The 288358-nt window shown below is 39.6% G+C and overlaps 3 protein-coding genes across 3 annotated transcripts; 1 reads left to right on the top strand and 2 right to left on the bottom strand.

The window, feature by feature from the left end:
- Positions 1 to 70125: 70125 nt before the first annotated feature.
- LOC124163707 (protein FAM200A-like) lies at positions 70126 to 70473 on the bottom strand. Its single transcript, XM_046540773.1, has one exon. The coding sequence runs from the start codon at positions 70471 to 70473 to the stop codon at positions 70126 to 70128; it is 348 nt and encodes a 115-aa protein (XP_046396729.1).
- A 130-nt stretch (positions 70474 to 70603) lies between these two features.
- On the bottom strand, positions 70604 to 72052 carry LOC124163706 (zinc finger BED domain-containing protein 5-like). The gene has a single exon (XM_046540772.1). It carries the CDS (start codon positions 72050 to 72052, stop codon positions 70604 to 70606), a length of 1449 nt encoding a protein of 482 aa, XP_046396728.1.
- A 44933-nt stretch (positions 72053 to 116985) lies between these two features.
- LOC124164261 (mediator of RNA polymerase II transcription subunit 14) lies at positions 116986 to 282365 on the top strand. Its single transcript, XM_046541502.1, has 24 exons — positions 116986 to 117697; positions 119223 to 119355; positions 122892 to 123065; positions 131946 to 132071; positions 139968 to 140100; positions 154539 to 154675; positions 155384 to 155641; positions 160794 to 160935; positions 165018 to 165282; positions 179936 to 180092; positions 180617 to 180908; positions 182549 to 182826; positions 189488 to 189725; positions 192583 to 192981; positions 194258 to 194430; positions 206185 to 206379; positions 222644 to 222904; positions 226118 to 226427; positions 232809 to 232973; positions 244737 to 245014; positions 246974 to 247132; positions 248040 to 248309; positions 270079 to 270357; positions 281889 to 282365. Exons 1-24 carry the CDS (start codon positions 117546 to 117548, stop codon positions 282063 to 282065), a joined length of 5151 nt encoding a protein of 1716 aa, XP_046397458.1. The 5' UTR covers positions 116986 to 117545; the 3' UTR covers positions 282066 to 282365.
- The last annotated feature ends 5993 nt before the right edge of the window (positions 282366 to 288358 follow it).

Raw genomic sequence — 288358 nt, 5'->3', positions numbered from 1 at the left:
GTAAAATATCTAGGAGTTAGACTCAATAATGATCTACGGTGGAATAAACATAATCGGGAAATAACAGGTCAAGGTAATCGCTAATTGGATTTTGCTAAAAAAAATATTAAGAAAGTGCGACGACCAAGTGAGAGAAATAAGTACCTCTTACCAAAAACTACATGTCTTCATTTGCCCTAGTTTTTATGGCATGTCCAGTCTGACCAATATATACAGAATTACAATTAGGCTTGTTACAACACAATTTATATAAACCGCTTTGGTCAATAAATTTCTTTGAATTAAATAAAAAATTGCCAACTGTTGTCATATTATAAAACGATAGTCTTACTTTATCTTTCGGAAACACTCCAGTCACCCGATAAGATAGGGGTCAAGGAATGGTTGCAGCCAAGAGGAGGCAGATCCGTCACTATTAGGAGATGTGGAGGGCAAGGTAGCGATGGCCTCGATTGCGTGCTTTTTAAGTTTCCTATCAAGGACTTTGTCAATCGTAACAGACTTATACCCATTTTCAACTGCAATTAATTTTATGGTGGACAGTTCTTCTTCAAAGTTTTCATTTGACATGGGAATGGCGACCAGGCGGTATATCAAGGAGTGAAATGCCGACATTTTATGCGTGTGATGATGACACGAATCGTTGGATATAACAACATCACTGTAAGTTGGTTTCCTAATGATTGAAAATTCATGTATCCCTGCGTTAATATTCATGGTCAAATCTAAAAAGTTCAAAGTATTGCCCCCAATTTCCATTGTGAAATTAATGGAATCGTGAAGGCTATTCAACACGTCTAAAAATTTGTCTAGTTGTCGGAAACTACCCGTCCACAAGCATAAAATGTCAACATAACGATACCAGTAACTAACATTTTTTTATTAACACGCCATTAGATTTAAAAATATTACCTTCCAGGAAGTCCATAAAAATCTCTGCTAATACAGGTGAAATCGGTGATCCCATAGCCAAACCATCATTCGATATAAAGAATTTCTTGTCAAAAATAAAATAGTTTTGTGAAATACATAGATTTAAAAGCATATTCAGTTCTACAGATAGTCTGGAATCGCCGGAGCGGGCTTTAACCAAATCCACTGTAATACGAGGGGCTTGTTTAGCGGTTACAGAAGTAAACATATTAGAGACATCGAAGGATATAAGTTTGCTATTTGGCGGAACAGTCAAATTAGATAATTTCTTAGTAATGTCAATGGAATTGATGATACTCCTTTTATATTTAAAAAAAGATAAATCTCTTAGGATACTATTTAATTTTGTGGCAAGTTTGTGCGTAGGGGCGTTGACATGTGATACCATTGGTCGCACAGGAACATTTTCTTTATGGGTTTTCGGTAGTCCATAGAGTCTGGGAGGTACCGGATTCATATTTATAAATCTTCATTTATCGGAAGCATTAATCAGGCTACTGCATTGGGCAATTTTTTCTCTGACATTCTTTTGGTACCTGTTAGTGGGGTCTTTAGATATTAACTCAAATTTTGGGAGAGATCTGCGTTTACCCTGTGATCTCCAATTTGGGTGCAAGCTGAAAGATAAAGGATGTTGAGAATGAAGACTGGACCACAAGGCTCAGGGCGAGGATGAAAAGGATGAAAGGCATCAAAGAGTGCGCTCCAATCATTGGCATTGGCAAAATATTGGCATCTGAGGAATTTCGGGATTGCATTGATCCGTCTCCCGAGAAGTATTACGTGAAAAATCAATGAAACATTTGGCCAGCCATTAATCCTCACGAATTCACTGCAGACAAGTGAAGTTTACACTTACAAAGCTGAGTTTTTCTCGTGCAACCTATTTTATATTATGAGTGTTCGAATAACAGGTGCCTAACTGACGTTACTTAATATTTTGAATGGATTGTGCGAATTATAATTTCAACTTGGATTTGAATAATCATCAAGTATGTGGCATGCACAAAAAGTACGCCGACAATTCGCAAAAACTTGCGCGATTAGAACAATCTGGTATGTGATGTAATGTAAGTAATTTCAATGAGAAATGCTACCCTCTCCGTGCAATTTAGATGCTTAGAAATAAAATTTACATCAAGCGTGCCATAAATACTGGTGACGCATTGATGCAATTTCAAGCGCTATGCAACTATCCCAACGTCGGCATTAGCATGATATTGATCACATATTAGAACGTCCACTAAAGAGACGCTCATAAGAATCTTTGCCTTTCAGTGTCGAAATCTGCGATTCGTGTGAGAGACGGCCAGCTCCTCCTTCGCTCAACTCGATACTCATGAGCCCACTATCATAAGAGAGATAATTGATGTAACTTTTGCGTAATTTCAATCAATTATCTCTCTTATGATTCGGGGAGCACTCCCGTCAGGGCTTGACTAAATCGGAACCTCCTAAAGCAATTAACATTTTGTTTTCCCAAGTACTGCGTATCAAGAGTGGATTTAAATGGGAAGCAAACGCGAAAAAATATTCTCACGTGATAACATTATCCTCCAAAATATGAGTGTACAATTAACTATTGGTTCGGATTGTGCTCGGAGCAGCATCGAAAACAAAGCACTGACGGACCGCGAGGCATCGAGGCGCAGGTCATCCATTAGATACGCGACGAGCTGTAATCGAATGCATATAAATAAAACATTAGGCAGGCAGCAACCAACCAAAGAGCGGACTTAACGGACGAAAATGAATTTTCTTGATCGGAGCTCACTTCACACACAAGGAGTTGTTTGTTTGTGGGACTTGAAGGCCATTAACTTTCAGTCAAATAAGAGGATATTATCTGCAGCTACTAATGGACGACTGCAACCTTTATGCTCACGATCCTTAGGAATTCAATGAATCGAAATGGAAATGACATATCAAAAAGAAACTTACCTGACTGGTTTTAGGCGTAAACGCGAATGTTATTTTGGGCAAGCCAATGGAAAATTATCAACTTTGCCAGAAAACCAGGAGGCACATTTTATGCATACAAAATTTTCGCTGACGCTTCCAGCGCTCTTTCAAAATCGGTGAATGGGAGACAGTAATTGTCTAGTTAATTTATTTGTACATCTCTATTTCTTCTTCTATAATTTTAAGAATTTTTCTTCTGCAAAGAGTAAAATTTACCACAGGTTTTTCTATACAGATCAGCATTCACCAATTACATGCATAAATGCTCCTTCATTCGTAATTTCACATATTTGCTGTCCACTTAATTCAACTTACGCCGTATGGACACCTAAATTTAAATACTTATGTGCCGTTCGAGACTATTTGATTCCCAGACATCCTCACGAAACACTGCCGAAGCAGTTACAACGGAGAAGATATCATGTGGTACGCATCACCTCATCATTCAGCGAAGAGGATGTATTCTTTTCCAAGGTAAACTCTTTAAATTAAAATCACATACGAGCACTTGAAAATTAGAGCTACAAAAAGATTTAACTAGTATTTAGACCTCTCACGAGGCATCAGCTAAGTGACACAACTACTCAACCCTCCGTCGAAATCTTACGGATAAAGTACGATTGCTTAGGCATGGAGAGACAGCTCATGATCACTGGAGTTCGAAGGAATTGCGGAAGTGGGAGTAGGATTAACAAACACCATACTTACTGATATGATCACCGCGTATATGTTGCCTCATTCAAATTTTCTTTGTAATTTTATCACTTCAGATCTCTCAGATAAGCCTCATCATCGAATAATCAGTGAAACCGAATGAGTGAAGCCATCAACGCATGATAAAAAACACGGAAATGTCACGGCTAACATTTTATAAAAAGCTGCTATCCTAGTTCGACTGTATCTGGCGTAATACGGTACACGATGAATGAATCAAATTAAACTGTTCGCACTTCGGCCTGTAGGCTAATAACCAACACCACTTTTTAAACCACCCGGGTGCCAGCGAATAATCGCCATCGTCGGACATAATAAATTCATCGGACATAATAAATTGGGATCTGATGCGGCTATATTTGATTGCCCTACTCTCTTCGGGGTTTTCCCGCGTTGGCATTTGGGGGGGGGGGACAAAATTTACGCCCGCCTCCCTGCTGTCGTTGTTCAGGTCCAGAAAAATGCAGATCATGTCCTTATTGGTAATTAATGTTACCGGGGGTAAGATCATCGCTAGTGAAAATAAATATTTTCCTCGTTAAATAAGGGAAGCTGTGAAAACAGCGAAAAACTGATAGAACTTCAACATAGGAGACGGTTACCCGCTAACTTCAACGTTTAACTCTTTCTAACCCAGAACTGTCTGGGAAAAATCAAATTTCAAGATTTTTCATTATGAAAACTTGAAAATTTTACACTCAATGATAATTATCCTGGCAGCTAAATATTTCGTCATTAAAATTTACATTACAAAATAATATTTAGCTTAGATATCTCCTAAATAGACCTGAAAGTTTAAACATTTTTGATGTTGCTTAGAAGGAACATTGGGTTATAAAGGGTTTAACGGCTCTTCCAACAATCGAATTTGAATTCTCATCCGGCCAATGAGCGCGCGCCTGATTTTCACCGTGTGGACAAGGAAATGACCTGTATTCCCTTCAGGGACTGACGACGCCAGCTGGGAGGCAGGCGACGCTTATGTTTGTTTGCACCAAAATGCCAACGCGGCCAAAACCCGAAAAAAATACGATCATAAATAGGGATCTGCGATAATCGTCTCCGTAGATACGCAAGGGAAGTTTGGAGAGAACGAGTGAGTAGCGAAGTGCGCAAGAGAAAACTCAAGTTACATGGACGCCCTCCTGCCCAACACACAAGTTCAGCCTCGGAGAGACGATCCACAGCACAGGCTTCAAAAGGCACTTTTCTCCAAAGGCCAAACCTCACGCGGCTGAGGCGAGGGAAAGCACCGACGGAAACGGCTTCCACATTGTCACAGAAACCAACCAAGCAGTAGGGATGCCATGTTGATGACGCGTCGATTATCAGAGCAACACTTCGCGTCATTTGGGCAGGATGTTTAGCCATCAACTGAGAATTATGGCTGTCTGCCGATCATCGAATCCCTCACCTGCTACACTGCCTCCATCTTGAAAATTCTTCAACGACCTCTCCTAAACCATAAATTCGTTCCTCGCCTTCACTTCCGGAGTTCTTCTCACTCTGAAATAATGAATGCACTCCAACCCGTGCGAATATTCGCGATCTTTCTTCGTGTACCTGCCACTACTTCATAGTACTCTCCTATTTTCTGACCGCGTGTCGCTGTCCTGAGTGCTTGCTCTGTGTCCAGCGATCGAGTGCGTTTCTGATTTTAAGGCTAGGATGAGATGGATGCCTGGTGTGGACTCACCCCGTGCCACGGACCCTGGTGGTGGCTTACGCGGTACCTCGCTCGTTGACGTACATGTGCAATTCCTTGAGTGGTAAATACCGGATCGGTGTGAATTCCTCGCTTGCTTTGCGAGTGGAATTTCGGCCGTTTTCCAAACTCGCCAGCCATTTCTTAGCATTATGATTATCAGTAGGTAATAGTCCCATTATGTATGAAATGATTTATTTATGTAATCATATCGCATTTTCAGGTTAAATAGAAGTTGAAAAGTCGAAGTTATGAAACATCCGCAGAGAAGCTTTTGTTTCCAAGCTATGGTGAGCTATTAGCTATATTTTCAACTAATCATAGTTATATTAAAAGTTTTTTAAATCACTCTTTTAAATCTATTAATTGATTTTCGTGTTTAAAGTAATCAGTTGCGTCTTTTAAACATCAGGGGAAACGTGTGATCCACGAGGCTGTACAAGCACGCGTTGCCTGCATCGCGTTCTGGTTTTACGTAAAATTGGGATGGAAGTGAGTTTATTCCGCATATTTACTCACATATTATTATTATAGTATTCTACCGATTAAGATAGGTTTCCATGGAGTACTAAAGAGGTGATCTTGGAGCCTCCCTTTCCTTCCAGCACTGCCTTCTTTAATTCACTGTAAGGCATACTCTCTTTCAAACTATCTAAAAATCCTATTATTTTCCTTCCCCTCCCTCGTTTCCCCAACATTCTACCCTCTAACACCATTTTCAACATCCCCTCACCGCTAAGCACTAACTCCATCCAAACCTTCTGTCTCCTGCGTATCTCATCTAAAAGCTTTCTCTCCTCGCCAACCATATCCAGCACTTCGTCGTTCCTTTTCCTCTCCGTCCATTTCACCCTCTCCATTCTTCTCCATACCCACATCTCGAACGCCTCCAATCTTCTCTCGTCTTCTTTCCTCAGAGTCCACGTTTCCGCACCGTAGAGAGCTACACTCCAATCCTTTTTAATTGAAAATATCACCGTTGCCCGACGTGCGCAGTCATTGGTAAAGCAGATTTCAAATTCACCACGGGAACAACAGTTAGTAGACTTCGTGCCAAATAAATAATGAGTTTAGTGGTCCTTATTTTGTGTAAAGCACAATAATAATAATACATGCAGATCCTAATTTTATTTACCAAGCCAGCATGGGTCAATACGGGTAATTATGTCACTGTGGAAGTGCCTTACGTACGCCAATGTCGTCTGCTTCGGCCGTAAACACTCGCTTTTTAAGTCGACAGATTCAGAATGACAACTAAGTGAGTTGCGGGTACCCCACAGCACCTTTTAGAGGAGATGGGCTGGCATCTAAAGATTCCGCAAGAATCGGAAGTTCACTGTTTAAAATTCAATGCTGCACAAACTGCCGTAACTCGAATGTGGTTGGAAAAAAAGATAGCGATCTCCATGGCAACCATCTGTCGTGACGTCAGACTTTACCAGTCCGTTGCGTGGTCGTCGATCACAGTCGCAGTTGCGGAGACGTCGGGCGGGAAGGAGCCAAGCTGTCTCGCGATGAATGGATGCTCGTCCCAAGACGGAAACATAAGAGAGACGACTCGCTCGCCAAGGTGACCTCGTTTCACGGAAATAAACGATGCCATTGTTCATCAATGGCTCCGTAACGGCGGCAGAGAGCCTCAAACTGCGTTGGCCATAGATCAGGAGCATTGCACATGAGGTGTTACAAAATAATTACGAAGATTGAATCGAAGGAACGTGTGTGTAATGTGGAACTGGTCTTAACGAAGAGTAGGAGAGAAGTCAGGTCTTTTGAAAACCTTGGGGTCATGAAACACGATGGTCTGGTGAAGAAAATAGTTTAAGGATTGGTGGAGGATTAGATAGTTAACAGAGAGAGTGATGTTAAGCGGAATAATTATGCAGGCGTTAAAAGACTAGAATTTGAGAAGAGAACGCGAGCTGTGTCAAACCAATCTTTACACTGCTGAACAATGACGAAAAAAGCACCAAAATGTTTGACGACTCAATGAAGCATTGCACTTCGGCATTGTTCACTGCACGCTACCCACATAGGTTAGAGGTACACTGGACCAAAGTTATGAGGGTGAGGAATTCTAGCAGGGTTAATTAAAAGCTTCTAATGGGTTCGGGCCCAGATGTAAATCCCGACAGAGGTGGAGATCCCATTAGTAAACAAATCTTAATTTAAAGATAAATAAGAGCAATCCATTTGGCTTCGAGAATTAAAGCGAAAGGACTTGACTTGTTTAAACATCCGATAATAATATTACCGATGACCTCATTAGATGGTTAATTACAGCCCACGAGGCGGATTACATTCAGAGAATGAAACACAATCTTCTTCAAGGATCGCTCAGCGGATGGAAATAAGCATTTTACATAAAATAAACTCTTTGACTTCCACAATTCAAGCAACTCCAATTTTGTAGTCAGGGGCTCACGAGGCTGGAGTGGACTTCACTTATCTTGAGAGTGATTGGTCGCATGTGCACAGGAAGTTAAGAGGAGGAGTTGCCGCTTCATGGCACAAGGACTCAGTACAAAAAATCCGTAAATTCCAGTGGTGTTTGGAAGTTTATTTAAACAACATCCTTCATAGTTTTAGCATGTAGAGTCATTATTGGGCTTTTGAGAATAGTATTTCTCATCCGCACCGGATTTTAACGCTGGACTCGGCGTGATTAAATCTTTCCCACTAAAACTTAACTTCACTTAACTCCGAGTAAATATGGGGTTGAAAACTCAAAAACCGCAGCAGATGGTTCACAAAATGGCGTCACTCGACTTGGGATAGTAATCTGTTGAGAAAACACAAATTTCTTTTGATATTAAATAAATATCAAGAGGAACAATGTTGTTTATCGAGATACAAAAACTATCGCCAATCCTCTAAAAAGGATTTCAAGATCGGTGCACGGTTTGTGTCGTATTAATGAAGGAATGCCATTATTTGCTCATTTTCACATCAAATTAACCAAGCGTAAGCTGACTTAATATCACTTATACCATTAAGTAAAATGCTCCGCCAAGCAAAGCTGAGATCACGTAACAATCATGAATCAATTCAAGAGAACTTTTAATCGTTCATGTGGCTGTCGATAGGTTTTCCTTTTTACTGGAAGATTGCAAGAGACCTTGGAGCTTTCTTAAACTGATGACCATTCCGTCACTCTATCGATATATAGCTGCTGTGAACCAGTCTCCACACTTCTCGATTCCATAGTCACGCCAAGTTAAGATGTTGTGGAGGCGTGTGAAGCAGTTTGCTCTCAACTCTACACTGCGAGAGCACATTCCCTAAAATCTCAAAACGCAAACTCTGTCGCTTTGCGTCGCAACTGTTTGCGCCTCTGTCCAACGTGATCGTGCTCTACGAATTATTTGCATAGCGGTGAGTGAGTGAGTGATGTCTTGGAGAGCGAAGGCGACACGCAAGAGCGGCAACTATTGAGCCGATCGCACGGCTCGCAGAGAAATACCCCCGCGCTCATCAAATCAAATGGCTCACGAGGCGTGTGTAAAGGACCAAGTGGGCGGGCACCGAGATATTCCTCATCAATAGAGATACGTGAAAATCGCACTTTCATTTTTATTTTATCGCACTTTCATTAACAGTTAATCGCGTTTTGTGGCGTCTGTTTTTGTATTTTCATAATGAGGTAGATGACAATAAAATGTAGTGAAACACAGTTATATGACAAAATACAGAATATTTTAAATAATTATGTTGTAGAACAATAATAAATTAAGGAGTAAGACATTAAGTGGCGGAGGTGTAGCTTGCCCGCGCCCACTTGTAGTTCGCGGCCACGTGAAGTCCCAGCCAACTAGCAGCTGGCCAGTCGCTCACATGCTTCAAGCGGTGAGTGTCGGCGGAGCATGTAAACTGAACTCGGCACAAAATGTACGAATTTTGCCGTCGAAAAGGCAAATTTACGTAAAAAAGATCATAAAAGTCCAGTCATCGCATCTATGTCGCATTTATTTGCGCACATCGCATCTATATCGCATTTATCGCATTTGCGATTTTCACGCATTTCTACTCATCAAAAAGGAAGCAGGGAATTACGGGCCACTCCCATTAGTTTACCATGTTCATCCACCTTCGTAGCAAATGAAAAAGTACCTTCACAGAATAAACCAAATTTTAGGCTTTTCGAATGAAAATTAATCAAAATATAAATTGTTAATATATGAATATCAGTGCTGGCTGTAGCTCGACTACGAGCGTATTTTGTTGAACATTTATTTTGTGAGGCATATTTTTACATTTAAATTGCCGCAAATAATGTCACACTCATATTGGAATTCGGTTAAAATATTCTCGCTTCTTTTCCACCAAATTTTGTCAAAGCTCTTAATTGAAATTTAATACTGCGAGCGAGCGAGGAATGTGAGACTTTCCTCTCACTTGACCTTCACTTGCGCAGTCTGGGCCATGTACAGATTACGAATCAGTTGCCTATCCCTCCAATCTACACCAATTTTCTTGAGAATATCCGTTAACTTTACCCAGTTCGCCCTATCAAACGCTTTCTCAAAATCCACGAAACACGCATATACGTCCTGGTCATATTCTAGGTTCCTCTCCACGAGGGACCTCATTATTGCTATTGCGTCACGAGTTGACTTCCCTTTTCTAAAACCAAATTGATCTTCGCCCAAATACTCGTTTGCCTTCGCCTCCATTCGTCTGTTCAATATCCTCATTACCACTTTCGCCGCGTGCGATATTAGGCTAATGGTCCTTTAATCTCCGCATTCAACAGCTTTCTTCTTTTTCGGAAGCGGAATTAGAATCGTCTTCACGAAATCTTCCGGTCAACGTCCCTCCTTATAGATCCTGCGTACTAGTTCAAAAAACCTTTTCTTACTATCCCTTCCTAGATTATTCAGAAGCTCACACGGGATATTATCCACGCCCACTGATTTCCTAGCTTTCATGTCACGAAGGGCTCTCTCGATTTCCGAATCTGAGATCCCCGGCCCAAGTTTATCCTCCTCCACTTGACTTTCCTCCTCTAAAGTCAATCTCTCCGGCCTGTTCCTTCCTCCATACTGATCCTCCACGTATTCCTTACATCTACTCTGTAACTCTTCTCGCTCGCTTAGCATCCTTCCATCTTTAGCCTTATTTTTAGAAATGAAAATAGACCAGCAACTGAATGCATAAAATGTATACTTTATTAACTGCTTTATAAAACCACAATATCTAAAATTTCATAAGTCAAGACATAAAAATTAGAAAAATTCATTGAAATAAATCGGCGTATGCGTCCCCGATATACCTTACGTAAATTGAATAAAGAAAATATGTTTCTAACAAGATATGTAATGCTTAATTTTTTTATTTTATTGAATGTTTTTCTTGATTAATTATAATAAGTAGATAATCACTAAAATAAGTACAGCTACTCTTGATTTATAAATAGTGTAATTAAACTGATCATTAATAATAGGGCGGTACGAAGTTTGTCGGGTCAGCTTGCATATTATAGTATTATTTTATAGTAAGTTAATTAATGAGATTGATTATTCCATTTTTTGAAGTAAATGATAATATCAATCGCTAAATAATAATAACACCTCGCCGGAATACAACTATTGACATCACAGAATACATTTTTAAAATTGGAATTAATTTAAGTTCAAATAACGATCTTAAACGATTTTACAAAATATTACGTTAGCCTTTTATTCTCTGGACGCTTTTAGAGGTTTTTACAGCGGAAAAAAATCTTGATTTAGTGAGAAATATCGGTTTTTCAGCACACAAAATAAGAAAATGCAAATAAAGAGCCAAGTTTTCATACGCTGACTAACTGCTTGAGAAAAATGTGAAGAAAGTGACCGTTCCAAAGACTGCTACCGCCACAGCGATCAAAAGCATCCGGTTTTTAATTATGAGGAATAATAAAATAAAAGGATTCCATTCATCAAATATTATCAAAATTTTTCATGGACAATTGCCCATTGAAAAAAATACCTTATGAACTTGAGTTTTGAATAATGGCTGGGATTTTTGATTACACATTTTAATCAGCTCGGACGCAATCCTACGCATGCAATTCATTTTCTAAAATATGAATTCGCTTGGATTTCACAGTCACCTCTGCGAATATAAATAAAAATCCACATATGATCCATATTTTGAGCTTAAATAGCAACAATCCAATCAAATGAATGCGAGCAGCTACGAGCCTTCCTCGTAACTTCATTAAAATTCTGCGGAACGCTCTTTGGAGCTCATTACAAATCGAGATGCAATGACTTTACACGCTCCAAAATATTTCATTTGTGTCTGTTTTTCTACTGCACATGACTGTGCCTTTTTGAATTCCGTTTTTCTGAAAACCAGGATATTTTTGTGCGCGAGGCAGCAGCGCGATTCATTTGTTCAGGGATTAGGCGTCATAACATGGAGTAATTTGTGGATATTCGCCCAGGGTAGGATTACACACGAAGCCCGACAGGTCGTGGCATGAGCCATTTGTAATTAACTCGCCATTGATGGAGGCCCAACGGAAGAGCGCCATCGTGCGTGAGCGGAAATCGTGACATAGACTTACAAAAAAAGGCACCCGCGTCCTATTTAAATATTCCCCAACACCATTCAAACCAAAGACATCCTCAATCAGCCCTTTTTGCTATCCGATGTCCGACGATTCCAATCCAATCCTGAACGATGCAATTTCTCGCGAGCTGGAAAACTGATGCACGGATATTCGAGAACAGGGCCTGAAATATATTTGGAATGCAAACGAACAGGTGAGAATTAAGTGGGAAGCTAAATGAATTCGATGAGCAATGATATCGAGGGAAAACTCAAGCACAACCTTCACCGAGTGATTTACATTTGGGGGAGAAATTTTTAGGACCTAAGAGAAACAATCGCTTAGACACGGACTAGAACTAAGATTCCCAGAAATCAATAGTATTCTCCAAACAAATTGCCAATCAGTATTCTCGACCTCACTCAAAGACTCCATTCCATATTCCCTAATTGGTATCATACGAAAATATCTGGAAGCTAAAAAACTTCCCAATTCAAACTAATTGACTCTGCGGTGAAATAGCATAAGTCTCCGGAAAGTCTAAGAAGAGATTTAACAAACAAAAAAGATTAGTAATTTTTCTTTGGTAATCCTTAGAAAATGTTATTTCACAAAAAAATGAATCGGCAACACTCGCAGTCCGTGAATATATCCAAAGATTGCGATGAGCTGCAATCGCACTTGAAGAGATTTCGATTTTGAATAGTGTCCGGTCGGTCGGTCAGCCGCATTTTGAAACGCAATTTGTGCAGTGCGCATGACTACAGGAGCCTTCTTAACCTTTGTCTGGGCTAGACATCTTTATTCTAGCAATACGCCGAGGGGGAAAAAAACAAATAGGAGCAGTTGGAAGACAGGTAATCTTAAAGGTGCCACCATCTATCGACCCAACTAACTACCTATCGCTTCATACTTAACTTTTGCAATCACATGTAATGTTGTCAAAATCAAGCGTTTAAAATACAAATAAAATCAATACGCTGTCGGATCCATTCTCTAGTGTGAGAGTGTATTTTGCACTTTCAATGCAAACCTAATTGACATGTTGATTAAGTGGATCGGAACATTACCCCATCGAGCGATTCCCCCGTGAGAAGCAAACCTTTGGTTGATAAATTTCCTATTTTGCTCCGACTGTAAATATCCATCGCAAAAACACTGATGAGAGCCATGGCTATTGCCTAGGCAAACTCGTCATCCGCTTTGCTCTAATATTTACCAGGATCAACGATGACGGAGCAAAAAAGAGATTGTGATCGATCAATAGAAGAGAAAATTGTGCAAAAAGAGAATTGAGCTAACAGCCGCGGACGCAAGCGTAGAACAGTGTGCGTAAATAATTCGATGGATCTTAAATCACGAGTTTCTTAACTATGCTGGGATAGTGATATCAGTAAATAGAGATGCAGTGGCAATCTGATGAAACTGAACAGCAAATGGTTTAAGAGAGTGAGGCAACTTCAAGAGGAGTACCTACAGAAAAATAGGATGGGGAACTTGCACGATTTTTTTTTATTTCACAGGCGGACAGAAAATCAATTCTAAATTCGACAGTTTTCAATTTGAGTTTTCCTTCGCAAGATATGCAATGGCAAATATAACGAATTTTAAAGCGTGCCAAAAACTCCCTCACCCCCCAAGCTACTGGCAACGAAGTCTCGATGACGTCATAGGTGTCTAAACATCACACGAAGCAATTGTTGTGATTGTTTGTAATAGTTGCCAGCAGTTAAGAGAGCTTTTTTGTGAGACGTGTTAATTTTTTTCAATTTAAAGCAAAATATCCGACGATAGAGGCTCGGAAGCCCTCATATTTTGTATTATTTATAATATTAATATGTTAGTAAGGGCATAAAATATGAAACTAGATTAGTTAAACTAAAAATTTTATAATACCTAAATAACATCGTTGTAGAAGTCTGAGCCACGGCCGTTGGAAGGGGGATACGTTAATTGTTAGTTGATGTTATCGTGGGCATCTCATTCTATTAAGTATGTGATTAGAACAATTTTGATGCTATACAATGTGCGCTATGCTTTTATATACAATAACTTCATCCATTTATTCGTAAGTACCACAAAATTCGTCGTTTAGGACTGCCTGTGCTTGTATTATAAGGTGAATTCCAGTCAATGCTCGATGATTAGAGATTTATAGGAACATCTTTTGTACCAAAATAGTGTTATTTTCAAGGTGACAACTCCCGTTAATTTACTGCTAATAATCAGAGTGCCAGTGGTGGCAATGCACAAAGTTTGACAAGGTTGAAAAATATCTGTCAGCAGTTATCAGTGTTCGATCGTGATTGAATTGTAAAAAGTGCTCTTACGTTATCGATAAATGCCTAACGGTAGTGTAAAAATTGTCAGTGGCGTGTTCATCATGAACTGTTGTGTATTGAAATAAAAGTTTCTTTTAACAAAAAATACATTTCTCGTCTTTCTTTAACTGTCCATTGCTTTTCAAAGGTAACTGCCAAAAAGTTATTTTTCATAATTAAGGAAAGTGATTTTCTTGTGCTGACTGAATTGGCGTTAGCTTTCCAATAACCTCTTCTTACTTGAAAAGAATGCAGAGCAACAGATTATTTGTTTTACACAGAAGGTAAGTATTTTATCTGTGATTAAGGCTCTCCAGCCAAGTATTTGATAAATTTTCAGCAGGAAGAGAATCGGACCACCGTAGGACGGATAGCATTACCTTCTCCTCTAATACGGCGCGCAGTGGGGCCAAACCCCCCTTTAGATGGACAAAAGTCAAAAACTTTTACTGACAGCCTTAAAATATTTATATATGTGTTTTGGAGACCGCTTTAATGAAATCCAATATTAAGTTTTCAATATTTTCGATTTTTTTATTTTTTTTTCATTTTTTTTCTCTTAGAATTTGAAAAGTAACTTGATTAGTTGTAAAAATAGATTATATTTAAAAATTTGAAATAATATAAAACAATTTCACGTTAATAATCCTAGTGGTCAGAAAATAATCTGATATCAAGCAATATCTTTGAAAAAACTTTCATGCTTAATAGAAAAATAAAGATTTGCTCTCAAGTTTGCATGTACCATTTTCCAATACACAAAGAAAGAAAATACTGCATTGAAGAGGAAGTTTTAACTTTCAAAAACAAAATAAAATAGAATATAGTTTATTGCGCGTAGAGAGTGAAAAATTACTAAATTGGCATTCCCGAATCAAATAAGTACACATCAGTTGAACGGAAATAACCTTTTCGAGCACTTCATTCACGACAGGGTGGGAGCCTCGGGGATGGCCTCTCTACATTTCAAAAATCTCAGCTCTTGTGTAGAAAACTTCACTGCTTTTATCTATTAGTAAACGAAATATATAATGCATGCAAATTTCATTTATTACAAAATAATAATATCTTAATGGGCACTGTTTATATTATAGTTTACCCGTTGCTATGCGGCCATAAGGGCCGGATGGATTCCCTTTCGGCTTGTCATGCATAGCTAATCTTTTATCATAAAACTCTTTTTGCAACTCGATGGCAGTTGATTTCTTTTACGTTATTTAGCTCATTCTACAATTAATAATATATCTTAAAATCACGTCACGATTCCGTCCGATTATATAACTTTTCTCTAATTAAATAAAACTTTTTATCGTGAAAAATCAACGACGTTCCATTCATGATAATTAATTTCTCCAGGGCTATTTTCTCCAAATTATAAATAGTAAAAGCAAATTTATATTTTCAATACTTATTCCAATTGATTGAAAGATAAAAAAATCAAATCAAATGGACCAGTGTACTGTAATCATACTTTAAAATCGACCGTCCATTTAGGCGTCTGCGACTCCGAGGCCAGTGCTTCGCTTTTCTCTCACTTTGACACTTATTTCTACGCGAAGGTGCACACATACCAACTCGTGAAATACACTGTTATGCAGTTCATACATCCTATTACCCAACTTTATATTTAAAAAACCGCATTTAAAACTTTCATTTTTGGACTTTTGTCCACTTAAAGTGGGGTTTGGCCCCACTCTGCGGCGTTGCCAAATTCAACAGCACGGGTCACAAGCTTACGATCGTCATCCTCCAGTATTACAAGTTTCTTTAACGTCTCGATTTTCCGCCGACGTATAGCCATAATTTGTCATAACAAATTCCATGAGGGTCGTGGCATCAATTTTTATGTCCTAAAAAAAGGCTGGTGTCCTAACACCCTCTGCCACACGCCTCTTAGGCGCCTTCCGGGGTATTATGTAGATGTAAATGAATTTCAGGTGTACTACTCGAACGACCGGCAACGTTATCATCCATTTTTCTGATAACAGAAGCATACGAAGTGAAACGCATGTACTTCCTCATCCCGATGTCGCATTTTTAGTAACCTAAGTAATAATCGTGGCACAATAGCAATAGAAAAACTCACCCAAGAATAACAGAACATGCACAATTGACGATGAGTGGCTAAATCCTCCCTCAAAACAATGTTTACAGCATGCGCTCAGTGTATTTCCCGACTCCCGACGGCAGTTAAGGCACCTGAAATGTCACGCTTCGCTTCGGCATAATAGCTCTGGTGTCTTCGCGCAGTGGTAGGCTCAGAGAAATTTTTATCGATTTTAAAGTCATTTTTTTATTTCTTTTGATGATGAATTGAGGAACTTAAGGTATTTTTGTGAGCTAACGTATCCATTTTACCTGTTCAAAATAGTTTCTATAGCAACCGACGGCCCATGCAAGTTCCCCATTGCTCGGTGGACGCCTTGATTGGATAAGGGATATGAGTCCCAGCAAGACAATCGAGAATAATGCAAAAGGTTAACGCGGCTGCATCGAAATCCGGATAAAGTACGGAAGCAAACGGCGAACTCATGTATCTGATGAGAACTGAGTGGAGAGCTCCGTTGATGACAAATTCGGCGACCAATCACAGTAATTTACAATGGCATTGTTGCCGGGAACTACACACTCTGCCTGGCTATTTATAACTGACGCCGGATTTTATGACGTGCTTCTTTGCATCATCTACACCAAATAGCCGTCTGATCTAGAATCCTACCAAAAGACCTTTTTCACGGGCCATTTTCGAGTCTATTTTCACGTCGGGGTATAGGCACAGTGAAAATTAGATCGCAGTAAGTGATAAACTAAGACAATGAATGATAAATTACTTCAATGCGTGCAGATAAAACTAGCCGAATAAATTTTTTTCAGGCAATGGCTGAATGTACTTCAGATGATGAATCACTCAGCCCTTTCGACCCATCGATTTCTTTATTCGCGAAGATTTACGACAGGCACCGCCAAAATCGAAATCTCACTCTCATCCATGTGAAAGATTTTTTTCTCTGTAAATAATTGTGATATCAGTTACAAGGATGAGCAATACATACTATATAGGCATAATTTTCACGTTTGATTACAACTATGGATACGAATGTTGTTGAAATTCACTGTACTTGCAATTGCCTATCGCAAAAAAATTCGGCGTTTCTGCCAATTACTCATTTAAAACTCCAACCTGTGTTAACATGTTGAACCCTAATGGGAAAAGCTGCAGAGGAAGAACGTGAAGAAGATTATCATCTTGAAGTACAGGGAGATAGGATAGAGGGATGTCTTTCAATATTTGCCAGTTTATTAGACAGAAAAATTAAACAACTGAGAAAACTCGAATGTGAACTTCTCAAATTTAAGATACAGCAAATATTGAAAAGAATCTCCCACTCATTTTTTTTAATTTGAAGATGATGCCTAAGTATGGAAGGAGCAACACGGTTAAAAAAAGGTGCAGGAGGAGGATGTTTGGGATGGGCGGCCTGTTTCTTTTGTGATCGTCATCGAATGAATCGGGTGTAGTTAAAAGGACTTGCCCATTGCATGCAGGATCGTTTCCCGCCACAGACCTCGTCAGATTCACGCTTCGACTTCCAACTATTTCTGCGAACGCCCTTCACTTTTGAAAACACGCCGTCGCTCGTGTGCCTCCTTCACATCCACACAACCGTCCCTCTGACTGAGTGAGTGAGTCATCTCTCCAGGGTTGCCTTTCAGGGACCGAAAAAGTGATCTTAACGTGGCATTGCTAACACTGCTTGCGGTCGCGGGTTCTGATTGGCAGAGAGATGGCGCCAGCGATGGTTTCAGCGATAGAGAACGGGACGTGCCGAGTGAAGGGAAAATGAGAGCAAATAATGATCGCAAATAAGTGTCATTTTTCCGCCATCATTGGAGCGATCCCTCGGAAGGGACGTGATCTAGGGATGGAGAGTGGCGAATGTGGGCGCGACTCAGTCCAGCGGCCAAGTCCTCCCCACGCGCACCCTTCTCAATTTGGCCGCATTCCCACTGATTAGAGGGAGGAAGATCCTATTGGCCGCCGAGTCCAGTCGCATCGTCGCCAAGGGCCACGGCGATGGACACAAGAAAATTATAGAACAATCGGAGAAGGTGTCGAGAATTCTATCGCAAACTTGAATTAGCGACCGCAATTCAACCAGAAAAGACGCTCTGAATTGTAAGCAATGGGTGAATGCCCGAACACGAAAGTGAACAGCGAATGGATTTGCGCATCTTGAGAAGGACCTCCAGAACTGCGCATTTAAGTACGAGTTGAAAGGGAAACTGCGAAACTTCATCCAAGTTTCATTTCCACGGCTCACATAATTCGGGTGAGATTGCGACTTGAAAGATCAATTACTTGGATCTCAAAATTCACCTTCTTTTTCTCCTCAAAATTCACTCTCTTTCTTTCGATCGAATTGTGCTCATTTTTCCCGTTTCAAATAATAATAATAGATGGGATTGGTCCACGCTCGGTGCATGGAATTCCATTGTTTTCAGTTACTAAGTGAATATACGTCCAACTCAGCCGTCTAAATCCTTCAACTCGTTTGCAACTGCATTCTAAGCAGTGAAACGACAGTAGCCACAGATAGGGTGAAAGGAGTCACTTAGTTTATGGGGTGACCCCCGACTGCTGATGAAGCAAAGGTATTCAGGAATGATCGATTATCAAACGAGCCGTTTATTTCTTTCCGTCTTTGACAGCCATTCTTATCTCGCCAGATTGAGAATTCCATTCTCCATGGTTTCCATTTAATGTCCGAATTTGAGATCCAGCAAATGCACTCCATATTTCCTAAAAACCTCGCGATGATCGCTCGAGTGTTAAACAAAGCAAACGACGCAAAATAAAGGGATGGAAGTGAGTGATGCATGTACCTAAGGTGATTGCAGCTGCAGTATGAAGTTACGAAGAGCTCCTTCGGGAAATGAATGAGAATAGTCCACGAGAAAAATGTCCCCTTGCGGAAGACACGAAAGAGAAGAGGCGAGCATTCCGCCACGAATTCACGCAGACCCCCATGAAAAGGGCGAAGCCAGCTTCTAAAAGATTTTTCCTAAAGATATTCGTTGTAGGCCTTTAAGAATTATTTATAAATTGCAAAACATTGATATTCTAAGTTAATTGATCATAAAGTCGTAAAGTCAATTTGAAAAAATATCAAAATGGCTATTAATACGAGCTAGCGGTAAACTGTGAATTTTCAAATGTCCATAATTTTGGCAATGACGAATAGAAGGTGAGGATTAAATATTAGAAATACGTTTATTCTTCCGTAATAATGTATTACTTTCTCCCATTAGTTCGAAGCACTCTTTTAGTCAAATTGGAAGGGAAATATAAACTAAATAATTGTTTATTCCTAAATAAGTCACAGACAGTGCATAGGTCAACTTTGACTCGTGCTATATTCGCAAATCCTATATTTCTCTCCGCGGCCCGTATTCTCGAGGGGTCCACTCTGAATGTAGACGACTACCGAAAGCGAACCACGTTGATACGTCGAAGGTGATCATGCAGGTAAGATTCCACGCCAAGAAAAAGAAAATAGCATCGATAAATGAACAAACACTTTATATTATGAGATATCTGAGAGTAAATTCTTAATTACTATCGGCCGTATTCATAGATTTCCGCTAAAACACGCTAGTAGGGCGACTAACTTAGTCGGCTACTAATACCTTTTAGTCGCCTACTAAGATATGGTATTCATGGTTTGTATTACGTGAGCTACTAAGAGCTACTAACTTAGTATGCTACTAGCCAGCTCGGCAGCCGATACTCGGTAGCGATTTGGGTTCAACCCGCTAGGCTACGCTTGACAACACTGCATCTGACTCCTCCGCGGCGCGGAAAATTCGTAACACCATCAAACAAAAGATATTGATTCAGCAAAATGCATTGAAATGTTTACTTCATAATGGATGATTCGATGTGATATCTCATCTCAGACATTTTTTGATTGCTGTACACAAAAATTATGCAATACCTTTGGGAAAGGGTAGATTTATGAGTAATACCGAAGCATTTGTATGTTTGAGATGCAGTTATGGCTTTACAAACGGCCGTATATTTATTGATCATGTACATTGCGTATTGTTTGCACTTCCGATATTTGTTTCCATTAGTGTATGCGTGATTAGTATGGAAAAACATAACTAGCAACGTCAGTATTATACATATCTGTATTCGGAAAGCAGAAATACACCTCAATGTCGGAGTAGAAACGAAAACTTTTGCAATGCAGAAATGAATCGTTAAGAAAATAACGTTGAGATAAATGTGTGAATGATACACATTTATTACGTTACAAACACCTACGTGCGAGCAATTAGTAACATATGTTTGCAACTCCTAAAATGTTAGTCAAGGAAACAACAATCTGCTTCGCTACATTTAAATATTTCAAATATTGACAGCGTGCGGAAATATACGGCATATATTTTACTAGAGGTGGTTAATGTAAAAAACAAAGCATAATTAACGTAACTTGTTTTACTTATTTATTGCCCATCATATCACAAATAGCACTACAACGCACACAACATTTCACTGCACATTTCACGAGCTGTCTTTATGACACTTATAATCCGTACATTCTGAATCAACTGGTTCAATGAAAAGCTTGACTCACACTTAATTTAAAACACTATAACGTAACTCTAGTAAACAATGATAATCAGTTTTCCAATCACTCTGCACACACCAAAAGAATTTGCACTCGTTGACGTTCGAAAGAATTCTTCACATCTCACTTCCCACTCATCACTAATGATTTATTGAATTAGTTGATGTTATTTCACATTACCATTACGTAGACAATGAAATAAATAGGCTGACACAAATTTTTAAACTAGAAATTGTAACAACCACAAACTTCCAATCTCACTCTCCACTACCACTCGTACCGTAACCAAAACAAAAACAACAGCGCAACGAAATACGCGAAATGTAAACACTGCCGAAAGCTCGTGATAAAGTGTATAGAATAAGTAATATAATCAAACACAAATTATAAGCGTACAAACGAATGAAAATTTATAAGCGTTTGCTGTATCCCTAAAGAACAACTGCTTCGAATATGAAACATATTCCCTTCGCAACAGCTAGTAGATACCTTTGATCGAAATGGTTAAACCAGTATGAAAGAAATAAATAATTTTGTCGAAGCTCATACACTCACAAATCACTTCACTTGTCGCTTCACTCTTTACTTCATCGTCTATATGCAATCAATTCACTCAGGGGCGCATTGAATGTACAAATTGTGTTCACTTACACTAGAGGCACAAGTTCACTGCAAGTCGTAGCTTCCTCGCAGCTACGAAAAACTTTCAATTCCTGTCAACAATTACACTACTTACGTTGCCTGCCTTACTTGAAGAATGGATTCTCGTATTCCATTTTGGCACAAATGCATAAAAACTCTATAACAGTATACAAATAAAACCGGAGTTCGATCATCCACAACGGTCCGCCATATTTAGTAGCTCCCTTAGACAAGGCCGGAGGGCGACTAAGAACCGGCTACTAAGATAGTAGCATACTAAGCTTAGTAGCCCTTACTAACGATCTATGAATACCATTTTGCTAGTAAGCTACTACTTAGAACGCTACTCAGGCGTTAGTAGCTTACTAAGGAAACTATGAATACGGCCGTATGTGTCTAAATACTCTTTCGTCATTCAAAGTCATTAATTCACTGCTTCATTAGTAAATATCACAATTTGACTTAATTTTTTCTCATTAGTAAGATAGGTACCTATCGTCCACATCTTACGTCACAAAGAGCTGAAGAATTAAACACAACCATATCCTCCTACTATTAGCCAAATTTTACGACTTGTTAATGGGATCGCTTACGTGCCGCGCAGGAGAAATTCATATAGCATTTTTATACGCTCGTGATTGCCAATGAACTATTTTACCTTGCCCACATCGATGGGAGTTCATTCAAGTAAATTATGGAAGCGAAGCACGACTGATGCTCCAAATGGGATGCTGGCGGTAACCACGGTTACGGGGAGGGAGTTGGGGGGGGGGCATTGAAGCGGTCATCCGGCTTGCGGCCGTCAGTGCCACGCCGCGCCAGCGCCATTAAAAAAGAAAACAAATGACGATCGGGACAGCTGCAAGTGCGCGCAGGGGATACGCATGTAGCAACGGGGAGAAGGATTCAGCGGACGACCGACAGAGGCAGCAGCAGCGGTGGACATCGATTCTCTCCACGCGTGCATTGCTTGTGGGCTCGGACCCAAATCGCAGTTAATTTAAGTAGAGTGGATAAGTGACAACGAACAAAAAAATCTTCCTAGATCCGCCATGATTTAAAAATGAAAAAGAGCGAAAGTTATCGCCCCCATTCATGCGTAAGTGACGTCTTTAGAGTTTTTGGTGACTCATTAACTCATTAACACAGAGACTCGACGGAAAGAATAGCTCATTAGAGTGTTGATGAGAACGAGACACGTCGATGAGTGGCGGTGAGCCACCCCGCAAGAGTCAGCGACGTCATTAACTTATCTGGGAAAAGGGTAAGGCCGTTGATGTTTCGCCGCGAAGAGCTCGAGAAATATGAGAAGAAGACAGATCGGGAAGCGGAAAATTCCTTCGAAATGGAAGAAAATGAAAAGACGGCGAACGAGGGCCTCGCGAGAGAACGTTTTGCCGACATTGTCACTTTTTTAAGCTCAGGTGAGAGGCATTTTTAGGATGGCGTCTCAGATTATCACTTTGAAAGATAATTTCCAAGCGATCGAGGCTTAGCTGCAGATCAAAGGTGAAGACTTCGTAGAGCCTTAAACAAATCTATCGGTGGCATCTCACCACTCTTCAAGCATAGAATGAGGTATCACTAACTCACGCGATATAGCATACATGCAAATATAAATACACTAAAGGATGAAGTTCGCCATGAAAAAATATTTGACTTAACCGAGATATGAGTCCGGATCTCCCGATTGCCCGTCAGGCGTGTTAACCAGTTCCACCACCACGCCATTTTCTCAGAGCGAACTCCGGGATGGGTTTTACCGAACAAGATGTTGACGTCACAACTCCACACTGTGGTGCATGTGGCGAGGGTCGTGCTTACTAAGCCACTGTCGGGGTAAAGGAGTACTTAGTAAGTACGACCCTCGCCACATGTGCCACAGTGTGAACTTGTGACGTCAACATCTTGTTCGGTAAAACCCATCCCAGAAATCGCTCTGAGAAAATGGCTGTGATTTGGGAATCCCGATATTTTGTCACCAGGAAAGTCTAACCAGTTTAGAAGAATTGTTTTATACATTCTATTGAGGTCGATGAGATCGTTTTTTGAAAACTAAGAGTATCTAAAAATGTTTATGATACACAGTTTGCACAATAGAGTAAATCAATGGCAAATTAGTGCCCCAAATACAAAATAAAGCATTGTCTATGTGGATGTGACAACTGATTTAAAACTAAGGAAACTGTGGAGGATAATAGGGTGGTTTCCTATTATTTTTTTAATTGCCTAAATCGAAAGATTATTACTCCTGGAATACGCATTTAACACTTTTAGATTTTTAAATGACGATATCTATTTTTTGCGATTAAATGAAAAGTGAAAAATTTCAAGCGCGACGGCTAAGTATGAATGCTGGGAAAAGCCAGTGTGACGTCATTTTGGTTCCAGCTGTCACCGTGTGAGGTGACCTCGAGGCAAGGATATGTGCGCCGCTGTAATGCAGGCTGCTAGCAGGTAGTAGAGTACCCTGCTAATAGGTAGCGCTTGGCTTAAATAAGGATTATTAATACCTTATAAAACGAAGGAAACTTTCCGACCATAGGCAGTTTTAATAGGTGATTATTAAGAGATGTTTTCCTGAGCTTTGTCTCATACATGCATTGGTGTTCTCAGACGATGTAAAGCTCCTGACTACTTGTATTACTAGGTCTAGGTCCCGAACTAGGTCCCTGTGGCATCGCATGGACGCCAATCGGGATTTTTTCAAATGCGGCTAAAACTGACCATTGCCATTCGTCTAAACTGGGATATCTAAAACCAAATAATTTGCATATTATGAGTACACTAATTTGTAGGTAGGTAACGAATCGCAATCAATGCCTTCCGTTTTATTGATGAAGTAAACTACCCTATTGGTGTGGACGGAATAATGCATGTGTAGGAGATTGATTGTGAGTTAGGAATTAGTACAAGTGAGGATAGGAATCTGTCAGGTGAGAAGAAAGAAGGAATGCCAAGAGGTAAGTGTGGATGCTACGAGGTAAGTGTGCATCTGATAAAAACCCAAACTTAAAGGAATGCTCTCGCATTGATGACTAATGACACGAGTCATGTGCCACGGCGAAGTAGAAGCGTAAACCGAGTGGAGTGGAGTGCAATGCGATGTCTTTCGTGAATGGCAATCTGTGGTTTCAAAAATGTAGGAAAATAGACCTCGAATGATGATTTACTCCCGACTTAAAGTCTTTTTCTGATACGAACATCTTCTAAGCCTAATAAATTTTCTTCTTAGAGCTTAATATCATTCAATTATACAGCGAAAAAAAGGATTTTCAAGGGATTTATAGACAGAATGAGAGTGTCCACGAGTCCTTTCTTATAGCGTAATAGACAGGCCAAGATATTTCACAAGATGCTCTCCGTAAACCTCACCTCACCGGTTGAATTCTTCAATAGCCCTTACAACGAGAAATTACACCGTGTGTGAGTAAATACTATTCATACCAACTCAAAGGCTCATTTGATAGCAGAAATGGCTATCCTTTGACGGAGCTAAAACATTGGCGCAAAGATCAGGCCCGTCCACGTGCGATGGAGGCGTGGGTTTGCCATCGGAGGTGATGATGCTGCTCACAAATCCACTCCCTCGCACTTTGTGGCCAAATGCCACACGCAGCACTATTTATCGCGATTGCCACGGTGACTGACGGATGGTATCGATATCGCACTAAACTACACCAGTGGCATAGCCAAGGGGGCCGAACCCCAAAATTTTAAAAATTGCCCCCCCCCCCCCCAAATTTAAAAACACGTTTATTCCCTTCATAAAAGAAAACAAAATATTGAAAAATCATGAATTTAGGAAAGATTTCGTTGACAAATGAAGTTTTTTCTAATATGAAAAGTGGTAAAATATGTTAAAAACCCTCTACTTATGATCCTGTTTTTCAAATATTTCCTCCTCATTGTGGACCCCCCCCCCCGAACGAAGCTAGTCCACTGAACTACGCCCGATCCACAAGACCGAATTCCCCACCACCAACCGCTCCTCTTCTCTTGTCGCCTTGATATTTTCCAGAAACAGGCAGAGCGCCACTTTCAATTTCCTTTCGAGAATATTTCTCAAATTTTATATGCAACAAAGTGTTGATTGTTGAAAGCGAATATTTCAAGGTCGTGTGCTTGGCTTATGGACGGGTCTTGAGACGTGTGAGACGCCCTCTTTGAAGTGACACCGGAAAGACACCTCACTCCCCCACGCTCCACGCTGCTCTGCCATGGACCGTGGTCCTGTCACGGGAAGGACATAATTAAAGGCATCTCGAGAGGATAAATCAACAGAGGACAGAAACCACATCTATTTGAAAAGCTTAGACATCCAGAGACGTCGGGTTAAGATTACAAGGTGATGGACGGGAACTTGGACGGATGGACGGGCGGGTGGAGCTATTCAACTGTTTGAGTGGCACATTCGACAAAGCAGCATGGACAGCAGTTAGAGAATTTCGGCAGCAAATGAAGCTTTCATGAACGCTCAATTAAAGGATATTTATTTGAGTGAGCTAAGAAAAGGCTAGTGAAGAGTCTAAGAGAATAGCGCATTACGGCTCTGAGAAGGGGGGCCTTGGACATGTGCAGGTGGTGTGGCATGATTTGGGAGAACAAGAAAGTGCCGAGTATGGTGGGTGAGGAGAGCAAACTTCTCGAAGAGATGGACGAATAAAATGGAGATGCAATGAGAAAAAAGATGCAATGGGACACCGTGAGAAAGAAGAGTGTCGGTATGAGAAAGTAACTTCGCACGAAATGCATTGTTCGAAGTGATTTCTACAACGGAGACAAAGGAAACATTCTCGGTGCTGCGTATCTAAACTTAGGAAGTTGGAAAAACTCCTCAATGCAACCGAAATATTTACCATTGTGAGAATAACTATTCACAGTGAATCTTTAAAAAAAATAAGAAGAGTAGCGTAGTAAAACAGAAATTTTATTCGCATTTTATGATATCACACTTCTTTTACAATTCAAATAGGGCTACGGATGTTCGCTGGAATGAATTCTTCGTAAAATCTCATTTAAGACAGATATTCTTCTGCTCTATTCTCGTACGGTTTAAGTTAAAATCCGATGCTAAGGCTCGCATAAATTCTCCCTTACATCCGTAAGGACAGTCGTAATTAACAATATCTGGAGTGAATATTTCTAAATTTTGTTTAAAATTCCTATCTGAAGGTGTCACATACGCACGGGTATGACAAAAAGTGGAGGAAAAATAAACCTTTCGCATGTCTTGATATCATTTCATTGCTGAAGAAGTGAGTCACTAGATGCTACCTGAAATAATTTTTGACTTGGTGAACAGGGTCATTTTATCTCCGAAGACGACCAATCTCCTCTTGCATCTAAACAAAAATAATGTCTGCATGTCTTTTTAATACACGATACACGATGGATGAAAACTTTGCATGTACGCCTACGAAAAATTCGGCAATTCTAACTGCATTTCATGCGCCTTGAATGACTAAAGAAGTGCTCGCCGAATGAATCACTCCCTGCCGAAGAATGACGTTATCTCGAATGTCTGTGAAGTATCATTCGCCGTTCATCTTCATACGTGAACTTCTTTTACTGATAAGAAATAACAAAGATACGATTACCTCATAGACTAGAGATGACTCTACCTCTTTTACGAGCGCCACAAGGTCGTGAGACTAAGGCGACGACTTTGGTATTTGAGCCAGTGAGACGCAGAGAGCCAATTGATGTTCAATATCGACTACATTAGGCAAATCAATGGCCTTCCAAAAGGGCCCTCGTTTTTCAAAATAAAGGGTGCATGACTATACCGAATTAACTCATATTCTATCACTCATTAGTTAGAGTTAAGTAACTAAATAGGTTCACTCACGTTGGTAATTAGACGCCATTACACAGTAAACCACATCCCAATCCTGGATTTCTGATTTTTTTCTAAACGTCATATTATATTTGTACTTTTTTATTTAATGTCTCGCGTATTTAGATTCCATTTTATCATAAACTATAACTTCTTTGTAAAACTGAATTCTTATCGTATACGGTGCATTACGTCTTTGAGTGAATTTCGTAGCTTGATTTTGAAATGCCGTAATTATATTTACAATTAAACGCTAAATAGGAATGGCATATCATCGCAGACGTAATTTAAGAAAATACCGAAGCTCTAGAATAGGAAAAAATAACAGTTGAACAAAGCATCAATACGAGAATAATGAAAACAATTATTTCTTCAATTCTTAGCGAGTCAAATTTGTTGACCTTGTTAAAAATATAATTTTTGTCTAATCCACACAGCTTAATGCGGTGCTTTCTCAACCGCTTTCAACACTACCGCGACGTTATTATATTTTTTACAACATTTTCTCTTCGTAATGTTGAGACAGATCGAGGTTGTACCGAATAAACCTTTGTGGGATTGAAAAAGTTTTCAATACTTTTATTACATTTCAATTATCTAATGAATTGACTATAACCGAATTATTATCTCTAGGAGAAAACACACTTCATGACATTTTATGCTTACCCGGCGAATAATGCGAGTCGACTTTTCTCGGGATTCCCACCGGGTTGAAAACTCCATTTCTGCCTTCTACGCCTCTTGCACCGACTCGGAATGCCTATCCTGAGGAACTCAAACTGCTCAATAGAAGCTCCCACTATGGTTAATTTAAACCTTAATTCGAATGTACGAGAAACATTTAAAATAAGCGGTATGGCCCATGTTCAGTGGCGCCATTGGCCACAGGGCAAGTTAGCCTTTCAAACCGATTTCAGAGCACCGAAGATACAAACACGTCTAGCAGCGACCCTTCACACATGCGGCCACAGTTGGAATCAAATCGTCTGGGTCACCGTGAAACACGAGTCCACATCGGAGGAGAGGAGATTTCGTGGAATGTGATTGAGGCTAGTGGCGGCAAAAGGCACGAAATCAATTCATGAGGCCACCACACGCACTCATTCTGCACTTTGAGATAGTGTAAAGTTGTAACTACTCCAGTTAGCATTCGTGAAACTTGACCCTGCCAACTGCCGAGAGTAAATATTTCATAGGGTTAATGAAACGCATTCCCGATTAAAAACGAAAACTCTTTCTTCGACTAATATTGCCTTTTACAGATTTGCGTGGTAGTTTCCCAGCCAAAAGCAATGAGCGCCCTTTCCTCCGCGAACATTCCTCGCTTCCATTCTATTAGTACGGACGGAAGCACACATTTCTTCCACACGTCCTTCGTTCTTATCAGTCCAGATCAGCGGCGGGTACAGATGGGGGGCGCCCCCCCACCCCTTGCGGGCCCGCTCGTATTACCAAACATTGCAGAACCACAATTGTGACTTTTTTATATCATAAAATGGCACTGTCTTATATATGTGTACACTTATTTTAATTAAAAGTTTCTTTTACTCTGCCTGTGACTTGAATATTTTTTTACTATAAAAATAAAGGCAACTCAAGATATATTTTGGCCCCCCCACCCTATGTGTTTTCTGTATCCGCTGCTGTTCCAGATGACTTATAATGGAAGAATGACTTAACGAAAACAAAATGAAATAGTTCGAAAGCATTTCCAGTTCATGCCGTCATCACAAAATTATTTCACCAATGAAGATACCTTAAGGCAATGCTGCTCATAGAAACCAATATTACTGGAGAATATTCGTAATAGATTAAATAGTAATTTCATACCATTCTAATGAAATTCAATATTTTAGTAGTACTCCATATTTAGTAATTCCTATTTTACTCCATCTGAAGGTATTTCTTTTTATCGAAATTACTTCTGCATGAAGAAGGATTTGGTTCTTTCCCGGCGAATGCTGTTGATTAAATCTTCTCGGGAAATCAGCCGGGTGATGATGGCCATTGCTGCCAACGTTTCGATGGCCTTCTCTGCCATCGTCTTCAGGGCGAATGAAGCCCTGAAGACGATGGCAGAGAAGGCCATCGAAACGTTGGCAGCAATGGCCATCATCACCCGGCTGATTTCCCGAGAAGATTTCATCAACTACTTCTGCATGATTTTGTCTTACTAGTTTATCTGCCACGGCACAGTGAAGAGAATATATGCATTTTTGAAAAGTAAGGGTCGCATTAAATCACAAAACATGGTAGCCTTGGAATAACGAAATAAAAAGAGGATTCGAGGGATATTCAAAAGTAAACCTCAAAAGTGCCACAGAATTGCAAAGAGTGGAAAAATTTATTTTAAGTTGGCAGCTGTTTTCCTTGAGGTGAAATTCAAGTGTCAACGTGATGCTAGAAGATGATGCAACGAAGAGGGCAGCAGTGAACGTAACAAGAGAACTGCTCCCCAATCGAGCAGAGATGTGCAATGCGTTTGGTGATCACCAAAGCAGTGAAACCAATAGAAATGAATCGCAGAATGACAATGAATTACAATGACAAAGGTGTCATTTCTAGGGGCACATTCTATGGACAGAGGAGTGACTCTAACCAGATCCGGATAAATCCCCATCGCCCTGCAATCAGGAGTTAGCATTGAGGACGCCTTATTTCCACATTGTTGCGATGGCATGACAACGCCCGACCACAAACGGTTCCGTTCGGAAGTTCAACCAATTCAGGATATCAGATTTCACTGTCTCTTTCACCAACTTCATTCCCTAAACTTCGCAGCTGGAGACTCTCGTGCAGGGTTGATAAAAATCATGATTTTTTTCAAAAAAATTATTTTTGTTGATTTTTTTTATTTAAATCGGATTTTATTGATTTAAATCGGATTTTATTGATTTATATCGGATTTTATTGATTCAAATGAGATTTTTATGATTCTCCATTCATCAAAAATTCAGTTATTTGCAAAACTAACTATTTGGGCAGCATATTGGAGAATGATCGTTTGCAGAAACAACAAGAGGCAACATACTCTAAACTTAATACAACATTTAGTTAATCAGGGGAGAGAACTATGGAAATGCCAATGGTATCAAATTAAAAATTACGCCAGCATAATATAAAATTGCCATTGGAAGTATCAAATGTGCAATATTATGCGGTTCTAAAGCATATGAAGTTTAGAAAAATTCTGTCATTACAACTTTGTATGGTGCCTACGCTTAGAAGTTAAATCAGAAAACAATTTTTTTTTCAACGGATACACTAGTATTCTTACCAGAGCCATTTTTTTAAATTTTCATGTTACATGCATTCCTACAGTATCATTTCTATTTTAGAGCCACCATTGTGCTGATAACTGTCGATTCATTGTATTAATTAAGAAATAAAAATCAAAATTATACACTTACAGCTTCCTTTTCTTGACTCTTTAAAAATCAAACATATAGATCACATTATGATTAAAATCACCTGATTTTTTTAAATAAAAATCAAGTGATTTAAATCAATAACCCTGTGTGTTCAATGCACTCAAAAAGGCAATGACGGACAAGCACTACCGACGCGACGAAAACTGTGCTGCAGTATAGTACAATTACAGCCAAAAGATTATTTCCGACGAGATATCTATGTACTTAAAAAGCGTAGGAAAATTTGTATTCAATATCAGTTACAGTACGTAGGAAAATGATATACGGAGGTTGTTCCTAGTTGAGGCAATAAATAATTATTACCCTTCCGAGGTCTTCGTTTGAATTACACTCGTGTTTGAAAGAAAAAGAGCTGCACTTAAAATTTGGAAGGACATGTTTCAAGCGTATTGAAATTGAATTCCGCCCACTTTCATTGATTTCATACGCACGTCCTCTTAAAAAAGCACTGACCCACACAATCCATTGCAACGCCTTCCCGATTTGATCGAGATGTCTCATTTGGTTAAATGCCTGAGCTTTTCTATTTACCTCGCTTAGTTCCATTTCAGTCAGTCCACAGGCGAAGTCCCCGCGGCTATAGAGCATTATTCTCATTGTGAAACGAAGCTCTTCTTTTGCGCCACAGATGGCAACACTTTCGCAACCAGGGATCATCAAAAGCAAGCCGACTGAAAAATAATCATTCCAGTTAAAGGAAAGAGCTGAAACCAAATTTCTAATTAAAACTAAGTTAGGCTTCATTGTCAAACCTGATCGTTTTAGGAAAAAACAAACGAATAAGGAAGGACAACAAATCACACACGACGACGACGTTAGAATATTTCTACATAAAGGTGCTCGAATTGGTGTCCTTTTTTGAAAATGAGATTTCAATTACAAATATAGACTAATATATAAATAGGCTGGTTCAACATTCTTATTGTCTAATTTGACAGAGTTTGAAAACTGGTAAAAACCAGTATTTTTCCGATTCTTGATGCATGCCCATTCTCGAACCCGCCACGTAATGCAACGACAGCCTTAATCACTTCACAAGTAAGTTCAACAAATTAATGCACTGTATAGTTTTAATCTTATTTTTCACCATTGAAAGGAACCTAAAATTTTGACTTTAAAATCGATAAAAAATTCTCTGAGCCGTCCACTGCGATAAGACACCCAAGCTATTATGCCGAAGCAAAGCGTGACGTTATAGGAGCCTTAACTGCCGTCGGGAAATACACTGAGCGCATGCTGTAAACATTGTTTTGAGGGAGGATTTAGCCGCTCATCGTTAATTGTGCATGTGCTGTTATTCTTGGGTAAGTTTTCCTGTTGCTATTGTGCCACGATTTTACTTGGGATATTAATAATGCGACAGTGGGATGATGAAGTACAAGCGTTTCACTCCGTATCTTTCAGTTATCGGAAAAATGGATGATAACGTTGCCGCTCGTTCGAATAACACACCTGAAATTCATATACATCTACATACTACCCCGCAAACTGCCTTAAAGGCGTGTGGCAGGGGATGTTAGCACACCAGAAATTGATGCCACGACCCTCAGTGAATTTTTGCTGTCGAATATGGCAACGCCGTATTAGCGGAGAAGGTAGTTCTAACCGTCCTACGGTGGTCTGATTCTATTCCTGCTGAAAATTCATCACGAATACTTAGTTGGAAGGCCTTAATCACTGATAAAACACTTAACTCCTGTGTAAAAGAAAGAGAATCTAATGCTCCGCATTCTTTTCAAGTTAGAAGAGGGTTTTGGAGAGCTAATGCCAATTCAGAGAGCACAAGGAAATCACTTTACTTAATTATGAAAAATACTTTTAGCCATTTATCTATGAAAAGCAATGGACAGTTAAAAAAACACGAGAAATGCATTTATTTTCAAAAGAAACTTTTATTTCATGCAAATGTGACAGAGTTTCACCATTTCATTGGTTTCACGAATACGAATTCACAGCTAAAGAGTCTGCACACAATCCACATGTGAGACCGTGAATCGGCCCCGCTGCCAACACCCACGCACGCACACACAAGCTACAAGCTATTTCAATAGTATTGGTAACTCCATAAACGATATACCAACCCATACCATAAAAATATAGTGGGAAATAGGCAAATACAATGGGGAAATCCACTGAATATGTATGATAATGCGATAAAAAAATACTTTATGCTGAAAATCACAGCGAAAGCATTTCATCTCTCACCTGCGTACTATTCTTAAAATTACCCTTTGAAAATTGTATTGTAATCTTGCGCTCCAACCGACCCATCGCCATGTTTGCTGAGTGTGACTTCAGATTCAGTAAACAATACGTTTACGCGGTTCCAGTACACTATTTGTCCCAGTTTTAGAAAAACTTATGTACCTCTCAGTTCCACATTTTCAAAGCATCATATGTTTACTTCATCATCAGTCATGTGAAATATTTATCCTGAATAATTGACAGGTTTATAGAATGCATGGATACTGGAAGATGCAGCAGTCTTGAGAAATGGCGCTTAATACTTTTTCATCCTTCTCACCTACGGCAATTTCCACAGTATATGGTAATTTACTTTCTGGTGCCACCTTAGCCCCAGCAGTGCAAACGCTCAAATGTACCTATTAATAGTTGAAGCTATCAAACTACTGCGACTCACCGTAAGCCTTTCTTCCAGACCTCAGGAATGCTTAGTAAATCGCCGTCAAATATGCTCCGTTTTATTCCTTCAAAACTTTAACTTCACACATCCCAATATAGCACCAAGTACACATTAAAAGCAATGAGTAAATGACAGTAGTTAAGTGAGATACAAACCAAGCTTTATATTACTAGCGAACGAGATTGTTGATTTAATTTATGTTACATTTCAATTTTGCGGCTTCTAAACGCCGCGCCAAGAAATCTTCATTACTGGAGAGGAAATAACTGATCCAGAATTAATCTACCTTCAGATTGTTCCCAGAATGCGTCTTTACGAAGTCGGAGACAGCCTTTACGTAATTCACGCACCGGAAAAACTTTTAAAGTATTCACAACTATTTTTACACACCCTTCAAGTTATGAATCAGTATCATCTTAAGCCTGAATCACACGATCATTTTTTTCGTCTCGAAAGTGATCACTATCGCGATCACTTTTCCCGTCGCGAAAAGCGATCGCTCAAGTGATCATTTTTCTGAATCACACGGTCACTCCCGCCGTTGCATTTCGCATCATTTTCCGATATCACAGCTCGTTGTCATAAAACCCGCATCACGAATATATATAGCGTGTTTGTTTATCTATGTCGTTCCCACAATTGTCAAACGTTGCGCTGTAATCGCTCCATACGGGCATGCGTTCCGATTAGCTGATATGGGGTTTTAGTGACGGTTTTAGCGACGGGAAAAGCGACCGGACTAGTGATGAAAAATAGCGATGGGAATCCTCATCGCGATCGCGAACGCGATAAACGATTGCCGGCGACGATCATGTCGCCTAGTGATCGCGATAGTGATCACTTTCGCGACGAAAAAAAATGATCGCGTGATTCAGGCTTTAGATGCTTGTTATTGTCGCTATTGTGTTGTTATTGTCATGGAGCGAATCTGCTTACTCGCATTCTGACGTCACAGGGCGTTCTTGTAGCGTAAAAGAATTTAGTAATTTTCGCGAACTTTGAAGCTCTGTAGCAACAGGAATATTGAGAATTATGAAGTCATATTTTGCATGCGTTAATAACTTTAACTTATTTATCTAGAAATGTAAAAAAATTTCCTTTTTAATTTTATGAGAGCACTCCATTGTAAAACACTGGAAGTCACTACCATTATCTTACATTCATTGCGTACAATTTACAATAACAGAGCTCATTATGTTGAAAACGACTATTGGGAAATAGGCAACGTTTATTCAATGATTTAAAGCCTTAAATTAGTCCACGCAAGTGACACAGTTGATTTTTCTCACAAATATTCGTTGATGTAATAGAAAAACAAACTTCACACACAGTTTTAATCTTGATAGCTTGATCGTGAAATGTCATATCTACGGTGAACAACGGCGGTGAACACGCCACTGACAATTTTTACGTTATTGTTAGACATTAATCGATAGCGTAATAGTACTTTTTACAATAGGGTGGTTTCTTTTATTTTTTTATTGCCTAAATCTAAACATTATTACTCGTGGAGCACGTATTTCATCCTTTTAGATTTTTATATGACGATATCTATTTTTCGCGATTAAATGAAAAGTGAAAATTTTCAAGCGCGCGAAAACGCGACGGGTAAGTATGAATGCCGGGAAAAACTCCGCGTGACGTCGTTCTGCTTTCCGCTGCCGCAAGTGAGGTGACCTTGGGGCGAGGCTCTGAGCGCTGATACGACGCAGGATGCTCGCAGGTAGCTGAGTACCATGCTAGCGGGTAGCGCTTGGCTTAAATAAGGATTATTTATACCTTATCAAACGAAGAAAACTTTCCGACCTTAGCCAGTTTTAATAGGTGATTATTAGGGCATGTTTCCCTGAGCTCTGTGCCTCATGCATGCATTGGTAACCTCAGACGATATAAAACTCCTATCCTCTCGTGTAGAAACTAGGTCCCTGTGACGTCACGTGGAGTGGCATCGCATGGGCGCCAATCTGGCCTTTTTCAAATGAGGTTAAAATTTACCCTTGCCATTCGTCTAAACCGGTATTTCTAAAACCAAATAATTTGTATATTATGAATACACTAATGGTGGGTAACGAATCGCAATCAATGCCATTCTTTTTTTTCATGAAGGAAACTACCCTATTCAATCACGATGGAACACTGATAATTACAACTCTTGGCCGATATTTTCCAACCCTGTCAAACTTTGTGCATTAGAACAACTGGCACTGTGATTATTAACAGTAGCTTAACGGGAGCTGTCATGTTGAAAATAACACTATTTTGGCATAAAAGATATTCTTAGAAATCTCCAATCAGCAAACAAAAGTTACATATACCAGAATTCACCTCATAATACAAACGCAGGCAGTCCTAAACGACGAATTTTCCGGTGCCTGCGAATGAATGGATAAAGTTACTGTACATAAAAGCGTAGCGGACATTAGAAAACATCAATAATTGCTCAGATTTCATACTTAAAAGAGTGAGATACCGTCGATAACATCAACTTACACTTACCGTAACCCCCTTCCAACGGCCGTGGCTCAGATTCCTTCAACGATGTTATTTAGTATTATAAAAGTTTTGGTTTATCTGCTCCAGTTTTATATTTTATGCCTTTACTCAGATATTAATACTATAGACAAATCAAAATATGAGGGCTTTCGAGCCTCTATCGTCGGATATTTTTCTTTAAATTGAAAATAATCAACACCTCTCACGAACGAAGCTCTCACAACTACTGGTCAGCCCGGTCTTGTTTTGATCGCACCTTGTAGAATGTAGTTCAAGAAATTTCGGAAATCGCTACTAAGTTAAGTTAATTAAATAAAGTTTAAGTTAATTATTTCTCTCATTTTCATTTCCTGATTCGAAATCCATCATTTCCTTTTTTCGTATACATTTGTGTACATGTCTCTCTTTGATTCCATCTAATTTTAGGCTCCGTTTTTACATTAGTAAAATAAACTCAGATATAAATCTCTCCCATTGGAATTTTACGTTAATAGCTTCATTATATCCTATTAAAATGTACGAAGCAAACATGCAATGCCTAAAAAAATGATTTTGCTAAATATATTGCTAAAAAGTCTCATTTTGCACCGAATAAGGATCGTTGTAATTCACTAAGTTAGTTATTGAATGGAAGTTTTTTTATTTAATACGTGAGAAGGCGGAATCGATGTTCAAGAGTGAACAAAGATTCCTCAAGTGTAATGGAAAATGGCTCAAGACAGTAATTGACTTTCCGAAAAATTTTATGTAGTGCTTACCGAGTACATCATCCTTTTAACCCATGTTGCTTTTTTAGCCAGTGCAGGTGGACGTCCAGTCTATGTTTTCATAGTTGTAGCGAGAGAATTAAAAGGAGGAAAACGAAAGACCTTAGATCCTCCAATTCCGCCGAGGCTCTTTCATTTTCAGCGGCAATGAATTTAATGGAAGAAGGCAATGAGGCTCCCTCTAAGCTACTAAAGGAAGCTATAACGACCACACGTTCGGAGGACAAAAAGCGTTTTTGCCATGTGCAAAACAGCGACCCTGAGTTTGATATGATATCAGAAGAAGAGGCCCTCTCATTAATTGTGTACATGTAGCTCACAAAATTTAAGTGCACTGGTCTTCGAAAATTTGCGAAATGTCACCCCTAAGTAAGGGAGAGTAAGGCAAGCAAAAAATTCAACATACCCGAGTGAAATTATTGTAGCAGAGGATATACGTGACGTTACCCTCAAAATTTTCTGGATCATAATGCATCTGAAATCATATCTATGATGGCGTTTCCACCACGGTAACGCGCCGATTCACTCGCTGATCGTGACTGAGTTTTTCGCCAAAACCAGAACTTCCGTGAATCCGAAGCCCACTCTCCAGATGTGGCTCCATTGGACTTATTTTCGTTTCCATGGTTAAAATCAACCTTGAAAGGGCACTAATTAAACTTTATTGCGAACATTAAAACTAATTGTACGGCGGACCTGAGGAGCATCCCTAAGGCGGCTTCCCAAGAGGATAGGAGTCGAGAGGTGGTAGAAACGTTGGGAAGGGTGTGTCGTCCGTCAAGACATGTACTTTGAGAGTAACAAGTTCGATTAAGCTGTATTCGTCGAAATAAACAGGTTATAAAATCAGTCCGGTCTTTTTTCAATCTCACCTTGTATTTTTCGATCATAATTTCGAAAGGAAGTTCAGCAAAAAAATAATGAATTTAAATCGGTGTGGGAGGTTGGGAAAGGGAGGCCATGGAACATGGACGGCTCTTGCCTAGAAATAGAGTTCGTTCTTAGTAAAATAGTCCGTTTCCCTACGTTAAGCACACGATTTAAGTCCATTCTTCGTGATAGCAAGTATATGGAATGCACTCAAAGAGGGAAGTCTTTCGGTATACCTCTTGCAGTGCCTCGCAATTACATAATATGTGTCATTCGTAGCAACATTTATTAATTTTACCTTCTGTTGACTACCTTCTATCACTCTTATATCGATTATCCAGTTATAAAAGCGGTTGAGGCCATATCGCACCCACACCCTTGCCGCGTCGCCGTACTCTCCGCTGCCAGAACCGGAGTCGACGACGCGCTCGAAGAAAGGATATCGTTAAGAAACGATATAAAATTCGGGGTTGCAAGTTGTCGCGGGATTTTACTTTAGATCCTCAATTAAGAAGTTTCATATAACGACAAGGTCTCTTGGCGGAATTCGGCGGAAGTATATACTTTTTCTCTACGTTTACGTTAAAATTTTGCTGAAAACAGGCTCCGCCATTTTGTTATATATCTAAGGTTAATAATTGCATAAAATATTAGAAAACCCTCCAAAAGGAATGAGTATAAGTGCATATTAACGTGGTACAACTTTTTTGTCAATGAAGCAATCCGTGAACCACTGCACGAGGATAAATTTGGCAATTTTCAGAAAAAATCGAGGGTGGTCGTTTTTCGCTAAATTGATTCAACTTTGACCTCATGTATGCAGTTTACGTAAAGATAAGATCCTTCGTTGTCTATTAACGTATTGGCGTGAACAACAGAGTTCCCAAAGGCCGAAACTGCAAGAAATGCATCTTAGAAGTACTCCTTTCTTGTAAAAAAATCATTCCACTCGTATTGCACCGAGGTGACCAGTGCATCCCAATGGCAGCACTACACCACGCTCTAAAACGAATTGATTCATGAAGTGATTTGCACCAGAAGGGACAGAGAAGCGGTCCAACTCACCCACATGTTTCAGTGCAGATGTAATCGCCCCCACGTCATCCACTTCCACAGGGGCTCGGCTTGGCGCACTGCACTATAAGAGACTACTCGAAGCAGCAACTCTAATTTCTTCGCAAGAGCTAGTAAATCATTTGTGTCTCATTGCAACTCGGTCTAAATTTTATAAATAAATCTTTATACGCCAATTTTTCCTCTACAACTTCCTCCGAAGATTTTGGCTACATCACACGTCTTCAGATTCGTCAAGCCCATGAATTGATTCCTGTCCATTCATATTTCATTCAGAATGGAACCAAAAATAAGGCAGCGATGCCCACCGGCACGAACGTTTGAGGAACAAAAATTTAGCGGAGCTTAAATCATAGGCTTCTTGAAAAGCGTGAGCAAAGAGCGGCCACACAACGCTTTCACCGCTGCGATTGCCTCCGTCCCATCATGCACTTGGAGAGGACGCAAGAAGACTCACTCATTCCATCCCTTTCACACGATCTCATCATTTCATTTTTCTTTAATCATATCTTGCTTGAAACTTCTTCCGTCTAACTCAAATTCTCACAGTTGGCCTTAGACAATATTTTTTTTTCGTCTCAAACCCACGAGCTTCACATCTGAGGAAACACCGAGGAAACATCTTGAAACTCGAGATGAGGGCACTGTTAGCGAAGGCATTCGAAAGACAGCAAGTACACCTGCTTTGCACACCCTGAAGACCACATAGCAAGTTACGTGAATATGCCATGAGAAGGAAACATTCCCCTGGACCTGGGGACATAGTCTAGCTTAATCTGGTGCCATGAGTGTCGGTACAGTTGACATTGAAATTCAGACACGTGGGTAGCGCAGTGGAAAGTCAAAGGTCCGCGGTTCGATTTCCGGTTCAGGGGAATTTTTCTCCGTGGTTCACGCGACGGGCTCGAAATATAACGCAGAATGCGAGTGTTGGACGAGTAGATACGTATTTGGTGGCTCAAAAAGAAAAGTGGAATGAGGGAAATTGTCCATTCCATTGGTGGAGTCGCTCGCATGGAAACGAAAACAACACTAACTAATCATCGAAGTCAATGTTTTAAGGAGGAGAATCAATTTAGATATGAGGTGTGATTGGCTCATTTTGGGAAAGAATTTCATTCAAGGTCGCAATTTCTGTGGGGCGCTTGAAACCCCCGATCCGTAGCACCCTGCCAGCCATAACCATACAACCTTGGGTGCGCATAAAATTATATTTTCACGAAATCACTTCCATGAAGAGAGCGAGAGTCTCTCGAATTCGTCCTTCCTCCCTTCACCCACTTCCTTATCTTATCCGCTCATTTGCTCTTGAACAAAGACCTCCACGTCCAAAACTCATCTTCGCCCTCCTTCCCCACCCCCCGTCCACCTGACAACAAACATCATAAACAGTTGCCCTACCAGCAACGCGGTTCACACGAGGCATAGCAATGAAACTCCCTTCATTTATTCGAGGCGCGCGCAAAAAACATTTCGCGGCCATTCTAAAATAGGTCGCACTGCACTACACACATTCCAGGGAACACTGCGAAAAAGACCACTCATCGCAGAGTAGGCCAAGATGACTTGGGGGAGGGGGGGCGACCCTGAATGCCGACTCTGATGCACTGCCATCAGTCGTGCGCACTCGCGTGTCTTAAATATACCATCTATAGTCCAAATTCGCCTCTTTGCAAATCACGTCAGTGAGGCAAACTTTTGCAATATAGAGCGCAAAAATATATTTTCCAGCATATATAAATATCAATGAAGCGAAATATATATTTATTATATTCGGGCTGAAAAATATTTACTATTTTTACATCTTTTAACTTTTCAGGATTTTGCACGAACTTACAAAAATAAAATGCACAACATCGTTCAGGGCGCCATCTGCTTTCGCGGCGTCTTCTGCAAAGGAATACAAGAAGCAGATACAACGCATCATTGAAGAGAAAGATCTGAGGTGTTCCCGGCGTATGATGATGTTGAAGTTGTTTCGGGTTTCCCACCGGGTGACCTTCTCCATCTCTGCCGACGTTTTGATGGCCGTGTCGTCCATCGTCATTAGGGATTCAACTTGCAGATTGTGACGGACGACACGGCCATCGAAACGTCGGCAGAGATGGATAAGCTCACCCGGTGGGAAACCCGACACAACTTCAGCATCATCAATGAAGAGACTTCTCGTTACTTGTCGCTATTCCGACCTCCACATTGATTTCCGATGACGATGCAGAGCGCCCGGATCGACAAGTACCATCGCTCCCATTTGGCAACTTTTGCTTCCTTACATAGGAAAATAAACTTATATGAATTCAAAACAGAATTATTCCTCAAAACACAACTTCCGGGAGGTTAGTCTTCCTCCTCACGAAGCACTCCTTTGACCAGCAGACGGCTTCTTCAACCGCCTTTGCCGGACAAACGGGCGACGAAAAGATATTTACACTCATTTAAGTGCACACAACGAGAAAATTCAACCGCCACTATCTGCTTGCGTCGCATCACTTGCAACTGTGACCTCTTAGAGTTCAAATTTATGAAGAGCGAGGTAGCCTACCTGATTCGCTGCTATTCGAATGGTTTATAATTAAATGTGCACGATAGAGTGAAAGGAAAATATGACTTTTGTATATTGCCGGCTGTAACAGCTGGAGAAAGAGTTGACATAAAAGTTGTTGCACGACTGATGCATGTGATGCTGTGTGACCTTATGTCCCAAAAATCCTCGAGCGAAAGAGGCCGATGCTTCCTTTAAATAACTCACCCAAAAGGTTGCCACGACGTAATCCCTTCGGGATTACCTACCATTGCCACGGCTGCACGGCAGACTCAGGGGGTGGGTGCTCATTCACGGGGAATTTTTATAGGGCGCCAGACAACCTCGCGATTGTCGTCCCATGGACTCGCACCGAAGTAGCCGGGTTGCGTGAGAAGAAAAATAAGCTCCATACAATATACGACAAGTTTATTACAATTCTTGAACAAATGAAGATCAAAATAAATGAATCAGTGAAAGTAATAATTAACAAATATTCAGCAAAAGAATAGTTACGTAACATATATATATCATTAACAGCGTAGCAAAACTTGGCGTACTAATAATTCGTACTCTCTAATTATACTTAACAAATAAGGTCACTTATGTGATCTACACACACATGTAAAACAATAGATAACTGTGCCAACATGGCCTTGGTAACGTTCAAGCAAATGAACGCTTGCAAATCTCCACAGTATGCTCCGATTGAGCATAACCTTAATGAACATATGAATGTTCAATCTGAAAGTCACCACACATTAGAAGAACTCATAAGTAAATCTTGAAAACTAAGAGTAACACATACGCATGCCTCGCACATTTAAACCACTGAATGGCAGTACCGCTTTCTTTAGCGTTCGTCTGCAGAACGCAGTCTGGTCCCAATAGAACACTCCAGCGGAGCGTGACTTTGGTGAGCATAAGCATGCTCGTCCAACAGGCACAGGAGAGGATTCGTGTGCCACTTATGCAGATCCGGGAAATCAGGGAATTTAAACTAAAACCCCAGAACAAAAACCCTGGAATCAAATCAGAGAAACCCGTCTCAGTCCAGTGCTCAACCCGGGAATGTGAAAATCAGTAGATAGAGGGAGGCGAGGGTATGTTCTCTTACCGTAATTGAGATCGGCATGCTGCCTATACGGGTGAACTTCCTGCAGTGCAATTACCGGCGGAAGCGTGGTTAGACCTCACAGTACCCAACCTGCCTCGTTCATTGCCGGTGCCGAAGTCCTCCACGCCTACCTACACGCAGGGAACAGCTGTCCCCTGTATACTCGCCTCTGGCCTAGGTGGAGCTCCTACCCAGCACTTACGGCTGGCCAGCGGACCTCCTTCCTGCACGTACTCAGTTCGCTCTCTTACATAAGAGAAAGGGAGGGGGGGGAATCGTTGTCAAAGTAGGACTACTGTGGCCTCAGTAGTCCTGGGGCGGTGGAATGGGTCAACGGCTGGTCAAGGCAATTGAGTCAGGCCCCAGTGGATAAGCCACTCACAATCAGCTGATCCAGATGGCATGTTACAAGGTATTCGCGCACTTCCTCTCAAACGAAGTGTTCACAGCAATTGCAGTCCTAAGTACGGATGGGCCGCCAATCCCCTTTTCCACTTCAAGGATTCCCCGCTTCTCCAGCAGGAATGTAAACCGAGAAATAATGTTTTTCTTTCGATTAGAAAACTTTTCGCTCGCTGAAAATAAAAGCCTCGGACATAAGTAAAATACGGATTCTATTAATAATAGAATTAGTCAAATTCAACCGTAAAAAGAAGCGTGACGAATAATTCACTTTAACCAGGGATGGCAATAGTTAGTAAACAAAAGTCAAAACCAGTAAAATTTCAATAGTATCGTTCCCGGGAGCGAAATGTAGAAACGAGAGCTAAACTCAGGGTCGAAACGAAATCGGAGGCAAAACTACTTCGGATCGAAACTAAACTAAACCTCTGGGACGGAACGAAACACAGAGTACTATGTTTCGCACCGGAGGGACGACGTGCTTCACCTTCGAACGGTTTAGTTTCGACCCACACACCGAGTATGAAGTAGAGGTTCGGCCTACAGCCATTAGATGCAAGGGATACTCATTTTTTTACCAAAAACAGGAGAACGATGTACGCAAACAGGCCATTCGACTTTTAACCTCCATGTCTTAACCTCTCTACATTCTGACACGAAACCTGTCGAAACTATCCCATCTTATCCCCCTCCACTCAACCTTTGGGAGCCAAACTTAACTATGAGCAGCGGAGTTCCGATTAATTTAGTTTCGTTCCCTGGAGTAAAGTTTCGTCCCGGGTCGAAACTAAACTCCTTGGTGATTTTAATTTCGTGCGGGAACGAAACTAAACCCAGGCCTCGTTATTTCGTTTCTCTCCGGGTCGAAACGAAATATTTTCCATTCACTTCCCATCCCTGACTCCATAAACCACGAAAAGCCGCGAAGGCGGACGGGCGGGCGAACCATAGCACTCGGTCAATTCACAAATTAGACGGATTCACATCAGCGGTTATCGATCCCGCTTTCAATATACCTGAGATTGATTGAGTCAGAATTACATCATGCCCCAATTCAACACCAGACGTCAATGAAGGATTAAAAAAAGCAAACTGATGAGCTTAGGCAACAATATGATTCACTGCGGAGAAGACACTCTTCCGATGTATAAGAGTCCATTATTTCCTAATTTTTTTCTTTCAAATAGGATTACAAGCGATAATTCTCAAATTATTATTAACTATTGAAGAAATTACATGATATATCATTGCAGCTTTAGTAATTCTATGAATGTAATCACCCATGAGATAAGTTTATGGGTTATTTTAGGCAGAGTTCATAATAATACCATTTCCAATTAGCACAATAAATAATCAATAGATATTGAAAATAAAGCAATGAAAAGTAATTTTTATTCAAATCCAAGGTTCCACTGCCCAGGGCAGTCCTAGGAAGAGCATAATTCCGGTCATTACCTTCGATGTTCTATTATGTACATACATAAAATAGTAAATTGTAGGAAATGATGCGAGTATCACATAACAGTAAAACAGTAAACCACAGGCGCTCACAAATGAAAAAACGACTTCGTTTTCTTCCACTAATTTATTTTCACGGTACGACATGTTTCGACCTTGAGCGGTCATTTACGAGTACAAAGATTTGTCAAAAGTCAGGTAAATTTATACCAGGAAGGGACTTGGGGAGGTTGGAGGGGGAAGAGGGTGTTAGGAGGGGGGGGAGTAATGGGTGGCGGTTATGGTGAGGGATGGGAAAACCACTGCGAGGACAGTGTTGATGACTATATGCAAAAGGGTCATTAGTAAAGGATTAGGGTGGATGTGGGTTATCAGTAGGTGTGGGGTTGAGTGGGAGGTTAGGGTTTTTACGTCCTTCAGTGTAGTTTAGCGATACTTTTAGGAGGGGGAAAACCTTTCAAATAGGATATCGTTGAGTAAGGGACATTTTCCCATATTCTTCCTTATTTCAAGCTCTTCTTTCTTGTCCATCTTTTTTCCTTTGTTCTCGAAGTGAAGAATCTCCGGTATGAAGTCGCTTACATGTTCTTCTTCCCAAAGATGTTTTGCGAAGTGGGACTGTGAAATATTGCAGTACCGGTAACATCTTTCATGTTCTTTAATTCTGCTCTCGAATGCGCGTCCGGTCTGTCCCACATAAGCCGCTTCACAGTCGTTGCACTTTAATTTGTAGATACCACTTCGTTCGAGAGGTTGTACTTTGTCTTTAGTGTTCACTAAGAATTTTTTAAGGTTATCACTGTTATAAAAAGCCACTCTATATTTATCTTTCGGAAAGAGGTTTCCTATTTTTTCCGAAATCAAGCCATAATATGGTAATTTACACCATCTCAATTTCTCACTGTTCACTTTCCCTGGATTGAAGAGTAACTGTTGAGCTTTGACGGAACGTTTCTTGAGGAGCATCTTTTCAATTGAGTTCACATTGTACCCGTTTGAGATGGCTATTGTTTTAATTGTTTCAACCTCTTTGCTGTAAGCGTCCTTGGATAGGGGGATATTCAATAACCTGTTGAGAAGGTAGTGAAATACGGACAGTTTTTGAGAAATGTGATGTCGGGAGTCAGAGGGGATGACCTGGTCGGTTGCGGTGGCTTTACGGGAAATTTCAAATTCGAAATTATCGTTCTTTTTATACACTCTGACTCTGCATCACTCCCTAAATAAAGGGACGGAGTAACTGATACTTCATCTACATCTACAAATTACCCTGCGAGCCACCTCTAGGGTGTTTGGCAGGGGGTGATCAATCACCAGCATGCAGCATGCATTTGGACTCCCACATGCACACCACACCGTCCAAGAAACGTCCCGTATAATAACAAACTATACTACTATATGCTGTTAGAAATAGAATATAGAATAGAAATTCAGAAACATGCAGTAAGTTTTACATAGGTTAGTAGGCTACACTGCAAGTCATGCAATCTATTTACGCGCTCTATTGCTGCCGTTATAATCTCTTATTGATCGTGGAAAAAATGACATTCGGAATCTGTCTGTTCTGCAATCTATCTCTCTTATTTTATTTATATGATCTGATCTTCCGTAGTACGTTGGCGTCCGCAAGATAGGGTTAACTTCGTCAGAAAAGACACTGCTCTTGAATTTATCAAAAAGGTTTAGTCTATTTTTCAATCTACGGTCCGACAGAGATTCCCATCCGAGTTTATCTAAGAGGTCAGTTACACTAACAAGACTATCGTAACGACCTTTCACATACCTGGCAGCTCTTCTTTGCACGCGTTCTAACTCTGTTATTAAGCCTTTTTCATGAGGGTCCCTAACACTGGCAGCGTATTCCAAATGTGGTCTAACGAGGGAAAAGTAGCTAATTTCTCTCACTTTGTCGTCGCACTTTCCTAATATTCTTTTAACAAAACCCATTTTACGATTAGCTTGACCGGTTATTTCTCGAATATGTTTATTCCACGATAGATCATTATTGAGTCTAACCCCTAGATATTTCACAGATTCAACTGCCTTTAACTGCGTGCCCCGAATGACATAGTTACGCTGTAGGGAGTTATTCTTCTTCCAGAAATTCATTACGACGCATTTTTCCAAATTTAATTCTAACTGCCAAGCATCGCACCAAGCTTGGATAGCAGCAAGGTCATTCGTTAGTTCATCTATATCTTGGCTGGAACGGATTTCTCTGTAAACTACAGCGTCGTCTGCAAATAATCGTAACTTACTCTGCACTACTTCGCCAATGTCGTTTATATAAAGAAGAGTTTGTTTCAAAGTATCAGATATTGGATCCCCCTTCCCTCTGACTCCGCTCTCAACCTCCACACCCTCGAATTAGCGTGCTCTTGGCGCCCGTCCCCGTGTTGAATGCTACCCCCTGATGACCCCCTCCCTGTCCCCGCATCCCTTCATACGACTCGTACTCTCTCATTCCTCACTAACTGAGAGAGGAGCCATGCGCTTCGAAAACTGCAGATGCATTTATCTCTGCGTGTGAGTGTTCCTTATATGTGTTTAATGTCATTGAGTGTCAGTGACTTACTGTTTGTATTACATACAAATACATATGAGTGTGCAAATATTAAATGTATATAAAGAACCAGAAAGAACTAGCGTAGACACCGAATCGCAATTGGAATGTGGGAAAGAGTGGAGTGGAATGAATGTGAATAAGTATGACTCCTGCTCGTCTCGCCGAATGGAAGCCAATGAGATCCCTGAAAAGACACGCACCGTGGAGTGAAATGGCCCAAACAGGTGTCAAAGGATAGGCGGGGGAGGGGAGGGGATACTTATCGCTGCACTGCGATATTGGCCCCCACCCACCCTCGGAGCCATGGCAACGGCAACACAGGCCAAAGATAAAGGTGGGAGGGAAGGGGCGTGAAGAGCAACGGTCGCCTTCCCGCTCGGTGGGCCTCGGTTCAAATCCCGGCGGTGGAGGGGCTTTATCGGACTGCCCGATCTCTGCTCCGAGACATTTTGTGGAGGGCGCTGCCTGCAGTCCAATGGGTCTTTTGTCAAGAGCAAGCTATTGCCGGCCTCCTCCTCCCTCAACGCATAAATGGCCAGAGCCGTCGCTCGTCTCATCCAAATACGCACCAGAATAAATAGCTCCCGAATTACGGGTTAAGGAATGTTACGGTAGTGCTCAATGAATGCATCTTCAAAAGTGGGATTCATAATAAAGGAGGTCAAGTATTGGCCCCTACTTCACAACTCGACGTGCTTTCACTGTCATTTCATTGACAGCGGCTGAAATTGACGCGGATGAGGAGAGAGTAGTAGCGCGCCAAATGACAGATGCAATTGGCGTTTTCTGGTCATTCTCCTATTATTAATGCTCGCAAGTTACGTTCAACATCTAATTGTTCGCCACTTGATGAGTTGTGCAACATCTTAAAGAATGCTCACGAGGCAGTGGCAATGATTTCCTATGCAGATCCCAAAGCTGTATTTTTTAATGCTAGGTGGCAGTGCGTCACATTTGAACAATCGCCCGCGTGAAATGGCCAAATCACTGCAACCACGCAACACGGACTCACTCGTCCACTCGCCCCAAATCACGCGAACGGTGGGTCACTCCATCATCAGGACAGATTGCGAGTAAATCATGGAATTAGAACATGGCGTGAATCACGAATACACTCGAGACGAAAAATGCTTTGCACTACTTAATACATTTCATAGGTACACTAGAACTGTAAAATGCATCCACTGACACGGCCAAAGACTATCCACCACAATAAGTCACGATCAGGATTAGATACACATGCGCGATAGGGTAATTATTTCTTCCTCCTTAAGAGAGCACCTTATCCCAATCAAAGCCTTATGCTCTAAATTTCATATGCACAGAGTAGAAAATTAATCTTTTCCGGAGGAAAAACAAATTTTATAGAAAGATTCATTTAACTCATGCCGCAGCCATGGAGTGGCTCTTGTAAAGTAAAAAGTTCTAGGAATTTGTATCATCACTATGTAGCCTAGACTCATTAAAATCAAGTAGATTTAAAAAAACTGAATTTGGAGAGGATCATTGATTTTAAAAGTTCATATCATTAATCATCTCCACACCCACAGCAATAACTTAAACGGATACTTATTCCACACGCTTCACAAATTGGTAAAATTATGATTGAACTATCTGCCACCGACAGGCAATTAACAAAAACACCGCAAACAAAGACACAAATGTCAACACATTAACTCTCCAACAAATGGATTCTCCATTATTTATTCATCGCACATTCACCCGGAAGATTTTCAGTGTCTACTTGAACGGGATAAGTGAAACAAAGTACATGGCTGAGCTCCGTGTTAAGTCCTGCGGTGCAAAACCAACTTTCTGCCAAGGCGAGTTTTTATTACAGAATGACAGGGGCTTTATTTCAGTTTAAGAATATGGGGTGGTAAGGGCTAACGTGGCCCACCTAGGTCCACTGGTCCTAACCCGAATGTTTATGCAAAACTAGAGTTAAAACGTCACCTTTATTGAAGCAATCAGCTTTTCGCTGTATTTTACCGTCTTCAATTATAGCCTTTTAATTTCTGTTTTACTTCGACAATTCATTTCACCACAACACTTTTGGACTACAAAAAAAATAAGGGTGGAAAATTTAGGGATGACTACTGCCACCCCCGAAGTGCGTCAACTACCACAATGGCAAGTACAGTTTACTCCGCTTTTTTACATTCCAAAACTCGAAATGTCCAAACAGCACTATGTACAGGTGTTGCTAAGCAGTTGAACCCACCATATAGTGCGCATGGGCTGACCTCATCATATCATCACGGAAGGAAGGGGACAGACAGCATTACGAAAAACAAATTAGCCATTCGTGATCCGCGGGAGACGCTGTCAGCGGCACAGAATACATTCCGGAAGAGGCGAGAGATATTCGCGGTGAGCGCGGCCAACCTGTGGCCTCGCCCGAATCGAATAGTAGCCTCAATCAGACCACACTTGCTATCGCTATACTTGCATTACAAAAGTCATTCACCCAAGAATTTCGAGTCGGGGGTGCAAGGAAAAAATGAGGCTCCCTGCCGCGGTAAAGGGTGGAAAAGCGAGAAAATGCGTCTAGCAAGCGGGATAAGCAAGTAATGACTAGTGTCGCAGTCGCAGTGGAAGGGATACAAAATGAGATTCACAATGATATGATGCTTATGCTATGATGAAGTCTATTTGGGTCCCCTACCACACCATTTTATTCGTTTCTGCCGACACGACGTTTCGATGCACGAGTCTTCTATCCTCATCAAGGTATGCCAATGATATCTACTCATTATCTGCTTCGGGGGACAAATGACGAAACTCTTTACGCTTAAAAGAAAACGAGCTGCTAATGCAGACAAACCCTTTTCGTGACTGGTACGGCGACAATTGCGCAACAATGAAGATGAGTTCGCAAGAATAGTGTATTCTTGAGGAATTTTCAGTGGACCACACTAAAAAAACTGCTTTGGATAGCTACGCCACCGAATGCAACCCCATCATCAGCAAATGTTATTTTTTATGTCTCAGGGAAAGTGTCAACTTTTTTGCTGATGTTTGTAAAACGAATATGAGTTTTTTTTCCTTTATTTGCCGGAACCAAATTCCGACTGCCGCTTGACGATGGGCTCTAGGCGAAATTCTCGTAGCCAACTTCGAATTTTATTTTATGCACTGAATCAGGAAGGAGAGGGATGGCTGCAGTTTTCAGCACACTTTGAGTAATTTCCACCCGTGTATAAAATGAAATGTTCAAAACCTTTTTCCTTCATTAGATTGCCAAAAAAAAGGGTAATTTTTGTCTCTCTGGCAACATAAAATGGGAAATTCGCCGCTTAAGTTCGAGTATAGACCTTTCCTGTCGCCGGTATCAAGTGCTGTCATTGGACGACGAAATATTGCAGACACCAGGAGAAATTCGTGTCAGCACGTCGTTTTCGAAAGAAAAATGGGAGGGGCAGCCATAGAATGGTCGCAGCGGGATGGAATGGTCACTGTTCCTACCTTTCTTTCTCTGCCGGTGCGACGGTGGCGGTTCGGTAGGGACCTAGTAATCCGACCTCGGGGCGCGAGGGCGCGCTGCACTCACACACTCGCCAGTCCCACGTTTGACGAAGACTGCGCCCGCCGCCGCCTTCTCTGCTCCACGACGACGACACCGCGCCCGCCACCGAGTTCGCAGAGTGACCGCCAGGGTGCAGGATCGTCTGGAGCAGAAGCGGGGAATCCAGCGCGAAATTATGGATCCAAATTACGAAAGTGTTCTCTAATGGAGAGAGACCCCTTCAAATTGGAAAGCTCACCTTCGACTCAACTCAACTCAACGACGCTCTTTTACTGCAAGAAATTATCTTTAATTGCAAATTCCAAACAAAATAGAATATCTTTTCTCCATTGCAGTATTTTTTTCAGAATAATGCACAATCACATTTTGATACATTGCATCAATTTTGTCAACATCAGCATCATGATTATTTCTTCGTCCATTCCTATTGGCACTTTAATAACTATTTTTTGTTTCCTTTTTTAGTTCTTCAGTATAATTACAGAATGAAAGATTTGTCGTCAATATTTAAAAATTATTTTAAAGAAAATTAATTCCCCAAGGCCGTACTCTTTGATGGGCAGATTGCTAAAGGGGGGTAATTGCAAACGGGAGGTAATGGCAAGATAATTATTTTTTATATTCATCAATCCTTAAATAAAATTCCCCCCCCCCCCTGTCTGGCCAAAAAGATCACTTTTTTATGTCGTTACGACAAATCAAAGTTTGCGAAACATTTAAATACTTGTGACCATTCATCAGATTTCAACTTGGAAATTTTACATGCATTTGACAAAGGTAAAAAACTGGAGTTTATGGAAATCTTTGAAATAGGAGTGTTTAGTAAGTTGTTTGGACAAAGTCTGGCCAAAGACGTTGTGCCAACGATGAACTCACCTTTCCTTAAAATGAGAGTCCCTTCTCCCCCTTAAAACCTTGTCAAATGACCCTGAGTAGACATACTGCAAATGAGAACCCACCCATCCTCAACCCCTCCCCCATTCATACTTCCATAATTTACTCCACCGATATACTCCCAGCGGTAAATACACCTTTTGCTAGCTGCTCTTTCATCAGACAGCTTTTGATAATGACGTGTAAACATTGAAACCGATCGAGCAAATATAACAGTGTGGAAAATTATTAAATCTGTTTGTACCATTACTCCTCATGCCGTCTAGTTGAAAAAATGTTTTCCTCCCACGCTGGGCTAAATTGTATAGACGCTCCCTTCTCATGAAGGAGGCCTCTCCCTATTTCCACGTCCTCTGCCACTCAACGAGAGGATGAGAATGAGGTTGCTCTCTTGCTCAACCTCACTGCCCTCTCGCATACACCATCCATTCATTCCAACCAGGGGCCGTATTCTGTAACTCCAAACCGATCGGTGCGGCACCGATTCGTCGGGTGCGACGTCACACCGACTCCCGGTAAGAAGTCGTGCGATTCTGTACGAACCCGGTCGGTGCGGCACCGACGAGAGGACGGGAGATCGTCGGTAGCCGTACCGACAGCAAAAAGGTGTCGGTACGGCCACCGACTAGTGGGTTTCATGAATCGTGGGTGCGCATTGTACGTTTTATTTTGAATTTATCTCACCACCGAGTAAATAATGAGGTTTTCTGCAATGTTATCTTTTTCTGCCCCTTCGAATACGCCTCTATAATTCACTGTGTCATCATCTATATTAATTACCTTGACAGAAATATAAGATAATGGTTAATAAAAATGAGGTTTGCTAACATATAATGACTTTCTCTCATTTATGTTACCACTTTCACTCGCTTGTAATAGGCTTTATCTCTCTCTATCATCATTTATATTTGCTCCTTTGACATAAAAAAGATATTTTTGATTAAATATGAGTTTTGCCGCAATGTTATCACTTTATATCACTCTGAATAGGCGACTGTTATTTCACTCAATCATCAATTTGGCGTTTCTCTCGGCATAGAAATAAGATCTTTTTATTTAAGTATGAAGTTTGCCACCACGGTATCAGTTTCTTTCATTTGTAACGGGCAACTATATTTCATTTCATCGTCAACCATTGATTCCCTTGACGATAAAAGAAGATATTTGTTAATAAGTATGAGGTTTACCGCAATATTATCATTTTCTCTCACTTGGAATGCGCAACTTATACATATGTATTTCACCCAATCACAATTTATTTACTTCCTCGTCATTACACTTCTTTTAATTACACCCAGCTCCATATTTTTATAACAATTTCCTAACTTGTTTCTCTAATATGACATTTACATTTGCATTTGAATCCTACGTTCACGTTCCATGGTGTGCTATTTTCGTCTGCTACGGGTAACCTTCCGTTGATAACATTTATTCGGAACTTACTTAATGACAACTATATTACCAAATCATGAATAAATAGCATTATACGGAACCAATATTTAAAAAAAGAAACTACGATCTCAAGGATAGTTTCAATAATTCATTCCAGCAACAACAATCTCCATCACATACAAACTTTATTGTGATGTTGTAATATTGTTTCCTTCGATTCTGTAGGTACAGCATTACTACCACACATTATATAAGCATTGTTAACAACTTATCCAATATCGGTTATCTTAATCTAGCAATAAGTCGTAATTTCCGCAAATAAAAAGATTGAGAATGACGACAACAAACTGTGCCAATGAGTCTTCTCTTGTTTTTACCCTTCTTTCATTGGTGGAGACACGTGAAACTTCGGATATATTCGGATTTTCCCTGTTTGGGAAGGAGAGGGAACCGTACCGACTGGTTTGAAACCGACGACCTTACAGAATCGCTGGAAGTGTCGTCGTCGGTGCGGAATCCGTTGTCGGTACGGTTTGATGTCCAGTCGGTGGGCTTGAAAGGGAAACCGACCGGTGTGGCACCGACGAAATACAGAATACGGCCCCAGACCAGCTTCCCTCTTACCCACCTATTTATCCACCATCCTAATTTTCAGCCTGGCTTGACCTGCTTTGCCACCCCGCAACAACTTCACCTTGGAGTCACCGACTCCTCAATTCTCAAGCACTTACTTATCTTCACATTCCATCTCTTGCTGCGTAGCCCTTAGTTCATTCCCCACACAGACATCTGCCTATCTCCGAGTCCCATTCCTTCGATTCTCTATTTCCCGATTCATTCTTCCCGTTAACCACTCTTTCTCTTTCCTTCTCCTCCACACACATCCAAGAAACTTCTCTACCGCTCTTCTATTCCAGTTTTCGTCCTCTACAGTCTTCACGTTCCCCATCTTCTCTTACCTTTACGTTCCTCTTCTGTGCACTTCGAATTCGCCTTTTGAACATTGCCCAACAATTATTAGGATTACAGGGAGGTCACTAAATTATCAAACTGAAAGTGCCTGTCTTTCCAGGCTACTTTCTCAGTTTTCCAGATGGTCTAATACATGCCTTTTATAATAATCTTAGTCTTTACTAATGATAAATATATGATTGCAATGACGCCATTACCAAAATATAATTAGATTAAATAAGTTAAGGATTTAAAAAGGAAACATTAACACTGGTATTTTTCATTTATTTTGCTCTTCGAACGATTCTGTTAATCCGTGCAATTCCGAGAACCAGAAAAGCCAATGGCCATATGCCAATCCCAGATAGCATGGGGGCGTATTTTTGTATCTGGCGACAAAAGAGAAACAGGAATTCTCACATTTTATGTTTGCATTAAGATTATGGGAATAATATGCAGTCTTTGAATATCGAATTACCATATATAGAAATAAGGAACACGCACATTTCGAATATAACAGCAATCGATGTACAGCGGCGTCTATTTTTTTATTAATGACCAAATTAAGAGACAAGATTAAAGGTATCCATTTCATTGGTATACCAGTATCTCGTTTTGCCTTGGATCGTACACGGAACTATTTTTTGTCGGTAATGGGGTAGCGTCAGCCGGGGAGGCTCACCTTATCTACTGGTCTCACCCCTTCGTGGTTGCCTATGCTTCTGTGCGTGTCGATGCGTGCCGAATTTCTGGTGGTTCATATTCATCATTCGATTGTTCACTTAAGAAAAATCATTAATGTTATCATACATTTTCACTATCATCATCCAAAATTTAATAATACATACTTAAGTAACATCGTTGCAGCAGTCCGAGCCACGATCGTTGGAGGTGGATACGTTAATTGTAAGCTAATGTTATCGACGGCACCTCATTCATTCATGTAATTAGAGCAATTTTGATGTTTTATAATGTCCGCTATGTTTTTATAAACAATAACCTCATCCATATCTTCGTATGGACCGTCAAATTCGTCTTTCAGGACTTGCCTGTGCTTGATTTAAATGGTGAATGCCACTTGTAGCAGAGCGCTGTCTGCTACTCAGGACATGGACTCTTGGGGGAAACCCAGGACGTGGGGGCGTGAAGCCCTCGACGGGAGAAGGGCTTTTGGGCCCGTTGTAAAAGAGAGAGAATAAAGAGTTGTGTTTTGAACCTCGAAGTGAGCGAACGTTATTTTGAATATCCTTCTCCTGCGAACCGGCGCTACATTGGCGCAGTCAGTAGGATTGTGTTCTCGATCCTGAGATTTTGCGTGCGGTTCTGCGGCGGCAGCCATGGCGGGTATGGTGATGCCGGAGAAGTTTAGTGGTGCGGAGGAGTGGGAAGACTGGGTCTTCCAATTTGAGACAGTGGCGGAAATAAATAAATGGCCTGAGGAGCAGAAGACGCTCTGTCTGAGACTCTGCCTCACAGGAAACGCTCTCTCGGCGTTTCGTGATCTGCCGGAGGAAAACCGAGGGAGCTATGCAAAGGCGCGGAAGGCGTTGGGGCGGCGCTTCAACCCAAGGGAAGCGAGCGAGAAGGAAAAGGCGCGATTCGTCCAAAGGGCGCGCAACCCCGGAGAAGACATCGCCGCCTTTGCCACGGACCTCGGGCGCCTTGCTCGGCGCGCATACCCTTCCTGGCCCGAGGATGCGAGAAAGGCCGTAGTGCGCGACCGCTTCCTCGATGGGCTCGACGGGAACATTCGGGTGTGGGTGAAGCAGGCGAGACCTGCTAGCCTCGAGGAAGCAATCGGCGTTGCAATCGAGATGGAGGCAATCCATTTCGCCGAGTCATCCACCAGGGTAGTGAATGCGTTGGCGCCGGCGACGCTCGTCAGGTCACAGGATATCGGTGTGGATAGTCGAGGGTGTGGTCGCGAGGACAGAGTGGAGGCCGCGTTGACTCAGAACTCAGAGACAATGAGAGAGGTTTTGCAATTTCTACGAGGGATGGTTATGTCGAGTGGTGAGGACCACGGCCCCGCTCCCGCTCCGGAGAGGCGGCGCCCTAATTCCAGTGTGAGGCGCAGAGATCGGCCGCGCTGTTGGAGGTGCGGCGAGGAGGGCCATCTGAGGGCCGAATGCCCACGGCTTTCCTTCTCGGGAAACGACGGAAGGCCGAGGAGATGGTAACCTTCTCGGCCGCAGACGAAAAAGGAACCCGAGACACTACTTCACCGCTCGAGGGCGTCGGAGGACGCGGAGCAAAGGAAATTTGGACAATTTTGTCCGAGTCAGTGCCCCTGGTGCACGGATCCGTTTCGAAGATCCCCGTCGAGATACTAATAGACACGGGAGCGGCAGTGTCATTGATATCGGAAGAAATATGGAGCCGCACCGAAAATTCGGGGAAAATCATAACAGACAATGTGACACTAATAACGGCGAATGGGGAGCCATTACGGGTGCTTGGGAAGGGTGAAGTGATACTTCAGATCGGAGGGGAAGAGTTCTCTCATGATGTGCTCATCGCCCCGCGCCTATCGAAGGGATGCCTCCTGGGTGCCGATTTTCTGCGAGCACATCAGTGTGACGTGGCTTTTTCCCGGAATTGCATTCTTTTCCGCGGAAAAGCGGTGCCTTTTCTTACAAGTGAGGGAAAGTGCGAGTGGGGCTGCGCAGTGACGTTGAAGGAGAACGTTGTTCTTCCTCCTCACCACGAAGTGGTAGTGGAGTGTTGGGTGAGCTCGGACCCGGGGTTCAAAGAAAAAGTGGGGATAATCGAGCCAAACCCAAAACTTTTAGAGCGTTATGGCGTTTTCGGTGCGCGGATTTTGCATAACGTGAAGGATACCGTGAATATGCTTTTCCTGAATCCCTTGGGAGAGACAGTGACTCTATACAAAGACACGAAAGTGGGCGTATTGCGCGAGTGTTGTGGAGAACAAGTGGAAACATGTCAAAAGCCCGTTTTTAGTCTGGAGAACGCGCATCTTCCCCCAGCATCTTCCCTCTTTGACTTAAACTGTGCCGATATTAGTGAAGCGGAAATAGAGGAACTCAAAGCAGTGTTGAATGAGTTTTCAGATGTGTGCTCTCGAGGACCCTACGACTTAGGGCGTACAAACATTCTTAAGCACACAATAGAGACTAGTGATGTGTCCCCGATTCGGCAACCTCCCAGGCGATTGCCAATCCACAGACGCGGAGAAGTGCGACGAATCGTAGTGGAAATGATGAGGGACGATTTAATCGAAGAATCATCATCTCCTTGGAGTTCACCGATCGTTCTTGTGAAAAAGAAAGACGGATCGACGCGATTTTGCGTTGATTATAGGCGTCTGAATTCCGTGACTCACAAAGATGCTTATCCCCTCCCCCGCATGGACGACATTCTCGATTCGCTCGCCGGCGCAACAGCTTTCTCCACAATAGATATGGCGTCAGGATACTGGCAGTGCGAGGTCGCGGAAGTTGATTGAGAAAAGACAGCCTTTACCACTGGTGACGGTCTATATCAGTTTAAAGTGCTGCCCTTCGGATTGTGCAACGGACCCAGTACATTCCAAAGACTAATGGACCTAGTGCTCGCGGGTGCACAGTGGAGGTCTTGTTTGGTGTACTTGGATGACGTCATAATTTTCGGAAGGGATTTTAGGGAGCACGTAGAAAGGCTAACAGATGTGTTGATACGCCTAAGGAAGGCGGGACTGAAAATTAAGCCTGAGAAGTGCCAAATCATGAAACCATCTGTGAAATTTTTAGGCCATATAGTCTCCAAAAATGGTGTTGCGACGGATCCTGATAAAATTGCCGCGATCACACAATGGCGATCTCCAGCATCCCTTGAGGAGCTTAGGGCGTTCCTAGGAACTGTGTCTTACTACAGGCGGTTCATTAGAGACTTTTCACAGATAGCCTGCCCCCTTCACAGGTTGACCGAAAAGCATGCCTTATTTAAATGGAGTGCAGAATGTGAAGACGCCTTTCAGACTCTTAAGCGAAAGCTAACGTGTTCACCGATTTTGGCCTTCCCGCGGATGGACTGCGAATTTACGCTCGACTGTGACGCTAGCGGGATGGGTATCGGGGCCGTACTCAGCCAGAGACAGGAAGGCGAGGAAAGGGTTGTGGCCTATTATAGTCGGACGCTCTCACGCGCCGAAAAACAATATTGTGTGACGAGGCGTGAACTTTTGGCGGTAGTCAATTCTACCCGCCATTTTCGCCAATATTTATTAGGCAAACGGTTTGTGGTGCGCAACGATCATAATTCCCTACAGTGGTTGAGATCGTTTCGAGAACCGGAAGGACAAGTTGCTCGCTGGCTTGAGCAATTGTCGGAGTATGACTTTTTAGTGGTGCATCGGCCGGGAAACAAACATGGAAATGCCGACGGTTTATCCCGGTCTGTTTGTAAACAGTGCGCTCGGGGAGAGGGGGAGCTGATTTCAGCGGAAATCGACGCCGTCTTAGAGGCCCCCAGTGAAAGCGTGAGGGACAGGCAAAGCAAAGACCCCGTGCTGAGAAGGGTAATGGAAGCACTCGAAGCAGGAATTCGGCCGTCCGAGGGAGAGAGGAGGGGTGACTGCCCGAAGGCGAAGGCTTTGTGGACACAATGGGATAGGCTAGTGTTTAAGGATGGGGCTTTCTTTTGAAGGTGGGAAGAAGAAGGAAGAGACGCCTTCCGTCTCCAGATAATAGTGCCTGCTGAGGCTAGGGACGAAATTCTTCGGGCTTTGCACGATTCGCCCGTCGGAGGCCATTTAGGGTATGAGAAAACTCTAGGTAAAGTGAGAGAGCGCTACTATTGGCCCGGATACACAAAAGACGTGGAAATTTGGTGCCGCACGTGTGAAGATTGTTCGCGTCGGAAATCCCCGCCTCACCCGCAACGAGCACCACTGGGTCATTGCCAGACGGGAGGACCGATGGAAAGAATTTCCATGGACATTTTAGGACCACTTCCTCAAACAAAGACAGGAAATAGATATATATTGGTGGTCGCTGACGAGTTCACCAAGTGGACCGAAGTGTATGCCATGCATAACCAAGAGGCGGAAACAGTGGCGCATCATGTTAAGGGCTTCGTGTGCAGGTGGGGAGTGCCACGGGAAATCCACACTGATCAAGGACGCCAATTCGAATCCCGCCTCTTCCAAGAGATGTGTAAAGTGATTGGGGCGGTAAAAACAAGAACATCACCCTACCACCCGCAGTCGGACGGCCAAGTCGAGCGGTTCAATAGAACATTATTAGCTATGTTGAGCCAGTGGACGGATATGGAATCCGAATGGGATGAGCATTGGGATTCCGTCATGCTAGCCTATCGGTCGGCCAAACACGGCAGCACAGGATTTACACCTTATTTTCTTATGTTTGGGAGAGAGGTGCGCCTCCCCATTGAGTTAGAGTGGGGGATCCCTGATGTGCAGAGGGGGTGGCGCAGCCCGAAGAAGGCGAATTTGTGAGACGGTTGCGAGAGAGCCTCGAGAAAGCCCATACTCTCACACGGCAGAGGCTTGGGTCGGCCCACCTCCGGCAAAAAGAACAATACGACCGCCGGTGTCACGGTGCACCCTTTGAAGAAGGGGAAAGGGTATGGCTCCACGATCCCGCTACGGCAAGAGGGAAGTGTCGTAAATTCCATCGCCCCTGGACGGGCCCCTTCCAAATCATACGGAAATTGTCCGAGGTCACGTACCGGGTGAAGAAGGTGGATAATCCTCGCCGCCGCTTAGTGGTACACTTCAACCGACTCAAAAGGTGGGAGGAAAGACCGGGAGGAGACACGGAAAAGGAATGTCAGAATACGGACGGAGTGGAAGAAACAAAAGCTGGGCCAAGAGAGACCGAGACAGCGAGGGAAAAACCTGTCGTCCGCGGAGGGGGTGGATGGAAGTTTTTCTCCATTCCACCAACACATGAGGGCCAAGCGACTCCGGCAGCGAGAGAGGAGCCACCAGCTGAAGCGGTTATTGAGCCGACCATGCGATATCCCAGACGGGTTACAAGAGAACCGCAAAGGTTTCAAGCCGGGCTCTGAGGAAGGAGTAATTCCGGGGGGTGGTCTCTTTTCTTTTCGTTTCAGAGGTAAGGAGATAAAGGCGCCAACTTTCCGAGATCCGAGGACAGCGAAGGTTCCAGCTATGCCGACCGTCGCGAGGGCGCGACGCCTTTGAAAGGAGGGGGCAGTGTAGCAGAGCGCTGTCAGCTACTCAGGACATGGACTCTTGGGGGAAACCCAGGACGTGGGGGCGTGAAGCCCTCGACGGGAGAAGGGCTTTTGGGCCCGTTGTAAAAGAGAGAATAAAGAGTTGTGTTTTGAACCTCGAAGTGAGCGAACGTTATTTTGAATATCCTTCTCCTGCGAACCGGCGCTACACCACTGAAAACAACTTTTGCTTGCTGATTGGAGAAGTCTAATTACGTCTTCTGTGTAAAAATATTGTCCTTTTCAACATGGCACCTCCCGTTAATCTACTGCTAATTGAAGGATATCGGCCAATAGTTGTAATTATCTGGGTTCCATCTTGATTGAATTGGAAAAAGTGCGATTACGCTATCGATAAATGTCTAACAGTAGTGTAAAAATTGTCAGTGGCGTGTTAACCTCCGTTGTTCACCGTAGATATGACATTTCACGATCAAGCTATTGAAATAAAAACTGCGTGTGAAGTTTGTTATTCCATTATTTCAGCGAATAGTAGTGAGAAAATTCACCTGTGTCACTTGTGTGTGCTTATTTAAGGCTTTAAATCAGTGAATAAAAAATTGTTTTCATCATAACGAGCTCTGTTATTGTAAATTGTACGTGATGGATATAAGAATGTGATAGTGACTTCCAGTTTTTGATAATTGTATTTGCCTATTTCCCACTATTTTTTTATGATATGTTCTAGTATATTTTTTATGGATTTACCAATATTATTGAAATAGGTTGTAGCTTGTGTATGTGCTGGCAGCGGAGCCAATTCGCGATCTCACATGTGAATTTTGTGCAGATTGTTTTGCTATGGATTCGTATTAGTGAAACCAATGAAATAGAGAAACTCTGTCACATTATCATGAAATAAAAGTTTCTTTTAATAATAAATGCATTTCTCGTGTTTCTTTAAGTGTCCATTGCTTTTCATAGATAACTGGATAAAGTTATGTTTCATAATTAAGGAAAGTGATTCTCTTGTGCTCTCTGTATTGGCATTAGCTTTCTCCAAAACCCTCTTCCAACATAAGTAAGATAACTTCTACCAGTACCACGTTTCCCCTAGCAACCACGTCGATCTCACCCTCCTCACAGTGAGGAGCAGCAGGGCTATTCTACTAAACGGGGCCATACGTATGGCCGGCCGTAAGTTTCTTATGGTCTGACCCGAAATTACGGCCTAAACCGATTCCACTCTCGAGGGGCCATATCGTATGGCCCGGCCAAAAGTCTTAACGCCCTTTCTGCAGGCGAGTATGAGAATTATAATTGGTACTATAAGTTTGGTTCACTTTTTTATATACTAGTCATTTTTTTGAGATGGAAGTTTGTTCCAACGTGAATAAAAAATTAATTATATGTTCCTTAACCGAAATGGACTCTTATTAAAGGGTAAATTTGGATTTTCTTTAAACACTTATCTAGCGGCAGACGCTGAAGATCTTTAAAACAAGTGAAGAACGCAAATCACGGGCGAGAAGAAGCAGAAGAAATTTGTACCGTGCAGTATTATAATATTCGTGAATTGTGCATGTAATGGATAGAGTTAGAACATGACATCCTATTGTAGTTCTAACCCCCTTCCTCTCCTTCCAATGGTGTAACTATTGTCTTATGGCTGCAATCATTTGCCCCCAAAAGCCTTATAAATCCAGCCAATGCACGAAATCTAAAGATGAAATTGAAACTTTAAGTTTCATTAATTTTATTATCAGAGGCTTATGTTTCGGTAGCTGTATAAAGTTAAAACATCAATATGAGACTATCATTCTTTCCTTGATTTGTGGACGACATTTGTCCTTTACGCATCGACTATTACTGAAGATTGCCTTACTGCCAAAAAAAATTTCTTGCCCTATGTTTCTTAGATATCCTCCCTCATGAACCGTTATGCTACGAGAATCTTAAAATATAAAACATTTAATAGCGGATATTTCAAACTACCTACAGCTTTTCGAAACAAGTAAGGAATCTGCTAGCAAATGTAGCACAGAAAGCAAATAAAAGCCGGCTCCGGGAAGAGGAACGGGCCCGTTACTCCGTTCACTTTAGCAGAGCATCCGTTAAAAGTATTCCTAACTTTTCACCTACAAGCGAACTTTTAGCTCATCCGCTATATCTACTTAAAATTAAGTAACAACTTTTGACGCACGGAAATAGTTAATGAAAATATCGTCATCGTATGCGAACGGATTACCTACACGTATCCCGTATCCTCCTTATGAAATCGACGTCTTTTTTAAATATATCTAGCCAATGCCCGTCGAATCCGTATGTGCTCACCCACAATATTCATATATTTCTTGAAACAATCGCTATGTAATCGATGACACTTCGTAAGTTTCTTTTATGACACCTTAGGCGAGCAATGTTATTTCGTATGGCCCGAGTTATGACCGCCTCTTAGGCAGGCCATATTATTACGGCCTTTAGGCCATAGCTACCGCCCGACTTATGGCCTTTCGCTCAGAGTAGAATCGCTCTAAGCCATACGTATGTCTCGAGGCCGTAGTTATGGTCGATTTCGACTTATGGCCCGGCCATACGATTAGTGGAATAACCCTGCAGGAGTGAGACGTAGCCACCGAGAGACAAGAGTAAGCGTGTGGCGCTAAGAGCGCGATAGCGAGCTCCCCGAACGCACTCAAGGCCTACGCAATCGAGCAGAGAACGTCGGTGACGTCAGGACGAGTGGGGTTATAAATGTTGTTAGGGAGTTGTTGATGGAAGGATAGTGGCATTGTCGAAGAGGTAAACAGAAGTCGCTTCAATGAGTGAGACGTGAAAATAAAACCATAATTTGAAGAAAATAAAGAGGTTTTTAGCAGTGGTTCGTTCTGCGGTAGCAGTGGATGTTACTGAAGTTCTACTAAAGTGTAAAAAGTGGTGCAATTAGCCTAACTACCGCAGTGTTTCTGACTACCGAGGAAATTACAAGACGGGGCCAAAGGTGTCTGTTTTCAATTTCCCGAGCGATCCAGAAGTTCGAGAAAAATGCATTCGTGCCATTATGAGAGAAGAATTTGAGCCAACAAAGAACAGAGAGGTACGTATTATAGAGGTGTTTATGAAAGTGTGTTCAAAAGAATTTTCAGTTTTGTTTAAGTTGACTACTAATTATCTCGATGAAATTGCCGAGTTTAAATTTTAAGGACATGAATCGATGGATACTTTTAAAGTCTCCTGAGTGATCAAACATTCATTAAACGCTCCTGCATTAGTTATTGAAAGTCTTTTCGTAATGATCGCAGTGACGGAAAAGTTATTCCTTGTTAAATAGGTAATTCGGCAAATTTAATTTAGTCATGAATCCCATTCGGTGAATCGAAGGATATCATTTTATTCAGATTGCTTTAAGCAATTACTGAAAGGTTGTTAGTAGGGCAATAAGTAAAGGTAGCACAGTCATGGTGAAATTACTCCAGTGCATAAAAGATCTCTGTTTTATGTCACATTTTGATGTGAATGAAATATTTTCATGATTTAATTTAAATATTTACTCTAATCATTTTTTTGTTAAACTGCCTGACATCGTTATTGTAGACGCCCCAGAACATGGAATTTCTCAGAGATCGATGGTGTTTTTTGTACGGCTCTGTACAATTAATCTTGCAGGTTATAAATAAAGAGATGAGGAGTTGAATAGCAACATTCTTATACTACTCACAAAAAAGTAGATTTTCTTTTAATTTAATTAACAGCAGTCCAAGATTGCCTATACTTGGAAGTGCGTAAATTATTTTAATTTTATTGTTTAGTGGAGTCTAAGAGCGTCAATTTAGTATTGCTAGCCAATTATTCAAATAATTACCTACTTAATTAATCGTGAATAAAAGGAGCACGTCCGTGGTAGCATTTAAACAAATATAAAATAATCCAATTGGTTAGAGTAGCATTTATTAATCACTCTTTTTTTATTGGAAGGCTTGTTGTATTGATCGCAGCGAGAGAAAAGTAATTGCTTTCTAGTTAAAAAGTTGGGCAATTCGTCAAATTGTATTTATTCATGACTCCTATTTGGTGAATCAATTCTTATTAATTCCTGTAAGTCATAATTCTCAATTATTCATAGTTAAACAAATATTGTTATCAGTAACAAATAGTGTTTTTCGGGTTCATTCCGCGTTGACTCATATTTTGCGGACGACAGTTTCGGGCGCGTTCCAGCTCCCGTCTTCGGGTCTAAATTATAATCAATGATAATGTCCAATCATTTGGACCCGAAGACGGGAGCTGGAACGCGCCCGAAACTGTCGTCTGTAAAATAGGAGTCAACGCAGAATGAACCCGAAAAACGCAATCACCAATTAACTCACCGCGGAAGCCCCCGTAATAAATATTTTTGGCATTGGTGTCCCTACACACGCCTTAGTTTTCTCTAGGTTAAAAATTAAAGACATGAGGGAATAGAAAAACAGTAGACTAGAGAATTAAAAATGCTGTAAAATAAATTAATAGTCATCCAAAATATCATGTAATGGGAAGTGAGGGATTACATTTTTATATGAGCGTAAAGATGTAAAATATTTAATTTTATTGTTGTACTGGGACCTAAATAGTGAATTGCATTACTTTGACAGGTTTGTGTGAAGAGTATTTTGCTCCTCATGGCATAATTCGTGAATTAGAGAAGTATGATGAGAGGACAGCGAGATTACTTTCCGCACCATTGGAATGGTCACGACTGAGACGCTGTGCCATCCTTACTTCCCTATTGCCCTAGCTACCTGTCTTCCCAGGCAAGCATGCGGGAGAGTCCAGGGAGGGTGAAGGAATTTTGTGCATTGGAAGAGGCGGTGGAGGAAAGCATTAGGGTGAAGGAGACATACGACCGAGAGGAAACTATTTCAAGCTTAGTGAATCTTGGAGAAAAGCTTCCGTTTCTTGATTTGTGAAATGTTTGGACAGTGGTTCATAAGCATGACGGCATACTTGTTCCGAACACATTTTCCTCAATCCCATACCTTGAATTTAGCACTCTGTTGTGGTAAACGAGGCACGCAATGTTAGTGCTAATTTTGAAAAAGTTCAAATTTAAAACTAGGGAAGTTTAGCTTACCCAAGAAAGTTGATAATGTTGGAATCTTTGGCTACATTTTCTCCCAAATGTCTTGATCTGCCTCTTCTGGTAGATATAGCATTGACTCCTGAGTCATTGCCTCTGATTATGGAAAATCTGTCATGCCAGACAGAGATCCCTGTTATCACTTTACTGGGGAACATCTGTCCTTGAAATCTGATAATAAGCCTGACTATTCCACAGATATGTAGATATTCAGTGCAATTCTTCTCTCTCTATCTCTCAGCTTCTACTTAAAAGTAAAAGTACCAGGGAAATGTGTACAGCACCATTCGAGAATGTCCTCTGCGATGTGTACGATTACACTCTTGTTTTGATGATAATAATAAACATCTTCATACGCAACTGTTGACATCCTTATTTATGCATCACTTCCACTCTCCTATGATCTTTATTTTTAAACAGGTCCATGGTATCCAGATAATCAATATCGGAGAGGAGCTCGTCAAGTAAGTGAGCTGTCTAAAACTATCGGAGTGATTTACCGAGAATTTTGGTTAAAGCCTTTGCCAGCTACTTCATTCCATTTACATTTTCAAACATATTAATTAATTTATCGTGGCATAATTTATCATATACTTGGAGGATCTAATGTGTTGTTGCTTTTCAAAGAATTCTCCGCGGCAAGAATGTGTTATTGAATAAGAAGTTCAAGTATTGCGTTTGCTTACTTCCGGTGGTTTAGTTTGCAATCGTAAATAAATAGGACGCAGAGAGCTCAATAAAGTAAATCTGAAATATTTATGGTAAAGATTTTTATGCAGCAAAATAAATGCGAAGGAATTCGAATATCTAATTAGAAAGAATCATGCTCAGTCCAGTTGCGATCGTTCAAGCGAACGACGAGTGGCAAGAATCTAACCCTTCTTGTCGTGACGTCACGGACGGTTGCTCAGGCCTTGTCTCTCGGTGGCTACGAGTGAGAGCCCACCCTCCCCCAAACCACGCCCTCTCGCGCCAAAGCTCGAATCCACAATGTCCGTGCCGCGACTCGCATTTCGTGTGTGAGTTTTTTTAAGGGCAATGAACGACCGAATATCGCAAAAGCTTTCACCGTGTATGGAAAAGTAATCATGTAATATGCGCTTAGGCTATAAAAATCGTTTGCATGACGACATTTATAGACATTGTTGATATAAATTGCATTTCATCACGTGTGATAATAACAGAATGGGACGATAACTATTTGACACCCAAATATTTTCTACTTTTTACCCCTTTATGTGCCTCTATATCTATATATATAAAAGAAAGTCGAAAATCGTGTTAATTAAATTCGTGTGGAAAAGTACAATAACGTTTTATTCTTAAGAATGGATTTTCACAAAGTAAAGCCAGAAACAATCAAGTTTAGTTCATGTTCACATAATTCCTCAGTGGCAGAGCGGTAGCTGTCTGACGGAAAATGTCCACTTGGGTCTGATTTAAGTGGCTCCGAAGAGTTCATATCAGTGCGGAGATCCTTACAGCTCCTATCTGTGGTTCAGAGTCGTCTTCTTTTACGATCTAGAATTTATTTTCTATTATATCATGGCAATGATTTCGAAGACATGGTTATTCCAAGTACGACCCGTTGGCGTTTCGTGTGTGTACCACATATGAATCTTAGACTCAAGGAGATGGTCCGTGACGTCTTTTGTTTGCTTGACTGCCTTTGCTGACCTTAAATTCGTCCCTCAGCTGAATCAGCATTAGTGGACCACGACTTCTATCTCCCTTGAGTCTTCCTTATAGTAACGCAAGACTCTCGGAAAGAACGGAGTGAAATGAGTTCAGACATCATTTTCGAGGAGTTAACTGTGCTTAATTGCCGACCAAGAAGTTTCTTAGTGCTGTGTGTACAGTCAACTCCAAAAGTAAATGTGGGAAGATCAGCCGCGCCATACCTAGGACCCAGCTCGAACCACGTCAAATTCGCATGGCAAACTTTCGGATGTTGGCACTGCATTTGAAAAAAGACGCGGTAAGAGGAGTTGGGGGTGGTTGGGGTGGAAGAGAAGTGGGATGAGGAAGCTACGAACTGCGAGAAGTCCTTTGGTTTGCGCCGTATAGTGTGAGTTGAATGGACACTACCTTTCGAGCTATTTTATCGGCGACAAAAATTCTTTCGTGGACTAAAAACATACGAGCGGGATCCCAGGCAGTACGATCGCAGCTGGCACGAGTGACGAAGAAAGGCCTTAGAGAGCCCCTCGATTTTCCGATGCGTTGTGTTACGGGGCAACATCGCAACACTCGAATTTCAGTCCACTAATTCTATTTAAGCTCAAATATTTTTAGAAAGGCGTCACTTATCCCTGCATCGAGCTCCAGATGATTTCTTCAAATATTTCTGATAGAGTGCTATTAAAATACTACATAAAACGATTTTTGACGCCTCATGACCTCTCGCCTCCCCTATGAGAGACAACGTGAAATTCTAATTAGGGATCTCACCCCTCCAATCTTAAACGAACAATTGTCTAGTTTTCTTAGTTATGCACATAGCAAAAATTCACTTTTGAATTTCGTTTTCAATAAGAAATGTTTTGAGTAGGGTTTGATTGTCATGGAAATGGTGAGAGAATTGTGAGGATATTTTGCTGCAACTAAAAGTTCCTGGCTGCTAAGAAGAAATAATTCGATGGCCGGGGGCGTGAAACAAAAAATCTTTTGGCTGGGGTGGTTTGGATTCGCAATCAAGAGTGATAGGTCTTAACTAATTCTTTGGATGTGAGAATTGAACGCAAGGAATTTTACAGCCAGCACAGCATTTCACCGTCCTTTAGGTGGGAGACTCAAACTTTTAAGTGCATTACTCTTACCTATTCGGATGCGATATCTAGCTGTTAGGTTGCATGCAGCCACAAATAGTAGTTTTAGGCCACAAATTCGCTTCTGGACATTTAAATTGGTTTTTGCATTAAATAATGACAGGTGTTTTTACGTTAATAGATAAGTATTGTGGTGGAAATCATCGGTTAAATATTTCGACAAAACAAACGGAAAACTCTCAACTCACAATTTCTAATAACCATTTATTTTCTATTTTGGTGAACTATAATTATTCATGTAAATGATTACTACAGTGCTTGACGTGTAAGAAGCGCAATGGTTTCGAATAATGAGAATGATAATAAAAAGACGCTCAGGAATTTTATTCAGCTTGATGTGCGCCATAAATATATTTAATCGGAATCGATGCTCTATCACTCTGTCAGTGGGATGGGAATTGGAAGCGAGTTTTTACTGGCCAAGATGTTATGTGCCAAGTCAGCACCGGTAAGTGTGCAGGTATCTTAGTGACCAGACACCAAGTATATTGGAGTGATTGGGGAGATCCTTATGGCATAATCCTCTGGGAGAATTAACTTGACACCTTACGCGTTTACAGATGAGGGATCCTCCATAAGTCATATAGGGACATAGTCCGAGAAAAACCCTATGATGAAAGAGAGTAAAGCGGCCTTGCTTGGGCTTGGAAGGCGTTTTATTTCACTTGCCAACCCTTCTTCCGCGAACCGGCAATCTAGCGCCGCGGCGCTACATTATGATCATAACATCCTGTCAGTGTTTGGTCAGGTTAGGGAACTTTGATCCTAAAAAAGTATTTAATTGCTAAACGTTTCTTGAAATTGGAATTATTCATAATTATAGCGGATCATGTTGGGAATATTATTATTGCTTTCCAAGCAAGCTATGCATTGAAAGCTTGATTATTTTTTAAAAGATATTAATTAATAAAAATACTATCGGCAGTTCAGTTTTAATATCTAGACCCTGAGAAATCAGTTGTCGGTTTTACTTTACTATGGAGTATTTTGACTGATATTATGTGCTGTCACAAACATATCTGCCGGTAGAAATGCACAATTTGCAGTTATTTATTAAAAGATACTCTTGATTAACCAACAGCTATTGAGAAATTTGTTGTGAATACAATTTTATGCAAGATTATTTCCGAGTCCCACACGCCTCTACGGCAAAAATGCAATGGTGCCGACACCAGGTTCATGTCGGTGGATACACTTTTCTCCTGATAACTTTCTCCTTTCCTGCCTCGCTACTCTCTTCCTGGCTCTCTACCTCGCTCCTAGCTTCGTCACTCGTGCCAGCTGCGATCGTACTGCCTGGGATCCCGCTCGTATGTTTTTAGTCCACGAAAGAATTTTTGTCGCCGATAAAATAGCTCGAAAGGTAGTGTCCATTCAACTCACACTATACGGCGCAAACCAAAGGACTTCTCGCAGTTCGTAGCTTCCTCATCCCACTTCTCTTCCACCCCAACCACCCCCAACTCCTCTTACCGCGTCTTTTTTCAAATGCAGTGCCAACATCCGAAAGTTTGCCATGCGAATTTGACGTGGTTCGAGCTGGGTCCTAGGAGTGGCGCGGCTGAGCTTCCCACATTTACTTTTGGAGTTGACTGTACATTCAAGAAGACAATTTTGAATTAATCAACAGTGCTCGTTTTTGTTTTAGGGAAATATAGGGAAAAATTGTCCCCAAATCTGTGTCCTGGCACCTTGTTATTTTTGGTCGTATTTTTCGTCGGCCCATTTGGTGTTGTTCCTTGTTTATTTATAGACTAGTGCCCTTGCTATGTGTTCAATCGGAAAGAAATTGTTGTCCGGCGCTGATTTCAGCGAACGTGTAATTGATCACTTTGCTGGATAAAAGGAAAGAAGGATGGACTTCTGCAATATAACTAAAGGCATGTGAGTATTTCAGATTTTGTTAAAAATGTGTGAGAAATGTTTAATTATTGATTTTAAATCATACTATATTCAAGAAGCAACGCGAACACCGCAATCAAAGTTTACATCTGCAATAGCAAAGCGCGCGCATTCTAGTAGTGTTTGTTGCCTAGTGGAAGTCAGTGACACTCCCCTCCCTCCTCAGGTGTTACAAGTGTCATTGCTACCTAAATCTTTGCAAATTTCGAATAGATTTGACAAATAACGCATTATGATTGCAAAACGAACAACAGAAGTTTATTGCGGGCATATCCGCAGGAAGAATGTAGGCGCTAAAACCTAAAGTTACGTATTTTCGTTTGTATTTGCAAAATATCGCAGCAAATATATTTTTATTCTTCAAGATCATTGATCAGTATAATCTAGAGCACTGGTTCCCAACCTTTTCTTGTTTGAGGCACCCTTGGAAAGCCCTTCAAAAGTTCCCGGCACCCTTATAAGGAAATAGATATTTAAAATCTCCGTAGCTTTTTTATTATTATTTACTTATTTGTTTCATTTCGAGAGTTTGCATGCAACAACACTTTATACCTAGTCCTAGATGATATGAGAATACTGTTTACACTGATTCTGCATTAATAAAAAAATATTATTACGATACAAATATGTAATTGTGACAAGTTTTACTGTAGTTGCACAATGTATTCAAGTAGTTACAGTGTTACACTATGATACAAGACAAACACACAAATAGACCACAGTGCACCATGCATGTATACTCAGTGTGAAACTTGTGATTGATGCTTGGAACACAAACTCTTGATATCAGGTCTTATTGTTGACAATGCCACCCGCATATCGTCCTCAAGTGAAAGAAGCCAATTTCTTTGTTTCGATTTTATTGTAGCCATGGCAGAAAATGCCTGCTCGCACAGATACGATGTGGAGAAGGGCAAAAGCAGAGAAATAGCTTTCTGACCCAAATTAGGGTATTCCCCCAATGTTGCATGCCAAAAAGCTGCCAGTGTCACGTCACTCTTCTCAAATTTGACTTTCAGTGTTGAATCAGCAGACATATCAAGAAATTCGTCACGCTCTATTGCCGTGAAGTCCAGCTCTTCAGCCATGTCAGCCAGTTCGAAGGGTGATACAATCCATTCTAGTTTTTCTGTAGACAGCGATGGAAAATACTTATCAACTGCTTCTCTCAGCTGTTCCAAGTGATTAAGAATCAGATTTTTTACAGTTCCAAAGCCGTTAGCCTGCTTGTTGAAGAGAAAGGAAGTTTGACACATCGTCTCTCTGAACAGCCGACTTCCATGATTTCAGCTTTCTCTGGAAACCTTTCATCTTGTTAACTGATGTTACAATTCCCTCAAGTCTTCCTTGCATTGAGAGATTTAGTTCATTCAGCTTCATGAAAATGCCTGCCAAATATGACAGCTTCAAACACCAAGTATGATTTTCAAGCAGCTTTATGAATATATCACGTCTCTCCTCTCGGAAAAACGCTTTTAATTCTTCTTTGAGTTCAAGAACGCGGTTCAGTACACGACCTCTTGATAACCACCTTATGTCAGTATGCAAAATCAGTGAAATATGATTCGCACCCATTTCTTGACACATCTTTTGAAAAACTCTATTTTGCAGTGGCCTGGATTTGATTAAATTAACCATCTTGACAGCCTGGTTTAAAACCTCAGTTAACTCTTCTCCACCCGTCTTGGCTACTAAAGCCTCTCTGTGTAGGAAGCAGTGAGTTGTAGTTATAGATGGATTTTCTTTCAATGCCCTGGTGATGAAGCCTTTGTACTTCCCTATCATCGACGGTGCACCATCAGTACATATGCCGCAACAGTAATTCCATGAAAGACCATGTTCAGTGAGGTACGAATTTACAGATGCAAAGATATCCTCTCCAGTAGTTGTAGTCTGTAACTCTTTGCAAAACATAAACTGTTCCACAATATCCTTGTCAATGAATTTGCAAAACCCAAGCAGTTGGCATTTTCCAGCTATGTCAGTACTCTCATCTACCTGCAATGCAAATTTTCTTTTCGATTTTATCTGCTTCACAACTTCTTCATTAATATCTGTTGACATTTCAGATATCCTACGGCTGATTGTGTTGTTGGAAAGAGGTACTTTCGAAATCTGTTCCTGAGCTTCTTTGCCAAGCATTGTTTCTACAATTATGTTGCATGCAGGGCCAATGATTTCTTCACCAGTTGTATGAGGCTTCATTTTCTTTGCTATCAGCTCTGCTACTCTGAAGGAAGCTTCAAGAGCAGTGTCAGCTACTGTTACCTTCTTGACCATTTTAGTAGCCGCCTTACTTTTCCCTTCTAACATTCGAGAAAAATATGCCATGTCCTTCTGTGACACAAAAGGGTGTTTGCTATTGAGGTGCCGCTTGAGCTTACTAGGTACCATGGCCTCATTGCTGAGTGTAGCTCCACAAACTAAACACACAGGACGCGGATTATCTTCATCATTGTTTGAAGTAAAACCATATGCTAAATAGGCATCAATATATGTCCTTTTCTTCGAGAGAGATGCGTGTTTCCCCTTTTCGCAATTTGATTCAGATGGAGCAGGAACACCTTCAGTTTTTGACTTCGAAGCAGTACCAATACTGGAAGCCACCATTTGGTCTGGAGATTCATCCGCCTGTACTTTTCGCTTCCTCACTACGAACTTATCCATCCTTCTTTTTCGACGCTGTCAGATAAGATGTATTCTGAAAAAAAAAGAAAAAATCACAGAGGCTTAAATTAGTATCTGATAGTTAAGTAGAGAGCGACAAACACAGTTTTAGCTTATCACAAGAATTGCACTTGATCACAAATTTACGTGCACTCGTGCACGTGCTGCTTAATACAATACCTTCTGCCTCCTTTGAGTCACCAATAAGTACTGAGGCATGCTGGCGAGTGGCGACTGGCGACTCGCTGTGCGCCCTGTCCTGTACGTGTGTTATACGCGTCAATCCACAATCCTCACTGAGGAACGGGTGGGGTGAGGTGGGGTGGAGAAGGACTCTCCTTATCTCGGTAGTCCCCTCCCTCCCTCCCCCTCTCCCACCAAGAGAGAATGACGTTAGTGCAATTTTTTCCCCGAAATTTTGGCGGCACCCTCAAAAGATCTCACGGCACCCCTTAGTGCCGCGGCACACCGGTTGGGAACCACTGATCTAGAGTTGTGCAAGTTGCAGGGGGTTGTGTTTGAATCGCTCGTAATTATTCCGAGCACGTAACCAAGGAGTCACGTGGTACAATTACGAGCGATTCGGAATTTTGGTGTGTTTGAATCACTCGTAAAAATTTCACTCGTAAAAACCCTTCGTAATTATCTGACTCGGTAGCTATCGGTCGAGATGATTACGAAGGATTGACTACGATGGATACCAAGTAAACAACATGGCGGATTTCATGATGTTAATGTACGCGCATGAGAATTTTGGTGACGAGGATTTAATTGCGGAGAGAACACAGCGTAATTTCAGGAGAAGAGGAGACGCCTTTGAACTGAGTGAAAAGGAATTCAGAAACCTTTTTCGCCTCAATGAACGCTGAACCCAAAATCTGATTGACGCCATACATCTCCGAAGCTTCACGGACATCAGCTGTAAGTAATGTAAACAAAGTAAGTACACAAGTTTCATGCATGAATATATATTTTTTATTCATAGAAATTTTACAGCGAATTATGGTGGTGATCCAACGTTAAATAAGATGTGAAACGCGAATAAGTCTAACTTTATTACCGCTGTTCTAACTTGCAATATGTTAATAAATTCAGAACATTATTCTGCTAAGTTGGAGTGCGAAAGTTTAAGAAATCATTAAAAAAGATCATGTTTCATGTGAAGAAAGGGAATGAGGAACTCCGAAAAGCGATGTGCTGGCATATTAACATTAATTTTAAATTGGTGTATTTGAATTTCCCCCCAAAACAAATACTGCCGTACGCAAAGCGCGTACAATGTAATTACGTTCACTTGTTGTTTTCTCAACATTTCTTAGAGTCGTTCTTAATGTAGAAAGAGATAACCATAGATCTTTTATACAGATCTATGGTTATGGAAGATCTGATCCTATATGAAAGATCTATGGAGATAACATGTAAGCTAACCTAAATTTGGCAACAGCGCCCGTTGCAGACGATAATCATATACCGTGAAATATAAACGTACGATTCAAAAAGCAAGTGTAAACGTTAAATTGGACGAAATACAGAAGAAATTGTTGTAACAAATGGAGCACGGATTAATTAAAAGTGAAAAAAACACGAAGGAGTATAAAAATTGTTATATGGTTAAATATATTTGACATTTCCAAGCGACAGAAAGTGAAAACAACCAGGTTAACCTCATATTTCAGTGCTAATATCTAATTTCATAGTGTATGGAACCAAAAAATGACGATAGAGTTGAATAAAGTTGCCTATTTTAAGTGACAGAAAGTGAAAACATCCTGGTTAACCTCATATTTAAGTGATAATATCTAATTTTATAGTGAAGGGAACCAAAAAATGACGATAGAGTTGAATAAAGTTGCCTATTTCAAGTAACAGAAAGTGAAAACATCCAGGTTAACCTCATATGTAAGTGATAATATCTAATTTTATAGTGAAGGGAACCAAAAAATGACGATAGAGTTGAATAAAGTTGCCTATTTCAAGTGACAGAGAGTGATAACATCTAGGTTAACCTCGTATTTAAGTGATAATATCTAATTTTATAGTGAAGGGAACCAAAAAATGACGAAAGAGTTGAATTTTCTTTCACTTGCAATAAGCAAATATATTACACTCTTCCATCATTTGTTGGTTCCCTTAACAAAGAAATAGGTTTGTCGTCATCGGGTTTCACCTTCTTTCAATAATTACTATTTACTATCGTAGAACATCGGAATATCCATATAGAACACATTAACTATTGCAATGTACAGTATTAATACATATAACAATAAATAGCAGGGTGCATCTTAAAATTCACAATATAAACACATTTCAACAAGTATATCCACCGAAAGAACGTGTTTGTCAAATGCTTGGCGCCATAATCCCATAATTAATTCCCCATCCCCCGCATTTTATAATGCATTTGTTTTTAAGCTAGGTTTAAACCTGCGAGAAAAGTTGCGACATAAGTTGCGCGAGTGGTGTCGCATAGTGTAAACTCACAGATGCAATTTTTTCCGAGAGTTGGACGCGAGTTGTTTTGCGAGCTCTCGCGCGAGCCAGTGTCACTGTTAGTTGCGACAGTTGGTATGAAATCCGTTTACATGTGACAGCATTCGGTGCAATTTCAACTCGCGGAAGTGGTCCCTCCCGTACCGTGGTCAGTAGCTTTTTACAATGCCACGAAGTAGACGTGCGCAAACTGCCGCTACAATAGTGTTACTTTATTACTGGCATAGAGTACGTAAACAGAAAAAAAGGAAGAGGAGTATCTGGGTTAAGGAATGATTTGATAGAAGGCAACATTTGAGAGCTTTCACGACTTTAAGTAAATGAGTTACAAATAGACGACTCTCTAGGAATTTCATCAGGATGTCTGCTACAGAGCTGGAGAATCTGCTCTACTTTGTTGGGCCATACGTCCAAAAACAGGACATAGTTTTGAGGGAATCGATATCAGCGAGTCAGCGGCTGATAGTTATAACCCCACGTTTTCTTGCCTCTGATAAGTATAATCGTTTTAATTCGTTATATTGGCCTGTTTACGTATGTGCAAATATCCACAGTAACCAAACGGATGGCACAGTGGTTCCAATTGCGAATCTAGCGGGACAAAATTATTTTTCTCAAAAAACTTAGATCTTTTGTCGTGAAAACATTCAGAAATGCCAAATTATAGACAAAAACACAAAATATCACTATTACAGGTCTTTTAAAGGTGGTTTTTATGAAAAAAATTAATTTAATTTGCAAAATAATTTCATGTTACTTAACAATTGAGAAATATGAAGAAAATCATAAAAAAATTGTATAGTAATGCGCTTTTCTTAATTTAATGAACTAATTAAGTTAAAAATATGCTCTTAAACACAGGATTTAAACGTAAAAGCGTTTTTCACAGAAAGTGACCTGCGAAACGTTAGTCACCTTCATAATTATTACTCTCCCAACTCTCCTCATCTCCGACATTTACCGACTCCACGTCCTCCAACTCTTTAACATTACTCATTTCATTAGGCGCAGGTAATATTGGTTCCCTGAGAAGCTGCCTGGCATCCATCGAGAGGGAATAACAATGCCTTGGGTGCAACGAACTAATACTGAAAACATAAGGTCGGATGTGACTAATTGTAGGTTAAAAACATCTCTCATCTTTCTGGAGTATTTTAGCGCGTGATTTTCTTTGAATTTCCGAATATGCTTATTCCTTGCTTCTTGGGCCTCTTCGGAAAGCAATGCATTGGGGGCAATCAATCACTTTTGTCCCATGAATTATATTTTAAGTATCGTGAAAGGCATGTAATACCATGAGTATGACGCATGTACATTTCTTCTGTTTTTTTAGCATACTTCTCATATTCACTTGTACTTATGGAGAAGTAGGGTGAAAAAAAGCGTCCTGCAGCACCTGCCATTTTTAATTACGCTCCGCCATCTTTAATTACGCTATCACGTGACTTTTTAATCGACCGTCACTTGTTTTATTGATCGTCATTTGTTTCCCTTTCATCTTCTTTATCGGTATTCACCTATTTCTATTTTCTCTGACATAATTTACTTTTACGCTTCTCATTTTGTTTTCTCTCGTCGTTTGTTTTACCAATAGCAAATGATTTTCGATCGTCATTTGTTTCCCTTTCATCTTCTTTATCGATATTCACCTATTTCTATTTTCTCTGACGTAATTTACTTTTACGCTTCTCATTTGTTTTCTCTCGTCGTTTGTTTTACCAATAGCAAATGATTTTCGATCGTCATTTGTTTCCCTTTCATCTTCTTTATCGATATTCACCTATTTCTATTTTCTCTGACGTAATTTACTTTTTACGCTTCTCATTTTGTTTTCTCTCGTCGTTTGTTTTACCAATAGCAAATGATTTTCGATCGTCATTTGTTTCCCTTTCGTTTTCTTTATCGTTATTCACCTATTTCTATTTTCTCTGACATAATTTACTTTTTACGCTTCTCATTTTGTTTTCTCTCGTCGTTTGTTTTTCCTAATATAAGATTTTCGATCGTCATCTTCTTTTCCCAAGCTGCTTCCCCCACTCCAACCCCGCCACCCTCTCCCTCCCCTTATCCGCTAGAGGTTCTGGGTTCGATAGGAAAGAGTTCGACAAATGAAAGGCAAAGAGGTGGTAGATATTTTTTATTTATTTCATGTATGCATGTTTACAAACATTTTATAAATTTCAATTATCGATAATATTATCCATTCGGGAAACTATAGTTTTCAAGTCATTTGCTATGCTCGATAAATCTGAAGGGTAATTCTTGGGACATGGGATACCAAAGAGATTGAGATCATTTCTTCCAGCCCTCACCATAGTGTTATTAAATTCACTGTATTCGTAAACATCTTTCTCTCTAAAAAAGTAGAGGGTCCCATTAGTATGTCTAAATGCAGATTGTATACCTGTAGGTATCTGTGGCATTAATTTCTTGTGACGAGCTTGACTCTTCGGTCTAAAAGTGCACTCATCCATTTCAACAATGAATTCCCCACTATGAAATATTAGTGTGCGGGCAGAGTATGTATTAACAATTGCTTGAATTCTAGCGTTTCTAGGAAGGCCGGCGGATATAATATTCATAGGACGACCTTCAACTAGCTCCATTGTTGGATAATTAACCATGTATATCAGGCCCTTGATAAATATTACAATTTCTCCACTAGGCCTGCGATAAAGAGCATCAAAACCATTGAAATCTTGCTCAGGTAAAAATGGTAACCAATCTGTGATAAGCTGAGGGCCAACGATGTCTATTTTTTCAGTCACTTCCATATCCACATACCAAAACCATTTTTCATGAAATAAATACAGCAAATTATTGATTATGAGTAACTGGCGTACATTATCAAGTTCACACAAAGTCGGACGGTGAGTATTATTTTTTGCAACATTCGGTTCTGCTCTGAATCTATCCTCCGGATATTCAGGTGCTCCCTCAGCATCATCATCGTTCCCCTGAACTGGATCATCTTCCTTCTGAGGTTCCAAGGGTGGTCCATAGAGAAATTGAGCTGCTAGTATATCATCTTCATGTAGTGTCAGACGGTAATCATAATGGTTATAATACGCAAACATCAGAGAATTCTCATAATTCGAATGTGTAATTCCTAGAGTGTGACCAATTTCATGGAGAAGAACGGCGAGCAAACTGACTTGAAATTCAGGAAGTTCAGGATGATCCATTCCTAAGTACCACATTTCATCTTGATCGATGTGGATTTCTAGTGGAATATCTCGACTTGATGGTAATTGTGCATGAGCTAATTTTCCACCAATCCCATCCAAAGGCGAAGAACAAAAATGTCTATTTAAATATTGTTTATGATTGTACCGTGTATTCATTATGAAGATATCCGGATGTTTAGGATCATGCTCGAACTTTAAATTAGCTGCTTGACTCCAAATTTCAAACGCTTTCCGAGCTAACTCCATGTACGTCGAGTTCACAAATCCATAATGCCATTTTATTATACCTTTATTCCATTTGTAATGGTATACAGAAAACGCAGGATCATCAACAACTCCGCAGCGTGGTCTATTGGTTAAATTCAGAGTCATTTCATTCAATTCCCCATCTTTTGTAATGTTATAGTATTCTTGAAAAATTTCCAAAGCCTCTTTCAATTCCGTATGGTCAATGCTAGTAATTTCATTTTCGGTCACGTTCAAATATCCATACTGTCGAAGATATTCTGCTACGCAATACGTTTTATTGGTGTGGGTATTTTCACTGGATAACACCTTTTGTACAGCAAGCTCAGTTAAGAGCAAAAAGATATAGACTGCTCTCATTTCAGTGTGAAGCGTAGCACGTGAGGGAATGAAATGAGATTCACAATTTAATACGAACTGAATTTATACACTTTTCAACGATGAGGGAGGGGGAAGGCCTCATCATAAGTCCGTTTACGTGATTCTTCTCTTATCCTATAATCACCCCAGGCTAATGTCGTGATACCATCTCTACATATATAGCGTTTATCATCGTTTGCACTCAAGGCTACTTTATTTATTTTTAGAGTGTACATTTCATGTTTATTAGATCGTAAAATGTACATCTGTCGATACTCTACGGAATTATCGAGTAAACACTTTTCGTAATGTTCGAAATTAATAGATTTTCGAATGACGGGCTTGGCAATACCTTTAGCCTTCTTCACTTCTTTAGCATTTTCCATACGATAGGAGTAAAGTTTGCTTCTCAAGCCGACAAAATTCGTCATAATGTCACCATTACATTCATCCTTCATCTTACCAACCACTTTTTTATTAAAATTTGAGAAACACTTGTGATCACAGGGATATGCAGATGTATCGTACAGTTCTAAGTTTTCTTTCATGTCTTCGTATATGTCATTAGTCTCAACATCAATAATCATACCATCTGTATCCATTTGATTGAGCGATATCTTATTCCCATACTTCACTTTAAGATGACCGTAAAAAAAATCGTACATTAGGGTTTTGCTTAGATCCAAAACTGCTTGTCCTGCATAAATTGGCTTCACCATTTTAATCGTTGACATTCTACTGTGAACAGCCACCAAATTTTCAGAAAATATAGTTCTATCTAAAAATCTCGAACTGGAGATCAATTTATTCAGTCTTTTTTCGTTACACACCAATTCAAGGTTAATTCTTCTCCTTAAATTCTCCATCAGCTTACCAAATACACTATTTACCATAAGTTTGAAGAAATCCCTGTCAAAATCATTTTTTGCCAACTTCCGTTTTTCGGTATTAATGTTTATGTAAGGATCTAACCATCTCGATTGATCAAACTCGATCACTCGTCGAATTCTATTCAGCTTCAGACCATATCTAAGGGCTTGTTTTAAATTAACATAATGAATTACATATTTTTCTTTTGGCTCAAGTGTTGTCAATAATTTTCTGAATTTACCAGTAGGAGGTATTTTATTTTCTGGACAAAATGGAAGATCCGAGTGAGTTTCATGTATATTATCGGGATAATCTAAATCAACCTCGAGAAAATATCCTTTAGGATTGTCATCTGAAATATTCAAATTAAACTCTCGAATTTCCTCTTCACTAAGCCATTTAAAACTACCACGAGGAAGAGGTTGAGACATTGCCCACCCATAGAGATTGTTAGCATCCAAATACAAAAGGTATCTATTAGGAATTGACGCATCATATTCCCTCATATATTTATTATTTGCCTTACTGTACCTCTTACAGCATTGACTAATACCTCCTCGTATTCCATTTTCTGTCATCAGCAGCATATCGTAATCAGTCATCAACTCGAGAGTCACCCCTGTATGCTTTAACATAGCATCAAACGCTAACCCCGGTGATGTATAATACCATGCAGGGTCAAGCTTATACGTTTCCATGCAAACATCCCGAAAATTTTCAAAAATATCGGATAAAATCGTAACATCTGTTTTCAGGTATAAGTCGGAGTATTCACCGAGAGTCTGGCAATTGAATTCAAACCAAATTTTTTGAGCAAATTCATAATCGTCATCGCTTACTGTTTCTCCATTAATATGACTATAAAATTTCTCCTTCGGTGGTAAACATTTTTCCTCTAACTTTTCCCAACTGTCAACATATTCGTATGGAAAAATTCCTTTCCTCGTAACAAGGTTCAACTTATCTCCATAAACTCGTTTTGTATGAATAAATTTCTCTCGGGGGAGATTGTCAGCTAATTTTGATAGGGTCGAAGCCATAAATCGAAAGGTATCCACAAATCTAATGCTGAAATTGTTACCGATACTTTTGCTAAAAGATATATACTTTTCCTCAGAATTCGCTATGCAATTAATTTCTTTATTATCGTAACCTAAATTTGGTACAATAAAATGAGCATCATATCCGCTTAGGTTATGAAAAAATACAGGGAGAAATTTGGGCATTTTAAACTTTAAATTACATTGTGAATGTAAAGCTGCTCTAAACTTTCCAGTCAAGTGACAATGATCTTGAACGCGGTCAGCACCCAATTCTTCTCCACAAAGATGACAATACTTAGCGGATTCAAATGCCTGTTTTTCTTCTTGTGTTAACGCAATCATCTGTACCGTATTTTGATACATATTTTGTACTAGTTCGGCTACCTCTTTGATCCAATTCATAAAAACTTTCGCAGCATCTCTCCCTCGATAAGAAATTGGTTCAAATTTTAGATTATTTGTACAAATTAGTAAAAAACAAAAAGACATTATTTCATGTTTTTCTATTGCACACGAATAAGAATGCTCATCATTCGAGCAACAATGTTGAACCTTCGGAAGTATTGACTCAAAATCGGCTACAACTATGGCAGGGACACGCATTGCACGACCAACATTTTTAAATTTCAACAATTTTTCATCATCTCCCGGCATAATTATTTTAGAAGGAGCATTTTTCATACAATCTAAACGATGTATTTCGAGTTTTTCATGCGTATGAAAATGACAGAAGCAGCGTTTGCAAACGTATATATAATTATGATTTTTCGTAATTTGTGAATGAAGCAATTTATTAAACGATTTAATCCAACAATAATGTGATTTATTTTCTTTAACTAGATAAAGTAAATCTCTATGATCAGATAGTTCTTCATCCACAACTTTTAAAGGATACACGTTATTTTTCTCATCTATACCGAAAACATTAATAGAAATATTATTTTTTATTTCAAATTTACTAATATCTCTCAAAATAACCGGATATTTAATGCAATTCCAATCATACTTTGTTTCAAAATTTTTATCCTTAATATATTTTATAACTCTAGAGCATGAATATCTAGGTGCTGTTTCTGCCATGTATTTGGAATAAATCGCATATTTAAAGCAGTATATATCATTATTCTTAACATTTATTACTGATTTGGTATCATAAATTCTCTTTGGGAGTTCGATGAAAGTGGATCCGCCCAGAGGACGATATTTATTTATTCGTAATTCTAAACCTGAAATTTCACGTAAAGTCCACCCTGATCCCTTTGCTTGATGTTCGGATTTTTCTTTTAGTAATTTAGCAAACAGATGCTCTACAATTTCATCTACATTGTCAGTCTCAAATATTCTAACATTTTCCGTTTTAAACCATCTTTCATCCGTAAGTTCCTCTTTAGAAAAATTACACTTGACCAAAACATTGATTTTTACCGGAGAAGATTCCAATACATATTTAATTTTCTCAATGACCAGTAACCTGATATTATTCAGAAATGTGATTAAATCACTTCCCTCATCCAACCCACTAACCCAGTAAGTCTTTAATCTATTTTTCGCTGCCGATTGAAATTCAACCATTCCCTTTACATTTCCTGCTCCAACTTGTCGTAAAACATGTCTTCTATGAACCTCACTACTCTCATGAGAGACTTTGTTACGAAAATATGTGTAACAAATTTCACATAGTTTATCTTCTATTGTATTAGCTCCAACACTAACATGTCTTTGGTGTACTTCACTAGCTTCATGTGTAAGTCTATCTCTAAAATAAGTGTAACAAACTTCACAAAGTTTATCTTCTATCGCATTAGTTCCAACACTACCTTGTAAAACATGTCTTTGGTGTACCTCACTAGCTTCATGTGCAAGTCTATCTCTAAAATAAGTGTAACAAATTTCACAAAGTTTATATTCTTCCGGATTAACTCCAACACTATTCTGTAAAACATGTCTTTGATGAACGTCACTAGCTTCATGAGCAAGTCTATCTCTAAAATAAGTGAAACAAATGTCACAAAAAGTGTCCATGTTCTCAATGAATGTTATGTACACTGATGCTTCGCAATACCTAATCTTCTTATTCACTGCTAGATAATAAGCTACTTACCGTTATATATAAACCAGAGCTCCGACCAGCAGGACGTAACAAGCAGGAAACCGGGGAAAGTGTTTTCTATTTCTAATATTCTCTCAAGAAAAACTTATTCCTTCTCCAAATTATTTCTTTTATTTTAAAAAGGTTTTTTTTACAACACAGTGATGTGAATAATCTGTAATTAAAGAAAGATCAAAATTTAAGTAAATATAATTAAACACAAAAACCTAATTTAAAAAACAAAATTAAATAATATTAAATCATAGATACCTTTTAATCTTCCAAGGACAAACGCTCTCCGTCCCAGGTGAGCGTGAGAGGCTCCCCCTCCCCCCGGTTCACAGCATCCACCGCTTCCCTGTTGAAAACCTTTAAGTATCTTTTAGGGAGGAAGAGCCTCCCTCGCTGACCAGCACCCTCAATCATTGCCGAAACCCCATCCCCATACCTAGTTTCAACCACCCATAGATATGTTATGGTATATCTAAAACCTACAACAAGGTTTTCTTTTTTTAGGAAGGGAGGGAGTTCCTTGTTCACCTTCTGAATTTTCCTTCTCAAGTTCTCCATCTAGAAAGAAAATACATGTTAAGTATTAGGGAAATAATCGTATATAACGTTAAATATATACATGTGAGGAAGAAAACTAAGCCCCACTTACTGCGTTCGGTTTTGGATACTATATATTGGATCGCCTCTGATGTACTCTACCGCCGATCGAATTGAAGTGGTGAATTTGGAGGAAGATGCGAGCTCTTATATACCTAAAAGAGGGGTAATACTTTCGAATCACTTAGGGGAAATAACTGGGAGTAGGTCGTAATCATCCAAGGAGAACTGCACTAAGTGAGAGGATGACCTTCCAGTACCGAAGCATGAAGCAAGAGGTCTGAAAATGTCCTTGAGAGCTGCACGTGGTATTTATCCTTTCATCATCACTGCGGTGAACCACTGAGGCGGATATGGTAATCACAAGATGAATCAGCATTCATCAAGAGTGTTGGAAATTCCCTCAAGGGACGCACGTGTGGGTAATCTTTACCAAAGCCGAAGCTTGAGAAATGTTTTTTTTCGAGTAACACGACCTCGGCACGTGCGTGTTAGATGGTCACGGGGACGTGGGTGGGGCAGCGTAGTTTCTAAGTAAGAGGCTGACCTCGGCACGTGCGTGTTAGATGGTCACGGGGACGTGGGTGGGGCAGCGTAGTTTCTAAGTAAGAGGCTGACCTCGGCACGTGCGTGTTAGATGGTCACGGGGACGTGGGTGGGGCAGCGTAGTTTCTAAGTAAGAGGCTGACCTCGGCACGTGTGCGCTTAATAGCGGAGGAATTAGGGGATGATGTAATACCACTTGATATTCCAGAATTCCTAAAATTTTCCCTATTTCCGGTACCAACAGGTTCACTGGGGAAAACCTAAAATGGCGCCCTCGATGGTCTTTGAACCCCTTTACCCACCCTACTTGCGACACTATCCATATATATATAAATCGGGCGAAAATTCATTACAAAAATCATGAACAGCCTTTTAGCACAGCCGGTGGGTTCTCTAACCCTTTGGAAAGAGATAGAGGAATTCATATTCAAATTAAAAGAAAAAGCAGACGAAGAATTTAAAAAAATCCTCCAAGAGGCGGAAATAAGTCCGGATCCGAGTGCTTTGCACAATGTCTGTGATCAATATGAAGCATTTTATGAGAGAGAAGTCTTTCAAAAATTAACTGAAGATTCGTTAAAGTCAACTATAATAGAAAGGCTGCGTTATTTAAACAAAGATGTTTATGATTATTACATGAGAATTTACAATTGGTGTGATTATTACTAAGCGATTAGTCACCATTATACACTCATATAGCGTCTCCCTGTTCACTCGCAGCACAAACGGCTTTGATAGATTAAAAGACGCATTCCCTATCCTAACTCACACGCCGAAATCCAGTATCCGCCGCTATATACCTTGTTGGATATCTCAGGCAGGAGACCGAGCACAACAAACGGCTGTTTAATTACCTATTAAGAAATATGAGTCAGCAAAGGAATTACAAACTTAAATATAAGAAACTTACAGAAAACGCGCGTGATTTATACAAGGGTTCTACTAATGCTGCTGGTTTTGACCTTCGAAGCGCATATGACTACACCATTTCACCAGGAAGTCGTCTGTTAGTAAAAACAGATCTCCAAATTGAGCTGCCATGGGGGTGCTATGGGAGGATTGCCCCGAGATCTGGTCTGGCCTTAAAATATGGAATAGATATTTCAGGGGGAGTACTGGATTTCGATTTTCGCGGAAATGTGTCAATTATAATTTGTAATAATAGTAGCGTCGTCTTTAAAATAAATGCTGGTGACAGAATCGCACAATTAATTTGTGAACAAATATTAAATCCTGATTTGGAAGAAGTGGATTATATGAATGAAACTGAGAGAGGATGTAAGGGATTCGGTTCGAGTGGAGAGAATTGAAAGAGTAGCCGCTAATTGTATGAAATTAAATTATTTGAATAATAATGTATAATATGATGTTTTTAAAAAATTAAAAAAATTATTTAAAAAAATTTATCTCTACTTTTTTTTTACCTAAAAAAATCTTTCAACCATAGAGAATACTAATTAAGAGAAATATTAAAGAAATTGTGAAATATCTAGAATTTCCCCGTCTTCATTGAAAATGAACACTGTCCCGAACCCAAACGCCTGAGGACTCCCTACGTACAATGCAATTGCACTCGGCATGTCCGTTACGAACCAAACCACTCCCCATGAACGCCCCGTCCCCGTGGGATCGAAATACGAGCCTGGGGGTAAACCGTATTGTTCAGCGGTAGCCGACAATTGTTCAGCGCTCAAAGGTGGTAGATTGTCCGCAACTGATAATAACAGTAAAACTGCATACGTACAATTATTTGTAGGAGTTCCATCATGTATCTGGATCTCAAACGGTGGCATATCCAATAAGGCGGGGTCTTCATTCAAAACATTGTCCAATTCCTCCATTAAAATTTCAAAATCGAGATGAAGCAAATAGGTTTGTAATTCATCCAGCGACTCCTCTCCCATCTCTTCACTCGGGAATCTGTTTTCGCTATTTTCCAAAGGAATTCTGGAATGATCTAGTGGGACCATTTTAATAAATTGGTTGAGGATGGGATGGGTTAGAAGCACACACACACAACTTCACTTAAGAGCGGTACACGGACTAACAAGGGTCGTTTTAAGCGCCGTTTTTATGAATTTATACACAAGAGGTATATATATCCACTAACAATAAACACCACTTCACTTGCCAGCGAGACACGTAATAATGAGGCTCGTATTGAGTGCAGTTACTTCTAAGACGGGAGTGTTGGAATTGGCCGCGACTGATCTTGACACAAATAGCGTATTGTGGGTCACCTTTCAAAGAAATGCAAAGCTAGCAGTTGGTGGTAAAAAACTCCAATTTAAAAACCCACTTGAATGCGAGTCAACTTCATTCGAAAATGGTATGATACCTCATGCAGAAATTCTTCCAATCTTGGAGGCTGTGGTTGACGGTGCTACAGCGTTGTACGCATTCAGCGAGGTCGAGTGTAATTTCTTCTCCGAATTAACAAAACGCACTTTCATATGTTTGGAAAAAGAACTTAATTGTCCGGCGCCGGAATTATGTTCTTTTGAGACAATAGGATGTTTAAATCCTTGCCATAAGTTACGTAATAGTACTTGTGCGTTAAGAAATGCTTACTCACTCGCAAAGTGGATGCGATACAATCTTCTGAGTAATGACGTCAACGCCTGTCACCATTCTGATGCATGCATTTCCAGCGCACTTCCTACATAATGGGTGGGGATGGAATATCAGCGAAAACAAGGTTAAGAAAGGATGGAAAGTTATGCACCTATAAATGGACTGAATCGTTCCTTCACAGCAATATACGATCATCATGTATTCTCTGCAGACGCTGTGTATCAGAACAGTCAGAGGTTGGAGTGGTACAGGCAGAGAGGCGGATCTAATAGAAATTGCCGAGTTATTAAGAAACTACTATCCGCATCTGTTTAAAGAGTTGATGCGGACAGATATTGATAAAGGTGTACAAGAAATGAACCCGTCAGCGCTGACACATTTCAGCTACTTGTTAGCCAGAGGAAAAACAGTTGCAAATATAATTTTCCGAAGAGATTTTACTCTCTCGGAATACTTTGGGATAAGAGATTTAAGATATTTTGATGGACAAATTGTGATAATGCTAAGGGGAAGAACACCGATACACATAAAGTTCAAGCATTTTGTTAAAAACAAAAGGAATGGCCGACGTGAATTACTCTGCCCTATGTGTTTTTATCCAGTGCTAGATAAATGCAAAGATATAACAAGTTTTGTTAAAAGTTATTCTGCAGATACTTTTAGTGTTGTTGAAAAAAGTATTTTAGTTAGAGATCCAGTCAAAATAGTATCGTGTTTAAGTAGTTGGTGTGAAAACTGCTGTATAAGATCGCTGTTTTCTGACATACATCCAGTCGATTATTGTATACCCAGTTGTGGAACAGAGGAGGTAACTGATTTTATGTATGTCAACGATGTCAAGATAATTGAATCGAGGTTAAAGAGATTCAATTATAAAAGTTATTTTAACGACCATTCAGTATTTAAAAGACTGAAAATGTTCCCGTACATGCTGACGGATAGTGAAGATAGTGATTGAGAAAACAGTAAAAATAATTGTGAAATCTTTTGAGATATAGTGAAGATCATTGTTAAATTTTTTTTTTTAAATCTATTGATCATCTCTGTTGTTGTAAAAAAAATATTTATAATTATTGTAATCTATTAATTGCTTTTTTGTATTGTTAAATTCTTTTAAATCTATTGATCATCTCTGTTGTACCAATATTTATAATTATTGTAATCTATTAATTGCTTTGATTTTTTGTAATATACTAATTGTTTTTTGTTTTTTTTTTCAAAAAATATATTTTTTATAACAGTAAATCTATTGGTTCTGTTTAATAACTAATGATACCATATTGTGAAAAAAAAACATTGATATATTTTCTAACAATATATATATTTATTATCCTCTATTAATGTTTTCATATCATAAAAATTAATAATAAATGAAAATAAATTTGATATAAGTGTTTTTTTAAATTCAAGCAATCCGTTACAGCGGATAACATTTATAATTAAATGAATCTACTATAATAAAGCATTTAAGTAGGTCCCGTCAACGTGGTGAGAGTGTTTAGATGTCTTTGAAATGGAAACATCCATTCACGTGCATTTGTGCTGGTCCGTCTGGTTGTGGGAAAACAAATTTTGTTTTGCGATTCCTAAAATATTTACCGCATTTAGTTGAAGGGAATATATCCAAGATAATATGGTGTTCTACACCAAATAGTCAACCATTAATTAAAGGCGTAAATTTTTTAAACGAACTCCCCGAAAGTTTCATCAACCCACAAAAGACACCAACTTTATATATAATTGATGATTTAATGCATGACTCTTTTAACAACAATAAGGTTAGCGAATTATTTACAAAGGGATCGCATCATTGCAATATTTCCATAATTTTAATAAGTCAAAATATTTTCTATCGTTCCCCATTTTCACGCACGATATCTCTTAACGCAAAATATATTGTTTGCTTCAGAAATATCCGAGATCGATCACAATTTAGATATTTAGCGAGTCAAGTCTATCCTCAAGATTCTAAAGCTCTCAGTGAGGTATATATGCAGGTTACCTCAAAACCTTACACTTATTTACTCTTAGACTTTGCTCAGGAAACTGACGATCGGTTGAGATTCAGAACTCATATCTTTCCTGAAGAGATCACTGAAGTTTACACCCCATTAAAGCTTATGGAAGAAAAAACTTTGTAAAACAAAAAAAATTCGTAAATATGAGAAAAAATAAATTGGAAAGATTAAAGCGAAATAAAGGTGTCTTGAAGGAATTAAGTCGAGCTAGTCCACAAAGAAGAAGGAAGATAATTGAAGCAGGAAATTCAGACCTCATTAAAACATTAAGCGAGTGTTGTAAAAATATTATTAATGGTAACGTTAATATAAGCCCGAAGTCTAAGAAGAAATTGACCAGATTTAAGAAGGCTATTAGAGAAATAGCTTGCTATAAAGTACCCCTGAAAAAAAAAGCTGAGATTATTGAGTCAAAAAGGGGGATTTTTACCAGTCTTATTGGGTTCTCTGCTTAGTGGTTTAATAGGTAGTTTCATTAAATAATTAATATGAGTTTTCAAAAGTTCCTGTTGGTGAATCCGGACGATATCGTGAAATCCGAAAATTTAACTGAGCAATTATCTAAATTAGACAAGGAAATGCATTCTGTTTTACTACGAAAGGACTTAGAGGATTCACAGAAATGGCATCACTATAGGAGAATTTTAGATGCGTACCTAGAAAATGTTTCAGAGAGTAAACGTGACGATTTTTTACCTCCACTTGATTTAGTAAACGTTCTTTCTCCTCCAAAAAGCAATGATTTTAATGGGAAATCGAAGGAAGGTAAGCAAAAAAAAAAAAAGCTGGAGTCTGTTAAAAGAGGAAAACGAGTGTTTAATATTCCTAGTGATGGGGTTATTAGTAAATTAGGCAATGGAAATAATAATACTCCGAATTTGGATAAAGAAATGCGGAGGATTTTAGACCGTAAAGACATCCCAGACTCTCTGAAATGGCAATACTATAAGAGATTACTTAATTCGTATTTAGAAAACAATTCGAAATCTAAGGATAGCATTCCTCTCGCGGATCTTAAGACGGTTAGAACTCCAGAGGAAAGAATTAATACACCCAAGGCTGAAAAAATCAACGATTTAAAGAATAAAGGAAGAAACATATTGAAAAATTATACAGAAATTGAAGACCGATGGGGAAAAAGCCAAGAAAGAGGGGAGGAGAAGATGGAGGAGATATTGAACGAACTGGAAGAAAAACTTCGGGACGAAGAGGTGGAAAAGAAAGACGTGGGAATAAAACACGAATTAGACGAATTATCACAAGAGGAACAAATGGACTTTACGGATCTAGAAGTATCACCAGCAGCTCCGAGGAGAGGAAGTCGAAAACGAGTAAAAAAGGTACCATATTCACCGTCAACTCCGAGGAAGAAGAAGAAAAGGGCTGTATCACTAGACAACAAAGAAGGAAAGAAAATAACAATGTCCCCGAAAACTCCAAGGAAGACATCAGACGACGAAGGAGATCGTCGAAAACAGGAGAGAAAAAAAAAAACACCTCCATCAAACCCCAAGAAAAAAAGGAAGAAAGGAATTACGGAGAGAGAGATTCCATGGTTGAGTCATCCTTAAGCAAAATCTTTTTCGACCCCTCCAATCCAGCTAGTTTTTCGACTAGAGATGCTCTATGGGCTGCATCGGGAAAAAAATTCTCAAAGGAAAACGTACAAAAATGGTTAGAGTCACAAGATAGCTATACACTTCACAAACCGATTAGAAAAAGATTTCGTAGAAATCATTACGAAGTGTCATACATCGATGAAACTTGGCAGTGTGATCTAAATGATATGAGATCTCTGAAAAAATATAATAATGGCTATCAATATCTTCTTACGGTGATAGACCTCTTTTCAAAATATGCATGGGCTAAACCCTTAAAAAATAAGAAACCTGAAAGTGTGATACATGCTTTTCGCTCGATTTTTAACAAACGAAAACCATTGAAAATTCAAAGTGACAAAGGTGGTGAATTTGTTAACATTAAATTCAAAAAATTTCTCGACGAGCGAGGAGTTAAATTCTTTTCCACAAATAATCCCGACATAAAAGCCTCCATTGTGGAAAGGTTTAACAGAACGTTGAAAAGTAAAATGTATAAATATTTTACAAAAAATAACACTTATAATTACGTGAGTGTGCTCCCGAAGCTACTCAAAGGATACAATGATCGAAAGCATTCCAGTATTGGAATTGCTCCTTCTCAAGTAAACGAATCGAGTGCATTTTCAACGGCTGTGTATCAGTCGAGAAGACGACTTAAGCAAGATGATGGCGGTAGGAAATTTGAGATTGGTGACCATGTTCGTATTAGCAAGGAAAAGTTACCATTCGCTAAAGGTTACACACCGAATTATTCTACAGAAATATTTAAAGTGAAATCCATTTCAAGGGATTTTCTCATACCCACATATAAATTGGAAGATTTAAATGGTGAAGAAATACGAGGTTCTTTTTACGGAAAAGAGTTAGTACGAAGTAGAATAACTGATAATACTGAATTCAAAATTGAAAGGGTTTTAAAACGGAGAGGAAAAGGTGCTAAGCTGGAATATTTCGTTAAATGGAAGGGTTACGACGACAGTTTCAACAGTTGGATATTAGCTTCCACTGTGAAAATATTGCTTAACAATTAAGCTAATATGAATGATTTTTATATCACACTACTTAGCGACAGTTCGGCAAAATTTTACCCAGACAATTCGATCGCTCATTTTCGCACAAAACTTGCTCGGAGAATCACTCTCAGTGAAAGAGAAAAATGGGTTGTTGGGTTAGTGGAAATATCATTACCACGCGTTAGCGCAGCAGTGAGCAATAAGGTGTCTATTCGAATGCTCAACAACGAGCATGAAATCACGTTAACGAAACCAAGATATACATTGTCTTCATTGTTCAGTGAACTTCGAGAATCCATACCTGAAGACAGGCTATTAGAATATGATATCGAAATAGCAAATTTGGATAAAGGTGATGGTATTTCTGAAGATGCGGTAATCCTTTCACCTAGTAAGGCATTGCCAACGTCTTTATCTGACTCGGTAGAGATCAAAAGGAAAGAACCACCAAAAATCAAGGAAGAGGAATACGTTGGAATCGTATTTGTTTATAACGATCTCGTGAAACCGCAATTTATAGGCGACACGATGAGTAGATGTTTAAGAGTCATTAACATTGGAAGGGGTAGACATCAAGTATTTCAACAACCGTATTATGTCCCTGTTGAACGGATGGAATTTGATAGTATTGAGATATTTCTGGGAGATAAAATGGGTCTATCATACCCTTTTGAATCGAGCATCGAACCTGCAAGATTGATTCTTCACTTTAAAAAAAAGGAATAATTTTCATAAAGTTCAGTTCCCATCAAGATGTCTACGGATGTAGATCGATACTTGAAATATTACATTTCAAGACAAAAAGGTGGTGAGATTGGTCCCATTTATCGAGCCAGTCAATATAGACAGAAAGGGAACGGATTAGGGAGTTTTTTTAGCGGGCTTTGGCGATCCGTGAGACCTCTTTTCACTAGCGGTTTGAAAGCAGTTGGGGAGGAGGCTGTGAAATCAGGAATTGGTGCCCTCACAGATATCGGTACAAAGCCTGGAAAGGAAATTTTAAAAACTCGTCTTAAGGAGGCGGGTAGTAATTTAAAAAGACGTGCCGAAGACAAAATGGAAAGAATGGTGGGGGCTGGTCTACGCACGGCAAAGAGACCACGTAAAAAAGCGGCTGTGAATGCAATTCCAATCGTTAAAAAGAAGAGAAAGGTTAAAAAGGTGAAGAGAATAAAACGAAATCCCATCTCAAAGAAGAAGAAGAAAATTAGAAGACCAGTAAGGAGAAGGAAAGGACGTGGGAAAAAACAGCGAGGTGCTGGCATAAGGGATATATTTTCATTATAATACAAATCCAATGAAATATTATATTAGTCTTTCGGCTGGGACGGTGGAAGGTACATCAACGAAAATGACGCAGGTTATCCCCTCGTCTTTGGATATATTTTCTCGTCGTCCCATCCAAGCTAGTATTCTAGGCCACCGAATAGTTGCATACAAACCAGTGACTGCCCTAGATACCTACTCAGAATTAAAATTTTCCATCAAAGGAAACGGTGATAGATATATAGACTTGAACGATATATCCCTGAATATTAAGCTCAAAATCTTGAATGGAAACAAATCGTTCGTGAGTGGTCAAGAGCAACCAGGAATTGTAAATAACATACTCCATTCTCTTTTTGAAAATTGCAATGTGTATCTGAATGGGCGAAGAGTGACAACGTCGGAACATTACGCCTACCGTAGTTATTTGGAAAATCTGCTTAATTATGGTACGGACGCCGCACGTACGCACTTGCAGTGTATCGGTTGGGTACTTGATAATGGAGAAGATTTAGATAGTCTTGAAACAAATACAGGATTAAAAACTAGGAAAGAAATGTTTGAAAATAGCAACCTTATAGAACTGGAAGGGAAACTACATGCAGACGTACTCCATCAATCCAGGCTACTTCTAAACAACGTTGACGTAGACATTGAACTGTCTTTTGCAAAACCTACATTCTTTCTAATGGATAAACCAGACGGAGAAGGAGTTCTGAAAATTGAAGATGCCACACTTTACGCAACTCATTATGACCTTGATCATTCCGTTCTAGTTGCACATGCAAAAATACTCTCAGACGGAATGTCTAGTATTTTACCTTATAAACGTGTTGAAATGAAATCATTCACGATTCCTGCGAATAGCAGCATGTTTAACAATGATAACTTAATTTTAGGCCGGATCCCGAATTTACTTCTAGCCGTTATGATAGAGGATAATGCATTCCTCGGAAAAAGAAATAAAAATCCATTCAATTTTCGTCACTTTAGCCTGTATAACTGTTCTGTTTTTGTCGATGATCAAGAATATCCGTGTGGAGGAATTGAAACAGACTTCGATACAGTACAAAAAAAGTTTTGCACACGTGCTTATAGACAGCTTTTCTCCGCACTGGGATTACACCATGCCGATGGCGGGAACCAAATTACGTTACAAATGTTTCAACATGGATACTTTGTGCTAGCATGGAATCTCACTCGTGATGCTTCCGTGAGTGAAAATCACGTTTCACTATCTCGCATGGGGAATTTACGATTACATGGTAAATTTAAAAAACCCCTCGAGCACGCAGTGACAGTTCTTACTTATGCCGAGTACGATTCTGAAATTTTAATAAATAAAAACAGGGAAGTCACCTTAAATTGGACATAAGCAATTAGGCACTGCGAGCATTATGGATACAAATGGAATTATAAGAGCTCTCACGAGTAATCGAAATACGCGAGCATTTTTTCGAGGAGTTTTCGCATCCGATATTATTAAGAAAATCAACATCAAACCTGGATTATATATAATCAATTTTGATCCTTCTACACGTCCTGGAATTCATTGGGTTGCTATTCATGTGATAAATCTCAGACGCGCGGAATATTTCGACTCATACGCGCTGCCTCCTTTCGTACCCGATATACTAGTTTTTCTTCGTCGCTTTTCCTCGGTAAAGAAAAATAGTAAGCGGTTGCAAAATTTCAAATCTGATTTATGCGGGGAGTACTGCTGTTTGTATGCGTACTTCAAGTCAATAAATCGTACGCTGACCCAATTCACCCGGCTATTTCCCCACCCCGAGCTTAATGATTGTAAAGTGACCTCGATCTTTTCTCGCGTGTTTGGACGTGGACGGATAAATCGCAAATGTAATCCAAGGTCTCAATCTTGCTGCGCATTAGTAGAGACAAGTACTTGGAGAAATAGGTTGCGTAAATTGTGAAAACGATTAGTCATGATGCAGTCTTCCAGGAAAGAAGTCACGCTCTCCTCGAACGGAGTGAAACTCGTGGATGGTCTTACGCTACCTAAAGATATTACCAAGGAAAAGTCTTGCAAGCCATCTTCGAGAAAGCGGAAGATGAGTAGAGAAACGGAAAAGGGAAGTAAACAAAATAATATGAATAAGGGAGAGAAAAAGAAGATATCACCCGATGAATCAGTCTGTATCCAGGTACCTACCGGATTGGACGTGCCGTCAACGTCACTCGTGTTAACCCGAGAAAAGGGAAAGAATCCTAGAAAAAATTATTCGAGGAAGATAGAAAAAAAAACCAGTCGTTTACAACACATAAAATCCTCGATAAAATTACCCTCACCCTTGGAGGATTATAAAGTATTATACTGCCTTGGTGCTTCACTTGGTGGTAAAAAAAATCTTCGCATCGGTTGGGGGCTAAGCGGTGGACGAGCATTTGCGAGAATATCGGATGACTCTGATGTAATTGATCTATTTAACAACGACCTCTACCTTCTTAAACATAACAAACATCACATCACGGAATATTTAAATTCTGGTGCAGTCATTCCAGAATTCCCTAACGGAGTAGCCAATCCTATTTTCTCCGTCTCATTCCAGAAATATTTTGAAATTAATTACGCTGTGTTTTCCATTCAAGGAAAAGAAACAGTTGCATTAAATAAAGAGGAATGGCATGTTCTCGCAAATATGCTAGACAATGTGATACTCGCTGTGGATTTAGTGGATCAAAATCAGATGGATTTGGAACAATACTTCCTACCTTTCGAGCATGCAGCTCGGAGATTGGGTATAGAGGATATGAAGATTATATTCGGAGTGGAGCAAACAATCATTGCCACAACATATTTTCCCCTAGACCCGATGTATGTGGAAGGATGGGCAAAGCTATTATCGACTTCCAAGCATGTGTTCAAGGACAAGAAAAACTGTTTGTGATACGTGAATTGGCAATAAAAGATTTAGATTCCGGTCGAGGAAAGTCGTGGGTTTTTAAACTTCCACCAATTTTTGATAACAGTCGAGAAAATTATTGGCTTGTTAATCACTACCATGGAATTGACCATGGGTTGGGAAATGTACCATATTATCTTTTAAATGATATTATCGAGAATGAAACAATGAAATATAATTTAATCTTTGCCAAAGGATTAGAAAAATCAGTTGCGATATCCACGCTCATTAATCGCCCCGTTATAGAGCTGGAAAGATTTATTAACGTGCCTAGCCTCAAAACGCTTCCAGAAGCAGAAGGGGTAATGTGTAGTCTCCGTGTTCATCAGACAAAAAAGTATGCGTGTGCAGTAAAAAATTGTGAAAAATTACAGAGATGGATTAACGAAAATATTGGTGTTAGAAAATTGGATAAATTGTTGCAGGAGATGAAAATCCATGTATCATCAGTATCACCCATGAATTGTAAAAGAAAATTAGTATTAGATGGTGATTGTTGTTAATTTATGTATAGTGTCACTGTTTGTAAACTTGCATGCATGAAATAAAAAACAAAAAAAATTATCTAACACCTCTATCTCTTTCATTTGACGAATTATTTCCTATCGGACCCAGAACCTCCATCGATTAAGGGGAGGGGGGACGATGATGGGGGGTGGAGGGGAAGCAACTTGGGGAAAGAAAATGACGGTCGAAAATCTTGTGATATTGGGAAAACAAACGAGAAGTGGAGGGGTAAATAATTGAATAGCGAAAATAGATAAAAGACAAAAGAGAAACAAGTTAAGATCAATAAAACAAGTGCCAGTCTATATATTAGGAAAATAAACGAAAGGAGAAATAGTAAATAACGTCAGAGAGAGCAAATGATAAGCGAAAATAGATGAATAACGATACGAATACGAAAGGGAAACAAATGACGATCAATAAAACAAGTGACGGTCGATTAAAAAGTCACGTGATAGCGTAATTAAAGATGGTGGAGCGTAATTAAAAATGGCAGGTGCTGCAGGACGCTTTTTTTCACCCTACTTGGAGAAACCACAGAAAAGTGCGCTAAGAATTGTTCCAAACCAATGAAATAATTCCACCTCTACTCAACTAATGCCTGTTGAAATGTCAGGATTCTTTTAACGTCAAAATTGTGATACTTTGTACAATTTCTTCCCGTTTATTTCGATGACCAAGGGCATCAATGGAGATATCTGTGCCTTTATCTTTTTCACTTCTTTCCCAGTTACCTCATAACTTTCATCTTCCAGAAATAATTTAATGGGTCTACAATACCTGATCGAAGACGGCCTGGTATTCTGCCATAAGATGTTGTTTTTATCATTTGATTTTAGCGGAAGATGTAACATAGAAATAGAAAACATATAGGAATCATCCACTGAACCTGATTTCTTCCGAAATACAAATCTCAGCTTATACTGCTTGTGGCCACTACTTCCATGTTAACTCCACTTAATTATCATCGTATATTTGAATTCATTACCAGACCGAAGGAACTCAGGCAAAAAAATCTGTGCTGTGACTGCACTAAATCTGCACTGTAACTGGACTAAACTTTGCGTTTAGCACAGTCACAGTACACTCTTCTGTACTAGACTGTACTATGGCAGCTAGAATTTGAGAATAACTGTACCGTAACAGTGCTGGATCACTGTGCTTGAACTGTGCTAGAGCTCAGACTGCACTGTGACTGGGCTGGGTAACATGACTGGAACTGTACTATAGCTCAAACTGGACTGTGACAGGGCTAGAAAACATGACTGGAAGTGTACTGTGGGAAAAAGTGGACTGTGACTGGGCTGGGTAACTGGACTGGAACTGTACTATAGCTCAAACTGGACTGTGACAGGGCTAGAAAGCATGACTGGAAGTGTACTGTGGCTAAAAGTGGACTGTTACTGGGCTGGGTAACTGGACTGGAACTGTACTATGGCTCAAACTGCACTCTGACAGGGCTGGACTTAAACTAGTCATTGACGGGAGAAAGTATTTCCTATATTTACTATGGAGGACGGGGGTCCACAGCAGGACACGTGTCTATGTGCCGCTCCCGTATAACCTCAGTTTTAGTGGCTAAATCATTGATTAACTGACGCTGATTATGTCAGTAACGTCCATGAATGTTCCCGCTGCCGCCTACTGTGAAAATATTCAAGATCCTACTGTGAATTTTGGCTTTTTTTTGTGGCGTTTTTAGTGTTTGCCTCAATCTAGCCGCTGCCGAGAAATTTCAAAGTCCCACCAATCTTAGGGGGTGGCTTTGCCCACCTTGTGATTCTATGTGCTTCTAGTGCCATTTATTCTACTGCTCCTGTGAAAGTTTCGTTTCCCTACGTGCATTTTTCTTTCAATTACAAGTGTCTTAAGTTTTCAGTTATACCGAGTTGGTTTTTGTGTTATAATTCCCTGTATTATTGAAAATCCGTCCTGATTGAGGTTAATCAGTGTTTCGGAGTTACTTTTCCTTTATATTTCACCCCTTCAGTGACATTCTATGCCTTATATTTGGTTATTTTTGAAGTTTTGTGTTTCACGCTTGAACATGTGACGAGTTGTCGATCGTGTTCCAATAATACGTTATTATTTCTTATCAGTGCATTTTCAAGTGTTTATATCCAGTGTAGAATATCAATATTATCTAATTATACTATTCTGTGTGCCTTTTATCTCGAAAAGTGAAAATCTGGGGTTATTTTTTTATGTTTTTCGTAGTGAAGGCGATCGTCCTTTGTTTTTGTCGACTGGTGTCTCCTTATAACCTCCCTTTAGAACCCAAAAATTGTGTTCCGGATCGGATTGTCAAGGTCCTGGTGTTATTCCGAACGTTCTGTGTTTATTAGGAGGCCGACAAATCATTTTTCAAATTTTAGTGATTTTTGAGTTGAACTTGCTGCTGTGGACCTACGTCCTCACTACTCAGAACACGCGAATCGACTCCCGTCCGACCCCGTTGCTGGTGACTTGTTTTTGCTCACCATAGCGTACAAGATTGAATGACACTACCTCACTCCACACACGACAGTGCACCGGTGAGCTAAAGACGGTGTAGGCAGGTGAGAGACACTGCAGGCCCTTAGGCCAACAGAGGATGATACGTTAAAGTCCCACTCGGCCACTTTACGGAAAACCTCCGCGAAATGTAACACCATGAATTTATGTAAAATGAAACACCATGTAAAATTCACCATGTATTATTGAATTTCATTGTAAGATATTACATTTCATATTAAATGATTTTATATCTGAATTGGCTTTCATGTCATTTGTATCCAATATCAAAACAGGGTCTAGATCATTCCCTTTTCCAGCTAGTTTTTTGAGTCTTCTTCAGAGTTTATCCATGGCTTTGGATGAAATTTAGTCAAACTTCCAGTCAGCTTCTTTGTGTTCATTGAAGTGTCAAAGAGGATTCGGTTGGACATAAATATCAGTCTGGCCAAATCTGCATCACTACTTCAGTGGATCTGATGAAGCCAGCTGGAATGTTGGTGATTTTTCATAGAGCCATGGATAAAACGGAAGAGGACCCAAAGAAATCACTTAGACTGTACTGTGGTGACTGCACTCTGACTGTGCTGAGGCGACTGCACTCTGACTGTGCTGAGGCGACTGCACTCTGACCGTGCTATGGCCACTGCACTCTGACCGTGCTGTGGCCACTGCACTCTGACTGTGCTGAGGCGACTGCACTCTGACCGTGCTATGGCCACTGCACTCTGACCGTGCTGTGGCCACTGCACTCTGACTGTGCTGTGGCCACTGCACTGTGACTGTGCTTTGGTAACTGTACTTTACTGTACTATGGCAACTGTGCTGTATTGTTTCAATTAAGTGCAGTCTTAAGTGCATTCCCAGTCCAGATATTAAGTGCAGTTAGAGTATAGCTTTAGCTTATTTAGAGTACAGATTTTTTTGCCTGAGAAGTTATGAATTTTTAATAAAAATCTTCTTCAAATTTTATAAGAATAGCTAATACTAGTAAAGTAGTAAAATTGTCCATCCCAATCTACTTGAGAGAAAATTTGTGCCACTGAAGTGGTACCATGCATAGCTATATGTTTGGCGCTGTACTATCTATGCACTATCTTCGTCATACAATCTCTATTTTTAGGTGACTCTTATCATTCTCTGATGTATTCATTCTTCTTGCTAATGTCACGCAAAGATTCCTGATTTCTCACTCGGTTTCTGTAATCTTTCAGGGTCACATTCCACCATATTTCGCTTTCTTCATATAACGTAATAAGTTTTTTTGTCTCCAAGTCCGACCATTTGAAACTACTTTGCAAAAGGGGATTTTCCATCCTTTTCCCTTCATCCATCAACAAAACAACATGACACAAAAAAACAAACAAAAAACAACAAATTACAGGAGACTCGAGAGACAACACAACTGCACTTCAGCCCAACTTCCGCAAAAGTGTCGGGAAATATCTCCCGCGGTTAGATCAGGCGACAGTGCGAGCGCGAGAAATTGCTAGAGCTAAGTTTCATGTTTAGACCTGCGAGTCGAAGTGTCAGACACTTCGCCGCCCAGCTCGCGACACTGCTCGCGACAACTGTCGCGACACTGCTCGCCGACGAATTTTAGAGATTGGAGGCATAGTATACATTTCTGACGAACATCGATGACAGCGCCCCTATGCTGATATTTGGAATCAAAAAAAAAAATGAGTAACCACTAGCGGAAATATCCCTGTTAACATTTTTGATGAACATCTTCATGCCGGTATTATTCACCTTTTTCATTATTTCGTGAATAGAATGTGTCTCAAAATCATTAAGTGGTTTTGTTTTGATGTCATCTAACTGTGTGCAATCATGTTTGAGGAATATATTGGTGTAAATATTCGATGTGAACTTGGGGTAACATTTCTGATGAACATTTTGATTGTGAGACATTTATCTGTATTTTCATCATTTTATTCATAAAAATTAATAGTGAATAATAAATAGGTAAACATATCATGTAATTATACAACTAGAACGCTTATTTGATGCAAATTAAAGCATTGGGAGTGATTTTGGCTTCAGAACGTTTCGGTTAACATTTTTGATGAACATCTTCATGCCGGTATTTTTTACGTTTTTCATTATTTCGTGAATAGAATGTGTCTCAAAATCATTAAGTGGTTTTGTTTTGATGTCATCTAACTGTGTGCAATCATGTTTGAGGAATATATTGGTGTAAATATTCGATGTGAACTTGGGGTAACATTTCTGATGAACATTTTGATTGTGAGACATTTATCTGTATTTTCATCATTTTATTCATAAAAATTAATAGTGAATAATAAATAGGTAAACATATCATGTAATTATACAACTAGAACGCTTATTTGATGCAAATTAAAGCATTGGGAGTGATTTTGGCTTCAGAACGTTTCGGTTAACATTTTTGATGAACATCTTCATGCCGGTATTTTTTACGTTTTTCATTATTTCGTGAATAGAATGTGTCTCAAAATCATTAAGTGGTTTTGTTTTGATGTCATCTAACTGTGTGCAATCATGTTTGAGGAATATATTGGTGTAAATATTCGATGTGAACTTGGGGAAACATTTTGATTGTGAGACATTTATCTGTATTTTCATCTTTTTATTCATAAAAATTAATAGTGAATAATAAATAGGTAAACATATCATGTAATTATACAACTAGAACGCTTATTTGATGCAAATTAAAGCATTGGGAGTGATTTTGGCTTCAGAACGTTTCGGTTAACATTTTTGATGAACATCTTCATGCCGGTATTTTTTACGTTTTACATTCTTTTGTGAATAGAATGTGTCTCTAAATCATTAAGTGGTTTTGTTTTGATGTCATCTTACTATGGGAAATCATGTTTGAGGAATGTATCAGTGTAAATATTCGATGTGAACTTGGGGTAACATTTCTGCTGAACATTTTGCTTACGAGGCATTTATCCCTATTTTCATCATTGTGGGGTAAAAATTCAATAGTGAATAATAAAAAGGTAAACTTTTCTTGTTATATTTCAACTAGAACGCTGATTTGATGTAAATTAAAGCAATGGGAGTTATTTTGGTTTCATAACGTTTGGGTTAACATTTTTGATGAACATCTTAATCCCGTTATTAATTGGCCTTTTACATTATTTCGTGAATAGTATTTGTCTCTAAATCATTAAGTGGTTATGTTTTGATGTCATCTAACTATGGGCATTAATCTTTGAGGAATATATCAGTGTAAACATTCGATGTGAACTTGGGGTAACATTTCTGATGAACATTTTGCTTACGAGTCATTTATCTCTATTTTCATCGTTGTGGAGTAAAAATTCAATAGTGAATAATAAAAAGGTAAACATATCTTGTTATTATACGACCAGAACGTTTATTTGAGGCAAAGTAAAGCAATGGGAGTTATTTTGGTTTCAGAAAGTTTGGGTTAACATTTTTGGTATACATCTTCATGTCGGTATTTATTGGCATTTTACATCATTTAATGACGAGAATGTGTCTCGTAATGATAAAGTGGCTTGGTTTTGATGTCATCTAACTATGGGCAAACGTGTTTGAGGAATATATGAGCGTAAATATTTTATGTGAACTTGGGGTAACATTTCTGATGAACATTTTGCTTACTAGGCATTAATCTCTATTTTCATCATTGTGGGGTAAAAATTCAATAGTGAATAATAAATAGGTAAGCATTTCTCCTTATATTACTACTAGAACGCTGATTTGATATAAATTAAAGCAATGGGACCTATTGTGGTTTCATAAAGTTTGGGTTAATATTTTTGGTGTACATCCTCATGTCGGTATTAACTGGCCTTTTACATTATTTGGTGACTATAATACGTCTCAAAATGATAAAGTGGTTTGGTTTTGATGTATATTATTACAAATATTCGATGTGAACTTTGGGAAACATTTCTGATGAACAATTTTCTTATGTGGCATTTATCTGTATTTTCATAATTATGGGGTAAAAATTCAATAGTGAATAATAAACCGGTAAACATTTATTGTTATATCACAAGTAGAATGCTTGTTTGATGCAAACCTAAGCACTTGGAGGTATTTTGGTTTCAGAACGTTTTGGTTAACATTTTTTGTGAACATTTCATTTCGGTATTTATTGACTTTTTACATTATTTCGTGACTAGATTGTCTCAAAATCATGAAGTGGTATGGTTTTTATATCATCTGACAATGTGTAAACATGGTTGAGGAATCAGTTTAAATATTCAATGTGAACTTGGCGTAACATCCCTGATGAACATTTTGCTCACGAGGCATTTATCTTTATTTTCATCTTTGTAAGATAAATTTCAATTGTTAATAATGCATAGGTATACATTTCTTGTTATATTATCAGTGGAACACTTATTTGAAGCAAAGCTAATGTTTTAATCTCTTGCTCTCCAAAACTTTGGCAGAAAATAACGACAAATACAACTAATATATGTAAAATAAGCTTTTAGATCTGTAATGAAAATTGTTAACCTGTATATTTATGATAATAAATCTGAACCAGTAAATAATTCTTTCTGTTTATCATTTATACTAATGCAACTTTTTTTAAATAGTTCAGTACCTTTTCAATAATGGATACACATTTGAGATATCAAGGATCTCATACCAATGTAAATTATTCAATTGCAGATCTGTCCATGTTGACATTCAGGAAAGGGTAACTGAGAATATTTTTTGTAATCTTTACAATGCCTTCATATGAAACCAAGGGACTCTAATATTTATTTGCTTACAGTTGAATCAATATCTGTATCTAATGTTAGTTTGTAGTCCAACAGTACACCTTGGATCTGTTTTTAGTGTACCCTTTGTAATATGTTTTCAGATAATTAGTATATTAAAAAAAAGGGAGTTTCTATTTACAAAAGGTAAGTACACTACATTTAATGATGCTTATCTGCAATAAATTATTTTTGTACTACAAAGTAGAAAGATAATCTAACCGTTGCTGAAGGCCAATGACATCATGTAGTATTACTGCTGACACTGCACTATGTGAATCAATGGAATAGAAGATTTTCAAGTTAACAGCGGAGATGGAGTGCTTTCTCAGATTTAAGGCCATTCTCCATTAATGGACTCTATGGAAAATCCATGATAATTATCATTCACAAACAGTAATAAAGGAAGTGGTCCCAGGTGGGAGCCCTGTGGAACAGTAGATGTTGCATAAAATTGTGATGGTTCTGCATTCTGGAATTTATTTGCGAGTTCTCTCTTTCACTTATAGCATGGGACCAGATATTCCATTGGCTTTCAGTTTTGCTGCTGATAGAAGTATGATAAACTTTATTGAATGCATTTGGAAAAATCACAATACACTCTACCTGAAAATGATCGGTGAGATCTGTAGCTACAAAGAGCTGAAAAAGCAAAAAGGTTTGTACCTAGTAGTTGAAATACCGCACCTAAATCCTTGCCCTTAATCATGATTACTGCAGTAATCAGGTTTTCAAACACTTTGGCAAAAACTGACTGAATAATCATGGTCTATAATCACTAAAGACTGTTTTACATGGGGCACGTAATTGTGCAGGTTAGAACTGCATTAATTTTCAATATGGCATAAAATTGCGAGAATGTGAGCTTGGTATTAGAAGAGGGGCTATTTTGTCATCTCGTGTCCATGCCTTCTCGAATGCGACCTAGGAATTCTCTGCTTTACAGGACACAATTTTGACTGTGCCTTTGTACATAAGTTTGATTGTGCAGTGACTTGCCACTTTTTCATATCTTTAACAGTGTTAACCTTTTTACACATAGGTATCACAATTGCTTTTTTGGCGGAGCTAGGAATTGTACCAGTATCTAGACTTGTTAAAGATAATATGGAGAGCTATTTATCCCCAAAACTCCTCCTTGCTGCACCTGTCCTAGCTACACCCCTGGTAACATGAGGCCAAAAGAATTACCCAATGGTCTAATGATTACCTATTAATATCTCTTGATGAGGTGATTGAATTTCATGTACTCAGTCCGATCACCATTTTTTTAAGGTTTATCAGTAAATTTTATTTTGAGTGATCAAAATTTTGAGAGCAGGGAAGAATCATTTAGGATTATTACTCTTACTTAAGAAATTTACAGGAGTGAAAATGTACACAGCATCTTAAGTACTGCATAAAAACTATTCACAGCATCATATAGCGATTTTGGTTTCATAAAATCTCATTGTCGGACCAGTTAATATAACTGAAATAATAATTCAAACCAATAAAATCAGTTTTGAAAGTCATACAGCAGTGTGATAAATACCACAGCCTTAATGGCAAATATTTTCCTCATACACTGACATCCTTGATAGAATACTGTGTTTCCATGTGCTTTTAAGAGTTCCAGTCTTTTTCTGGGCAAACCTTTATTTTTATTGTTAGTACAGCACACTCCCGATTATCCGCCTACGGTTTCTCTGGGTAGCGGATTATCCATGCATTATTGTCACTCTTGCTCATTTTTTTATGCTATACATTAAAAATAAAATCGGACGCAAAATCATCGCAATTACTGCATTATGGCGAGGATACTCCGGGCTTATTATTTCCGCTAGAATCCCCTATTTAAAACGGAAGCGATCGCGCGCTAGCTGCATCGACGGGACCACCGTGTTCCTATTTTCCAAGCCTCGCAATGAACGACCGTGCTCCGTGATCACGGGTACTCCTTTACCGACCTTGGGATACAAGTCCCGCAGCAGTTGCAACCTGGGAAACTTGTGCGAGACGCAACTAACATAAGTGGCGTGGTGCCTGAAAGTAGTTTCCGACGTCGAGTAATGGTTTTGAAGCATTCGTTCAAACCACTTTACTGCATCCGTGATCACACAGCCACGGATGTGTGGTTTTCGAAACCAGGCCTTATATAGAGCATTAATAATGCAAGCACAACAATCTTATCGCCGCTAAAAAGATCGCGAACTGGCGAAGAAAGCTCTCATTGAGTCCGGGAAGAACTCTTAAATAACAGAATACCTGCATACATAATATTATATTGTTCTTTTACGTAAATTATTAACATTACCAGACATTTCAGTAAACTTTTGGGTTATCCGTGTTTTCCGATTATTCGTGCCGTCTCTCCCCATCATTAGCCCGGATAATCGGGAGTGTACTATACATGAAGTCATTTTCTTTTTATGCATGGGCTAATAATTCTCATGTACTGACAAAACTAGCTAGTGGTGCTCATTTAAATACAATGGGTCGCAAAGAGATAAATATGGATTAATTTATTATGAAACATCTGTTTTACTGTTTTATAGCATGTTAAAATAGAATTGTTTCTTAAGCAATTTTTCGTAATAAGCAATCGAGATATTAGTAATGGTCCAAGTCTGACCTGAATGGAAAGAGCACTAGAGAGCTCTGCTAATGTTATATGCACAGGAAGAACTGAAACCCTGAAATACATTTACTCTATCATGTAACTTTCCACGTAAACATGAAACCCAAACACCTTACTTCTTCTTGGTGTTCTACTCATCTAAATAAACAAGAACAGATACCTACCGATAAAATATCCTAGAAGCAGGAAAAATTCAGCTACAGTAGACTCTCGTTATTACGAATTTCAACGGCCCGATAGTCCGGAGGTTCGTAATAACGAAGTTCGTATGAACGTTTCTTTTGGGAATCGTCAGAAAAAACCGTATGTGATAAATGCGATTAAATTACGCGGAAATATACATAAACAGGAAAAATCTTTTCAGTTTCGGCATGCGGCATGACGTAATCGAGGTTTGATATCCTCCCGAGTACAGTAATTCCGATTTGCGAACTAGATGCGTTCCAAGACCTTGCTCTTAAGTTGATAAACCTACCACCGAGAGTTGTCCGATGACATGCAGAATAGTCTACGTCGGGGCAGCGTTGCCAGGTGAGAAAGTGAAACGGCTGCAAGGGTCTCCGTGAAGAATGGAGACGGAAAGGACGAGTGTGAAGGACCCAGTGGAAGAATCACTTTTTTTGGAGATTCGAAGGAAGGGCATGTTTTTTGGATCAGGCTTATTTCGCTGCTCTGTATGCATTTGACAACGTTGTACGACTAGGCATGTGTGAGGTGCGTTTGGGGGACAGCGATTGGCTGCAAACCGTGCTGGCGAAGGGTTATCCGCACCTCCTATTGTGCCATCATCGGACCGGTGGTACTGTATGCAAGGCATCGAGGAGTACGGTTATCATGCAGAATCCAACACTTCACGTGCGCTTACGATTGTGACGAATTGATCTAGCTGGGCGTGCAACGCAGCCGGAGCCGAAAACAATCGCTCTCCGCGGCAAGGAACAACGGGCAAAACGCTGAACAGTTTCTTACTTCACACCGGAATGAATGATACTTTGTTCAGATTATGCCCAGAGTACGATTTCCTCTACGCCGCACGGCGTAACAACGGCGAAGTCAAAAGGCGCCAAATTCGAAATTTTTGAATGCTGCCATCTCTGCAAGTTCGTAAATCGAATGTGCGTAGGAAGAGAACTAACTGTACATAAAATTTACGAGCTGTGAGTCTGTCACCATGATTCCCAAGGAATGAAGCTTGTTTTATGAAGTTGCGCGAATGGTGAAGAAATAACCATAAATGACGCTCTCGGTCACAGTACATGAGGACAACTTAAACGTGGCGTGATTATTAAAACTTATAGTAGTGAATATCCATCTAAATGCCATAGCTTACGCGTGGAACTTCGTAGTAAAGTTCATTTTGTAACCGCCAGGACCGGGACTGAGGTTCATAATTTCGTAAAAACGAAACTTTTGTAATAACGTTTCTTTTCCTACAGCTTGGATAGACCTTTTCGTCAGAACCAACGATTTGCTTCGAAAAAACGAGAACTTCTTAATAACGTTGTTCGTATTAACGAGGGTCTATTGTTATATACCAGTTTTCCAACCACAATTGTATTCCATACAAGGAATTTATAGAAAAACTTATTCTTCTATGTATAGAAAATTCAGTAAAATGGTAAAAAAAGCTCATATTGATGACTTCCTATGATCAATTGAGTAAGTTGAAGTTATAGTTATCAAGTAAGAGTAATAAATGGGCTATGTGCTTTAGAAATTTTCCTCATGCCAACTCTAATACCAATATATATGTTTGTGGAAACATTTCACCACATTCTGAAAACCCATTACCTTAACTGGAATGTTGAGAGGAGATTAGATGATCTTGTAACAATTATTTTCAGAATGCAAAAAACAGCGTACCTGTCTCTAAAGTACAATAGGATAATTGAATAGCCACCTCTTGGATTTGCAAACGTAAATTGTTTACGCCATTACAAAGGCATCAAAATCCCTGATGAAAATATAATGGTAGTGACTAAAGGCTATAGTGTTGGAATGTTAGAGCCCAGTCTGATCCTTTAGTCTTTGTGCTTTGTCAAGTTGGCCAATGGTGATTGTAGCCTTCCAGAGTTGTGCTTCGTAAAATGCTGTAGGTTATCTTGTGCGGGTCTTTGTTCACACATATGCAGTGACAAACATTCAATATGAAAGCACGTTCATAAAGTTCACTCTTTTCAAGTTCGAAATCATCATACTTCATGTGCCCCTGCCTTTGAAGCTGAAAGTACAGCGAAATTGGACCTTTGCTCATCATCATTTTCCAATAATGATCAATCTAAAGAACAGTAACTCCATTCTATAGAAATGAGTTTGAAGCAAATAACATCATTAATCAATCAAAAAAAGTCAGAGCCTCTCCTTCTCCATGTTCTTAACACTTTAAAATTACTGCTCGAGGAATGGGATGCAATTGAGCATACCACAGAACCTCCTAAACTACAGCATGCAAGAGTACCCCCTAACTCTAAACTAACAACTCAGTACAGGTTGCACCAAACCTCAAAGGATCACAAACCCACCAAGCACTACTTCCAGAGGCCTAGCCGAGAACAACAAGAGTCCATTAAAGAGTCATTAATAAATAATGAGTGTTGCTCTTTCACAGATCAAATTTCTTCTAACAGTATTCTTCTGAAAACTGTTTGCAGGAGTGGCCATTATACAGTCAATTCTGTGCATCTAAATCACTTGATTATTTTATAAGTCATTTAGAAGTTGAGCAATTAGCCTGTGTATCACCAGATTTTCAAAGAGGCTGGCTGTATGATACTGTAATCGCAGTTTTTCTAACAATTGTAAGCTTATCTATATCTACGGCTAGAATTATAGATCCTGCAGTTTGTAGTTAGCAATATGAAATTAAAGAAGGTATTATGTATCTCTTTTTCAGAAAATTACCTTCACAGATGTAACTAAGCTAATTATTCCATTTCATCCATTGAATTCACATAGGCTTCTCCTATAGTAGTTAGGCTTAATGAAAAAGAAATTGATTTTTATGACCCTTACAGTGATAGCATTAAGCATCTGTATAAATACAATATTGCTCGGTGGGTTATATTCCATGCTCATAAATGTGGTGGTCAGATTGCAGACATTTCACCCAAAACATCTGTTGCAAATTGATGGCCTTAACTGTGGGGTTTACATATCAAGGTTTGCTGAGCAAGATCTGAAAGGACAACCAGTCGATCATCCTTACGATCCCATTGCCTACAGGAAGTTAATGTTCAACATAATCACTGGGAGAAGCCACTGAAAACCATGCTTGCAGGCTACCCAATTGCCAGAGGTTAAAGGAATATTTGTGTCTTCAATAGCTGCACCTTTTCATTCTTCTTTCCTATTTCATTTTCCTGTGTGCCTTAAATATTTTGCATGACATTTTTTCAGATCTTGAGACGACTTGCATCACATGCATCTTCTACTTACTTCTTCCTACTATCTTTTCAAATTTGATGGAGCATACTTCCTAGTTCAGAAATATAGCATTTGTATCATTTTATGTGCTAGTCATATTTTATTTTTTGTATTGGAAGGTATGCCAAGATAGACAATTTTTATTTGATTATTCTAGTCATTGCCATGCATAACACCTTAAGTCTTCCACAAGGTCATGACTTTTATTTAGCTTTATCTATAAGGAAGTGCTAAGGTGCTTTCTATAAAACTGCAATATTTTAAGTCCTGACATTTGATGTCTTGTACATTACAGCTTGCTAAGAGAGAAAATTTTTGTCCAGTCGTTCTGTAAACAGCATGATAAGAAATGAATATGTCAAGCAGAGTTGCATAGCCATTTCTAATCATATGCAGCATGTCTATAACCATTCAATAACAACTGGCTCTTATATATCCTTGATAAATAATGTACATATATTTCTATTTTCCCAAGTCTTGAAGGCTCAACATGTTAAGAGAATGGGCAAAGAATTTATTTATCTTCAGTTAAGAAGGATTTGGTGCTTTCCCGGCGAATGCTGATGATGAAATCTTCACGGGAAATCAGCCGGGTAATGATGGTCATCTTCGGTTACATTATTTTTTACGTGAGAGCTACACCTATATTGTAAATATGTAGGTAAGCAGTTTACATGTCCCTTTCCAAGGACTACTACCTTGTCATGGTGGAAGGGCTTGTGTGTTCCGTGAAATCTGCACAATATTGGCAATGATAAATTTTTCTCATTGTCATGTAAATTCACACTAATAATTTACAAGGGTAGGAACCAGACTAAAGGTAGTCAAATCCAGATAAAATCAGCAAAGGTGATATCAAAAGCAGTCTTATCAACAGTACCAAAATGGATAGCTGTTGAGTGTTACTTTCATGTACTTAATATTTAAGCTACAAATAGATATTTTTCTGAAAATAGGCTATGTATTTTTGGAAAGTGTCTCTGAAAATAATTTTTTGAAATGAAAATTGTTCTGTGAAAGTATTCTTGCCTCATTTCAATGCCAAAAGAAAAACAGCTAATTTTCTTTTTAACTAAAAATTTCTTTGTCAGCAAAAACATAAGTCCATCACCTGGCCCGGATGATTGATGTCAGTCCCCTTATGTTAATATTATAAAAAATGTTTACCTGTTTATTAGTCACTATTGAATTTTTACCCCATAATTATGAAAATACAGATAAATGCCACATAAGAAAATTGTTCATCAGAAATGTTACCCCATGTTCACATCGAATATTTACACTGATACATTCCTCAAACATTATTTCCCATAGTTAGATGACATCAAAACCAAACCACTTTATCATTTTGAGATGTATTCTAGTCACCAAATAATGTAAAAGGCCAATTAATAACGGGATTAAGATGTTCATCAAAAATGTTAACCCAAACGTTATGAAACCAAAATAACTCCCATTGCTTTAATTTACATCAAATCAGCGTTCTAGTTGAAATATAACAAGAAAAGTTTACCTTTTTATTATTCACTATTGAATTTTTACCCCACAATGATGAAAATAGGGATAAATGCCTCGTAAGCAAAATGTTCATCAGAAATGTTACCCCAAGTTCACATAGAATATTTACACTGATACATTCCTCAAAAAAGATTTCCCATTGTAAGATGACATCAAAACCAAACCACTTTATCATTTTGAGACATATTCTAGTCATTAAATTATGTAAAAGGCCTATTAATACCGACATTTAGATGTACACCAAAAATGTTAACCCAAACTTTATGAAACCAAAGTAACTCCCATTGCTTTAATTTACATCAAATCAGCGTTCTGGTTGTATAATAACACGATATGTTTACCTATTTATTATTCACTATTGAATTTTTACTCCACAACGATGAAAATAGTGATAAATGACTCGTAAGCAAAATGTTCATCAGAAATGTTACCCCAAGTTCACATCGAATGTTTACACTGATATATTCCTCAAACATTAATGCCCATAGTTAGATGACATTAAAACATAACCACTTAATGATTTAGAGACAAATACTATTCACGAAATAATGTAAAAGGCCAATTAATAACGGGATTAAGATGTTCATCAAAAATGTTAACCCAAACGTTATGAAACCAAAATAACTCCCATTGCTTTAATTTACATCAAATCAGCGTTCTAATTGAAATATAACAAGAAAAGTTTACCTTTTTATTATTCACTATTGAATTTTTACCCCACAATGATGAAAATAGGGATAAATGCCTCGTAAGAAAAATGTTCATCAGAAATGTTACCCCAAGTTCACATAGAATATTTACACTGATACATTCCTCAAAAAAGATTTCCCATTGTAAGATGACATCAAAACCAAACCACTTTATCATTTTGAGACATATTCTAGTCATTAAATTATGTAAAAGGCCTATTAATACCGACATTTAGATGTACACCAAAAATGTTAACCCAAACTTTATGAAACCAAAGTAACTCCCATTGCTTTAATTTACATCAAATCAGCGTTCTGGTTGTATAATAACACGATATGTTTACCTATTTATTATTCACTATTGAATTTTTACTCCACAACGATGAAAATAGAGATAAATGACTCGTAAGCAAAATGTTCATCAGAAATGTTACCCCAAGTTCACATCGAATATTTACACTGATACATTCCTCTAACATGATTTCCCATAGGAAGATGACATCAAAACCAAACCACTTTATCATTTTGAGACATATTCTAGTCATTAAATTATGTAAAAGGCCTATTAATACCGACATTTAGATGTACACCAAAAATGTTAACCCAAACGTTATGAAACCAAAATAACTCCCATTGCTTTAATTTACATCAAATCAGCGTTCTAGTTGAAATATAACAAGAAAAGTTTACCTTTTTATTATTCACTATTGAATTTTTACCCCACAATGATGAAAATAGGGATAAATGCCTCGTAAGCAAAATGTTCATCAGAAATGTTACCCCAAGTTCACATCGAATATTTACACTGATACATTCCTCTAACATGATTTCCCATAGGAAGATGACATCAAAACAAAACCACTTTATCATTTTGAGACATATTCTAGTCATTAAATTATGTAAAAGGCCTATTAATACCGACATTTAGATGTACACCAAAAATGTTAACCCAAACGTTATGAAACCAAAATAACTCCCATTCCTTTAATTTACATCAAATCAGCGTTCTAGTTGAAATATAACAAGAAAAGTTTACCTTTTTATTATTCACTATTGAATTTTTACCCCACAATGATGAAAATAGGGATAAATGCCTCGTAAGCAAAATGTTCATCAGAAATGTTACCCCAAGTTCACATCGAATATTTACACTGATACATTCCTCTAACATGATTTCCCATAGGAAGATGACATCAAAACAAAACCACTTTATCATTTTGAGACATATTCTAGTCATTAAATTATGTAAAAGGCCTATTAATACCGACATTTAGATGTACACCAAAAATGTTAACCCAAACGTTATGAAACCAAAATAACTCCCATTGCTTTAATTTACATCAAATCAGCGTTCTAGTTGAAATATAACAAGAAAAGTTTACCTTTTTATTATTCACTATTGAATTTTTACCCCACAATGATGAAAATAGGGATAAATGCCTCGTAAGCAAAATGTTCAGCAGAAATGTTACCCCAAGTTCACATCGAATATTTACACTGATACATTCCTCTAACATGATTTCCCATAGTAAGATGACATCAAAACAAAACCACTTTATCATTTTGAGACATATTCTAGTCATTAAATTATGTAAAAGGCCTATTAATACCGGCATTAAGATGTTCACCAAAAATGTTAACCCAAACGTTATGAAACCAAAATCACTCCCGGGGCCTAATTGTGCATCAAATAATAATATAATAACGGTTTCCAATTGATTTGTACTTTTCTATGCGCCTCGAGCCTTAAAATTCGCCTTTGTTTACATTTTCAAATAATATTCCGCTTTCGGCCATCTTGAATTTAGATGTACGTCCACATGTATACCAAACCTCCATTCGGAACGATTCCTCGCCGACCCGTTTACACTTGCAATTTTGACTGTCAGACAGTAAACTCGCGCAATTTCTCGCAAGTGTAAACCTAGCTTTAGTTCCCAATGTGGCCATAGGGGCGCTGTCCCCTAGGGAAATATGGCAACCATGGCAACACTGCGGTTAGCATGGATGTTTTCCACGGTCTTAGAATATGAGAAGGTCTGGACACTCTCCGTTTAGGTATGGTCATTTAATGAAGCCGTTTCCCGTTGAGGCCGGTAGGGGCGCCACCTATCCTGAAGGGCAAGTTTCCTACGTATCTGTATACGATACTTCAGTAATTATGAACTAATTTGTGGCAAAAATGAATATAAACACATCGACAGTGGTTACTAGTTAACAAGTTAATATGCACTTAACATCTTATAGCGAAAAATACCTAGAAATCGTTCTCATACGTGAGTATTAATAAAATGGAAGGCGTTGGATTTCAGCTTCTTCTGCTTCCATACCTTTGTAAAATCAGTTACAGCCATAACGAAAGATTGTCAGCAGTTAAAACCTTATGTAGTGAGGAAAGGTATTTTTAAGGAAATAATTATTTATAGCTATCTTGTTGAAAACCTTAATATAAGTTGTCATAGAAGCTACGTACGCACCATTGCCTCTGAGCCCATCGGCATGTTTCCACGGCCTTATAAGAATATAGATGTTATTCCTTGCTTTCAAACACTATTAACAAATATAATATCAGAAACGCAAATGGCTTCTTACCAAGGCCGAAGTGAAACACTTCTTATGAAGTGACGTATGTTAATGTTTTTAATCTCCTGAGTCTCGATCATGTGATAAAAATGATGGCAGGGCACAGCAAACCTAAAAAAATGATTCTATCCTAGGGACATTTTGCGGGTATAGAATAGGGTAGTTTCCTTCATCAAAGAAAACAAAAGGCAATAATTGCGATTCGTTACCCACCATTAGTGTTTTCATAATATACAAATTAATTTCGTTTTAGAAATGCCGGTTTAGACGAATGGCAATGGTCCATTTTTATCCTCATTTGAAAAGGGCCAGATTGGCGCCCATGCGATGCCACTCCACGTGACGTCACAGGGACCTAGTTTCTACATGAGAGGATAGGAGTTTTACATCGTCTGAGATTACCGATGTATGCATGAGTCACAGAGCTCAGGGAAACATGTCTTCATAATCACTTATTAAAACTGGCTAAGGTCGGAAAGTTTTCTTCATTTGATAAGGTATTAATAATCCTTATTTAAGCCAAGCGCTACCACCCAGCAGGGTACTCAGCTACCCGCTAGCAGCCTGCGACGTATCAGCGCTAAGCCTCGCCTCAAGGTCACCTCACCGGGCGGGAGGGGGAACCAGAAATACGACGTACGGAGAGATTTCCCGGCACTCATACTTACGCGTCGCGTTTTCGCGCGCTTGAAAATTTTCACTTTTCATTTAATCGCGAAAAATAGATATTGTCATTAAAAAATCTAAAAGCGTGAAATACGTGTTAAATACACGGATTGATTTGTATGTGTGTTGGTCACATTATCAATGGTTCGCATTCATGCGATTTGTGTTCTTCTTTTTTTTGTTGTGATGTTGATGTTGACGTTGTTTATTCGATGTTTGTATTGTTATCTGTGATTGTATTTGTAGAGTCTGAGGAAGTGGATGAATAAAAGAGGACCAGAATAAGTTCAACAATACGTACTCCAGGAGTAATAATCTTTCGATTTAGGCAATAAAGAAATGATAGGAAACCACCCTATAGGCATATTTAATCGTTGAACAGGGTGAATAATTTCCGGAAGTACCATTATTACCGTTAAAGGCTATTTTATAACGATGCTTGCCTTCTCACCAAAGGAATAATTTGAGATTTAAGGAAGTAAAATACCATATGAAAGATAATAACGAAAGAGATTTTGCAAATAATTTCCGAATAAACTTCCACGAAAACAGTGCAATGGATATAATCCAAGGGATTTGCGGATGTCTGATCACTTTCAGGTGCTGGCAAATCTGAAATATTATCCCTCGCCCAAAAATAAGATGAGTAGTACGACAGAAACCACAGGCTAATACTGCTAATACGCGGTAAATGTACTTTTCATGAGAGTTGCACGCACCATCAGGGGCGGATCCAGGATTTTTTTCTGGGAGGGGCACAATCAAGGCCGTATCCAGGATTTTGTTCTGGGTGGGGCACAAGGATACCTCGTAATACAAAACGAACGCAATGATAATGGGACCGTATTAAAAATCTTGCATATTTTTTAGGGTCTGGCGGGGGCACGTGCCCCCATGCCCCCCCCCTGGATCCGCCTATGCGCACCATCGATAACAGCTGCATTAAAAGAAATCATCGAAAGAGGTATTAAGAATGAAAACGGTTCACATTTTTCCAACTTATATAATGTACACACACATCAAATCTACATTTCCAGAATGATTACACAATGCTATTGAAACTGAGATTATTTATACAATCAATGCAAGGTAATGTCATGAAAAATAAATTTTCAGTACTCACAATTTAACATTTCTATTAATTCTTTCTATTACTAATTTCTATTTCTAATTACTAATCATTCTAAGAGATTCAATTTAGTAGGAGAGAATGATGAATAGTTGATGAAAGCCGTCGCACATCTTGCATTTTCTCAGTGTTACTTCATTCCTCCACTGTGAATGACATTGAACACTGGAACAGCAGAACCTGTAATTTAAAATATGTATAAATTTTGCAGCTTTAGCACACCAAAAAAAGGAATCGTACAGCTATTTCATCGCTTCTCTGGGTCCTCGGGGACTCTAAAAAGCGAAATCCCCGAAGTCTTGTGGTCATAACCAGTGGTGCAACGCGGTACCACACATGTCCACGGCATTTTCCTTTTTTCAGTAAATCCGCGATATATATCCACGAAATATTAATGTAGAACAATAAAGAAATAATGCAGAAGACTAACATTCGAAAATAAATGAAAAATAAATCTTAATTAATTACAAAAATGACTATTTCCACTCACCTGTAGTATGCGCTCAACAATACGGAAATTAACTTACCCGCTAATTCTTGCCCTCCAGAATACGTGGCGCCGCCCCGGCAAACGTGCGGCAGGTTGAGGAAACGACTTCAATAAAAGACCATGGGTTCCCAATGGAGTGGGATAGGAAGTGTCATGGGGCTGATGTTTTCTCTTTCTCCAGGGCATAAATACTCTACACAGGATTCTCCACTCCCTTGGTTCGTGTGATTCCCACCGATCGCATCAAATAGCGGCGCTGATGTAGCGAGCCCCGGTTGTTCCCAAGCAATACACGCCCACAAGAGGCACGCTACGCGGCGAATTTGAATCCACGTTTCGCAACGCAGAGCTGTGAAGGGCAAAATTTGCTGGCGGAGCGGGAGCTCTCGTGGCGTCGACGCAACGCGGAGCTGTGAAGGCACCCTAATATGGCCGCGAGAGGCACGCTTTGCGGCGAATTTGAATCCATGTCTCAATCGTTCATTGCTAAAAAATAAAGTTCGTGTCAACTGCCCACAAAAATATAACTATCACCGTGAGATTATGTAGTTTCCTGGTGGTGAAAATGTACGTTATCACAAAATCGGTACGCTAATTCACGTTGAGAGAAAGGAAGAATAAGTGGGTAAGGAAACGCTGTTAACTTTCCCTAGCCTGAATTAAGTTTGAGGGCCCATAGATATCAACCATGTCTTTAAACTTCCGGCACCTATGTTTTAGAGAATTAAGAATGATTCCTGCGCAGCTCATAAAGAAGAGCACTCGTTGACATCATTACCAGACCACCTAGGCACACTTGGGGACGGGTCAGATCCGGTATTAGGACCATAGCAAGAATTTTTATTATATGTATGATAAAAATTCTTGCTATGGTCCTGTATCCCCAACCGCTTATTTTCCCTCAGCTCCCAATCGTAGCCGGAGCTGCATCCGGGCACAAAACACCGAGATTTACCCATGATATTTCGTAAATATCTTACTGGTGGAGAAATACTAAAAAAAACACCAAAATCGGCGAAATTCTCGGCTCACAGAGGATGATAATAGCCGATCACTCATAAGCCGCCACTGACAACAAGCCAAATGAAGGGGATGGTAGTGTCGGTCGCGCCACAAGTGGCAAAAGTTGGAGTTTGAATTAATGCGCGGGACCCGTGTTCAAATTATGACTGCTACCGCTACCTAGTGGGGCCTCCTTAGTAATGTAAACTCTATGCTCCAGGGAATGAAAATCCTGGAAAATCCAAACACGATATATCGCACTTATGCCCACTTATGCCTCCCGCTGCTCCCGCTTGGTATAGGGGTATAGGGTGGTATTGGGCGGTAGGGCCATTAGGCGGTATCTGAGTATTAGTCCGTGGTCCGTGTTGTTTGTGGATTGCTACTTTCGAAGAGTCTTGTTTCAAGTGAATGGATATACATGCATGTATTTCTCTGGAATGTTGGGAGTAATTCTGCATAATGAGCTAGCAATTTGTAGTGTTTTTGGCGTCGTAACCGACTCGCGTTATCTAGGGGAGAGCTGGAAATATTATCTATAGGGACGTTAAGTGAACTCGCAATGAGCCCATGTAAAATATCATTCGTGTGGACAACTTTTGTTTTACCAAAATGACTTTGTGTACGGATTTTCGCAGTTTACCGATTTAATTGTATATTGTGATCGTATTTAAGTACCATGAAGAATGTGTTGCCTTGATCCAAATTTCATTGGCTAGGAAGTATTCTTCCAAGCATTGTTCGCCTACTTTGTTATTGATAAATTTATTAGACAGCTGTATCTTATTTGAAAGAAAATGGCTCCAGTACCTTTAGAAGGTCATCAAACTCCAGTTGGGAATAGTATTCCGCCTCAAGAAGCAAGATCAGGAGGTTCAATTTCTCTTGGAATGTTGATTGACTTCATTGTGCAGAGGACCTATCATGAGCTTACGGTGTTGGCAGAGTTGTGAGTACTTAAAATAGTTTAAATGAAGAGGACAATTGTATTCTCTGCTTCATGTCCATGTTCTATACAATGAACGACCTTTGCATTCACCAAGTAATCTTCTCAATATTTTGGTTGGCTAATGAGTGTGTGCGCTCTGTGTAATAGAATTTAGTGCATATACAAGTGCAATATTTTCATGAAATTTCGTCAAATCATCGGTACGATAATTTCGCACCCCGCTGGACTTCCTTACTCAGCATAAAGATTGAAATCAGAGGAAGTTCTTTTTAAATCTAATGGTAGCTATCGTACCAAAAATATCATGTGGTAGGCATCACGATGGAAATGTAGTGAGCTATGTGAAAAAAACACACTGCTTGTGATCAGTCCGCCCTTTGGGCCAATTGTTGATCATTGGTGCGTTCATTCAATAGTAATGTTGAGCTACCGGGCTCACTGCCTGGTCAGTCACTGGTCCTTGGTACAGTAAACTATCACATCACGTTGACTGACCGGTGAGCCAACAAACCGTTCAGTAGGGCATTTTCCCCAGTTTTTTGTCGGTTATTACAATATCTGGCTCTTAAGAATGATTTTATCTAGCTTTTTATAAGCATGTTTTTCACAGAAGCACATCCGGATGAGATGCCCTATGAAACCATTGCAAACATTTCGGGGCCTAGAATATTATTGTTGAAAAAAACTGGTAATTTTCGTCACAATATGTTTAAAAACACTCAGCAGGCCAGGGTTTTGGCTCAAATGCCATTCTCAAGTTACACCTAGCTGCACACAATCTTCAAAAACTCCTCATGGTATACGTTGGGAAGAGGGAGGAAGAAGAGAGTGAGGCTACAGTTCCTCTTCTCGTAGGGAGCACCACTCGAGACTGAAGATTTTCCTCCCTCCCTCCTCTCCTCCTTCCCCTTTGCACGCATGTATGTTTGTATGTATGGTGGAGTTGTTGAAGACTGTATGTACCTTGAGAATGGCATTGTGTGCCAAAACCTTGGTTTGTTGAATGTTTTTTACATATTGTGTGGAAAATTACAATTGCTTAATTCAACATGGAGGCTAAATATTCCCTCTAATAAAGCTTGATACCTTTTGTACATGTAGATTATTCCTCTTCATTTGGCTGAATTTACAGGGACACCTTTTTCATCACCCCATCTATCTCATGATTTCACACTGAGAGATAGGGACACACTGGGAGATACTATATACAACCATGGAATAACTCTCGCGCTTGAAATCCTCAGAAATGTGTGTGCACCCATCAGGAAAGTGCCTGACCTAGCTGTTTTCATTTTTATGACGTTCGTATCCAGAGGAAATAGTAGGACTTGATCCTCTCTTAGACATTTCTAGCTTTATTTGAAAAAAAAAGTCTTAGAGAGCACTATGAATGACTTCAGTTGCTGTCTGTCTTATGTGCTTTTGTTTTTTAAACATTTTTACATATATTTGTCACTAACAAATGTTTTTCCTATTGGACAGGTTATTTATGTTAATTTTTAAAATCTTATCATTAATTTTTCAGGCTCCCCAGAAAAACTGATATGGAGCGTAAAATTGAAATTTACAACTTTTCTGCCAGAACAAGACAGTTATTTGTCCGGCTATTGGCTTTGGTGAAATGGGCAAATAGTGCATCGAAGGTGGACAAGTCAGCTGTGAGTAATATGTTATAATCCATATTAAGAGTTGGAGAAGTTACCCTGACTTCATCTATTCTTCCAAATAATACCTTAAAAACTCTCATGTGTTCTTGGTTCATTACCCTTATCGCTTTCAGTGCCATTCTGTTTTGGGCTTGCATGAAAACATTTGTTTTTAATGGGCTGTGTAGAAAATTATTGTTTTGAACTTCATTGTGTTTCAATGTTGTTCACCATAGCCAATTTACCGATGAAATATCATTGGGAAATTAGTTGTCAATGAGGTATGGAGCATCATTTAAAACCTTACGTAGACCATATAGACCGGGGCACATAAGGCTTTATTTGTTGCGTACTGGATTTTCGACCTTGCGTTGGGAGAGCCATTTTACCTTCGGCCCCCTGGTGAGAGTTGCATTTTGTGCCAAAATGCATATTCATCTGGTTCCTCATCCCCTTGTGACTTATGATTGTGCTCTTCTTTGAGCTATTTACTCCTGGAATGCCATCAATGGCTGAGTGAATGATGTGTGTGTTTGTCTCCTGAGTGCATTTGTGGATGTGGATAACCAGGCATCGTTAGGAGGGTCTCTTCAGCACTGAAGAATTTGGAGTTGCCGACTAAGAAGCCTTAGTTTGGGTCTCTTGCAAAGTATCTTGTTTGGGTTGCATGTATGCGTTAGGGTGGTGCGAAAAAACTCAAGTTTCAAATTTCTTGTCGTAATAGTGCGGAAAAGTTGCGATACGTTAGTACAAGAAAAACAAAAAAAGAATTATTAAAATCGGACGTCATCTTCCGATCCCGCAAAGCATCTGAAAAAATGACAAAAATGAAAAAAATTGTTTTTTTTTTTTTTTCGTTGTAAAAAAATTAAATTAAATTAATATCTTTTAACGCTGTAGCAAAAAATGATTACAAATAGCATAGGATATTATTTATATACGCATATTTTTGGCTTTTAACTGTTATTACCGATCGCACAAGATCATTAAAAATGTATAAATTTTGCAATTTAGCCGATTTTTAGAGTTGTGTCATAATAACTTAAGGTAATATTTTAGTCTAAAATACATGTTTGATTATGCAGCTCTTCCTTTGTTTATATATGATTTAATAATATTTAAACAACCCAGAACTCACCGCTGAGAGGTGGCTGCACTTTGAGTTCTACCCACACCCTCCATCCATCCAACCAATGAGGGTTACTGCTTCTACAATATTTAAATTTTTTGTCCTTCTTTTAAATTTTAACTTTTGAAAACTACTTTGTACTGCGATTTAGTGGTAAGGTCTGGCATAATGGACCTTGATTTGAATTAGCCCTAGTAAATCCATCTCTGGATCGATAGCCATAAAGCTTAAGGGATGCTTCCGTTACCAATTTCACACACGGCTCCATTGCTTGCGTGTGATATGGGAAGTTGTAATATCCCAATCTTGTTTATCGCCTGATTCAATGAAGGAAGCTATTTCTTCATTAGTAATTATTCTCAGAAGAAGAGGTGGAGTAGATAGTTTGACTACATTTCACTCAATCAATTCTATATGGTCAGTTATTTCGAAGTTCATGGTAGGAGTAATGAAGGTAATTTACGATAGGTTTGCCTTTTGGTTAAGTCTGTTTGGCTTTAAATACTCTTTTTAGCCCCAGCTCTCTAATGTGCCTTCTGTAATAAAAAACCATCGCCATCAATACATTCTCTTCGTGATCAAAGTTAGAGTTCCGTTCAATAACAGGGAAAACTACTTTCTTTGAATATCCAGGTATGTTTCGAGAGGTTTCCTTTGCTCTGTTCACACGAGCCATCTAGCATGTGAAAATGGTCCAGTATCCCGGTTTGCTAAGTCATTTGGAAAGTCGCCAATTGTGATTGCTTGACTAATGTCAATAAGGTATCTTTGGTCCTTGCTCAAAATTTATCTATCAACTTGTAAAATTTCACATTCAATTGTTTGGAAATGCAGTTTGGAAGCTTTCCATAACCATTCATATTAGTCCAATTGGCCCACTAAATGATTTTTGGCCACTTGTTTCACCATCTAAATACTGAAAAATATGACAAAAGTAATTCAATGAAATGAAGTAACCCAACTGCCCACTGCAGAGGGTGTCATTGGTGTTTTACGAGCTTTCTAATAGTGCAACCTTTCCATCTAATGTTCGTGCCATCACAGCAAACTAACTCTAAGAACTCTAATGATACTCCTTGATCAGAGAGATAAGATAGTATGGAGACCACTATATCTTTAGCAGACCTGGAGCTTGGAGAAACATAACTCGAATACACAAAAACCGGTTCTTTTATTGGAGAATGGTGTTCCACTATATCTGTCCGACAGTACTCCTTCGATTCAATCATTTCTATTACTATGGTATTGTCTACCCTTCCGTCAAAGTATAACCGTGTAGCTCTCCTAAATCAAGATGGATTTGCTGTAAATCGCTTATAACATTTTTTTTTTCCCTTTTAATTCTACATCGGTCAATGAACTTAGAAGTATATTCTTCAGTTATAACACCAATGTCTACAAGTACACTTGATGCTATAGCAGCCGCCGTATCGCAACTTTTCCGCACTATTACGACACGAAATTTGGAACTTGAGTTTTTTCGCACCACCCTAGTATGCGTGTGTGTTTGTATGAAGTGGTTTTGGCTATTCCAGTTGAGAGGCTGGAGTTTAGTCCCTTTGGTGAAACTTTCCCCTTTACCGCACACCAACACAGTGATTAATTTTTGCAAGGGGGCATATATTATGGCCATTTTGAGTTTTTCTCTCCGTATTGCACTTAACTAAACCATTTTGCACTCAACATACTGATGTATTGGCTTGGGTTAACCAACCAAATAGCCTAACTTTAGATAAGAATATGCAGTAATTATTGACTAACTTAATAAAGTAGTGCAAATGAATCTTTTTAAATAGAATAGGATTCACTCAAGCAATGCACTGTTCAGAGATTTAACTTCCTGTTGTGTAAATGTTGTTGGATCATAAGTTCCTTTGAATAAATTCACCTGCCATTGATTTTATTATAAATAGTAGTCATAGATCATAGAAATCATAGAAACTTATTCTACTGAAAAGGTATAAAATATTTTGTAAATGATGTTTGTCTTTCTTTGCCAATTCCGAGGGAGCCTTTGGTGGGGGATACAGCTGCTTGTGCAATGGACGGGGTTCCAATAGGTCAGGGAAATTAAAATTAGGACTAGACGTCAAGGGAAAGGCTAGGAAATAGAATTATGGGTGGGGAAAACTCCAGGAGGCCAGCAAAGAGATGGAAATTGTGGTGAAATGTGTTGTGCTTAGCTGCATTGAGGTGGGTGTTTTGATGCCATCCTTGGCTGGACACTAATAGACTTCACTTTTCCTACTTGACTTTATTTTGCAGTATACCTTGTTGCATTTTTCTTTAAAATTCATGCTAACAACTGCTTTTCAATTGCCTAAAATGGAGGGATATAGTAATTGGAAGGTTATTTTGAAGTGTGATAGAATTCTTCCTTTTCATTCAAATTTTGTTGTTTTTTTCCATGCATTTACAGCATATCATGGCATTCCTGGATAAGCAGTCCCATTTGTTTGTCGAGACGGCCGACATGTTGGCACGCATGGCCAGGGAGACTTTAGTGCACGCTAGACTTCCCAACTTCCACATCCCAGCAGCTGTTGAAGTTCTCACCACTGGCACTTATGGGCGACTACCTACCTGCATACGTGTATGTTCATTTTCTTTTTTACCCTCAAGTCTCATGGAATTCATATCTTTTTTTAATAGTTTCTTCTCTAAAATTGAAAGCCTTTTTTCGTATGAAATCATTTCAGGCTTAATTTTGTGGAATAATGCTATATCCATGATTAAAACACAAATGGTAATTTCCACACTATTTTATTTAACACTTAACGACCGACCATGTTTTCGGCACTTTGTGTCATTTTGAAGGTGAGGTGAAGTTAACTTTTCTGTTTTGTTTGCCACAGTCTCTCTAAACATATTATAATACCCATCTATAATTGTCAACTTGTATGTCTTCTGTCATAGTTTTTCCCTCTTTCATAATTTCTGCATAAATAAATTTACATTTAATATTTTTTGGTCATAGAAACCATATTTTTAGTTTAGTCATATGTACAGTGGAACTTGGTTAGTACGTTCCTCGTTAGTACGTTTTCCTCCTTAGTACGGCGATTTCTCTCGGTCCCGGTACAATGCGAACAAAATACAGGTAAAAGCATCTGGTTAGTACGTTCGAAAAAATTGCGCTTTCCTGGTTAGTACGCTCAATTGCTTGCCGTGACGCAACCCGCAATTCGTTCTCTAGCAGTGGCGCCGACTCCATGGGGCCTGAGGGGGCCCGAGCCCCCTCAAAGATTCGTTTGGGGGGGCGGAGCCCCCTCAATAATTCAAGAAAATAATTAAGTTATATTATGCTTTGTGAAATCACAAAAATATATTGGTAATTTTTTTCCCATGTTTGACGATAGTTACCTTTTAAAATAAATTCAACAATGTGTTAAAACAAATAATTATAAGGTTAAGCAGGTTAACTGAATCAAGTGGTGTGAATCATGACAGCTTTTCGGCGCTGCGACACACTTTGAATTTAACCTCTTCCCGGGGAAAAACCTCCGATATGGGCCCCCCCAATATTTTTTATAAGTCGGCACCCCTGTTCTCTAGTATCTTCTTAATGGTCGTAAACCTCCGAATTCATGATTTAATTTATTATTATTCGCCATTAACATTCTTGCATTCATTCCACATCTCTTTCTTCGACCGTGATTTATCCAAATGCATTTCTCAATTCTTATGACGTGATGAATAATAAAATGCGGCCATTTATCAGGAATGTCTGACTATGGAAAACTGCAGCCAATGAGAAGCCCCAATTTTCCCCACCCCGAGCTCCTCACCTTCTGTTGCCTCTGGAGTGTCCACTGCGCACAAATTTTGCGAGTGGGCAATTGTTGCTATTGCACGAGTTATCATGATGAAGAAATGAGTCCTATCCAATTCCCACTTTATCTAAAGCAGTACTGCACGTACTCCATAAACTCGACGCCAAGGCTATGGAAGCATTGCATTGCTTTTCCTTCCAAGGAACAGTAGAAATAAAAGAGATAGCATTCTAAAATTAGTATTATACTGCCTCCTTTTAAATGGTCTAGATTAGGTATAGCGTATTTGACTACTGCTGCGGGAGCAGACGATGCTCTGGATCTCCACGCGAAGCTTAGCTTAAAAATACGTTATCTCGGCACGTAAGCAGACGACATTATACAAATTTCTTAAGTAAATTTCAACTGTATAATACAAAATCTTCTAGTAATTACGTCGTAATATAATAATCTTGCGTGTTATTAATCGATATGGTTTTATTTCAGAAGCGAATGTGTACGGCTATCGCTGTAATTTAAGGTTAATACAATTTTGTCCCATTTTTATGATGCTTAAAAACAACCAGTCGACATAATCAGGGTTGTTGTTATATTCTCCGAGTATGCTGTGAGAAAAAAGAAATGACTTAGCTTTACTTGTCCTCTTTCTATAAATATATATAGGATTTAAATCACGGGAGATAGATGCCGTTTTCATGTAATTGTCTTTGGGAAACCTATGAAACATTGTGATTTTTATTCACATGGTATTGTTTTTCAATGTAGCGCTCATTTTCGTGATTTTATAGGTGAAAAGAGTTCAGGAAGGCGATCCTATGATAACTACCTTTAGTAATTGTAATTATGACGACTTTTCCACAGATTGCAATTACCCTGACTGCTATTATTTACTTTCCTCGTTAGCACGTTTTCCTGGTTAGTACGTTCATTTTTTGTGGTCCCTTCAGAAACGTACTAAACAAGTTCCACTGTATTTAGTATTATGAAATCCCTCTAAACATCAAGTAAGGGAAAATTAGTAAGACAATATTGTCATTATTGAGAAATCTCTTAGACATCCAACAATTATGATATGATTTTTATGGTACAGTAGAACCTCACTTATGAAACTTTCAGCGGAAAACCAAAAAAAGTTTCATAAGTGAGGAAGTTTCATATGTGAGGTTTTTTGGTATTTAGCATGAAATCCTTTCCTATAGGGGCTGATTTGTTTCCAGGATGCAATTACTCATTTGGAGGCAAGAAATTGAAGCCTAATGATCTTATTTTCTCAAAACTAACACCACAGATGATGTATTACTTTAAGAGAAATATAATTTTACATTCCTGATCAACTTTACCGACGGTTGAACAACTAGCATTTCTGGTACTAAGCTGCAAGGCTATCACACTGGAGAGATTTCGGAATGATGACACTAAATGTTCACAGAGAAGCCAATTTTTAAAAAAAGTTGACTCATTAAAAGCAGTTTTCAGGAAATTCATTATACCACCTATAGGCAAACCCCAGATTGGAGATTGAAGAAATGAAATACCTAAGGAAAGTCATCCAAATTAACCCCATAACTAGGGAGCAAAATTTCACTAATGCATCACGAAGGCTTCACACCCTATGGACCTGGGTTAATGGCAGAGGCAGAAAGTTTTCAGAGATGGCTCTATCCCTGCTTGAGAGTAGTGTGGACGGAACTTCCAGGGCAACACACTGTCCAGCAGATGGGACATTAAGCCCTGGTTAAGCCTATCGTTACAACCTGGCTAATTCCAACACAGGGTTTCTATGCTCCCTCTCTTACCTCATGGCGCAAATGACCCCAGCTGTCAGTTTTCTCCCTCTAAATACCATGCCATAGATAATATGGAGCACCTGGCAGTGGCGTAATTATGGTTGGGGGATGAGGGGATGGATCCCTCTCCAAAGCCTCAGAAAAATTAAAAAAAATTTTAAACACAAGTCTAGCTTTGATAAACAGCAACTGCATCTACTAAATGTTAAATTTTATGTGCCAAAATGATGTAGAACATATTTACAGGCATGCCATTTTTTTAATTTTACGGGAATCCCCATTGCTTCGGAGGGGTGGGTGGTGAAGCCGCCCCCCAGGTACTACCGTCACCCCAAAAGCATATTCCTAGTTACGCCACTGGTACCCCGGATATTCCGTGACTAAGTTCACTTTTCCGGTGCTTAGAAAACTTTTAAGTGAGCATTTGAAATAATCGCGCAACTGCTGTCAGTGATGAATGGACAAAAATAGATTAAGACCCCGGAAAAATCTCCCCTCTCAATAATGTTTACGCACTAAAAAAAGAATTTTCCCATGACATTTTAGTAATAATAGATTGAATCTACCGGGTATAGCTTCTCTGCCGGCATTCTTCCGCGAATTCAGCGCCGGGAACTTCGACTCACAAGCCGCGTGACTCATCTTCACTTTATATTTTGCTTCCCCATATCTGAAAACAACACCAGACTGTTTTTGTACTTCGATATAATGGTTATAAGTCATTCCTGAGTCGAAAGGAACTGCCTTATCTCTCGCGTTTTGAATTTGACTTTAATGATTACGTTACTACTGACGACGCGAGTTATTCTCCGAGGGCATTCGTACTAACTCTCGTTCAGTTAAAAAATAAACGCTTGCCACCAGGCAGTCAAGGTCAATCTATATTTCATTTAAACCCGCAGATACAAGTTGGGTCAGTTTTGATCTGCGCGCCGCGTAAGCAACTTTCCTCCGGCTCAATTCGTCCCGCGGATGAGGGATTAGCCCGCGGAATGAGTCCACGCATGCTGTTTTTGCCATCGTGTTGAATCACCAACGGCTTACGTCCATTATACAAATACGATTATCTTTTTTGAATGACTTTGGAAGCCAAAATTTAGGTACTCTAGTATTTTTAACGGCTCATTTAGGTGTTATTTCGCTGGGGCGACGGGAAGCATAACCTTGGAAAATACTAGACAATCTTCCGTCAGAGATTGATATTCCGGATTAATGATCATCTACTGCAGCTAAAATTAATATCTAATAAACAGCATCGCTCGTTATTAAAACTTATTATTCTTCAATGGCATATATATATGTAATGAGCACGTACTACCCCCGCTCCTGTGACTAAAATCGGCGCGCCTACCGCAATCTTCTCGTAGAGCAGTTCTCTGACAAGTCGTACAAGTGAGGTATTTTATCACATTGGACTGGAAAAATACGTTTCATAACCGAGGTCGTCGTATAGGTGAAGAGTTTCATAATTGAGGTTGGAAATACATGGGTTCATACAGGGTTATTCACCGGACCAAAAAAAATCGGCGTATAAGTGAGGTCATCGCATAACTGAGGGTCGTATAACCGAGGTTCTACTGTATATCCTGGAAAAAATTGCTTTTTTTCAAGTCATCATTCACTTCAAGGTATAAGGGAAATGGATTAAACTGTGTTGCCAATATCCTATTGCCAAATAAAATGATGCTAGGAGCACTGAACAAAGTTGCCAATGAAAGCTTGAAACTAAGGTTTAAATGCAATTAATCATGGTGTATGTCTTTTCAGTTAAAAATTTTGATCTAAAGAAATAAATAGTAATTTTATTTTTTTTTGTAAACTTTGAAACTTAGTTGTGAAAATCCCTACAGGTTTTAATTGATTAGAAAAAATAATCACAGTAATATTGTTGCATGTTGACAAATTTTGATGGGTACAGTGTTGTCCACTATATACCATTGAAAATTGTCAAAGGAAATAGTTGTAAATTAGAGTAGAGAGCCTCAGTTCATCATAATTCCAAATTTTTAGTCCAAAGAACCTATCTTTGGCTTAAAGTATACTCCAACAATATTTAAGGCCATGATGTCGAAAATTTGTCGTGAAAACAGCTGACAGTATATATATACATGCTCAGATGACTCTGTTAGACCACCGGCATCTACTTGTGTTCATAAACAAATGGCAGAGTTATGGATGCTGCTTCCATTTGGATGCTATTATCACCACCAGGAAGCACCCTGAGAATTATGTCTCCTTAGGAAACTCGGCTAAGTAGTCAAAGTGATTTATGCGCAAGATTATAGTGTACTCAAAGGGCCGGTTTTATAATGTCTGGTTAAACCTCATGTTAACTAACGTGGAGATTACGGTAACGTGGAGTTTAACGAGAGGTTGTGTTTTATAAAGCAAATCCTACCCCCGGTTGGCTGATGGGAACTTTGACGAGAGGAAAGCGCAGCTACTATAAATCTCATACTAAAAATTGATCGCGAAAAAAGAAACTAACGAAAGTCGACATTGAAAAATCGAGTGTAAAGTATGGTGAAAGATTTCTTTACGTTTGTTTTGAAGTGATGGTTAGCCTTGAAAAGGAGGATGACACCAATATTTTCAGTTTTAATCGCTGACGATCTTATGGTCAATCATCAGTGTGTCGTTAAAATAAAAATACTCACGTATATTTGTGAATATTTGGCAAGTACAAGATACGAGTAAACCATCAATTAAACGGAGAAAATGAATGACTATTTGTGAATGGATCGAATCAAAGTGGAGACCCTTTGCAAGAAATAGTGGGAAATGAACCCTGTTTGTGTTATTGCACGGGAACAAAGATTCTCATTTGTATTGTGAACCCAATGGAAATGGTTTTCTATTGAGAAGACCACCAGAGCCATTTTAGGAACATTATGAGGCTACAATGTAATCATAAAGACGATAAATTTTAATTCTACTTTTGCAGTAAGATATATCTTCTTAGCGTTAGTATGGCCCCTACGCTAGTTTATCATCATCTCCGCGTTCCTTACGGAATCAGGAGCAACTTGCAAGTTGTGAATAATCAAAGACTTTCCCGTTTTCAAAGTACTCACCATGGCCATAATTTAAATAACATAATTTACAACCAACCACCGTATGATAGACAAATTCATCAGTGTTCATTAAAAACGATAAAGTGCAGAATGGCCTCTGTCATACTGAAGATGTTATGATCAATTAATTCTTAAATAATTCATGGTAATTTAGCTTTGATGACTTTTGTGTTTTTTAGAAGCATTTTTAGTTTTATTAAAATGCTCGCAATAAGGAGGTATCTTCAGCTATATGCCATCCATAATCTCTGGCAAATAAAATTTCAATAAGGTACAAAACTAAGTTTAAATTTCTTCATGAGAGAGAAAAACCTATTATTACGGAGGCTTCCGCGGTGAGTTGATTGGTGATAGTTTTCCGGGTTTACACCGCGTTGATTCATGTTTTTGTGGACGACAGTTTCGGGCGCGTTCCAGCTCCCGTCTTCGGGTCCAAATGATCTGCAGAGCTGCGATCCTTATATGTATATATATAGCTAGTCAGGCGGCCGTTGATTTGAATTCCATTGTTGGAAAAGCCGTTTGAAAGATGAGGATAAAGGATAGCCGTCTTCCCTATTGGAGTATTTTGGATGACTCGCTATTTCAATCGCCTCCCTTATCAGCCTAGGGAAATATATATTTTCCCTGGCGATGATTTTCGATTCCTTGAAAAATATGACGTGCCCAGGTTCCGACCATGCATGCTCTGCAACCGCAGAAAGACGAAAATTTTTCTTTTCGGTTGCCTTGAGATGTTCGTTTATTCTGCATTTAAGGGATCTAGATGTTTGCCCGATGTATTTTTCTGTCAGTCTTAATGACTTCGATGGCATCTTCAATAGGTATTTTGGTGAACAAAGACACCACGTCAAAACTAACAAGGAGATCCTCTTCCGTAATCTTGTATTCCTTTATAATTTTGATGAAATGGGAGGAGTTCTTCACATTGGTGGCAGTTATGCCTGAGAATGGCCGAAGGCTATGGGCAAGATACTTTGCAAGCTTATGTGTCGGTGAATCAATGGCACTTACAATAGGCCGGAGTGGTATCCCATCCTTGTGAATCTTAGGCAGGCCATAAAGTCGGGGAGGTTTAGGAGCCGACTGGATCAGTGATCGTCTCTCCTCTTGGGGTATTGACGATTGCTTCATGAGGTCCTTGATGTTCCTCTGGATTTTTGCCGTAGGATCTGAGTTAAGTTCTTTGTAGGTGGGGTCGTCTAGCAAACCGCAAACCTTCTTTCGGTAGGCATCCTTAGAGATGATCACGGTTGCGTTCCCTTTGTAAGCTGGCAATATGAGTAAATCATCGATTTTCCTGAGTTCACAGACTCTCTCTCTGAGTTCTCTCTCTGCCCTGGTCTAATTGGGTTTGCCTGGCCAAACATGACGTTCTGATGCGATTTAAAAGTTTGAAGAAGACCTCTGACCTCCTCCGGAGTGAAAAAGATCGTCATCCATCTGATATCTATGAAGGAGTGTATGAAGTAGCGTGTTCCTGTGGTTTATCATACATCGGGCAAACATCTAGATCCCTTAGAATGCAGAATAAACGAACATCTCAAGGCAACCGAAAAGAAAAATTTTCGTCTTTCTGCGGTTGCAGAGCATGCATGGTCGGAACCTGGGCAAGTCATATTTTTCAAGGAATCGAAAATCATCGCCAGGGAAAATATATATATAAAATGAAACGTGTTAAATCCTTTCTTTTTCACGCAATCTTTCACATGCCTCACTCATTCCTATATATTTATATCCAAGAAATACCAAGCCGTACACCAGATATTGTTTATGGACTTACCTACAATTTTTATTGTACCTAGTACTTTGACAAACATATCCTTTGGAAAAGGAAATACGAAAATATTTTAACAGCTTGCCCCCTTTCACCTCATAACATATATCCTCACAATTAATGGAGAATTCTCTAGCGACATCACATGCTAGTAAATCAGAATGCAATTAGTAGGTACGATCTTTTTCTCTCTTTCGATTGCCAAATACGAAACTTGGCTGTTCTTCTAATTCAAACTCTTTGTAAACACCGTCACTTTTTGAATTCCTTGATGAAGTCAGTAAAACAAGGCAATAATAGATTTCTCTACCTACACTCCTGTTTCACCTCTTTCCTTTCCTCTGATATGTAATTCTAAATATAGTATTTTTCACCAACTCACGTCAGCTGGCACAAATCATAACAAACGCCTCCTCCGGCACAAATATTGCATAACTTCAACATTTTCAGGGGTTGAGCACACAGTCTCCGACTGCAGTCCACAAAATAGACAATTATTTATTGGATGGTGATTATTATAAAAGTCGAGAGGTTTGTAAGGATCTCGTATTACCGAAGAATACATCGAAAAGCATGAAAACAGTGGTCTGCTCCGGATATATCACCGATCTAATGGAAATATTTCACTTATTAAATTGTTATTATGTTGCTAAAAATATTGGAAATTGATTGCTGATATCGTAGATAAGGATAAAAACGGAGGATATTGCGCTTGGTTGATTATTTCTTCTGTATATTATCGTAGGGTACTTCAGCATTTCAAAACAGCCGCCATTTTCAACAATTTAAACTTCACGTTAACCTTTTACCCGAGGGAAATCCATGGTTTAGCTTGACTACCACTTTAACGTTCAGATTTGACTTAACCATCGATTCTAAAACAGAATTTTGGGACTTAACTGACGCTTAGCTTAAACTCCAGTTTAACCAGACATTATAAAACCGGCCCAAAGAGTTACTGAGGCTTTTTGACTTTAGTCATTCAAGGCATTGTTGTGGTCTGTAATACCTATATGTCCTCCTCTAAAGTTTTTTTATCATTCTTGTGTGTTGTTTACGCAGGAGCGGATCGTGCCACCGGATCCAATTACACCATCCGAGCGCCGTCTGACTCTCCTGCGGCTGAATCAAGTGATCCAGCACCGCCTCGTCACGAGCAACCTTTTGCCTCAAATGCGGAATCTTAAGGTTCACCCTCTCTGTTTCTCTTTTCCCCAACGGATGAAATGCAGTGTTTGCTGCTTGGCAAATGCTTTTTATTGCCATGTTTTTTTTCTGAGTGCAGCAGTGCACTGATTGCCATGTTTTTTTTCTGAGCACTGCCTGATTAACTGATGGTGTAAGACAGAAACTTAGTTAAGATATGGCTATGTGATGATGCATTGATAGAAATGCAAATTTTGGTACCTTTGTCTTTAAGAGCTATAGGAGTGTTATGCGTTAATTTGTTTGTACTTCAAAGCATGCTCAACTACTGGTTGTGTAGTTTGAATATTTAATTTTAGTACGTGACATAACAAAGGTGGATGAAGCTAAGTGCCCTCAGTACAATGATCTTCGTCTTCTTCATCCACCTGGAACTTAGTCTGATCAATTTTGGTATTAAATTGCGGCATTTTTATTTTAACTCTGCTGGAATTGTTTGTTGCAATTCTACAATCTCCACACTCTAGAGTAATTGCTCTATATGAACTTAGCCCTGGTCTAGGATGTCTTTCCACCACATTTTCCCTGTTATTTTGTACAAATGTCACCTTGCACTTAGAGTGCATAATTGTTTGTACTGTATGTTTCTCTGTTTTCATTTACAAATACATAAGTATTTGGATTAAGAATTCATAGATATGAATACCTTCCCTATCTCATTTATACTTTCTGATCATTTTTGTTGAAAAATGGGAAATCTTATTTTCCGAGGTATCAAGTGCATAATTACAATTTTTTTCTTAGTACAGTAGAACTTGGTTAGTACGTTCCTCCATAGTACGTTTACCTCCTTAGTGCAGTGATTTCTCTCGGTCCCAGTACCATCCGAACAAAATACTGGTAAAAGTACTTTGTTAGTGGGCCATTCCACCGTTACGTACGGGACATTTGTACTAATTTTTACAGCTTTAAAATATTATTTCTGCTCCTAATATTTTTTGTGTTTCATTGAAACAGCTATAAATTGTTAGGTGTAGACCTAAGCTATTTTTCAAGCTACAGTTTTGGCTTTAGCACTTTGTTGTAACTGTTGCAAGAAAAAATAAGTGCCTGTTACGTACGGGACAAGCTGAGTCAACCACTTGTTTGGCTCATGTTATGAAAAATGATATTTCAGCTCAATTAGAATTTTCATAATGCTGTGGTATTTTTTTTCATATAGCTTAAAAAGTATGCTTCAAGCACATATACTTTACATTATTAACAAATTTTTTTCAACTAAGTTACAATTTTTTCACCTTTTGTTACGTACGGGACAAGGGTGTTACGTATGGGACATTGTACACTTCAGGCTAAAAGTTATTGAAAGCAGGCAGAGTTAACATGGCCAAAAACACATTTATCAGAAAAGGTTGTTAAGCCAATTACAATATAAGAAGATCATATGTTTATAAACATTATTTTCTTGATCAATTAACTTGTATTTGCTTAGCTTAATTATAATACAATTAAGGTATAAAAAAATTATACAGCTACTTTAATCTTGTTACCATGGTATTATTAAAAAAAAAAAGGAGAAAGATACCAGAGTTCATAATTTAAGATCTTTACGGTTAAATTTTCCATCGTCTTTTTTTGTTCAACACTATAGGAGGAGAAATAGCTTTAATCACCTCTGTCTCTCTATTGTGTACAATACAATCGGGCAGCGTTGGCCATTTATAATGTTCTGGGGACTGGTGGGTACCATCAGGGGTACAGCTAGGAATTAAGGCTAGAGGAGGTTTTAGGGGCGACTAATAGTGGGGATCTGGGGGGTATGGAATACCTGCCAGGGCAAGCAGGAGGTACGGGGACCCTCCCCCAGAAATTTTTTAAGATAAATGGTTCAAAATGGGGAGTTTTACAGCTTTCTGAGGGATATTTTATTAATCCTTACACTTTTCTATAAGTAATATTAATCCAATTAACTAATTTAGATTTGGGGGGTGATTATGCCCCAAAAACCTCCCCCCCCCCCCCCTCGCTGCACCATTAGGTACCATGACTGTAACTTACAGTTGCTTCTGTGAGACAATTTCTGTGATTTTGCCTCAAAATAAATTGCCATTATATTGCACTAGAACCCACTGACCTCTGAATTCTGTCTTCACTTCAACAAACAGGTCTAAATTCAAGTTGATATCTTTAAAATGTTTCTCTCCTGAAAAACTTTCATTTGTATTGCATATCACGTGAAAGCTAAGGATATCTGGTGCTGCTTGAACATTGTCTCAATGCTTTACTTTGATGATGGTATCATTTATATAATCTTCTCCAGCATAATATGCCTTGAACAAACAAATATTGAACAACAATACAATAAAACTTGTCTTTGAACAAACTACTGAAGATTCTGATGCAAAATCCTTGGCAGATTGAATAGAGCATCATTTTCATCCTCACTACTCTTAACATTCAGTCAGTTCTCTAAAATTGCATTCAGGAGAACTGATGTGAGCTTGATTTTTTAGCTTAGGTTTGCCTGCTATTCACTGTCATTTTTTCCCTTTCATACTTTTTCTTTGTCGGTAATATTTTCTCTCCGCTTTTTTCTTAATTAATTTATCCTCTTACTTCTTTTTAAGAACCCATCATGATCACTTGCATTTAGTTTACTTCGCATTTTCTTTACTCTAGCAACAGCAGTTGCCTAAGGTTTTTCCACCACCATTTAAATTCTGAAAAAGCATTAAATTTCTTATCTTCAAAGTTTCAGGCATTACTCAGTGGTGCTTATGTAAACTGACTTAAATAAAAATACTTCATGTAGTCCACATTGTTTATTTTCTGACCTTGATTCCCTCCTAGTAATCAGTCACAAAAATAACATATGCTATAATCACTCACGCACTGAAACATGTATTACGTGTTGGCTAAAGGCGACTGTAAATTCTAGTATCACCAAACATCTAATCGAGAACAACTATCCCAGTGATTTCACATCTGAGATCTACCGCACACTGAGACAAAAGAAATTAAGTCCCCACTTTTTGTCATGAAGAACTGGAGATTATTGAGGTGACAAAATCAAATGAAACGCAGGAATTAAACAGTCATGATTTACCATTTCATTCACCTTACTTTTTCTAACCTTTTCTACCCGCCCTCTATGCACCTAAAATTTTACTTGTTCTTCTGTTTACTACAATGCATACTTTCAACCACAGCACCTACTCCTCTGCCACTTTGTCATTTCATGACATAAACTTAATACCTGGCCCTTCTATTAACCAATGCCAAACTCCCCAACCCTGAATGCCCAGAGCACAATTTTAAATTTAAATTACTGTAGGCCTAGACTTTTCTGGACTAAATGTAAATAATGCTTCATTTTATGTTTTAGAATTAAATATTATCAAAATTTAGTAATGATATGACATAGTGAATTCATTTTTATGTATATTGCATATTATGTTGTGAAGTGTCCCGTACGTAACGTTACGTACGGGACAGAAAGAAATTGAACATTAGGGTATGTTAAAATTTTATTATTTTTTCACAACATCATAATTATTTAGTTTGACACAAAACCAGTTTAGAAAATTGTATTTTGAGTAGCTGTTTGTCAAGAAACTTTGTGAAAAAATAAATTTATATATTTTATGTTACGTACGGGACAAAGAAACAATCTACTTTTAAACACTGTATTTTACCATTATACTATCGCAAAATGAATATAATTTTGTGATAGAAACTCTTATACTGTACTATATTTTGATATTATAATTACCAAGACACATAAAAATAGCATTTAGTCAAGCATTGATATGGCAACACAACCTATGAAAATGGCAGTTTTTGAACAGCTGATGAAGAGACGACTTTGAACCTAGGTTACCTACATATTTAAGCATATTTGACTAAAATTCCTAGTAAATACTCATAATATAACCTTATGAGAAGACAATCATGACACAATAAGTTAAATATAAAAAAATATTATTATTTCCAAAAGTTACCTATTTTCATGGAATGGCCCTAGTATGTTTGAAAAAGTTGTGCTTTCCTGGTTAGTACGCTCAATTACTTGCCGTGGCGCAAACTGCTATTTTTTCTCTGGTATCTTCTCAAGGGTTATAAACCTCCGAATTCATGATTCAATTTATTATTATCAGCCATTGACATTCTTACATTCATTCCACATCTCTCTTTCTACGACCTTTATTTATCCTAATGCATTTCTCAATTCTTGTGACGTGATAAATAGTCAAATGCAGCCATTTTTCGGGAATGTCTGACCATGCAAAACTGCAGCCAATGAGAAGCCCAAATTTTCCCCACCCCAAGCTCCTCACCTTCTGTTGCCTTTGGAGTGCCACACACTGCACAAATATCGCGAGTGGGCAGTTGTTGCTATTGCACGAGTTATCATAGCGAGGTCAGTTAAATTACAATTAAAATGTCAAGAAATCAAATAGTGAAGCAGATTACAACTTTAGAAAAGATAGAAATTCTCGAGGAAGTGGACCGAAATCCACTTGTAAAGCGAGTGGAATTAGTGTGAAGATTAAACATTCCTGCATCCACATTAAGCACGATTGTAAGAAACCGCAAGAAAATCCTAAGTCAGTGTGACAAAAAGCGAAAATGCGTTCGTGATGGGAAATTTCCTGAATTAGAAGATGTTCTTCTAAAATGGTGCAAACAAGCACAAAGTTCGAATGTGCCATTCGATGGTTCCAGTATTGAAGAAAAGGCAATGCATTTGGCTGTGAAAATGGACATTGAAAATTTCCTGTGCCTCCAATGGCTGGATCGATGGTTTTAAAGAGAGACATGTATTAGTTTACAGATGTGTGCGAGGTGAGGCAGCCAGTGTTAACCTTGATATCATTGATCATCCTGGAAAGTACGGAACCACTCATACGAGGTGAAGTTCGGAACTGATGCTATCGCATACAGCATTCTGCAGAGGGTGAAGGATGACCATATGACTGGGCCATGAAGTTGTTTGTCCTAAAGAGAAGGCAACTTACCCTCTCGTTCGTAATTAGCGTAGCGCCAAATAAGCAGATGAATTTGGATTGCTAGTAGGGAGAAACAAATATCCTGAAAAGATATCCCTGCATCAGTAACTCTGACAAGTGAGACCAGTATAACTTGTAAATTGATAACTGATAATAATCTGATATCCTGTTTTCGGAAAAAAATGCTGCATCAACTGTTGAGAGGCTCAGCTGCGAGGATATTAAGTTTCACCAGAAATCACCATTGTATTTTTCCAACTATTTCCTTGCTGAACACGTTCAGCACCGCTTTGGTCATTATGACCCTAGAATGAATGAGCCTTTCTTTTGACCGCTCTCAGCACGTCTTTGGTCACAGCTACTTCGGAAACGAGTATATGACGTGACCGACACGGCATGCGTAGCCGAATGCACACAAAAACTCAAATGAAAAGGATCCAAGTATTATAACAAAAGAAAATAGAATACAGTGGAACTTGGTTAGTACGTTCCTCCTTAGTACGTTTTCCTCCTTAGTACGACGATTTCTCTCGGTCCCGGTACCATCGGAACAAAATACAGGCAAAAGTATTTGGTTAGTACGTTTTAAAAAATTGCGCTTTCCTGGTTAGTACGCTCAATTGCTAGCCGTGACGCAACCCGCAATTCGTTCTCTAGTATCCTCTTAAGGGTCGTGAAGCTCCGAATTCATGATTTAATTTATTATTAATAGCCATTAACATTCGTGCATTCATTCTACGTATCTTTATTCGACCGTGATTTATCCAAATGCATTTCTCAATTCTTATGACGTGATGAATTTATCTGACTATGCAAAACTGCAGCCAATGAGAAGCCCTAATTTTCCCCACCCCGAGCTCCTCACCTTCTGTTGCCTCTGGAGTGCCCACTGCGCACAAATTTCACAAGTGGGCAATTGTTGCTATTGCACGAGTTATCATGATGAAGAAATGAGTCTTATCCAATTCCCACTTTAGCTAAAGCAGTACTGCACAACGTCAATGCTACGGACTACGTGCGTATTTGACTACTGCTGCGGGAGCAGACGATGCTCTGAATCTCCACGCGAAGCTTAGCTTAAAAATACTTGATCTCGGCACGAAAGCAGACGACATTAAACAAATTTTTAAAGTAAATTTCAACTGTATAATATAAAATCTTCTTGTAATTACGTCGTATTCTAATAATCTTGCGTGTTATTATTCGATATATCGATCGATATAACACTCGATATGGATTTATCCCAGAAGCAAATGTGTACTGCTGTTGCCGTAATTTAAGGTTAATATAATTTTGTCCAATTTTTATGATGTTGAAAAACAACCCGTTGACATACTCAGGGTTGTTGTTACATTCTCCGAGTATGCTGTGACCAAAAAGAAATGACTTAGCTTTACTTGTACTCTTTCTATAAATATATATAGGATTTAAATCACGGGAGATAGATGCCGTTTTCATGTAATTGTCTTTGGGAAACCTATGAAACATTGTGATTTTTATTCACATGGTATTGTTTTTCAATGTAGCGCTCATTTTCGTGATTTTATAGGTGAAAAGAGTTCAGGAAGGCGATCCTACGATAACTACCTTTAGTAATTGTAATTATGACGACTTTTCCACAGATTGCAATTACCCCGACTGCTATTTTTTACTTTCCTCGTTAGTACGTTTTCCTGGTTAGTACGTTCATTTTTTGTGGTCCTTCAGAAACGTACTAAACAAGTTCCACTGTAACACGTCAGTGCAATGGGCGACTTTGTCTGAAAGTCCTTGGCAGGGAACGTGTTAAAATGCTTAAATAACATTAGAAATACATCGTGTTTGGTCTCATTCTTTTTTGAATGACATACACATTACTAATATTTCAATCTATAAAAAGTATAATACCAATTGCTTAAATTCATTGTTTGACACCTTTCAGGCCTATTGGTGATTCATGTAACAGTTGACCTCCAGAAATGGATAACTTTGAAGCCGGTAGGTTGAAAAAGTTCAGTGGGGGAGAATCGGAGGGGTGTGAAACGTGTTTCTATTGTTCTCGTGTAACTTGATATTTTCTTTTGAAGCTAAGGTCTTCCTGCTTGAGCTGGGTCCTTTTGTTTTGATTTTGGAGAAGAGGAAAGCTTCAGAGAGAGGAGGCAAGTGCTGAATGGAGGGGGATAACAGACCTTGGGAAATGCACTAGTATTACTATCCCACGGCACTGAGCTTCTCCGTACGGTAGTTCCATCTCCTGGGGAAGATTCAAACTAAGTGCCTGTCGTTATTAGCCATAAATGACACTTATAATTCGTTTCATTTTCGTCAAACGATGGGTGCGGGAAAATTATAATTCGGGACCGCGAATTTCATACAATCAACACGGGAAAGCGATATTTTGGGGAACGATAGATGCCTGAAAAATTTGCATTGTTTGTATGGAACTTCATTTGGGACCAGGAACGGTGAATTATGAATGCGGGAAAACGATCAATGCGGAACGATAGATCGGGGTTCCACTGTATTTACCTTCCTTGTTAGCACATTCATTTTTTGTGGTCCCTTCAGAAACGTACTAAACAAGTTCCACTGTGTTTATTCTTTTTCATAAGTGTTGCTTCATGTCTGGCACAGAAATAAACGATATGGTATCTGTACCCTTACAACTCATTTTAACAGCGAAGGTGTTAAAACCTTTCTGCACTTTCATTAAGGTTTTGCCCTTGGATGTATCAATAAAATGCATAAAATCAAGTGTTATTGTACTTATATTTTCCCTTGTAGAAACTCAATACTGTAAAACTTTAACATTTTTCAATGCACCTGTTTAGTGTTTTAAGTATCCATATGTTAGAATTTTTCATTTTTCTTATCCCCTAAAATTGTCCTATTGTGTTCATGAGTTCTGCTATTGAATTTAATGTTAACAATTTCCTTTTCTGTTTACCAGATTGAAGGCGGACGAGTAACCTTCCATGTTGAGCATGAGTTTGAAGTTTCCTTGACTGTAATGGGAGATGGGCCTAATATACCCTGGAGGCTTCTTGACATTGACATTTTAGTTGAGGATAAAGAGACTGGAGGTAAGGCCTAATTGAAACAGTTGAACTTATCATAAGAATTGAAGAAACATAAACTTGGATATTTCCGCATGATAATTTATTGTGATCGACCATGGTTTCGTTACAGCATAACATTATCAAGGTGACTTGATAACGAAGTCATGGTAGGTCGCAATAAATTACCACATGGAAATAGCCAAGTTTTTATTTCTTCATATCCTACAATAAAGGATTTCCATAAATTATGCCTGCTACTATTGACTAAATTAGAACTTATGTAAGGCCTAATGTTGCAAGCAAGTTCATTTCTTTTCTATTTTTTTATTTCCTTAATTTTCCTAGAGTACCTTGTAAAAAGATTAGATATCAAGATTTTCTGAACATGGGTTAGTAACTGGACTAGTAAAAGTTTAAGCTGTCTTCATCAGATTGTCTTGAACTCTCCTGAACTATACTGTCTAATTTCTATGAATCTAGTATCAATATTGAACACTTTTTTTTTTAAGAGTTTCAGCTTTCTGTCATGTCATTAACCAGGTACATTAATGCATTTTTTCATATAAGTTCTTTTATTATTATAACAAACATGATTCATGGAATGTAGCATGTTTCAAGTGGTGGAATTAATTGAAAATAAGAGTAGTAGTCATTATTTTACTTCATAGAGTTTTCAGTCATTTACAAATAAGAGAGGATAGATTTTCACTTGCCTAAATAACTTGCAACAGAGCAACGGCGCTCCGCCGGGCTGGATTGAACCTTGCCTTGCTGACCGTCAACAACTCTGTGCCGTCAACTGCGCAGTTCAACTCATTTGAAAGCATACATTGAGACCAATTTGAAAGCACTGTGCCGTGCCGTTGACGACGGCCGGAGCAATGATTCTTGCTAAGCATGATATGTTTAAAAGCACTGCTAATTTCCAATATAAATCCTTAAATGAAGATAAGATTTTTGAAACTTGTGCAGTAAATGTATCAATCAGCAATAATATATACATATACATACCATTATAAATATTAGGGATGGGTCGAATAGTAGATTTCTCGAATTCGAATATCAAATCATTGCTCGAATATTCGAATACCTCGAATACTAAACGATGAATGTGAAAATGTTTGACTAGGTCGCCTATGCAGCAGGAAACCCAAGATTTTTGCGAGTAATTGTGATTCCCTTTGAAGGATTCAAACAGGAATTTAGCTGATTAATGGAATATTTTAATTTTATGTAAACAATAGGGTAGTTTCCTTCATTAAAGAAAATGAAAGGCATTGATTGTGATTCGTTACCCACCATTGGTGTATTCATAATATACAAATTATTTGGTTCTAGAAATACCGGTTTAGACCAATGGCAATGGTCAATTTTATCCTCATTTGAAAAAGGCCAGATTGGCGCCCATGTGATGCCACTCCACTTGACATCACAGGGACCTTGTTTCTACACGAGAGGAAAGGAGTTTTACATCGTCTGAGGTTACTAATGCATGCATGAGGCACATAGCTCAGGGAAACATGTTTTAGTAATCACTTATTAAATCTGGCTAAGGTCGAAAAGTTTTCTTCGTTTGATAAGGTATCAGCGCTCTGAGACTCGCCCAAGGTCACCCCACAAGGCGGGAGGCGAGAACCAGAAATGCGTCACACGGACTTTTCCCATCATTCCCATTAACGCGTCGCGTTTTCGCACGCTTGAAAATTTTCACTTTTAATTTAATCGTGAAAAATAGATATCGTCCAATAAAAATCTAAAAGCATTAAATACGTACACCAGGAGTATTAATATTTCGATTTAGGCATTAAAAATAGGAAAGCACCCTATTTGAGCATTACGCCAAAATGCTAAGCCCCCGTCGTATTTCTTCGTCTTTCCGGCATTTATTTTCCTGCGTAAAATGCTTAAATGAAGTCATAAATACGTCGTGTTTGGTCTTATTCTTCCTTAAATTACGCGCATATTACTAACATTTCAATCCAATAAAAGTGCAATAATAATTGCCGAAAGTCATTGCTAGACACCTTTCGGGCTAGTAGATGACTCATGCAGCAGTTGACCTCCAGTAAGGGGGAAATTCGAAGCAGGTTGGTAGAAAAAGGCCAGCGGGTGAGAAAAGGGGGAGGGTGCGAGACACGTTTTTATTTTTCTCGCGTAACTTGATATTTTTTTCGAAGCTAAGGTCTTCGTAATACGATCCCTGCGCGAAGTCGGATCTTTTGTCTGATATCGGAGAAGAGGAAATCGTCAGAGTGGGTGAGGCGAATGCTGAAGGGAGGGGGATAGCAGATCGTGGGAAATGCGCCAATGTCACTATCCCACGGCACTGAGTTCCGCTCTGTGGTAGTTTCATCTCCTTGGGAAGATTCAAAATAAGTGCTCGTCGTTGTTAGCCGCAAAGGACACATGGTAAACACCTCGTCTTATTTTTATCAAAAGATGAATGCGGGAAAATGGTCAGTGGGGGAGAAAGAGTGAAGGGTGAAACGCGATTCTATTATTTTCCAGTAACTTTATATTTTTTGAGGCTTAAGTCTTCGTAATACGATCCCTGCATGAGCTGGGACCTTTTTTTTTTTATTTCGGAGAAGAGAAAATCGTCAGATTGGGTGGAGTGAATGCTGAATGGAGGGAATAGCGGATGGTGGGAAATGCGCCTATGTTGCTATCCCACGGCACTGAGTTACTCCTGACGGGGGACACCTGGGGTTCTCGTTTTTTTTTCACCCTATCAATTTCGGTTCCCCATGTCGAACTCTTTTCACCGCTCTAAACCGCGAATTTGATGTAGTTCTTCAACTTGCCTAAAACGGCGCTGCATGCACTAAACTACTAGAGTTCTCATTTTTCTGAGTCAACTACCAATGGCGTGCGAGCGAAAGCGTATGACGCGAAATTCAAAGTATTCGAGGTATTCGAGACAGTACCTTTGGCATAACTATTCGAGATCTCGAATATCGAATACTTTCTGGTATTCGAGGTATTCGAGTATTCGCGGATACTATTCGCACATCTCTATATTTAACACAATTTTATTTAGATTTCCTAAATTCTTCAGGTCACTTGGATTTGTGATGACTTGATGGGTGTGTTACACTGGATCTAAGGAAGTTTCAGGGCCAAATGCAATACTGTTTATGGGATTTAAGTTAAAGCTTATATATTGACATTGTTTGCAGTCATTTGGAAATCAAAAATATTAATAATTTGTGAATGTTTAAAAAATAAATAGCCTTGGATACTTAAAAAATTTTCTCATTTCTTCATTACATCTGGTTAAGGAACTATAAATTCCTGATTCATGCAATGGATCACAACATGTTTTAGGTATAGTTATTTTGTTGTGATGGAAAATATGTGAACAGATTTGTTCTTAATCTTCACAGAAAATAATAGTTTTTATCGACTCTAGAATCTTAACTTGCTAACCACAGAAAAATTGCCTTCCTTTGCATTTTAAAATTTTTCCCAAAACTGAGGTCTCAAAATTGGGGGGGGGGGATTATATTCAGAGGGTGACTATATTCGGATATATACGGTATTTGAAAAGATCTAAGTTTTTGATCCCCAAGAAGTTCTGACTACAGACATGAACCCTGACAAAAAGACAAAAAATTCATGGCCTGGAATCAATGGAGACAGAGAAGTTGATGTTGGGGTTGGGAGAATTACAGAAATTACTACAAAAGCAAAATTCCTGGAGTTCAGTGGATATAATTAAAGCAATCCAGGAGCTCAAATGTCTGAGATATCGTTTGCATCTAAGCGCCTTTAAGCAATTTTGATCCCCTCTGCAAACATGGACTGAGAAAGATTTCTTTCCTGCTATAGCATTGTGCTAACAGATAAGAGAACAAATCTAAAAGATGACAACTCGAGCACAGCAGCAGTATTTCGTTTAAAATTACTGACATTTTAAAGTAATTTCTCTCTATATAAGCTGTATATATGGATACGCGAAGGATAAAATATGTAAAATAGGAGAATTCAGTCAGTACTCCATGTATATTATTGCTTATATTATTGCCTGTCGATAATATCCTAAATTTAGGGCAATGGGTAGGCCACTGGAGGGATGGCTCTCATTCAACATCAATTATTTTGCCGTTAAAATAACACCGATTTCAGGGCAAAATAACATCGCTTTTGTAAAAATATAACACCACTTTTGGCTTTAAAATAACTTCACCTTTTGCATGCCCCTAGTTATTATCCACATACCTCGTACTGCAAGGGTTTTGTCGGGGAGTAGATTGTAAAAGAGTTCCCTTTCGGGCAATGGCGGGGGTCTCGCAATAGCCTGTACTCGCTTTAACGAGGTTCCACTGTAGCTATTTTCTATTGAAAAGTCTACAGAGAAGAAGGGAGACCATTTTATAATCGCAGCACCTCGTACGCGATAGGTATCAACGGCATTGATGAGAATGGAAAAGTCTTCGATTGAATTGTTGGCTCAGAGGTACATGGAGCGCCTTACCTGGGTAGACACCTGAGAAGAATCTAATGCGACTATTAATTGGTTTATTTTCTTTCTCCCTTCCATGCTAATTTTTATTTCCGTTTATGGCTCTAAATATCTAGCGCCAATTCTAGAAATCTTTTTTCTATATAATCGTTAAATAGCATCATTTTAAATATGGTGAAGAATGAAACCCAAAAACTAAAGATGGCCTACGTTTTGAGGTATCATTGTCAAGAGTTCTCAAAAGTAAACCAACATTGCAAAATTACAAATCTACATGATATTTATGTGCAGTACAACAGCACATAACGGCAAAGGTAGGATCAGAACTCTTTCCACTCCCTGTGGCATGTTTGGGATGTTGCATTCACTGAAGCATAAATTTAAAATTTTGGAACCAGATCCGATGCCTTCATCGAATTTGGATTCGAAGTGTCCGATGAAGGGTAATATCCACAGATATTTGGATCCGAAGTATCCGCTCTAATCATCCCTAGTCTTAACATAAGGACCATGGATGAAGGGATATCTTCTCAGGATATTTTGTTTCTCCCTACTAACTATTCGTCTGCTCATCTGGTGCTATGCTACTTAGAAATGAGTGGGTAAGTTGTCTCCTCTTTAGGGCAAAAAATTGCATGGCACAGTCATATGGTCATGCTCATGTGGCCCTCTGCAGTTGGCTCTGCATACCCTGTACTCGATAGCATCAGTTCCGACCTTCACCTCGTATGAGTGGTTCCGTACTTTCCACAGTGGGTTAACTTCAAACCAGCGAGTGTTTTCCGTGTGGGTTTAATGAAGTCAGGTTTCATTTTCATTTGTTTTATTTTTATTTGTCTCTGGACCATGGCCCTTCCAAAGAAACAAGTGAGAACTTTAAAAGATGGTCTGAAAATAATTGAAGAAGAAGAAAAGTATGTATCTGGGCTAGAAGTGTGTGAATATTGCAAAACACCTCGGGTTGTCTGCTAGCACATGACGGTTGGGGTGGGAGTAGAGCCAGCTACCTGGTGAAAACAAGAAGTGGGATGAAGCTAAGGATCAGGTGGGTGTGCCGCTGACTATTAATGCAACATTGTTCACACTTTCCATGATTCCCTCAAAAATATTAAAAATATACTAATTAGAAAGGAACATTTCAGATAATAGATTATTTTTGGCCATTGTGATCCCTCACAACCAATCACTGCACTGGTGAAAGCGGTTGTTTTAGGCATTACAGCACACTGCTCTCATAAATACATGTACTTGAAATGGCGTTTGGTGGATAAGAATTTTTACATTAGACAGAAATCCATAATGGCAGTGCAGAACCCGAGATGGAGTGCAAACATTTTTTAGCAAGGTGGCGTGTTCCTTTAGGATATTTGAAAGAGATATTTGTTGAATCAACAATATGCCAAAGTGCTAATATCCATTAAGTACTAATATTCGTGAAAACTGCTAAAATCTTGTTTGAATCCTTTCATGAATATCATAAGTACTCACCATTATCATGCATATCTCAGGACATAGGCAACCTAGTCAAACTTTCCTGCATTCATCGTGTTTTTCATCCATCCCCTTACAAAACGATAGATTGAGGTTCCACTGTATATTGGAATAACCTGACTTGTATGAAGTTTCATTTATTTTCTGCAAAAGGTGTTCAAGTTGACCATGGACCTAGTGTTTGACCAATGACCATTACCAAGTATTTGTTCATTTAAACTTGTGAAGATTGTTTAGTTTTACGTGTCAATTTATTTAATTTGTTACTTTTTCATTCATTTCATTTCATTACTATCATGTATGCTGTAATATTTGTTCGCAAAACTTATTTTTAACAATGAATAGTGTACCAAGTACAGTGGAACCTCGATCTATCGTTTTTCAGGGGGATGGACGAAAAAAGCTATGAATGCTGGAAAACGATCGATGCGGGAATGGCTAGGTTGCCTATGTCCCAGGAAATGCAAGATTTTGGCACGTAATTATGATATTCATTAAAGGATTCAAACAAGATTTTAGCCAATTACAGGAATACTAGTACTTTATCGAGACACTTTGGTCATATGGTTAATTCGAATAATATCTCTTTCAAATATCCTAAAGGAACACGCCACCTCGCTAAAAAATGTTCAAATGCTCTCCACTCGACATGTACCCTGCTATTATGGTTTTCTCTCTGATGTAAAAATCCATGAAATGCCATTTCCAGTATATGTATTCACGAGAGCAATGTGCATGTTATGCCTAAAACAACCGCTTTTGCCAATGCAGTGATTGGTAGTGAGATGGATCACAAAGTATTACTTGAAATGCTCCTTTCTAACAATTAAATTTATAATATAATTGAGGCAATGTGCAAAGGGTGAACAATGTTACATTAGTCGTCAGCGGCACGCCAACGTGAGCCTTGGCTTCATCCCAATTATTGTTTTCATCAGGTAGCTCGCTCCACCCCACCCCTACCGTCATGTGCTAGCGGACAGCCCGAGGCGTTCTCCAATATTCACATGCTTCTATCCCAGATGCTTTTCTTCATATTCAATTATTTTCAGTCCATCTTTTAAAGTACTCATTTGTCTCTTCGGAAGGGCGATGGTCCGAAGACGGATAAAAATGAAGCCTTACTTTATTAAACCCACACGGAAAACACTCGCTAGTTTGAAGTCAACCCTCCCTGGAAAGTACGGAACCACTCGTGTGAGGTGAAGTTCAGAACTGATTCTATTGCGTATGTCTTGCGCAGAACATACTGCAGAGGGTGAAGCATGAGCATATGACTGCGCCATGAAATTTTTTTTCCTGAAGAGATGGCAACTTACACATTCTTTTCTAATTAGCGTAGCGCCAGATGTGGATGAATTCGGATTGTTAGTTAGGAGAAACAAAATATCCTGAGAAGATATCCCTTCCTCAGTAACTCTTACAAGTGAGACTTAAAATATTACTCGTAAATTGATAACTGATAATAACCTGATATCCTGTTTTCAGAATAATGCCACATTAACTGCCGAGAAGCTCAGCTACCGAGTTTCGCCAGAAATCACCATTGAATTTTTCCAACTACAGTAAAACCCCTTATTTACACTTTTCTAGGGATCCAAGAAAAAAAGTGTAAATTGCGGGAAAATGCAAATTGTGGGAAATAGAGAATTTTCACTTTTATTCACATACTGGCTTTGGAAATGTTAATTTTTTAATTGTTCACTAAGCATTATTCCATAACATTGCTTCCCTCTGAAGCACAGCTGGCAACAAAAATTAAAAAATAATCCTGTTTTGTCTGCATTAAAAACATCTTTTGGGCTGTAACCTTCCAGAAGTCTAATATATTCAGATTCTTTCCACTGAGTTGCTGTCTTTAAGTTAACATCTTTGCTTTCACCACTCACCATCTTGTATACAAGACTGTACCTATTTTTGAATCTATCCAACCAACCATTATAGATGCCGTGGAATCTTCGATTCCCAATCTTCTGGGGAAATACTTTTTCTCAAGGGCCTTTGGGCCTGTTTACATGATACATTAATGTCTGCTTGCATGAATGATTTTGTGGACCGGAACGGGACAGGAAATGTACGAATGTAGGCAGGGGCAGATCCAGGATTTTTCTTTCTGGGAGGGGCACAGAGGGTCTGACAGGCAAAAGATCTTGTCTTAATTGAGATTAAAAACAAGATATAACATATAACAATGACTTTACTAAATTCTCTTTATTTTTATATCAAAGTTATTCTCATTGAATTAAATGATTGAGCCTCCTTGAGTAAAACACAAAATAAAGCGAACGTAATGATGACCATCAGGGACGGATCCAGGATTTCTTTCTGGGGGGCACAAGCAAGGACATATCCAGGATTTTGTTCTGGAGGGGGGCACAATGATACCATGTTATACAAAACGAACGCAATGATAACTGGACCGTATCTTGCATATTTTTAAAGTGTCTGGGGGGGCACATGCCCCCCCATAGATCCTCCTGTGATAACCGTATTCAAATTTTGTCTATTTTTTAAGCATCTGGGTGGGGCACATCCCCCGCCCCTAAATACGACTATGAATGCATGAACCAAATTTGAACAGGTTCTATTTTCTGTTCATGCATACGCACTAGTTGGGTGAATACACGATGCATTTTCATGTTCATAATTTAGATATTAACTTGTACGGGTTAATTTACTATGTAAACAGGCCTTTAGATGACACGCATTTGCAGGAACATTTGATGATCTTGCACCTAAAAACTACTCTTTTAGAATTCATTCTATTTCTTCTTAACTAGAATTCTTCACATATACTCTCTTTTTTGATAAATTTCCGCACTGGTTTGCATATTTAACAATGGCATCGCGATTTTTCACCACGAATTTGTTTGAATCGATGCGTGTTCCGGTGTGGGAATCAACTAGCTCTAAAATTTTCATTTTCTCGTCAATTAAAAATGTCCGTTTTTCACCTCGAATTTCCACTTTCAAGCAGGATAAATTCTATTTCCCGTACTAATTGAGGATAACTTGCCAACACACGAGTGTCTGAACTACTCCTCGGCGATCAAGTGCGTAGTACAAACGGTCGTGCGACTTCATAATTTTTTAAAGTTACAGTTGTTTGCGATACGCTGCTATGTGAATGGGATAATTCAAGTTTAAATAAGTTTTTTTAAGTATTTAATTAACCCATCTACGCTACGCAACTGTTGAATGAAGTCAGCGCAAATGATGACAAGTTTTATAGTTCCGGCATTTATCACGTTTCAGCACGTCTGGTTTTCTTTCAAACTCTCGTATCAAATTATAGGCTACATGATTATTGTCAACATTGCTTCAGGAGTTCTTGCATTATAATTATTACATAGCTCGATTGCTCAAAACACCTACTTTCATATCGTGAATCTTTCCGCCGATGACAAAAAAAACGAGATGACGTAGTTCAACTTTCCGACGTTAGTGGCGTTCTGTCCCGCCACATTCAAATTCTTCCCGAAAATAGTTCTCATTGCGTTTCTTTCTCTTGGATTTTTAAATACAAATGCGTGAAAGGAAGCCAAAAGATAGTTTTTAAGAGCTGATATGCACGATTTATTGTTTTAGTAGGCAAATAATTTTTTTTAGCCGGCACGTCGTGATGCACATGGCGGGAAAACGAAAAAAACACGGCGTAAATACAGGGTTCTATTTACATTGGAGAGATAGGAAATATGACGGGACCCAGAAAAAAACTTGCAATTTGCGGGAAAACGTAAATTCCGATAACGCAAATACGGGGTTCTACTGTATTTCCTTGTTTTAAATGCTTAAATAACGTTAGAAATACGTCGTGTTTGGTCTCATTCTTTTTTGAATTACATGCACTTTATAATTATTTCAATCTAATAAAAGTATAATGCCAATTGCCGAAATTCATTCTTAGACACCTTTTGGGCTAATAGGTGATTCATGCTGCAGGTGACCTCCAGAAACTGGTAACTTCAGGGAACGATGGATGCGGGGAAAAATTGCATTGCCTTTATGGAACTTTATTTGGGACCAGGAATGGCGAATGAATAATGCGGGAAAACGATTAATGCGGGAACGATAGATGAGGGTTCCACTGTATCTTAAAAGCCATTTTTATGTGAGAATTTTTTTTGTTTATGATGAAAGAGAGTTTATATTTTAGAATTGTAACTGAAATTGACAGATTTATTTGATGAAATTTTAACATGCTCTGTACCTCTGTAAATCCTTGCCTCTTTAGATGATGATGTCCTTCCTGTAGTTGTGTAGGTGGAGACCAAGGAATCCTGAAACAAAGGTATCAGGGAAGAAAGGGTGCAGTTACAAAGCAGTTATAGGGTGTAGAAGTTGGTCAAATCAATGACAGGAATTGCACTTCCCATGGCCTCGTGTTAGTTGTTGAGTATAGAGAGGTTTTGTTATGCTTGATCTGTTTGAATTCTAGCACATAAGTACCGTATAAGCGTGTGTAAGAGGCGCACCCCTATTTTGAGGACCGAAGCTATAAAGAAAAAAATTTTGCGACATTTTTTTTATCCTATAGTGCGGTGTTGCAGGCGTATGCCTGGAATTTCCACAGCTATCGAAATGTCCTCTTTCAGTACTATTTGAAAGAGGAAATTTTGATAACTGCGGCGGCATAAGATGGAGTAGAAAGAGTTCCGTTCCTCTCTTCGCATACGCCATCGCTCTATGTTGCTTGTCCTACTCACGAACAATTTTGTTTAAAAGCTCTCGCAGGAGTATTGCAATAGAATTGCAAGCGCGGAAAATTTTAAGGCAAAACACGACAGGCACATAGCATGAACCTTCCCAAGAGCTTGGACAACAATCGGGGCAATCTCAGCGCCATAGGATAATAACCACGTCGTAGATTTAAGGCCCCTTGCACACACACTGATTTTGGACGGCCGGTAAAATATCGGCCGTCCACATTCCAATAGTGAACAATGGGAGAGCATTGGAGCTTGCACATGTACCGACCACACGCCGGCACCGGCAAAATGCCGCTTAGCTGCCGGCCATTGTCACTGTGGATCGCCTGCGCCGGCTCAAAAACATAGCAACTTATCGTTTGACCGGTAAAAATCCGGCGTGTGTGCAAGCATCGCTTCGCCGGTAAAATATTGGCCGATATTTTACCGGCCAAAATCGGTGCGTGTGCAAGGGGCCTAACGGAACTACACTCGGCTCTCCATCAGCCAATGCCTCTACGTTTTTTTCCTTTCCGAGACTCCACTGCAAAATATCAAGTTACAGGGGAACAATGGAAACGTGTTTCATCCCTACCCCATTTCACCAACTGACCTTTTTCGGTCAACCAGGTTCAATTCTCCGAGTTTCTGGAGGTCAAATGCTAGGTAAATCACCTTCTGAGCTCGAAGATATCTCGATATCTTTCAGCAATTGTATGACACGCAAGAGGTTCTAAAAAGAATTAGATCTAACGCGACACATATCTGACAGCATTTAAGTTTTTTGAGCTATAATTGATTGACACAAAGATCTATAGCTAAAACAAGGCTACTAATATTCAACATAGTCCAAACAGCACAATTTCGGAAGAAACAAGCGTAGCATAAGCGCATTCAAACAAGACGAGACGGACTGGAAACTCCAGGCAACGCAAACTGCTTATTTATCACATTGCTGCACCTTCGCCCCTTCGCTTTAAAGGCAACGACGTCACATGCAATATCGGACGTGTTCTTCCCTTGCTCCTTCGCTCATAGCCTCGTAGCTTTAAATACGGAGGTCGAGGGGAGGGAGCACGCTCCTTCCCCTCGACCTCTCCTTCAGCGATCTTCACTTATAAGCATTTCCGATTTCTTTTATCCACCATTAAGTCCAACAATGAGCACACTGAGAAAAATGAAACAATTAGGGTGTCCACAAATGCGAGAAAAATCTCTCTACGTGGGACTTGGTGACATTGCCCTTTGTAATGAGTAGAGCTGGCTGTTTTTGATTTTTAACTTGGTAGGAAGGTCATTTTTCAGAGGAAATGGTTGGTGCTTTCTATAATTGGCATTTTTTCCATGAGCAAGTTTGTTGTAAGCAGGTTTCATTGTAGTGTGAGCTGACTCTATTGTAATAGGGCACCGTTGTAGTAGAATCTGACGCACAAATCCTCAATTATTTAGTTTTAAATTGTGTAAATTAGCGTTAAATCTATATGAGATGAGTTATCAATGAGTACTATCTGTTCGAGTGCTTGTGCTGAGCATTAATATCACTTTAATGTCAAGTGTCTATGTATGTATTGTGTCTATGAATCTATTTAATCAACTTAGCTTTTCCGCTGCAGTCCGTGGAACACAGGAGTGTCAGCACAAAAAAATGGGTTACAAAAGAAGTTCAAAACTTATCCAGAGTTCTAAAACAAACATTTTTGCAAATACGGTACTCAAATGATGATGGGTTGCGACAGAAGTACTCTCAACTTAGGAAAGAATATAAGATATTTATAAGAAAAGCAAAAAGGGAGTATAATGACCAAAGGTTTAGGAATGCCTCTAATTATTCTAAAGTAGCCTGGGACATCATAAAAAGTAATGTCAATGCCAACCCAACAGTTCTGCCAGATCAAGTTACAAATGAACAAGGGGAAATTACTACAAACCCCATTGAAATCTCCAATGCCCTAAACCACTCATTCTTGCATCTTCCTAAGAGGGTGATTACCACCCAAAGTGGAGCTACTCTCGAAAACCATAAAATAAGTAGCTCATTGTATCTTAAGCCTTGCTCAGAAAGAGAGTTGTCTCTCTATATAGCCAAGATAGGAAAGAAAAAGTCTGCTGACATTGAGGGAATAACGGGAAAAGTAATTAAAGACTGTGAGTCCCTCATACGAAGACCCTTACTCTCGTTAGTCAACCAGTCCTTGTCAGAAGGTGTATATCCTGATTCCTTGAAGGTATCCAAGGTGGTCCCAGTGTATAAGAACAAAGACAATAGAAATAATCTGCAAAACTACAGGCCAGTATCTATAGTGCCACAATTTGGTAAATTATTTGAGTATGTATTCTGTAAAAGGCTCATTGACTATCTTGATAAGCAAAACATAATATCACTCCATCAATATGGCTTTCAGCAGGGAAAATCGACAGAATTGGCTCTATTTAATGCAATTGATAATATTACACAGGAAATAAATAGTAAAAATAAGGTAATGGGGATATTTTTTGACATGAGCCGAGCCTTTGATGCTGTGGATCATGACAAATTGCTAAAAAAATGTGAATCAATAGGTATTAGGGGCATTCCTCTAAATTGGCTTAAGACATATCTTCATGGAAGAAAACAGAAAGTAGCATACAGGAAAGATGGGACAGTCTATTTCTCCTCCACGTTAGAAGTCAAAAAGGGTGTACCACAGGGGTCAGTATTGGGTCCTCTTCTCTTTCTAATATTCATCAATGACCTACCTAATAAAATTGTAACCCAAGATAATAAGTGTGTATTATATGCAGATGATGTAACCATCTTATCAAAAAGAAAAAATCTGACCGCGTTAATTGATTCCAGTCAATATATAATAAAATGCATGCAAACCTGGTGTGATGTCAATGAACTAAGGCTAAATGATGATAAAACCCAAGTGATATTGTTTTCTGCTGGGCACAGCCCAAAGGACAATGATCTACTGCAATGTAAAAATAATTATCTTAATGATATGGAATGTGTAAAGTTTCTAGGAATTTATGTGGATAGAAATATGAAGTGGGATGCACATATAGAGCACCTATGTAAAAAACTGAATACAGTGTTTTATCTTATATCTGTATTAAAGCATAGTGTAAGCCAGTATGTTCTGAAAACCCTTTACTATGGATTATTCTACTCAAGAATTTCATATGGAATTATAATATGGGGATCTTCGCCCCAACTTCATGATGTGTTTGTTATACAAAAGAAATTTGTGAGAAGTATGTGCAAACTAAAGTGTCGAGCTCATTGTCGCCCTTTTTTTAAAAGCCTTAAATTACTCACTGTACCTTGCGTATATATATATCAGAGTGTCATATATGTAAAAAGGTATAAAGGTTGTTTTACTATGAATAATAGGATACATTCCTATGAAACCAGGAGATGCAATGACGTTCATGTCAAACAATCGAACCTAGCTCTGGTATCTAGAGGGCCTGAGCTCATGTGTACAAAATTGTATAATAACCTACCTGTATATATTAAAAGTATAGAAAATATTGATGTTTTTAAAAAGAGTGTCTTAGCTTACTTAATAGAGAAGTGTTTTTATAGTATAAAAGAATATCTTCAATCTGAAATGTAACATTTTCTTATGTGAATTTGTTAATTTTGACGTGCCCTATATACTTGTTTTATGATTGTATCATGACATATAGTATCCTTTGGGCAAATAAATATTATTATTATTATTATTATTATTATATATCATATAGCAATATATCTAATATGAGATGAAATAGTTTTTTTTTCTGAGGATCATTTGTCAACAAAGCTTTCAATTGTCTTTTTTATTTTCCAGATGGAAAGGCTCTTGTCCACTCTCTTCAAGTGCAGTATGTGCATGATGTGATCCAGTCACGCCTAGTGGATCACCCTCAGCCTCTTGCTGAAGTTTATGCTTGTCTCCACCACTTCTGCCAATCATTACAACTTGAGGTAAGACTCTATCTTCCATCGGAATCAATTTTTCTTTATCTTACATACCATATTTCTCCGAATATAGTCTCCCTCTGAATATAGTCCCCTCCCCCCCCCCCCCCTAATTTTGAGGCTTCAGTTTCGGGAAAAGTAATAAAAATGCGTTTGAATATAGTCCCCCCCTTTACTTTTACCATGGGCATTTTTGGAAAAAAAGGGGGGACTATATTCAGGCATATACGGTATTTAATTTCTGATTTCTCATATCGAGCAGTACTGAGCTTTCAATTGAGCATTTATTCCCACCTGTCTGCCTAAAGGCTGCTGTACGCAATCAATGATCATTTGCAATATCATCCGAATGGGTACCATTTTGTTATTTTAAAAGTAATGAGTAAATGTGTTTATCGTTTGTGACAAATCCTGCTTGTTGTATAACTCCGCTTTTCTTGTTATACTGAATTATTTGTTTTGTAATGAGATGATAAGAAAATTAGTATTGATGTTAAAGAAAAGTTTTTCTTTGTTTTAATTATCAATTATCCAGAAAGCTATCATTATTATATATTTTGTTTGTTTGTATTTCCTGAGCAATAAATGTTTTACTAAGAAAGGGGTTTTCTATGGATGGAATTTTCTTCATTCATGCAAATACTGTTTCTTAAACTGAGGTGTACAATCTTTTTCTAATTTGCCAAATTATCTTCTGTATTTAATTTCTTCCAGGTGCTTTACTCACAAGCTCTGAGGTTGATGCGGGATCGCCTAGGGGAACACATTCATATTGAGGAGTACACTGCTGGAAGCCGGCTAACACTATCATATTGGCATGACTTGGTTCCTTCCCCACATGGAAGTTCTACTGCAGTGTCAACAGTTACAGCCACTAAATCAGAGTCGGGATACAGGCTCACCATTCAGGTGGACCCTCATGACCCAGCCAGGCCTCTCACTATTTCACATTTACCATCATTGGGCAGCAAAGTAAGTGCATCCACACTCTAACTTGTGTGTTGAAATTTTGTGTTTTAGCTCATTGAACTATCAGAAATATTGATCTGTTTTTTTTGTCTTAGGAAATATGTATTGCAATACCGTTGTATTTTTTTTTCAATTTTGTCGGCTATAAAATAAATATCAACAGTCAACAGTGTGAGATTGGATTGATGCAACTCTCCACTCAATTCTTGTGTCGCTTACTGTTCGTGCTTTGGAGAAGTGCCTGCCCTCAAATCTCTCTTCTTTTGAATTGTTCAACCAATCTTTCAGTATTGCTCTCCTACCTGGTCAACCGCTTCTTCTGCCCCTCTGAATGTACTCAACCGCATGTCTACTCCTCATTGTGGAAGAACCTCAGTCTCTCCTGGCTCTCCTCTCCTCTCTTCAATGAGCCAATCAATTCTTCTTCTCTCCTCTCACCCTCTCTCTCTCTCTCTCTCTCTCTCTCTCTCTCTCTCGTTTGACTGCACATCCCTTCGCTCCATTGGTCTTGCATGTTTCCGTGCTTGGATCCTCTTTCCTCCTTTTGCTTCCCATCACAGCCCTCACAACCTGCTCTACAGAAACTTTGCTCTAGTCCCAAGGGCAATTTCCCAAAGTTCCTTCCTTTTTTTATCCACCCTCCCACTTCAGTGTTATTTGTGTCATCTGCCTTGATGTGTGTTTGAGTGGGGCAGTAGTTTCAACTTAGTTACTGTCATCATCTATCTCATCACTTCCCCTTACCTTTTTATTTTTTTTATTGCCATAAGTGTAATTTGCTACAGTAAAACTTTGATTTTACGCAGTTGGAGGGACCAAAATATGGGCACTGTGTAAAATCAAAGTGTGTAAAATCAAGAGTTGGTATTGAGGAGGAGTATAGTTTTCAGGATAACACTAGCTCATTATTGCTCGGAAAATGAAGCCTAATAATCTTATTTACTCAAAAGCAACACCACAGATGACGTGTTACCTTAAGAGAAACAACTTTGCATTCCTGAACAGTGTTTCGGATGGTTGAACAAAATGGTTGAAATGCTTTCTGGCACTAAGATTACTTCTGTTACCCAGGAGAAATTTCGGAATGGTGATACTAAATGGTCGCAGAGAAGCTAATTTTCGAAAATACAGTGGAACTTGGTTAGTACGTTTCTGAAGGGACCACGAAAAATGAACGTACTAACCAGGAAAACGTACTAACGAGGAAAGTAAATAATAGCAGTCGGGGTTATTGCAATCAGTGAAAAAGTCGTCATAATTACAATTACTATCCGTAGTTCTCATAGGATCGCCTTCCTGAACTCTTTTCACATTTAAAATCAAGAAAATGAGCGCTACCATGAAAAACAATACCATGTGAATAAAAATCGCAATTTTTCATGGACATCCCAGAGACGATTTCATGATTACGGCGTCTATCTCCCGTGATTTATCCTATATATATTTACAGAACGAGGACGAGTGAATCCACGGGGTGTTTCCCGTCCGCCCATCCTCTCTACGCATTTGACCATTTTCTATTGCTGGCAATTTCCCCCCCCTTGTACCCCCGCTAACTTTCACTCCTTCTCAGCTAACCCAAAGGGACTCCTCACCCCGCCTTTTTTTTTTCCTGCGTCGCTACTTACTCCTCTCACTTTCAAAAGACACGCGGCCTCTTTTTACCCTAAGCCCCCCCCCTTTTTTCACTCTTCTCAACACCCCCTCCTTCTGTTTTGCTATGGTCTTCCGCACGTGTCGTCATTTTACAGTTATGACCAGAACCCTCCCTCCAACGTGGGTTCTCCACATCCCGTAGTTGTATCTTTCCCCATTGTCTATACTCTATACACCCGTTCCCACCCCCCCCCACCCCCCCCACCCCCATCCTCAAAGATCTCAAATCCTCTCCTTCTCCAATACTCTCCTCTCTCAAGGGTATAAAAGGGATCTTCACATGTGTTCAAGCGTCTTGTACCAGATGATGGCTCAGTGAGCCGAAACGCGTTGTACGCATTAAAAATTCTTGTGGAAAAGTGCTACGACCTTTCATTTACTTAAATATGTCTAACTTCCACCAATTGAAGCCTGAATCTGTTGAACTCATTTCTTCATCATGATAACTCGTGCAATAGCAACAATTGCCCACTCACGAACTAGGTGCGCAGCAGTGGGCACTCCCAAGCTCCCAAGCGCTCCAAAGGCAACAGAAGGTGAGGAGCTCGGGGTGGGGAAAATTGGGGCTTCTTATTGGCTGTAGTTTTTCATAGTCAGACATTCCCGAAAAATGGCCGCATTTTATTATTCAGCACGTCACAAGAATTCAGAAATGCATTTGGATAAATTACGGTAGAAGAAAGAGATGTGGAATGAATGGAAGAATGTTAATGGCTAATAATAATAAATTAAATCATGAATTCAGACGTTTGCGACCCTTAAGAAGACACTAGAGAACGAATTGCGGGTTGCGTCACGGCAAGCAATTGAGCGTACTAACCAGGAAAGCGCAATTTTTTCAAACGTACTAACCAAATTCTTTTACCTGTATTTTGTTCGGATGGCGCCGGGACCGAGGGAAATCGCCGTACTAAAGAGGAAAACGTACTAAGGAGGAACGTACTAACCAAGTTCCACTGTATTTTCATTAGAAGCAGTTTTCAGGATATCCGTTTAACCACCAGCAGACAAACAAAGATTGGAGATTGAAGAAATGAGATACCTGAGGATAGTCATCCAAATTAACCCCATTAACAGGGTGCAAAATTTTGCTAATACATACATCACAAAGGCTTTACACCCTGTGGGCCTGGGTTCAAGTCCTGGCAGTAGCAGACACTTATCAGAGATGGCCCAATCCCTACTTGAGTGTAATGTGGAGGGCACTTCCAGTGCATCACTCCGTCCATCAGATGGGACGTTAAGTCCTGGTCCCTTTTGAGCTTGTCATTACAACCAGGCTAATGCCAACATAGGATTCCTATCCCCCCAGCCCTTACTTCATGGCGCTAATGACCCCAGCTGCTGGTTACCTCCTTCCAAATAGCATACCATAGATAATACGGAGCACACCTAACCCTGAATATTCAGAAATTCAGATTTTTCCGGTGTTTAGATCACTTTTTAAAGTGAACTATTTAAATAACCGCGCATCTACCGCCATGCCGCCAGTGATGAATAAAAAAATGACTAATAGTCCTGAAAAATTTTCCTTCTTTATAATTTTCACGCTTTAAAAAAGCATTTCCCCATGAAATTTTAGCATTAGTAGATTGACTCTTCCGGGAATAGCTTCTCTGTCGGCATTCTTCCGCGAATTCAGCGCCGGGACCTTCGACTCACAAGCCGTGTGACTCAGCTTCACGTAATATTTTGCTTCCCCATATCTGATAACAACACCGGACACTTTTTGTATTTCGATTTAATGGTACTAAGCCATTCCTGAGTTTAAAGGGACTGCCTTATCACTCACGTCTTGAATTTGACTTCAATGATTACATGACGATTGACGACGCGAGTTATTCTCCGAGGGCATTAACTCCTGTTCCGTTAAAACGCTTGCCACCTAGCGGAGTTAAGCTAATAGCTATTCAAGTTCCAACCATGTTTAACTTAAACCGTCTGGCAATGAGATACAAGTTGAGTCGGTTCTGATAAGCGTGCAGCGCAAGCAATTTTCCCTCGCCTCCATTTGTCCCGCAGATGTGGGGTTAGCCTGGGAATGAGACAATGCAGGCTGCTTTTACCATCGTGTTGAATCACCATCGACTTACGTCCATACTAGAAGTACGACTATCTTTTCTGGATCACCTTGGAAGCCAAAATTTTGGCACGAGAGTATTTTTAACGACTCGAGTGATCATTTTGCGGTTATATTTTGCTGGGGCGACGGAAAACATAGCGTTGGCAAAATTCTAGAAAGCCTTGCGTTGGGGATTGATATTCCGTAGCTCATAATTGTGGATATAGACAGCGTCGATCAATAAGTCGAATAATAAACGAAAGGTGATAATGTTAATATCTCCAGCGATCATGTCTTAATCAAAAGTAGTTACGCATACACGGCGATTGCCGTGTGTTTTAGGTTTCGATATCCTTCTACTGCAAATTTGAACTAAGAGCGACATTCGCGTTCGTAATGGAGCCTGAAATATTACTGAGAGGGCTCACGGGGAAGCAATAATTAGATTCGCGATGTATTTAGTTTCACGCTCAACAGCGCGATGTCATTTCAACGGTTCCTGTATTCATTTTTGCAACTCATTGAGACGAAATAATAACCTAACTGCATACTGCTCTAGTCGGATTTTCAAAACAAGCCGAAAGACAACTGCGTAAAATCAAGATTAGCGACCTCTTAGGGGCTGGGGTTATGCTGCACAAAATCGAAAAACTGCGTAAAATCAAGAAAAGATGTAAAATCGAAGTTTCACCATTGCAATTCCCTATGCTTTCCAGCCGGACTTGAGTGCCGCTGCGTAAAAACGAGACTTTGCGTAAAATCGAAGTGCGTAAAATCGAAGTTTTACTGTATTTCCATTCTGTTTCGGGATATTCAGTGACCCTAGTGACCATAGGTAATACGACACATTTAATAAGTTCCTGAGTTTCTCTGTTTAGGTTAGGTTGTCCTCCTATCCTCGCCACTTTTGACCTTGCGTTAGAAGTGCTTTTTTCCTTCAGCTTGCTGAGAAAGGCTACTTTGTGTGCCAAAATGCGTATTACGTATATGGTATGTGTATTTGCCATATGCGTAAACTCTGTTAATTATTTTAACTGAACAGGAATGGAAATGAAAAATCATTGACCACACAGTTCTGAAACATATCTTTCCCATTACATTGCATTCCCACATCTAAGGCAAGCCTCTTATTTGCCATTCTTCTCATCTTCCGCACATTCTTTGGTGTTTTTTTTCATCAGATCTTCACGACTCGTGATTCGCCTCTTTGTTTTCTCACACTCCAAAATTTTATTTATTTTTCTTGTAAATGCTGCTGTAGGCCTCTTACTTTTAATTCTTATGGTTTAATATTTTCTTGCATTTACATTGTTGCATCATAGATAACTTTTCTTACTTCCAAGATTAGCTGAGTGAAATTTTGCTTGTGATTTAATTTTTTTAAGTTAGGTGTAATGATGATTTTCTGGTCATGTATAACTTATGTACTTTTTTCAGGAATCTGAGATTGCTGATAGAGCCATCAAATCGGATTTGTTGTCTGTGGAGAGGCTGCTCGTGCACACAATATACATTCGCACTCGTAGCAGATTGACCGATCTCAAGCAAGAAATGCAGTCCATATTGAAGGATACAGAATGTGAGTGTTTTTGAGGGCTCATAGTGCATTGTGGGATATACACCCATGTCTCGTATAGCGCAATTTCGATTGGCGTAATTTCGATATAGCGCAAATTCGTTCCCCGGGGAAACATTGCAATACAGTGTAGCCTAATCAGAAATCTTAAACTCTCTCGTGATAAAACGTGAACTTGCGCTAAGTACACACGAAATTTCTATCATTTTACGCATATTAATATTATTGCTTGCCTCAAATCTTCTTTTTTGTTTATATATTAATCGAAATCCATTGCTGTGCACTGGCCAAAAGTATTACTCGTCATTGGATCCAGATAGCCGGCCTACCGAAGTAATTTATCTCGTCTCCTTAACAGAATGAGTTTATTTAGATCATTAATTAAGCGTGAGGCTAGTGGAAATGAGTTTTTTTTAAGCAATACTGGTTGAGGTTGAGACGTAATTTTTGCCGTCATAGGTTATCGGGCGATTGACTTCCAGGTGGAGGGTCTACGCTAAAGCCTTCAAGGTCATCAGTATTCACGGGGGAGAAATGGAGTGGTGGCCGAGTTGCGCATGAATAGCATCAACATACAAGAGGGTCCGCTATAGAGTCTCAAACACAATAGCTTCGTTCCCTCCCTGCAGTCATAGGCCCTCTGCGTCTCAAGAATTCAGTTCAGCAGAAGAAGGTAATTTCAATAGAGCTATGCGCAGTAAAAACCAAGAGAAAATGGCAAAAAATAGGAATGCGGGTAGAAAAATCAAGAATTTATCAAGAAAAACCATAAACCTTGAAGAGAAATTGATATGGGTCAATTGCTTTGAAAATGGAGAACGTCAAAGCGATATTGCGCGGAAGTTTAAACGCACGATGCCTTATTCTGAATAAAGACGAAGTTAAAACATCAGTGACCTCAGCCGCACCAACTTCAACCAAGCGGTCTACACATACGGAAAGTTCATAGTGAATCAGTACAAAAATACGAGAGTGGTAATCGCTCCGAAACATTTAGTGAAAGCTCCGGTTGGTTCCAGAATATAAACGGCAAGCAGATATTTTCAGTGCGGCGATATCAGGTGAATCTGCAAGTGTTGATAGCGCAGTCACCACAACATTTTCTGATGAACTCCAAGCTGTGATTGAAAGTGGCTCCTTTCCCCCTCAACTAGTTTTTAGTGTTGACGAGACGATATTCTTCTGGAAAAGAATGCATTCTCGTTCCTTCATTTTCAGGGAAGGAAAACCTGGGTCAGGTTTCAAGGCATTTAAAGACTGTTTCACGTAGCCGTTAATGACTCTGAGGACTTCAAATTAAAATGATTTATCATTCATAAACTCCGCTAGCTATGAAATGGCATTCAAAATAGCATTTTCCTGTCATTTCGATGAGCGACAAAAGGGCCTGGGTGACACAATAGTTGTTTTTAGACTGGTTTGAAAAATCGTCAACTGCCGGCAATGCATTACGAACCCCTGAGATAGCAGATGTTAGCCCACCCGCACGACAGGAGGGAATTTCTAAAGCACGTAAGAATTTTTTTTAACATGAATAAAAGTCTTCAAATGCGTGCATACTATTTTTAAACATGTTATAAACTATAAACATTTATATAAATAATGTTTTCTAAGGCTATTTATGGGAATATATATTTTTTAGAGGAAATTCAATGCCCAAGACCTTATCTACCAGGAACGCATCCCTATCTTCCCAATGTTAAAACGCTCTCGTATAACGCAAATTCGTATAGCGCAAAGACCCCAAGGAACGCATCCCTTGCGCTATACGAGACATGGGTGTATATGATGGCAGAACTGAGTGATCGTGGAAAATTGAAAATTAAACATGATAAGGAAAGAAACCTTTTTTACTCTATCACTGTAATTTTTTTACTTAATTGTAGGGATGGACAGATCCAGGATTTTTTTCTGATCCGGATCAGATCCTTGATTTTTGGAGCCTTATCTTTTGGATCGCATATTTTCGGTTCCGAATGCATTTTCAAATTCCTGCTATTAAACAAAGTAATTATTCAAGTTTATACAATCAAAGGAATGCTTTTAGATTTTCATTAACATTTTAATATTTTTATAAATAAAGAATAATTTTTATAGGCTTTTAAGTTGTTTTTTAAAAACGTCTTTATGTGCTCAGGACCTAAACTGTTATGCTGGGGTTTGGAAATGAAAATAGGAAAAATCTTTGGATAAACCAATGACCAGTGGCGTAGCGAGAGGGGGAAGTCCTGGGGGTCCCAACCCCCCGAAATATAAAAACACAATTACTTTCCTTCCTTAAAGGAAACGAAATATTGAAAAATCATGAATTTACAATAAATTTCTTTGAAAAATGAAGTTTTTTTTATTATGAAGGGTGTTAAAATTAGTTTGAAACCCTCTACTTTGTACCCTGTTGTTCAAAAATTTTCCCCCCGGTTTTGGACCCCCCCCAACGAAATTCCTGTAACCCCACTGCCATCGACTGAATTCAAATTTTCCTCACGCACCTTTTCCCCAGATTTTGTCACTTTCTCATCGCAAACTGACTTGTGTTTCACCCGAAAATGCTTCATTATGGTGAGGTGGATTTAGCACTTCCTCGCGATAATTTCACGCCACAGTGCATGCACATGGCATACATTGGTTCTCCTTATCTCAATAGAAATATTTCAATTCAATTTTTACAATAGAAATAGTTGTAATTATGAATAATCCCATTGGTTCTGGAAAAAAAGTACTGTAGAACCTCATTTATGAAACTTTCAGCGGGGAACCGAAAAAGTTTCATAAAGTAGTTTCGAAAAAGTTTTGTAAGTTCATAAAAGTTTCGACTCATAAGCCGCGTGATTTGTTCTCATGGAATAATTTACTTTAACTTTTCTGATTACAACAGCGACACTTTTTGTACTTAGATATACTGGTGCTAAGCCATTCCTGGGTCGAAAGGAACTGCCTATCTTTCACGTTTTGAATTTGACTTTAATGATTACCTGAAGACTGACGACGCGAGGTATTCTGCGAGGGCATTCACACTAACTCTCGTTCAGTTAAAAAATAAACGCTTGCCACGAGGCAGACTGAAGCTAATATCTATTCAAGGTTCAACCATGTTTCATTTAAGCCCACTGAGATACATGCTGGGTCAGTTTTGATCTGCGTGTCACGTAAGTAACTTTTCCCTGGCTCAATTCGTCTCACAGATGTGGGATTAGCCTGCGGAATGAGAATATGCAAGCTATTTTACTATCTTGTTGAATCCTTATCAACTTACGTCCATACTGCAAATAGGATTATCTTTTTTGGATCACCTTGGAAGCCAAAATTTTGGTACAAGTGGATTTTTAATGGCTCATTTGGTCATTATTTTCCTGGGGTGACGGAAAACAACCATGGAAAAATTCTAGAAAATGTACCGTTAGAGATAGATATTTTGCTGTTCATAATTCTGGATCAACGATCATCTACTGTTATTACAATTAATATCTTGATCTTCTCATAGAGTGGTTCTCTGGCAAGTTGGGTAAGTGAGGTGTTTTATCTCATTGGACTGGAAAAATACGTTTCGTATCTGAGGTCGTTGTATAAGTGAAAAGTTTCATAAGCGTGGTTGGAAATACATGGGTTCATATTATTATAATTATTAAAATATTTAGTTACAAGTCGACCATGAAGTCGAGTGGTAACATAAATTTAGGAAGTACATTAAGACACAATGGGGTTATTCATGGGACCAAAAAAAATCAGTGTATAAGTGAGGTCATTGTATAACTGAGGGTCGTATATCGGAGGTTCTACTGTAACTCTTATGCCGTGGAAGAATGTCCCCATGTCTCAGTGCCATAGTTCAAGTGGAAATTGAAGAAAGCTAAGTGGCTCTCAAATAGTCGGAGGTAATGAGTGTTCTCAATTTCCCTAGCATGTAGTTAGTTGGCTTTTGACAACTTGTGATTAGTTGAGGCTGTATGACTGTCCCACAGTAGCCTACAGTCAAGCTCAAATGCAAGTCCTTTAGTAGTACATATTTTCATGTCTGGGCTGGAGGGGATAATCATCTGGTGTGGGTGGGCATGTATGTAGTTGTTTAATTTCTGTTTTTACTGCAGGCCAGCTGCAAGGGTCCCCCGCCATATTGAGCGTGCCGGTCCTCTCCCCTTGCCTGCGTGCCGAGCAACTCCTCGTGACGGTGGAAACTCACACGGGGCAGCTCCAGTGCCACGTGCCGCAGTACCACTCCCCCCCTGCTAGTCCCCCTCCCCTCGTGCCGGAGATCCAGCAGGCCCTGAACGCGTGGGCTGCTTCCTCAATGGGGGCTTCTGGGAGCAGTGCAGCCGAAAAGGAGAAACTCAAAGCTCTCCTCACTGAATTGAGGTAAGACTCTTTCATGCATGAATAGCGACATTACATTGCGTCACAAAGTGAAGTCATGGTCCCGATTAAAGCAGTGTGTTTGCATATACATAGTGAAAGACAATAACATGAATTTTTGTCGTGAAGAAATTACGAACCTTAGTCATGGTCCCAGCAGCATCGAAAAATACATTGTTACGAAGTTTGATGCTTGCAAAACATGACGTAAGATGTCCACAGTATAGTCAAAGCTCTCTACTGCAAACTTCTTGGGACCACAAAATTTATTGTTGCACACAGGTTTTTGCTTATACATTAGACGTATGCAGTGAAGTTTTAATTCTGCTACAACAAAGCGATAAAGGTATTTTTAGAGATGTACGAATAGTATCCGCGGATACTCAAATGCCTCAAATATTATAATGCCTGTGGAACCCCGATTTATCGTTCCCGCATTCATCGTTTTCCCGCATTCATCGTCCGCCGCTCCTGGTCCTAAATTAAGTTCCATAAAGACAATGTAATTTTTTCCCGCATCTATCGTTCCCCGAAGTATCGTTTTCCCGCATTGATCGTTTGAAGATAGAGGTCCCGTCGAATAATTTTCCCGCATTCGTCATTTGATAAAAATGAGACGAAGTGTTTACAACGTGTTATTTATGGCTATTAACAACAGACACATAGTTTGAATCTTCCCCAGGAGATTGAAATGCGATAGGGAGAAGCAGAGTGCCGTGGGATAGTTAGCGCATTTCCCAAGATCCGGTATCCCCCTCCATTCAGCACTCGCCTCCCCCCAGTTGAAGCTTTCTTCTTCTCCAAAGTAAAAAAAAGGTCCCAGCTCGAGCAGGGATCGTATTACGACGACCTTAGCTTCGAAAGAAAATATCAAGTTACTCGAGAACAAAAGAAACCTCTTTCACGCCTCCCCCTCTCTCGACCGCTGACTTTTTTTTAGCCGACTCGCTTCAAAGGTGAAGGTCAACTGCTGCATGAATCACCAATTAGCCCAAAAGGTATCTAAAAATAAATTTCGGCAATTGGTATTATACTTTTATTAGATTGAGATATTAGTGATGTGCTCGTAGTTCAAAAAAGAATGATACCAAACACGACGTATTTCTAACGTTATTTAATCATTTTAAGCAAGGAAATAGTTGGAATAATACAATGGTGATTTCTGGCGAATATCGATATCCTCGCAGTTAATAGTGAGCTTCACGGCAGTTGATGCGGATTTTTTTCGAAAACAGGGCGTCTGGTTACAATTTACGAGTTATGCTACAAGTCTCACTTGTCTGAGGTGCTAACGAAGCGATATCTGGTCAGGATATTTTGTTTCTCCCTACTAGCAATCTGAATTCATCTGCTCATCTAGAGCTACGCTACTTATTGTTAGAAATGAGTGGGTAAGTTGCCTTCTCTATAGGATAAAAAATTTCATTGCGCAGTCATATGGTCATGCTTCACCCTCTGCAGTAAGCTCTGCTCACGCCGTACGCGATAGCATTAGTGCCGAACTTCACCTCGTACGAGTGGTTCCTTACTTTCCGGGGTGGGTTGACTTAAAACTAGCGAGTGTTTTCCGTGTGGGTTCAATGGAGTCTGGTTTCATTTTCATTAGTTTTATTCTTATTCGTCTTCGGACCATGGCCCTTCCGAAGACACAAGTGAAAACTTTAAAAGATGGACTGAAAATAATTGATGATGAAGAAAAGAATCCGGGCTAGAAATACGTGAATATTGCAGAACGCCTCGGTATGTCCGGTAGCACATGACGGCAGGGGTGGGGGTAGAGCAAGATCCCTGGTGAAAACAAGAAGTGGGATGAAGCCGAGGATCAGGTGGGCGTGCCGCTGACGATTAACGCCACATTGCCTCAATCATATTAAAAATTTAATTGCTAGAAAGGAACATTTCAAATAATAAACTATTTTTGGCCTTCTTGATCCATCTCATAACCAATCACTGTGATGGCGAAATCAGTTGTTTGAGGCATAATATGCACATTTCTCTCGTAAATACGCGTACATGAAATGGCATTTGATGGATAAGAATTTTTACATCAGACAGAAATGCATAATAGCAGTGAAAATTCCGAGTGGAGTGCAAACATTTTTTAGCAAGGCGGCTTGTTCCTTTAGGATATTAGAAAGAGAGATAAGTCGAATCAACAAAATGACCTAAGTGTTTCGATAAAGTAATAATATTCCTGTAATCAGCTGAAATCTCGTTTGAATCCATTAATGAATATCATAATTCGCAAAAATCCAGCGGATCCTGGGACAACAATAGGCAACCCGGACAAACAATCCTGCATTCATCGTTTTTTTCATCCATCCCCCTGAAAAACGACAGATCGAGGTTCCACTGTATTTGATATTCGAAATCTCAAACAATTATGCTAAAAGTACTATATCAAATACTTTGAATTTCGTGCCATACACTGTTGCGCGCACATCATTGGTGGTTGACTCGGAAACAATGTAGAGGACTCTTGTCGTTTAGTGCATGCAGCGCCATTTTAGGCAATTTGAAGAACTAAATCAAATTCGCATTAAAATGTTTTGCAGAAATCGATGATTATAAAAAGTGGCAACAGAGACATTTGTTTTAGCGGGGAAGCAAACCTGTGAAGTAGATTTAAGAAACTTACTTATCTTGTGAAAATCGGTCTGAAGATAATATTTACACATTCCAATTATGGTTCTTCGAGTAATTTTAGAGTCTGTAGTTTCTTTCGGCTCGATTGATGGCTCTTCACTTTCTTTAGGAAGGGAGCTAATCACTCTTGAGGAAAGAGCAAATGTAATCGAGCGTCTAGGGCAGAGAAGACATCTTAGGAATGCTCAGAAACCTAATTTTTGCCGGATTTTCAATTCAAAACAGCCTAATTTTGAATTAGCCCCGATTTGGCCCTAACACTGACATATTCTGTGACGCCTTTTTTGGCATGCTAAAGCCATAGTTCACAAAAAATAATTACGCTTTCCCTCTTTTACTCAGAACTCATTAGTTGTCAATTTAAATTTTTAGAATGCTGTTTTGGACTTGAAGCTAACAATAAGGCAAATGATGTAAACAAGCAGTGGCTGAACATGCACTCTGAAATTTATATTGTTACAATACTAATAAAAATAATTTTGTCTCAATTAATCACAAGAATAAAATTAGTATAGGTGTAGGTGAACGAGTGAATAGCAGACAAAGTCCTCTTCAAGATAATTATACTTGAAAACTACGATACTTAATGCACTAAAAGTTGCCGATCTTCCTCCATCGACGACTGTTGAATCCTTGAATAAACACTATTAATTTCACTAATTCCCCCCTTAAATTATTTTATGGATTGTTCATCATGGGAATATATTAGGGATGAGTCAATTCCAAATGTCGATTCTCGATTCCACCGATTCTCGAGCACGGAATCGGAATCGAGAATCGATCGCCTAAAGTCGATTCCGATTCCATCGATTCCAGGAAGATAAATGTTTTGAGGACAGACTATAAGTTTGGGGCATATAGGCTGCCACACACCTAAGCGGCCGCGGTGTCAGCTTTGCTGGCGCGGAGGATACGCGCGGCACGCGGGTGCTGCGACGAACATGCCTAAGAGGCCTCGGAAACATGAAAATGTCGGGAAGAGCGACAAACCGACGAATCCTGAAATGGCGCGTGTTCATGAGAAACTCTCAGAGAAAAAAAATTGGAAACCACGGGATCGGGAAGTTTTCCTGTGAAAAAAGTATCTCATAAATACACGCTGAGAGCGGGTTTTTTATACATGTAACTTTTTTAGACTAACACGCGTCTGCGTCAATAATAAAAAATTTTAGACACATTCGCGTTTGCATAGCCCAGTTTCATCAATGCAACCCTTGAGAAAGTTGATACTTGCTTGGCATAAGCCGCCGCGGCCTCCGGCCGGACCCGACAGGTTGCGTTCGGCCGCCACCGCGCTCCCTCCAGGCTGCTCTGGTATGTATGGACGCAATGGACGCTACATTATTGTTTAGCCACCGCGGCCAAACGAGAATGAAGCCACGGCGGCTATTGTTATTTTTAGGGATGGTCGGATCGGATACCTCGGATTCAAATATCCGAGGATATTGCCCTTCATAGGATACATCGGATCCAAAGTCGCGGAAGACATCGGATCTGGATCCGAAATTTTAAATAATAGCTTCAGTGAATGCAACGTCCCATCCGGGTGGAAAGAGTTCCGAATCTTTCTTCGAATGCGCCGTCGCATGCGATTCTTGTCCTACTCATGAACCGTTTTGTTAGTAAGCTCTCGCCGAGGTTATGAGTAGAATTTCAGCCGTGGCCAGGATTTTCAGCTAGAAAATAAAAAAGGCAAAATACGACTGGCACATAGTGTGACTCTTCCCAAGAGATTGAACAGTAATCGGGGGGAATCTCAGCGCCGTAGGAGAATAACCACGTCAAAAGTAACTACGTCGCAGATTTCAGAAAACTACCCTCGGCCGTCCATCAGTCCGTGTTGCTTTTTTTTCGTTTCCGAAATCACACGGACCGTGAATCATTGTCTTCTAAGGAAAATATCAAATCACACGAAAACAGTTGAAGCGTGTTTCATCCCTACCTCGTCTCACCAACTGACCTTTTTTGGCCTACCTGCTTCAATTCTACGTTTCTAGACGACAAATTCTAGGAGAGTGACTTTCTGGGCCCGAAGATATCTTGATAGCTTCGAAAATTAGATGGCATGCACGAGATTAATAAAAGAATTAGACCAAACGAGACGCATTCCTGACGATATTTCTGTTTATATTTCAGCTCTAATGGATTGCCACTCAGTTTTCTATCCACAATTCTACAATTAGACTTTACTGTTATGCAACATTGTCCAAACTGCACAATTTTCAAAGAAACAAGCGCAGCATTAACCCCTCAAACAATTAGAGACGGACTGGAAACGCCAACTACATATATCACATAGCGTGCCCTTTGAAGGCAACGACGTAACTGAAGCAAGATCAGACTTCTTCGTCCTTGACTTCCTCATTTCTAGCCTTGTTGTTCGAAATACGGTGGGAGCGCGATACTTCCTCTCCACATCTCCTTTACGCGCTCCTTCCCAGTGGCGTAGCCAGGGGGAGGGTCCGGACCCCCCCCCCAAATATAAAAACACAATTATTGTCCTTCACAAAAGAAAACAAAATATTGAAAAATCAGGGTTTTACAAAATTTTTCTTTAACAAATTAAGTTTTTTCGATTATAAAAAGTGTTAAAATTAGTTTAAAACCCATTATTTAGTGCCTGGTTTTTTCATTAAATTTCCCCCGGTTTTGGATCCCCCCCCCCGAACGAAATTCCTGGCTAAGCCAATGCTCCTTCCCCTCCACCTCTCCTTTACGTGCTTCTGCCACCCACCCCTTCCTCATGCTGAGCGGTTGAGCACCTCATCGCACGTGACGTTAATGCCGTTTTAAATACTGATAAGTGTGTTGCTAATTGCGCAGTTGCAATTCAATTTAATGATACACCGATAAAAATGTCTTTCATTGTGAATAAACATTTCCATTGAGATTAGGAGAACCAATGAATGCCGTGTGCGTACACTGTGGCGTTAATTATCGCGAGGATGTGCTAAATCCACCTCACCATACTGAAGCATTTTCGAGTGAAACACAAGTCTGTATGCGATGAGAAAGTAAAATTCGGGGGAAACGTGCGTGAGGAAAATTTGAATTCAGTCGATGGTCGAGGGGGTAGGCAGGATTTTTTCAAGGGAGGGTCCAAAACCAGGGGGGGAAATTTTCAAACCACAGGGTACAAAGGAGAGGGTTTCAAACTAATTTTAACACCCTTCATAATCGAAAAAAATTCATTTTTCAAAGAAATCTATTACAAATTCATGATTTTTGAATATTTTGTTTCCTTTTATGAAGGTGAGTAATTGTGTTTTTTTATTTTGGGGGGTCCTCCCGCTACGCCACTGGTCAGTTGTTCATCCTAAGATTTTTCCTATTTTCATTTCCAAACCCAAGCGTAACAGTTTAGGCCCTGAGTATGTAAATATGTTTAAAAAAAACAACTTGAAAGCCTATAAAATAATTTTTTATGTATACAAATATTAAAATGTGTTTGAAAATCTAAAAAGCATTCCATTGATTGTATGTACCCAGAATAAACTTGAATAATGACTTTTTTTAATGGCAGGAATTTGAAAATAAATTTGGAATCGAAAATATCCGGTTCGAAAGATCTGGCTCCAAAAATCCTGGATCCGTCCATCCCTAGTTATTTTATTCCATTCAATTCTTAAATTTTAATGACAGCAATGCTACAGATAAATCAAAATCGCACCTGTTAGAAGGAATAAGAATCGATGGAATCGGAATCGAGAATCGGGAATCGATTTGAAGGAATCGTAATTGGAATCGGAATCGACAAAAAATGGAATCGACTCATCCCTAGAATATATTACGACACATCATAAAAACAGTAAATAAATCCACTGCTAAAATAATAGTCATCAGTTTTCTCCATTATCTACAGTAAACTCTCGATTATACGAAGCAGGATTTTACGAAGTTCTCTATTTTACGGAGTGATATTGTGGTCCCGGCGAAAAGCCTATGGTAAATACATGGCGCTCTTCGATTATACGAAGTTACGAATATACGAAATGTTTTGAATTTACGAACTTCGGATCGGTCCCCAGGAGCGAAAGGCATTCGTTTATACGAAATATGGCGAAATATTTGTCAACAAAACTAGTTACACCGGCGTAAGTAGCTAAAAACATCAGCGCTTCCAACTGTGGTTCATCAAAAGTGTGAAATCGTAAATGATAGTGCAACTTTGGAGAAAAAGGGTTTGCCTAAAACCTCACGTTGGGAAATTAGGGGAAGTAGGAGTTAATTAAAATATTGGGACTGATATAATGCCCCTATTTACGTGACTATTCGTAAACATCGCATCGACAATACTTCATAGTTTAACATGTCAGGAAGGCCGTGCGGGGTATTTCGTACACCCCTAATTAACCCTTTGCACTGCTGTGAACGTACGTGGTACGTTTGCAAGGCAGGCTGCTGTGAACGTACTTTGAAGACTACTGGACTACTTTTCGCCGAAGCACTTCGAAGGGTCCCTAAACCGGGACTCTTTCCTCGACGAGCTCACCCTCGCTGGCCTCTCTCTTCGACCCTCCGAGCCTTTCTCCCCAAAAGTGACCGCTCTGACTGCATTTTGAAAATCTATCATTCAATGCCATCATCAAAAAATAATTGTTTGCATCGCACTCGTGCCAATCAGGCATTCAAGTACGTCTCTGAACCGTGTTTCTGCGATGAGAAATAACGATTTTGTTAACTTTGCTAAAATGGCCAAGTTAATAAAATTGTCATTTTTCATCGCAGAAACACGGTTCAAAGACTTACTTTATTTCCTCCACTACAATCGCAAATTGCTGGAAATTGGCCGGATTCCCTTTGATAGCGCATCATGAGGATGTTCTCGAGGTTGGTAATTGATACAAATAGCCTACTAGTAATTCTACTGCTATGATATCATGGCTATAGTTGATTCGTTACGTTATACCTTCAGGAAGCTGCAGCGGATAAAAACGCGGAGGAGATTAGAGGCTTAAAAGATGATTTTGAAAAATTCTTGGAAATAGCAGGAAGAGCATAGCGCGCAACGTCAAACGATTATATTGCCCTTGACGATGATCTCCGGGCTTGTGACAATGGGACGCCGGTACCGGCGTCCCATTACATACGTCTGAAGAAGCAGCGGCCGGGACTAGTCAGAATAGCAGTGACGACGAAGATGAAAGTGAGGAAGTAATTTCACCAAATAAAAAAGAAGTAGACGCTGCCCTCCAAACGTTAAGATACTTTGATCTGGCTAACGAGTTAGGCCCCCAATTTCATTCCCATTTATGCAAGTGAGAAACCATGGTGGAAGTGGCGATGGAGAAGGGCAAAAAGAAAAAAAAATAACTGCTTTTTTAAGTAATATCTTTTCGTGTATATAATAGCCTTCCTGAATAAACAACTTAAATATCTTAAGTATTGGGCTCTATCAACCACCAACTTATTTTTCAGGCTACTCGTAATGGAGACGCACTTCTAACTCTAACCATGAACTTTCTTCTCGCGCGTCTCCCCGTTTTCCCATGCCGAGAGATCTCTCTTTCCAAAGTCTTTGTTTACTTCCTCCCACGGCCTTCTGCTGATCTTGCTGACACCCACCTTACGCATCCCAAACCCCTCCTTCCCCAGCATTTCCCATTCACTCCCTTCCTAAGGTTTCAGAGCTTGAGTGCGTCGTAGAAAAATACGCCCCCTAAACGTAAACTGAGGCAGAGCTGAAGGCCCTTTCCCCACCCTTCTTTCTCCTGCCCCCTTCACCACTCGTTATGCTGACCACTCCTCTTTCCTCAGGCAATCCCCATCCCACTCTTATTCACCCCACCCACTGGGTACGTTCTCCGACTGTGGAGAAGGGCATGGTTCATCCTTACCTGCAGCGGGGGTAAGTTATTAACCGGAGAGAGGCTGAAGAAGTATCTTCCACTATCGGGGAAATGGTGCCGCGCTTATAATTGTCTCTCTTCTTTTCTGCTGACGTTTCAATTGAAATTATTTTCTTTGCTCTTTCCACACTATATTTATTTACGATTATGGCGCTACTATTTTTTAGTGCTAAAGCTAAGAAAATCTTTTCTCTATGTCAACAATCCTTTGCATAACTTTCAATACGGCGGAGAAAGGAACACGAAAACTAAATGAGGTGAACGTACAGGTTTTTGCATGTAATTTTTGGGAATTCACGCAAGTGAACCAATACTTCACACACGTTGAGAAATGACGAAACATCTCTTGTAGGAAAACAATCAATGCGGATAATAACGTTTCTCTCTTTATTTCTCCGATAATGGAAGATGTTTCTCCTGTCGTTTTCCGGTTGGAACCTTGCTCCTGTCGGCATAAAAGAAGATAGAAATACTATATGAACATAGCACTTCACACCCGGTATGAAGAAAATGGTCCTGATGAAGAATAAAGTATTTAGTAGCAACGTCTGCAAAGATGATTGAGCGCAGTATCCAGATGGAGAACTCAAACAGAATTTACTTCAAATATTCGCCAGAAGATATCCTATGTAATTTATGATCGTGACTGAATCTCAATGAAAACAACTAATTGAAAAGATAGCACATTCAGCTGAAAATACAGAGTAACTTGAAATATTAACTTACGAAGGTTATTTTGGAAATGGGTGGAGGCCCTCGTTTTTCATTTTTTTTCTCGTCGCTGAGCGATAGAGGGCGACATAAATGGCGGTTAGGCCGGCTGCCGCTAAAATTCCGTGGGTGCTGGAAACAAATATCTATCTTACGCGTACTTAATAGTTGTTATTCGCTCCTAACCACAAATTTATAACATTAAATTCTTATAATAAACTTTGCAATACATTATTTGATTACGTTTTCTAAACTGGTCGGGAATTTCTTAAGCGATCGTTGATGTTGAAGTATGATTGAGAAATGGGAATTTTATGGAAAAAATATAATTATTTAATGATCTTTCACAGCATAAATCGATAACAAAAAGCCTTTTCTATGAATAATACGGAGAATAACCACCAAAAACATTTAAATAAGACCACTAGAGACAAAAAAGGGCGGAAGAAACTAAAGCGAACATTTTTCGTGACTTATGAAAAAGGTTTGAAATTACGAAACTCGATTTTACGAAGTGCCAATTTTCCGGTCCCACTGACTTCTTAAAATTAAGAGTTTACTGTATTATTCTTTTCCAAATTGACCGGTCCATTCTTTTACAGCTTCTTATTTATTTATTGTTTATTAGTGACCGTAGTTAGGTATGCTTCTTGATGCTACCACAAAAAAATCTAGGCATTGTGTCAGGTTGAAAATTCTAGCCTCACTCGCAGGTGCAGATGGTGTATTGTTAGCTATCGTCAAGCCGTGGTCTTGTTATGCAACAACGAGCTTTCGTTGAGGTGAGTTACAGAAACTCACTTTCGATAAGAGGGTGTCCTTGCAAGAGAGGACTTTCATTAGCAACCCGTAAGCAGCAATTTATTAACAAGTCAGAGAAAGCCCCTAGTCTGATCTAGTTTGCAAGGTAGCCGGAGCCGAAAAAAATCGCTCTCTGTGGTAAGGAAGGACAGGTGAAGCACTAAACAGTTCCTAACTTCACACCGGATTCAGTGATACTTTTTTCAGATTATGTATGCCCAAAGTGCGAATTCCTCCTCACAATGCTACGTTGCATCAGCCAAATCGGAAGGTGCCAAATTCGAAATTTGAAATTTTCAAATGTTCGTGTCTCTGAAAGTTCGTAAATCCATTGTGCATAGGAAGAGGATTAACTGTGCATCCAAGTTACGAGCAATAATGATTGGGTCACCATAATTCCTCAGGAATGAAGCTTATTATATGATGTTGTGTGGATATTGAAGTATCTCCTACTGAAGAAAGAACTAAAAATTGACGCTCTTGGGCTCAGTACAAGAAGAGAACTTAAACGTTGATCAATGATGATAATGTAATGTAGTGTATATCCACCTAAATGCCATTGCTTTTTCGCGGAGCTTTGTAATAAAGTTAATTTTGTAGCTGCCAGGACTGGGACTGAGGTTTGTAATTTCGTAATAACGAAAATTTTGTAATAAAGTTTCTTTTACCGTAGATTGAATAGGCCTTTTCGTCGGTACCAACGAATTGCTTCGTAATATCGAGGACTTCATAATAACATTGCTTGTATTAACGAGAGTTTACTGTATATCCTATTAGTACTCCCATCAGTAGTAATGTCTGTTATTTTTTGTTCATTCAACTCTGGCTAATATTTGTATAAGAATATTCTCGTGTGGTCGTGTACGAAAGAGTTTCCAACTGGGAGTTGTAGAAGTAGAAGAGTAAGGATCTTATATACAGTAAAACTTCGATTTTACACACTTTGATTTTACATCAAGTCTCGTTTTTACGCAGCAACACTCAATGTCTGGCCGGAAAGCATAGGGAATTGCAATGGTGAAACTTCGATTTTACATCTTTTCTTGATTTTACGCAGTTTTTCGATTTTGCGCAGCATAACCCCAGCCCCAAAGAGGTCGCTAATCTTGATTTTACGCAGTTGTCTTTCGGCTTTTTTGAAAATCCGACTGGAGCAGTATGAAGTTAGGTTATTATTTCGTCTCAATGAGTTGCAAAAATGAATACAGGAACAGTTGAAATGACGTCGCCCTGTTGAGCTTGAAACTAAAAACATCGCGAATCTAATTATTGCTTCCCCCTGCGCCCTCTCATTAATATTTCAGGCTCCTTTACGAACGCGAATATCGCTCTTAGTTCAAATTTGCCGTAGAAGGATATTGAAACCTAAAACACACGGCAATCGCAGTATATGCGTAACTACTTTTGATTAAGACAGATCGCCGGAGATATTAACATTGTCACCTGTCGTTTATTATTCGACTCATTGATCGACGCTGTCTATAACATAGTTATTGTAATTACAGTAGATGCTCGTTAATCCGGAATTATGAACTGTGGAATATCTATCCCTAACAGAAGGTTTTCTAGAATTTTGCCAACGCTATGTTTTCCGTCGCCCCAGCGAAATATAACGGCGAAATGAGTCGTTAAAAATCCTCCCGTGCCAAAATTTTGGCTTCCAAGGTGATCCAAATAAAATAGTCGTACTTCTAGTATGGACGTAATTCGATGGTGATTCAACGCGATGGTCAAAGCAGCATGCATTGTCTCATTCCGCGGTCTAACCCCACATCTGCGGGACGAACGGAGGCGAGGGAAAGTTGCTTGCGCGGCGCGTTTATCAGAACTGACTCACCTTGTATCTCATTGTCACTGGGTTTAAATTAAACATGTTCAGAACTTGAATAGCTATTGCCCTAACTTCGCTAGGTGGCAAGCATTTATTTTTAACGGAACAGGAGTTTATGCCCTCGAAGAATAACACACGTCGTCAATCGTCATGTAATCATTGAAGTCAAATTCAAGACGTGAGTGATAAGGCAGTCCCTTTAAACTCAGGAATGGCTTAGCGCCATTAAATCGAAATACAAAAAGTGTCCGGTGTTGTTATCAGATATGGGGAAGCAAAATATTACGTGAAGCTGAGTCACACGGCTTGTGAGTCGAAGGTCCCGGCGCTGAATTCGCGGAAGAATGCCGACAGAGAAGCTATTCCCGGAAGAGTCAATCTACTAATGCTAAAATTTCATGGGGAAATGCTTTTTTAAAGCGTGAAAATTATAAAGAAGGAAAATTTTTCAGGACTATTAGTCATTTTTTTATTCATCACTGGCGGCATGGCGGTAGATGCGCGGTTATTTAAATAGTTCACTTTAAAAAGTGATCTAAACACCGGAAAAATCTGAATTTCTGAATATTCAGGGTTAGGTGTGCTCCGTATTATCTATGGTATGCTATTTGGAAGGAGGTAACCAGCAGCTGGGGTCATTAGCGCCATGAAGTAAGGGCTGGGGGGATAGGAATCCTATGTTGGCATTAGCCTGGTTGTAATGACAAGCTCAAAAGGGACCAGGACTTAACGTCCCATCTGATGGACGGAGTGATGCACTGGAAGTGCCCTCCACATTACACTCAAGTAGGGATTGGGCCATCTCTGATAAGTGTCTGCTACTGCCAGGACTTGAACCCAGGCCCACAGGGTGTAAAGCCTTTGTGATGTATGTATTAGCAAAATTTTGCACCCTGTTAATGGGGTTAATTTGGATGACTATCCTCAGGTATCTCATTTCTTCAATCTCCAATCTATGTTCGTCTGCTGGTGGTTAAAAGGATATCCTGAACACTGATTTTAATGAGAATATTTTCAAAAATTAGCTTCTCTGCGACATTTAGTATCACCATTCCAAAATTTCTCCTGGGTAACAGAAGTAATCTTAGTGCCAGAAATGCTGGCAATTCAACCATTTTGTTCAACCATAGGAAACATAGTTCAGGAATGCAACGTTGTTTCTCTTAAGGTAACATGTCATCTGTGGTGTTGCTTGTGAGTAAATAAGATTATGTATTAGGTATTATGTAAGAGGAAAGAACCCATTGCTAATGATCACCTTTTCCCTTTCAACTCCCCCCTCCTAGACATTCCACTATTACACCTCAAAAAATCCTTGTGACGCCAACCCACGCTCTTCTTTGTAACTACCTCTGGTTTTTCCCCTATCCCTTCCCACCTTCACCCTTCCCGTCACTTACCTCTCCCCTCTCCCCTTCCCCTCCAATCACCCGACCACAGAGTATATATACCGGCAAATTCTGATGTGTATCACTAGTCTTGAAAATGGTACAGTGTAACCGAAACTAGTCGGCAATAAAGTGTGTGTTTTTGTAGAAAAGCTAAGAAATTTCCTTCCAAACATTAAATATGGAATTCTACAAAGTAAAGGCCTCAACAATTCAGTGCATGTATTAGGCTTCATTTTCTTGCCTCCAAATGGGTAATTGAATCCGGGAAACATATATCTGATGCGATTGAAAAGGATTTCATGCTCATTTACCGTAAAACTTCACATATGAGACTTTTTCTGGTTCTGGTTCTGGCTTAAATCAGAACTAAATGTACAAAAAGGTATGACTAAGTAAGCCTTCTAAAAATAATGAGCAAGTGTTATCCTGAAAACTATACTCCTCCTTAATACCAACTCTTGATTTTACACAGTGCCCATATTTCGGTCCCTCCAACTGCGTAAAACCAAAGTTTTACTGTATATGGGTTGATCGCATAAAAGAATACACTCTGGATTCATAGATAAAGTCATTTAAGTAATATTTTAAGGGCATGAAAGTGCACTTAGATGGTCTCAATCACGGCAGCTAGAGGAAGGGATGTCGGTGAGGCTGAGAAGGGTCCTCGTAGAAGGGCATTGGCTGAGCAAATAAGCGTGTCTGTGATGAGGAGAAGAGAGATGGAAGCATTTGCTTCTCCAGTGTTTATGGGGCGGATGGACAAACTTCTCGAACCTTTTAAGGCCAAGAGGGTCGCCCAGGTCGTTGGTCACTTCCGTTGAGGTGCCGGTGTCACAGCAGATGGGGAAGTTGGACTGAAACAAGAGAAAGAAGATACGACACACCTCAGTGCTTCAGTGGCAAAAAGAGCTCACTTCTCACAGTTCAGAGTCCTCTTACCCCAGAATCGCTTCCTGCCTGCTCTTGTAGCAAACAAATCAAGAATAGAAGACTTCCTTAAAGGTGCAATGAATACTGCCCACAGCAAGTATTCTTGTCCGACAAAAGTCTTTTAATATTGAAAATTGAGCTTAATGAGTGCTAAGTTATGAAAAGGAACTGACGCCATGAACCAAACTGGAGCTAGAACCGAAAATAAGGGGAGTCAACCTATCGTCAACATACCACATTAGATCCTTTGGATAGGAGGTTGACTTATTCTTTGTTATGAAATTTAGTTACCTAAACCTCTATTAAAGAAATTTGCCTCCCTTTTATATTGTATAGCTTTTTAAACATTTTGTGAGTACTGTAGGTATATTGAGTTAGCATCTGCGCAATCATAGAAATTTGGTATAATTACTTCTATTTGATGTTAACCTCTCTTTGATATGATAATTTGTGTAACATTTGATTTTAAATATTAATAGTATGGTACAATTTTGTAGATTTTGGATTACCCAGCGTCGTTGTGAGAAGACCCTGCAGCACCTGCCAGCCACCCCTGAAGAACGTCTGCCCCTTCTTCACCATCCAGCCCTAGTCACTGCTCATCCAACCCGTAGGATGTTTGTTAGATTACATCGTCACCCTTCGGTAGTGCTTGTGAGTGTTATTATGTATATGTTACAAAATGTAATTGCGGTGTCAAAAATACACTTATAGATCGTGGAAAACATTTTTCTTCATTTACGATTGATTAATGATAGAAGAATCTTCTAATATTAATCAAGTGTTTTCCGAGGAATTCTTGTATATGTGATTACTTCATGCTTAACTATGTGACATATCATGGAAGATAAAAAAATAGTACTTGGTGAGTTACTCTTTGCAATTGTGAAGACCCACGTTTCATAGCCTATGTTACTTGATGATTTAACTTAGCCATGATACCCAGGTTGTGCCTACTATTATTCACAGTGTGAATCTTCTTAAGTGTTAATTTTTATTTTCCACAAGGGATTCTTGTATTGATTAAGATTTGGTACTCATGTTACCTCAGTTACTCATATGAGTGAATTCACCTTCCCCAATCTCTAATTCCTGATAACTGCCGCTTTAGGAAAATATTGATGCAGGCATCTCTTATAATACAATTAATGTCCACATCTTCTCCATCTTTTGTGCAGGTTGTGGATTTGAAGGAGAAGACTTGTGGTGGGGGTTCTGAGGTTGAGTGTGGCTTTCGCCTTGCGTTTGTGAAGCCAGTGTCGTGTGCGTTGGCGACAGCTGCCTCGACGGGCATGGCCAGCGAGCCAGGGGAGGGTGAGGGGGGCGTGCCTGTGGAGGATGGGGAGGCCATGGACGACGCACAAGTGACGCCGGCTGCCTCCCACCCTCCCAAGATGTTCCTCAAAGTGCTCTCGGTCGTGGAATTTGACGGCTTTGTTGTGACCCATGGACCCTTTACCAGTGTTGATGGTGAGAGTTCATCATTCTTTTTCTAAACTTGCAGCATTGCAGGTGTAGATAGAGTGTTGTTTCACACTTAATATTGTCGTATTCCAACACAATTTTGGTTAAAACTTACTGGCAATTTTTCACAAGTACTGTAATTTTCTTTGCATGACCATTTTCAATACATTTTGTGTTATCATCTGGTGACTTCTCCAAAGATTTGACTTAAGTGATTTGGCGGTTGAGCAAGAAGGGCGTGAGGGGGGGGGGGGCGGAGGAATGGAGAACCAACACACATTTACATGGGAACAAAGTACCCGGGAACCCATACACGAATGACACGTAGTTAAGAATTGTCATTAAAATGACCAAAACTTTGATATTTGTATTAACCAAATTCAGGTGAGTTTCTTGTATGAAATTGATTGAAAGCATTACATTTCTTTTTGTCCATTAAATAGTCGCTAAATTTAATGAAATTTTTAATGTCATATTTTTTTATTTTATTGTAATTTTAGTGTAGAGTAGCTTTAGTTTTATAGGTACCAATGAAAACCAATAGACTCGAAAGTGTATTTGATCAGATGTATTCCAATGCATGTTTGGAAAATCACACGTGGGCTACATGGTAAATTTTCATTGTTTGTTGGGGAGGAAATATTTTGAAACCTACTGCTCTCACATCAACCTAAATGGTTGAGTTTCTATTTTTTGTGTGCACTGTTGCAATCAAGACTTAAGTTTTTGGTATCAAAGCATCAAAAATTTTGTAATGCCACTTATTTTTCCAAATGTAAGGCCACCCTTTTGGTTGTCTTAACTTCATAATAATTAGCATTTTGTAATGGCATTGTTCATACTGAATCACTAAAATTGATTTACTTACTCCTGTCCTGTTTTGTGCTTTATCTGCTAGTCGTAGCTCAGAGGTAGATTATCTTCAAAACGTCACATTGTATTCAAATTTGTCATGTTAATGAAATGAAAGCACTTCCTTAGTAATGACTCAGTGCGAAGGCCCCTTAGGCTCTTGACGTTATGTGTGCAGAGTGCATCTGGGTACAAAATATGACTCTGTGGGTGGGTGGAGGGGACAGAAACAATCGATGGGGAGGGGGTAGGGTGGGCGGAATGAAAGCCAAAGGCATCATGATGACAGAAAGGGAAAAGGACTGGCAAAACAAGTGAATGCTAAGTCATAGGCTGGACTGCAATATTACATAAATTTGATGTTTCAGCAGACTCGCGATTTGCTTTCATTCCCACTGCCATTTTTTTGTCTCTAGTGGCCTTGTATAACGTTTTCGGTGGTTATTTAAGATAGAATTTTTTTTTAATGCTCTTTCTTTTTGATTTTATGCTGTGAAAGATAGTTCAAAATCACACGACCCTAAACTTCCCATTCTTTATTGTTAAATATCAACAATCTTAGTGCTAAAGAAATTGCCGTCCATTTTAGAAAACATAATCAAATAACATCTTGAAAATTTTTGAGTAAGAATTTAATCCAAGAATTTTGTGGTCAGCAGGGAAGAGCAACTATTTCCTGCACATGAGATAGATAATTGTCTGTCGGGGCAATCAAAACAAAAGTTTTCCTGCGTTGCTGTGACTGAGTGGGCACTGGAAGGGTTAATGCCACTCTGTCTCTGCCATCATTTCAGATCAAAGTGAGAAGGGTGGGCTGAGTGGTGCCATTGCTGGTGGTGGTGCAGCTGCAAGAGAGAGTGGTGGTGGGGGCACCATTGCAGGGGTCAAGCGCAAACTGACCACCGGGAGCAGCGGTGGTGGTGGTGCGGGGGCTGGTGCTGCGAGCGGAGCAGCGTCAAAGTATGAGCCAGGTGCTCGTCGCTCCAAGCACCCCGCCTACTTCATTCCTGAGTTGGCGCACGTTGTGGCTCTCTGCGATGAAAGGATCCCATTTGTCACCCTAGCTGAAGAGGTGGGTATTTCGTGCATTTCACTCAATCTGGTGATTCCTTTCTTTTCCACTTTTTATGATTACAGCAGACTTCACATTATTCATGTTGCATTCATTATCCATTCATAAGTCTCACTCTCCATTGATGTTTTCCGCTATCTTTATAAAGAATAAAATCAGACACTACAGAACCAGCATTATTGCATTTTAAAGCAACCTACACCGAGCTTGTCATTTCCATCAGAATTCCCCTCATAAAACGGGATTATTTACTTACTGGCAAGGAATGTTTCAAGTTCGCTTGGACGTCTGCTCTAGCATTTTAGAAGCTGATGAGGGGCAGGAAAAAACTCTTTAATTAATTTTGGAAGATTCTTCAATGGTTAACTGATCGTAATTTCAGAAAAATTTTATCTAAGATCTTTAACTGTACTTATCATGTTGCAGATGCACAATAATGGCATGTGGTTGAATACAGCCAAAGGGAATCGAAGATTGATTTTGTAGCATTCAGGCACTTTGTTTGTGACAGTGCTACAAGTCAAGGGTAAACTGGAGAGGAAGGGAGTGGTGGGAGTGACTTGAAAGTGATATATGAAGGAAGTAGAGATGACATGAGTCACACACAGCCAGGCGCTCGCTAGCCAGGTGCAGATACAATCAGGGTTCTCAATCAACCGTGAAAACCATAAAACCGTGAATTTCGTCTACTGTGAAAAAAACCTGGAAAAAGCTGTGAATTTCGCCATGAAGCCTTAATAATATCTCAATCTTGATAATAATATTACAATTGACTGATCAAATTCGATATGTTAATCATGTTTCAAGGTCAAGGCACGTGCAGACTCCACGCATTTATCCACCCATGAATATTCAAAGTGTAGCAATTGGTCCGGACTATATGACGACACATTGACCGATATTTTCCATTTTAATGGCAGAAGTATGTTATTTTGTCTGAGCGTTTCAATTTCAGTGATAGCTTGGGATGGACTTGTATTCAAAAAAGGACGAATGAAATAACTTGCATTTCTAATAGACCCAGAATGAACTATTTACAAAATTTATCTGATTTTTAGCTCGAAGTTCAGTTCCCACACACAATGAGGGCACATGCCATGTGCTTCGGAACATGAGTTTGCCATTGGAATTTTACTTAACAAAACATTTCTATGGCAAATAGGCTTTCAATTTATGGCAGTAGCTCTCAATAGACTGCGCTCACCTCGTTTGAGTTAATGTAAATATAAAGTGAAAGTGAAAATAACGTGAAGAAAGATTTGATGCTTTCCCGGCGAATGATGTGAGTAAACTTCTCTCGGGTTTCCCACCGGGTTAAAGGCTTCATAATGGCCGACGTTTCGAGCTCCGACTCGGCGCTCATCATCAGGGCTACTGGATGATGAGCGCCGAGTAGATGTAGTTGTAGATGACTGATCAAGTAGCCCTGATGATGAGCGCCGAGTCGGAGCTTGAAACGTCGGCCATTATGAAGCCTTTAACCCGGTGGGCAACCCGAGAGAAGTTTACTGAAAATAGCATGTTTCAGCAGTTTATTTGTTTTGTCTCTATATATTTCAAACCAAGTGCATTATAATTATATGAAATTGATTTTTTTATTTATTACATTCTATAAACAATTTTAATAAAATATTTTCCATGGTCTCAGAAAGATTGGGTAAGGGAAATTGCGGTGACATGACGGAAGAAAGTCCTAAGGGCATTTGCATATTAAAGGAGGCCATGGTATTTGGCGTCCGGGCAAGAGCACGCTTAGGTTGGGCCTTCAGTTGGCCCTGAATTTTGCAAATGATAGGTGATGTCGTAACGATATCACTTTTCATTTCTGCGTTTACATTCATGGCATCTGTTGCGTACGTTAATTGTTAGTTAATATACGGTCAGTGATTGTCTTATTGTTGGCTTATTAACAGACTGTGAATTTGACGACATTGAGACCGTGAAAACCTGAAAAAAAAACGTGAATTTCATTATTTAGGTAGAGTGGGAACCGTGACAGTTTGCCATAAGCCTTGGTTTCCTAAAACCGTTGATGCGCAATGGCATTATTACGGTCCAGTTGTCTTCACGGAATTTTTCTGTTCCTGGTTTCCAAGTATCGAGGTGCGTGATTGTGCTTAGTAAACATGGATCTGTATTTTGTAGCAGTTGCATCATGGGCAATTTGTGCGTGACGTGGTGCCTGGCAGTGTAGTTTCCAGCATCGCGCTGTGGTTTTGAAGCATTTGTGCAACCACTTTTGTGAATCCGTGATCACATCGCTACACATCATGCAGTCATGGATGCTTGGTTTTCGGAAACCAGGTCTTATATGGAGCAGTAGGAACAAGAGTACTATCACGTTGTCGCTACTAAAAAGATTATTGTCAGATGAAGAAATCTGTCAATGTGTCTGGGAAGCAATCCAAAATAACAGAATTTGTGCATGAATCATAATTCAGTAGAACCTCGCTTTTACGCCCCCGCAATATACGTTTTCCCGCAATTTACGACATTTTCGTCAAGTCCCAATGATTTAAGTATCTCTACATTGTTAAGTCTTCCCCGCATTTACGCTGACGAAATTTCAAATGACCCGCTATTTACGCCAAGCCGCCAAAGGGAACATGGCGGATAGCGCACCGTAATCAAGAAGAAAGAGTGTTAGCGATCGGAGGTAGGGATAACCTTTTTGCAAGAAGGTTGTAAATATAGGAAAAGAAGTTGTATTTACAACCTCCTTGCCTTTTTGGCATACCTGTCACTAGCGCCATTATCATTAATACGGCCTCTTTGAACTTCTAGAATAATTCCTTCATCATTTGTTTCTGACCACTCGCGGGATTTCCTAAGACAGGTTGTTTGCGAAGTTTTAATTTCATTCCATTTGTTGGTGGTAAGTATTGTAGGTTTTCCACTTCACTTGTAAGCATCGTAGTTACGAATATAGACGCTATGTTTATATTCGTGGTCATTCTCGTGATGATCCACGCACTGGGTGTTCTCCTTCGCGTACATTATTACCAAGTTTTTCGATTAATTTTCATCATCATTAGTCAACAATCCTAAGATTGGTTTGACGCTATTTGACGATATTATTGACGATTAATTTAAAAGTTGTTTTAATCGTAATCTCTTTTTCCCTGCTTCTTTTCGTGACAGCGTCTATAAACGCGAATCAATTACGGAATGGCCCAGAAAAGAGAGAGGAAAACTTTTTCAATAGAAGATAAAATAAAAATTTTGGGAAGAATTGACTCGCATGTAGGTTCACGTGTTTCCCTTGCCAAAGAACTTGGGATTCCAGTGTCCACATTAAACACTGTTATTAAAACTCGCAAAAACATAGAAACCAGTGCAGTGGAATGCGGACCCAGTGCAAAGAGGCGAAAATATGTTAAGTACTCAAAATATGATAGACTAGAAGAAATTTTAAAAGAATGGTTTCAGTGCACCAGGTCCTCTAAAATACCCATCAGCTGAGTTATTCTGAAGGAAAAAGCGCAACATGTGGCAATGAGGCTGGGAATTGAAGACTTCAAGGCTTCAAACGGATGGTTAAGCAGGTTTAAGTCTAGGCATAATTTTGTATACAAAACAATTTGTGGTGAGTCCAATAGTGTTGATCCCCAAACAGTGGCACAGTGGAAGGAACATTGTTTGAGTGAGCATTTAGAAGGGTATGCTCCAAAAGACATTTTCAATTTAGATGAGACGGGCCTTTTTTTCAATACACTTCCCCATAAGACTTTAGAGTTTAGAGGTGAATCTTGCCATGGTGGAAAGCATAGCAAAGCTCGTTTAACAGTATTGTTAGGTGCTAATGCTAATGGTAGTGAAAAGTTGAGGCCATTTGTCATTGGAAAATCCAAAAATCCCAGATGTTTTAAAAATATCAAGACATATCCCACAACCTATGCCGCTAATACCAAAGCTTGGATGACGTCACATTTATTTCAGGAACAAATGCAGGCTCTAGATGCCAAGATGGGTGGACAAAACCGAAAAATTGTAGTATTTTTAGACCAATGCCCAGCCCACCCAAAAAATATGAATTTGAGGAATATAAAACTGGTGTTCTTCCCACCAAATCCAACTACCGCAGGATTCTAGTGAGAAAAGCAATTAATCTTATAGACAGTGGGAGGGACCCTAAGAACTTCAAAGTATCTGTTTTAGATGCACTACACTACGTTGCACGAGCATGGAAAGAAGTTGATGAGGGCAAAATCGCAAATTGTTTTAAAAAAGCAGGATTTAGTTTTTCTGAAGACTGCAACTTTGAACAGGACTATGAAGAATCATTAGAAGAAGGGAGAGGTGGTAATATAGCTTTCGGAGCCGATGATCAGTTGTCATTATTTGGAGATGAAATAAGTTTTTCAGATTTTGTGGGAGTGGGTGAGATGTTATCAACATGTAAGTCACTTACTATTGATGAAGCTATTGACCTGCATGACAGTGATGAGACAGCAAGTGAGGAGGATGATGATGATACAGAAATGCCAAAAGAAAGCACAATCAATGCTATGTCTGCTGTCAGTGCACTGAGGCAACATTTATCAACTGTTGCAGGAAATGAGAAAGAATTAGAGCTGTTGGACATAATTGAAAAAAGAGTAGAAATAATTTGCACAAATAAAATGACTAAGCAAACAAAGATAATGGAATATTTCCAGAAGAAGGCTAGTTAAAAGAACATATTGTAATGGTGCTTCTTTTTTCATCACTTAATTCACCCCAGAATGTTTAATAAATTCTGTGATATATATTTAATTGCTTTAAATTTTGAGAAGACTTTGGAGAGTTTAAGTTGATACATATTGTTTTTAATTAAATGCTAAATGGATTTTAAGTCAAATATTTTTGTTTAGCTTGTCCAAAGGTTAAAATATTTTTACTTTAGAAGATTCTTTTATGTTTATGGAGCTAATGGAAAATGTTTATCCGTTTTACTCATTTATCAGTATTTACTAATTTATCGTCCTGTGTTAAAGGATCTCTTTCAGAAGACTGATGTTTTGTATGATCTACCTCACTGAGAGTTCAGTATTAATAAAGAATTTTTTGTTATCATAATTTAAGGTTTTATACTTACTATTCATTTAGAACATGATTCATATGAAAAATAGAACATTTAACTATATATAAGGGGTTATTTTTCATTAAATTGTGCCTAACCTTGATGTTACACTTTCCCGCGATTTACACTTTTTTTCCTTGTCCCCCTCAAAAGTGTAAAAGAGGGGTTTTACTGTACATTGTTCGATTTTACGTAAATTATTTAACATTTATTTATTCCCATACCACCGAATACAGCACCTATGAGCCAATTTACATCAGGGTGTTGAACAAATTTAACAATTAGACGTTCACGAACAACCATGCCCTGGTAAAGGGCTACCCACTAAGGCAGGACTCGAACCGGCAACCTCTTGTTTGGCAGGTGAGGGCTTTACCCTGCCACTACTGAGGTCCACATTATGAACATTATAAGGAATTAAAGTGTATGTTTTGGTTATCTGTGGTGTCTGATTATTCAACTCTCCCCACCAATAAAATTTTATTTCTAAGTTGAATACTTAAATAGCTACTCGCAGTACAATTTTTTGTACTGAGAATGCCCTCATTTTTTTCTAAAGCTTGTCAAAGAATGCCGAAAGCCCTCTAAGGTCGATGTTTGCAGGTCAGTATCTAAAAAGGGACTGAATGGAAACCAGTGAAAATTTTTCTGTATGTTCTTTATACTCACATAAGCATCTCATAAAAAAATTATGACTCAGACTCTACTACATTTAGGGTTGTGGAGTAGTGAAAATCAGTAAAAACACAACCATTCTACACATTCCTGCAGTGCAAACAAGGGCTCGTGCAGCACAAATTAGCACACAAGGGCTTGATTAAATAATTACTGTAACAATAAGTATTGTTTAAATTGAAATTAAATTTACAATGAAAATTTATTTAAATATTTTGCATTTTTGGCATAGTGACTGCCATCTGTTGTAAACATTTTGATCTGCAGCTTACCCAGCAGCAGGTGCATTGTGGTTACAACAGGTGGCAGTCACGATGCAGAACCATGCAAAATATTTCTATTTTTAAGTAATATTCATTATAAATGTAATTTTATTGTCAAGAGACCCATTGTTAGCCCGCTGATTCATTTTGGCTCAGGGGGGTTGGAATGTAAATTTAGTCCATGATCGTTGTATTTTATGTATCAATTGTCTCTATATTTGAGAGAGTTTCTCATCAAAACTTAGGCCTTAAACTGCCAGTGCTTAACTCAAGAAGATTTTATCAATACATTTTATTTGCCAGGAAAGTTAATGATCTTTTATGAGTGGCATGATTTTCATAATTAAAATTGCTTGAAAGCCAACATTTTGTATGCTGTATGAGTATCAACTGGTCAATTTGGAAAATCAAAACTGGAATTTTCATTCATGGGATCTAGAGGAAATTTCAGAATATCCATGAAATTTCTGTTTTTGAACTTTAATCATGGACAACTTTAGGAACTGCCATTTGTCTGTAGTGAACAGCCAGGAATAAGGTGGGAAGGCTAAGAAGTTTATGAAGTTGGATGGGGCATCTTGTCATGAACATTTCGGTGAAATATGCTGCTGCATAAGTTTTGTCCATTTGCTTTATGTAATTAAATTTTCGTGTCTTCCAGTTGAATCGAAGGGGCATAGCTCACCAAGGTCTTCAGGTTGAATCAGGAGCCACTGCATTGGTGCTGAGGTTGGTTCAGCTCCCAACACCTCCGCACATGGAGTCTCGTCAAATGGTTCCTCTTTTGAAAAGATTACTCTCCGTGTCCATCAGAGTGCAAGGGAAGGGAACAAAGTCATGGATGGCGGAGTTTGTGTTCCACGGAAGTCCGCTGACCAGTATCCATCCAAAAGAGCAAGGTACCCACATGGAGCTATGCTCACTCTGCATTCAGCATTGCATTTTTGCAAACATTTCTTCAGATTGACTATGAATAAATCTCATACATAATGGCATATTTTCAAGATTCGATTTCATTACCAACAAATTTTGCAATAATGTGTTCATGATTGAATTAATCTTGTCCAGTGAGCCATACTCCCGCAATCGGTAGTGCCCAAAATTATGTTTTTTCACATGCTGTATAGAAATAAATAATTTTTCCAGAATTTCTTTTAATTTCTAGAACTTCCCACTTTTTTGTAATTAGTACAGTCTTGTCAACCTGGTCCAATGTGAACTGAATACATATGTCCAGGTTATGAGGAAAGAATTAAAAATATGTTAGACTGGGTTTTTACTCATTACTTTTCTATTAAACATTTACACCCATGTCTCGTATAGCGCAAGGGATGCGTTCCTTGGGGTCTTTGCGCTATACGAATTTGCGTTATACGAGAGCGTTTTAACATAGGGAAGATAGGGATGCGTTCCTGGTAGCATAGGTCTTGGGTATTGAATTTCCTCTAAAACATCTATATTCCCATAAAAAGCCTTAGAAAACATTATTTCTATAAATATTTATAGTTTAAAACATCTTTAAAGATAGTATTCACGCATTCAAAGACTTTTATTCACGTTAAAAATAATTCTTACGTGCTTTCGAAATTCCGTCCTGTCGTGCGGGTGGGCTAACATCTGCTATCTCAGGGGATCGTAATGCGTTGCCGGCAGTTGATGATTTTTCAAACTAGTCTAAAAACAACTATTGTGTCACCCAGGCCCTTTTGTCGCTCATCGAAATGACAGGAAAATGCTACTTTAAATGCCATTTCATAGCTAGCGGAGTTTATGAATGATAAATCATTTTAATTTGAAGTCCTCCGAGTCATTAGCAGCTACGTGAAACAGTCTTTAAATGCCTTGAAACCTGACCCAGGTTTTCCTTCCCTGAAAATGAATGAACGAGAATGCATTCTTTTCCAAAAGAATATCGTCTCATCAACACTTAAAACTAGTTGAGGGGGAAAGGAGCCACTTTCAATAACAGCTTGGAGTTCATCAGAAAATGTTGTGGTGGCTGCGCTATCAACACTTGCAGATTCACCTGATATCGCCGCACTGAAAATACCTGCTTGCCGTTTAAATTCTGGAACCAACCGCCACTTAATGTCTCGGAGCGATTACCACTCTCGTCTTTTTGTACTGATTCACCATGAACTTTCCGTATGTGTAGACCGCTTGGTTGAAGTTGGTGCGGCTGAGGTCACTGATATTTTAGCTTCGTCTTTATTCAGAATAAGGCATCGTGAGTTTAAACTTCCGCGCAATATCGCTTTGACGCTCTCCATTTTCAAAGCAATTGACCTCTCTCAAGTCCTCTTCTAGGTTAATGGTTTTTCTTGATAAATTCTTGATTTTTCTACACGCATTCCTATTTTTTGCCATATTCTCTTGGTTTTTACCCTGTATGGCTCTATCTAAATCACCTTCTTCTGCTGAACTGTATTCCTGAGACGCAGAAGGGCTATGACTGCGGGGAGGGAACGAAGCCATTGTGTTTGAGACACTATAGCGGACCCTTTTATGTGTTGATGCTATTCATGCGCAACTCGGTCACCGCTCCATTTCTCCCCCGTGAATACCGATGACCTTGAAGGCTTTAGCGTAGACTCTCTACCTGGAAGGCAATCGCCCGGTAACCTACGACGGCAAAAATACGTCTCAAACCATATTGCTGAAAAAAAACTCTTTTCCACTAGCCCCACGCTTAATTAACGATCTAAATTATTTATTATCATTCTGTTAAGGAGACGAGATAAATCTTCGGTAGGCCGGCTATCTAGACCCAATGACGAGTAATACTTTTGGCAATTGCGCAGCAATGAATTTCGATTAATATATAAACAAAAAAGAAGATTTGAGGCAAGAAATAATATTAATATGCGTAAATTGATAGAAATTTCGTGTGTACTTAGCGCAAGTTCACGTTTTATCACGAGAGCGTTTAAGATTTTTGATTAGGCTACACTGCATTGCAATGTTTCCCCGAGGAACGAATTTGCGCTATATCGAAATTGCGCTAATCGAAATTGCGCTATACGAGACATGGGTGTATTTCTTGATTTTAAGATGATAAATTCTCCAGATTTATTTATGTTGCAAACTTCCCTTTATGATTATAAACCTATAAATGTTTTGAATTCTACATTGATCTATATCTCTACATATTTCTTGATTGTCTGCTGTAGTTCAGTGTTGAGATTTTTATGACTGTCCAGCTATGCATGGCTAGGGATAATAATAATAATAAAGTTAAGGGCAATTCAAACCTATCTGGAAGATTTGAGGAAAATCTTCAAACCATCTGGGAATGATGCACGAGGTGGATGAAAAGGTCATTGAATTGCGTACCCCTAGTATGTGATATTTATTACTTTTTTCATATTGTCTTTGTTTCGTAAATTTGTTGATAAATTTGGAATAGAATAAAAGTTAGTGGGTTTTCATAATTTTGCTTGTATTTGAAATTTTCACTACCGATTTCCTGGAAGTGTATGGAAAATTCTTTCCATCAATTTGTATGTGGTTAATAGTTGCTTTCAGAAATTGAACAGTATTTTAGGCAAAAATTAATGACAAAGAGTAGAAGAATTTGCATGGTTGTGAAAACAGAAGGAATGCAGAATTGTGGGAAAATGACGTCACAAGTCATACTGAGTAGCTGGTGTATTGTTTACTACGGCATTTTTTTTGTGTTGAATGATAATAACTTTCTTCAGTGAGTTTCTTTTGAAGAATCTTGTGAGAGAAGTGATGGTAATCTGTTGCTTTCAGGACTCCGGAGGCCTGTGTACTTTCAGTATGAGATGGGGGCGGGGGTGGAGGGTGTCAGTCGTGCTGTTGACGGACTCCTCGCCGACTGGGCGTGCGTCGCTCACCTCCACTATTTGGTGGAGGACGTGGCTTTGCAGTGGAGCAGTGGGCCGGGAGGGGTGGTGGCGACCACGTCGGGTGGTGCTGCTGGCTCTGTGACCCCAGGAGCCGTTGGGGGAGCCACTGCTGGCCTCGTCATGAGCGGTGCAAGCTCAGCATCCATCAGCGGCTCTTTGGCAAACTTCATGACCATCAAGTCGTACTCGTACAGTCGACTAGTGGTGGCTTATGGGCTCAACAGAAGTGCCTGTGTCACAGTCCAGTGGAGCCACGTGGAGAAGGCATTCAAACTGGTGTTTGGTAAGCGGTTAGCAATCAGGGAATTAGGGAAATGTCAGAGAATTTTGTGTGTGGTGTTAGGGAAAATCTGTGAAAAACAAATCAAGAGAACTATCAGATAGCTGAGGGTTTAGTGCTGCCAGGGCCTTAGTTGGCTGTATTTGTCTTAAGTTGGAAGTTAAAATATTACAAAACTCCACAAGTTTACGTAGAATTCGTTTACTGGTGGCCATATTTACATGCTCTGGTGGTGCTGAGCTGAGAGTTCAGCAAAGTGTGGAGCCTTTTATGTATTAATTTCTGAATTAAATTAATTATATTAATTTCTAATATTCATGGTACTGGCTTCACTGGTCATAAGAGGAGTCTCTGGAGACTCAGACTCTTGACGACTAGACTCGAGTCTCGATAATGCTGCAGTGCAATGAAACATGTCAACTCTGCTGAAATGCAGTTGTATGTGGAAAAGTGCAAAGTACTATCACATCATATCTTATGATGGATATCCACAAAGTATCTGCCTCTTCAACGCAATTTATAATCTCCTAATTCTGACAAAATTACCACCTACGTTCCTCATTTTCTTTTTTCCTTTTTACTTCAAGCGAAGCGTTCAGAATAGAAACTTTACTAGGGGATTGGAAAAATGGGAATACATTGGAGCATGCATTGTTACTCAACACTAGACTCAAGATCAAAAAGCATTACTCGCACATCCCTAGTTAAGAGACCAGACACACCTGTAAAACCTGCACGGAATAGCAAGGATGCATATACAGCATCTCACTCTCTCAATAGATAAAGTATGTTGATACTTCACCTGATAGTGCCTTGTTTACAATTCACCTTTGTCAAATACCACAGAAACACAAGAAAAACTGAAACTATGAACCAATATGAGAATTTGGTGGGTTAATTCAATCCCTTTTGTATATAATGAGCATTGGATTTTGCTGATATTTTTTGAGGGATTATGAGTACTTGTTATACGGGGATTTCAGAGTAGCTGGTACAGTAATTGTGGGCACAACGTAAAACAAATGCATTCTGATTTATTTGGTAAAGGAAACTAGGTTTTGTATTAGCTCATTATTGAAGCATATTTTTTATGTAGTGCTTAGATAATTATTGATTTTTTTAGCTTTAATCATGATAAAGTAAAGATGCATCTCTTGGACTTATTTTAAATGGCAGATTATTACCCATAGGTACAGCTGAGCTCATATTGGACTTGAGAATTTGGAAAATGCATTTATGTATTTGACTTTAATGAAGTTTCTCTTGGCATAAACTCCAGGTGGCAGCACAAACATCATCAATGCACATTCGTTGATGCGGGAGCAGCTGGAGGCCCACCTGAACCACAGCCGCAGTCTGATGCAGATCCTCCATCTCCTGCACCACACGCACCAGCCACTGCTATCCATTTGCAAGCTTCCAAACCTCCCCCAACTTGGTGTACATAATTCAGTAAGTGTATTGAGAAATAGATAAGAGAACTATTTTAGTGTGTATTTAGTTGCCATTTCTATTTGCTTACATATATCAATCGTAATGCAATTAATTATGTCTACAATTGAATCTCAAATTTGGCCTCTACTTTAGTGGAGACATCATTTACCAAATTACCGTGACTGCTCATTATAGTGAGTACATCATGTAGCGAGAGTCGCGTTGTAACAAGTGATCATTATCTTTTATCTGGTATTGTGTCATGGCAGTGTCAAAGCTGAGGCCAAAAAATTGCCGCTTGGTAGTATCAAAGTTTGTATTTTTTAGAGATGTGCGAATAGTATCCACGAATACTCGAATACCTCGAATACTAGAAAGTCTTCAATATTCGAGATCTCGAATAGTTATGCTAAAGATACGATCTCGAATACTTTGAATTTCACACCATACACTGTTGCACGCACATCATTGGTAGTTGACTCGGAAATAATGTAGAGAATTCTAGTCGTTTTGTGCATGCAGCGCCGATTTAGGCAAGTTGACGAACTACATCAAATTCGCTGATCAGAGTGGTGAAAAGAGTTTCACATGGGGAACCTCATGCACTCCCATGGATTGAATGGGAGGATGGCATTCCTTCAGTGAAGGTGGGATATTTTTAATTTTCTTCACCATGCAGAAGCGAGTCTTGATGTTGCCTTTTTGGAGGATTCTAGCGATTCTATATATGCGGTGACTCCGGAGATGCATGGAAGTTTAGCGTATGCTAATGGCTTCTTCCCCTTGTGGTCAGCATCATGAAGCGGGTGTCTTTGCATTTGGTGCCCAAAGCCAAAATAGTCTGCCGCGTATTCAAGGCCAAAAAGTAAAAAAAAAGTTTAAAAAATGGATATACAGTAAAACCTCTGTGTAGTGAACCTCTTTACATCGTAAACCTCCATACTTCGTACCAACCCTCCGGTCCCGTCAGATTTACATGTAAATTTATAGGCAAACCTCTTTGTAGTGAACCTCTTTATCTCGTAAAACCTCTATATATCGTACCAACAAGGCAGCCTAACTACCTCCGCAAATCGTACCAAGACAACTAGAGACCATTAATGCAGCCGCGATTACCTACGTGGAATGACATTTTCAGTGATAAATGTTTCACGCTTATTTTTTTCTTATACACCTTTAATAATTTTCACGTTAACCATTAGTTAGGGCATCCAACTACCCTAATCATATATTAAGTGACGGTAAATGAAGACGGAACACATCGTTTTCTCTCGAATCATGGTCAAAATCGCGCGATAGCACTCGCTTTCTTTTACTGATGGCTTTATTTTCTTGTAAGTGCCTACATACTATGTTCAGTTAATAAAAGAGGCGACCAGTGCAGCCTATAATCACTTACTGACGGAAATATTTCAACTAACTTCACTTCCATCCATGGAGACAGAATTACTCGACCGCATTGCTACTTCCGCTTCTGAAATGAAAACATTTCATGAATTTTCCGCGACTTAAAATAAATCAAATACAGTTTCGCAATTATTTTTTTCCCATATTTCCCGGTGTAGCACTTTCTTACTACCGCCTTGGTAATTTTTTCGATGCTTTCGTGAACGATCGTAGTTTAAAATTTATTGCGCTTAGCGACAGTCATATTTCTTGCCTGCGTATTTATGCCGCGAAATCTGACTCTTCCATCGGGAGTCCGGAACGTCAATTTCTAGCAATACTGAACGAACATCAATCCATGCACGACAGTGTTAGGTGAAGGAGGCAGCTAATTAGCTGATACGCGGTAGGGCAATGAAATTTTTTACCGTCGCCGCCGCATTCTGAAGTAGTTCGCCCAGCATTCTCACCGGGAAATTACGTCCTTTCACAGGCCTAGCGTTTCTGTGTGCCCTCGACAGAGTTTTTCTTTGGAACGCTACGTGCATTGTATTTTGGAGAGAGGGAATTCAACAAAATTTTCAAAATTACGCTCAATTTTTTGTCTATTTTTTGCAGTAGTCACGTGTTTACTTATTTTTTTATATTCTTTAACAAGTCGCATGTTATAAGAATGATAAATCAATTCTTAAAGATATAACAAGGAGTATTTTCAATTATTTGCCATAAAATATGAAAATTACTTAATTAATCATAGGCTGATGATGGTTTCGAGAAATAAAATAAGGCGACTGCTTGACATTACCACATAATTAGCAATTTTCCTAGCCATCAACGAGGACAGGCAGAAGGCAGTGACCTTTGGAATACCTTCATTCACACTCACATCTATTTTAAACAACCGAGGAAAAACAGAAGAAACTGTATATATAGGCTGCACAAATAAAAAAAACTCAGGCAGTTAAATACGAGGATGAAGAAATTATGTTTAGAAATATAAAACTATTGTTCTTTCCTCCGAACACTATTAGTAAATTACAACTCATAGACCAGCGAATTATTTCTTAGGTCAAAAGGCATTAACGAAAATAGCTAGTGATTTATTTATAGTGAAAATGACATTAAAAAGTGCTCATAGAATTGAAAACATTATTTCGAAAGAGTTTGAAAAATTTTTTAAGCAAACCCATTGATTAATTTATTTTCTAAAAAGGCCTGGTGAACAATTTACTTTTACCATTGTGTAATCATTGAATTGTAAATTTATGTTCGCTTATGCATACCTATATGTTCAAATATATTAATATAATGGCTTAAAAGACAGTAGCACCTTTCATTTCCCAAGGATATGAAAAAATGGTGCCTACCCCTAAAACCTCTCTATAGTGAACCTCCATACATCAAATTGCCCAAATTTTGGTCCCCTCCATTACGATGTAAAGAGGTTTTACTGTATCAGAAAACGGCTGTACGGGCTTCCAGCCGGGCGGTCTCCCTCCATTCTGCTGATGTTTTGGAACACGAGTCGGGTTCCATCCTCAGGGCTAATGGTGAGTGGATGAAGTTTGCCAGCTTATATAGTCTTCAATTGGTTGTAAAGTCTACCGTGATTGGCCGGGAGGCAGCCAATCTTATTTTCCCAAGTGCCAGTTTCCATACATTACTTAGTGAATACCCGGCATCACGGTTGAGGGTGTTACTTGTCAGCCGGATCTCAATGGATTCCTCATCAGATCTTACTTAACGCATATATTACTTTCCGATCGCATGGCGTCCACGTTTTTTTCTTTTCAGAATTGCTCACTAATGCGCGCATTTAAGGGTTCGTCGGTTTGTCGCTCTCGCCAACATTGTAGCATTTCCGTAGCCGTGGCCGCTTTCAAACGAGCAGACTTTTCGCCTGCCACCGTCCACGGTACGGTGCCATTCTTTCGACTTACGAAGGTAGGTCTCTTTGTCGAATCGTACCGTTGACAACACGCTGCCCATTTCAATCCGGCCCAGCGATGTGCCTTCTAAGGCGAGAAATACAGACAATGCTACATTGAGGCCGCTTTCAGATGATACGAATTTTCGCCGGCTGCCATTTGGCCAGGCGGCTTTCTGACGAGACCTTGCTGTGAATGGTGGCTGGCAGAAAATTGTTTTTTCTGAAAGTATTTAATCATGTACATATACAGTAATTCTTCCGCATACGAGCAAGATGCATTCCCAGAGCTTATTCATAAGTTGATAAACCAATCATCATCATTAGTCAACAATCCTAAGATTGGTTTGACGCAGCTCTCCATTTCTCTCTCCTATCCGCTAATCTCTTCATAGCTACATATTTATTCTCTTTTACATCCTTTATAACCTGTCCGATATAACTCATTCGGGGCCGTCCCTTGCCCTTTTTCCCTTCCACTTGTCCTTCAACGATTGTCTTCATCAGACCATCGTGCCTCAAAATGTGGCCAACTAAGTTGTCCCTTCTTCTGCTTAATGTTTTTAGGAGGCTTCTCTTTTCTCCTACTCTCCTTAGCACTTCCTGGTTACTCACACGGTCAATCCATTTTATCTTCATCATTCTTCGGTAGCACCACATTTCGAATGCTTCCACTCTTGACTTCTCTACTGCTGTCAACGTCCAAGCCTCGCTTCCATAGAGAAACATACTCCATATGTAGCATCTGATGAATTGTTTTCTTACTTCTATGCTGGTATTTTCAGCTGTAAGAAGATTCTTCTTTTTGTAGAAAGCCCTCTTCGCCTGCGCTATTCTACTGTTTATTTCTTTCTTGCTCCGTCCATCGCTGGTAATAGGGAAGTGCACTAGTGTTTCAAATGCACCAAACACATTTTTTTAATTAGAGTTCAGAATAACATAATGTCGTAAAACCACAGTTCAAATCCTAATAGTGAATACTTTATTTGAGATGACCGTCTGAAATATGGAAAAATTCAAAGGCCGCGAAAACGGGTGTCCATGTTGAATATTGGCCGTGACGTCACAAGGCAGTAGCAGAAGGCAGCTTCTACACCGTTTAGTTATACCACTATTATTGCATAGAAAAATTACAGAATTTGAGGGTATCCGTTTTTTGCTGTCATAAAATATCTTCAGAATATATATGTGGATGCTTCTCTTTTGAGTAACTTTAACAAAAATCGTTTGTTATCATATATGCACATATCATGGGCAAAGTACGCATTTTGCCCGGTCGTGTAAAAAAACAGTCGCGCCATAATTCTTTAACCAAACTACTTTCAGTTTATAAATTACGTAGGTCTACGCGGAAGATGCTATATTTTGACTCAACACACTTTCTGATGTGACTGAGGTACCTATTAAGTCAATTATTATAACATAAATATCAATTTGATCTTACAATACCTTCAAATGATCTTCAAAACAGAATATCATCGATAGGTAAGAGTCAGGAGCAGCCTTGAACCATTTATTCCGTATAGCTTGTGGTTAAGGCACGGCAATGAATATCTTCTCCAGGCTTTTGTTTCGACGTCGAGATGAAATTTGGAACAAAAAATCATTTATAATTCTATTTTGAATTCATGTTTTCGGTACTAGACGACATTTTTAGGAAGCAAACTCCACCGATTCCCGGAAACTCTCGCTGCGCTAAAGAAGGCGACGGAATTCAGCGATACTCCACTGGTGACTACTGCCTTGTGACGTCACATCTCAATCAAGATGGAGGCACTGTGTTTCAGCGCAACATGAAATTTTCCGACTTTCAAAACGTTTTAAAGTGCATACCCCAGATGCAGAAAATAAAAGTGACTATACTAATGTTTCTTTTTTAGGCTAAACTTTCAAATTCAGCAATAAAAAAAAATTAGTGCACTTCCCTATTCGGCTTCCCAGGTAAGAGAACTCGTTCACCTCTTCAAGCTTATGCTTTCCTAGATTGATGTTTGTTTTAGCCTCCTCTCTTTTACTGCAAACTAATATCTTAGTCTTCTTTTTGTTGATTTTCAGCTGATATCTGGCCATTGTCCTTTCCATGTTTGTCAATGTCTTCTTCAAATCCTTCTCTGTCTCGGCTATGACTGCTATGTCGTCAGCAAATCGCAGCATACTAATTTTTTCTCCGTGGATATTGACACCCGAAGCTTTCTGCTTGATTTCGTTGATGCCTTTCTCTATGTAAACACTAAAAATTAAGGGGGAAAGCGCACAACCTTGTCTCACCCCTTTTCTTATTCTTGCTTCTGTACCGTTTGGTCCACATTTGATCACAGCTACTTGGTTTTTATACAAACTATGAATAATTCTACGATCATTGTAGAGTACGCCGATTTCTTTCAAAATTCTAAGCATTGAATTCCATTCCACGTTATCAAAGGCCTTCTCTAAATCGACAAATGCTATGAAGGTTGGTTTGTTTTTCTCCATTCTCTTCTCTATGATCATCCTAAGAGCCAAAATTGCTTCCCTTGTGCCCCTGCTTTTCCTAAACACGAATTGGTCCTCATCCAGGAATTCTTCTGCTCTTCGTTCAATTCTCCTGTAAATGATTCTTGTCAGAATCTTCGACGCATGTGTCGTCAGGCTGATGGTCCTAAATTCTTCGCACTTATCAGCTCTCTTCTTTTTGGGTATGGGAATGATGATGTTCTTCTCGAAGTCACTAGGTAAATCTCCTGTTGAGTACATATCGCAGATAGTTTTATACAGTTGAGTTAAGACCTTTTCTCCTGCATTTTTTTATTAACTCTGCTGGAATGTCATCTATTCCTGGGGCCTTATTCTTTCGCAGGTCTCTTACTGCAGCGTCAAATTCCGATCTTAAGATGCTTGCTCCAATGTCATCCTTTTCAACTTCACTTTCCTCTTCGAGAACTTTTGAGCTAAGTTTGCTCCCGTTGTATAATTTCTCCAGGTATTCCTTCCATCTCTCGGCTTTGTCTTCGTTTTCTATTAGAATGTTTCCATTCCTGTCCCTTATGCTGTTACATTTTGTGTTTCGTTCCTTGAAATGGTTCCTCACTATTCTATAGGCCGCTTCCACTTTCCCTTTTACGAGGTTATTTTGTATGTCCTCACACATGTTCCTCATCCACGCTTCTCTGGCTTTCCTTGCTTGGCGGCAAATCTCGTTCCTTATTCTCTTGTAGCAAGCCTGTCCTTCCTCAGTAGTCGTATTCTTATACTTTCTCCTTTCTTCAATGAGGTCTAGGATTTCATCCGTGATCCATGGCTTTTTCTTAACACATTTTCTTATCCCTAGAACTTCTCTAGCGGCCTCCTGAAACCCACTTTTTATGTTAGTCCAGTTATTCTCAACTGAGTTTTCAGACTGATCTAGTCCTATCTTGCGCTCCACTACTTCTTGAAAGGCCTGTTGATTTTTTGGCTCCTTAAGTTTCTCTAATTGCCAGGTGTTCTTTGCTGATTTCTTCAATTTCTTGAATTTCAGATGGCATTTCATCATCACTAGATTATGATCACTGTCGATATCTTCCCCCGGGTAGCTTTTACAGTCCTTTATCTGGTTTCTAAACCTCTGCTTCACTAAAATATAGTCTAGTTGAAATCTCCTTTTGTCTCCTGGCATTTTCCATGTGTATCTTCTTCGCATGTGATTCTTAAATAGAGTGTTGGCAACCACTAATTTGTGTTCTGTGCAGAACTCTAACAGCCTTTCTCCTCTTTCATTTCTATTTCTTAATCCATATTTTCCGGTTATTCTTCCATCCTGGCCTTCGCCGACGACAGCGTTCCAATCACCTAAAACAATTAGGTTTTCTTCACCCCTTACCTTTTTGATTACTTCCTTTATATCATCGTAGACGTCTTCAACTTCTTCATCCTCGTAGTCTGTCGTGGGCATGTAGACTTGTACCACTACGGTATCTACTGGCTTAGTCTCTATCTTCACCATAACTATCCTTTCATTGTACTGTAGGAAGCTTTTCACACGCATTCCGGCGCTCTTTCTGAGCATTATCCCAACCCCAGCATTACCATTCAGGGATCATGTGTATATAATCCTATAGCTTCCACTCCAAAAGTCTCCCTCCTCAGGCCGTTTCATTTCGCTGATTCCAATCACGTCGATATTCAATCTCTCCATTTCCACTTTAAGGTTTTCTAGCTTACCGCAAGTCCTGAGTGATCTCACGTTCCATGTACCTATCCTCATAACTTTATCACAATTGACCGATGTACCCTCTCGAGTAGTCCCCGCTCGGAGATCCGAATGGGGGACTAGTTTACCTCCGGAAATTTTTACCTGAGAGAATTCCATCATGTCAGACAATTTAAAGTTGGAGTAGCTGCGCCTCCTCGGGATAATAATGTGGTGGTTTCCCCTTGCCTTCCACATCGCAGTACTACAGCCGTTAAAGTGAATGTTACCACTCCTGAAGTGCAATGAGTGTCGCTGTACTGACCATCGTGATCTCCACCTTCACTCATATGAAGAAGAGCTGCTGCCCTCTCCTCCGGGTGATGTGAGGCATAATTGTTGGTGGCCTCTCATCGCCAAGTCACGGTATCTTCACAGGTTTAGTGTATCATTTAGATGGCCTATCTCACCCAGGGATAGACCCATACCACCTCGGATACCCGCCGCTTTTTGTCCACGACTGCTTATTCGACAAGTAAACTTGCTTATATCGCAGCTAACCTCTATATCTAGAGGTTGACCCACCATCCGCAACCCGGTGGACGCACTCGGTGGCTTAAAGCTCAGCCGCGAGGATAAACCAATACAAGGCATTATTGTGGTGGTTATTCTGCAGAATGCAACACTGCAATACAATTTTGCGTTAGCTCATGGCTGCTCAGTTTATCCACGGTGTCGCTGTACCGGTGTGCTGAGCAGTTTATTGTTGAGGTTATAAGAACTGTGACAGTGTAGCATGCGAATAAGTTGTCAATTATCCCCTCAAGTGTGACTTTAAATGCCCGTGCTCGTTCTCTCAGTGTGGGCGACACAACGTCTGCGTCTCCTGAATGCCATGCCTCAAGCGTGTACGACACACCATAGGCGTTTGAAAGTTTCATTAGGTATTCCTATCTCTTAATCTTCCATATATGTACTTTTAGTGGGTATATATGTGAGGCATACCTGCTTGATTTTGTTCTGTGCCTCTTAATTGCCTCTATTTGTGTGCTCATATTTTTTTAGAATATTTTTTCCAGCTGATGCCAGGATGCTTCCTCTAGGAGCGGTGTCTAGTGGACGCTCACGGAAGATAGTCTTCCACTTACGCTCCGATTTATGTGCTTTCTTAGCGATTGTGTGTTCTATGTGGGGACGCTGAATGCCTTCCTCTGTGGTTCATTATCATCTGCTCTTCTGGCTCATCCTTTCCTTTCTCTTTCATCGTGGCAATGATATTGAAGGCTTGAACTGTCCAGGCATTGTCACTCAATAGTTCTCGGAACCTCGAAGACCTGCCAGCATCTGGTATCATATTGACGACGTTGGAAGCTGAGGGTTGGGGATTTTTTCTCCCCCTACGTTTCTTTGGTGGTTTTATTTTTACGACCTTGGGCCCCTTCTGTATCTGAACCTCTCCTTAGTTGACCATGCCTTCTAGCTCTCGTGAGTGGTCCGATGAGCCTGTGCTTGACGCTCTGGAATAAAAGAGTGCAGAATGTTCTGATATGACTTTGAAAGTTTCAATTGGATACTCCCTTGACTCCAGATTCGAAGATTTATACCATTTAATTTTTCTGTGAATTTTCAAGAAAATAATTGGGAAGAGATCGGCTGCCTTTAACCTTTGCGTGTGATTTTGTTGAAAAAAAATTTCGCCTATTCATGTAAAGAGGATCCTTGGAATTGGAGTTATTTTTTGATGATGAAATAATTACAATTATAGTGACTGAGACTAACCGCTATGTAGCATAGTTTCTTGAAAATTTACGAAGAAAATTCCAAAGCAAAAAAATTGCACTTTCAAAAGTGGGTTCCCACAACTCTGGTGGAAATAATAGTATTTCTAGGTTTGCTCATATCGATGGGAATAAATAAGAAACCAAGCTTCAGAATGTATTTTATCGGAAAACATGTATTCGAGACTCAATTTTTTCTCAATGTAATAGGAAGGGAAAGGTTTTCAATACTCACCAACTTTCACTGTTTTGTAGATAGAAAGAGGAAGGAAGTTGTAAAAAAAGATCCTTACCACTTTAACATTTTGCCCATTAGTGAATATTTGAATCTTACAATTAGTGAACAAAATCATAGCAGGACAGAATTTAGAACAGCACAAAGGACGGCTCTCGGATACCGATACGGGATGTGCTCGATCGACCAGACGGCATTTTGTTCAACAAAACCCACAAATTGAAACATATAAGGTTGAAAGAAGAAAGTGTGTATTGAGCGAGAAAAACATAGAGAGATATTAGACAAGATACAGATGTAAAACTGCCAAGGAACCTGTGTAGGGCCCTGTTTTGAGAAACACCACAGACTGTTCAACTACTAAACAGTATACAGGGATCATCACTTGTTTATGGGCTGTTGTTATTCTTGGGTAAGTTTACCTTTTGCTATTGAGCCATGGTCGATACTTGGGATAATAAAAATACGACGTTGGGGTGATGAAATTAAAGCTTTTTACCGCGTATATTTCAGTTTTAAGAAAAATGGATCATAATGTTGCCACTCTTTTGGATAGTGTACCTGTAATTGATGCCACGACCCTCATAGAATTCGTTATGACAAATGATTGCTAAACATTGGTGGAAAATCACAACATAAAAGCAACTCAGTATGGGTGCTTTCCATTCGTGCGACTCATGAGTCGACTTGTGTCGGCTCGCGGCATTTGTTTATAACTCTCCTATTCCTGTGCGTTACCGTTTGTTGACTTGTGTCACAACAGTCGGCGACACACACCGAATGGAACACGAAAACCGCGACGCAAGTCGACTTGTGTCGACGTGTGTCAATGAATGGAAAGCACCCTATGTTGGAGGATTAGATAATAATCAGGATTACGATAACATTCAAGATAGAGATAGGTTTACATATGCATGAATGCATCAATTTTCCTTGTTTATTGGGAAATTCCATTCTTCAGTACATTTTCCAACCATGTACCACACCATTTTTTTTTTTTTTTTCATTTTCATCTAGGTTCATGTTTATTTCAAAACACTTATTGCTTTACCCACTTGATAATATTTGAGGCTTCTTCAGAAAGTACCTAAATTAAGATTTACTGGTGGAAATATGTAGTTGGTGTTGGCCCCAAGAATTCCCGTATTTAACTGAATATAGTCCCACCTTTTTTATGAAAATTCCTGTGGTAAAAGTAAAGGGGGGGACTATATTCACACTTTTTTTCCTGAAACTGAAGCCTCATAATTAGGGGGGGGGGGGAGGGAGGGGACTATATTCATACATATATGGTATATACCAACACGTCATTAGATGCATCAACTTTAATATGTTTCAGTTTCGACAGGGTCACTTGCCGCTGCCTTGGGAACAAGGGAGTTCAACACAGTTCTAGGTCAATAGATGTTCAATAGATTTTTGCTTTCAACACAAATCCTCTTGAAAGTGGAAATAATCATTAGAGTAAATTTACTTCGTTTGTTGAGGTTAATACGATTCAGAAATTTGAATTACTCAGAAATGGAGAATAGTGTCACTTAAATGACCTTTCCAAAAATAATTTATTCATTTGCAAACAAATATTGCAAAAGCAAATTTTAATTAATTTAAAAGTATCAAAATTATAGCACTCACTCCCATGGCCATTTATACCCTAAATGGTGTTTAGCCTCGCCAACTGTCTGCCACCAACTCCTAACTTCTGCATCTGCCTCGCTGACTCCCATTCTCCCCATATCAATCAGCACCTCATCCTTCCATCTTTTTCTCGGTCTCCCATCAGGGTTTTCTGCCCAGACTTGTTTTACTGGGGCTTCTTCCTCTCTTCGTATTATGTGCCCTGTCCATCGCAATCTGCGGCTCTTTTCTTCGGCTACGATGTCTGGCGAGTCGAAAAGATCCCTGATTTCCCTGTTGTGTTTTCTTTTCCAGCTTCCATTCTCTTTTGTTGGTCAAAAATTATAGCATATGGTTTAATATTAGTTAACCTATTTCAGTGAATTGGAGAAAATATTTGGCCAGCATCATAAAATGAGAAGCTGGGTATTATCAGAGTATTATCAAACAACTGCAGAAATTTAAATTCTGTTTTTTTTTTCACATTTCCTCTTTTGGTTTGTTGGCTTTTCAGAGGTATTTTTTGTTTACAGCAATTGCTGATGAAGGTGTTTGTTTGGTATTATCTTATTTATTATATAAGTATTGTAAATCAGGGCAGGTGTTAAGTATTTTAGAGTTTCTGGCCTTTGCGTTTGGTGTAATAAAGAGTGTAATTGTTTGTTTCACTCTTTTATTACAGAGACCTCAAGTGCCCGTTCCAACCTTTGTGATTATGCCTCAATCCCCTACATTGATTCGGATTGCATACCAGGGAACATACTGTCTGGAAATTCGACTACGTGGCAATGGTGTTGTGTCTATAAGAGATGGTGCATATTCTCGCTTTGACCGTAGTCACGTGGTCGAAGAATTCACTCCAACGCAGGGGTTAAAGGTAATTCTTATGATAGTTATTTAACAGTAGTTGTGAATTTGAAGATGTTGGCCACTAGGTATACTGGTTGGTGAGTTTAGTAAAATCTCATTACTCTAGACTCTCGTTATTACGAAGTTAGCGGGACCAAAAAACCGGAAGTTCGTAATAACGAAGTTTGTGTGAACATTTCTTTTAGGAACCATTGGAAAAAAACAGTACTTAATAAACACGATTAATTTATGCTGAAATATGTTTAAACAGGAAAATTAGTTCCAGTTTCTCAACAGAAGATTGTGGCACGACGCATTTGAGGGTTGATATCTTCCCGAATACATTAAGTCTGATATACGAACTGGATGCGTTCCAAGACCTTGTTCCTAAGATGATAAACCTAAAGTACTTCTGCCGAGAGTTGTCCGATGACTCGCAGAATGGTCTAGGTCGGGGTAGGAGGCAAGGTTGTCAGGTAAGAAAGGGAAATGCCAAGGTTCTTAGACTGTAAGGTTGCCTCATTCGTAACTGCGCATGCGCCAGCAGAAGTCCCGTTACGTCACTGACAACCCTGTATCCCAGCTGATCCTAGCCATTGCATTGTTTGCACGCTAGAAATTGAGAGAGAATAAGTTCCTGAGACCTTGCGCCGCCTTGTGTTTAATGCGAATCTGAACACATTTCCTGCAATTTCACTGGAAATCGTCTTTGTAATCCACTACTCATAAGACGAACTTTTTGTGGGTGAAGAGCACCTTTAACCCATTTCTTCCCAACGTTGCGTGAACGCAATGCAAACTTTGCGATTTTTTTTCTCCGTATTTGTTGCTGATAAGTAGTTAATATTTTTAACAAAGGTAGTTCAATGCTTTCTAAAATGTTACGAATTTTTTCACGGAAGAAATTAAATAACTTTTGTTTTTACAATGGCCTTTTCATTTATATGTAAGTCGTTATTTTAGGTTATCTCCTAAGTTTACATATTATGTTAAATCTGAGGCACTCGATGATTATATCTCTCTGCAAATACAATGATGCATTTGTATTCTAGGCCATTGCAACAAATTGGGTGAATTTGAATAAGTAGTTTTCAAATTATTTAAGAATAAAGCAAGTGTTGCATTCACGCAACGTTGGGAGGACACCGGTAATCTAGGGAAACGGCGCGGCGGTATTCTTGTAGAGCGTTTCCTTTTGGACTGAAAAATGAAAAGCTTATCAAGAATATGTTAACGTTATATGGTGAAACTTAAGTTTCAGGCAATTGTACAGTATTTTAGTCCTAAATATACATCTACATAAGTGTTGAAGGGTCTTTACTAGGATGTTTGGCAGGTGGTGAGTTTTCACCGAGATGTGACTGTTTGACATTTTTAACTTCACGTATCGAGCAAGATTGAATCAGCGTTTACTTGTGCTATAGTGGAAATTTCCTGTGACCTAAACAAAGGATGCATAAAAACTTTGCTATAGAGTTGTCCAGAAAATATAATGATTTCTGTAGGCGTCTGCAATTTCAAGATACACTGGCATCCTAAGGTAAGAACGATCTGCTTACCACAGTTGACAAGTATGCAAAAAGCAAGTGAGTATGTGAGGGTTAGCAAATTCGTATTTACGTGGTGTTGTTGACTAGGATCCAAAGGGAAGGTAGTGGGAGGGTAAAAAGCATAGTTAGGCTGGGCGGGGATATCCCGGCACCAATGGGTCTCCGTGCACAGCGGGGGTTGGCGAGTGGGTAAAATGAATGGAGAGATAAGAGGGATCACATTATCGCAGTATTTTCTGAGAAATTCATGCCCACTGGCTGCTGACGATAATGAGCTTGTAAGGCTCCAAATGAGGGTGCAGGTCATTTCGAAAGAAATGTTTTGAGAACTATGAGTGACTATGAATGCACAGGGAATCCAAGAAAAATATTTCTTTGTATATTGACTCAGGTATAGGGCTTTCTGGGTATTACGGTATATAGAAGGGGCAATGTTCCGTTCCATCTGCTTTTACTATATCTATGGTTGTCTGTTGAACAATCGTTCCCTCCAAATAACCTGAACTCACATTTGCAGCCTAAGTTGTTGACTAATGCCAGTGATCATAGTGCGTGAAATTCTCAGAAAATATTCCAATAGCGTGGTATTTCTTCCGTTCTCATGTTTAGTGGTTATTACACCTTAGCAAAAAATGTTACTGGAGTAAGGACGCGTTCCTAATGTGCGTCAAACGATGTCCCTGAAGCGTTTTGTTGAACCTAAAATGTTCTAACGCCTGACAGGTAACAGAAGTTTTGACCAGGGGGATAAGTTTTCTAAGATACTTTGCGAGCTCAGCCAAATATTTCTACGGTTTGATGCAATTTCTCATAAATTATCTTTTGACGAGAATATGATGCCATATTTTGGCGAAAGTGAAGGAGTAATCACTCATTATCAATAGCAGACACTTTGTTATTTCCGCGATGTAAAAATTCCTATTATTTGACCAGTTTCTTTATATTTTCTGTACTTTATAATGGTGTAATAGCCGAAACCGATCAAATAGTATAAATTTTTATAAATACTTTGTGGAAGTCACAAAGTGTCTGTTATTGATAATATGGACCTTCTACCACATACAAGCTTCAAGTTTCGATTTGAGCAACTACGCTTTTAGTCACTAAACTTGCCATAATATAGGACATAACGGAATAAATAGTTTGCGAAATACAGTAAGGGAAGACAAGGTTGGCCACAATATTATTCGTGACGAAAAAATTCACGACGAAGATGCAGAGTTTGTAGCAGCCAGATGTTTAATGATTACCAAAAGTGCAATATTCATTTACATACTGATTGGTCCTCTAAATTTCATGAACAATACCAAATTTAATCAATATTTTGGGTTAATTATACATTTGGGTTACAATAAAAGCGAATTATTTGCAAAAATAAAAGAGTTCCGAAAAAAAAGCAATACGGCGCATTTGACCCGGGGAACTCCCAACGTTGCGTATACGCAACGTTTCACCAACCGCAAACTAAAAACATTAGAAATATAAAAATCGATAATTTGCCTTATTTGAGTCTGTTTCATTGCTAATTCATCAAAATATTTGGAATTTTTAAGTTATTAACATGCTTGGGATTTAATGGGTTAATCGTCGGATATGCCAGGCTCCCGTTGTACTGTGGCAACGTGCTCCAACAGCTTGTCGAAAACGAAGAAAGCTGGATGGAATGTCTCATATCACAGGTGAATGCTTAAATTGAAAAATCTTTTTATTGTATATATTAACTAATCGAATCATTGACCGTGTCTCGCCCCCCACTCATGTGAAAAAAGTGGTGAAAGTGAATCAGTTAGGCAAACTGAGTGGATATGCTAAAGATTTCGTAATCAAGAACTTAGATGCCCCTATTGCATTGGAAAATCTGGAATTCTTCCCTTTTAAGGCAAATTGAACTTAATATTTTGCGCAGTCATTCATGCAGGGACTATTTTGCAAATTCATCGTTTACCTCGTATGCTATGAGTAACATCGTGTGCCAATGGTAAGATATCAGGTAAACAAATTTCTAGTTCTAAGTCTGTAAATTTGAGTCCTTTCGTATGCCTTTGAGAGCTATTGAGAAATTTTCGAGGCCATGGTTACGCAAAATTGTTTATTAATTTAGGGACAGAAAATTTTTAGCATGTATAATAATATTTATCAGGAATCAAGTGTTAAATCGTAGTTCACATAAAAGAAACTTACGTTAATTTTAATCATGATATTTTCTCTCGAACTAGTAAAGTGGTTAAGAATAGCCTTTATCTATAAATATAAAAGAAAGTTGAAAATCGTGTTAGTTGGAACACTTATAACTCGAGAACGGCTCCACCGATTTTAATGATATTAGGTTCTTTCGATTCGTCTCAGCCCCGGATAACATATAGGACATTAAAAAAAGGAAAAAAATAAAAAAAAGAGATGAATATCTCTTTCTTAGTGATATGTTTTTAGGAGTTAGTAACGCAACAACAATTGGTAAGTCGGTCAAAAGTGCAAATTAAATTATATTTTTTATTTTTACCAATTTAATAACTGAACTTTGTAGCAATATTACATTTTAATTACGAAAATATATATGTATTTAAAAAATATAATTCGAGGTAATTGTAAGCCCAGCTCGAGTTGACACTTCACTACCGTGTTTGTAAACAAATCTCCAAGCAATTGTTGACAAATGGTAATGTCCGTGTTCCTGTCGGGAATCGAGCTGTTTGATTTCACTTCCTCGGAATGTCTGAAAATTAATTTTATCGGAAGGTGAGCTCATCAACAAAGTGTTCCAGAATATGATTGATCACCACAAAAATCAAAAATGGTTGATTGAGCAAAAAATTTTGACTGCCTAGAACGAAGATGTGGATTACTCAAACTAGGTAAATCAGGATCAAATAGTTCGCACTCTGCATGAATTCAAATCTTTTAACTGTATAACTTACGAAGACGAAGTCACCAACTATCTATCTGAATATTTAAAGTCCTTGGACGTACCTTGCTTACCAAGGCACGATTTACAGCTAAATGTAGGCTCTGTGTTCATTATCTATTGAAACCAAAACTATCCAACGGAACGCGTTTGGTGATTAAAAAAATTGATAATGAATGTGATTCACGCAACTTTACTCTAAGTAAAATCCAAAGATGAGGAAGTTCTCATTCCGAAGATTCCATGATCCCAACTTATATGCCCTTTTCATCTTAACCGTATTCAATTTCTAATTCGTGTTGCATTCGTGATAACGATTAACAAATCGCATGGTCAGTCTTTCAGTTTTTGTGATGTCTGTGCTCATGTGCTAATGAAAACCCACGATTTTCTCATAGTCAATTAAACGTGGTATGTTCACGTGTCGGTACACCATCCGCTGCTTTTCCTCCTTCGCTTCAAGGGCGCGTCTAGGAATTAAGGATAGGGGGGTTTTAGGCGCAGCTAATACTGGCGGGTCTGTAGGGCATAGAAAACTTGCTAAGGTAAGCGAGAGGTGTGGGGGCCATCCCCCAGACATTTTTTAAGATATATGGTTCAAAATATTGGTATTTGCAGCTGTGTGAATAGTTAAATATGTTTTGTTTGTTACTCATCCGTCCCCCTAATATTAGTAACAAAGTTTTATAAAAAATTCTCTGAGCTCTTGGGGAGGTTTTATCCCCCAAAAAACCCCTCGCTGCGTCACTGCTTTGCTTCGCTATATTTATTTAGCTTCTTCGGCTCTATCTTGCGCCTGATAACAAAACAAAAACTGTTGTTTATCAGAAGGTGCTTGACGCAAGACATTAAACCCGAATGTGTAGGGCACACCATTGTGCGTTTAGGCGTGCAGCATGTTTACGCAGTGCATTTTTTCCAAACAGAAATACTACAAATGGCACACTTAAAGTCATTTGATACGAATGCTGCTTCATAGGGGCTTTTCTTACACGATTTTTAGCATCAGACAAGCGTCGGTATAGCTTTGCGTTAACCTGCCACGTGAACGAGCCAAGTTTATACAACAGACTTATACCTAAAAACATATTTGTACGGTTATAACACAAATAGCCAACAACTTAATACGTATAATTTTTATTTCATTAACTGCTTTATAAAACCACAATGCCCAAAATTTCTTAAGCTAAAACGTTAGAAAATTCATTGAAAAAAATCCGCGTAAACGTGCTCCGATCCACCTTATGTAGATTCAATAAAGAAAATGTCTTTCTGGCAAGCAATTTTATACTCATTTACGTAGTTTTATTGGTTTTGTATCCTCATTTTATTATAATAAATTAAATATGATTAAAAATTATACAGCCGCTCTTGATTTATAAATGGTGTAAGTAAACTGTAAGTTTATTGATCGTTAGGCGGTACGAAGTTCGCCGGGTCAGCTAGTAAACTTATAAATGTTGACTTGAGTCAAACCATTTAATATTTTTATGTACTCTTTCACGTTTATATTTACCTGCAAACTGTAATGAAGTAGACTCTACCCTATAATTAGGACTAATTCGACAAATTACCAATGTTCTTTGCTGTGTCTCCAACTTGGACAAAGCAATTACAGTGAGTCCTCGTTTAACGTTGTTGATTCGCTCCTGAAAAAGTCGACGTTAAGCGAAACAACGTGAAACGATGCAGTGTTTCCCATAAGAAACAATGTAAAAAATTTAAATTGGTTCCTAGCCACGTTCCTAACAATTCATTTCTTCGTGAAGAATCCAGAATTTCCCGGGCGAGAATCCAAGGAGGCCAATTATCGGAGCCGTAACTTTAAGCAGACTTTGTGACCAATCGGGAGACACCTGAATCAGGCCAAAACGAAAAAAATCTGAATCTGACACTCGGAAGCACGAGGATGATGGGCGTGTCAATTTTCGTGATGATATGAATTCTTTAACCCGGCGGAAATCGCGAGTAACATTCATTACCGATTATTCACTTCAGCATGATAACGATTCATTCGAAACGAAACGAATTTTCATAACGAAAAGGTTGGGAAGAAGGCATTATTAAATGAAATATAAAAACTAAAAAGAAAGTATTTTAATGGCGAAACATCGATATTTTCAGTAACAGAAGAAATTTTAATTGTAAAAACTCGACCTGCAAACCTAAAACTCGACCGATCTCTCCAGCAGTTGCACCTTCTTCAATTCTTTTAATAATACTAAGTTTTTGTTCTAATATCGCCGTTATTTCTTCACGTCTGAAGAACCGCCAGGATAGCCACTCTTCTTCGTGGACATTTTTTTTGGTTGGCATCAGAAAAATAAACGGATAATGGGTAAATGAGGCGATAATTATTCGCTCAGACGCATATTTAACATATGCTACCCACGCCAACCTTTTCTGTCGAACGAAAATTACCAATCGCATTAAAATAGTAATATTTACTATACATCAGATGCGCTTGCGTCCTATTCGCCATTCATTTTTTTCGCCGCGCATAATTTGAACAAAGTTATTGCGAAGCAATAACGACGTTAAATGATCAAGGGTTTCAATTTTTGGACAACGTTATCGTGAAACAACGTTAAACGGGACGACGTTAAACGAGGACACACTGTATTAAATGTTACGCCAAGCAGAGGGTCTTCACAAGAATAAAGTGTTTGAACAAAAAAATGCAACAAGGAAGAGCAACTTTGGTAGTGCCACTAAAAAGATTTTAAAAATTTTCAGTAAATCCTTTTACATAAATTCTTGAGTCTTATTATTTATACCCTCTTCAAAATGAACCTTGACGGTGGAGCTAAATTTCTACAACAGACTTATGATCGACCAAATAGCTGATATGCATTATTCTAAGTTTTCTTTCAGCAATTGTCACTGAAAATTATCGAATTTGTTTCCTGCAGTGCTTTTTGTTTCCATGAAACATTTTTCTTTTAGGTTTTTTGACCAAAGGCTACAGTGGAAACTTTCTGTGGGATTTAAGATAGAGAAGAGTCCTCTGATTTGAATGCTGTTCTCCACTCAAGCGGGCAACTATGGTGCTGTTTTGATAACGGCAATTGCTGGTGGTTCATTTTCCATTTCTAGAAATTATTTTACCTGGGAATTCTTATTTCTCTCAGCATAATATTGAAGTTAGTTCCGTTTCATCTGTATAATTTTTTGCTTAACGTGTGATCACTTTGAATTCCTATTACGAATGATTTGAAAATGGTAATAACGGTAAATTTACAACTCTTTTCACTCTATATGCTTATTTTTTTCTTCCCATTGAAGTAAAGGATTTCAGTGTGCATAATTTTCTTTATCTTATATATTTTCAAAGCCCGGCGAGGAATGAAAACGAGCATTATTTCTATTTAAAAAGTGGCAGAACTGTAATTTTTTGAAGCAACTAATTCGTTTTTTGTGTATTTTCCTCCCAGCCATATTAATCTAAGTTTAAATTATATTGTGGAAGTAGCAAGGAAAACAGTGTTTTGAGAGTTAGTGGAAGGAAGTGTGGACACGGAATTAACTCGCACACCTTCCCATTTCATCACTTGATCAGGAAATTATAGCGTCTGAATACACGAATTTATCTTTTTAAATCTTAACATCATTATTTTCATAAATAGGCATTCAATTTAAAATTCAGCTTATAGTGTTCGATCAGGGGTGCCGACTTACAAAAAATATTGGGGGGCCCAAACCGGGGACCTTGCCCCGGTAAATTTTAAGTTTTTTAAGCATTTTAGAAGAGTCATATGATCAACATTAGAACCCTGATCACTCGAATCTCGATATCTGGACACTCCGGGGAAAATCGACAAGCCTGACACACTTTTTCCTCACATCTGTAACGAATTTTTGGGGGGGATCGGGCCCCCTCCGGCCCCATGGAGTTGGCGCCACTGTGTTCGATAGAGGGTAACTTCAAGAACTCGCTGCGGTATGCAGTTACGCCCGTGGAAAGGCTAGAATTTGAAATGGCGCTGGAAGTTGGGTCTACAGTGACGTCAAGCCAATGGGAGCCCGAGTCGCGAATGAGGCAACCTTTACTCTAAGAACCTTGGGGAAATGCCTACAAAGGGTTCGGTGAAGAAAGGAGCCGGAAGGGACGACAAGCGTGAAGGACCCAAAGGAAGAATCACTTGTTTTGGTGGATCAGGTGCGCCTTATGCAGTTGACAACGTTGTGAGATGAGGCGAGGGTGCATTTGGGGGACAGCGATTGGCTGTAAATCGTGCTGGCATAGGCTTATCCGCCCCTCCTATTGTGCCATCATGGGGCAACTCTTGCCGGCCGGACTGTATGAAAGGCATTGACAAGTACGTTTATCCTACAAAATGTAACACTGCATCACAATCATGCTCTAACTCACAATATTACGAACTGATCTAGCTGGGCGTGCGATGCAGCCAGAGCCGAAAAAATCATTCCTCGTGGTAAGGAAGAATGGGGAAATGCTGAACAGTTCCTAAATTCACACCAGATTCAATGATACTTTGTTCAGATTGTGCCCACAGTGAGAGTTCCTCTGCACCACACTGCGTAGCATTGGCCAAATCAAAAGGTGCCAAATTCGAAATTTGAAAATTTTGAATGCTTTTATCTCTCAAATTCGTAAATCGAATGTGTCTTGGAAGAGGACTAAATGTACGTCCAATTTACAAGCGGTTGTGAGTGGGTCACCATGACACCATAGGAATGAAGCTTATTACATGATGTTGCATGTACACTGAAGAAAGAATCATAATTGATGCTCTTGGGCACAGTACACGAGAAGAACTTAAACGTGGAGTGATTATTTAAACTTTGCATAGTGAATGTCCACGTAAATGCCATTGCTTATGCATGAAACTTCGTAATAAAGTTCCTTTTATAATCCGTAACAGGCTCAACTTTGTGGAGGTTCATTCTAATAAATAAAAGCGAACAAATAATGAATAATCGGCGGTATGTATAAATACGTCGAAACGTCGACGAATAAATGTATAAATATGTACGCTACGTCGAAACTAGTAGTACCACATAAATAAATTGGTGGATTTATACATAGTTTGTTCGCTTTTATTTATTTCATTTTATAACCCCTGGGACTGGGACTGAGGTTCATACTTTCGTAAAAACGAAAATTTCGTAATAATGTTTCTTTAAATATAGCCTGGATATGCCTTTTCATCGGGACCAACGATTTGCTTCGTAATAACATTGTTCGTATTAACGAAAGTCAACTGTATTACTCTTACATTCCATCCAGAGTATGCTTTTGATATACCGTATAAGCGTGTGTAAGAGGCGCACCTTTTTTCCCAGAAATTGCAGCCAAAAATGAGGGTGCGCCTCTTACACAAACTTCTTATCTTCCCCCCTCCCCTTCACCGGTCGCAAGTCTAAGGGGAACTGAGTGGCCTTGGTTTTCAGTGTGAGTCAGTCATCTGTAATCCTAGGTCAAAAACAAGTGGCAGACAGGGGAGTTTCTCCCTTAGTGACGTATTTTTAAAATGCTCCTGTTTGCTTTTCTTGTAAGCATCGCGCCATCACGTCGGTACCCCAGAGGTGAACATGGAAGATCGCGCAGGGTTTTTCGCTCCGGAGGGCGCGCTAAATTTACTGCCACGAGTGGGCATCTCGCGGCATTTATACTGCATATAGTAATCGGTTATCAAAAGTAGAGAAACGTGTATTTTTGAAGGACATACCTGGTTAATAGTCAATATCTGTCTTGCCGAGTAATTTCCATTACGCTGAGGACCTGATTTTACAAAAATCATCTTCAGACGCTAATATGAGGATTATTGCAACTGAAAATTATATTGGTATCAAAACCTGCGCTTTAAAAATTCGAACGAGTGTGTTCATTGTTGGACTAAATTGTGGATGGAAGAAATCAGAAATGCCTATGAGTGAAGAGCGCGGAAGGAGAGGTCCAGGGGAAGGAGCGCGATCCTCCGTCTTCGAAGCAAGCAACGAAATACGGAGGGGAAGGAGCGCGCTCCCTCCCCTCCGTATTTCAAGCTACGAGGCTATGAGCGAAGGAGCACGGGAAGAACACGTCCGATCTTGCAGGTGACGTCGTTGCCTCCAAAGCGAAGGCGCAGCAATGTGATATACGCAGTTTGCATTGCCTAAAGTTTCCAGTCCGTCTCGTCTTGTTTGAATGCGCTTATGCTACGCTTGTTTCTTCTGAAATTGTCCTGTTTGGATTATTTTGAATATTAGTAGCCTTGTTTTAACCATAAATCTTTGTGTCAAACAATTAGAGCTTAAAAACTTAAATTTTGTCAGATATGCGTCGAATTAGATCTCTTTCTTTTTTTTTGAATCTCGTGCGTGTCATACAATTATTGAAAGCTATCGAGATATCTTCGGGCTCAGTAGATGACTCACCTAGCATTTGGCCTCCATAAACTGGGAGATCGATCAAGGTCAGTTGGTGAGACGGGGTAGGGATGAAACATGTTTCCATTGTTCCCCTGTAACTTGATGTTTTCCTATTTTCCTGTGGGGTCTCGGAAAGGAAAATAAAACCAGAGGAGGCATTGGCGGATGGAGGGCCAAGTGTGGTTCCGTTAAATCTACGACGTGGTTATTATCCTGCGGCGCTGAGACTGCCCCGATTGTTGTCCAAGCTCTTGGGGAGGTTCATGCTATGTGCCTGTCGTGTTTTGCCTTAAAAAGTTCCACGGCTGCAATGCTATTGCAATACTCCTGCGAGAGCATTTAAACAAAATTGTTCGTGAATAGGACAAGCATCGTAGAGCAACGGCGTATGCGAAGAGAGGATCGGAACTCTTTCTACTCCCTCTTATGCCGCTATTGCCGCTAATTAATATTGAAAGAGAAAAGTTCGATAACTGTCAAAATTCCAGGCGTACGTCTGCAACACCGTGCGATAGTATTAAAAAAAAATGCCGCAAAATTTTTTTCTTCATAGTTCCGATGCTCAAAATAGGGGTGCACCTCCTACACGTGTGCGCCTCATACACACACTTATACGGTAATTAGATTTTTTTTGTGTTGGTCGGCCCATTCGGAAATCATCTGCCTCACCATCATAGTGCCACCTCAAAGTGTTGTAAGTGTGAGTGCTCGAGTTTGTGGTAGCACTACATGTATAGAACGTCCATTTCCTTGCCTATGTCATCTAGGATGTACAGGGAAGCTAGCATCAGGCTGATGCTGCAATTTTCTGGGATTTTTTTATTTCTGGAAAAGTCAAGGAATCCTCATCAAATTCAGGGAACTTCCATGAGAATTTCTCATTATTTTTCTACTATGTATTGTGTTTATCTGTCATCACTATGGATATCTGGGCATTTCAATGTAAAACTTTTATTTATGCAGTAGAAGATCAATAATCCAGAAATCTAAATTATGGGGTGATCTAAACAACGGAAGGTTTACCGGAGTTTTTCAAAATCTCTAGTTTTTAAAGTTGCATTACCAATAATATGGCTATTTAAGTGGTTTAATTGCCATCTCAGAGGCTGTCTTCACCGCAATCCCACAAGACTAGTCAACTAATTTGCCGTTTTCTTCTTCGAAACATTTCATAATGTGACTTGGTATACCTATGGTGATTTCGCACTACAGAATTCATGGCATCAATGTATGATGTCTATTCCTTGCACTTTCTGGACTTGATTAGGAGAGAAATGCAGGTGGGTGGAAGTTTATATTGCGTGCGCCGCACACCCAAAATTACTTTAAATCTATCTGAGAAGATCTGCAGTTTTATGCTAAATTTATGGCACAAGAATAATAATTGTTTATTTTCCCTCTTTGGTTTACGATTGCCTTCTTTTTCATTCATTCAGTTCCAACTGTCTTGAAGAGGAATTCTACTGATGTCTTTCATCTGCGTACATGCACTCACTTTTCAGCAGCGAGAATCAAAGTTTTTTAAAACATGTTTCTTCAGATGCCATTCTCCCAAGTGCCATTCTCACTCTCTTCCTATCACAAGGTCGTCTTTTTTTGAAAATCTATCCGGGTGAAATAGCCAGTTGCGTCATGTTGGGAGAGCCTTGCATGTGTTTTTATATCGGACATGTCAATCCCTTTTCACAAGTAGACGTTAGAAATACTCCTAATGGCATGATGGTATTTGAAACCTGGGTTTGAGACTAGCAGTTCTATGAGAGGAGTTACAGGCCACCCTGCCTTACATTCTTGAGTTGGTCTTGTGGCAGGTGACCCTCATCGCAAAGTCGGCACCCTGAAGGGCCTCTCTCCTTATGAGTCAAGCAAAGTAGTAGAAGATTGCTTATAAAGCTAATACCAAGTAGCTTTTTCCAAAACACTAAAAACTAGTTGAGGGAGAAAGGAGCCATGTTCAATCACAGCTTGGAGTTCATCAGGAAATGTTGTGGTGACTGCACTATCAACACTTGCAGATTCACCTGATATTGCCGCACTGTAAATAACTGCTTGCCATTTAAAATTCTGGAACCAACCGGTGCTTTCACGAAATGTCTCAGAGCGATTACCACCCTCGTCTTTTTGTTCAGATTCACAATGAAATTTCCGTATTTGTTGACTGCTTGGTTGAAGTTGGTGCAGCTGAGATCACTGATGTTTTAACTTCGTCTTTATTCAGAATAAGACATCCTGAGTGTAAACGTCTGCTCAATATTGCTTTTACCCTCTTCATTTTCAAAGCAATGGACTTCTTTCAATTTCTCTTTTAGGTTTATGCTTTTTCTTGATAACTTGTTGATTTTTCTGCCAACATTCCCATATTTTGCCATTGTTCTCTTGGTTTTTTCTCCATATGGCTCTAACGAAATCACCTTCTACTGCTGCATTGTATTCCTGAAATGCAGAGGGCCTATGACTGCTGGGAGGGAATGAAGCTGTTGTTTTTAAATCTCTAGCGGACCCTTTTATGTGTTGATGCTATTCATACGCAACTCTGCCACCGCTCCATTTGTCCCCTGTGAATACCGATGACCTTGAAGGCTTTAGTGTAGACCCTCTACCTGGAAGTCAATCGCCCAATAACCTATGACGGAAAAAATTACATCTGAAACGGCATTGCTTCCAAAAAAGTCATTTCCACTAGCTCCACCCTTAATTAATGATTTTCTGGCCGGCTATCTTGACCTAATGACGAATAATGCTTTTGGCCATTGCACAGCATTGGATTTCAATTAATATATGTGTAAACAAAAAAAATATTTGAGGATAGCAGTACTACTAATATACATAAAATGGTAGCAATTTCATGTGTACTTGGTGCAAAATCACAATCATCATAAGAGTGTTAAAGTTTTATAAGTTTTATCACAAGAGGGTTAAAGTTTTTTGATTAAGCGACACTGTGTTGTGATGTTTCTCCTAGGAACGAATTTGTGCTAAGTGAGGCATGGGTGTATGTAACTTCCCACTCAAGTGCATCACTGCATCTGCTATAGTCTTTAATGCTTTTATTTCAAAGAAATTTCATACAGTGGAACCTCGTTAAAGCGAGTACGGGCTATAGCGACACCCCCACTATTACGAGAGATAGCCGATGCACCGTCAATTGACCCTATAGTAAGCGTGTTAAAAAAAAGTCGTTTTTACGAGGCCCTTTTGGTGTTGGCTCTCGCCATAGGGAGGGTTTCACCCCTGGAAAAACTTACATCAAGACTCCTTAATCTCTGTAGTTGCTAGCGATCTGTTAGAAATGAAGTTAATAGAGTGCTCAGTCTCAAATTTATGTGGTAAACTGTGGTTCGATAAATAAGTAGTTAATTTTGGTGAAAATATTGTGGCATTAGCATTCGCAAATGCTTGATCTTCTTTTGTTCCTCGGGCAGCAGAAAGCTGACGTCAGCATACCCGCACGTCCATGAGTTGCATGAATAGAAAGCATTTGATGGCAGACACCATGGCCAAAAAAACACCGAACACGTCTAAGCGAGAAAATAAAGGAGTAATATGAGAGAGTCGAAATTAATTTATCTTCCTATTCGCTCTTCACAATTAAAAAAAACAAAAGCGCCCAAGGAATGCAGTCTGTGTAGAGTTATAAGGAGCTTTGTTCAGGTGGTTTTGCCCACTCCAATCTGCGGGAACTCCTGAGAAAGGGGCTACGCCTAAGCCTAAAGCGGAGTATTTCAGGGATAGATTGCGAATCGAGAATTTCAACAGTTCGGAAGGTTGATTATACTAATGCAAAGCACCAAAGCGTTATCTCCCCTCATAATTGCTGGTGATGCCTGCGGTGTAAACCGGAAGTCGTGGAAGAAAGGACTCCGATCATAAGTATCTTAAGGAGTATTCCCCGCGTGATATAACATAGACGAAACGGAACGTTTTTTTACATCCTACTCCCAGACAAAATCCTTGCAGTACGAGGTATTTCTTGCAATGATGCCTCTAAAGGTATGTAGTGCGCCTTAGCGATGATGTAGGATGTACGATGCAATGACACTGAGCGTGAATTGTCTGGATGGACATATTTATTCTCCGTTGCGGATTCACGAGGGTGAACTATTCGCGTCAGTGGTCGGAGTCGTACTGGCGCTCTCTTCCGTCACGAGGGTAGCCGAGCATCCCCTGGTGGCCGCTGGAAGAACTCACAGAACAACTGACTCTCGTTTGCAGTGCCGTGGTAAACTCGGTGTATTATTTCAAATACGTCGCGAGTGTAACACTCAAAAAGGAACTTTTTTTTAACAACAGCAATTTTAATCAAATCATTTTTCAAGCTTAGCAAACTTTTTACCGTAGATAATGAAGATATTACACTATCTGATAGAAAAAGTCTTCCAAGGCAGGAACGTTATACAACCTTCCACCGTTTTCGACTGCAGAAACAAATGCAATACATTATTTCACTTCACTGCTGCTTAATGTACAGGAACAATAAACATACACCAATGGAAACATTTGAGGCATTAAATAACCGCGATACAGTTTTATTAGTTAATTTTTGAATTTTCAGTGGAAAATACCAAAATAATAGAATGATTACGTAAATGCACTAATTAAGTGCATAGAAAAATTACTTCATTGGTTGTGCATTAGCATAATGATTGACAAAACAATGCTTTGCATGATTTTTATTCAGTGCGGGGTTTATAAATTGTTTGAATCGTAAGTCGTTGTTTGAGTAAGGAAATTTAGTGATGCAAAAAAACATCACATTTCGTCTGGATTTATACTTACATTTATCGGATAGAAATTTATATGTCGCCGCACCACTCCTGTTCCTGTATAACTGTTCGCAACAGGTATATTGGCTATTACCTATTTGCTCCACCTCCGGTAAAGCGACAATTCACTATAGCGAGTGTTTATTGGTGCACCGTGGGGTGTCGTTTTATCGAGGTTGCACTGTATTGCTAGTTGTGGTGCTAAGTGATTGTAGAGAAGCAAATTTTATAAAACAGTTGGCTCATTAACAGCTGTTTTCAGGAAATTCATTTTAAATATTACCTGGAGACAAACTAAGAGTGGGGATTGAAGAAATTAGTTACCTGTGGGAAGTCATCCAAATTATTCTGATTAGTGAGGAGCAAAATTTGACTTAAAATCATGATGTGGGGCCATGTTAATAATTAAAAAGATAATTCAGTGGAAGAGCAATAATGTGGGGGGATCAGGTCAGTGTGGAGGCTGGAGTATTGGATTTACACCCCATGGACCCAAGTTCAAGACTGGGCAGAAACTTTTCATTGATGGCCATGTACTTACATATGTGTTTTTCAACCATCACTTCAAGCTAGTATTCCTATCCTTGGGAATGTGCGACAAGTTGGAGCCTTCAATTTTCTTACATGGCCTGAGAATGTTTCAAAGAATGAAGGCTCCATTTTATGTGCTCCGTGAACTGTCTTGTTCAATGTTTGTTGCAGGCATTCCTCTCCAAGTATGCCGACGAGAGTGCTTTGCTGAGGAGGAGGTCGCAGTCGGAGGACGACAACCCGCCCTCCCCCATGGTGATGGAGTCAATGGATGCGGGGGGTCGTGGGGGCCCCTCCCCCTTCCCTCCACAGTCCCCCGTCCCCGGCAGAGGGGGTGGCGACCCCGGCCTCCGCTTCCACCACGCCCCCATGACGCCACCTAGCGGCAGCAATCCCCACACTCCCGCCAGTCCACATCCTGGAATGTCACAGGTGATGTTGCATCCTCCAGCTAAATGTTTACTGTGATGGTAACGAAAGATTGCACACATTTTTATCTCAATGCCCGTTGCTCTGACAAACTTCAAAAAGCATTTGTTAAGAAATAAAGGATGTGTAGCTAGAATGGTAGAATACTGCAATCCATGAATTTCTTGTAAAGATTTAATGGAAAGAAATTGTGGTCTTGCCGAAAATACTCTAAATAATCTGGAGTTATTCTATGATCTGTTTATTTTGCTAAGTCCAGATGAAATAATAATGAAGTAATGCCTATGTTTTTTTTTTTTACTTTTTTGTGTATTTTTGTATGCTGGATATTTTGATTTCTTAAATAATTTTAAATAAAGTCTTTGCCCTGGAGTTTAAAGACTGTTACTCCAAAAAATATCATGATGGCTATTTATCCGTTATTGACAATGCAGAGAAACGTGTGGAATAATCTGTTAATGCATGTTTCAAATCTTAATTAATAAGTACTTATCAAATATTATTTCTCAGAAGTATGATTTCACTTGACTTTCATTATTAGTCCAGGCGGTCTAAAATTCATTCATGTATAAACAAACTTCATGCAAAGATTTATTTTCAGAAGCATCTAGATAATAAAACATCACAGTTTGGAAGCAAAAGTTGTCAAGTGCTAGTGCTAGTGTAGTTTTAGAGGATTTTATTGATTTAGAACATTAATGTAATTATCATTATGAATTTTATTAATTTAATATTTCCCATTTTGGTTACTTTGCTTTTCTACAAAACGTGTTTTACAGGATTTTCTTGTAGAAAAGCAAAGTAATTTTCTTCCAACCAAAATGGGAAATATTAAATTATTAAAATTCGTATTGATAATTACATTAATGTTCTAAATCAATAAAATCCTGTAAAACATGTTTTGTAGAAAAGCAAAGTAATTTTCTTCCAACCATATAATGGAATTCTATAAAGTAAAGGCCTCAACAATTCAGTGCATCAAGTCTGCTTTCCCATTTTGTTAACCTGGATCAGCCCAAAATATTTTTTTGAGATTGTTAATTGATACTCTAGGGGATGCTAATGAAGGAATGCTAAGGTTCTCTTTTTTACTTCATTCTGAAAATATTACATTGATTGGCTGTGTAGTTTCCAAGATACAGGCTGTCCCGCAATGTGACAGAAATGTCACATTGTTCTTTCTCCTCCTTCCTATTCTGCAGTAACGATCATCCCCAACTTTTTCATGGGGTAGAAACAATAAGTCTCATGGTGTACCACCAGAACAGGTGATCCAACATAAAAATCCACCCTCCTTGAAACTATAACTTCATCAGCATCACTGTTTAAATACATACTTGAATGAGATTCTCAGATTTTACCTCTATCAGATACTTTACTCAAGTTACTTTCTTTCAAAGGACAATCATTAGGCAATCTATCCTCCCTTGGAGTGCCAGTGGCACCATATCTGCGGCAATTCTAATGAGTGAAGAGGGTCATTCCTGCTAATAATTTGTCAAAATATAACCAAAATGGTAATGCTGATGGATATTGTGATGCATTTTCCAAAATCTATTTCATGTACATGGTTGGATGTGGGTTTTTACCTTGATAAACATCAAATTCAACCCAGGTACCCACTAGGAGTATTAAATTATACCCTGGAAATTACGGAACCACTACAACACGAAGTTTGGAACTGATGCTATCGCATACGGTGTATGCAGAGCATACGGCAGAGGGTGAAGCATGACCATATGACTGTGCCATGAAGTTGTTTGTCCTAAAGAGAAGGCAACTTACTCACTTCTTTCTAATTAGCGTAGTGCCAAATGAGCAGATGAATTTGGATTGCTAGTAGGGAGAAACAAATATCCTGAGAAGATATCCCTGCATCAGTGACTCTGACAAGTGAGACCAGTATAACTTGTAAATTGATAACTGATAATAATCTGATATCCTGTTTTTGGAAAAAAATGCCGCATCAACTGTTGAGAGGCTCAGCTGCGAGGATATCAAGTTTCACCAGAAATCACCGGCCATCAATGGCTGGCGTAAAGTCGTATGGCTCGTCTGAAAGCGGCCTAGGTTTTGCAAAGTTTTAAGATCAGAAAAATGTCCACAGTGTATTGGCAGCATCAGATCATCCGTCACTGACAAGGGGAGTGTCACAAAAGTGGGTCTCGGATTTCATTCAAACTTTGTCGTATTGTAATCTATTGGGAGCTGTCCAAGAATCACCCCTCATATGGTGTTATTTAACCAATAGTTTAAACATAAAACACAGTTAAACACTTTCAGGTTCATTATATTCCCTTAGAAATTAACTATTGGCAATCAGTTTCGGTAGCCCGGTGGTTACGATATTTGGCTCCTTCCCAGAGGTCCTAGGTTCGATTATTGGACGTGGCACTTTTTTTTCATCATCTGTTTCTATCTTTGATTTTACAAACCATACCACCGGGCTACCGCAACTTATTTTCAATATTTTATTTCTAAAGGAATACAATGGTAATTGTTTAACTGCGTTTTTTGTTTAAACTATTGGTTACATAACTCCATAATGGGGGGGGGCGATTCATTTACAGATCCCGAAGGACTATAATACGACAAAGTTTGATTGAAATGTGAGAGCCACTTTAGTGTCACTCCCCTTCTGAGACTTGGTGAAACCCCTGGTGCATTGCATGATATTTATATCCACGACACAAGGTGAGTGGGCCTGGGAGTGAATGAGTGTGAAGAATGACCACCCACCATCTTTACAGCAAAAATCTCTGAGCAGCATAATTTTTATTGAAGATTACTTGATGAGTCAGAGAGAAGAAGATGCATTTCACTTGTTTATTGCTGATGCAGTGACGTGGTGACGTCGTATTTCATTATTATAATTACATTTAAAGCATCAAAATAGTGAGTCAACAATTATGTGCTAGAGATTTGAAGACATTGTAAATAAGAGGCATCTTCATCAAGCCACAGTGTAAATCAGAAGCTAACCAGTACTTGACTTAAGTACGAAATAAGATGATTAGCCATGTACTTATGATTTCAAACAAATTTGCACCCCTTTTTTCATCAGGAAATACCTTAATCACAGGAATGCAGTCTACATTTGCTGTAAGATTATTGCAGTGCATCAACTTGTGGGAGTGAATTGAGAGTGCGCCCATCGTTGAACATTTAATCATGAGCCTTTTTTTGATGAAATTCTTTATTATTTATCTGCCGCAGGGTCAGCACCAGAGTAGTTTTGGCTCGAGTCCTGCAACGTCCTTCAACCTGGCTTCCCCCCCCTCCCTCCCTCCGCCCCCTCCCGCCTCCATCAACCACCCCTCTCCCTCCATGCTCCCACTACACCCCTCCCCAGTCGGGGGGGGCCTGCACCCCTCTGGGGGGGCCCCCTCCTCTTCGTCTGCCGTCGCTCATTCCCCACTGCACCAGCACGGAGCCGCTCACAGCCCACTCGTCCCGAGCCCCTCGCCCGGCGGCCCTCCCTGCCAACTTGGACACTCTCCAGCCGGCTCTTTCATTGGTGCTCCAGGCAAGTGGGAGGATTTGATGGTTTTGCACTCACGAGCAGGGATGTGCGAGTGGTTTTTTTTATCCTGACGCGTTGTAACTACTTGTGTGTGTCGAGTATGGCAATTTCTGGATCTGGCCGTATGATAACGCATGCACCAACATATTCTGATTTTTCCAATCCCCAAGTGAATTTTCTCACCGATCGTCTTCCGACCCGGCGCACACTGGTCTGAAATCGGAAAAAGCTGGAATGAAGTCCAAAATGCCCTTTATGTGGGTAGAGACTTGAAACTTAGCATAAATACATATAAATTATTACCAGATATAGATTTATATGTCATTTTACAAAAATACGACCCTTTAGTGGCAACATGACCAACTTTTCAATACCACGCACAATCTCGTTTTTCCTCGAAAATCTTTGAATTTATCCAGGTGGTGTTGCGTTGGTATGATTTTCATGGAATAAAAAACGCAATATTTCTTTGACATGGTGCATTGCCTATAACTTTCAATAACTTTTGAAGATTTTGGCTCACATCTGTCTGGTTTTACAATGCAAAATGGCCATTTTTCACATGAAATTTGACATAAAGTAGACATTATCTTTCGTTTGCGAAAAATAATACTCGGAAAATTTGAACCACAAGATAAAGTAGAGAATTATAAAGAGTACTAAGTAGAAAACTTGGGAAAAAAAAACGTTTGCGACGATGGAAATGAGAGCGATTTTTCAATCGCGCATCAAGGCTGAGCTACACGCCGCGGAACCCTGAGTTTCTGTAACTGAGGCTGATTTTTCAAGTTTTTAAAAACTTTATTCTTGAAAATCGTAATTTAAACCATGGAATATCTTCTTCATTGACCTAAAAAACTAAACTGAGGATGATGAAAAGGATTATGGATAGATCAACTTGACCATTTAACGCATTACTCAAGTGAAAATACTAAGGATTGGATATTTTTCAGAACCATCCCCCGCGTAAGAAATATGGCTCAGTTACTGAAGTAGAGTGAAGGGATTAAGTCGGCATGCTTAAGAGAGAGAAAAATGCACTGTTTCCGTGAAAGGCAACAACCGATACCCTTTTTCCCTATCCACCTTCGCCACTTAATACTCGACTTGAGATCAAGAAGTGCTACTTGTACATCCCTACTTTTTATTAGATTTAATTGTAAATATTGTCAATGATTGTTAATCTGGAATTATGAACTATGGAATACCTATCTCTAACGGAAGATTTTCTAGAATTTTTCCAACATTATATTTTCCGTCGCCCCAGCGAAATGAGGCGTTAAAAATTCTCCTGCACCAAAAGTTTGTCTTCCAAGGTCATCCAAAAAAGCTACCTAATCGTATTTCTAGTATTGAAATTACGCTACCTTGGTTTGACAAGGTTCTAACTGACATTTTTGCAAAATTTGGTGTTTTCACTCAAGATAACTAAGTTTATGTTTCTCTATGTGTTGCACCGGTTTTTATTCCTCTATGTAAAATAATAACAGATTTAGAACAGTGACAAAGTTCCAACTGCAAGAAGGAAAAACTAATATTTGGTGTGACAAGGTTCTAACTGCAGTTTACTTATTTTATTACTCATATAAACATGTGAAAAAATAAACAAAATAGCATATTTTCTTAAAGTAATAATTACTAGTGTATCTAGTGGATCACTAGTGTATGTGCCAAAAATCAAAAATAAATTCCTAATAATAATAGAAATGGAGCAGTTTAAAACTTTGACAAGGTTTTTCTCAAAACCAGCTGATGGTCAGTTAGAACCTTGTCAAACCAAGGTAGCGATTAGTCAATGGTGATTCCACAGGATGGTGAAAGCAGCTTGCATTGTCTCATTTTGCTAGCTAACCACACATCTGCAGGACGAATGGAGTTGGGGGAAAGTTGCTTATGCGGTCTTCTTCTTCTTCTTCTTCCTAGCGTTTGTCCCGCGCTATTGCAGGGTCTGCTTTTCTGCAAAGCCTTCTCCACTTGGCTCGATCCAGGGCGTCTACTGACGTGGCGTTGATGGTCTTCATGTCCGCCTTAATTTTGTCGAGCCAGCGCATCTTTGGTCGTCCTCGTGGTCGGCGTCCTTCAGTACTCAGCCGCATTGCTGTTTTGGCCACGGAGTTCTCATCACTACGCACCACATGCCCATACCACCGCAGTCGAGCCTCCCGCATCTTGTCTGTGATCGATGCAACTCCCGTTCTTTTCCGAATGTCTTCATTCCTGATGTGATCCAGGCGGGAGATGCCTAGGATCCATCGCAGCATCCTCATTTCCATGACATGCATGGCCTGTTCTTGATTTGCTGTGGCTGGCCAACATTCTACTCCATATAGGGCCACTGGGCGGACTACGGTCTTGTATACTTTGGCCCTGAATCGTTCAGGCATTCGACGGTCGCACAATACGCCAGTCACTTGGCGCCATTTCAGCCATGTTGCATTGATTCGAGCTCGTGTGTTGGCGGTTGTGCTTCCATCGTATGCTATCGCTTATGCGATATGCTTCTCAAAACTGACTCAACTTGTATCTCATTGTCAGTGGGTTTAAATGAAACATGGTTGGATCTTGAATAGCTCTTTGCTTAACTCCGCTAGGTGGCAAGCGTTTACTTTTTACAGAATGGGAGTTTATGCAATAGCACTAGGAGAATAGCTTGCGTCTTCAGTCGCCATGTAATCATTAAAGTCCAGTTCAAGACAAGGAAGATAAGGTAATGCCTTTTGACCCAGGAATGGCTTATAACTAGTGATGGGTCGGTTCGATTCCTCGATTCTTCGATTCCTCGATTCTCGACCAAGAACCGGAATCGAAAACGAGTACTTGCCAAGGTGAAAAATCAATTCCGATTCCAGTAGTACTTCAAACCACAAAATATACGACCGCGTTTCCAACAGTCAGTTGAATTTTCGCACCACGTAATCGTGATAACAAAACACATATATTCTAGGGATGTGCGAGTACTTGAAAATTCAAGTCGATTCGAGTAGTTGGTACTCGACTCGAGCATTTCGAGTATCATTACGAATGTCGAGTCGAGTAGTTAAGGTTACAGAGCTTTCGAGTCTAGTATGTCCAGCGATCTGCCGACAGGAAGCGCTATCATGAAACTCATGTAATAATGCAGTTTTTAAAGCCGATAAGTCATTCTGATGCCTTGGCCTGGTAGTTTCAGCCTGCCGAGTACACTATAGTTGTCGATGTGGGCGCCGAATACCTTTACGCCAGCCGCGGCGGCCGATCGTCTTCCTACCCGGCGCGCAATGGTCCGAAATGGGAAAAAGCTGGAATGAAGTCCAAAACGACCTTTTTGGGGATAGAGACTTGAAACTTAGCGTAAATACTCATAAATTATTACCAGATATAGATTTATATGCCGTTTTACATAAATACGACCCTTTAGTGAGATACAGTGGCCCAAACATGACCAATTTTTCAATGCCACGCGAGATATCGTTTTTCCTTTAAAAATCTTTGAATTTATCCAGGTAGTTTTGCGTTGGTATGAGTTTTATGGAATAAATAAACGCAATATTCCTCTGACCTGGTGATTTTCCTATATTTCCAATGACTTTTGAAGATTTTGGCTCTCGTCTGTCTGGTTTTACAACGCAAAATGGCCGACCCGTTTTTCACGTGAAATTTGACATAAAGTAGACATTATCTTTCGTCTACGAAAAATATAACTCGGAAAATTTGAACAAAAATATGAAGTATAGATTTCTAAAGATTACTAAGTAGAAATCTTGGAAAAAAGTTTGCGACGAAGGAAATTGGAGCGATTTTTCAATCGCACGTCAAGGATGACCTACACACCGCGGACCTCTGAGGCCCGCGAAGCCGATTTTTCAAGTTTTTTAAAACATTAGTCTTGAAAATCGTCATGTAAAGTATGAATAATCGTCTTCATTGACTTAAAACACTAAACTGAGGATGTTAAAAAGGATTATGTATAGATCGATTAGGCCATTTAGCGCATTACTCGAAAGAAAATATGTACTAAGGATTGGATATTTTTCGGAACCATCCCACGCATAAGAAATATGGCTCGTGTATTGAAGTAAAGTGAAGAAATTAAGTCAGCATGCTTAAGAGAGAGAAAAATGAACTGTTTCCATGAAAGGCAACAAATGATACCCTTTTTTCCTTTCCACCTTCGCCGAGGTGAGTCGCGCGGAAGGGGGAGTTTTCATATCACAAGGCATCTTTTAGCCTTTTTTATTACTGCGTCCGTCCGATGTGATATTCATTTGTAGCGTTTAGTTTCTTTCTTGAACTTAAAAAAAGCAAGAGATTTTAACGCTGATTAAATGACGTGAGAAGTATAGAATTTTTTTGGCTCTACAAAACTAAAGTTTAGTTCTATAGTTCGTTCGCTTTGTCCACTTGAATTCTATGAATATTCAAGATCCAAAAAAATCGTAGATATAATTTTTAATAAAAATTCCAAAGTCTCCGAAATCTTGCAATTTCAGTGGGAAAGCACTTGCTCAGTCACACAAGTGTGTAGCAAAAGGCAATTTTCTGCAGCAGCAATACTGTAACATGGAGACGTCAAAACCTGCTGGCTGAGCATATAGAATAATTGGTTTTTCCGCTTGAGAATTTGAAAGGGCCAAATATTACATGATTCGTAGACGTAGTATGTAATATTTATTATAGCTGTGAAAATTACTAAATTACTCAGGGCTCTCCCTTGTAGTTTGGATACATATATAGGGTCGACATATTACTTGGGGTTAAATAATTTCAATTTTCCCTATGGAACAGTTGAAGACACATTAATTTTCATTCATCTCCTACTTCTGGCAATAACCATCAACGATCCTCATTATATTTTCCTTCTTACTTTAAGCTAGACATTCATCATAGAAAATTGGAGTAAAATATATTGTAGTATGCACTGCTGTATTTTCTGGTTCAGAAATATTATACTCGACTCCATACTTGCGAGTAATTTTCAACTCGACTCGAGATCATAAAGTGCTACTTGGAAATCCTTTTTATATTCCGAAGGAGCAAATGCAGACTAGGGAGCCTGTGACATGTATATAGTCAAGATACAGTGATGCCTTTGGAAAAGTACCCAAAGTCACCATAGCAAACACTGTTGAAGCTGAAGTGGAAGCTTATTTATCATAGATGAATGCACCACCAAATTCCTTCCCCGGCAAATACTGAAAGACCTGTATCTCCTACCCAAGGCTGAAAGTATTAGTGAAGAGGTTTCTGGCCATACCACCATCCACTGTGTTCAGTGAAAGACATTTAGTTCTGCAGGAAAAATATGTGATGAAAAATGCAACAGGCTTTATCTTGACAGAGTGAAGATACTTTGCTTTCTGAGCAAAAATTTAGTCTAAAAGGAGACTAAATTTGTGAGACATTGATAATGATAAGATATTATCAATAAAAGATAGATATTAAAGGAGATAATTTTATTTTAAATTTAAACATGAGTATTATATTCTAAAGTAATACCTATCATGTAACACCACTTTTCAGGTATGTTCTGTTTTGAAATTTAGCTATTATATTTTAATTACATGGTGATGATATGAAAGATGCTTTTGTTTGACTGACTCTTTCACAGAGTAATATTTTTAAAGTGGTTTTCTTGTTGCCTGGAATTAAGTGATATTTTTCTTGGAGCCTATGGCATCAGAATCGATGGAATCGGTATCGGTAGAATCGGAATCGAAATGTCAGAATCGGGATCAGAATCGATAAAATTTTGGAATCGACCCATCACTACTTATAACCATTATAACTAAGTGAAAAAAGTGTCCGGTGTTGTTATCAGAAATGGGAATGTAAACAATTCCATGAAGATAAGTCACGTGGCTTGTGAGTCGAAGGTACCAGCACTGAATTCATGGAAGAATGCTGACACAGAGAAGCTCTACCCAGTAGATTCAATCTACTAGTGCTAAAATTTCATGAGAAAATTCTTTTTTAATGAGTTATTATATATGAAACATTATAAAGAGGGTAGATTTTTCTGGGCTCTTAATCTATTTTTGTTCGTCCATCACTGGCGGCATGACAGCAGTTGTGAGGTTATTTAAATTGCTCATTTTAGAGAAGTGATGTAAACACCGGGAAACTCTTAATTTCGGAATATCCCAGGTCCTGTATGCTCTGTATTATCTATGGTATGGTACGATAAGCTGCTAAGAATATATTATAGAATAATTGATGGCAGATGACATTATTGAGTTATTAAGATACTGAAGGTTTTAAATTGCATATGTAAAGATAATTTTTAAGGGCCATGGTGAATTTCCAGTAATACCTGACCAATCCAAGTGAGTGAATGTGATATTTTTCCAAATGACCCTTCTTTTCTTGTTGAGGTGCATGGCTAAGTGGCTGTTCCAAATCTCGCAGGGCACCCAGAAGGAAGCAGTCCGTTTCCTTCCTCGCATAGCCCTGCTGCAGCCGTGGGTGGCACCTCCAACTGGCCAGGCTCTCCTGGCATGCCAAGGCCTTCACCTGTCAGTCGGCCACTGCAGTCCCTGCAGAGTCCACAGTCACAGGAGTATTCTAAAGCAGGTACATATGAGACCACCCTACCCCACTCAACTTGCCTGTCTGCTTTTCTAGAAAATCGCGTGATATGTGACGTTTAGAGTTGTTCATAGGTAGCTGAGTACCCATTGGCTGGCATGCCGGCATGCATTTGCTTGGGTTCAAAGTACCTACTCATTGCCTCACTAATGACTGCATGCACTTGTGGTGGACATTATGAGGAGACCTTCCCCTCAGCTGCCACACGTGGCGCCTGCATTTATTTTTTTTCATGGGAGCACAGGCATCCATTCTGCCGAAATACCGTATAAGCTTGTGTAAGAGGCGCACACGTGTAAGAGGCGCACCCCTATTTTGAGGATCGAAGCTATAAAGAAAAAAAATTTTGCGACATTTTTTTATCCTATCGTGCGGTGTTGCAGACGTATGCCTGGAATTTCGACAGTTATCGAAATGTCCTCTTTCAGTACTATTTGAAAAAGGAAATTTTGATAACTGCGGCGGCATAAGAGGGAGTAGAAAGAGTTCCGATCCTCTCTTTGCATACGCCATCGCTCCACGTTGCTTGTCCTACTCACGAACAATTTTGTTTAAAAGCTCTCCCAGGAGTATTGCAATAGAATTGCAGCCGTGGAAAATTTTAAGGCAAAACACGACAGGCAAATGGCATGAGCTTTCCCAAGAGATTGAACAACAATCGGGGCAATCTCAGCGCCGTAGGATAATAACCACGTCGTAGATTTAAGGCCCCTTGCACACACACCGATTTTGGACGGCCGGTAAAATATCGGCCGTCCACATTCCAATGGTGAACAATGGGAGAGCATTGGAGCTTGCACACGTACCGACCACACGCCGGCACCGGCAAAATGCCGGTTAGCTGCCGGCTATTGTCACTGTGGATCGCCGGCGCCGGCTCAAAAACTTAGCAACGTAACGTTTGACCGGTAAAAATCCAGCGTGTGTGCAAGCATCGCTTCGCCGGTAAAATATCGGCCAATATTTTACCGGCCGTCCAAAATCGGTGTGTGCAAGGGGCCTAACGGAACTACACTCGGCTCTCCATCAGCTAATGCCTCTGCCGTTTTTTTCCTTTCCGAGACTCCACAGGAAAATATCAAGTTACAGGGGAACAATGGAAACGTGTTTCATCCCTACCCCATTCCACCAACTGACCTTTTTCGGTCTACCAGGTTCAATTCCCCGAGTTTCTGGAGGTCAAATGCTACATGAGTAACCTTCTGAGCTCGAAGATATCTCGATATCTTTCAGCAATTGTATGACACGCACGAGGTTCTAAAAAGAATTAGACCTAACGCGACGTATATCTTACATCATTTAAGTTTTTTGAGCTCTAATTGATTGACACAAAGATTTATAGCTAAAATAAGGCTACTAATATTCAACATAGTCCAAACAGCACAATTTCGGAAGAAACAAGCGTAGCATAAGCGCATTCAAACAAGACGAGACGGACTGGAAACTCAGGCAACGCAAACTGCGTATATCACATTGCTGCGCCTTCGCCCCTTCGCTTTAAAGGCAACGACGTCACATGCAAGATCGGACGTGTTCTTCCCTTGCTCCTTCGCTCGTAGCCTCGTAGCTTGAAATACGGAGGGGAGGGAGCCCTCTTCCCCTCGACCTCTCATTCAGCGCTCTTCACTTATAAGCATTTCCGATTTCTTCTATCCACCAACAATGAGCACACTCGTTCGAATTTTTTCAACCGCAGGTTTTGACACCAATATTACTATATGCAGTATAAATGCCGCGGGATGCCCACTCGTGGCAATAAATTTAGCGCGCGCTCCGGAGCGAATCACCCCTCGCGATCTTTTCAATGTTCATCTCGGGGGTACCGACGTGACGGCGCGATGCTTGCAAGAAATTCAAACAGGAGCATTTTAAAAATACGTCACTAAGGGAGAAACTCCCATGCCTGCCGCTTGATTTTGACCCAGGGTTTCAGATGACTGATTCACGCTGAAAACCAAGGCCACTCAGTTCCCCTTGAACTTGCAACCGGTGAAGGGGAGGGGGGGAAGATAAGAAGTTTGTGTAAGAGGCGCACCCCCATTTTCGGCTGCAATATCTGGGAAAAAAGGTGCGCCTCTTACACGCGCTTATACGGTATATGGGAAATATATTCGGTAACTATGTACATATGTGGTAAATGAAAATGACCCTGTGGCATTGTATGTGAAATCTGCACAATCTCCAGGAAATACCGTATTTGCATAAATCTAAGACGAACACGATTCTGAGACAACCCCCCTTTTTTGGAACTCCAGTAGGGAAAAAAATGTTTTCCCAATAATGATGCGAATGATGAATGTGGGAATACGATCAATGCGGTGATGTTTAGCTAGGTTGCCTATGTCCCAGGAAACTCAGGATTTTGGCGAGTAATTATGATATTCATTAATGGATTCAAACAAGATTTTAGCGAATAACAGGAATACTAGTACTTTATCGAGACACTTAGGTCATATTGCTGATTTGACTAATATCTCTTTCAAATATCCCAAAAAACACGCCACCTCGCTAAAAAATGTTTCTCCACTCGGCATTTACGCTATTATGGATTTCTGTCTGATGTAAAAATTCTTATCCATCAAACGACATTTCCAGTACACATATACATGAGAGCAATGTGCATTTTGTGCCTAAAACAGCCGCTTTTGCCAGCGCAGTGATAAGTTGTGAGATGGATGAAAAAGGCCAAAAATAGTCTATTATTTGAATTGTTCCTGTCTAATAAATATTTTTTTAATATAATTGAGGCAGTGTGGAAAATGTGAACAATGTTGCGTTAATAGTCAGCGGCACGTCCACCTGGATTCTCGACTTCATCTCTCTACTTGTTTTCACCTGGTAGTTCACTCTACCCCACCCCTACCGTCATATGCTAGTGGACAATCCAAGGCATTCTGCAATATTCACGCACTTCTAGCCTGGATTCTTGTCTTCATGTTCAATTATTTTCAGTTCATCTCTTAAAGTTCTCAATAGTTTCTTCGGAGGGGCCATGGTCCGAAGATGAATAAAATTAAACTAGTGAAACCTGACTTCATTAAACTCACGCGGAAAACACTCGGTGGTTTGAAGTCAACCACCCTGGAAAGTAGGGAACCACTCGTACGAGGTGAAGTTCGGAACTGATGCTATCGCGTATGGCGTATGTAGAGCATACTGCAGAGAGGGAAGTATAACCATATGACTGCGCCATGAAATATTTTGTCGTAAAGATACCCATTCTTTTCTAATTAGCGTAGCGCCAGAAGGTCTAATGAATTCGAATTGCTAGCAGGGAGATATCAAATATCCTTAGAAAATATCCCTTCCTCTGTGACTGTGACAATAGAGATTTGTAGCATAACTCATCAATTGTAAGTTGATATATGTTTTCGGAAAAAATACCGCATCAACTTCCGAGAAGCTCAGCTGCGAGGATATCGAGTTTCGCCAGAATGCTAAGTCTCTGTCGTATTTTGACATTTATTTCCTTGCGTAAAATGCTTAAATGAAGTCAGAAATATGTCGCGTTTGGTCTTATTCTTTTTAAATGTACTCATATGTCAATCTAATAAAGGTGTAATATCAATTACCGAAAGTCATTGTTAGACACCTTTTGGGCTAATAGATGACTCATGCAGCAGTTAACCTCCAGGAATGGGGAACTGCAAAGCAGGTAGACAGATAAAGGTCAGTGGGGGAGAAAGAGGGAAGGGTGAAACACGATTCTTTTATTCTCCTGTAACTTGATATTTTCTTTCAAAGATAAGGTCTTCCTAATACAATCCCTGCAAGAGATGGGACCTTTTGTTTGATTTTGGAGAAGAGGAGAAGCGTCAGAGTGGGGAGGAGAGTGCTAAATGGAGGGGGATAATGGATCTTGGGAAATGCGCTAATGTTACTTTCCCACGGCACTGAGCTTCTCCCTATGGTAGTTCCATCTCCTGGGGAAGATTCAATCTGTGTGCCTGTTGTTATTAGCCATAAATGACACGTAGTCATTTCGTCTCATTTTCGTCAAATGATGGATGCGGGAATAATTTTTCGTCGGGACCTTGATCTTTAAAGGATCAATAAGGGAAAACGATACTTTGGGGAACGTTAGATGCAGGAAAAAATTACATTGTCTATATGGAACTTTATTTGGGACCAGAAACGGTGAACGATGAATGCGGGAACGATAGATCAGGGTTCCACTGAATAACTTTTCTTTTGAAAGCGGCAGTGTAATGACTTCTTTTCTTTGCCATCGTAATACTCTGAAAGGCACGGAATCACAACTAAATTGATCTCTCTACGCAGAGGCAAATCATGTTGCCTTCTTACCCTTGCCCTGAGAAAAATGCAACGACTTGGTAGCAGTTTATTCTGCGACGGCGTTGAGGCTTTAACGTTACAATTTAGGTAAATTGTAACCAATCACACGAACATTTTGTGAGTTAATCAAGCTTTAACTTGAATGAAGCTGAACCCAGGGTAAAGCAGGCAATCTCGGGGACACGGTAGAAGAGCACCCGGGGACGGTACAACCGAATCTTTGCCTGCTGCCTGAAAATGGATTTTTTTTTACTTAAACTCAAAATTAAATAAGCTAAATTAATGTTAAGCTATTTTTGACATTGATTTTTCGTTGTATAGCTATCAGGTGGCAAACTCAGGTATCCGTAATTTTTTCCGAAGTAAATTATGCAACCCGATTGACGTCAAGAATTTTGCATCCGATTGTAAGACGCCTCTTTCCTGCAGGATTTAGGAGGGAAAAAACCTGTCAACCTGACACCTGTCAACAAAACTAGTTACGCCGGCGTAAGTAGCTAAAAAATCAGCGCTTCCAACTGTGGTCCATCAAAAATGCGAAATCGTAAATGGTAATGCAACTTTGGAGAGAAATGGGTCGCCAAAAATCTCACTGTGGGAATTTAGGGGGAGTAGGAGTTCAGTTAAAATATCGCGGCTGACATTATGCCCCTATTTACGTGCCTGTTCGTAAACATAGCATCGACAATAATTCGTAGTTTAACATGTCAGGAAGGTCGCGCGGAGTATTTCGTACACCCCTAATTAACCCTTTGCACTGCTGTGAACGTACTTCGAAGACTACTTGACTACTTTTCGCCGAAGCACTTCGAAGGGTCCCTAATCCGGGACCCTTTCCTCGACGAGCTCACCCTCGCTGGCCCCCGAAACTGGTCTATTTTTTAATGCATTACCTGACGCAACCCTGGGTTTCAAAGGGCAAAGGTGCCATGGGGGGAAAAAGAGTAAAGTGCGTGTTACTGTGGGGCTGTGCGTCAACCAAACGGGCACGGACAAAATAAGCCCGTTGTCATTGGGAAATTTGAAAGGCCACGGTGCTTAAAACATGTAAAATTGGAAGCCCTCCCCGTTTTTTACCATGCAAATAAAAACAGCTGGATGACTCGAGAAATTTTCCAGCAAACGGTTATACGCCTACAGAGAAAAATTGCTGGAGAGAACAGCAAAATTGTTTTAATAATGGATAATGCCACCGTTCATAAATACGTGGAAGATCTAAAATTGGCTAATGTTCGAGTCCCCTTTTTACCCCCGAACTCGACTAGCAAGTCCCAGCCCTTGGACCAAGGCATTATCCAGGATTTTAAAGTCCTATACCGGAAGAAGCTTGAGCGGTATTACAGTGGAACCCCGATTTATCGTTCCCGCATTCATCGTTTTCCCGCGTTCATCGTTCGCCGTCCCTGGTCCCAAAAAAGTCCCATAAAGACAATGTAATTTTTTCCCGCATCTATCGTTCCCCGAAGTATCGTTTTCCCGCATTTGTCGTTCGAAGATCACGGTCCCGATGTATTTTTTTCCCGCATTCATCGTTTGACAAAAATGAAACGACGTATTTACGATGTGGCATTCGCGGATTCGACCGGCACATAGTATTAATCTTCCCCAAGAGATGGAAGCACCATAGTGCCCTCCGGAGCAGCTCGGGGCCGTGGGATTGTCTACGTTGCACAGTTCTCACCGTTCTCACAATCAGCTACCCCCCTCCCGTCAGCCCTTGTGCCCCACCCCCTCTGACTCTTTCTTCCTCTCTGAAACCAACCAAGAGGCATTTAACGACCCGGGTCACGTTTCGCGACGGGTTCGTGTTACGAAAACCATAACTCATTAGCTCGGAAAGGAAATATCAAGTTACCCGAGAATGATAGAAAAGTATTTCACCCCTCCTCCTTTCGCTCCCCCTGACCTTTTTCATCTTCAAAGCTCACATTTCTGGAAGCCAATTGCTGTCTGAGTCACCTATTGGCCCCAAAGGTGAGTAACAAATGACTGGTAAAAGACGAGGCAGACGAAACTCGATACCCTGGCATTTGAGCTTCTCGGCCGTTGATCCAACATTTTTTTCCGTAAACAATATCAGATAACAAACTATGACTTGCTATAAATCTCTCTTGTCAGATTCACAAACATAGGGATATCTCAGGATATTTTGTTACACACTTTGGTCGCGCTTCACCCTCGACAATCGGCTCAGCGTCAGTCCCGAACTTCACCTCGTACGAGTGGTTCCGTATTTTCCTGTGTTCGCTGAATTAAAGCCAGTGTTTTCTTTGAGGCTTTGCGAAGCCTGGTGTTATTTTTATTAGTTCAATTTTTATTCGTCTTCTGACCATGGCCGTCCCGATGAAGCAAAAGAGAACTTTGAAAGATCGTCTCAAAATAATTGAAGAAGTGGAAAAAAATCCGAGGGAAAAGCGAGTTGACATTGCAAAACGTCTCGGGTTGCCAGCAAGTACATTGAACTCTATAATGGCCAAGAAGAGTGAGATTCGAGAGCAAATAGACAGATGTGGAAGCGCATCCAAGAAGAGAAAGACTGGCAAGGAGTCTACATTTGCCGAATTGGAAACGGTGCTCTTCAATTGGTTCCAGCAGGCACGGGAGTCTAATATTCCCGTTGATGGAGTGATATTAAAGGAAAAAGCGAAGATTGTTGCCACCCAATTGAACGTCGAAAATTTTAAGGCTTCCAATGGCTGGATAAGTCGATTCAAAAATCGACATGGCCTTGTATTCAAGAAGCTGGCGGGAGAGAGTGCAGAAGTAAATGCTGAAAGCACGGATGACTGGCTGGAAAGTCTGCCATCGATTCTGGAGGGCTACGATCCAGGAGATGTGTATAATGCGGATGAGACTGGTCTGTTTTTCAATGTGCTTCCTGATAGAACATTGGCCTATAAAGGAGAATGCTGCCATGGAGGTAAATTATCCAAAGACAGGCTAACGGTTTTGCTTTGCGTGAATAGTGATGGCAGCGACAAGCAAGTGCCGATTGTGATAGGGAAATCGCCAAAACCAAGGTGCTTCAAAAACGTAAGAAAATTGCCGACAAAATATTACGCAAACAGTAAATCATGGATGACAACAGAAATTTTTATTTCGTTCCTCCATGCATTAGACGCGCAAATGGGGGGGCAAAATAGAAAAATTATCCTCTTTGTGGATAACTGTGCAGCACACCCCAAAGACACGTCTTTTTTGAGGAATATTAAAGTGGTACGGTTCCCAGCAAACTGTACAAGTACGCTCCAGCCACTTGACTTGGGGATTATACGCAGTTTAAAAGCGTACTATAGACAACGCCTCGTACAAAAATCCATTTGTCTTATGGAGTCAGGAAAGGCAATGAAGAAAAAACTAAACGTACTTGAAGCACTCCACTATATTATGGCAGCATGGAAACAAGTGAGCCAGAACACAATTCAGAATTGCTTCCGTAAAGCTGGGCACAGATACCCGATTGATAATAATGAACTTGCAGATGATGATGTTGATGATTTTGGTCAAGACTGGGAAGAAATGTGTAGAGCCCAGAAATACGATTTTCAGAGCTACGTAGCAGTAGATCATCATGTGGTTACAAGTGGCACTGAAACCATTGAAGAACTGTGCGAAGCGCACACATCTACTGGGGCTGTAGAGGAAGAAGAGGAAAACGAAGTAGAAGTGATCCCAAGCTTTGTCGAGACTTACGAAGCTTTAGAAAAAGTGAAAGCGTTTTTCTATGCGCAAAGTGGAAGCGACGAGGATCGTGAAAACATTTTAAGTCTCGAAAAATCATATTTTCGACTACGGCAGAATGCCGCTAAGAAACAGAAGACAATGCATGACTTCTTTCAAAAGCGTAGTGATTAAAATGTGAACAGTTTTAATAGTGTATCCTAGCCAAAAGTAATTCAATAGGTACTATTATTTAATGGGTTTTATCAATCATAATTTGTGTTTGTTCGACAAAGTTTGTTACTTATTAAAAACCACTAAAATTTCAATATGCTTGAGGTACCTGTAGTACCATAGAATAAGTATGTACTTACTCTATGGTAGTACCTACGGTATATTGGCGCCCAGTTTGAAGAGAAGCGATGCATTCTCGAGTGAATGAATGAGTGCATGGAAATCAAATAAAAAACGCGATAACATAGGGAGGAATTATTTATTTTTTTAAGCCTTATAATTTTGAAGAGGGCTTTCTTGATTTTATGACATCCCATCAATATTTGACTATAGCCTGAAGGACGCATTAAAACAACAAGGAAGTGCCGCACCTACGACTAAAATATTTTCAGATTGGTTACTATTTTCTTCAGTTTCACCAAGGGAGTTCGTGTGGGGATTTAAATACCCACTGAGGTAAGAAAACATAATTTTAATACATCAGCGCATGAAAACATTTCCCTCCTAGAAAATAAATAAAATGTTCCGTTAGTTGGCTCGTTATTTTTGGGTTGAATCCAGAACTTCTCATCCCAAGTGGACGACCGACGTTGGGTCTTGAAGACCACTGACGAGGGGAGATATCGTACCTCGATACGCCTTTGTCAATGCCATATTTTGACGGCAATCGGAATGCCGAACGCTTCTCGAAATGGGTACGGTTCCATGGAATTGGCCTTAGTTTGATTGAATTTTTATGTGGTACATTTAACATGACTTACATCATTTAAAAATAGCAACCCTCTCTCCATGAGGTATGGTGATGTAATGATTATCGTTGTGATTATCCATCGGGGAGGCAAGGGTTTGCGGCTCCGAGAGAGCGATGTATTTTGTCGTTCTCAAATAGATCAGTTTTGCCCGGATTCAATGTAATTTAAATTGTAGCAAGCCTAGGCCAGAGGATACATTTTTTACCGTCGTAATGGCTTTTGGGTATTGAAGCAATCTTATTCCGAACGCGGAGATGGGAAGACTACTCTAGAAAGTGTTGGTGCCCCACAGGCACAATTCGTCTTCGGAACTCCGACGAAAAAACAGGCCTGCAACAGAATTCGGAATACACTTCTGATGTGCACAAGTTTTGATGCAAAGCATGCGTATTTTAGCATCATTTGAATTTCGGTGATGAGAGATGTTCGTAATAAGACTGCCGAATCCGTCGTGGCAGTGTGAATGCCGAGACGGCGAGCAAACATTTTTTAGTGAGGTGTCGTATTCCCAAGGATTATTGAAAGATATATTAGTAGAACCAAGTATATGCCCAAAAGTATTACATAAAATTCAAATAAAATATTCAAATAGAAAACAGCTATATTCCTGCATGAATCCTTTATAGAATATCACTATTACGCGCCAACATCCTGCGCTTCCTGCCGCATAGGCAACCGCGCCAAACTTTCCCGTATTCATCGTTTTCCCGCATTCATCGTTCATTTCGTCCATCCCCTTGAAAAACGATAGATCGAGGTTCCACTGTACTTGCGATGGATCGGTATGTATACATTCATCTATTTTGCTCATGTGCGTTTGGATATCGATTTAGATATTTTTATTCATGATTATCATTCTTTCAAATCTATTTGCTACTTTTATAAATGGGAACAGAAATTAATAACATCCCGAAATGGACGTTGATACATGCAATCCGCGCCATAATATCTTTTCGTGTATATATTGGCCTTTGTGAATGAACAACTTAAATATCTTAAGTACTGGGCTCTATTTACCGCCAATTTATATTTCAGGCTTCTCGTAATGAAGACGCACTTCCAAGTCTAACCATGAACTTTCTTCTCACGCGCTTCCCCGTTCTCCCATGCTGGGGTTCTGTCTTTCCAAAGCCGTCCCTTCCCTCCTGCCGCCTTTGGCTGATCTTGCTGACACCCACCTTACGCATCCCAAACCCCTCCTTCCCCAGCATTTCCCATTCACTCCCTCCCTAAGGAGACTGAGCTTGTGTGCGTCGCAAAAAAATACGGCCCCCAAAAGTAGACTGAGGCAGAGCTGAAGGCCATTTCCCCACCCTTCTTTGTCCTGCCCCCTTCACCAGTCCTTGTGCTGACCACACTTCTTCCCTCAGGCAATCCCCATCCCACTCTTATTCACCCCACCCACTGGGAACGTTCCCCGATTGTGGAGAAGGGCATGGTTCATCTTTACCTGCAACGGGGGGAAGTTATTAACCGGAGAGAGGCGGAAGAAGTATCTTCCACTATCGGGAAAATGGTGCCGCGCTTATAATTGTCTCTCTTCTTCTCAGCTGACTTTTCAATTGAAATTAATTTCTTTGCTCTTTCCACACTATATTTATTTACGATTATGGCGCGACTATTTTTTAGTGCTAAAACTAAGAAAATCTTTTCTCTATGTCAATGATCCTTTGCCTAACTTTCAATACGGCGGAGAAAGGAACACGAAAACTAAATGAGGTGACGGTACAGGTTTTTGCGTGTCATTTTTTGGGAATTCACGCTAGCGAACCAATACTTAACCACGTTGAGAAATGATAAAACGTCTCTTGTAGGAAAACAATCAATGTGGATAATAACGTTTCTATCTATATTTCTCCGATACTGTAAGATGTTTCTCCTGTCGTTTTCCGGTTGGAACCTTGATCCTGTCGGCATAAAAGGAGAGAAACATACTATATGAACAGGTCACCTCACACCCGGTATGAAGAAGACAGTCCTGATGAAGAATTAAGTCTTTTATGGCAACGTCTGCGAAGATGATGGAACACAGTAGTCGGACGGAGAACTCAAACAGAATTTACTTCAAATATTCGCCAGAAGATACCTAATCACATTCTACGTTATTTATGATCGTAATTGAATCTCAGTGAAAATAGAGCACATTCTGCTGAAAATACGAAGTAACTCGAAATATTAACTTACGAAGGTTATTTTGGAAACGGGCTAAGACCCTTGTTTTTCTTTTTTTCTCGTCACTGAGCGATAGAGGGCGACATAAATGGCGGTTAGGCCGGCTGCTGCTAAAATTCCGTGGGTGTCAGAAACAAATATCTATCTTTTGCATACTTAATAGTAGCTATTGGCTCCTAACCACAAATTTATTACTGTTAATTCTTATAATAAACATTGCAATTCATTATTTGATTACGTTTTCTAAACTGGTCGGGAATTTCTTTAGCGATCGTTGATGTTGAAGTATGAACAAGAAATGGGAATTTTATGGTGGTATAATTATTTAACGATTTTTCACATCATAAATCGATAGCAAAAAGCCTTTTCTATGAATTATACCGAGAATAACCACCGAAAACATTTAAATAAGACCACTAAAGACAAAAAAGGGCGGAGGAAACAAAAGCGAACATTTTTTTCGTGACTTATGAAAAAGGTTTGAAATTACGAAACTCGATTTTACGAAGTGTCAATTTTCCGGTCCCACTGACTTCGTAAAATCAAGAGTTTACTGTAATTGGTGATTATACATACTGTCCATTAAATCTGCCTGACTTTAGCCTAATGTGTACTGCCACTCTCTCCATTCTAGGTTTGGGCATGCACCACGTGCACCTCATGGGCTCCCTGGGTGCTGGTGCGACACGCGTTCTGCCCCAGAGGTCTTGGGCCGGTGCCATCCCGACTGTGATCACTCAGGAGGCGCTGGACGTGCTGTGCTCACCCTCTCCGCACCCACAATATGGAGGAGGGCCTGTCAGTCAGCTGGGTCGCAGTGCCGTCGGTGGTGACATGTCGCCTATTGAGAGGTTCCTTGGGTGCGTCTACATGAGGCGCCAACTCCAACGCTTTGTCCAAACGGATGAATGTGTAAGTCAAGTGCAGGAGCGCAAGAATTGCTATGAAAAGTATTTGCAATGGGAAGGAAGCATATGCGCACAGTGAACTGTTGGCTCTCTCCTTATCCTAAGACTGTGCCCTCGTTGTGCGTTTCCCATTGGCTGCTTCCCTCTCGTCCCCATTGGCCCCTCCCTCCCTCTCCCTCGTGCCCTTGCTTCTTCTCCCCCCTCTCATATTCCTCGTGCAAACTCTTCTGTCTGATGACCTATCCACTTGGTCCTTCTGTGCCATACAACGCTGCCAGCTACCTCTCTTCCCCTATTATTTGGTTCCTCCATGGTTCATACGGGTCACGGAATACATGGAAATGTCACTGAAATAATAATCAGGACTGAAAGTCAGGGAAGTGAAATTGGAGGGAAACTTCAGAGGCTCAGCGTAAAGGCGCAAATAGTGGTTGAATCTGCAGACTATTGCTGAATGCAAGCAGTGTGGTGGGAATTTGGTTTTTATTTACTTCACCACCAAAAATGGCTCAAAGGCTTTTTCATTGGCAGTTTACATAAATAAATACTGTATTTCTCTGAATATAGTCCCCCTCCCCCTAATTTTGAGGCTTCAGTTTCGGGAAAGTTAAAAAAATGTGTTTGAATATTGTCCTCCCTTTATTTTTACTAAGGTCATTTTTGGAAAAAAAGGGGGATTATATATTCAGACGTATACGGTAATAGCTAAAAGATAACACAATCAATAAAACACTGACAGAAAACAAATTTTAGTGCAAGAAGGGGCATTATGGATTAGACAGTAGTGAATTGTTTGGGTGGCATTTTAAGGAGGATCTGTAAATAGTGGCAGAGGAAAAGAGGGAAGGGAAGCCATGGAGTGAAGCAAGGATTCGGTAGGAAAGAGATGGTTGAGAGATGGAAAGACGGGATCGCGAAATGTGAAGCAGATAGTTATTACGTAAGGGGCAAGGAGGAACATGAAAACGGAAAAGAGGGAGAATTCCATTGGTGCGGAGAGAACCGCTACAGATTCTATGCAGAAACATGACATCAGATAAGACTCTGTGGCTAATTATGTTAGTGATCCCTAGGGCCGAGAGGAGAGAGTCAGGGGCATAATATATCTGATTGTTGGGATTCGTTGGCTGGCTACAGCAAGATAGAAGTTGACAGGGCAGTCTCCAACACAGCACTTATTAAAACCGACTTTCACTGCATGTTTTAATCCTCAACATAACTTCAAAATGAACTTGAACACTTTCTGAAAATCCCCAATAAACCCAGCTGTTTAATCAATTACCTACAATGAGAGAAGTAAAATACAAATTGGCTACAAATCGAGAAACAGTGAGTGCAGAATTGAACAACACACCTGCTTTGGAGCTTGAGGAAGAGAGTAGTGTAATGGATGACGGTGACACAATGCTTGTTAATCCTTCCCATAGTGATATTAAAGAAGCCTTCAGGCATTTGCACAATTTTTGTTGTGCACATTCAGAGATTAGATAAGGTCATATTGAAAACATTAATGCATTAGAGATAGTTGTGAAATCGTTTTTTATGTATTCCCATAAATCAGAGCTTTACAAAAGTGTATGACTAATTGTTCTAAAAATAATGTGCAAGTGTTATCCCAAAACGTATATTCTCCTCGATTCTACTCTTGCTTTTACACACTTTGATTTTACAAAGTGCAAATATTTTGGTCCCTCCAACTGCGTGACATCAAAGTTTTACTGAGTATGTCCATAGAGCTGAAATGCTAAGCTACATTCCCTTATTATGTGGCCTAGATTTTATATAACAATTTCAATTCAAATTAAAATCATGAAACTGAACATCATAAATTGAATTTTTATGCTTATATGTGAAGGGAATATCAAATTCAATTATTGCAATCATAGTTACCATGCCTCCTTCTTCTTCGTTCTTGAATAGTGATCATAAGACGTGTGAGAGTGAGGTTGTTGCTCCATTTCAGGTCTCGTTCCTTCAAAGCAACGAGCAGAACGTGGTGCATTTCAAATCGGAGACGCTGCAGTGCCGAGTGGGACTCAATCCGCAGCACCTGCAGTCCCTGCACATCAAAATACAGCCAACGCCTGAGCACAAGGACACCTGGAGTATGGAGGAATTCCAGGTGTGACGACAACTCATCCAATTGACGAGGTTTTGTTTCCGATGAGGGGATGGGGCAATTTTCTAGAATGTCCACTCAAAAGGTGGAGAGTGATATGGAATTATAATGTTCAGTTTACTGCTTTGGAATGCTAAAGAGGATTATATTGTTTCTTTAATCAATTGAAAATGTTATGTTTACAAATTTTTTCTCTAAATGTTTGATATTTTGCAATATATACATGTTGCTTGCATTCTTTTCACTCAGCCATTTTGCAACACAATCTAATGTTTTAATGAAACACTTTGAAAAAATTACTTTCTTATTAATCATTAATTTTGTTAATTGAACTTTTTTAATTGAAATTTCATGTAATTTTTTTGCAACTTATCCAATTACTTTATTTAAAAAGACATTGCAGATGCCGTAATTTAGGTGGTTACTACCAAATCAGGCATCACCCAAGTCTTAACGGTTCCGGAATCGAGATGTGAGATAAAATTCATAATACTTGTGTTTCTAGTGATATTTACGACTTCAGTTTAAAGTGATGTAAGTGCTTTAGAATTTCTGCTGTCAAATGAGATATTTATCAGGCTTTACTGATTTCAGTGCTGATATAAGTAAATATTAATTACTGGCATGTGCTTGAAAATAGTTTCCCTTCCGTCATTGTGGAGAAAATTTCTCGCGATTATTTAATTTACGTACAAGTCTTAAAACTGTCAATTATAGCATTCATAGTTATTGATTCCTTGAGTACCCATTTCTTCTTCATTCATTAATTATCCATCATCTGTGACAGACAAATTTAAACCCTCTACATTTTATGTATTTGTACTTCTTACAGTACATTCCTAACAAATTGGTGCTCGTGTTCCTAATTTTTCTTCATGCAGTTGTACTTATTCTCATTACCTTCCCATAGGTCATGGAGAAATTCTTTGACACCAGAGTGGCTGTTCCGCCATACAAGCCGAATGCCCTGTGTGGATTTGTCCGAATGCTCAACGTTCCTGTCAATGTGCTGAGGGACTTTGTCTCCATCATGCGCCTCGAATTGGCCGGACCGTCGGCCCTCGGTGGCTCCCTCAAGTGGGCCGTGCAGTGGAGCCTCCGAATACCCCCTTCGGCCACGCCCATCGTGCCCATCGGAATGGCCGGTCTCCTCGTGTGCCGAAACAAAATTCTCTTCTTTGTAAGTGTGAATGCCTTTTTCCATTCCTTTCTTATCAGCAACCATCGTCTTTGCTTCGTCAACTATTTGTTATCACTTTCAATGCTGACCATGTAAAACTCAAAATCGACCCCCGGTGCGGCTGTCGTTTTTTAATGCAAAACGCATGCATGGGTGCCAAAAGAGCTGGGAAAAATAATGAAAAAATTTTCTTGGCCCTAATTTGTTAGCTATAAATTTTTTTATTTATGACGTGATATCACGTCACCCGCACAGCGGGATATAAACGTGATGCAAGTTGCATAATGTCAGCTTTTTCCCCGCGCCACCGTTTTCTTCTAATTTTTTTTCTGCGCTATGTATCCAAAAAAATACGAGGAAAATGAATTTGTAATGTTCTACTGGTATTGCCATTGGTATTTTGCCACTGTCATAGGGAAATTTTTGCCTTAGATGGATGTAATGCAAGTTATAAGTACAAGGAGTCGCCGTGAACAGCTTTTTGATTGTGATGGTAATTCTGCGCAAGATATTTCGGCGTATTCCTTGTACTAGTAATCGTAAGTATCGGGGTATGGTTCTATAATATTGAATAATTTCTACATATTCTTCTGAAGTCACTATTCTCATCACAAATACCTTTACTCGTATCATGTTTTCAGCTCCAATTCCTTTGTTCCCATACGACCATCATCAGCTCAGCAAGCAAGTAAGCATCAGATATTTTAAAAAAATGGTTTTCACATACCATTATGTATTCCCTTCACTGCATGTGCTTGAGATGGGTGGCACTCAGCTTACAAGATTATTTTCCGACGGTGTATTAGGGTGTCTCTTGTCGTGCACCACTCCTGCCAGCTGTTCTAATGTTGGAGGGGGTACGGAGATGAAGTGAGGGGTGATAGTAAGATTTATTCGGTCCACTTGTAAGAACTAGGAATAACTTTTTTGGAAGTGCCATCGGCACATCAAAAAGATGGGGAAGGTATGGGGAAAGATTTTGCTGGTACGTGTCCTTTTTGGGTCATTGGGTTATAGACTCCGTTGCCGAAATAAAAATGGATGTGGAAACAGACATAATCAACCCATAACTTCCTCATTACTCTCTTATGAACTCAAGCCAATAACATATTTTTGCAATATGATGTTACCGAGTTAGAAATGAATGCATAAAAACTGGAACTATTGGTATTTGCTAGCAAACATCTTACAAGTAATCTTCATTTAGGCCACGTATCGCGGTTCTTACTACGAATACTCTGCGAAAATCTGAAAATGATGTAAATTTTTACCGCAATAATATTTTTTCATTTGGTGCATAATAATATCCATTCGAGTAAACCATTCAATGATACGTATTCCTAGGAATAGATTTGCAGCATCTATGCCCATTATTACTTACCCGATTACCGAAAGCAACGATGGCGTTTTCTTTCTAATTACACGAGGGAAAGACTAATTCCATCGTGCTTGGAAATCTCTAGTTACTTCTTATTTATGTAAGAGCCCTAGTCTATTGAAAAAAGGAATCACATGATATGAACAAAATATTGTATTTACCCAAAACAAATTCAATACAATCGAAAAGATGAGCATTTTCAAATTATATATTATATACAACTACGTACAATCATGTATGTTTTACCAATGCAGGAAATACCTCTCTCACAAATTTTATAACAATGTATTTAACCTATAATACTATTGCAATATATGATACAAAAATATATAATACTATTTATGCCTTCTTATGAAAGAAAGAAAAAAGCTCGGGACAGAGTAGAGGAGACCTAGCAGCCAATGTAGATATCTGCGGTCTCTTTCCTATGCCCAAGAGTGCTTGCACCGCAATAGTGCAACACTTGCACCATCGATTCTTCTTTTTGCCACCTTCCTCTTGGATGAGTTCAGGGAAGTGAGATTGAGATATTGATGGTAAAATTGGCTTGGGATAAGGAATGTAGGATGGCAGAATAAAGGATCTAATGACAGAAAGACGGAATTTATAAAGGGAAATCTTTCCAGTGGGTTCACGATAAATGAAAAAGCGTGCATAGCTTTCGGTAAGGAATTATTAGGGAATCAATGGAGGAGTGAAATTAATCTAAAAGGGACGAATTTTTTTAGAGGAAATACTCAGGCTCTTAATTGTTTGGGCCGGTGTTCGGTGAAAAATGAAGGGCTTGAAGAATGCTAAAGAATCAATCAAGACTCATGTATTTCCGAAAGCAAAGCAGGTCAAACAAGATAGCAATGCTCCATTAGTCGGATATATTGGTTATAGGAACCTTGTGAAATATTAGGCCTATGAAGGTAAAACTCTTCATAGGTCAATTGTTTCCAATTGCTAACCTATTCTTTCAGAGATTATAAGAAAGTATGTCTGAATACGAAAGAGGGTGTCTGGGAAAAGGAGACGCAAAAAACACTTGGATCGTTGGAAGGGTGTGAAGTGGTGAGAGCTGGGTTTTCTATGAAAGTGATATTTTGAGGGGTCACTGAACTACCGGTCCACCGCAAAGGACGTTCGGATGGAGAAGGACTGACGGTATTGTTAGAGGGTTCAGAGAAAGAATAGGACAAAGGGGATGGGCCAGTGATTGACATAAAGGGATCTGGCGTAGAAGGAGGCAACGGAGTACCTGACTGTGAGGGTTCAACCTCCTCCCCACCCTCCTCCTCTCTAATTTCTAGCTCGGAGTCTTCAGAGAATGCCTGATCCCGCTCTCTTCCAGGAGCTCCCACTATTCCTTCTTCGTGTACATTCGTCTAGAGAAGGCAGAGAGCTAAGAAGGAAATGTTTGTGTCCTTGCGGAGGTTTCCTCCCTCGACGTCGATGGCTGCAAGTCCTGATGGAAGGTCGAAGACTGCTGATCATCGGAAAAAGCTGATAAATAGAGAATTTCACCTCTTTCAAGCAGCATCGACTACCGGCCAGCATGAAAAATTTTCCGTTTTACTCCTCGCTTCCGTACCATCTGCAATAAGTACATTGCATTTTTTTTTGTAAAAATTCCGATAAATAACAGGATCAAAATAAACACACTCGGTGTAATAGGCCAAAGCTGAAATGCTACAAACAGCTTTACTAATGTAAAACTATGCTTAGGAACTAAATATTCACAATGGCGAGACAAAGAATTGAGAGCACCCATAAGCCATTGATTTCACAGTTATCGAGAAAATAAAAGCATTTTTATAAAGCAACTCCTTAGCACTTCTTCGCCAATCCATGGGATAATGTGCAAACAGTTATTTGCAATTATAATAAGAATGTTTATAGGTGCATAATATGCATATATCAACAATAAATATTTAAAATAGCTTACACTTTTTCCGTAAATAACTTCCTTCACTCTCGTAAGATTGCCGCTTGTCGATCCCTTCCCTGCTTAGGAGTTCCACTGACAAACAAAGGAAGGGTGCAAAAGTTAGAGATATGTTACGTTGCATAAATAAAATGTAATGGCATTTTTAAATTTACATTAAAGTTTAACTAATCACAGTACTTCATGTATTACTTGAATAAAACTTATTAACATCAGACAATAAAGGTTCGAAAAATACTAGGCTCGCAAGAAGAAAAAAAAGGAAGGATGGAAAAAATATCTATATTCTCGCTAAACATTATTAAAACAGAATAAAAATTATTAAACACACATAATTAAGTTCCAGATAGTAAATACTTATGATTTTTAAAATAAAACTCAAATAAAATTTGTCATACTCACGCATTAATAGAAAGAAATAAAAATAATAGCATAAAATACAGGGGGGAAAATGAATGGAAATTGGCTTACCTTAAGATAAAAGAAAAAAATTCTCCCGATCCTCCCAGGAAAGGTTGCTTGAAACGGCGTTCACAAATGCGCTGCTAGATCCCTGCTGAGCAACTTAGGGGGGCAAAATGTCATAATAGAACTGAACCGAGCTCTTACGGAGGGCCGGAACCCTGGGGGTACGCATGACGTGATATCACGTCATCAGCACCAGGGGATAGCGCACCATGACGTGATATCACGTCATGCCGCACTCAAGGTGTTAATGCTAACATGTATGTGGGATTTTCAGAAAGTGTTCAAGTTCATCTTGAAGATACGTTGAGGATTACAGCATGCAGGTGCAGGTCCACTCAGGTGCGGCATTCGGCACGTAATGGTTAAAGGTTACATATTTGATTGGGCCAAGCAGTGTTGGAATGTTTCCCTGAGGAATGAATTTGTGCTATTTCAAAATTGCGCCAAGTGAGGGCATTGGGTATAGGAGCCCGGTTCAACGAGTGCTCATAATCCCTCAGAAATTACTCGCTAAACCGAGCGCTCATTGTACCTGAATAAACCCATCGAAGTCTCGTAATCGTTCGTATTTACAGTTTTTCTTTTGTTTCAGCAGTATGTAACAAATTTAAACCCCTGAAGAGTCTTTATCAGGCACAATTCAGTTGAGTATCAACATATTTGAAGAAAGAAACGGGGGATTTTCAATTTTTTAAAATATTAATATCCCCAGTTTTGGTGACTTTATACCCGTTCTTGTATTTTTTGATCGCCGAAAAGAAACAGTGTAACTAGTATGAATCAATATGTTTGGTATAAGGTGGACGTTTGTGGATAATATTGCGAATACATCATGCCGACAATATCAGTTTTGTCAAATTTTCGAATATTTAACCAGTACATCAGTCACTTGAGAAAATTGGCCGAAAGGTTCACTGAAATAGGGCATGATTCGGTGGTTGAAGGCTGGAAATGAAGTCAGCTTTCGTCTTTAACATCACACCGTTTATGGGCAGTCCTGCAGACCTTTGTTGACAAAACCACTTGAATAGTGCGGATTCCATTTGCGATCCATTGCCGCAAATGTTTTTTGGCTGTTAAGTGTTCCTAGTTTGTTCACGACTGCACGAATTTTATCTTTCTTTAATATTGTGAGCAATGTTATTGAGGAGAAACCAAAACACCTCCCTATATCAGTCTTTAAAGTCCAGCTACTTTCATAATCGTCTATAATTTTAATTTTGGTACGAAGGTCCAAATATTTATGTTTCCCTGATAAATGCACTCGCGCAAACCACCTGACACTACTACACCCCTGAGACTGAGTGCACTCAGCCCCTCCAAGCGAGTAATCTCCAACCCTTACCCACAAACAAACGCAAACGCTGTCATGTGATTGGGTGCATCCAGTCGACGGAACAAAATTGCCTAAAAAATAAATACTTAAAGTCCACATCGTGTTCTTGGTCAGAGCATTCCAAATTTTAATCCCTGCGAGTAATGTAAATTACAGCGGTGGTGAAGAACACCGTCCGTCGGATGGGACGTTAAACTGCGGTCCCCTTGGTGCCATTCGTAGTAGGCTAATGCCCACCCAGAGTAATCTAATCCCAACGATGGATTCCTATCTGCCCTTCATTCGGCATTTTGAATTTATAGTCATGATCTACGAAATCAGAACATTTGAGCTTGGTTGGCCGTCCGACGGTCGTGTCTTACGAATTTAAGGGATTGCACGGTAGTGCGTCACAGTTTTGCTGATTTGATGTAAAATTTTGAATTATACAGAATTTTGGAAAGTGTGAAGAAGAGATAATGAAGATTCACTGCGATTGGTCGTTAAGAAAAGGATTTCTACTATCAGCACAGTAATTGTGCTTTTAAAATTTATTTTACAGTTAATTACTCGGTGGTGCTAAGTCCTCGTTTGCCAACCGGAGGTTGATTGTTATTTTAGCATCTTGGTAATAATTGTGATGTTCCTACATGGCAATAGCCAACGATGTCATGATCAAACTACATTCCGATGCATAAATGAAATATCGAAATATGTATACAGTAAACTCTCGATTATACGAAGTCAGTGGGACCGGAAAATTGGCACTTCGTAAAATCGAGTTTCGTAAATTCAAACCTTTTTCATAAGTCACGAAAAAAATGTTCCCTTTTGTTTCTTCCGCCGTTTTTTGTCTTTAGTGGTCTTATTTAAATGTTTTCGGTGGTTATTCTCAGTATAATTCATAGAAAAGGCTTTTTGTTATCGATTTATGATGTGAAAAATCGTGAAATAATTATACCACCATAAGATTCCCATTTCTTGTTCATACTTCAACATCAACGATCGCTTAAGAAATTCCCGACCAGGGGCCGTGTTCTGTATCTCGTCGGTACCGCACCGCTCGGTTTCCTTTCCCAGCCCACCGACAGCACATCATTCCATACCGACGACGGTTTCCATACCGACAACGGCAAATTCAGCGATTCAGTATGGTCGTCGGTATCAAACCAGTCGGTACGGTTCCCTCGCCTTCCCAAACAGGGTTAATCCGAATATATCCGAAGTTAGAAGTCATCTAACGTGTCTCCACCAATGAGAAGGGTAAAAACAAGTGAAGACTCATTGGCACAGTTTGTTGTCGTCATTCTCAATCTTTTTATTTGCGGAAATTACGACTTATTGCTAGATTAAGATAATCGATATTGGATAAGTTGTAAACAATGCTTATATAATGTGTGGTAGTAATGCTGTACCTACAGAATCGACGGAAACAATATTACAACATCACAATAAAGTTTGTATGTGATGGAGATTGTTGTTGCTGGAATGAATACTTGAAACTATCCTTGAGATCGTAGTTTCTTTTTTAAAATATTGGTTCCGTATAATGCTATTTATTCATGATTTGGTAATATAGTTGTCATTAAGTTCCGTCTAAATGTTATCGTAACGTAAAAAGAAGTGTAATGACGAGGAAGTAAATAAATTGTGATTGGGTGAAATACATATGTATAAGTTGCGCATTCCAAGTGAGAGAAAATGATAATATTGTGATAAACCTCATACTTGTTAACAAATGTCTTCTTTTATCGTCAAGGGCATCAATGGCTGACGATGAAATGAAATATAGTTGCCTGTTACAAATGAACGAAACTGATACCGTAGTGGCAAACTTCATACTTAAATAAAAAGATCTTATTTCTATGCCGAGAGAAACGCCAAATTGATGATTGAGTGAAATAACAGTCGCCTATTCAGAGTGAGATAAAGGGATAACATTGCGGCAAAACTCATATTTAATGAAAAATATCTTTTTTATGTCTAAGGAGCAAATAAATGATGATAGAGAGAAATAAAGCCTAATACAAGCGAGTGAAAGTGGTAACATAAATGAGAGAAAGTCATTATATGTTCATGGTTAAATAAAAACACAGTACTATTCCACAACCTTATATTTTTGCAGTCTACTAGTTTCAACGTTACAACGTCATTATCAAGACTAACTGAGAAAAGCATACAACATCCAGCCTTATTTATCCAACAATTGTGTGAGGGAAGGAGGAGGGGGGGAACTAAATGAGGAGGAGCATTGAGCATTGTTGGTTGGGCTTTGTTGTCCCAACCAACAATGCTCAATGCACCTCCTCATTTAGTTCCCCCCCCCTCCTCCTTCCCTCACACTATTGTTGGATAAATAAGGCTGGATGTTGTATGCTTTTCTCATTTAGTCTTGATAATGACGTTGTAACGTTGAAACTAGTAGACTGCAAAAATATAAGGTTGTGGAATAGTACTGTGTTTTTATTTAACCATGAATATCTCATCGTTCCACCAAGTAACGCCTAAATCCGTTGATTTTATTCATTATATGTTAGCAAACCTCATGTTTATTAACCATTATCTTATATTTCTGTCAAGGTAATTAATATAGATGATGACACACTGAATTATAGAGGCATATTCGAAGGGGCAGAAAAAGATAACATTGCAGAAAACCTCATTAATTATTCGGTGATGAGGTAAAAACAAAATAAAACGTACAATGCGCACTGGGGAGTTCATGAAGCCCACAGTAGTCGGTGGCCGTATCGACACCTTTTTGCTGTCGGTACGGCTACCGACGATCTCCCGTCCTCTCGTCAGTGTCGCACCGATCGGGTTCATACAGAATCGCACGACTTCTTACCGGGAGTCGGTGTGACGTCGCACCCGACGAATCGGTGCCGCACTGATCGGTTTGGAGTTACAGAATACGGCCCCAGTTTAGAAAACGTAATCAAATAATGAATTGCAATGTTTTTTATAAGAATTTAATGTTATAAATTTGTGGTTAGGAGCGAATAGCAACTATTAAGTATGCTAAAGATAGATATTTGTTTCTGACACCCACGGAATTATAGCGGCAGCCGGCCTAACCGCCATTATGTCGCCCTCTATCGCAAAGTGACGAGAAAAAAAGAAAAACAAGGGTCTTAGCCCGTTTCCAAAATAACCTTCGTAAGTTAATATTTCGAGTTACTCAGTATTTTCAGCAGAATGTGCTCTATTTTCATTGAGATTCAGTTACGATCACAAATAACGTAGGATGTGATTATCTTCTGGCGAATATTTGAAGTAAATTCTGTTTGAGTTCTCCGTCCGACTACTGTGTTCCATCATCTTCGCAGACGTTGCCATAAAAGACTTAATTCTTCATCAGGACTGTCTTCTTCATACCGGGTGTGAGGTGACCTGTTCATATAGTATGTTTCTCTCCTTTTATGCCGACAGGATCAAGGTTCCAACCGGAAAACGACAGGAGAAACATCTTACAGTATCGGAGAAATATAGATAGAAACGTTATTATCCACATTGATTGTTTTCCTACAAGAGACTTTTTATCATTTCTCAACGTGGTGAAGTATTGGTCCACTTGCGTGAATTCCCAAAAATGATACGCAAAAACCTGTACCTTCACCTCATTTAGTTTTCGTGTTTCTTTTTCTGCCGTATTGTAAGTTATGCAAAGGATCATTGACATAGAGCAAATATTTTCTTAGTTTTAGCACTAAAAAATAGGCGTGCCATAATCGTTAATAAATATAGTAGGAAAGAGCAAAGAAAATAATAAAATTTCAATTTTAAAGTCAGCAGAGAAGAAGAGAGACAATTTTATAAGCACGGCACCATTTCCCTGACAATGGAAGATACTTCTCCAGTAGGGTGGTGCGAAAAAACTCAAGTTACAAATTTCGTGTCGTAATAGCGCGGAAAAGTTGCGATACGTTAGTACAAGAAAAACAAAAAAAGAATTATTAAAATCGGACGTCATCTTCCGATCCCGCAAAGCACCTGAAAAAATGACGAAAATGAAAGGAATTGTTTTTTTTTTTCGTTGTAAAAAAATGAAATAAAATTAACATCTTTTAACGCAACAGCAAAAAATGGTTACAAATAGCATAGTTTATTATTAATATATGCATATTTATGGTTTTAAACTGTTATTACCGATCACACCAGATCATTAAAAATGTATAAATTATAAATGTATAAATTTTGCAATTTTTCCGGTTTTTCAGAGTTTTGTTATAATTACTTGAGGATAATTTTTGCGAAGTTTTAAATAGTCCTTTAGATCAAAATGACAATAAAACTGGCCACTAGAATTGTAAGGCAAAATTGCACCTTAAAAAGGCAGCATGTTAACCCTATTGAAACCGAAAGTGAAGATGTTGAGGTTTTAAATGACGCAACGCAAAGTTCAACAATCAAGGAGAAATTTGTTGACCAGGAAGATCACATGCCTAGTACACCCAAAAAAATATAAATCACCATGGCAAATTAGGGTAAATTTATAAACTACAGCTTTTCATTGTGATCAATACGGGGTATCTCACCGTGCAGCTGCTGCTATTTATAATATTAAAATTTTTTGTCCTTCTTTTAAATTTTAGCTTGTGAAAACTACTTTGTACTGCGATTTTGTGGTGAAGTCGGGCATAATGGACCTTGATTTGAATATAGCCCTAATAAATCCATCTCTGGATCGATAGCCACAAAGCTTAAGGGATGCCTCTGTTACCAATTTCACACACGGCTCCATTGCTTGCCTGTGATGTAGGATGTGATCAAGTGTATTTGTAGACAATGGTGTTATAACTGAAGAATATACTTCTAAGTTCATTGACTGATGTAGAATTAGAAGGGAAAAGAGAAATATTATTAGCGATATACAGCAAATCCATCTTGATCTAGGTGAGCTACACGGGCTATACTTTGACGGAAGGATATACAATACCATAGTAATAGAAATGATTGAATTGAAAGAGTACTGCCGGACAGTTAAAGCGGATCACCAGTCTCTAATAAAAGAACCGGATTTTGTGTATTTGAGTCATGTTTCTCCAAGCTCCGGGTCTGCTAAAGATATAGTGGTCTCCATATTATCTTATCTCTCTGATCAAGGAGTATCATTAGAGTACTTAGGGTTAGTTTGCTGTGATGGCACGAACATCAACATTAGATGGAAAGGTGCACTATTAGAAAGCTCGTAGGAAACATTGGACCTTCGCTGCAGTGGGCAGTTGGTTTGCTTCATTTCATTGAATTACTTTTGTTATATTTTTCAGTATTTAGATGGTGAAACAAGTGGCCAAAAATCATTTAGTGGGCCAATTGGACTAATCTGAATGGTAATGGAAAGCTTCCAATTCTGCATTTCCAAGCAATTCAATGTGAAATTCTACAAGTTGATAGATAAATTTTGAGCAAGGACAAAAGATACCTTATTGACATTAGACAAGCAATCACAAGTGCTGAATTTCCAAATGACTTACCAAACCATGATCCTGGACCAATTTTACATGCTCGATGACTCGTGTGGACAGAGCAATGGAAACCTCTCGATACATACCTGAATATTAAAAGAAAGTAGTTTTCCCTGTTATTGAATGGAACTCTAAATTTGACCACGCAGAGAACGTATTGATGGCGATGGTTTTTGATTACAGAAGGCACATTAGAGAGCTAGGGCTAAAAAGAGTATTTAAGGCCAGACAGACTTAACTAAAAGCAAACCTATCGTAAACTTCATTACTCCTGCCATGAACTTCGAAATAAATGACTGTATAGATTTGATTGCCTGGAATAGGTGCTTTCCATTCATTGACACAAGTCGACTTGGGTCGCGGTTTTCGTGTTCCATTCTGTGTGTGTCGCCGACTGTTGTGACACAAGTCAACAAACGGTAACGCACAGGAATAGGAGAGTTTTAAACAGTTTCCGTGAGTCGACACAAGTCGACTCGTGAGTCACATGAATGGAAAGCACCCAATGTAGTCAAACTATCTACTCCACTTCTTCTTATGAGAATAATTGCTAATGAAGAAATAGCTTCCTTCATTGAATCTGGTGATAAACAAGATTGGGATATTATAACTTCCTACATCACAGGCAAGCAATGGAGCCGTGTGTGAAATTGGTAACAGAGGCATCCCTTAAGCTTTGTGGCTATCGATCCAGAGATAGATTTATTAGGGCTATATTCAAATCAAGGTCCATTATGCCCGACTTCACCACAAAATCGCAGTACAAAGTAGTTTTCACAAGCTAAAATTTAAAAGAAGGACAAAAAATTTTAATATTATAAATAGCAGTAACCCTCATTAGTTGGATGGATGGAGGGTGTGGGTAGAACTCAAAGTGCAGCCACCTCTCCGCGGTGAGTTCTGGATTGTTTAAATATAATTAAATCATATATAAACAAAGGAAGAGCTGCATAATCAAACATGTATTTTAGCCTAAAATATTACCTAAAGTAATTATTACACAACTCTGAAAAACCGGCAAAATTGCAAAATTTATACATTTTTAATGATCTGGTGCGATCGGTAATAACAGTTTAAAACCATAAATATGCATATATTAATAATAACCTATGCTATTTGTAACCATTTTTTGCTGTGGCGTTAAAAGATATTAATTTTTTTCATTTTTTTACAACGAAAAAAAAAACAATTCCTTTCATTTTCGTCATTTTTTCAGGTGCTTTGCGGGATCGGAAGATGACGTCCGATTTTAATAATTCTTTTTTTGTTTTTCTTGTACTAACGTATCGCAACTTTTCCGCGCTATTACGACACGAAATTTGTAACTTGAGTTTTTTCGCACCAGCCTATTCTCCAGCCTCTCTCCGGTTAAAAACTTACTTCTGTTGCCGGTAAAGATGAGCCATGCCCTTCTCCACAGTCGCAGAACATTCCCAGTGGGTGGGGTGAAAAGGAGTGGGATGGGGATTGCCTGAGGAAAGAAGTGTGGCCAGCATATGGTGGGGTGAAGGAGGAAGGAGAAAGAAGGGTGGGGAAAGGTACTTCTGCTCTGCCTCACGTTTTGGGGCCGCATTTTGTTACAAGCTCTGTGACCTTAGGAAGGGAGTGAATGGGAAATGCTGGGGAAGGAGGGGTTTGGGATGCGTAAGGTGGGTGTCAGCAAGATCAGCCAAAGGCGGCAGGAGGGAGTAAACAAAGGCTTTGGAAAGAAAGAACTCTCAGCATGGGAGAACGGGGAAGCGTGTGAGAAGAAAGTTCATGGTTAGACTTGGAAGTGCGTCTTCATTACGAGAAGCCTGAAATATAAATTGGCGGTAAATAGAGCCCAATACTTAATATATTTAAGTTGTTTATTCACATAGGCCAATATATACACAAAAAGATATTACCAAAAAAATCTGTTATTTTTTTTCGCTTTTTCCCCTTCTCCATCGCCGCTTCCACCATGGTTTCTAACTTGCATAAGTGGTAATCAAATTGGGGGTCCAAATCGTTAGCCAGATCAAAATGTCTTAATGTTGGAAGGCAGCGTATACTTCTTTTTTATTGGGTGGAATTACTTCCGACACAGGCACCGGCGTCCAATCGTCGCAAGCCTGGAGATCATCATCTAGCGCAATATAATCACTTGATGTTGCGCGCTGTGCTCCTCCTGCTTTTTCCAAATATTTTTTAAAATCTTCTTTTAAGCCTCTAATCTCCTCCGCAATTTCATCTGCCGCAGCTTCCTGAAGGTATAACGTAACGAATCAACCATAGCCGTGATATTATAGCAGTAAAATTACTATTAGGTTAGTTGTAGCAAATACCAACCTCGGGAACATCCTCACGATGTGCTATCGGAGGGAATCCGGCCGATTTCCAGCAATTTGCGATGGTAGTGGAGGAAATCTCTCTCCAGGACTCGGCTATGGCGCGGATTGCATGTATCAACATCCATTTCGGGATGTTATTCATTTCTGTTCCCATTTCCAAAAGTAGCAAATAGATTTGAAAGAATGATAAAAATCATGAATAAAAATATCTAAATCGATATCCAAACGCACATGAGGAAAATAGATGAATGTATACATACCGATCCATCGCAAGTAATACCGCACAAGCTTCTTCCGGTAAAGGACTAAAATTATGGATAATGCCTTGGTCCAAGGGCTGGGACTTGCTAGTCGAGTTCGGGGTAAAAAGAGGACTCGAACATTAGCCAATTTGAGATCTTCCACGTATTTATGGACGGTGGCATTATCCATTATTAAAACAATTTTGCTGTTCTCTCCAGCAATTTTTCTCTGTAGACGTATAACCGTTTGCTGGTAAATTTCTTGGGTCATCCAGCTGTTTTTATTTGCATGGTAAAAAACTGGGAGGGCTTCCAATTTTACATGTTTTAAGCACCGTGGCCTTTCAAATTTCCCAATGACAACGGGCTTGATTTTGTCCGTGCCCGTTTGGTTGACGCACAGCCCCACAGTAACACGCACTTTACTCTTTTTCCCCCCATGGCACCTTTGCCCTTTGAAACCCAGGGTTGCGTCAGGTAATGCCGGTAATGCATTAAAAAATAGCCCAGTTTCATCAAAATTGTAGCGATCGCTGGGACTATATTCTTGTATATCATCGTTATTGATGTGCCATTTATCAATAATTTCAGTATTCACAGAGCCTTCTTCCCCACTTATCTTCAGAGACATAATGTTGAATCTTGATTTAAAATTAGTCAACCACCCACCAGAACATTTAAAATCGTCAATTTTCTTTTGCAAGGCTATGTATTCGGCTTTTCTTGTAATATTGGTCCACTAATTGGAAGATTTTGCTCACGGCACTTACAAAAGAAAGTGTATAGCTCCTCTTCAACCTCCGCGAACTTGGCGCAGCTCAGATATTTCCTTTTCAGCAAAACACCCGACCCGACTTTTTCTTGTAGTTTGTCACTGTTTGCTAGAATTGTCGACAAAGTCGACAGTGGGATTCCAAACTTTTCCGCTATCTCACTTTTAGTTAATCTCTTTGGCTCCACCCACCTCTTCAATAATTTTCATTTTTGTTTCTAAAGGTAATGCTCTTCTTTTTCGTTTTAGCTGTGAATGCTCCATTTTCCCAAATTTCAAACACACTCGCAAAGATAACGTTACTATTGCAGATCCAGAGAAGCACTGGTTGTTGCTTACACACTTGCAAGGCACAGACTGAAGCCCTTCGCACCCTCGTGAATTTAGCACAAGCCCATCCCGTACGATTCAGCGCTTTCAGGACGAAAGACAGCCAGACGCCCCCCTCCCTTGTGGATAGATACCAATGTGCTTGGGCGAAAACTTAATGCGCAGAATCATCAAATCCCCATTCGAATTAGCAATAGAGGAGCCATTTCTCCCTCAATATAGGCTCGTGTATAAAATATGATATCATCAGCGATATCCTTACTACTTCTCCCCATCTCTCGTCGCTAACAACCGCAGTATTTTCCCCGACCTCCCCCCCTCCGAAATATAACGTTAGCGTCTAAAATGAAATATATTTCCTTTATCATTGAGTGCATTAATTGTCTTCCTTCCACATATTTCCAACTGTTGATGAGAAAAGTGTTGTCACGAGGTTATTATTATAGATTATTAACCCGCAAGAACGTTGAAATTTGAGTATTTTTATGGACTTGTGACATATTTGTGGTATGATTCAATTACGTAGGGTTTAAGTAGGAGTGTAAGAAATACCCTGAGTGACCTTCCTGACATGTTAAACTACGAATTATTGTCGATGCTATGTTTACGAACAGGCACGTAAGTAGGGGCATAATGTCAGCCGCGGAATTTTTACTGAACTCCTACTTCCCCTAAATTCCCACAGTGAGGTTTTTGGCAACCCATTTCTCTCCAAAGTTGCATTATCATTTTCGATTTCGCACTTTTGATGGGCCACAGTCGGAAGCACTGATTTTTTAGCTACTTACGCCGGCGTAACTACTTTCGTTAACAAATTTATCGCCGTAGTTTGTATAAACGAATGCCATTTGCTCCTAGGGACCGAGCCGAGGTTCGTAAATTCAAAACATTTCGTATAATCGAATAGCGCCATGTATTTACCATAGGCTTTTCGCCGGGACCGCAATATCACTTCGTAAAATCCTGCTTCGTAAAATCAAGAGTTTACTGTACATAGCCGCAGAGCATGCAAAGGCAGGTAACATTGCTCTAGCTTTCCATAAGTCAGAAGTCAATTTAAGGGTGCCAATCTAACTACGACAATGTTGCGCTTTCACTTCCATACCTCATACTGGAAAACATGGAGGGGTTTTCACTACAGTGTGAATTCCCACACTTAAGAGGCAGCCTAATTTATTATTATAGCGACGTAGCCAGGCAAAGAGGATACATCTACATCTACATAATACCCTGCAAGCCGCCTAAAAGGCGCGTGGCAGGGGGTGTTAGGACACCAGCCGTTTACAGCTATAAAAAAAAAAGAAGTGCTCTAACGAGGTTGGGACAAGCGTTTATTAAAGTCCTTTATTGTTCGGGGGAAAAACGAATTCCCATATCTATCCGTTCGGCAAAAAATCTCTCTTAATTTATCGCTTCTGTCGGACCTGGAAATATAGTGTGGCTCTAAGATTATGTTCTCTGTGTCGCTCTTAAAGATATCCATTCTTAATTGTTCAAGCAATCTAAGCCTAGCGCGCAGCCTCCAAGTCTCCAACGGCTCCCAGCCTAATTCGCTTAACATCTGGGTAACACTGTCTGTACGCCCATAGCGGTTTTTGACGAAACGCGCAGCCTTCCTATGTATGTTATTCAGTTCGCGGATTAAGTCTTTCTGCACTGGATCCCATACACTCGCTGCATATTCAAGGTGCGGTCGGACGAGAGCGAAATAGCACCTTTCTTTTACTTTCTCATCCGAAAATCTTCCCACAATACGCTTGACGAATCCTAATTTCTTCAGGGCTATGCCGCAAATATTCTTTATATGTGTTCCCCACGTGAGGTTCGAGGTTATCGTAACTCCCAGGTACTTCACTTCGTCTGTTGCCTTTATGTTAATGCCATCCACTGCATAAACATTGTTAGTGTTGGATGAATTCCGCAAGAAATGTACCGCCATGCATTTGCTCAGATTGAGTTCGAGTCCCCACTCTTGACTCCACAAATGAACGTTGTTTAAGTCCGATGATAGAATTTCAGAGTCAGAGTGATCACTAATTTCGCGATAGATGACAGCGTCGTCAGCAAATAAACGTATTTTACTGCTAATGCGGGAGCAGAGATCATTAATGTATAAAATGAACAACAGGGGGCCGATTACGCTTCCTTGTGGAACACCTGATGTAACTTTTACAACATCAGAGCTAATTCCGTCAAGAACTACTCTTTGTTTACGATCTCTGAGAAAGTCGCGTATCCAGTTTACAACTGTTTCGTTTAATCCGCATGACTGTAATTTGTATAAAAGTTTGTTGTGAGGTACAGTGTCGAAAGCTTTCTTAAAATCTAGAAATAGTGCGTCAACTTGTCTTTTCGATTCACCAGATTTTATAACGTCGTGAAGAAAGAGCGCGAGCTGTGTTTCGCATGATCTACCTTTTCAGAATCCGTGCTGACAGTCATGGAGGAAGTTACGTCTGTCCAAGAAAGTCATGATATTATGTACTAACAACGATATGTTCAAGTATCTTGCCTATAATTGATGTTAGTGAAATTGGCCGGTAGTTGCCTGGGTCATTTCTGTTTCCCTTTTTGAAAATGGGTGTAACGCTTGCAATTTTCCAGTCGGGCGGTAACTTTCCTTCAGATAGTGACTTCTTGAATATGATCTCTAAGTAAGGCGCGATCTGTGGAGCTAACTCTTTGAGGACACGCGCGGGTATTCCCTCCGGACCCGGAGATTTACTATTCTTAATCGATTGTAGTTGTTTAGTTATCCCATCACGTTTTATAGATATTTCTTCCATCAAATCCTCAGTATATGGGATGTCTACATTGAATTGAGTATCGTCAGTAGTGTATACACTTTCGAAGTGGGCATTTAAAGTGTTAGCTTTGCCAATATTTTCGCTGACAAGTTTACCATCTTTATCAAATAACGAATCTACGGTTGAATGTTTTCCCTGAAGCTCTCTCGCATACGACCAAAAGGATTTCGGATTTTCTTCGAGTAATTCACCAAGTACTTTTTTCTTAAAGTTTCGCATTGCAGTTCGCATTGATTTCTTGGTTATTGAGCGTTGAGCAGCGTAACTTTCTTTAGCTTCAAGTTCCTTCGATTTATTACGAGACGTGATGGACTTTCTGTACAAGTTGTATAGTTTTCTCTGTTTCCTAAGTTCTCTTCTGACATCGTTATTGTACCAGCGAGGTTCCTTATTATCACATTTCAGTTTTTGCGGAATATGTTCGTTGATTCCTTGGCGCAGAATTTCTAAGAAACGTGTCCATATTACATCTGTGCTTTGGTCCTTTGATGTAACAACGAATTTTTTGTAGGAGTCATTAAGCATCTCGCCAAATTTAGTGAAGTTACATTTATCGAATAGGTAAATATTGCGTTTTGGTTTTACGGCTGACACCACATCAACTTTTAACGTCGCAAAGATTACTCTGTGGTCGCTTATACCGTCAATAATATCGACTTGTTTTATCAACTTAGGATGGCTTACTGCTAAAAGGTCTAATAGCTTGTTTCCTCTCGTAGGTTTGTCAACTACTTGGGCGAGAGAGTGATTTGCAAGTATGTTGAGTAATACCTCGCTGATTTCTTTATTCCTTGAATTCGGTTTTACAGTGTAAGTATCCCAGTTTATGGATGGAAGATTAAAATCTCCCCCGATTACTATTACACCTTTACTGTCTCTTTGAGTAAATGCGGATATTTGATTTTCTAGAAGGTACATAATATCGACTTCGGAGTTCGGCGGTCTATAAAAAGAGCAAACATGAATACTCCTTTTGTTTCGTTGTTTAATTGTACACCATACGCTTTCAATTTCGTTGTCAATTATTTCGTGGGCGGCGCTTTGTAAATGGGATTTAACTGCAATAAAAACTCCGCCACCTGTTCTATTGCGTCGATCGCATCTGTAAATTTTATATTCTGGAGGAAAAACTTCGCTGTCGCTTATGTCTTCCGTAAGCCAGCTCTCTGTCCCCATGACCACGTCTGCGTCCTGATAAATATGCTCGATTTCGGCGCGCTTGTTTTTTACACTACGGCAATTAACTACAACAAGGTTAATGTCATATTTTGTAGTTAGAGTTTCGGTTGGTTCTTTTCTAGGCTTTTGTATACTCAGCGAGAGAATTTTATTGGCAGTACTAATAATATTTGATATTTTTTCTTTCTCTGGAGCCCGCGTTTTGGGAATTATGACGCTATTGTCCGGCGTTAACGCTTCTAAGCTTACTTTCTTGTAAATTTCGCATTGCGGATTTCCTCGGAGGCTACGTTCAATTAAATCTTTGATAACCCCGCTAGATGACCTACCCTCTAGTCTAAAAAATACCTACAGTGCTCAAAAATCCTACGAGCCACCCGTTCCGACGCCTCTTTGGAATAATGCACCCCAGACGAATTGAGGGGAGCCCGGCACGATCTAAGCACGGGCCGAAGATCCACAAACTCTGCTCCAATGCTCACACAGAGTTCCCACAGCCTCTTGTTGATCCAGGAAATCCTGTCCCAAACTCGAGGGCCGCAGTCCGTCCGTGGAACAATGCTACAGATGGACAGTCGCATATCGACACCAGTGCCCCTCCGAACGCGTTCCACTTCCGAGCTTAGATCCCTGAAGGAATTTAAGATCTCATCAGCTCTGCGTTCGGAGGCATCATTAGTGCCGACATGGGCCACCACCCGCAGTCTAGAACAGCCCGTGTCCTTCACCGCTGCTTTTACCGCCGCCGTAGTGTGGGATACAAGACCTCCTGGTATGCACCAGGAAGAGACCCGTTGGTCCGCTCCGTCTCTCCTTGCCCTCTTCTCCAACTGGGGGAAAATCCGCCGGACGTTGGAACTCCCTAACAGAACAATCCCCGCCCTCCCTCCCCGGCTGCCTCTCGAAGCTGCATCCCTCGCGACAGGGGGTTCCTTCACGACCTCGCCAATTAGCTCCCCGGAATTGTCCTCCGACAAGACCGCGAAGCTGTTGTGAACGGGGATGGGGTTAGCCTTCGCTTCCCCCACTCCCCGACTTGGCCGTGCCACCGCCCCCCGCCCTTGGGGTACAGCCACCCACTCGGGCCTCAGGCTATGAGTAATCCCCCGACCCGAAGACTGCACCGTCCTCTCCAAGGTCTCCGCGCAGGCTACCGCCCCCGAGCTTGCTCGAGACTCCACCTTGGAATTGCGAGGACCCTTAGAGGGGACGCTACGATCCCCGGACCGTGGGATTTCCACAAAACCCGTTACCCGGGCGTGTATTTCTGCCACCAATTTCTCGAGTTCGGTGACGCGTGCCTCAAGAAGGTCGCTTTTCGCCTTACTCTTGATCTTGTTGACGGAAGATCGGCCAGCCATACTACTCTAGGCGCTTTATCGGCTTAAAAAAACGCTATGAAATTACAGAAATCGATAATAATGATACAAATATTGCGTAAGAGGAAGTTAGTTTTCTAAACGAGTTAGTTAAGACAGGTAATAATGATGAAGAACAAGGGTGAATGATAGAGCTCGCACAGAAGTGAAGGATCAAATAACTTTTAGGAATTAACACTAATACCTTAAATCTATCAATAAGTTCTAATAGTATTATAACTAGGCAATCTTTACAAACAATTAAGGCAACTTGAAATAAGGAAGAGAGAAGAGAAATTAAAAGCAAGTAAGTTGGTCAGCGACTACTTATCCGTTTCCCCGTCGCGTGGCAGGCACAGCAGCAGCTACAGGACCAGGCGGCTTCACAACACTACTTCACTATTACACTTTTACTACTCTTACTACTTCGCAAAATATGAATAGCAGAAGTACACACTAAAATCACTACACTAAGAAAAACGGAAGTAACGGCGTGAAAGCCCAAAGTGATCGCTGTCGGTCAGTGAAGAACCGGTTTCAGGAGCGCACGGCAAACACAACCTCACTCTACGAGAGCTGGTCAGAGAATGTGAAGGGGGGGGGGGGGTTCTAATTCCCTCTCCTCAGGATAAAGGGGGGGGGGGTTCTAATTCCCTCTCCTCACTGTCATCCCCCTCCCATTCCCCTCCCACTGATAACAAAAGAAGAAATGTAACATGGTAGCGCGCTGAGCATACTCATGGCCATAAGTCCTTGGACGTAACTGGCTTTAGGTGTATTAGAGCTGACACACATATTGTATTTTTAGTTTAATAAACAGATAATACAAAACATAATAACACTCAGCGGTACATCACCATCGAGAAATATCTGTCGAAATACCAAGCGTACTCTGTGGAAGGAACTTTTTGACCTCGCTAAATCCGATTTATTTTACTTGTAAAACGTTGGCTGTTTGGCAGTATAAATATTATCACTCGCTAAAACACAATTCTCATAAAATGCCGGGCTTCGACTGTATCACTTATCGCTCACCTTAAAATATTTTAGGGTGAAATATTACAATATTTTCTAAGAATTTCTGACTATTTTTTTAGATTTCTCCTAGAAATTGCATTTAATTAGAACCTTAATAATTCAAAATTAAATTTGTTTTGTTGGTACCTCCATTAAAAAATTGCTCAATTGCTTGGTACCATCTGTCTCTGGCAGTTGCAATATTGCAGGGGTTAAGCACCGTCAGATAAGCAATAAGTGTCCTGAGGATGGTGAGTGCTCTCTGCGCATTATTCGTGAGGGATTTCAAAAAAATGCCCAAAAGTCTCCTAAAACATGGATTATGCTGCTTGTACCTCATGTGATTCTGTGAACAACAGCGTGATAATGTAGCATGGTCACTAAAGTGTAATATCATTTTCATTGGCATGTTGCCTTGCTGCGGTCCTCAAGCAAGGAAATAAGTTGTATTGCGGGCATTAATGTCTGTAAATTGTAGAGGAGACAATTAGGATTTTTTTATCTGCCGCAATGTCTTACCATATTTAAAACCTAGCTAACAACCTTCCTGCATTCTGAGCGCTTATTGTTTGTGTTGGATTATCTTGAGAGTTATACATTTTGGGCGATACGTGAAGCAAAATGGACTCATTATAATTAATGCCTATGCAAACCCAATCACTCGTAATAGGCACATGTATTCCCCATGCTTTTCCTCACGGGCCAATAAATACAAACAAATCATTCGCTGTGGCACTAGCCTTGCTATAGCCTTAGCCTAGCTTAACAGACTTGTGCTGTACTCATTCCATTTATAGTCTTTTAACTAGAAAGGGTCATTTGTTTAGGTTATGCAGTATCCTACTTTTTCTCATAATAACAATGAATTTTCATCATGCTGGTGGACAAGATTTTAAACGTGCATTGGATTAAATTTTCTGGCCAGTCATTGGCCTGGCTTGTTTACGACTATTCAACTGGTATTGAACCCATCCCAGGAAGGAACACTTCTCGTCTCATCTTCTACGTCCTATAACTTACCTCCTCAGAAAGTGCATCGCTATTGGGAATCTTTAGCTATTGATCCAGTCTAGCCTGCTGTCTTTCACATCCAAATTTCTAACCAGCTTTTTGTCTTAGGTGAGATGATATTTTAGGAATGAGCAGTAGTGTTTACACGTCATGCAGTGTAGTTTATATTTTCTCTGCAGCTGCACATAACGCGCATTGGCATTTCCTACTGCCCCGGAGTGGAGCCGGCGTCCCTCGTGCTTCCATTGGTGTACGACGTGAGCACCAACCTGACCCAGCTGGCAGAGAAGAGGGAGCCGGGCCCAGCGTCTGCCACCACAGCCGCCAGCCTGCAGCTCAAGCGCTTTGCTGAGTTTGGGGGCGGGGGAGAGGCGTGCTCCCTCTTCCCAGCCGTGCGAGACCTCCTGGCCAACCTCACTCTACCCTCCGACCCTCAGCCAGCCGTTGTGCCTGGACAGGTGAGTGCAGGGGGAGTCATTCCAAGTGATCGACTCCAATTGGTTAGCAATGCGTTCGAATTTTTTTTAGCATTTTTGCATGACGATGACAGTATGAGCTCTTATACTGAGAATCATCCAAGTGAAAAATTTAATTGTGTTAGTTAGACCATTTATAACTAACTATACTGATTTGAATGATGTTTGGTTTTTTTGGGTTCTTCTCAGCCCCAGATGACAGAATAAATATTAAAAAATAGTAAAAGTTCAGAAAAAAATTTATCTTGATCTTTGAGTTATTTTTTTAGGAGTTGGTAACAGTGCCGAGCCTATCAAGTTGGTCAAAACTGGATGATTTATTTTGTTTTAACCAATTAATGACTAAGATTCTTAGCAATATAAAAACATATTAAAATAATAGTAAAATCATTTAATTCAAGCTAAGCCCAGCTCGAATTAAGTTATCAGCAAACACGTCTCTAACATGTGTGTAAACAAACCTCCAAGTAATTGTTGACTAACAGTAATGGCCATGTACATGTTGACGAATCGAGCGTATTGATTTCATTTCCTCGGAAGTTTTGCAATTTCGTATCATTGAGAGGTGAGCTTATCAACAAAGTGCTCACGGACATGTTTGATAACCACAGAAATCACAAATGGCTGATTGAGTGAGCAATTTTGGTGGCTACGAACCAAGATCTGGATGACTTAAACTTTGTAATTCTGAATCAAATCGTGGGTACTCTGCATTCACTCAAAAATTGACCATGTTGCAAACAAAGACGACAACTATCCTTCTGAATTTTTAAAGTCCTTTGATGTGCCTGACTTACCACCCCTCAATTTACAGCTGACAGTTGACTCATTGGTCATGATGCTTTGAAATCTTGACCAACCATAAGTGTGTAATGGAGCACGTTTGGTGATTTTTAAAAACTGATAGTCAATGTGATTCACATGACTATACTAAATGGAAAATTCAAAGATGAGGAAGTTCTCAATCCAAGGATTTCCATGATCCTACCCAATAAGCCCTTTGAGTGAAAACAAATTCAATTTTCAAGTTGTGTTGCATTTGCGATGAAGATTATCAAATCACAAGGTGAGTGTGCTCTGGATATAGAAACGCCTCGTTTTTCTCATGGTCAACTATATGTTGCATGTTCACGTGTTGGTAAACCGTCTGCTTAATTTGTTCTTCCACCTGATAACCAAACAAAAACTGTTGTTTATCACAGGGTACCTGACTCAAGCGAATAAAGCCGAATGTGTAGATAGGTAGACCAGGGCACATATACCCGTTGGGAACTGGGGCAGTTTACGCTGTGCACTTTTCCGAACTGAGCTACATCAAGTGCGCCATAAGTCATGACATATTAAAGCTTCTCTCTTGGGGCTATTTTCACGGGACATTGAGCATCGCTCAAGCATTGGTCTAGCGTTGTGTGAATTTGCCCCAAGAACAGGGCAAGGCATTTTTTTAATGATTAAAAATGAAAATAGGCCAGCAACTCAAGGCATAAAATGTATACTTTATTAACTGCTTCATAAAACCACAATATCTAAAATTTCCTAAGTTAAGGCATAAAAATTATTAAATTCATTGGAATAAGTTTAAAGTATACCGGGACTAGCCGCGGTGATAACTTTTACGGGAGTCACCCGCAATGCACAATCGTGCGAAAGATCCACAGAGAAAAAAATCATTCGCCTTGACCGGGATTCGAACCCGGATCCCCCGATTTCCGGTCGAGTGCTTTAGACATGCTCTCCTGTGGACCAATCCTGCTCTCCGGCTGTGGCACTGTGCGCACGATTTGGACTGCTTGTGGCATCATATGCTCAGCAGTCCAGCAACATCTTGTCCGGTAGTGTCCGAGAATATCCACAGTGAAGAATGACGCCTCGGTAGCTTAACTGGCTAAAGTACTCGACTGGAAATCGGGGGATCCGGGTTCGAATCCCGGTCAAGGCGAATGATTTTTTCTCTGTGGACCTTTCGCATCATTGAAATAAATCCATGCATGCATGCCCCGGTCTTCCATTTGTAAATTGAACAAAGAAAATATGTTTCTCACAATTGATATTGTAATGCTTATTTTTGTATTTTTATTGAATGTTTTTATTAATTAATTATATTAAGTCAAAAATTACTCAAATCAGTACGGCCACTCTTGATTTGTAAATAGTGTAACTAAACTGATCATTGACAATAAGGTGGTACAATGTTCGCTGGGTCGGCTAGTAAATACATAAATCATGTACAACCACACCATTCACACCAACTTGAAACCCATAAAGTAAAGCACCCCTCCCCCTCTTTTCCATCCCCATCAGTGAACTCCTACAGTGACAGCCTTTAAATTTCAAAGTGCCTATCCACCTGTGTGCCATTAACATTTCCAAGAAACAGTACCATGCAGTGCATCTGCTAAAGTTCCCCCAGGGACCCATGTCCTTGGGGGAAATCATTATCTCATGCCTGCACCATCCACATCCCAACTCGTGAACTGGCGTGGACTATTGTGACTTCTTGGATAACTCAATGTACCCCCGCTAATCCTCTCTTTCTTCCCCAACACTGCTTCTTCTTCCTCAGCCCTTGTCTCCTCACCCACCTTAACCCCTCACTCCCCTCAGATACCTATCCACAGGAAAAACCCTCGTCCCAAACCAAGGCCCCCCCCCCTTAATTCCCTGCTTAACCCCCACCCACTCAACCAGCCCATTCCCTTGCGATAGGTGTCATTACTGTCACATTCAATACGTATGTATGTGTAAATTAGAGATGGGTGGAATAGCAGATTTCTCGAAATTGAATATCGAATTCGAATATTAAATAATTGCTCGAATATTTGAATACCACGATGAATGCGGGAATGTTTGACCAGGTTTGCCTATGCAACAGGAAACCCAAGATTTTGGGGAGTCATTTTTATTTCCTTTTAAGGATTCAAACTGGAATTTAGCTGATTAATGGAATATTTTAATTTCATGGAAACAATTGGGCATATAGTTGATTCATCTAACATCTATTTCAAATATCCTAAGGGGACACACCACCTCGCGAAAAAATGATTGCATGCTGTCTCGGCATTTACATTGCTACGATGGATTTCTGTCTGATGTATACATTCTTATCTACCAAACGCCGTTTCAGCGGCACGCTCATCTGATACTCGGCTTCATCCAACTTCTTATTTTCAACAGGTAGCTCGCTTTACTCCCTCTCCTACTGTCAAGTGCTAGCGGACAATCCGAGGCGTTTTGCAAAATGCACGCGCTTCTCCACCGGATTTTCTTCTTCTTCAATTATTTTGAGTTCATCTCTGGAAATTCTCATGAAATAAGAAGATGAATTCGAATTGCTATCAGGGAGAAACCAAATACAGTATCATGAGAAAATATCATTTCGTCTGTGAATGTAACAATAGAGATTTATAACACAACTCATAAATTGTAACTTGATATATGTTTTCAGAAAAAAATACTGCATCAACTTCCGAGAAGCTCAGCTGCGAGGATAGGGTACTCTTATCTAGTGATGTCAACAGTTGCTTTCTGGAATGGTTTTAAAATAGCTACCAGTCCAGTAGCTATCTCCTAATCTCTTGGGTCTTACAGTTCTCAAGACCCAAATCCAAAATGAGATTGTCTTCATAGTGAGGGTGGGTGTGGTGTCATTTGCCTTGTCTCATACATGATTCAGTCAGACCGCAATTTTCCTTATCAGTATATCTGACAGTCTCTTACCAGTGTATATTCCTGCTTCAACAATTCTATTCTCTTAGATTTTACACTTATCCGGCTAACAGATCTTTTCTTGGGATTCCAGGCGGGTACGATTTTGTCAGCGCCAATTGACGTTTTAGGTTCCGGCTCGTTACCCATTCCAGTAGCCGTGAGAATGGGTAACTTGTCCAACATCCAAAACGTGTTACTGGTGCCCTTACAAAATCTTACCTGCACGGAATCCCCAGAAAAGTTTAAACATTCTGTTTTGTCTTTGGCCTTCCATCTTGGATAATATGGTCGGGTGAGCCAACACCACCTAGATAGAAGGCCTGAGGACTCGCGCGTGACGTCACAACCCGAAGGCCATCCGGCCGATTGTGAACCATTCATCATACTGAAAGCTCGTCTCTTGTAAATGTACGGGAATTATCTATTTTGTCCAACTCCGAAAATCAAAGGATGAATATTACTAGTACAACCGCGTATTTATCATAGCCATTAAATTCGCGTCTATGCAAACCATGACCCACTCAATGAAACTTTACCGTAAATGCATATTTTTCACTTTTAAACAAACCGTATAAAGCCGAACTTTTTACGAAATATCAGAACTCATTAATCGGATTCGTCAGATAATAGAAAGACTTCATCTAAATTCCTTCACAATCGCAAAGCTTTTTTAGAAATATTAAAGACCCTTGGAAGAATTTTAACAGGAACCAGTCAAATTTCACTTGCCATTGATAAATCTCGCGTTGATTCGAGGTTCTCAAAGAAAAACAATGCGAACGTGCGATTAAATAATACACGAGGATCTAATTTAAAAAACTGTAATAAATAATCAAGAATGCAAATTCATTATATCGCTATATTTATTGATGCTGAATCACTTCACAAATTTCATTATCTTTTTTGCACTACTAACACGACAGCATTCGTCATTCTTTCTGCAACAGTAATTTTTTAAAAAGATGTTGGCAAAAACATATACAATTTTTTTAATTGCATTATTCATTTGGTGCCCATTGTCACAGATATTGTCATTTAAGTAGTCATATAGAATCAACGCATTCATGCTGACACTGTAAAATGCATTCCTCTGACTGACTTCTTTTAGAAATTCTTCTTCTAAAACACTGCTGATGATTTTATTCATCACAACATAAACATGGACAACAGCATTCACAGCAGCTTCCTGAGGCACAAAAAGACCACCTCGACTAAGGCACTTCACCAAATTATCACTGTCTACCTCTTCTAACATTCTTTCCTTCACTAACATTTTTTTACAAAATGGGCAATTAATCAATTTTAAATATGATCTCACACAATACCCAGCTATGTATGTTAACACAGGTAGAGCATTGCTTACATTTTTTATATCGTCAGACTCCACAGATATATCGTGGTGTAAAAACTAGAGATGTGCGAATAGTATCCGCGAATACTCGAATACCTCGAATACTAGAAAGTATTCGATATTCGAGGTTTCGAATAGTTATGCGAAAAGTACCGCCTCGAATACCTCGAATACTTTGAATTTCGTGTCATACACTGTCGCACACACGTCGTTGGTAGTTGACTCGGAAAAATGTAGAGAACAGTAGTCATTTAGTGCTCGCAGCGCCGTTTTACGCAAGTTGACGAATTACATCAAATTGGTGGATTTTAGCGGTGAAAAGAGTTCGTCGAGGGGAACCGAAAATGGTCGGGTGAAAAAATCCGAAAATCCCCGATTCCCCCCACCAGGAGAACCTCCGTGCCGTGGGATAGCAACCTTAGGGCATTTCCCACGATCCGCTATCCCCCTCCATTCAGCACTCGCCTCACCCACTCTGACGCTTTCCTCTTCTCCGAAATCAAACAAAAGGTCCCAGCTCGCGCAGGGATCGCATTACGAAGACCCTCGCTTCGAAACAAATATCGAGTTACGGGAGCAATAAAAACGTGTTTCATGCCCTCCCCCCTTTTCTCACCCACTGACCTTTTTCTGGCTATCTGCTTCGAAGTTCCCCATTTCTAGAGGTCAACTGCTGCGTGAGTACCGTGGGATACTTACATTAGCGCATTTCCCAAGATCCGGTATCCCCCTCCATTCAGCACTAGCCCCCCTCTGAGGCTTTCCTCTTCTTCGAAATAAAAAAAAGGTAACAGCTCGCGCAGGGATCATATTACGAAGACCTTAGCTTCGAAAAAATACCAAGTTACACGAGAACAATAGAAACGTGTTTCGGGCCCTCCCTTTTCTCCCCCACTGACCTTTTTTTTCCTACCAGCTTCGAAGTTCCCCATTTCTGTGGAGGTCAACCGCTGCATGAGTCATCTATTAGCACAAAAGGTGTCTAAGAATGACTTTCGTCAATTGATGTCACACCTTTATTGAATTGAAATATTAGTACCGTGCGCGTAATTTCAAAAAGAATAAGACCAAACACGACATATTTCTGAGTTTATTTAAGCATTTTACGCAAAGAAATAAATATCAAAATACGACGGAGACTTAGCATTCTGGCGAAACTCGATATGAGCAGCAGAGCTTCTCGGGAGTTGATGCGGTATTTTTTTCCGAAAACATATATCAAGTTTCAATTTATGAATGGTGCTATAAATCTTTATTGATACAGTCCCAGACAAAGGGATATTTTCTCAGAATATTTGGTTTCTCCCTGATAGCAATTCCAATTCATCTTCTTATCTCGTGAGAACTCCCAAAGATGGACTGAAAATAATTGAAGAAAATCCGGTGGAAAAGAGCTTGTATTTTGCAAAATGCCTCAGATTGTCAGCTAGCACTTGGCAGCAGGAGTGGGGGTAAAGCGATGTTAGTTGAATTAATTATATGCCAAATCGTTTCCATAAAATTAAAATATTCATTAATCAGCTAAATTCCTGTTCGAATCATTTAAAGGAAATCAAAATTACTCCCCAAAATCTTGTGTTACCTGCTGCATAGGCAACCGAGTCAAACATTCCAGCATTCATCATTTAGTATTCGAGATTCGAGGTATTCGAATATTCGAGCAATGATTTAATATTCGAATTCGATATTCGAATTCGAGAAATCTGCTATTCGACCCATCTCTAGTAAAAACGAATCAACTGATTGTTTTGACTCAAGTACATCATCAATATCATCATCATTTACACTCCACTAATATATTTTTGAATGATTGAGACTTAAGCTTCAGAGGTAAGTAGTTTTGAAGCCTTAATTTGGTCTCTGACTCGTACAACTGCCTGATAGAAATGTGATAGTTAGAGCCAGCAAGCTGCCTGTAGAGACCAAATCGCTCTTCAAGGCAGTCGGTTTGAACTTTGCCAGGCAACATAAACTCCATCCCTAACTCCACCGTACAATAGGATGCCATTTCACAGAGGGCATGTGTGGTATGCATGAAGGCGGAATGGGTTTCTTTTGACAACCCACCCACGGTACCATCCCACCTCTGCACCCAATCAAACACTTTCTCTAATACCTTTCTCCCTTCAAAATCCAAAGTCATAGGTGTTTGCAAGGGGTCTTTTAATCTAATCCCTTTCCTGGGAGTCTTTACATTAACCACCTTCCACCAATCTGAAATTATTTGAACAAATTCAGCAGTTTCATTGTGATGCTTCAAATTTTTATCTTTCCCCAAAGTCTTAAGGGCAGTGACCACGTAGTCATTAAATACTTGCAACGCCAGCTTCACCTTCTGTCTCTCTATGTTTGAAGGGTAGAGGGCTTTCAAGGTGAGTGGATGCCCAAACCTAACAATCTCACCACACAAAAGAAAATAAAGTTCCCTGATTGTCTGAAAGGACACAGCCAAATTTGGTGCACTGTCATCATTCAAATCAGGGAATAAGAATGACTGCCCACTCTGATTTAACCAATTGTTCCTAACACATTTGTTGTTCAAAACACTCGCCCTAATTTCTGGAAAAGAATCGGTTGTGATATAGCAGAGAAGTAATTCATCACCTTTCTTGACAATGGAAAAATTACCCAACCAGTCACATTCGCCCAATTTGTTGTGAAGTTCACATGAATCCTTAAACTTCACCTTTTCCTCGGAGAGCCTTCTCTCTTCTTCACTCTCTTTAATGCACCTCTCCAGGTGCTTCATCTCCAATCTCAGTCGCTTCGTCTCGGGTTCCTCACGTGATGATGAAGCCGAACTTAAGTAAGACGGGCAGCCAAGGAAAACAGAAGGTACTGCACCGGCTTTCAGTCTGGGTGTTGGCAATTTCACTGTAATTACCTTGGCAGTCTTCTCATCAAAGGCGGATGTTTCCGAGTAAACGTCATGAGCCAGGAAATGCTTAATGCATACCTAAAGTACAAGGGAAATAGTATTGCATGATTACAGTATACAAATACAGAACCTCCATAAACTAAAAACTAGGCGCCATTGTGACAGCCTTCTACAAACATTAGCATTGAGATATTTAAGCGAAAAACTAAATACAGTAGACTCTCGTTATTACGAAGTTCACGGGGCCGAAAATTTGGAGGTTCGTAATAACGAAGTTCGTAAGAACGTTTCTTTTAAGAATCGTCGAAAGAAATAGTGTATTATAAACGCTATTAAATTACGCGGAAATATATATAAACAAGAAAATTCGTTTCAGTTTTTAAACGGAAGACTGCGCCATGACGCAATCGATGGTTGATATCTTCCCGAACACATGAACTCCGATGTTCAAACTAGATGCGTCCCAAGACCTTGTTCCAAGGTTGATAAAATTACAGTCCGGCCACCGAGAGTTGTCCAGTAACAGACAATGGGCTGGGTAGGGGGTATGGGAGCCAGGTAAGAAAGGGAAACGCTCGCAAATTGTTCCATGAAGAAAATAACCGGAAGGGACGACGAGCGTGAAGGACCTAGAGGGATAATTACTTGTTCTTGTGATTCGAAGAATGGGCTTATTTTGGTTGGTCAGGCTTATTTCGGTGCTCGAATGTGCATTTGACAACGTTGTATGACAAGACGAGGGTGTGAGGTGCGTTTGGGGGACAGCGATTGGCTTTAAACCGTGCTGACGCAGGATTATCCACCCCTCCTATTGTGCCGTAATCGGACACCCCTCGCCAACCGGACTGCATGTAAGTTATCGAGGAGTACGGTTATCCTGCGGGATGCAACACTGCATTACACGTATGCGCTAACTCACGATTGTGGCGACCTGATCCATCGGGGCCTGCGATGCATCCGGAGCCGAAAAAATGTCTCCCCGCGGTAACGAAGAACGGGCGAAACGCTGAACAGTTCCTAAATTCACACCAGATTCAATGATACCTTATTCAGATGGTGATTACAGTGAGTTTCACAGCGCCAAACCGCGTAGTATCGGCCAAATCGAAAGGCGCCAAATTTGAAATTTAAAAGTTTTGAATGCTCGTATCTCTGAAAATTCGTTCATCGAATGTGCATAGGAAGAGGATTGACTGTACATCCAATTTACTAATGGTTATGAGTGGGTCACCACGACTTCACAGTAATGAAGGCTGTTATATGATGTAACGCGTAAACTGAATAAAGAACCATAATTGACGCTCTTAGGCACAGTACACGAGAATAACTTTAACGTGGCGCGATTATTAAAACTTAAGTGCATTGAATATCCACCTAAATGCCGTGATTTGTGCGTCTAACTTCGTAATAAAGTTCATATTGTAACCGCCGGGACCGGGACTTACGTTCGTAATTTCGTAAAAACGAAAAATACGTAATAACGTTTCTTTTACTATAGCTTGGATAGGCCTTTTCGACAGGACCAACGATTTGCTTCGTAATAACGAGAACTTCGTAACAACGTTGTTCGTATTAACGAGAGTCTACTGTACCACAATATTTCAGAAATATATCTCGTAATTGCCTGGTTACACAAGATGAATGAAAACATAAGAGATAACGTACGAGTGTACGTTCCAACAAAAAACAACAACCTGCACGAATGCATTGATTATGGATGGCCATAAAATAATAGCGGTTCAACTTTCGTACTGACCCTCGTATATTAACTTGTAAATATTAATTAATTGTACAACCAGGCATTAAGATTGTTCATAACCTTGCCAACTTACCCTAGAATATGCCGTAGGGATGAAATTCTCCCTCGGAATTCTCCTAATCCATTTATTCTTCAGCTCGTCGTCTTCCGGGAAACAAAAAATGGAAACCTTCTCACCACCCACATAATTGCCTCAGCAGTGAGGTACTCAGCACTTATTCACCATTATCCACTTATCCAATCGTTAACTTCAAGCACTTTTTGATTGAAATCACCGAAATCCGCGCAAAACTTGACTGATACATGCAGGCATGCACGTAGGATACACGTTTTAATTGTGTTTTTCACGTTATTTATTATTAGGTCTCCCTAGCAACGAGAGGGTAGCCAGAATTCGCTAGTCCTCCGCCTCGTTACATCAGAGGATTTCAAGCCTTCAGCACTCAGGCCTTAGTCTAGGTGGTGTTGGGTGAGCTTGGATATTGCTGCCATTAAGAACTCTTCAGTCGCCATGTTGAGTGTTCACTAACACACCAGCCGGCTTCCTTTACCACGTGAAGATCAACGGGACTTATAACAAATGGCATGTGATATAACATGTTACCAGCATTGTTTATATTTTGCTTATGCTTTAAATTATGCTTATGCTTTAAATTATGCTTTCACACTAACATATTGCTTGCGAAACACATCCGAATGCACATAGCCCCGAATATTATGCATCAAGTTTGATATCATCTTTTAACCCGTGTTCACTGAGACAGTACATATGTTAAACCCATTGGTGGAACTCTTTCATACTAAATGAATAGAAAGTACCCTTGTAAGATTCCACTCTTCGTTAATGTCTTAGGTTTTCAAGTATTTCAAGCTCGTGATGATGTAATCAGATTTTGAAACTGCCTACTCAGTCACCAAGTGATTCAACCGTAGAGGCACTTCAGTTAAGTGCAGTTGCAGGTCTCAAATTGAATAGTGGAGCCTCCAGTCATTTGCCAATGCTCAACCATGCTCCTCTGGGTCAATTGAGGCAACCAAGGCAAAAAAAGTTGAACAAAATCTCTTGTTGTGAATACACTGGCACTCCTCCATTCGCCATTAGAGAAAGTTTGAACTCCAACACCACCGTGAATAATCAATCTTTCTGTTCTTTGGAACATTCACTCTCTCACAACTCTTTTTGTGAGTTTCATCTTCACTGTAAGAAGGCTATCGCACTGTGTATGTATTTGGTCTTTTAGACGTACTGTCAGGAGGGTCTCTTATGAAGTTAAGCACTCCTTGCAAGACAGCAGTAGTGGACACCCAATCAGAAACACAATCACCAAATCATTAAAATTAAGCAGTGAAAAATGAAGGGAAACAAAGGTGTCCATGAAAGAGCGTACTTTAGACTAAATGTGATTGTCTCCAGAGCACAGTTCACGAATTGTTTTTCTTTAGCCAAGAAAGTTGAAATTGATTGTTTGCAGCTGTTTTGGAGTTGGCACCTTTTTTCAGTATTTCATTTCACTTCCTTCTCCACCATCAAAGTCTTCCCCCAGACCTCGTAGACATCCTTGATCATCATCATCATCCCAATTGCAGACTCAGCGTGAATGTTGAGGAGCCCATTCTGTTGACAGGTATTTCAACTTTGTGATCTGAGACGCAGTTGCTGCCCACGATGGATCGACTGCTCACCCATTTTGCTCATCACTAACATTAACGGCAGTTGGAACTCGGAGAAAGAAGCTTTGGGAGCATCACACACACACTTTAGGAGGGGATGCATTTTCCCTCGTGTCTCTATCGAGTCTTCTTCTTTTCTGTTGCAGGTTGCTTCTCCAGGGGTGGGTGGGCCACCTTCCGTTGGCCCTCCAACGCCCCAGGGTGCTCCTGCCGGCATGCAGATGCATTCTCCCATGCCGATGCAGACGCCCTATCACCCTGCTGGCCACCCTCAAGCGCAGCAGATGGGAGCCATGGGAACGCATGGTATGATGCAGCAGTGATATCTGGCGCAAGGGTGGGGATCTCTCTCCATAGCCACTTTTTCTGACCGGCTCGTTTGTTACACCTCTGTCTCATTGCAAACTGGTACTGGCCACCACCAAACTTGTTATTTATTTATGCCTACAAAATATGTTTGGACAGAGCATGCTTGCAGCTGTCTGTAAAACTCATTTTTATCATCAGAAAGACATTAATCGATTGATTGGTATGATTTTTATAGCATTGTTTATGGTGATAAATGCACTCCTGATGTGCTTTTATTTTTCACAGTATTGGGAAATAAAAATTGTTCAAATAGACCTTCTCTTTACTCTCTGATGCAACTGTTCCCTAATTAGTGCTTTACATTTTGTATATACATTTTGCTTGAGCAATTCTCATCATGAAATCATTATTGCTGTTTGTGTTCTCCTCCGGTGCCTATGCTGCCATAGTACGCTATTTCTTTGCTTATCTCCAGCAGTACCTATTTCAAGCCTAATCAAATTTAGAATCCATAGAAAAATGGCACCATCTCTTTTTGACCTTTTAGTATTTTTGTTTTATATAATCTGATATGTCCTCTTGAAAAATTATAAACCCCATGGAATGCATAATTAGGAGAGAATATATTATGGACACCCCTATTTTGTTCTAAATTGCTGCATTGGCATTAATAAATAGAGTCAAAATTCCATACAAAGGATTATTTATTTATTATAGTTTTACAATAATCAATTCATAAAAATAAATAGTTAAAAAATATTAGATACTTGGCCTAATAAAAATTGAATCAAAAGCACACACATGGACAACATAAAATTACCTACAGGCCAACAAGCCATATTCTACAATTTTTCACCATTGTAATAAGTAGTCACATGTATATTAATGAATTTTTGTCAATGCTGAGGTATAAAATAAGCTAAAGTACATGCTGCAACCTCAAGAATTACATTTAAGTAGAAAAGTCTATGAAAAGGTTCCAAAGCCTAATACAGCAAACTCCCGATAATCCGGTTGGAGAGAGGCGACATGAATAGTCGCAAAACACATATGTACAATCCAAACTTTCACTTAAGTTTCTTTTAATGTTATGTAAATCAATCAATATATTATTATTTATACACATAGGCTGTTATTTTAGAATGCTTTTGTTAAGAGCTTTCCTAACCTGACCACCATGGTCTTTTTAATGTCACTGTTCTCGCATTGCCACTGCTCCATCCATATATGTACTCCAGCAATCTGTCTTCGCAAGCGAGTGCCTGGCTGTGACTCACTCACACAATCTCTACTTCCACTTCCCACACTGCTTTCATTCCTACCACAGTAGACTCTCGTTATTACGAAGTTCACGGGACCAAAAAACCAGAGGTTTGTTATGTTTCTTTTAGGACTCATCAAAAAAATAACATAACTCGCCAAATTTTCTTCAATCTCCAATATGATAAACAAAGAGATATGAGAGCCATATGTACAATATATGCAGTTAAATTACCCATAACATTACAAAAAAATTATCACATTTGTTTAATTTTATTGAAAGAAGAAAATGATTGTCATTTATCCCAGCACTTCCTCAATCATAACATATCGTGTATAAAAAACTAATAATATGTTACTGTAATTAAACTTAAGAACAATTGCATCTACCAAGGATTGCTCAATCAAAATCAAATTGACGAAAGGTGGATCTGAAATTACGATAGCCTCTTATCATTTAAATGAAATTAAGTATTATTGGCGCCCACTAGAATTTTTTGCGACTAAATAGGTAAATTTCATGCAAAATAATATCTTAAAATATTCTCGTTCGTCTGTGAAATCATCTGCTTGGAAAGAAGGAAAACAATTTTCAACTGACTACAGGGTTCCCACTCTACCTGAATAATGAAATTCACGGCTTTTTCCAGGTTTTCACGGTTATTTTTCAGGTTTTCACGGTTTTTTTCAGGTTTTCACAGTCTCAATTTCGCTAAATTCACGGTCCGTTAATAAGCCAACAATAAGAAAATCACTGGCCATATATCAACAGAAAATTAACGTACGCGACAAACGCCGTGAATGTTAACGCCGCAATGAAAAGTGATATCTGTTATGACGTGATCTATCGTTTGCAAAATTCAGGGCCGGCTAAAGGACCAGCCCAACCACGCTCTTGCCTGGACGCCGAATACCCTTCGGACCTTCTTCCGTCCGGACACCCGAGGTCCTTTTTTAATTCCTCACCGAGAGATTGTTTTTTGTGATCGTTGTTATTACTGCACAGTAACCGAATCTCCCCCACCCCAATCTTTCTTATTTAACGGAAAATATTTTATTTAAATTGTTTAAAGAATATAATAAATTGATTCTTTCTTATTTAACGGAAAATATTTTATGAAAATTGTTTATAGAACATAATAAATCGAAAAACAATTTCATACACCGTATTAGCACAAATCTAAGACTAACACGATTCTAAGACTACCCTCCTTTTTTGGAACTCCACTAGGGTAAAATTTTTTTTTCCTAATAACGATACAATTATAAAATGAATGCGGAAAAACGATCAATGCTTAATTTTTTTGCTAGGTTGCCTATGTCCCAGGAAACGCAGGATTTTGGTGAGTAATTAAGATGTTCATTAAAGGTTTCAAACAATATTTTAGATAATAACAGGAATAGTAGTCTTCATCAAGACACATAGGTCATATTGTTGATTCGACCCATATTTCTTTCAAAATTCTGAAGGAAAACACCACCTCACTAAAAAAATGTTTGATCTCCACTCGGCATTTACACTGCTATTATGGATTTCAGTCTGATGTTTCTTATCCATCAAACACCATTTCCAGTACACGTATTCACGAGAGCAATGTGCATGTTGTGCCTAAAACAACCGCATTCGCCGGTGCAGTGACTGGTTGTGAGATGGATGACGAAGGCCAAAAATAGTCTATTACTTGAATTGTTCCTGTCTAATGAATATATTTTTAATATAATTGAGGTAGTGTGTAAAGCGTGAACAATGTTGCGTTAATCGTCAGTGGCACGCCCACCTGGATCTTCGCTTTCATATCTCTACTTGTTTTCTCCAGGTAGCTCACTCTACCCCCACCCCTACCATCATGTGCTAGCGGACAACCCAAGGCGCTCTGCAATATTCACGTGCATCTAGCCCGGATTCTTTTCTTCATGTTCAATTATTTTCAGTCCATCTCTTAAAGTTCTCAATAGTTTCTTCGGAGGGGCCATGGTCTGAAGACGACTAAAATTAAACTAGTGAAAATGAAACCTGACTTTATTAAACCCACGAGGAAAACACTCGGTGGTTCGAAGTCCAGCCACCCTGAAAGCCACCACTCGTAGGGAAGTAGGGAACCACTCGTATGAGGTGAAGTTCGGAACTGATGCTATCGCGTACGGGGGTACACAGAGCATACTGCAGAGGGCGAAGCGTGACCATATGACTGCACCATGAAATTTTTTACCCTAAAGATACCCATTCTTTTCTAACTATCGTAGCGCCAGATGAGCTGATGAATTCGGATTGTTAGTAGGGAGAAACAAAAATCCTGAGAAGATATCCCTTCGTCAGTAACTCTGACAAGTGAGACTTATGGTATATCTCGTAAATTGATAACTGATAACAATCTGATATCATGTTTTTGGAACAAAATGCCGAATTAACTGCCGAGAAGCTCAGCTACGAGGATATCACATTTTGCCAAAAATCACCATTGTATTGTTCCATCTATTTCCTTGCTTAAAATACGTCGTGTTTGGTCTCGTTTTTTTTTTAATTACGTGCAAATTACTAACATTTCAATCTAATAAAAGCATAGTAGCAATTGCTGAATATCATTGTTAGATACCTTTTGGGCTATTAGGTGACTCATGCAGCAGTTGACCTCCAGGAACTGGGAACTTTGAAGGAGTTAGGCTGAAAAAGGTCAGTGGTCGAGAAGAAGGGGGAGCGCGAAACAAGTTTCTATTGTTTTCGTGTAACTCAATATTTTTTTCGAAGCTAAGGTCTTCGTAATACAATCCCTGCGCGAGCTGGGACCTTTTTTTTTTATTTTGAAGAAGAGGAAAGTGTCAGAAGGGGGGAGGCGAATGCTGAATGGAGGGGGATAACAGATCTTGGGAAATGCACTAATGTCACTTTCCCACGGCACTGAGCTTCTCCCAATGGTAGTTCCATCTCTTGGGGAAGATTCCAACTATGTGCTTGTCGTTATTAGCCATAAATGACTCATTGTATTTATTTCGTCTCATTTTCATCAAACGATGGATGCGGGAAAATTATGCGTCGGAACCGCAATCTTCAAACGATCAATGCGAGAAACGATACTTCGGGGAACGATAGATGTGGGAAAAAATTATTGTCTATAAGGAACTTTATTTGGGACCAGAAATGACGAACGATCAATGCGGGAACGATAGATCGAGGTTCTACCGTATAACTTTTCTTTTGAAAGCGGCAGTGTAATGACTTCTTTTCTCTGCTATCGTTATACTCTGAAACCAAAACTGAATCGAACTCTCTAATCAGAGGCAAATCATGTTCCCTTCATACTGTTGCTCTGGGAAAAATGGAGCGACTTTTGTAGCAGTTTATATCGCGACGGTATTGAGGCTTTAACGTTACAATCCTAGGCGGATCTAGGGAGGGGCACGGGGGCACATACCCCCAGACACTTAAAAAATATGCAAGATTTTGAATGCAGTCACATCATCATTGCGCTCGTTTTGTATCATGAGGTATCCTTGTGCCCCCCCCAGAACAAAATCCTGGATACGGCTTTGCTTGTGCTCCCCCACTCCCCAGAAAGAAATCCTGGATCCGCCTCTGGTTAAAATTTAGGTAAATTGTAATCAATCACACAAAAATTTTGTAAGTTGATCAAGCTCTAACTTGAATGGAGCCGAACCCAGGGTAAAGCAGGCGATCTCGCGGACACGGCAGAAGTGCACCCGGCGATTGATTGGCACGCGCGCTTTACCTGCTGCCTAAAAAATTATTATAAATAGTTTTTCACTTAAACACAAAATTAAATAAGCTAAATTACTGTTCAGGTATTTTTGACGTCGATTTTTCGTTGTATAGCTATATATATTAGGTGGCAAACTCAGGTATCCATAATTTTTTCTGATGAAAATTATGCAACCCGATTGACGTCGAGAATTTTGCATTCGATTGTAAGACGAACCCTCTTTTCTGCAGGAGTTAGGAAGGAAAAAAAAACCTTGTCTTAGATAGGTGCAGATAGGTAAATTATAATTCACTTGGTTTGAAATATATAAAGACATAATAAATACCTGCTGAAACATGTTATTTTCACTTTCACTTTACTTTATCACTTGTCAAATATTTCCACACAAACTTTCTGGTTGCGACGTAAAACAGGCAAGTCCCAGGTCGACGCATGCGAAAATCGTGTAATGCTGTGTTGCCGTAAGTGGAAATCTTCTCTCGTTTTCAGGTCGCGAGAATTAGGAACGTCGCGCCGAAATCTCACTGTCGCCCGGTTCAAACGCAAGGAGCGTAGTGTCCACAGCGCATAGCAGGTTGTCAAGGATAGCGGTCTTCCAATCACAGGATTGAGGGTGTTGAATAAACGTTCAAATTTTTCGACACAAATGCCATCTAGATTTAGTTTCAAAAGTGGTCGCTGCAGCCAGTGGGAAGCCTAATTCGATGGAAGGGGGACTAAGCAGTGACCGAGGGAGGGGAAACCAAGCCAGTCGATGAAAGTAAACAAGCTGATGAGAAGTGGTGTCATATTTCAGGAGGGGGGAGAGAAAAGGCCTGCGCTGGGGAAAAATGTTTTTTTTTCTTCAGGCAACATTCGTTCCCACGCTTTTCTGACCCATGCGACGATGCTCGCCACAATGAATAGAAGTGCGCTCGCTACGAACGAAGTTGAAAATTTCTGGGAAGGTATTATTATCAAGATTGAGAGATTTTTAAGGTTTAAGGACGAAATTCACGGCTAATTCACGGTTTTCACGGTTAAGTGGACCTGTGCCTAGCTCCTGCCCTTCGAATTCTTTGGCTCTTTCTTGCCATCTTCCCATTTTCATGACCATCTGACGTCAACAACATCCATATGTGAAACACAAACTGCTTGGCTGCTGCATGACGCAATATAGGGTAGATATCTTACCGAGTACAGTAACTCTGTGATATATGACCAAGATGCATTGATGACCTTTTTCTTACATCGATAACCCTATTCAAAGCATCGAGAAGTGGGGTTATCCGGCAGAATACAAATCTGCATTACAATTTGCATCGACGAACTGATTTAGCTGCACCTGTGAT

Source organism: Ischnura elegans, chromosome 8 (genome assembly GCF_921293095.1).
Source record: "Ischnura elegans chromosome 8, ioIscEleg1.1, whole genome shotgun sequence".
NCBI classification, from domain to species: domain Eukaryota; kingdom Metazoa; phylum Arthropoda; class Insecta; order Odonata; family Coenagrionidae; genus Ischnura; species Ischnura elegans.
Note: the sequence above shows the minus strand (reverse complement) of the source record. Positions and strands in the feature narration are given on the sequence as shown.

What these genes read in the sequence shown, in the direction of transcription:
- LOC124164261 (XM_046541502.1), top strand. Translation starts at nt 117,546, where the DNA reads ATGGCTCCAGTACCTTTAGAAGGTCATCAAACTCCAGTTGGGAATAGT. An exon ending in CATATTGAAGGATACAGAAT is followed by an intron (nt 160,936 to 165,017) that starts GTGAGTGTTTTT and finishes TTTTTACTGCAG; the next exon opens with GCCAGCTGCAAGGGTCCCCC. An exon ending in GTCACCCTTCGGTAGTGCTT is followed by an intron (nt 180,093 to 180,616) that starts GTGAGTGTTATT and finishes TCTTTTGTGCAG; the next exon opens with GTTGTGGATTTGAAGGAGAA.
- LOC124163707 (XM_046540773.1), bottom strand. Translation starts at nt 70,473, where the DNA reads ATGGCTGAAGAGCTGGACTTCACGGCAATAGAGCGTGACGAATTTCTT.
- LOC124163706 (XM_046540772.1), bottom strand. Translation starts at nt 72,052, where the DNA reads ATGGATAAGTTCGTAGTGAGGAAGCGAAAAGTACAGGCGGATGAATCT.